General features: G+C 35.7%; 23 protein-coding genes and 1 pseudogene across 34 annotated transcripts; 7 read left to right on the top strand and 17 right to left on the bottom strand.

Moving 5' to 3' along the window:
- Positions 1 to 4,176: 4,176 nt before the first annotated feature.
- TfIIEalpha (transcription factor IIEalpha) lies at positions 4,177 to 18,405 on the bottom strand. Of its 5 annotated transcripts, none has more exons than XM_028176735.2 (9): positions 18,213 to 18,405; positions 12,077 to 12,206; positions 11,110 to 11,226; positions 10,197 to 10,375; positions 8,679 to 8,905; positions 7,652 to 7,850; positions 6,316 to 6,451; positions 5,095 to 5,202; positions 4,177 to 4,408 (listed from the first exon to the last, which is right to left on the bottom strand). In XM_028176735.2, exons 2-9 carry the CDS (start codon positions 12,198 to 12,200, stop codon positions 4,233 to 4,235), a joined length of 1,266 nt encoding a protein of 421 aa, XP_028032536.2. In that variant the 5' UTR covers positions 12,201 to 12,206; positions 18,213 to 18,405; the 3' UTR covers positions 4,177 to 4,232. The 5 variants fall into 5 exon arrangements, with proteins under 5 accessions (XP_028032536.2, XP_028032537.2, XP_089593017.1 ...); XM_028176736.2 differs by having other exon boundaries at positions 11,110 to 11,242; positions 18,213 to 18,354; XM_089736891.1 differs by lacking the exon at positions 18,213 to 18,405 and adding an exon at positions 17,196 to 17,354.
- On the bottom strand, positions 12,787 to 17,133 carry Nrk (Neurospecific receptor kinase). Its single transcript, XM_028176734.2, has one exon. The coding sequence runs from the start codon at positions 16,705 to 16,707 to the stop codon at positions 14,791 to 14,793; it is 1,917 nt and encodes a 638-aa protein (XP_028032535.2). The 5' UTR covers positions 16,708 to 17,133; the 3' UTR covers positions 12,787 to 14,790.
- LOC114244826 (rab-like protein 3) lies at positions 18,137 to 22,180 on the top strand. Its single transcript, XM_028176738.2, has 6 exons — positions 18,137 to 18,276; positions 19,492 to 19,701; positions 20,097 to 20,242; positions 21,519 to 21,655; positions 21,729 to 21,783; positions 21,881 to 22,180. Exons 1-6 carry the CDS (start codon positions 18,231 to 18,233, stop codon positions 22,022 to 22,024), a joined length of 738 nt encoding a protein of 245 aa, XP_028032539.1. The 5' UTR covers positions 18,137 to 18,230; the 3' UTR covers positions 22,025 to 22,180.
- On the bottom strand, positions 22,169 to 28,207 carry BGRP4 (beta-1,3-glucan recognition protein 4). Of its 2 annotated transcripts, none has more exons than XM_089736895.1 (9): positions 28,183 to 28,207; positions 27,059 to 27,251; positions 26,304 to 26,458; positions 25,747 to 25,910; positions 24,992 to 25,113; positions 24,107 to 24,236; positions 23,095 to 23,243; positions 22,406 to 22,507; positions 22,169 to 22,319 (listed from the first exon to the last, which is right to left on the bottom strand). In XM_089736895.1, exons 2-9 carry the CDS (start codon positions 27,245 to 27,247, stop codon positions 22,203 to 22,205), a joined length of 1,128 nt encoding a protein of 375 aa, XP_089593021.1. In that variant the 5' UTR covers positions 27,248 to 27,251; positions 28,183 to 28,207; the 3' UTR covers positions 22,169 to 22,202. The 2 variants fall into 2 exon arrangements, with proteins under 2 accessions (XP_089593021.1, XP_089593020.1); XM_089736894.1 differs by lacking the exon at positions 28,183 to 28,207 and adding an exon at positions 27,943 to 28,090.
- Positions 28,208 to 29,776: 1,569 nt separating this feature from the next.
- On the top strand, positions 29,777 to 34,839 carry LOC114244706 (m-AAA protease-interacting protein 1, mitochondrial). The gene is made up of 3 exons (XM_028176592.2): positions 29,777 to 30,515; positions 33,415 to 33,613; positions 34,634 to 34,839. The coding sequence occupies exons 1-3, from the start codon at positions 30,087 to 30,089 to the stop codon at positions 34,816 to 34,818; spliced, it is 813 nt and encodes a 270-aa protein (XP_028032393.2). The 5' UTR covers positions 29,777 to 30,086; the 3' UTR covers positions 34,819 to 34,839.
- A 592-nt stretch (positions 34,840 to 35,431) lies between these two features.
- On the bottom strand, positions 35,432 to 43,008 carry Dbct (Dihydrolipoamide branched chain transacylase E2). The gene is made up of 9 exons (XM_028176653.2): positions 42,714 to 43,008; positions 41,308 to 41,465; positions 40,313 to 40,500; positions 39,099 to 39,223; positions 38,347 to 38,586; positions 37,112 to 37,378; positions 36,904 to 37,032; positions 36,378 to 36,449; positions 35,432 to 35,669 (listed from the first exon to the last, which is right to left on the bottom strand). Exons 1-9 carry the CDS (start codon positions 42,792 to 42,794, stop codon positions 35,505 to 35,507), a joined length of 1,425 nt encoding a protein of 474 aa, XP_028032454.2. The 5' UTR covers positions 42,795 to 43,008; the 3' UTR covers positions 35,432 to 35,504.
- Positions 43,009 to 49,166: 6,158 nt separating this feature from the next.
- On the bottom strand, positions 49,167 to 70,319 carry LOC114244794 (popeye domain-containing protein 1). Of its 3 annotated transcripts, XM_089737085.1 has the most exons (9): positions 69,961 to 70,319; positions 68,822 to 68,877; positions 60,721 to 61,081; positions 59,789 to 59,991; positions 59,133 to 59,327; positions 58,767 to 58,875; positions 56,502 to 56,613; positions 52,644 to 52,835; positions 49,167 to 51,859 (listed from the first exon to the last, which is right to left on the bottom strand). In XM_089737085.1, the coding sequence occupies exons 3-9, from the start codon at positions 61,036 to 61,038 to the stop codon at positions 51,648 to 51,650; spliced, it is 1,341 nt and encodes a 446-aa protein (XP_089593211.1). In that variant the 5' UTR covers positions 61,039 to 61,081; positions 68,822 to 68,877; positions 69,961 to 70,319; the 3' UTR covers positions 49,167 to 51,647. The 3 variants fall into 3 exon arrangements, with proteins under 3 accessions (XP_089593211.1, XP_028032498.2, XP_089593210.1); XM_028176697.2 differs by lacking the exon at positions 68,822 to 68,877 and having other exon boundaries at positions 69,961 to 70,317; XM_089737084.1 differs by lacking the exon at positions 68,822 to 68,877 and having other exon boundaries at positions 70,030 to 70,316.
- An 11,757-nt stretch (positions 70,320 to 82,076) lies between these two features.
- LOC149500337 (uncharacterized) lies at positions 82,077 to 87,347 on the bottom strand. The gene is made up of 3 exons (XM_089737054.1): positions 86,813 to 87,347; positions 85,898 to 86,086; positions 82,077 to 85,660 (listed from the first exon to the last, which is right to left on the bottom strand). Exons 1-3 carry the CDS (start codon positions 87,345 to 87,347, stop codon positions 82,077 to 82,079), a joined length of 4,308 nt encoding a protein of 1,435 aa, XP_089593180.1.
- A 2,181-nt stretch (positions 87,348 to 89,528) lies between these two features.
- On the bottom strand, positions 89,529 to 100,023 carry LOC114244783 (popeye domain-containing protein 3). The gene is made up of 8 exons (XM_028176685.2): positions 99,761 to 100,023; positions 99,127 to 99,185; positions 98,964 to 99,048; positions 96,449 to 96,630; positions 95,308 to 95,439; positions 93,966 to 94,073; positions 90,209 to 90,506; positions 89,529 to 89,839 (listed from the first exon to the last, which is right to left on the bottom strand). The coding sequence occupies exons 1-8, from the start codon at positions 99,885 to 99,887 to the stop codon at positions 89,619 to 89,621; spliced, it is 1,212 nt and encodes a 403-aa protein (XP_028032486.1). The 5' UTR covers positions 99,888 to 100,023; the 3' UTR covers positions 89,529 to 89,618.
- Positions 100,024 to 100,894: 871 nt separating this feature from the next.
- On the top strand, positions 100,895 to 125,451 carry LOC114244707 (polyamine-transporting ATPase 13A3). The gene is made up of 20 exons (XM_089736997.1): positions 100,895 to 101,157; positions 103,543 to 103,770; positions 103,887 to 104,115; positions 104,187 to 104,391; positions 104,512 to 104,725; positions 105,138 to 105,268; positions 105,708 to 105,890; positions 106,453 to 106,641; positions 106,719 to 106,931; positions 108,914 to 109,048; positions 110,173 to 110,286; positions 110,707 to 110,980; positions 111,611 to 111,735; positions 112,555 to 112,678; positions 115,774 to 115,935; positions 118,108 to 118,262; positions 118,851 to 119,074; positions 119,485 to 119,633; positions 120,392 to 120,579; positions 121,256 to 125,451. Exons 1-20 carry the CDS (start codon positions 101,124 to 101,126, stop codon positions 121,382 to 121,384), a joined length of 3,405 nt encoding a protein of 1,134 aa, XP_089593123.1. The 5' UTR covers positions 100,895 to 101,123; the 3' UTR covers positions 121,385 to 125,451.
- On the bottom strand, positions 113,080 to 114,019 carry LOC149500336 (uncharacterized; annotated as a pseudogene).
- Positions 121,300 to 131,458, bottom strand: ppk23 (amiloride-sensitive sodium channel pickpocket 23). The gene is made up of 11 exons (XM_028176656.2): positions 131,135 to 131,458; positions 130,957 to 131,054; positions 130,779 to 130,881; positions 130,234 to 130,411; positions 129,972 to 130,117; positions 128,991 to 129,096; positions 128,631 to 128,907; positions 127,915 to 128,053; positions 127,469 to 127,572; positions 126,606 to 126,789; positions 121,300 to 126,238 (listed from the first exon to the last, which is right to left on the bottom strand). The coding sequence occupies exons 1-11, from the start codon at positions 131,323 to 131,325 to the stop codon at positions 126,127 to 126,129; spliced, it is 1,638 nt and encodes a 545-aa protein (XP_028032457.2). The 5' UTR covers positions 131,326 to 131,458; the 3' UTR covers positions 121,300 to 126,126.
- A 1,049-nt stretch (positions 131,459 to 132,507) lies between these two features.
- Positions 132,508 to 141,616, bottom strand: LOC114244816 (adenylate kinase 7). Its single transcript, XM_028176724.2, has 16 exons — positions 140,847 to 141,616; positions 140,241 to 140,396; positions 139,848 to 139,984; positions 139,300 to 139,427; positions 138,596 to 138,748; positions 137,926 to 138,007; positions 137,770 to 137,856; positions 137,507 to 137,665; positions 137,307 to 137,426; positions 136,702 to 136,886; positions 136,527 to 136,618; positions 136,058 to 136,168; positions 134,478 to 134,759; positions 133,312 to 133,439; positions 132,819 to 132,977; positions 132,508 to 132,730 (listed from the first exon to the last, which is right to left on the bottom strand). The coding sequence occupies exons 1-16, from the start codon at positions 141,076 to 141,078 to the stop codon at positions 132,521 to 132,523; spliced, it is 2,421 nt and encodes an 806-aa protein (XP_028032525.2). The 5' UTR covers positions 141,079 to 141,616; the 3' UTR covers positions 132,508 to 132,520.
- On the top strand, positions 133,719 to 134,237 carry LOC149500335 (uncharacterized). The gene has a single exon (XM_089736996.1). The coding sequence runs from the start codon at positions 133,719 to 133,721 to the stop codon at positions 134,073 to 134,075; it is 357 nt and encodes a 118-aa protein (XP_089593122.1). The 3' UTR covers positions 134,076 to 134,237.
- A 252-nt stretch (positions 141,617 to 141,868) lies between the features above and the next one.
- LOC114244780 (band 4.1-like protein 5) lies at positions 141,869 to 147,247 on the bottom strand. Its single transcript, XM_028176681.2, has 3 exons — positions 147,119 to 147,247; positions 145,242 to 146,632; positions 141,869 to 145,124 (listed from the first exon to the last, which is right to left on the bottom strand). Exons 2-3 carry the CDS (start codon positions 146,615 to 146,617, stop codon positions 144,758 to 144,760), a joined length of 1,743 nt encoding a protein of 580 aa, XP_028032482.1. The 5' UTR covers positions 146,618 to 146,632; positions 147,119 to 147,247; the 3' UTR covers positions 141,869 to 144,757.
- A 4,227-nt stretch (positions 147,248 to 151,474) lies between these two features.
- Positions 151,475 to 156,461, top strand: eIF3g1 (eukaryotic translation initiation factor 3 subunit g1). Its single transcript, XM_028176715.2, has 6 exons — positions 151,475 to 151,824; positions 153,273 to 153,461; positions 153,827 to 153,991; positions 154,517 to 154,640; positions 154,846 to 155,048; positions 156,268 to 156,461. The coding sequence occupies exons 2-6, from the start codon at positions 153,273 to 153,275 to the stop codon at positions 156,409 to 156,411; spliced, it is 825 nt and encodes a 274-aa protein (XP_028032516.1). The 5' UTR covers positions 151,475 to 151,824; the 3' UTR covers positions 156,412 to 156,461.
- Positions 156,462 to 157,324: 863 nt separating this feature from the next.
- Positions 157,325 to 158,495, bottom strand: LOC114244767 (uncharacterized). The gene is made up of 2 exons (XM_028176666.2): positions 157,948 to 158,495; positions 157,325 to 157,863 (listed from the first exon to the last, which is right to left on the bottom strand). Exons 1-2 carry the CDS (start codon positions 158,166 to 158,168, stop codon positions 157,500 to 157,502), a joined length of 585 nt encoding a protein of 194 aa, XP_028032467.1. The 5' UTR covers positions 158,169 to 158,495; the 3' UTR covers positions 157,325 to 157,499.
- A 3,640-nt stretch (positions 158,496 to 162,135) lies between these two features.
- LOC114244689 (tRNA N6-adenosine threonylcarbamoyltransferase, mitochondrial) lies at positions 162,136 to 163,655 on the bottom strand. Its single transcript, XM_089737086.1, has one exon. The coding sequence runs from the start codon at positions 163,588 to 163,590 to the stop codon at positions 162,361 to 162,363; it is 1,230 nt and encodes a 409-aa protein (XP_089593212.1). The 5' UTR covers positions 163,591 to 163,655; the 3' UTR covers positions 162,136 to 162,360.
- dib (Cytochrome P450 302a1, mitochondrial) lies at positions 162,847 to 177,047 on the top strand. 4 transcript variants are annotated; one of them, XM_028176574.2, is made up of 9 exons: positions 162,847 to 162,977; positions 167,666 to 167,808; positions 169,928 to 170,159; positions 172,409 to 172,593; positions 172,684 to 172,885; positions 173,402 to 173,561; positions 173,639 to 173,887; positions 176,322 to 176,528; positions 176,873 to 177,047. In XM_028176574.2, the coding sequence occupies exons 2-9, from the start codon at positions 167,733 to 167,735 to the stop codon at positions 176,984 to 176,986; spliced, it is 1,425 nt and encodes a 474-aa protein (XP_028032375.2). In that variant the 5' UTR covers positions 162,847 to 162,977; positions 167,666 to 167,732; the 3' UTR covers positions 176,987 to 177,047. The 4 variants fall into 4 exon arrangements, with proteins under 4 accessions (XP_028032375.2, XP_089593207.1, XP_028032374.2 ...); XM_089737081.1 differs by lacking the exon at positions 162,847 to 162,977 and adding an exon at positions 166,749 to 167,297; XM_089737083.1 differs by lacking the exon at positions 162,847 to 162,977 and adding an exon at positions 167,337 to 167,532.
- Positions 177,048 to 177,284: 237 nt separating this feature from the next.
- LOC114244690 (uncharacterized) lies at positions 177,285 to 218,342 on the bottom strand. 2 transcript variants are annotated; one of them, XM_028176576.2, is made up of 5 exons: positions 218,279 to 218,342; positions 210,852 to 210,903; positions 180,691 to 180,856; positions 179,904 to 180,025; positions 177,285 to 179,232 (listed from the first exon to the last, which is right to left on the bottom strand). In XM_028176576.2, exons 2-5 carry the CDS (start codon positions 210,876 to 210,878, stop codon positions 178,504 to 178,506), a joined length of 1,044 nt encoding a protein of 347 aa, XP_028032377.2. In that variant the 5' UTR covers positions 210,879 to 210,903; positions 218,279 to 218,342; the 3' UTR covers positions 177,285 to 178,503. The 2 variants fall into 2 exon arrangements, with proteins under 2 accessions (XP_028032377.2, XP_028032376.2); XM_028176575.2 differs by lacking the exon at positions 218,279 to 218,342 and adding an exon at positions 217,460 to 217,787.
- On the bottom strand, positions 207,627 to 210,705 carry LOC114244692 (uncharacterized). The gene is made up of 3 exons (XM_028176577.2): positions 210,240 to 210,705; positions 209,481 to 209,516; positions 207,627 to 209,064 (listed from the first exon to the last, which is right to left on the bottom strand). The coding sequence occupies exons 1-3, from the start codon at positions 210,294 to 210,296 to the stop codon at positions 208,318 to 208,320; spliced, it is 840 nt and encodes a 279-aa protein (XP_028032378.2). The 5' UTR covers positions 210,297 to 210,705; the 3' UTR covers positions 207,627 to 208,317.
- Positions 218,343 to 218,756: 414 nt separating the features above from the next.
- Positions 218,757 to 230,170, bottom strand: l(3)mbn (lethal (3) malignant blood neoplasm). Its single transcript, XM_028176673.2, has 4 exons — positions 230,002 to 230,170; positions 225,827 to 225,977; positions 221,059 to 221,190; positions 218,757 to 220,698 (listed from the first exon to the last, which is right to left on the bottom strand). Exons 1-4 carry the CDS (start codon positions 230,083 to 230,085, stop codon positions 219,230 to 219,232), a joined length of 1,836 nt encoding a protein of 611 aa, XP_028032474.2. The 5' UTR covers positions 230,086 to 230,170; the 3' UTR covers positions 218,757 to 219,229.
- Positions 230,171 to 248,389: 18,219 nt separating this feature from the next.
- CPR23 (cuticular protein RR-1 motif 23) lies at positions 248,390 to 251,258 on the bottom strand. Its single transcript, XM_028176691.2, has 3 exons — positions 251,135 to 251,258; positions 250,123 to 250,238; positions 248,390 to 248,797 (listed from the first exon to the last, which is right to left on the bottom strand). The coding sequence occupies exons 1-3, from the start codon at positions 251,144 to 251,146 to the stop codon at positions 248,611 to 248,613; spliced, it is 315 nt and encodes a 104-aa protein (XP_028032492.2). The 5' UTR covers positions 251,147 to 251,258; the 3' UTR covers positions 248,390 to 248,610.
- A 10,538-nt stretch (positions 251,259 to 261,796) lies between these two features.
- On the top strand, positions 261,797 to 263,658 carry CPR24 (cuticular protein RR-1 motif 24). The gene is made up of 3 exons (XM_028176751.2): positions 261,797 to 262,032; positions 262,199 to 262,332; positions 263,265 to 263,658. Exons 1-3 carry the CDS (start codon positions 262,021 to 262,023, stop codon positions 263,464 to 263,466), a joined length of 348 nt encoding a protein of 115 aa, XP_028032552.1. The 5' UTR covers positions 261,797 to 262,020; the 3' UTR covers positions 263,467 to 263,658.
- Positions 263,659 to 267,347: the final 3,689 nt, after the last annotated feature.

The following is a 267,347-nucleotide window of genomic DNA, read 5'->3' as shown; positions in this document are numbered from 1 at the left end:
ATATTTTTTCGGTTAGAAAATTTTATAGAAGTCTAGCTAGTTGTAAATACATATTTATTCTTTGCTTTTTCATTTAATTCTTATTAAATCATTGCTTTTTTTTAAAGAGTTGTTTGATGAGAGAGAGAGTGAGATAGAGTTGTTTTTTTTTTATTGCTTAGATGGATGGACGAGCTCACAGCCCACCTGATGTTAAGTGGTTACTGGAGCCCATAGACATCTACAACGTAAATGCGCCACCCACCTCGAGATATAAGTTCTAAGGTCTCAGTATAGTTACAACGGCTAGCCCACCCTTCGAACCGAAACGCATTACTGCTTCACGGCGGAAATAGGCGGGGTGGTGGTACCTACCCGTGTGGACTCCCAAGAGGTCCTACCACCAGTGAAAGAGTATTCTTTATTGTACACAAAATGAATAAATATTGTGAAACATTTTTCCTTGGTCTTATCGCTAAGAGTGATCTCTTCCAGACAACCATTAGATGGGCAAGAATAATTTCGAAATGAATTGCACACTGTGTACCTATCTATTATAGAAATATATACACACACGCACATACACACACACTTGCGCGCGCAATATACATATTTACAGGTACATACGTACAGATTTATATTTATAAATTATATAGAAATTTGAACAATGTAATAATAATTTTGCTTCTTTACACATTTATAAATAAGGATGGCATCCATCCATCGTAATAATTTTAGTATATTTGGGCCACCTAATGAAGATCATCAACACTATTACCGTAAATACAATGTAAATGATTAAACCTATGTAAAACATAATTTCTTTAATTAAAAAAAGCTGAAATAATTACCTATTCCAAGCTTAATTATGTTAAGTATGTCTAAATATGTAATTACAATTAAATAAATTCTATAATAAACTTCTAATTCTAATACTTCTATTAAAGTTACTAAAAAAATATGTTTATGCTGGGCAGTTTTCGTGTATTTTAAAGGTTACGCCATTACGGCAAAGTTTGTTTACGAAATTGCACCCTTAGAATGGAAGTGGTATAACTAAAAAAATTAAGATTAGTTTTATATTTCAAAACACTTATGTATTATTATTAAGAACCTACATTTTAAGTAGGTAATACGTGAAGCAAAAATGTTGTACTCCTTTTTACGAAAATTGCGCGGACGGAGAAGTATGAAATTTCCCACACTCATAGAGAATATAGAGAAGTAGTGTAGATTGCTAATTTTTTTTTAATTGTGCATAAGCAGTAAAAAAATAAACTAAATGAATAAAAAAACCTTACACACATTACCATGTATTTGACACACACACACACACACACACACACACACATGCATTTATACTTTTTTTGTTTATTGATTTATCAATCTGTGGTCAAATTGAGAATAGATTAATATTTTTTGTCTTTAATATTATTTTTCTATAATGTAGCCTTGGCGACATAGAGCAATGATTATTATAGAAATGATGATAATAGAAAGGTGACAATAGAACTATAATAATGTTCAAACTTAAAATTTAAATAAATTATGGTCAAATTTCGACCACTGGACTACCATTAGTAGATAATAATAAAATCATTTATTGCCTTTCACACAGATTTAGATTATTACAGGCAGCCTACAAGGAAACAACAAAAAAACAAAACACTATTATATCATTTCTGGCAAGCAGCTCAACATTTGCACTTGTATATTATTAATAGGAATTTTATTAAGAATATTGACAATTTATGAGGAATTTGACAAGTACGGATTAGTTATAGATATATGTAGTTACATATTGTAAATTAAATTAGTTTTATAAGTGCAATAAAAAATAATTTAAATGATAAAATGATAAAGCCATACCTTTTTCCAATGTGACGATTAGAGGGTATCCTGTTATTCTTTTCTATATTCTCTTAGTCTCTTTTAGTCTAGAAAAGGACAAAGTACTCTTTCTGTCTTTTTCAAATAAAATGGCATGCCTTAAAGTGTTTAAACCGAAAAACTAAAAAAATACAATTATTGTATTACAATATTGAAGTTTACCAGAAACTAAGAATTTTGGGTTGAGCCACTTTAATTCTAAAGGTACAAAATAGTATTGAACACGTGACATTACCCGAATAATTTTGAAAGTACATGGTTCCCATTAAAATGCTGTTAAAATGCGTTGTATTTCATTTAGACGGTCTAATGCCAAAACATCACGTGCTACCAATATACGAGAAATAATATTATTGCTGCTCTCGGTGAATAAACTCGGTGAAATGATTTTGATTTATTCATTTACAATTGAACAACTAGGAAAAAAAGATGAAAAGACATTTTGGAGGGACCGCGAGGAGCTAAATTGTGTGAATTGTTTTATTTTGTCTATTTAATGTTTCTTAGTTAATGCGTATTTAATATTTCTTCGTGTATAAGTGTAATTTTGAGACCGTCCTGGCCTAAAGGTTAAGGCGTCCGGTGTATTCGTATCTTGCAATGCACCGGTGTTCTAATCCCGCCGGCGGGTATAAATTTTTCTAATGAAATACGTACTTATCAAATGTTTACGATTGACTTTCGCTGTAAAGGAATAGCATCATGTAATACAAATCGAACCCGCAAAATTATTTTTTGTAATTACTGGTGGTAGGACGTCTTGTGAGTCCGCACGGGTGGGTACCACCACCCTGCCTATTTTTGCCGTGAAGCAGTAATGCGTTTCGGTTTGAAGGGCGGGACAACCGTTGTAACTATACTGAGACCTTAGAAATAATATCTCAAGGTGGGAGGCGGCATTTGCGTTGTAGATGTCTATGGGCTCCGGTAACCACTTAAGATTAGGTGGGCCGGGAGCTCGTCCACCCATCTATGCAATAACAAAGTAACGTGGGTTTATTAACTGTTTAGTATCTGTGAAAGTGCGAAAATTTAAAAAAATTAAACAAAACCGCTGGACGTAGCCTCTCGAAGTCTTCGAAAAGGTCTACTGAAAAAAATCTCAGTATATAATCAGCATTTTGCAGAGATTATATTTTATCCCATATTATCTGATCTCATTTCATTTCATTCCATGCCAATTGATTAATGCTTCAAATTAATCAAATCCATTTCACTCCATATTATCATTTTTCATAAAAAAAGATTAGGCTTTATGGCATGATACTTTTGCCTCTCTAGTTGGAAAAATAGAACTACTAAAGAAATACTCGATCGAAACGTTAAAACCCACTAATTTGTAACACGCACTCGCACAAATGTCATTCGTGGTACTCATTTCGGTAAAATTACTCGGTTACGAGATCACAACGTTAATATGAACTCGCACTCACAAAATAACACCGGGTACGTTTGCCGCTAGGGGCGCTGTTCCAATTGCATACAAATTTGACCAAACTGGCTCGCTATCGAGAGCGTTACAAAACTCGCACTAAGCACACTGGATTACCGGATCCAATAGATATCATGTTGCCTTGAAGTTGATGTTAATTGCGTAACGGTTGTCTCTTCAATCTTTTTTATTTTATTTTTTATTGCTTAGATGGATGGACGAGCTTACGGCCCACCTGGTGTTAAGTGGTTACTGGAGCCCATAGACATCTACAACGTAAATGCGCCACCCACCTTGAGATATAAAATTTCTGAGTTCTCAAGTATAGTTACAACGGCTGCCCTACCCTTCAAACCGAAACGCATTACTGCTTCACGGCTGAAATAGGCAGGGTGGTGATACCTACCCGCGCAGACTCACAAGAGGTCCTGCCACCAATAAAAAAAATGTGAGCCGTCACGGGACGCCTGGTAGATGTGAAACATCGACATTATTTTGTAAAAGTAATATGCAAAAAAGAACAGATTGTGATAGGAACTAAATATATCATAATGATAAAATAAAATATTACGAAAAAATAATTTGTTTTCAAGTAATACACAGGTTATGTGTACTGTAGTAAACAACACTGCATACACTACGGAGTATACACTATAGGTATCCGAGCTCAGTGTAACGAGAGAGATGGCTTAACGCCGGATCGACTGGGAGAGAATAGCACAGTAGATTGCGCATGGCGACGCGTCGCCACGGCATGCGTCGCCACGCCAGAAATCGGTTTTACGTGCGGCTATAGATGTTTCACATCAAAACTACAAAACTGAAACTAAACTAGTACCCTATGTAATTCGCCAGTGATATTCGAAATAATAATAATAATAAAAAAGATCTTTATTGGTTTATTACTTAGAAATAACAGCTAAGGCTTAATCTAATCGTACATGTGGCTGTAATATTCCTGATATATTTGAATGTACGTTTCCTTCTCAGTGGGCGTCATCTGTGCGATAACGTCGTCGTCGACACTTGTCAATGGCACCGTCTTACCGTTCACCATAACCGAGGGCGCGTTATCATCAGAATCCGAATCATCGCTTTCCATTTCAGCTGAAAAATAAAGCATATAAAAGTTTTTTTTTTTTTAGTTTAGTTTCATTCGTTTTGTAGAGTTAACATAACACCATTGTTAGCTCGGGCTGCCTATACCAATCTAAGATAACCATTAGAAATAGTTTGGGCACACAGCTACAAATCAGCGATACGCTGTGGTAACAACAAAATTAATATTATAGTAACACAACCTATACCTATTTATTTGTACAGTATACCTACATTTTTGTAGTAGATTAACGACGGGAAGATTTTTTTTAAGAACAAAAAGCATGAATTTAGTTTATTATTTATTGCAATTTGTTCATTCGATATTGAAAACAAATCTCTAAGTAAAAAAAAAACAAAATAGTGGATATTCATTTTTTTTACAAGTCCACGTATTATGTTATACTATGTTAATTGTTATTAAAGGGGTTGTTATTTGATGAGTTTTTTCATGATTTAATGACTTTATATATCCTGTATGGTCGACAAGCAGACGTGTGTCCCTTTTCAAATGGTTAGACAACCGCTATACCTACATTGAGACTATTGAGACTTCGATCTAATGTCTGAAGATTTAAATTTTTTTTATCAAAGTGTAGATGTAAAAATAATAAAAATATATAATTTTAAAAATTGGTTGTGAAATCCGAGTTTACTAACGATCGTACAACAAGTAGGTGATAAACAGAACTTACCGACAGCTGCAAGTTCATCTTTGAGTTTGTAAGGATCTTTCGATTCGTTGTCGCTGGAGTCTGAGCTCTCTGCTTCGAGACCCTTAACGGCGTTTGAGACAGGGTTTCCTGAAAGTTGATTTTAAAAAAATGTTACTCCTTTATGTATTTTCATACAAGTCGAATTCATTTTTAACGTAATTTTTTATTTATTTATTTTAAAAATGAAACTATTCACAACCTAGAATTTTTTCTTATCTTATGGTTGTCGGAAACGTGTTTGTGTGACAAGTACCAATATATGCAGAATTCGAAAATAATGATCTTTTACAACGCACAAATTCGTATCAGGGATCCAATAGGAACCCCACGGTTCTCTAGTTATCGTTGTTAACCTGGAGTGGATCAACGAGGTGATCTAGTTTTTTTTTTTAATGAATGACGGATTACTGGTGTCCTGGAGGCCTTTCCAGTTTCACTAGGACAGGTGGGAGAGCAAAGGCTCAGCCAAGAGGGGTGGGATTTGTTAACAGCTGCCCGAGCGCCTCCGAAGGAGACCCAACAACTCAAGAGCAGCTGCTTCGCGAATGAATCTACTACCGGATCGGAATCACGACCCGCTGAGAGGATCCGGTCGGAAACTCAGCGGGGTGATGTTTAGGTTAGGTTGCACGTCGAACTCTTTGCCGAGTTCGACGATTACGGTTACCGGGGCCCCTAAGCCTGCTCGTAGCGTTAGAGCTGAAGGCGTCTAATGCAAGAGTTATTAGATCTAATGTATCCGTAAGGACGTGTCTAGGGCGTTGGCGGTGACTGGCTCCTGCGTGATCAGGATTCGGGGAGTAGTCAGCTGCGGCAACGCTTAGGCGATTATCATGACGCATTGTTTTATCGAAGTTTTTATTTATTTATTGTTTAGATGTGTGGACGAGCTCACAGCTCAGCTGGTGTTAAGTGGTTACTGGAGCCCATAGACATTTACAATGTAAATGCGCCACCCACCCTGAGATGTAAGTTCTAAGGTCTCAAGTATAGTTACAACGGCTGCCCCACTATTCAAACCGAAATGCATTACTGCTTCACGGCAGAAATAGGCGGGGTGGTGGTACCTACCCGTGCGGACTTACAAGAGGTTCTACCACCAGTAAGCGTTCCGACGTTGACTTCACGTGTTTTAACGTTCTATTAAATACCTAAGAGACGCATATATCGTTAAGGAGCACAGTGGAAGGTCGTGTTTACCTGCGCTCGGTTGTTTCTCGTGTGCGAGCAGGACGGACATAATGTCGTCGTTCTTCTCCTTCCCTGCGGTCTTGACGCTCGCGGCAGTACTGGCCGCCTTCTCGAGGGCCGCGTCCGTCGAGTGCGCGCTGTCGCTCTGTCGAACAATACGAACCGAGTCAGCTTTGCGAACTTCAACAGACATTAACTTTACGAAGGCCGCTATAAGCCAATATTTCTGAACCGCATTAAGGAAACGCTCGATACAAATAAGTTGTTTTCTCTTTGTAGCTAATGTCATTGATAGTTTCGCTACAACTGATAGCTGCAGTTTGCTAATAACTACAGAGTGCCTCCGAAGGAATCCTAACAAGCATAAGCCAAAGCAGAGAAATTTAGTCGACTATATATATACTATATGAAGACATGAGTAGATGAAGAGAATATGATACGATTTGTTAATTTTGAGAAAACGGGCAAACGAGAAAACAAACTTTTGTTACTTGTAATTTTTCTTCGTACATAACTCTTTAATCACATGCAATTTCTAAAAATAGCCTTTAAGCCCGTAATTTTGAGGTCTAATATCGTTTGTAGACACATAACACCTTCATTCAATGTTGAAACTCGAAAATTTTAAAAATGGTATTCAGCCCATATAGTCTTCATATTATAGTCTATATATAGTCGACTGAATTTGTCTTAGCGAGTCCTCAGCTTTTTTTCTTCGAAGGCGTTCTGCAGTTATTAGCAAACTGTAGTTCTTAGTTCTAGCGAAGCTGTCAAGGACATTAGCTATATAGAGAAAACAACTTGTTTGTAAAGAAGTCAAAAGTTCCGGTTTGAGGGGCTGTAGCAACAATAGACTAATTCATTTAAAATGGCCACGCTCTCATTTTTGATATCACGAAAACAAAAACAATTTTTTTTATTTTTTTTTTTGCTTAGTTTGATGGACGTGCTCACAGCTCACCTGGTGTAAAGTGGTTACTGGAGCCCATAGACATGTACAACGTATGCGCCACCCACCTTGACATATAAGTTCTAAGGTCTCAGTATAGTTACAACGGTTGCTGGACTCACAAGAGGTCCTACCACCAGTAATTACGCAAATTATAATTTTGCGGGTTTTGATTTTTATTACATAATGTTATTCCTTCAACGTGGAAGTCAACCGTGAACATTTTGTTGAGTACGTATTTCATTAGAAAAATTGGTACCCGCCTGAGATTCGAACACCGGTGCATCGCTCAACACGAATGCACCGGACATCTTATCCTTTAGGCCACGACGACTTCAAAATTCTTTCGCGATCGACTCGGTCATGTTTGAGCCGGTCGCCGAGTCTGCATCGGACCTGTTCGTTGGAGGCAATGGTGCTCTCGACCATCCAGACGGGCCGCTCCTTGCGTAGCGCGCCGGCGTCCCGCGCGGGCTTGTCGTCTCCGATGGTGACGTCGACTCGTGTCTCTTCGACCAGCATGCCTTGGTTGCGCGTCGCCTCACCCGACCATTGCTCGCCGCCCGGACGCAGTGCGGATTGCTTTGACGTCAATCTGGACCAAAGACAAGAGAAATGTCAATCTTAACCATTAATACGTATTCACTTTGACGTCAATCTGGAGCTAAGAGCAAGAGAAATGTTAATCTTAACTATTAATACGTATTAACTTTGACGTCAATCTGGACTAAAGACAAGAGAAATGTTAATCTTAACCAATAATACGTAATGACACGTTGAACGTCATGTGGCTGTACGCTTAACGACGGAGGGAAATATTTTTCACCGAGCGGGTGATATTACTCGGTAGACAGACAGTCCGAATGTTCTAGTTCGGAAGCGAGGTAAAGGCATCTGTCAAATATCTTGTGTTGTGTGATGGCTACCGCCACACGGTCAACCGGTGGGCCTAGCTTACTAGGTATACCATTCGAGCAAAGCCAAAATTATGAAGGCAGTAAAGAAATCAACTTGAGATCTTGAAGATCAAAATTAGCGACTTTTACCGTCTAGTTTTTAAGATATTTTAAAAAGGTACGACTTCCTAAAAATATCTTGATAAAAACTACAGCTATCTATTGGATTTGAAAACAAAAGGCGTTCGGTTCGGCTAAAGGGCCACGCGGATCACTTCAACACGCGCTTTTGATAGCTGCAATTTGTGGATTGTAGGAAGCATTTACGTCGGAACCATCACGTGGATCACGGGTGACCCTTATGGCCCGAAAGGTATATTCAGGCCACAGTGCTCACCGGTGAATGAAAATACTCGATTTTTCATTTGGCACTCAACGTGTTAATAAATTTCTTAGTATAAAATATTTTCTTGGATATTATTTTTTATACTGATTTGATGATTATTCGAAATGACTTCCAAACTCACCCTCGTATTGTGTTAATATCGACCGGTTCTGGTTCCAGTATCTCTGGAGCCAGTTTGATGCCTTCGACCTCTCGCAATAATATGTAAAGCGTTTCCAGCTGCTCATTGAACTTGGCCAACAATAATCTGGAGTCTTTTTTTGGTAGCGCCGACATATCCTCGTCCACAACTGCACTGCAGAACGTGCATTGGAATTCTTGTGTGGCCATATCGTATAATTGATCTGCCTGAATTCAAGAAGAGCGATAACAATTTATTTTAGCCATTAAAATTCCTAATGAAATAAATAATACAAAAAACGTGTTTTTTTTTTAATTATTAAGCGAATATAATGATCTGTCGTTTGTAACGGTTAAGCAGATGTGAGGTAGGCGTGACGAGATGCAGAAATAATGGTTGTAATCATATAGTTTTCTCGTAATTAAAAAACGCTAATGTGATTTTATTGGTGGTAAGGGCGTTTTGTAAATTAGCACGGTAAGTTTTTTTTTTAATGGATACATATCTGGTGACCCGAAGCCCTTTCCAGCTTCATCAGGACTGATGGGCGTGCACAGTTTCAGCCATGAGGGTTGGGATTTGCTAAGAGCTGCACGAACGTCACCGATAGAGACCTAAAGCTCAAAGGCAAGATGGTGACCCGAAGCTCTTTCCAGCTTAATTTTTTTTATTGCTTTATTGATGGACGAACTCACAGCCCACCTGGTGTTAAGTGGTTACTGGAGCCCATAGACATCTACAAAGTAAATGCGCCACCCACCTTGAGATATAAGTTCTAAGGTCTCAAAGAATAGTTATAACGGCTGCCTCACCCTTCAAACCGAAACGCATTACTGCTTCACGGCAGAAATAGGCAGGGTGGTGGCACCTACCCGCGCGGACTCACAAGAAGTCCTACCACCAGTAATTACGCAAATTATAATTTCGCAGGGTTGATTTTTATTACAAGATGTTATTCCTTCACCGTGGAAGTCAATCGTGAACATTTGTTAATGATGGGTAATGGTAATGTTAATGCAACTGGTGTAGGAAGTCCAACATTCATATAAATATTAGCTTATCCATTAAGTACAGGCTCAGCCATGAGGGGTGGGATTTGATAAGAGCTGCGCGAGCGTCTCCGATAGAGACCTAAAGCTTAAAGGCAGCTGCTTCGCAAATGCATCTACCACCGAAGCGGAATCGCAACCCGCGTCAGAGATCATGCGGGAAACTCAGCGGGCTGGTGCTATGGGCTATGTTTCACGTTCGACAAGTACCTACGGCTACCATGCTTTTGTGCCTGATCGGGTGACGGGTGGATCCGTAAGGTCGTGACTAGGGCGTCCACGATAACTGTCTTTTGTATGAACCAATTACGGAGAGGGCAAGAGCAAGTGCGAAACAGCCACGTGTTCCGTTTTGATGGCAGCCCTTATACAATTGACATTTCACATCAAATCTGTACGTGGGTGGGTTAACCTGAGAAGAACCGTAAACTTGTTAACCGCTCTATTAAAAAGTTCAAATGATTCTTACTTCTAAATCTGTAAAGGTCTTCCCACAAGCCGGACACTTGAAACTGGCTCTGCTTGTAGCGTCACGCTCCTCTGTTTCTAACCGCTTCCTCATAAGATCTAATTTATACTTCACGACGTTTACGAAAGTCTTGTAGTTTATGAAATAATAATTAACTTTTTGTGCTTTTCCGTCCAGTCCTATAAAAAAAAACATGAATAATTTACAAGCCCCCTGGTTTTGTTGTGGTTGAATAAGCGTTTTGTATAATAACGTACACATGTTAAAAAGGAATAGTAGCCTTTTTAACAAGTAAACGTTTTTTTATTTATATATTTAAATTAAAAAACTTTGTCTTGATACATTATGTGAACCAGAGAAAAGATCGAAAATTGCGAATACGAATCACAAGGATAGCTTTAAAAAATAGTTCAAAAAACAAAAACATGTTTTATTAGTTAGCTGTACTAAAAAGTAGAAAATATTTATTTGTGTTTATTATGAAATATTTGTATTTATTATAGAAAATTTTTATTTGTAAAGTAAAACAAAGTGATTAAGAAAAAAAAATATCATAAAAATTAGAGGGGTGCTAGACGTCAATTATTTTATTAACAGATATTGGTAAAAGTGGTCTTTATAAAATATCTTAAAAAGCACTCCACGCTTTTTTTAGATTTTTTTTTTTTTTTCAGCGTTAATCCTGAAGATCTTGATCAGGATAATAGGAGAATTTTATTAAATTATTGTATTGTCATTGGTCCTTGATAGTGTGCAAGGTCTCGAATCAATCTGCCGTTTTGAAGGGGGATGAAAATCACGTTCAAATATTCCGTTATATAGTTACATACCAAACTAATAAAAGCGGGTAAAACAGATAAATATGAATGTTCTAGAAGTAAGCCATATTGTGGATATAGTAAACCAATATTACCTGTCTCCATTTTCAGTCTGACCTGAATGAATTTGTCATTTTTGAGAATCGAAATTCTTGCTCTTAGCATTTTTCTTTCAAATTTCAATAACTCACAAATATCGTCTTCTTTCATACCTGGAATTCAACAAACCTGTACAATTTAAAATCAATAATTAATATTGACCTCAGAATACATAACATATTCTAATCTTTATATAAGATAAAATATCCGTATTAGACTTGCTCACTGTTAGATATTTGTTCCCGAAAACGAAGATAGTTGATAGGTTTCGTAATTACTGACCCTAAATGACCAACCTTGTCGACGGTACGTAAGCAGTTGTGCTTATTTGGAACATTTGTTATGTTTTTGTACACTGTACCATACTTGTAATTCAAAATCAGCTGGCATGTTTTGTCCTACGGTTTCGTGTATCGTGGGGTTAGGGGAGGACTAAGAATCCGATGTCCGGTACGTTACTTGGTAAATAAAGTTTTTAGTGCCTACGTTGATAACAATACAAACAAACGATGCTCCAGCAATATCTTATCACTCACTATATTCGGCCAGAAGTTGTTGATTTATCGAAAATATTACTACTCAATTTGAGACATGAATTTGAAAACTCAATAGCACTGTTGTTTCAGGTTACTTTATGTTATTGAAACATAAAACGATAAGGCAGAAATAAGCAGGACCCAAACGGTACCGGCTCAAAAGTCGCAACTGATCCTATCACTTAACTATAATAATGGCTTCGGTTTTTGCGAGTTTTCGACATAAGTGAAACCACTATTAAGGCTTAATCTGGCGTCTCACACACGAAAACTGTTGTGTATTTGAAACGTCGGCAATAATATAACAACAACAAAAATGCGAGATTAAATTCTGAAAGTAGTTTTAATTCCATTTAACTAGATATAGCTCTGGTTTTAGGTAACGTAATAGGTATATTAATATGGCAGATTAGATAATATTTCTTACATGGATTCCTGACCAGCATATCAACAATGAGTGCATCCTCTATTGTGTAGAAGCCTCTGACGACTAATCTTGCTAGCTGTTTTAAACTACTAGGAACTTCAGTCACGTAACGTTCTTCCGTCATGTTTCACTGAAATGTTTTAGTCATCAGTTCAATGGGCATGATATCATCATGAATTGATTACGAATTCCAAAATTATCCAGTTCCCGCGCACCGAAATTAAAATTTCACATAAATTCTAGTGACAATACAGCGAGCTATATTTATTTTTATTTAATGCATAGATGGGTGGACGAGCTCACAGCCCACCTGGTGTTGAGTAATCACCGGAGCCCATAGACATCTATAATATAAATGCCGCCACCCATCTTGAGATACGAGTTCTAAAGTCTTAGTATAGTTACAAAGGCTGCCCCACCCTTCAAACTTACTGCTTCAAGGCAGAAATAGACAGGGTGGTAGTACCTACCCGTGCCGGTTCTTCGAAGGCGCATCAATGGGGGATCATGTCAAGATAGTGTTCAATTTAATCTACAATGGACAAATCCTGTCCGAGCGTAGCTGGACCGTTATGCTATCAGCGAACAGGTAGTGTGAGGTTTTAGTAGTGTAGTTTATGGGAATGATACCCCGCCCCGCTTAGCTGCTTACTATGCAGTTAAAGTGGGGCGGGGTATCATTCCCCTACAGTAGGAAAAAAAACCCAGTAGTAGTTTCATAATTTATTCTTAAAACATACAGAAATTGAATTAACATAAAAATGAACGTTACTTTATTGTTAATAAATAAAAATTAAACATGCATTGTGGTAGGCTAACAAACACTTCTACAAATTTATTACTTAATCTCGTTGTCTTACTTCATTTATACATGAAAATTCTTTTCAGGATTATTCAGGATTTCAGGAACAACCCGACGCTTAAAATCTGGTCAAACTTGTCGCACATTGTCTGGTAGGTTTTTTTGGTTTGATGTTTTAGTAAAATGTACCTAACATTTATTGTTTAACTATGTACTGTATGTAGGCTTAAGTGAGTAATAATTTTCATTTGAACATCCATTAACCGGTCATTGATACCAAAAATATTGTTTTCCTATTTATGTATTTACAATAAAATTACTTTATTTGGTAGCGCATGTACCATTTATTTTATTATCGTTATATTATAATATCATTCTAATAATGTCAATTATATTGTTTAAGCTGCGCTCTGGACGCGTATTATAATAAAATAGTATTATTTTTAAAATACCACAAGAATGGATAGCTACAAAACGCGATTTGTTCGTTCATTACCGTATTTATTGTATTTAAATATGTACTTATCTAATAAAAGAAACTTACATACAACTGTTCATTACAGCTTGGCATGCTTTTAGTTCTATTGATGTGGCCTATTGATCTCGAACGGATGAGCACAGCCATCGTGACTATTTCTGACATGAAGCCGTCACGCATACTGGTTTGATGGGTTGGACAGACATTATACAAGAAAATTGAGTCTTCAACCTCGTAACCTCGTGTCTCAAGAAGGACAAAAACATTCAAGTTTTTCTTTACACATTTAATGAAGCTGCGATAACCACTTAACATCTGACAGGCCATGAGCACGTCTATCCGTCTGTAGAAATAAAAAATGCCTTCGTTGAGAACATCAAAATGTTTAGAATTAAATTATAACATTCCTATTAAGATCAGTCTTCGATGTATCTATTTCTATTTCTACAACAAACAAATAAGAGGCAGTCTATTTAGACATTTTGAAATTAATAATTATTATTATGCAAAATAAATGTCTATGTTAACAACATTCAAATTGAAATTTGTACATTTATTATGTGCTTTTTCATAAGATACCATGACCATAGGGAAAAACTACATGTTTGGCAAGAGAGCATTTTATTTATAGCTGTATTATTTTATAGGCAAAGATAGAAAAACAATTAATATTGAAAAAAATTGTAAAATATCAAAAATATCTATACAACCACCTTGCAGCCATTTGACATCTTGAATTAATTACATTATTGATTGATTTGAGGATTTATTTTTTAATTAACTCAATTAAAAATCATTGTAATTTTTAAAGAATACATTATTTCATATTTTACTAGACATTCACAGATCCTCAGATTACAAAAAAAGCATAAGTGCTACTTTTAGAATTAGCAATTTTCAAGTTTTACATTTATTAGGTCTAATATTAATTATTTTTCTGTATTTAAGAGTTGAAATTATACAAAAATATACTATTTTATTAATAACATTACTGGTTTGTAATGAAATTTGCTTTTAGAGTACTTATTGTGTTAGGTTTATAAATAATTTGTAAACTTTGAACCAATTTGAGCTAATGTTATAACAAACAAGAATCAAATGAAAAGGAACTTAAAATACCTAGTCTTCTTATACATACATTTTATGTCAGTCTTCAGTTATGGACAAACAATCAAAATGTGTAATAAACATACAATATCATGCATCGAAGAAACAACTTAATGTGTTTACAAAATCATTTGTTATGTGTATAATTGCCTCATATCTAAAAATGTTTGCCATAAATAATTCTGATAATGAACCATTTTTTTCTTACCTATATAAATAATTGGCTCATTATTATTTTCATTAATAATTCATGATTTTGACTTATATCATATCACTTAGCTGAACTGTCACCCTTGCTTGTTTTGAATAGTACTTTGAACACACGCATTAATGTGTTCGACCTCTTTCTAAAATTAGCTGAATGTTATCTAGTGTTTGATAAATTACTCTAAAATTTGGACGATCACTTGGATTATGATTCCAGCATTGCTTCATTAAATCATAGACACATCTAGGGGTATTATCTGGGCAAGCTAAAACATTTTCATCCTTCAAAAATCTAACAACTTCCTCATGGGTCATACCAAAGTATGGTTGTAAAGCAAAAGAAAATATCTCCCACAAGCATACTCCGTATGCCCAAACATCAGATTCTAAGGTGTACTTATTGTAGAGTATACTTTCAAGCGGCATCCACCTTACTGGGATTGCATCATGTTCATCACCCTTATAATAGTCTTGTAAATAAATTTTGTGTGAGAGTCCAAAGTCTGCAATCTTTACAACCATGTCATCATTTATTAAACAATTTCTAGTTGCAAGATCACGATGTACAAACTTCCTGTCCGATAAGTACAGCATTCCTGATGCAATCTGTCTGGCAATGTGAAGAAGATCTAAGTGACTTAATGGTGCAGCAAGCAATCGTAGATCTTCACGGTGTTCTACTGGTGCAAAACTAGTTACAGTACTGCATGCTCTTAAGTATTCATTTAGATCACCTTTTCCCATGTACTCAAAAAGCAAACACATTGGGCGTCCTATAGCACAAACTCCAAGTAATTTAACAATATTTGGATGGTCAAAGTCTGCAAGTAGGCAAGCTTCTCTTTCAAAATCCAATTGTAAATCATGAGAAGCTTCATCTTTAAGCATTTTAACTGCGACCAAAGTAAACTCTTCATCTGGTATAAGACCTGGAGCTTTTGCCTGAAATACTCTACCAAATGCCCCTTGACCCAAATCACGAATATAAATTATGTTATTTCTTGGAAACTCTAACTTTTCTAACTTAGGATTGAGTTGTGCTCCAGTTGTATGGTAGGCAAGATTACTTGGCAGTTTATCTAAATCTATATCCATGTTTTGTAAATTCCTGCGACTTGAAACATTGCACTTAGAGTAATGATTTTTAACAATATAATGACATAGTAAAGCTATTCCTGCTATAGCTAAAACACATCCAAGGCCACCTATTGATAATAATAAAACAAATGTGGGTGTAAAGTAATTCTCCATTATTAAATTTGATCCCTTAATATTGTCTTTCTCTTGACTTGAATTAGCACACATTGGTATCTCACAATACTGCCATCTCACGTTTGGATGCATAGTGTAACACCAAGGCCTACTTTCTTCACCACCAGCATTTCTACAATAATTTGAAGAGTTCTGCACTTCTGGAAACACTAATGGAGGTCTGGTGTGTTGATGTGGAAATTGCGATTCCCAAGCCTGACAAGCTAAACCAGCTTTTGTTTCATTAATTACACCTTGGTAGTAACGGCCATTACCTTTTACACAGGTTGTAGTCACCTGATCAAGGTCCATGTCAGTAATCCCAATATTATTACAGGAAACTTGAGTGCCTTTACCACTGTAATGTGGTAAATTTTCGCATTCTGGTAATCGAAAATGACCCCTAGATTCGAAAAAAACTCCTCGTTCTTTTTGATCTTCGATCACTATCCAGTCGTTATAACAAAATTGCATTTTAACTGCCATACAGTCTTCATAACAAAGTGGTAAGGCAAAGTATCCGACACCGTCCTTATTGATGCACTTCGGAAACGCATAAGCACAAAGCAATCTTTCAGCTTGAGTCCTGCATGGTTCTTGGAGATTTGAGATCATTTCTTTCCAAAGGCCACTTGTTATCTTCTCGTTGTCGAGTCCGCCAGTGTGGTTGTACCATACGTAGCCGGTAGAATAACTTTTACATACTTGCCCATTGTATGGACCACAATATAACTTGACTGATTTTGAGAGAAGCAGCAAAATTAACAGCTCGATGAACAGGTCCATTATGAATAATGTTAGATGGTTTTAGACTTCTCCGTAACATCTTACAGTGATCTTAACCACAACATTGTCAAAAGACAAAAGTTATCAATGGCGGACAGTGTATAAAGTTATGTCTGTATCGTATCGATTTTATGATTGTATATTTTCGTAAGCTTTGACTTCCGAGTCCAACCAATGTTCGCGTTCGCTCGACTTCAAGCTAAATTTTGACGTATACTGCTTGAATTTTGAATAGATACCTATTCAGTGATAGTGGTATATATTTATAGGTTAATCTGTTTAATTTAGTTATATATTTATGTTTTTCTATTGAAATAAATTGTTGATCACAAGACATAAAATCATTATTGTTTAAAAATTTGAAGTCTTCGTGGCGTAAAGGACTAAGACGCCCGGTGCATTCGTATCGAGCGATGCGATGGGATGTGGTGGTGCTCGAATCTCGCAAGCAGGTAGGTACCTACCAATTTTTCTAATGAAATACGTACCTACTTTACAAATATTCACAAATTACTTTCACGGTGACGGAATAAAATCATCTAATAAAAATCAAATACGCAAAAAATAGAAGTTACTTATTTACTGATAGAAGGGCGCCTTGTGAACTCACACGGGTAGGACCTACTCTGCCTATGTCCGTCGTGAAGCCGTCTCATGTCGCGTAAATTAAAATACAGTATGATTTAAAATTATACCGAAAATGAACCTTTACTTCTACTTATTTTATTCGACGAGTAAATGAAAAAAAAACTAAAATGAACACGCTGATTTCAGTAAAGTAACGTTGTCTAAAAAAATTTAATTGATAATTAATTGGATATGTATGTTTTATAAACCGTTTTTCATAAAGCCAATGAGATTTAATAAAAACAGGCTTACTTAGCGGTACATAACTTCATGTTGATAATAACTCGACTATCAATTTAACTCTATTCTATTCTCTAATAAATAAACAACTTCGGAGCAGTCGACATAAATATTAGTATTAATAATAAGTATGTTCTGATAATCGAATGACAAATAGACTAGTAGTAGTAATGACTTATTTTAATTTAAAACTAATAATTTTCAACTTTTTGTCGGCTTTCATTAGTGTCAAACATTGTTATTAATTGATTTTACATTTAATTTTGGACTTTTTTACTTTCGAAAGTTTGATTTTAAACATTTTCTTGTATGCCTTAAATATTCGCGTTTCTTTTTGCGGTAAGTTGTGGATGTTGTAGCGCGCGGTGCATTGTCTATTTTCAGTATATACGCTTAATTTAAACGCAAGTTCGGAGCAGAATAAAACGTATAAAACGTAACGTTACCTTTTACCTTTTTTTGTAAGGTCGCCCCAATTGAAATATTCCTAATCGAATGTATTAAGTCGAATAATTCGATTGGAAGTTCATAATCGCGTATCGTTAGTTGGTAGTACTGAAGGTATGAAGATGGTAGATTAGACATAGACAATACTGACATTGTGAATTTGTCAAACATTTTTATTTGCAAACACTTACCGACAATTTCTTCAATGAATGGCTGCGATTGAGAAAGTGAAGGTTGTGGTCCTCGGTGATTCAGGTATGCTTATTTCTTCTAATTTCGTTGTCGTCCATTTATTATAGCACATACAAGTAGGCACATAGAATTTCACAAAATAACAATACGTTTATTATAACGCTCCGCCATGACACCTTAATGATAGCCAACATTACAAAAATAGGTGCGAACGTAGTGGTCACATTCGATAATATCGATATGCGTTTACAATAATGAGACAGTTGACTTATTGTTTTTTAGTTTATCTGAAGTTTTAAAAATTAAAATTTAGTTTATCTCGTGATTATCCATAGTCGAAAACGTATTATAACATTATTATAAATTAATTCATTAATATACTTTCATAAATAATAGTAGGCAGAAAAACTTTTATTACATTTGAATAGACATCTACGTAGTATTGACGTTAGACTTTATAAAGAGGGTGTGCTAGAGCTAGTCGGCGCTTTGTTTCCACTTCCCACCCCATTTGATATGATTGTACTATATCTAGAATAGACTTCGGGACTTAAATCGTTCACGTTAGTGAACTCGTTCACTAAATCTCGTTCCGTAGAGTGAACTTTGTGCTTAGTGCGAGTTTAACGCTCACGATAGCGTAAAAATTAACCCGATTTTGTATGCAATTGGAATAGCGCCCCTAACGTAGGCAAACGATCCCATCCCATACAAATATGAGCTAACTTTTACGCTATCGAGAACGTTAAAAAACTCGCACTAAGCACACTGGTTACTTAAAATCGTTCCGTAGTTCCTTTACGGGGAATCTATTCTGTATAGTCGTACTGTACATGGTTACAACTCCGGAATCGAAACCTTTTCAATTACAGCAGAAGCGATTTCATTAAAATTGCGATTTCTTCATACTTCAGACAGACTTAAGACTGATAATAATAATGTGATAACTAAACAACACAAACTAAAATTAATTGAAATGTCTAGTTACCTAGTAGGTATACCGACTCGCAAAATGTAAGAGAAAGTACCTATTCTGAAAATAATGAAAATGTGTGAATGAGTTCATTAAAATTTAATTCATTGGAACGAATCGCTCGCGAGCTACACAAATTTAATTTAGTATCTTTAGATTACATAATTACTATATTTTATAACGAATTTCGATTTTATTTTTGTCATAATTTCCGTAATGGGTTTTGCCATCAGAGCCATTATTTTAATTTAATTAGATCGATATATTTTGTATGGTTTCGAAATAATAAAGCATTTAAATTGTAGGTGTGGGCAAAACGTCTTTAACACATTTGATAGCACATAATAAGCCCATTTTATCGCCGGGATGGACGGTCGGTTGCTCTGTGGAAGTTAAATTACACAAATACAAAGAAGGAACACAAGCCCAAAACACGTTCTTCGTAGAACTTTGGGATGTCGGAGGCTCAAATGGACATAGAAACACAAGAGATGTGTTTTACCAACCAACACATGGTTTGTTATATTAGAAAAATATGTTTTAATTTGATTTTTTATGGATGAACGAGTTCACTGTCCATCTGGTACCACCAATAACGACTACAAATCACGTCGACATATACCTAGTCGTTTGTCAACGTTCAGACCAAAACACATGATTGCTTGGTGATAAAAAAGGTCTTCTAATCGTGTGAGTTCATACGCGACTCATCTACAGTAATAATTTAAATTTATAAAATGCATAATACACGATGCAGTTCCCATGTCAAAGTTGTATAAGAATACTTGTTAAGTGCGTATTTATCATGGGTACATATGCAATCTTCCCGATAACAGAAGACATATCACTCCTGAATAACATTCTTAGATAAATAGTAGAAGAGTTAAAGCGTTAATTAAAAATATTTAAGGAATCATATTGGTGCACGATTTGACGAACAGAAAAAGTCAAGTGAATCTTCAGAAGTGGCTCGCTGAAATATTGAATCAGGACAGTTCGAATCCAACTTTACAGCATGTAGACGTCGATCCGGAACAGTTCTTAGGTTCCACACAGGTCGGTTTTTCGGTTCCAATATCTAAGTATTATTTTATGAATATAATATATTATTTCAGAATATAGCGAGCCCAGCTGTGTAGCGCGTTGGTTGTCCAAATGATTTGCCACCCAATACTTATAATATACTAAAGTGGTGGATGAAACGCGATTGCATGCAGCTGAAATGCGAATGTTGCGATGGATGTGTGGAGTAACGAGAATGGATAGAATACGGAATGAATATGTTAGAGGAAGTCTGAAAGTGGCACCTGTGACAGAGAAGCTGAGAAGTGCGGGTTTGGGATGGTATGGACATGTGATGAGATGAAATGAAAATGAGGTTGGTAAGAAAATGTTACTATGAATGTGGAAGGATATAGAGGAAGAGGTAGGCCTAAGAAGAAATGGATGGATTGCGTGAAAGACGATATGGGTAAGAGGGGAGTGGGCGAAGAAATGGTATAGGATAGAAGAGTAGGAAGGAGAAAACATGTTGCGCCGACCCCAGGTAACTGGGAGAAGCGCAGGATAATGATGATTGACTTATAATAGACTATAAATAGGATAGAATAGATAGAATTTAAATAGACTGTCCATTTTTTGCCATTTTTTTTGTTGCCTTTGACCTTGTGGGCTAACGCGCGTACGGCCCACCTGATGGTGAATGGTTACCGTCGCCATTGGACTTCAGCAATGCCAGGGGCAGAGCCAAGCCGCTGCCTACCGATAAGTACTCTCCACAAGCCTCGTTTGAAGAAGGACAAGTCAACGCGCTCGGGAAACACCATGCCATAATGCCCTCAAAATACTGTGTGAGCTTAAACGCATTTTTTGCCTCATTGACGCGGTCCGTTTCCTCACGTAGGCATAGAAGTCAGGGCTATTCCTATCACGTGCGGACGGGTAGGTGAGCTCACGGGTACAACCTGAGAGAATTAGCTAACACTAGCCCTAGCAGGAGCAGTGCTTCGCAGAATCTACTACCGGATCGGAATTGCGACCCACTGCGAAGACCCGGCGAGAAACTCAGTGGGTTGTGTCTGGGTTAGTTCGCTCGTCGAAACTCTTCTTCGTAATCGACGAACTCGATGAGGATGGTGACTGGATTATCTTGAAGGCATCATTATATTGTATATGTAGATCCAGCAGTTCCGCTGGCCATAATTAACCCACAGGCTGCACGTGTAAAAGCTTTGGCAATAATAATTGAACAACGTCACCTTGTTTCGTAAATAATATGTAAAGTATGATTTGATTCGACAATAAATACGTAATCTGGAGAGTTCGATTGTAGATTCCGATTTTAGTGATCGGGACTAAATACGACGCTGCGGAGGAAAAACAAAGGAAAAATCAATATAGAAGACTCGCTAGTAGTATAGCTGAACAATGCGGCGCTGACGAAATATTTGTAACCTGTCATCAAGCAAGGTAACCACTGAAAGCACTCTGCTGTTTATAAACATGATTTTCAGTAACGCGAAATTGAATTATAATATTTCAGATCCCTAGCTCCAGGCTCTACGAATTCAGTGAAATTAACAAGATTTTTTGATAAGGTACTTCACTTATAAAAATTAGTAATCATTGAATTGGAATTTTATATTCATATCTAGTAGAATACATACGTATCATACATTTCAAATATATTTGCAGGTAATTGAACGTCGATACTATTCGCGAGTTAGTCCATTTTCAGATAAAAGACGTATTCCCCCGTACATCATGGCTACGTCAACTCCTCTTTCTAACAACAGACCATCTCAATATATGAGTCCAAGGTTTTATCATATGGATTAAAAATATTTGTATTGCCTATATTCAAATCATTCCTTATGTTCGAAAACTAAAAACATTTTTTTCCTTTCGTAAATTGGAGCAAGGATGAAATATTGGACGCAGAAAAAAAAATTGTTTTATTGTTTTGTTAATTAATAAAATCAGTTTAATGCAAAATTTTGAAAATTTATTGAATTATTTATAACGCCCAAACTCGAACGTAGTCTACTTGGAGGGAAGCGTCTTGACCATCATTAACGTTCAAATTCCACGTCGGAAGCCAACCGCCCTGGCCATTCCAGAAATCTGTGGCTGCCTGTAATGTGATGAAAATAGTAATAAGTAAATTACGTTTGTTAAAAGGCTTTGCAGTTGGTTTTAAAATGTTTTGCTGGTACGTACCATTGGGGAATTGTTCCACCAAGGCTTAGGAATAGGGTTCTTGACACCATCAGGGAAGAAACCATTGGTGCCTCCGACAGCTAAGTTGATTATGAGATAGAACTGAAAGTTTAACAATCAGTAAATAGTCTTCCTGTGTTTACATTAGAGTATTTTAAAGGATAAAATATTAAAAATAGGCATAGACATTTACTAATCAGATATATATATACCTATATAAGTATATCAGTCTCTAGTTCCTACGGCATTGGGACTCCTAGGGCTTTACTCTTAGGGACCGTTTTGGGCGGTATGTGGTTTGTACTCTATTATTTATTAATGTTAGATTAACACTTTTCAACTGAAGCGTATATAAATACAATCCTACCCATATCCAATCGACTAGCGAGTGCCCGTGTATTTGGGATGATGGGTTGTAAAGACGATAGTCTATATAAAAATAGATGGTACCCAAAGAAGAAAACAGCTAATAGCATTAAAATATATTGCGTCCGTCTTAACTTATATTTATTTTAAAGAGAATGTAGACTGGTAATCAACAAGACACTAAATTTAATCTTCGACGACATCTGTGAGTGAGTTCAAACCTATGCAAGTCAGTCTATATAGCGTATCTTGTGTTCGTCGTTTGTCAAAAGCAAATTCAGTAGGTATAGTTACATTTTTGTGGGTGTGTCTATTATACGTACTTTTTGGTCGAATGGCGCCATCTTACTTCCATATCTCCACGGGTTATGAATACCGGGTCTATTGTTGAAGCCGCCGTATTCCCAAAAGCCACCATTTCCAGGAGCGACGCGACCGATCTCAGAGTCGTCAATTCTAAAGCTTATGAAATCTGCGAATTTGGTTAATATATAATTACTTTCGTAATTAAATTTTTGGCGATAATTGGTATTGAGCCATGAATTCAATAATAATAAGAGATCTTTAATACATTTCCAAGATTATCAATTTCAATATTTTTTTGCTTCTATGTTGATCACGAAATCCTCAAGCTACATTGGACGAAACTTCTATATCATATTTTAAATTTTTTAGGGTTATTATATTTATGAGGCCCGGTCACTACTCGAAACCTGGTGGACTGTGCAATTGACTGATTTAATACGAAAAAACCAAACTCGTTTTGTAGTAATATTTGCAATGCACGCTCTGATTTTGACGATGAATTTCAATATTTTATGCTATTGCGATATATGTATTCTAATATATGTGTATATCTATTATAAATTGAATACAATGGAAAAGGATTCATGATAAAATAAAAACGACGCATCCGAAAAATAGTCTACCCTCTCTATTTAAAAAATAATGGTAAGTAAACCTACCTACGCAAATTGTAATTAATATAGGTAATAAGAGAGTATTTTTGTAGTAATAAAACTAGTCTATTTTTAGATACGGTACATACATATAGCTATTTAAACAAAAAGCTATGTTGCCAAAAAAGTATGTACTGAGATTATATCTAAATTACATTGCATTTCGTTTTTTATTTATTTTTATTTAATCTATTTTTGGAACGTGTATTTGAAGTATCCTCTATAACCAACGTGCAATTTGTTATTGAGGCAAATTTTTATTTATATACTATTTCATCAATTATTATTGCTCTGAAAACATGCACCTACGTGTTTACGTGAAATACAATGAAGTTTAAGTAAGTGTAGTAGGTACGGCTACATAATAATAATTAACCTGGTGTCCATTCCAGTTGGTAACGATGGAAATTAGTGTCGTATCCGGCGCTGTTCCTTCTGACCCAGTGCGCTCTTTCCCATCCGCTTAGTCCGGGGAAAGGTCCGTAGTGGAGTGTCGAACCAGCTTCCTGTGTAACACATAATATCTTCGTAAATTTTATCTAACATGGACCATTATGAATATTCTTTAGAACACGCCGAACACTTTATTTGTTGTATAAGAGCAAATTGGCAACATGAGTTCGATGTCTCATGCATATTGTGTAGCGACAGAAATATACAGGATAGTGGATTACGTTACTATTCATTTTGCAGGGTGGATTTTTATTAACGTGGAAGACGTACCTCTAAACGCTTGTTCATAATTATTTATTTTGAAAAATTGGCATGTACCTATGCGTTAGTACTTGCAACCAGGCTGAGTTGCAAGAATCATGAGAACTTGTATTATACTTTATCGCATCACTCGATACGGCGGCATAAACTTAATAAAACCGGTAGACAGCGCTTTATACCTCGATCTTCGAAACAAATGTATTTTTTTTTTCATACCTTAACTGATAGCTTTGAGAGGCTATATCAGCGTAACCTTAACTAGTAAGTGAGCTCACGGGGCTCAAACCGGAGTGATGCTAACACTGACCCTAGCAAGAGCAGTGCTTCGCAGAATCTACTACCGGATCGGAAACGCGACCCACTGAAAAGATCCGGCGAGAAACTCAGTGGGCTGTGTCTATGGGTTAATTCGCTCGTCGAGCCCTTCGTCACAATCGACGGGTTCGACGAGGGCGGTGACCGGATACAAACGTACTGAGCATCTTACCTATTAGTATATGAATTAGAATGAACATCGAATATAAACATATAAAATAACAGTAATCACCTGTGTACCAATGTGTAGACCGTTGAGGAACATGTTTTTGTTGCCTCTGGATTCGACAAGGTCGATTTCCCCAGAAGCTGGCCATGTGCCGTATTTGTTGTATGCAGGCATCAACCAAATTGCTTCAAGAGAAAAAGAAATATTAAGCACTTGCCTTTACATTCAGTTAGGCATAGATAGAATGGTCGGTAAATCGATTTTATTTTTGTCGTAAAGTAACTTTTAATATTTTCTTTTTTGTAAAATTTTTATTCAGCTGTGGTTTTAAAAAACCAAAATATTTAATTTGGTATCGCTTTCTCTTGTTTGTCAACGGTTTTTTTAACACCTTTATATTAACTTGAAGTTTGTGTATTTATTTGGACCGGAATTCATTTAACGAATTTTCTCCAAACTTTGCAAGCGTGTCAAAGACCGATGCTATTACATATTTTATTACTTTATCCTAATACCTACCCGATCAAAAAAACCGGAATAGTAAAATCTTAAAATTTAGTTCGGCTATAAATCGTGTTTTGTTAGTGTAAAATACTTATTTGTTTAGTAGCTGCTGAGGATCAGTTGTGTTATCACCGGTGGCCGGTGCTTGGGAGTCGAAAAAGCATCAAGAGTGAATCCGGGAGATCTGCATGATGGCGGCTTTGCGTTGCCCCGTCGCGATCGGATATTGGTCGATTTTAATAACGTTGAAAATGACAAGCCTTATAGAAATTTAAGTGAAATTTTATTACCCTAAGTCTAAAGATGGAACTCACCGGGCCAGAGCCAATCTCCAGCAGGCATTTTCGCTCTAACTTCTACTTTACCATACTGGAAGCTGAAGGAATTAACGGTGCGAATACGTGCACTTTTAATGGGGTTCAAAATATTAGTGGGGGTACCAACACGCTCGCAACCGTACCATTGAGGGTTAGTGCATCTGGAATTGTAAATGTGCAATTGTATAAGTAAGACAAGTCAACCGCAAAAATCCCATCCCATCGTTGTATCATTATATTGGAGTAAACGGAAGATATTTGCCATTGTTTCTTCATAACACTTGCATTCGATAACTATTTTTAAATGTAAATAACAATCTACATTCTTGTAGACGTATCTTCAAAGTTATTGTAAACAATAACTAATATTACCTACGTTATATTTAATGCATTAAATAATCGCTGTTGTCTGTGCGAGAAAATGGCAATATGTTTATCAGCTTTGAGAATATAATTTGATAAATTTCGGTTTTTTTTTGCGTAGAAATATAGGCTAGATTTTTTTAAGTAGGTATTGGTTCTTAGACCGAACACTACTGTATGTAGATACTTACCTATCGGCGGGTGCGCCTCCTTCAATGTTCAAACGACCGCTATGTAAAAATGCGGATCCGAACTGGTCGGACGTAAGGGACGGCCGAATGTACAGTAGACCGTTGTTCGTGAATGAGTTAGTTCTATTGTTGTTGTAGTACTGGAACTCCCAGTTCTGAAAAGGAGTCGACAAAAATACATCATCATTATCCTGCCCTTCTCCCAGTTACCTGGGGTCGGCGGAACATGTTTTCTCCTTCCATACTCTTCTATCATATACCATTTCTTTGCTCACTCCCCTCTTACCCATATCGTCCATCATGCTATCCATCCATTTCTTCTTAGGTCTACCTCTTCCTCTATATCCTTCCACATTCATAGTTAACATTCTCTTACCAACCTCATTTTCATTTCGTCTCATCACCTGTCCATACCATCCCAAACGCGCACTTCTCAGCTTCTCTGTCACAGGTGCCACTTTCAAACTTCCTCTAACATATTCATTCCGTATTCTATCCATTCTCGTTACTCCACACATCCATCGCAACCTTCGCATCTCTGCTGCATGTAATCGCCGAAATAAGTGTCCATTTTAAAAGCTGAAATAGGTTCCTACACGTTGAGCATCAAACTTAGATATTTCGAAATAATTAACAATAATGTGTAATGTAACATCTTCTTTGTACGAGTAGGTAATCCCTACTCGTAAGATGAGTCTTAAATACAAATGAATTTTTTCGTCGCGTTTTGATAATTCGGTCATTTAGGTACTTACACCACCTCCGGCTAAAGTGTTTTCGTGCTGCCATTTCTCAAGGTCGAAGTCCACGAAGTCATCAGCAAAAATGAGTTGTCCGGAACACACGGTCACAGGGGCGTGAGTACCGCTCACCGTCGTTACGCTGGGTGTGCAAGCTTTACTCGCTGTTATTAGGGCAACTACGCCCAGAGTTAACAGCCACATACTCCTAAAGTATAAATAGTTACCTAAATAATAACTTTATTTTGATTGCCCTTGTTGGCAGACGAGCATACGGCCCACCTGATAGTGAGTGGTTACCGTCGCCCATAGACTTCAGCAATGGCAGAGGCAGAGCCAAGTCGCTGCCTACTGCTTAATACTCTCCACAAGCCTCGTTTGAAGAAGGACATGTCATAGCGCTCGGGAAACACCGTGGAGGGGAGCTCATTCCATAGCCGGATGGTACGTGGCAAAAAAGACCTCTGGAAGCGCACTGTAGATGAACGCAGCGGTTCCAGATAATATGACGACTGCTGTGTGCTGATAGTGGGAAATTACTGGTGGTAGGACGTATTGTGAGCCCGCACGGGTAGGTACCACCACACTGCCTATTTCTGCCGTGAAGCAGTAATGCGTTTCGGTTTGAAGGGTAACTATAGTGAGACCTTAGAACTCGTATCTCAAGGTAGGTGGCGGCATTTACACTGTAGATGTCTATGGGCTCCGGTAACCACGTAACACCAGGTGGGCTGTGAGATCGTCCTTCTAAGCGAAAAAAAAATATATGTTTTCTCGATTATAATTATATCAACTATATCATTAAAGAACTAAGAGTATTATTAACATTATAATAATATTAGGGCACAATTTTAAACAACAATTTCATGGACACATAGAAAAATAAATAACTTACATACCTAATTTACTATGTGGTTGTTATGCAAAACGAATGTAAAACGAACTTGTAAAGAGCTGTGTATTTTTTATTCATTTTATACGCAGATTAAAATCAAGATTATCAATCAATATGATAATTATGTAAAGCCAATTCAAACTATAATTATAATCGGTATTAAGTCTGATTAACTAAAAACACAGTGGGAGATTTCTTAGAAAAGTCGAATGTACCTAATAATGAAAATTAAATATGTACCTACCTGTTCTTGGTTTTAGATTTAATCACAAAGTATTTCGTTTACTGAGTTAGGGGTCAACCGCGTTGATTTATCACACACACTACAACTAAATCCAATTAGCAAGATATAATCACAAAATAATTATTTATTTGCTCATTTCTGATGAACTTTCTGTTGCCGAATACTTGTTCATTTCGCAATAAATAAACTAACTGTCTGTGGGAAAATCGATGAATTTGTTTTCAGCAAATCTTTATGAGTCAATTGAGTGCTGATGCTGAGTCAAGCGGAACTGGGTATTAATATTGACTCATGGATCGGTCTAACCAAATTCGAGTTACACTCAAGATCACCTCTTGTGACGCTATTCATGCCACCGATAAAAAATCCTTAAGGTCATCATAGTCCATCGGAAAATATTCCGCTATGATTACGAACCTCTGTGAAAACTAAAGATACACTAACCAAGGAACATTACGAAGTAATTAATTTATAAATCTAATATAATATAAATTTAAGCGCTGTGTAGACTAACTCATCTTCTTCATACTATTCGGCCGTGTAACCGTGTAACCTACATGGAGCTTAAGAAGACATGTATTACAAATTACGGAATTATTGCGTTAAAAAGCAAGCCTCACGCCTTTACAAACTTTTTCTTTTTACGAATCAACGTCAACATGACATACTTATTAATATTTTTCACAAATGTACACAAGATGTGAATATTTAACCTTTAAAATTTCAGTTTTTTACATTCAATTTTGGATAATCATTTAGCAAAATGGAAAATTGTTTATTGTGTAAAATAAAATGTTGAAGATGCAGCTATAAAAAAGCAGCATTATTGTCATGGGCGCAAGGTACGAAAAAAATAGTCATCTATTATCTATCTCTATTTATAAAAATGAATTGCTGTTCGTTAGTCTCGCTAAAACTCGAGAACGGCTAGTCTAATTTGGCTAATTTTGGCCTTGAATTATTCGTGGATGTCCAGGGAAGGTTTAAAAGGTGAAAAAATATAAAAAAGCTCGGAACTATATAAAAACAAACAATTTTGTTTTTCCTTTGATGTGTCCCCTTGATGTGTCTTTTATTTATCGATTGAGGCACTACGAAGTCTGCCGGGTCAGCTAGTTAATGTATATATATTGTGATAATTATGTCTTAAAGGGATAATGCTTTTAGTAATGTCCTGTATTATATAAAATTATTAAATCAATAATCATCGCATCGAACCGATTTTATCAAAACCAATTTAATCTTAGATAAACCACCGAACTCACGGTCTACTTAATATTAAACGTGGTACACCGCTCTTCTTAAGACATTCCGGCATAACGGTTATTAGACTCTTCAGACCGGAGCCGATTTTGGTTTCGTGGCAGAAATTAGAACGGTGATCATGTCAAACCGTGTTCACTAAAAATCTTACAACTGGTGCTCACGATGAGGGAGGAGTAGAGGGACTTAGTAAAAAATTAGTTCACAATTTTACTTACTTTTATTGACTTTTTTGAAGTAAAGTTTTTAAGTACTGGGTTGTCTATCTACGAATGAACGAAGAGGAAAATAGTAGTATTAGGATAAAATAGTCGGAAATATTCAAAAGATCTGACTTTAACAATATAGGTAGGTACCCTTAATTAGAGGGAAAATGCAATTCTTTTGTATGTCATACCGAACATAGCTTGCAGCTCAGTTATATATGTATATGTAAGTACATATTGCAAGTTTTTAAAATAAATTAAGTATTAACCACTTGGGACTGAAGTCAGAATGTACCTAATACACTACGCCATATTGCGGCGATCGCTCTCATAAGCGGAAAATGAAAATTCTAATATCATGATAGAAAGACATAACACAATAGATAATAGAAAAAGATAGAAATTAGTACATTAAAATTTTGTTTTCATTGTCAGATGGCTGTTCCAATTAAACATGTAAGGCGATTGTATCCGCTAGCAAGTCGTTGGAATACAATAAAAAATTTGCATCTGGGTATTAATCGTCCAGTCTATTCAATTACTTCATACGTTACGAATTTACAAAACAGTTTGTGTTATCCACAAAATGTAAAGAGATTCGAATACCGACAAATGAAACCTGAAAGAAACAATGAACGTAAACTATTTGATTCAACGAAGGTAGCGAAATTTTTTAAAGGTTTCCCAAAAAATTTCTTTTTCGGAAACAAAGAGAAGAAACCTAAAAACATAAAACGCGTACCGAAATTGATATTGCTTCAGAACCCTATTAAATGGTTGATGATCAAAATAGATTTCAGTGTATTAAGAAACGTGTGGGATCCAACGTTTGAAGAAAAAGATTTCAAATACGGAACTAAACAGGTTCGTATTCATTCAACAAATCAGTCTTGGTAACAACTCGACTACTTTTTTATATGAGTATGCCCTGAAAATTAAAGCACGACATAATGCTTTGTTTGTCCAAAATTGTTATCATTCTGCTATAACAAGATAAACAGTAATCACGATCTACACATAAGTAGTGCATCCCCACCTAAAAATAATACTGTATATAGAATATAATAAATATAAAACAGAGCTATCTACTGATAAGATAGCCTTCTAATTAAAACCTAGAACTTAGATCTATATCGTACGATATATTCATTAGACTATATATATTCAATAAGGTTGCTATTTTATAATAACATAAAAAAACATTATTCACATTTTCTACATCTAATTAATGCATCCCCACAATAAAATGTAGGTATGTATCTACTGATAAGTTGATTAAAAAACATTTTTTTTTTAATTATATTCTTAACAAAATTTAATAATTTATTTAGGTGCCTACGTAAAATTTGACCGTAAAATATTATACCTACTTAGTCGTCTTTATATTTAATACAAAATAGTACTATATATTCAAATATTTACGATGAAGATAAAATCTACCGCAGTTCTTATTTCTGAACGTTTTGGGCCCTGCCCTGTAATTATATTCGGGTTTAATTAAAGGTCACTGTTTTTCGCATTGTCTGGATCTGTAACTGTAATGTAACGTTATGATTATATTAAGATTGGACACCGGACCTAATGAGAGAAATATTTCTTATAGGCTAACTTCTATTCAGATAGAAAACTCAATGTAAGGCCCAAATAATTATAATTTTTTTTTTCGTGCCGTGTGCCGAACCTCCTACGGGGTCCCCGCGCCTAAGGGCGCGCGGGATATGTGGGACTTGACGATCTGCAAGGTGTTGGGAGCAGACCGCGGGCCCAAGGAATTTTAGGGCCCACCCACTAAACGACTCCCCTGCACTCTTACACCTGACGTCCGATCTCCGTCCGGGGTCAAAATCCGGTCAGAGTAGGGGAGTTCCCGCGGTCAACACTACAATCAGACACACGGCGTCACCCCGAGGACGCCCGACCGATGGGTCGTCGAGGCGTCGAGTCGACGACCAACGACGTCGGTCTCCGCGGTACGGCGGCCCTACCAGGCCACCCGGGCTATGCCGCTGGTGTTCCGGGATACGGAACGCGATACACAACCGACCGGGTTGCTCTTCCACAGTATGTTCGGCGATGACAGCGACGACGAAAATGCGGACCGCAACGCAGTCCGCAGCCGCCGACGCGTCGTCTCGTCCTCCTGGTGCCAGCGCGCTAGAGTGACGGTAGCGTGCGGCACAGCCTCAACCCCCTTAGGTCGCCCCGTGACCATCACCGGGAGGAGACGGGCTCCTTATAGGGGCCGGAGCTGGACAAACGCCCTCCTCCGACCCCCGGCTCGGCGGCGGCGGCACGGCGCCGAGAGGGAAGAAGAGCTCTCCCTCTCTCGTTCCGCCGCCTCCTTCTGCGAGATGGTGGACTCGCAGAAGTCGAGCATCGCCTGCCAGGACTCGTCGCTGCCGAGCATCGTAGCCACAATGGTCGGAAGCGACAAGTCCGATCCTACTTTTGCAACGAGGACGCGGCGCTGCTCCGCGAAAGCGGGGCAGTACGCGAGCGTGTGCTCCGCCGTGTCCTCGTTGCAGCCACTGCAATCGTGGCACTTCGGCTCCGTTCGGGCGACGAGGTGCAGGTAGCGACCGAAACAGCCGTGTCCCGTGAGCACCTGCGTCGCTCAGAAGGTGAGACGTTCTCGGTCGCGATTCACCCAGTCCGAGAATACCGGGCGGATCGCCTCGACGTTCCGTCGCACGTAGGCAAATAATTATACAGGCTTAACAAGCGTTCGATAATAAGCTTAATTGGCTTGAGCCTTCTTCTAACGGGCTTATAAAGTTCCGATAACTCAATATCAATAAGACTAATTAATTTCTGCTTTCATTTAATTTGATAAGTTATCACATATCAAATTCAAGCAAAACAATTCAATCCAAGGCTTAAGTCGTCGACGTTAAGTCTTGGATCTCATATGTTAAGGTTCCTAGCGTCCACGATTGTAGGAGTCTATGAAGACAATGCATATTCTTTTTTTATGTTCTCTGCTTACTGAAACCGATGAATCTCTCGACGATCAATCATCATATTATCAACGATAATTTTGTAATTATTCAGTTGTAAGGAAATTTTTGCCGTAAACGAAAAACAGTCCTAATGCTGACCTTTGGTTTATTTGTAACCATTCTTACGTTCACGAAATAAAAAAGATGTGTGGTGTCGTGGGACACCATAGGAACGAAGTTCCTTATTATAAAAATATTAATTTTAAGTTCTATTCGCGGTATAAAGAAAAGAAAACTGGATGCTTCGCAACAACCCACGGTCATTCGGTAACGTGCGAACTTATTGTGGTACACTTCATTCACAGTTGTTTGCATAAGAGTTAGTGTATTGCGCAAACGAACGCTCTGAGATCGTAGTCAATGAATGATAAAAAAATATGTTATTTTTTGTACGTTAATAACGTACAAAAACGTAAGACTTTTAACTAGTCTAAGTCTAAGACTAAGTCTAGTCTAAGTCTAATCTAACTAAGTCTAAGACTAAGATAAGACTTAACTTTGTAATACAAGATTTGTAATACAAAGTTAAGTCGTACAGTGTGTGCATCACTAATAAAAATCTTAAGTTACGGACGTTTTTTCCCGGTTAGGGTACCCCTCCGCATCGTCCCATAAAGGACTTCGTTCCAAAAACTTACTAAAAAGATGAGTATGTATGCTGATAATCTTCACAAATTTATATTGAAAAGGCAGTATATTATTGTTTTAGTATAGATAATGAGAACGATTCCCTTACACTGTATAAGCCTATCTGTAATTCCCAGGCAATATCACGGGTTACACAAGTTATAAGCGATGGTCAGTTCACAGAATTGAACGGTTTGCTTACGAAAGCAGCTCGATTAAGTTTATTGCGTGAATTGGATCGTAACTGGAGTAACAAGCAACGTTCGTTACTGGCACTTAAACATGAAGACATTCAGATATCGTCACCGAGAAAGGTCTATTTTATTAGGATAGCTGGTTAGTATTTAATAATTGTCCATTTTAATATGTGTTAATATTCTGAATAATGTTTAATATTATTGAAGCGAATAGGAAAATACTGCATTTAAGCAAATTAATATACATAGGTGCTATCAAAATTTAAGTTAGCAAAGATTAGCAAAGATTACATTAATAATCTATGGAATCGTTAATGGACTCGATAATGATTCCAAGTTATTGATATGATCAAACAAAACAATCATAATCTCCAATCTGTATTTATTTGTCATACACACACACACATCATGATGCTTTAGAATGTACATCTATTACCTCAAACTTTCCTTTTTTTTTACCATTAAAATTTACTTGAATTTCCGTATATTGCGTTGCAAATATAAAAATATATAGTTTGGCCATTTATAAATGATGCTACAAATAAAACAATGACATTTATTTTAAATTAGGACCTGTAATTTCTGTTTTTTCTCATCTTTCTTAAATATTTTTGTGATATTAAAATGAAGTAGGTTTGATAAAGAGAACCGAATTTGTGTGTTTACTAAGATGAAACGAACTACTTACGAAACAAAACCAACGTATCCAACCATCGCAACCATCCGATTGGTATTAGTCCAACATATTTATGTGAACCGGGCTATAAAAGGATTTCATAAAATGCTTACTGTTTGTGAAAAAATAGATCTTATATAGATGTGCAAACAAACCTGTTCATCACACAATGTTTGTCCGATGTGGGGATCGAACCCGCGACCCTCGGCTCAACAGCCAGGACCGCTAACTACTGCACCACCGAGTCAGTCTTACTTACTTACTTTTGCAGTGTATTCTTTAAGATAACAAACTTTAAGCAAACAAACAGTAAGCATATCGCTCAAATAATTTTGTGCATGGATTTAAATTATTAAATTAGCCACCATCGTTATTGTCGTCTCAATTAATTAGGTATACTCTCAACAACATAATTATAATTTTGTCAAAGAATTTTTGTTTCGATGATTTCGAGATTTCATTGATTAATTTCATTTCTTTCAGATAAAAAGTACTGTGACGTAGATATGGCATTCTTGGCCCTGAAGTGGGTGCCAATCAATAGTGTTAACGTTTTGTTGTTTACCGAAATATTCGCTAGATTTCATCGTGAATACACACCAAATTGCATACCAGAGTGGACTATTGCTTATTTTAAGGTGACCCGATTTGAAGTTTTAAAGCGTTAAATATATTTTATTTGTCTTTTATTTTGTAGTTTTCTTCTTAAACGAATTTCTGACGTATTATTTCTTATAATCCTATTGTTAAGGATAGCGTGTTAAAATTATAAGCTGTTTGTAGGTAAGTAGCAGGTAACTTTAATGCCTATTTCTATCGCCAAAATATGCGTTTAGGTTTGATTAGGCCCTAATAATTAGGGCTATTGAAACTTCAATCTCCTTGGTCGAAGTGAGCAATAATATTTATGTAGTTGTTTCTTTAGGTCCTAGTATTCATTTAAGTCATCTATGTATGTACCTATTTAGGTCTGTAAGCGCTACCCGCCTATCGTCTTTGTCGAACTCGTCGCTTGCGACGAAGGGCTCGGCGAGTAAGCTAACCCACAGATGCAGCCCACTGAGTTTCTCGACGGATTTTCTCAGTGGGTGGCGTTTCCGATCCGGTGGTAAATTCTGCGAAGCACTGCTCTTGCTAGGGTCAGCGTTAGCAATTTCGCTAGGTTTGAGCCCCGTGAGCTCACCTACTCGCCCGCTAACGCCGATATAGCCTCTCAAAGCTATCAACATAGGTAGGAGAAATACAAGCGCTAAAAATAAACTTAAAAATAAAAAGTATATATATTTGAAAACTTATAAAAATATATATTTAGATATAATAATAACCAACAACATTAATACAGTCATTACGAAGGCTATAAGTCTAGTAGTAGAATGTAAGGGTCTTCAAGATAATTTTTGAGATGATTTGAGAAGCGCGCCATTGTCACGCCGTCGATGACTCTGTGGTCGGCAGACCAACTGACCGACAGAATGTGAGCCTTCACAACGTTCCCTTGAGAATCAAATCTCGGGAGAACCTGTAAAGAATAATATTTTATGGTTAATTTCATCTTTTCTTTTTATTGCTCACTGGTGTTAATTGGTTACCGGAGTCAATAGACATCACAACATGAATGTCGCTACCCACCTTGAGACATGAGGTCCAAAACTAAATTGAATTTTATAACGGCTGCTTCTGTCTTCATAACTGTTTCGCAGACAGACGCAAACAGAACAGATGATTGTATTTACCCGCGCGGGCTTGCAATACAGCCAAATAGTGTAGTCAAACTATCTGTACGTTATTATAACAACATAATACCAGATTGGCCCTGAGAGCGTATGTCTGAAGAGCAATAAAAAAATCGCACCTTTAGAATTGAATTGGCTTAATCCAAAATTCTTGGTTTTTCAAAAACCCCGAAAAATGTAATTGAAGAATTGTAATTTTTCAGTTTCAATTTTAATACTTGAAGCCTTAAAACTTTAAGGTATGCAAAGTTTAAAAAGTACCTACACTTTGTCCTTTTTTAGGCTAAAATTTAATTTTGAGTTTTAAAAATTTAATTATATAAACTGATCGAATACATGTTTATAAGTCGTTCAAAGTATAAGCCTTATTTTTTTTTAATTTTTAGTTAAGTTTTACTTCAATTCTAAAGGTGCGATATATTGAAGTTGTTGCGGTGTATCGTTTTGCAATCCCAGTAACGTACTAAATATTAATATAGTTACGCACTACTAACCTGTATTTTTCCTAATGCTCCAATTGCAACTTGTGGCGGGAATATTACCGGTTTCGTGTAAGTACCTCCTACCTAAAAAGGAAAATATTTTGTAAAAAAAAATTACGCTTCATATGCTTAGGTTTTATTATATTATTATGGAATACAATAGGTACATTTGTAATGCCGGTGAACCGCGACCGGTTCGTTGTGTTGTGCGTAGTGTTCTTATTTGGAGAAATTTATACGAATATTGATTTGTCAAAATTAGAGATTCTAATTAAATGGCTGAACTTCTGACATAGACTTAGGATCGATACCAGACTTTAAATATTGTAGAACAAATACCAGGCAATTATAAATATATAGTCCGATTCCATTTAAAATATATTGCCGAGAAGAAAAGCAAAATATTCGTGAATAGGAATAAGGAACTTTGTGCTGTCCTACTTTATAGTTATGCTTCTATTGTCGGGAATTATATCAAAGGAATTTAAGACATAAACCATAGATTTACTTTGATATTGAGATGAATAACAATACTCACAATTCCGATATTTGATATTGTAAATGTCCCTCCGGTGAGATCATTCAATCCAAGTTGCCCCTGCGATCCTTTCTCTTGCAATGTATTTAACTCTTGTGCAATTTCTAATATTGATTTAATTTGGATATTCTGAAAATAACGAAATGTATAAATAACCATTTGACCGGATCAAACATTATAGATAAGACGAGTTAAGTTATTTATATACCTTGATAACAGGTACGACTAATCCGTTGGGCGTATCCATAGCAACGCCTATGTTATGACTTGCTTTGTAAATGAGATTTTCACAGGAGCTATCGAGACTACTGTTGAGAATGGGTAGATAGTTCAAACTTAAGGACGCTGCTTTGATGATGATCGGCATGTAAGTTAGTCTAACCCCACGTTCTTCCGCTTGCTTTTTGAGTGCTGCACGCGATTCGACCAGTTTTGTGACGTTGTACTCGTCGCTGAATACAAAGTGCGGAATTTTCTGGAAAAAATGATGAATTAGAATGCGGCGGGTTCGTAACAGTAAGGTACACTTTATAGATTGCTTAATTTCAAATGTCTGACGGTCGACGGCCTCAAATTAAGATTTTCTGTACAACAAGTTAACGCAGATGCTGAGCACCGCAAAAACCTCTAAGCACTAGCGAGATGACACAAAAACCCTACGTATTATACGTAAGGCCTTAGCTTTTTGATATTGTTACGCCGGCAAGAGTAACGCCATCTATCGCTGAATAGTCGAACGAATAACTAAGGATCTAGTATCACCTAGAACGCTCAAGGAGTACAACGCCATCTATTGTCAGATAGCGGAAACAATACTAGAGATGTGTGGAATATTCTCAATAACTCTAGGGATGTGGTATCGACTATAAAAGCGTTGCAGGGATGATACGCAGTCAGTCAGTAATCGGAACTACTCGAAGCGAAACAGCGAAAAATAAATGAGATTATGGATATTAAGAGAAACATTCTAATATTTTAGTGACGGTAGTGGTTTTTGTGATCTGAGCGTTTATTACTCTGCAGCTCTTAAGAGCTGAGTGACAAATTATGTTGACCTTCACTATAGTTTGTCCAACAAACGAGCTTACCGTCCCCCTGGTGTAAATTGTTTTCAGTTACCCGTTGACATAGCAACGTGAAGCCTACCACCCGCCTTGAAACGAAATGTGGTGAGATTTGATCGAAATCTCAGTTGTATTGCAAAACAGATGTCATAAAAACAAGAAGGAAGGTACTAATCACCCGAGCAGGTATCAAATACGCTCTACCAGTAACCATCCAGTAATCATTAATGGGCGATCATAGTACTCTGGTTTAATCATCTATTCATATAGAGCGCTGCTGCCCAGTGAATTCTTCTTTCTTTTCTTATTTTTAATTGTATTTAGAGGAAGAGATGAAATGGCGCTGCTATACACTACGCTACTATAAGCTAAGACTCACCATGGCCTCCGTCATAGATTTAACCATTGCTTTCTGGAAGCCGGTAACAGGGACAACTTTATCCTCGAGAGCTAATTCTACTCTTGCCTGCGCTTTTGTAACTGGTATTTCTACAGCTCTGACACTACCAGGTAATACAACTTCGTTCGAGTCATCCGAGTTAATATTTAAATGAGACAACATGTCTTCCTTAAGAACTCTTCCGTTTCTGCCAGTTGCTTTAACGGCACTCAAGTCTACCTATAAACAATAAAGAAAACAAAAATAATGAAATTCTTAGAGAAGAAATTGAAATACCTTTTGTTTTCAATGTACAAATATTTTCTGATGTTCTAAATCAAGTGCTATTTTTATATAAACACCCACGTCATTAAACTGATATTTTAAATATTTTTTCATGCATTCTGAACGCGCTAATACCAAGCAACTTTGAATTTAATACATATGTAGCGGGTAGCTATCATAAAACACAATATATTTGACAGATCCCTGAATATCGTTAAGTGAGAGTCCATAAAATAGCATTCGGACCGTCGTCGGTCTACCGAGAAATTTCGCCCGCTTGTTGGAAGACCTCCTCTTTGTCGTTAAAATCCAAACTAGAATCAGTGCATGACACGACCGTGTAACTCGTGTCGCCTGGCCACTGATCTCCAAAGGAATACCCGTTGTTTGTGTTTATGAAGAATCTAATTTGCGTTCCTTGCTCTTCAATTTATCTATATATACAATAAATATACTTAATTACATACTTTGAATTGAGCGGCAATTCTTCTCACCGCCGGAGTAGTTAATACTTTAATTTTTTGGTTTTGTTCCGTTTTCGGAGCGTCTATTTCAGCAACAGGTTTATCAGGCGCAACGTCTGTGGGTTTCCCTGAAATAAACAAAGCTCTCTAGATCATATTGAAAATCTTAAATCATTTGAATAAAATTTATAACACATGGATCCTCGTTTACCCTAATCAATTTTCACTAAAACTGCAACTTTTATTTCTTACGTTTTCTTTATTTTTGGTTTGAAAACGTCTATAAAACATTAGAACCCTTGAACTTATTTCTCATGATTAACAGTGACAAATCATTCCTCTGGTTTTATACGTATATTATCTCTTAAAGGTTTTGTCAGCTGATTATGACGTCAAAAAATCCGGATTCATTTATTTAACTACTTTTTTGATCGACTCTAAAATTAGGTGTTATATCAGTTTTTCTAATGTACTGGGAACTTCAATATTATACATTTCTTATTAAGGTTGTTCATATAAAGTAGCCGCTTAATACACTCAAGTTATTACAGAAAATTATTATTTAGATAAATTAATAAAACGATTTTTTGTCGTGACGGCTTTAAACACCATAGCGCTGCTGCTTTTCGGTCGGTTTAACATTCGCGTTTGTCATTTATCTATATATTAATACGTGAAGCAAAAACTTTGTATCCCTTTTTAGGAAAATTGCGCTGACGGAGGAGTGTGAAATTTTCCACACTTATAGAGAATATAGAGAAGAAGTGCACAATGCTAATATTTTTTTTAAATAATGCGTAAAAGATACATTAAATCAATAAAGAAAACATTACACACACTACATACTATGTATTTGACGCTCACACGCATGCATACTATTTATTGTCAAACTTTTGTTCTTGACGTCTGTTGTCAAATTGAGAATAGATTAAAGTGTACTCTTGGCGAAATTTGTGATTATAGAAGTATAAAGTACAATCATAATAGTGTACAAACTTACAATTCCAATTAATTATAGTCGAATTTCGACTACTGCGGGACCTCTAGTACTTTTAACTTACTAACATTTTTTTTGTTTATGTCCACTTAAGCGCGTTTGTGCAGAGAGTACGTAACGGTAGGCAGCGGTTTGGCACTGCCCTGTCATTGCTAACGTCCATGACTAGCCACTCACAATGCTCGTTTGTCTGCAAGGGCAATAAAAAAACTTAGCTTACCGTCATTTTCAGAGTCTTGCACGTCAATATCGACTAGGGGCTGTCCTACAAGGGCGGTCTGATCAATATCATGGTACAGCCGTGTTATGATACCGTCGTATCGGCTAGTGATGGTGACAGCTGCCTTGTCGCTTTGTACTTCGCAAATGTTGTCGAATTGTTGAACATTATCACCGACTTTGACGAACCTTGAAAGAAACACGAATATTTAGTTCCAAATTTAACAAATAAAATCAATTGATGTGAATAATTTGACAAAAGGAAGTTCGCCTTTAGCACTGTAAATTGTCGTTAGCGAAATATTTATTTGTCTTGGACTCAAAATTGATTAATCATTTGAATTAAAAAACTTGAAACTCATTTTCATCTGTTACCGCGTACAATTAAATGTTGGGTTATATTAAAATATAAAAGGCTTCGAAAAGTAAAACGCTCTTAATAAACTAATTACCTAATACATTCGACATAAAAGTTACGAAATGATTTGCGTGCGCTATTAGCATACAAACAATTGTTTGAATTTTTGTATAATACGTCGTCGTTTGAAAATAAGTAATGAATTTGAATATATTTTTGTCTAATAAACACATAAGTAACACATATTACAAATCGAGGCATAGGGGCTTGACTGCTTGAAATGAAAATAATCTAAATATTTTGCATTAAATTTAAAATGATAGGTCTTATTAAACTGGTAAACATAAGCAACACATATTACAAATCGAGGTATAGGGGCTTGACTGCTTGAAATGAAAATAATCTAAATATTTTGCATTAAATTTAAAACGATAGGTCTTATTAAACTGGTAAACATAAGCAACACATATTACAAATCGAGGTATAGGGGCTTGACTGCTTGAAATGAAAATAATCTAAATATTTTGCATTAAATTTAAAATGATAGGTCTTATTAAACTGGTAAGTTATGTATTTGTGGTAACTGGTAACTTATTTAAGCTATGTAAAATATAATCAAGTTTTATATTATAAGGTACCATTCCTTGATGACGACTTCTCGTATCCCTTCACCGATATCAGAAAGCTTGAAAGCGACGATTTTGTTGACAGCATGACTGGTGTGGAAATGCCTTAACTCTTTGCTTAAGCTTTCATTCAAAGGCGTTTTGTAAGATAGTTGTGATACGTTTCTCGCCTGAAAAAATGTTGGGACACTTTATCATAAGCATAACCTAATCGAAAACAGATATCGTCTTCTCGCATTAAAACTGTATAATCTCAAAACTTATTAATTTTACAGGAGAGTGTTTTAAAGGTTTAACATGTGATATTTTTAAAATTAATCATCTTTGCAACATTTATTTTTTATTTTTTACCAGTTACATTATTTGTCTTTTAAAGTAAGATAAATGTATTAATTTTGTTAATAGTAGTCAAAACAGGTAAACTAAAAAAAACTAAAACTAAACTACGCTCTTTTGACAATATTTATGACAAAAATACTGGGGATACCAAATGATTCTGCATATTAACTCGATTTCGAATATTTTTGGAAATTGTACAATTTTAATGCGAAAAGACGATATGCAAAGATCGTAGCATAATGATTGCTATACGAACAGAAGTCCTCAACACATGCAACACGGATCCCATTAATAATGTGAATACATTATCAAGAAATTGGTAAGTGTCCGTACCGGTAGTCCCACTTGACGTTACATACAAATTAAGCGATTTCAAGTAAATAAAAAACCTTGCCAGTACCGAAAACTCGACTTGGCACATAGATTCATTATACATAGTTTTATTCTTAAACGCACAATAATGTCAACGTAAGTGTATGCCTACGTTTGCATTATTATAAATTGCGTATTACAACTATTGCTTAAATTTCAACTTCAACTCATATGACAAGTTTTACATTATATTAAGTTAAATACAATCACGTGTTTATGAATTTTAATATTATTATTTTTTGTTTTCACAAGCATAATTACAATTATGACCTTGAATGAAGATCAATTTTCATACAAAAAACATTAAGATTTGATGTTTTTGTGATTTATGTTATCTTAACTTTATTACCTATTCATTTAGTAGATAAAATTTCGCTCATATTAAAATTTCATAACAACAACAATTCTTGTTATCTTATCTTATTGCCACGAAGAATTAAAATTAGTTCAGATTTTATTTTAGCAATATTAGGTAATTGATATAATAGGTACTTCCGATAATGCTTGTACATCTAAGCGAATTAGGTGCTATGTAATTATTGTATTCTAACTATTATAAGTATTTAGGAATCTATTACAATATATGTATAATTTCGTGGCTGAGCCAAAAGGTAAGTAAATACTAAAACGTCTTTGCATAAGGTTATTCCTATCTTTATTTTTTGTTGTTGCTATAAGTATTTATGATATGACTTCTTGTTACTCACACTTTGCGTCGTCACCTTGATTTTCCGGCACCGGTTCACGGTTCTCATTTGGAATACAGATCTACGAACAAGAATCGACATTGCTATGAAAGAACTAAGAACACGAATTTTAAATAATTATAAAGAGCATGACGCGAGCCCTGTGTTCGGTCGCGATCACAACTGAGCGTTATCGCCTCATTATCAGTGGGCCACGGAATTGATTAACATTCGAGTAAATTATTCATTTAACTATGTTATTTCGTAAGTCGTACGACGTCAGTGAGCTGTGAGGTTAGCCGTACTAATGCATATATCTGGGTCGAGTCGGCATCGCTGCTTCAGTACGTACCATAACTTGACTCTTAGCGCGCATAATAACCAACTTGCGAGTTTTATTATTAGAGTGATAAAGCAATTATGGGAAATTAAAAATACAATGGGTTTTAATGATGACATAGTCGGTGTTGTTTAGCAACAAATTTAAATAAGTTTTCACATTCTCAGTAAGAATGATGATTTACAATAAATAAAAAAGTTAAATATATAAATACCTAGTAGTAAAAAGCCAGACTAAATAGCTTTAAATGTTGAGGGTTATCGAGTAAATTGTAGAAAAAATATTATAGTTTGGAAAAATGATTTAATCTGTTACGTTGTCCAAAACATTTCAATGCTTTAAGACGAAAGTCTGCAATCTGTATGTTTTTCATAACTTACGGTGGTATCGTAAAGCATTGATAACCTTTTAAAGGTTAGGGTAGAACCGTTGGCGACATACTGCCCAGATAAGCCCGTTCTGGAGAAAGTTGGGTGAGGTATATCCAGATGTAGATATGATAATTGTTTCAACTGAATTATTAAAAAAAAAATTGTCATTTTGTTTTTTATCCCATCTAACGTAACTGGCTACCATCACCGATGGATAACAGCAATAGAAGAGCCACAGCCACGCAAAAAACTAATCACTCCACTTCAAGTAGTTCTTTCTTAATAAATATCAAATCAAGGGTATAATAAATGATACAATTTCATTTGATTACCGATTTGATAGGCTTGGTGATTTAAGGACACGGACCATTTATATACATACTTCACAAATTTTATTTAATTTTTGGGTTTTAAAATTTAAATAATGAACATTATCTAGTTAACTTAAAATAAAATTTCTTAACTTCTTTTGCTTAGGTCATTTAGGTAAATAATTTACCACTTTAGGTATTATGGGATTCCTCAAATAATTATAAAAATAGATTATTAAGCAATTCTTTTATTAAAGACACAATAAACATGTTTATAAAGTTGATAAATACATGAATATAATTAATAATCTTTACGGTGAATGTAGGTACTCTGACTCGTAATATTGAAGATCAAATTACAAAGCTGACATTCTTTGTATAAATTCTTCTCAATTCTTCAGCGCGAGGTAAATAATTTAAAGTGAAGTTGTAAATTTCATTACAACATTGTCATTCACTAGCATAAAATTATAGAAATAAATCAAATTAGTTATATATTCTAAATTGTTACGTTTTCTCATAAATAATTCAAGCGGTCACAAGCGGCTTGGTTAAATAGATAAGAAGTGCATGAAAATTTTGAAGTTCTATTAAATTAAGAACAGAAACTTAATAGTGATAGTCCTAGTCATGGTAATACTTTTATAGTCGACTGGTAACTTGGATAGGATAAAAAAGGATTACCTTTAAAAGGTTTTTTTTGAGGTTTTTTCGACGTCCTTCGCTTTTCATCTTATATACATATAAATTACATAGATTGACATAATATATTGCTATGCGGATAATAACTCGACAAAGAGGTCGACGTGCAACCTAACCCATGCATCAGCCCGCTGAGTTTCTCGCCGGATCTTCTTAGTGGGTCGCGATTCCGATCCGGTAGTTGATTCAGCGAAGCACTGCTCTTGCTAGGGCTAGTGTTGGCAATTCTCTCAGGTTGAGCCCGTGAGCTCAGCTTCTGGTGCGCGTGAAGTTGGAATAGCCCCCTAGGCTACCAATGATTACGTAGGAAAAAAAACATGAGCTTCGTAACAGAATTTCTTGTGGCCGGTATATCGCAGTGGCTATCAGACTTTTGGGACATAGCTTACCAGAAGGGATCGAAGGTTTCTGTACTGTACTAGTTAGTACCGGGCTGGGCCGTGAGTAAAAAAATCATTCTGGGGATTTCTTCGATTGAAGCAAAATTAATCTAGTTCAATATCGAAGACAGATTTGAGCGTTCACTTCGAATAAATATTGACAACGAGAGCATTCGAATGCTTTGGATCGAGGTTTTGAACAGAGGCCAATAAGGACGTCACCTAGAAAAAAATTTAGGTTTATTCTGAATAACAAATACAACTCTAGTAGAAACCGTCATGTTTCATTCGAGTTCTATCACTAGTTCCTATGTATGTTAACAAATAACAACAACAAAAAGTAACAGTTCTCTTCAGTTTTTGTACATTTGGATTTATTAAAAGACTCGTTTCAATTTTCATTAAGTAATTTCGCAGAATTTTGTCGACTGGCTTTAAATTTCAATGATACAGCGAAAGTCTGAATCATGGACATTCATAAACAAAACATGTATTAGTTATTATATTTCAAACGGTCACAGATTTAAATTACATTCAATCAACTTAAATCTATTATCTACGAATATTATATCTTTGCGTCTATCCTTCTTAGTAACACTATCACATCCAGAAAACCAGAATGCATGACTGCTTTGTAGCAGAAATAAAACAATCGCATTGTATGTAATAGAAACAGAACAAGTAAATACGCAAATAAATATATTAGGTATATACGGGTTACATTTTTATAACACGATGCTCTTTGTTATCTAGGACGACATTCGTGAGCACATGTGAAGTAGGTATTTATTTTCTTAGAAAAGTCGCATCGCTTAATACGAGTAGAATGGGCTGTTATTGGTGTTTGGCTTTTACCCTGAAATTACATTCGTTTTCATTTGTCATCAAATTACTTTTAATTCATTTTAAATTGCTATGCTGGCTATGTCCGGTTGTCTATATCCTGATTTATCATTCGTAAACCAGCTTACTATTACTCAAGAAATGTCAATTTCTCAATCGTGCCGAATCTACATTTTTGAAAACTGATAGGAGCAATAAAAAGAATACGTCAAGCTCGATAAATCCGTAACGAAAATAATAATAAATCAGTTTATGTTTCATTCATCAGTATTCAGTTCAGTTATGACACAGTATTAGATCAGCAAACATGAAAAAATCACCAAAAACATTCATCGATTCAGTCTAAGATGTATCTTAGGCCAGCTAGTGTCAGTTGCTAGGCATGTTTAATTTTAAAGTATAGTGAATATTCATTCGTATTCAATTATTGTTAAGGTACCTAATAAGGAAGACTATGGTTGCATGATAAGAAATTAACGGAAGACTGACGTAAAACTGTATAAACAAAATAAATCAATCAATAATTTGATAAAATGAAACGTTATTTGTTTGCCTTGTAGTCCTGATTTGACCACATTGATTTCATTTGTATGTATAAAAAAACACATATTTATATATTCGATTCGATTCGATATTCGATTTAAATAATCTAATTTCAATCAAATTTGTAGTTGTTGTGAGAATGTTATTGACTATTCACCTACATGATTCTGCTTAGTTCGTCGCGAAGTAATCATGAGTCCTATTTTTAAGAGCAGAAGTACCATTATTCCAAAGCAATTGATTGATAAGTTAAAGCAGATACTAGTACTTCGGCCCCGGGCCCCGGCCCGAAAAAAAAAAAAAAAAAAGATACTACTATTTATGTTGAGCTGTGAGCTTCTGTGTTTTATATTTAATAAAAAAATTAAAAGATTACAAGCTCAAAAATGAAAAGATGTATCTAGTACGGTTAAGTTTTATATTAACTTATCGGGATATAATATAATTGCAGCCGCTTGGATTACAAACCCTATAACAAAAGCACTATAATTTTAAACTTATTATTAAATTACATTTAAATAAACTATGCTTAAACAAACAACTCTAGGAAACACACATTTAGTATTTATAGTTTGCTTTTGTTAAATTTACATGTACAAGTTTTTCGCCTTTATTATAAGTAATTATAAATATTAAGTAGGAAATAAATTTGATACAAAATTACCAAAAAGATTCAACTAGAATCAACACGTAAAACTAATAGTTTTAGAATTATTTAATTAAATATATAATAGAATAATAACGCGCAATCAATTCTATGAAGCAAACAAATAAATTAAATAACGTGATCCACAATAGTGTAACTATTTAATAATATGATAGAGAAGACTAGTATATTATGTGCAGAGTAGTTTTAAATTAATACAATTATACAGTAAATCGTTCATAATGCTTTGTTACACCTTACTTTACAATTCCAAGTCTAGTTGTTATTAGTTTTATCAAAATTTCACTAGCCTTTAACGTTATATTTATTACTAAAAGAGCAAGGCCAACACTTAAGAAAGAATACAAATTTATAATAATATTTTAGAAGAGATCAGTGCGATTGAAAGTGCTGTTATGTTTTAAATGATTCTTTATTTTATAGCTTGTAACATTAGAACCACTTGCATTATTTAAATCCTAGATATTTGTTATATTGTTTAACCAAATATAACTTACTAATTTCTCTCTCTCTTTCTTTTAGAATATGGAAGATCATGTTACAGAAGCACTGTAAATACCTTAGAAACGTAATATTTCTAGACCATTTAACTAATCTACTGCGTTATTAAATAAAGCCCACCGAGAACATTTTTACTACGTCGAAGAAGTAAATAACAAGATTATACACAACGACGAAGAGATATGTATTCTTGTGAAACTTGTTTATTGTACTTAGGACAAAATTGTGTTTATTTTGTATTGATGTTTAAAAAATAATAGGAGCTGAAAATTTTAAAATCAACTTGTTCTTTGTTAAATAGATCTTAAATTTCAGTTCCTGAGCTAACTCGCCCAGTACTTAATCTTTCTTAGCGGTAAAGTTAATGCTAGTGTTACTATATATTTATTCTTTCAAATTATTACAAATAAACCACGTTTCGAAACAAAATTATATTATATTATATTAATTATATTAATTTATTTGAAAATCAATGGTGGTCGATTCTTACAGATTTCTATAGAAGGATTCTTGATTTTATGGCGCATGAGACATAATCGACCACTGACAATAAGTTACAGTAAAGCGATAAACTGATTTCGAAAAATTAATTTGTTAATTGTTGGCCATTTAAATCTTTTCATTTGAAGCCTTTCGATATAAAATACAGTATTTGGTGAAGTTTGGTTAATTCTAAAAAAAAACAAAGCTATTGCCCCCGCTATTGTTCTTGTGTCATAGCAAACCAAACAAATAATTTTGTAATTTTTTTATTTTTAATTTAAAACTTTGATTAAAAAAATGATTCTTTATTATTATTTTTATTTATTATTATTTGTATAATAAACAAACTCAATTCTGTCCTAATCAAATATTGTTTCCATATTTAATAGATAGTTATTCGTCGCATTTGACTGAAAGTACAAGCTACGTGCTATTTCATCTAAACACATGTATTTTACACGAATAAAGCAACATCAACTAAACACGAACGACAACAAGTTAATTTTATTGTATGGGTATCTATTAATTAGATGTTAAAAATTTACAATGCCCTTTTTTATACAATGGGGAACCAAACGGATCAAGGCTAAGAAGCGTAACTTTATAAATTGCGGGGAGGTCTATTTAGAATAAACTCGAATTTTGTGACTAAATTAGGATAGGCCATTTTAGCAACGACAACATTAAGTAGCTTGCATATTAGTTCCTCAGTTAATTCGCGGAGCAGTTGTTAACCACGTACTGACACTTTGTTCTCCTATGTCGTCATATATTTTGATATAGTAACTGTATTATTTTAGTCAAAGATCCCTTTTTAAATGACTTCTGGTCATACAGTTTGCTTATTGCTATATACTAGGGTTGCTGTCATTGTGTGGCATGTGTGGTTTTATAATCGCAATAGCTTCAATCGCCGACTCGGCGTCCCGTGAGAGTGTGTTAGCCTGGAGAGATGCGGAATTTGTGTCTGATTCGTTATTGAGCGTTTGCTGATTTGAAGTTAGCACCTGGGCTGTGGTACGAGAGTCTGTCTCCTTCGAGTCGATTTTAACACTTCATACCCAACGTACAAGTGGAAGTGCGACGATTTCTTAGCGACCCACAAAAAAGGTAGTCACTACATATACTGGCAAACTAATGACCGGAAGTCACTTAAACACCGGATCTTGTCTTATATCCATATAATAATATGCTTGTCAGCTTGGTAGTGTTTAACTATCATACATTTGGCCTTAATAGTAATTGAATTAACAATTTTATGAATAAAATTGAATTGAAATAAAATTTGTTGTGTTTGTGTTACTGTGATAAGAAATTTTATTTGCGTTAAGTATTTGTGTAAGTTAAGTTAGTTTATTTGTGCGGAAAACTTTGAATATGAAAATATACTACAAATACGTGTACTATTAAAGAAAACGGTTCTCGTGTGAATTTTTGAGAGTGCATTTCATTTTCAGTAATAGTACAAAAGTGGCAATGTAATGACAAAATAATCACAATGTTAAATATTATAAAAAAAGGGCTGCTTAAAATGCGACAGAAAAGGACAAAATACGATTTAAGCTAACATTAGTTTTAATGCGTTTGTTAACTGTGGGGTAAATTAAAAAAAAAAAAACATTGCAATAAATATAATTCAATTTGTTTTAGGATTCCATGGTCAAATAGCAAAAAACGTGATGATCACAAATCCGTTATTCATCTAGTAACATTTGAGGTTTTAGAATTTTTAGAACATTAAGAACATTAAGAACATTTAATGAAAATTGTTTGGATTGAATTGGTTGTTGGTTATTGATTAGTTCGTTTTTGAATATTTGCTTAGAGTGAAAAACCAAGATTTTTTTAATTAAATTGTTGTATGGTTATTATAATACATGTGTCTTACAATTACACTTATTTTAGATTTAAAGAAAATATTAAGAATGTATTCTTAGTTGGAGGTTTCGTTATATAGGCGGTACATACTTGTAACAAATATGAGGGGCGTTGAGAAACAAACTTACAAACGGCACGTTCTTAAGAACTTAAAAATTTTTGATACTAATCTTTAAATTGTCAGTATACTGCCGTGCAGTTTTTTATTCGTCTGTTGTAATCAACCAATATTTAATAATTTTTTAATTTTTTAGTCAATATTATTATCATCATTAAAACAATAATTTTTTAGTCATCAAATTTTAAAAATAACAGTTAACCTTTTTTTTCCTATCTAAGCTGATAGCCTTGAGAGACTATTTCAGCGTAACCTTAACTAGTAGGTGAACTCACGGGACTTAAGCCTGACGACGTTGCTAACACGAACCCTAGCAAGAGCAGTGCTTCGCAGAATCTACCACGGGATCGGAAACACGACCCACTGAGAAGATCCGGCGAGAAACTCAGTGGGCTGTGTCTGAGGGTTATTTTACTCGTCGAGTCTTCGTCACAAGCGACAGGTTCGACGAGAACGATGACCGGAGTTAACCTAGCTCAGCCCAGAAGTCTTTAACACAATTATGGACGCGGATTCACGATTTGATGAGCCTTTTTGTCTGTCAAGTAGTAGACTGATAGTGAAGATATGTACAACTTCTCTAGGAACAAAAGTGTTTTGCGTAGCATCATCCAAATCTAAAAACAATGTTCTTCACTAATTTCAAACATAACATGTTCTAAAATTAACTAAAACCAATACCGGTAATAAGTAACGCGTTAATTAAATTGGCCGCGGTGACGGTGTGGCGATATTAAGAGTTCAGTTTTTTGCCATTTAACTATAGATCCTTTAGACTAATTAATAGGAAGGTTATACAACTCATATTGTAATGACAATAAAAAAAGTCTTTAACCAGCAACTAGAAATCAAACGGTCCCAGGTAAGACGTGAAAGACTATTTGAAATGTTAAGTTAACGATCTGCTTAATAATATTCAAAATAATTAGAGGATTTCATTGTTTACTGCATTGTTTCAGGAAGCATTTTTTTACGTTTCCGTTAAATCTCGTTGCTTATTTGACCTCAATATTTAGATTGTGGTTTAACGATTGATTTAAAATTAAGGCAAACATGACACTTACAAATACATAAATGCACCGCGCATTATCTAACCTTATTATTACTTTATCACGATTTAATTCTTCTTAATACTAGTAAACAATCTATAGTGTAACATTTATAGGTACTATACATTTTTAGGGCTCCACAGTCGAAACATTCAATGCTATAAATTAGTCACAATTCCATAAAGTCAGTGTTACTTTTTTTTATACATGATACGGAACATAGCTCGTTTTTATAGCATTATTTACAGAAATGCTGTTTCTTGGATTATTTATTGGGGTATTTGAGCGTTACTTTATAATAAGTACACTGTTTTGCACATAACAAACAAAGCTAGACTATTTCATCACACAATAATTATACATTCTTAAACATACACATTATGATCATTGATTCACTCTATCACTGAGTCTTTTTTACTTTTTCGTTCAGTTTTTTTAATATTCCTTACACTATTTACAATTTCCGAGCGAACGAGGAAGCATTTAATTCAAATATTAAAAATAAACATTGACCATTCAATACTTAACAGGAAGCTCTTTTGTAAATAATTTGAAATAGTATGGAAAACGTTAACAACAAACAAGTCTTTTGCATTTCGAACGTAGCACTGCTAAAGAGCAAACTTCTTTTAGTTCAAAAATCAGTCATGTGCGGCATGTACGTTCGCTCGATTTCCTGTCAGGGGGACGTCAGGGGGGGTGAAGACGAGTTGGGGGAAAACGGTGGGGACACGAGCGGCACCAGCTCTGGCTGGAGCCGCGGCCCGCGTCACACGGCCGGCTCCGGCGTTATCTCAGCGAACTTTACTTCGCGTCCGCGCCGCAACGATGCTGGCCTCCTGGGTGGACTGCGCTTGCGGGCTGGCGTTTGTAAACTTGCCGATGAAGACTGTGCGACCAATCGCGGAGGCTGATTGAGTCGTCCGAACGGTGACTGTCGGAGAAACTGTCGTGCTACCACTGGCTGCCAGTACGATGCCCCTGGTAATAAATTGGTAGTACATTAAATTATAATCAGCGTAACCGGTCAGTTCAGTATCGATTCTATTAACGGCTTATTTTTGTCCACTGTTGGAAATAGGCCTTTTTTTATTGCTTAGACGGGTGAACGAGCACACAGCCCACGTGGTGTTAAGTGGTTACCAGAGCCCATAGACATCCACAACGTAAATGCGCCACCCACCTTGAGATATAAGTTCTAAGGTCTCAAGTATAGTTACAACGGCTGCCCCACCCTTCAAACCGAAACGCATTACTGCTTCACGGCAGAAATAGGCAGGGCGGTGGTACCCACCCGCGCGGACTCACAAGAGGTCTTACCACCAGTAATATCCATCCAATATAATACCATAATCAGCGTAACCGGTCAGTTCAGTATCTATTCTATTAACAGCTTATTTTTGTCCACTGTCGGAAATAGGCCTCTTCTAAGGTACGCCACACGTCCCAATCCTGGGCCGTTCGTCTCTACCTACTACCGGATATGACCAGCCCATTGTCACTTCAACTTGTTTATGCTTTGGGTCATGTCGGTAACTTTGGTTCTTTGGCGTATCACTTCATTCCTGATACGATCCCTCAGAGAAACACAGAGCATAGCTCATTCTATGAGTCGCTAAGTGATTTTGAACTTTCGGACCAGCCCTGCCTTCATTCAGTGTAAGTCAGTAACCATTGCAGTTGCGTAATTGTGAGTTGTCATTTACGAATTCACTACAGTCCAAAATTGATTAACTTAAAACATCAGTTTATTGCAATTATTTACCTTGTATCTGACCCTTGGGTGCGGGGGTGCGAGCTCGCCAGGCAGCACTACGGAGACGTCCACGGGCACCTTCATGCACCGCGTCAACACTGGCAGACCGCGTCAGATGCAACGGTGTACCTTCTCGTTCGCCCGCCGCACCCAATCCTAAGCCTTCACTCACTGAGTATAGTTTGTGAGTAATGTCTTTACCTAGAATACGATGTGAGATCAAGGATTAAGAATTTTAATCAAAAAAAGCATAACGATGATACGATTGTCTTTTGGTTAATTGGTAAAAAGACATTTAATAATTTTTCGATACGAATATAGAAAAAAGTACAAGACAGCGGCTTGGCTCTGCCCCTGGCATTGCTGAGGTCCATGGGCGACGGTAACCACTCACCATCAGTTGGGCCGTGTGCTCGTCTGCCTACAAGGGCAATAAAAAAAAACAGTAGTAGCCATGAAAATTTAAGATGATGACTGCCTTTTATGTTATATTTAATTTTATTCTCATAATTAATTACAAGGTGAATGAACGAAACTTTTATCAATTAATCATTTTAACAAATTGTTTTATATATATTTTCATGTGATCTTAATATTTCCAAAGTTACAGTGCAGGGTTACCGGGCTTCACTAATCCAATCTGTGGGAAAATGAGTTTATTGTTTGCTTGTTTGTTACACGTCTTAATACTAAAACGACCCTCCTGATATTTTGCATACACGTTATGTGCGGTGCATAAAAGGAAATAATCGTAGGAAAAACAGGATTTCCAAGATACATATTAAATTTCTACATTAACGCAAGTAAAATTTATTTTATAATGCTACTTGTAAACACGATTACAACGAAAAATTTTAACTTTAGATCATTTACACTGGTGGTAGGACCTCTTGGGAGTCCGCACGGGTAGGTACCACCACCCCGCCTATTTCCGCCGTGAAGCAGTAATGCGTTTCGGTTCGAAGGGTGGGGTAGCCGTTGTAACTATACTGAGACCTTAGAACTTATACCTCGAGGTGGGTGGCGCATTTACGTTGTAGATGTCTATGGGCTCCAGTACCCACTTAACACCAGGTGGGCTGTGAGCTCGTCCATCCATCTAAGCAATAAAAAAATAAAATAAAAATTAGTTTTAACGATTTCAATATTTTCAATACGACTGTTTGTATGTGATGTCATTTCCATGTCAACAGAATCGATTCCATTTTACATTTACATAAAAATGTGTCGGTGTTACCAGGAGATGGATGTGTTGTTTATTGAAGGCTCCAACTCGAATGTTTGTTGAAGGACGAAAATAACTGACGTAACTACACACACGCTAAAAATATTTTCGTATACTGAAAGTGTTTTAAATTAAAAAAATATATATTTATAAGATTTAATCTATTTGTGGAATGAGCCCTGGAAACGCTGACATTTCTTTCAGAGTTTTAAAAGTACCCACAATAAAAAAATCAAAAATGTTCTGCGATTTAATCTGTACTAATATATAAATCTACAGTGGTTTTTACGGATGTTCCGTTATAACTACTAAACCATGCATCCGATTGACTTGAAACTTGGTATCCATGTAGAAAATACATGCACTTAATGGATAGGCTAATATTTATATGAGTATTGGATCCCTAATAATAATGACAATAAATAATAATGTTAATTTTAAATGCCTAGCGAAGCAGGCGAGTACGGCTGATTGGTTTATAATTATGAAGGTAATTCTTGGACATATCTAATAATATGTGTCGAACCGAAGAATTGGCAGTTAATTGGTTTTACCTTTAGACGGGTGAAATTATACGTAGCATACAAAAATATTATGCCATATATTCGTTTATCACCATCCTGAGCAATTATTCTCTCTTGTTTGAGGATTTAACGATCGATTCTCAAGCTGAGTGATAAGATTCAGTTTGATATAAGCATTATCGTGGGATAGGATGGTTCGCCCCAAACACAACTCTTTTAACAAATTATATGTATGTATGTGTTTTTATAATCAAGTTTTGTAAGCCGTAGCGTTTCGCAGTATTAATGATTAGTTTTATTTAAGTCGTGGTTTCATTGAATTAAGCAAAAACGCTGAATCATCGACCAACGTTCTCGACTTTAATCAGTGCGCGATTGTATCGGTAAATTGTTTTGTATGGGAGTTTTGTATTGCTCATTTGTAGCGGGGTCGTTTTACTGAAACCTACACTCTACGAACGTAACTATATATTTTATTTTTATCTTCATAAATTTTTATCACGAATAGGTAGGTAGGTAGTTAGATACATCATTTATTTCAAACGTTAGCTATGCTAATTTGATTTTTGATGAAATCGTCTTTTTTATTTATTTATTGCTTAGATGGGTAGACGAGCTCACGGCCCACTTGGCTAAATGGTTACCGGAGCGCATAGACATCTACAAAGTAAATGTCGCCACCTACCTGGAGATATGACTTCTAAGATCTCAGTTTTTACAGTACAACGGCTGCCCTACACTTCAAACCGAAACGCATTACTGCTTCACGGCAGAAATAGACAGACGTCCTACCACTAATAAAACGTCTGCGTAAAGCTCATCTCTGAAAACGACTTAAAAGTAACGCTCATGAATTAGGATGTTTTTAAAAAGTACCTACACAATATTGAAATTAGTTAGCGACGGTCTGACAAATATAAATGTTAATAAACATTAAAACACGCAGAAACAGTTTTATAATTAGATAATTAATAAGCCTACACTTTCGGAAGCCTTTAAAAAACAAATCCTTCGCTATTTATCTATTAAGTGAGGTTATATTGTTTGCAATTTTGTCAGTGTTATCTCGTTTGCGTCATGAATATGTTTTGATATCGCTAAAATATTGTGCGCTCATTCTAAGTAATTGCAATTAATTTTATGTTAACATAATATGGAAGGTTTTATCATAGCTTGTAATCCTCGGTGAATATGGAAGTTTTTTTCATATCAATATTATTAACTTTATTTTAATTTAAAAAAAAGTAAAAATAAATTGAATTTTTGCGTTTGTATTAGTTTTCATCATCTTTTAACTTTCAAAATGTTATCATCCGGGCGTAAAGAGTAAAGAAACAGCTCTATAAAACTATTAAATGGTACGATGGTTAGGGATGATTCTTATTGAATAAAAAGAAAAAATGGACGAGTTTAGGACTCCTCTAATAATAAGGGGCTACGGGGCTCCCTCTATAACAATGCATACTCATTCTAGGATGACATCGCTTTTATTTTAACTTCATATATTGTATTTATTAAAATGTTTAATAGATTTTATTTTATTTTTATTGCTTAGATCGGTGGACGAGCCCACAGACATCTACAACGCAAATGTCGCCATCCACTTTGAGATACGAGTTCTAAGGTCTCAGTATAGTTACAACGGCTGACCTACCCTTCAGACCGAAACGCATTACTTTAGGATTTGGAATTTGGGAATTTTCAATTGAAACGACATTGAATGCGATTTCTTGCTGCTTCTGATAATTATTCTTCTAGATAAAATTTCCCAGCTTAGAATAGTAGTAAATTAATCGAATATGCAATTTCGAAAAGGGCACATGTCGCATATTTTGTCAAACACGTTTTTTCATATACATGTAGTTTTGAGGCTTACCTACACCCATTTTATAATAATTCCAGTAATTTTCAATGGCTAATTAACACTATAAAATATATCTGAAAAGTTAATATTTTAAATTTTACACTGCTTTAGAAAATAATCAGTTTTTTTTAATTTCCTGAACATTTTACATTTTCAAAGATGTGCCCTTTTCGAAATTCCATATTCAATTATGTTGGTGAGTCAGTTGACTGATTAGATTGCTGAAGTGAATTGAAGATCGTCTTCGGGCTCACCTATGAGGCAGTCGAGCACGACCTTGAGTGCGGGGCGATGTCGCAGCACTCTCTCGAGGCGCATGCGCGGCCAACACACACACGTGGACACCTCCTCTGCGATCACCGTCACCTATGCATGTAAAAAATAAAACTTTTGTTATTGTTTTTGAGAAGGTGGGTGAATGAACTCTCAACCCTGGTGTCAATTTGTTACCAAGGTCAATGTACAGAAGAATACTAATGCCACCTACCTCCGTGAGGCTTTATGTCCTGACTAATTCGCAGCAAAAATGGGCAGAAAGGTGGTAGGTAACCTAACCGTGCGCGCTTACTTGCGGAAAGTACGCAAATTCAACATTTAAAAAAGTAACAAACGTAATGTATTATAGTTTTCTGATTGACTATGTGGTCTCATTTCACACACCTATTACGACACTAATCGGAATTAGGTTTAAACTATTCGTCATTTATACACAGTAGATAATTATCAAATAACCCTAAAATCGCTTATTCGACAACATTTTTTTTAGTAACAAAGTAATGATTGAAACCGAATACATATCACTCGTACTTGTAAATAATCATTATAATCAATATGTTAGTGCACATTAATATACACCATCGACTCTCGCAACATTCAAAAGGAAAATAATAAAATCTGAAGATAAAATATACAGGGGAATAAATATTATATTATATATATATATATATATTCAAACAAACACCTCAATAGAATTAATAATGTTTGTCCGTCTGTATTATACTACCATAAATGTCTCGGAAAGGACACACAAGAATCCACATATCGACGAATATGATGCGTAGTCGCGTGCCATTGTACGTCTCATTAGGTAATGGAAATGATAATGGAGTGTTAAACTACTAGGGGTGTGATATGTTATAATGCTTAATGTAATAATGATTACAGTGCAACGTCCCATACATATACTTCTATTGGATTCACGAATTATTCAGAAAGAATGACTAATAACTTTCGTTTTCGTTAGGTGAAAACAAGTTATTGATGTTATTTGACAGATAAATTCTCAAACCATCACGTTAACAATAATTGACAATATTCTTTCCGACGAAATAGCCTCAATTAAGTGTATACTTGATGCTCAAAGTTTAGTTGACGGGAAAACGAGACGTCCATTATAGCGTAGCCACCTGCTACCTTCCGGGCTCCACACGGAACCTTAACTTTGTACTTCCCATCGCAATAGGTAATTGAGCGTAATAAGTTTGAAAAGGTTTCCTTGTTTATGATTCTAGTTTCAAATATTAAGCGAGTTTCTTAGTCGTTTCTTTAGCATGAAATATCATTCTTACTCTATTAGTAGCTTTAATACTTAAAAAAATATCTTAGGGTTATAGAAAAGTGTCCCTAAAAAGGCAACGATCAGACTGATTAATACCATAATCATAGAAGTCCTAGTGGTGTAACACACTGTGAGCCCGCAAGGGTAAGTATCGCCATCCTTCCTATTTCTGCCGCGCTACTACAAATTCTCCCGTTTGGGCTGATAGAGCATCCGTTATGCAATTGTTTTAAATCTACAACTGCATTTTTTCAGGTTGTAATGTATAAACTAATCTGACTACTTAGTACTCGCGAGTGAGTCGCGAGGTAGTGCACCCATCTGGTTCATGGTTCATGCAATATGTCGGACGATAAAACAGCGTTGAATTTCATTTATTGCTGAAAGAAGCTGTTTATAAAATCCTTATATTCTTGTAAACGAGTAGCCTTTACAGTACTAAGTGACTGCTCAAATATTCGTTTTATCTGCACGACATGTGGATGCATTTACTGTTTTTTGAATGAAAAACAGTGTTTTATATAATAAAGAAAATTCGGAACAAACAAAGCACAAATAATTTTATTTGAATATATTAATCTATTCAACTATTTTTTTATGTAAACTATTATATTCATTAATATATTATTATAAAAATTAAAATTTATTAACATTTTCAGCTTTAAATTTCACTTTGGTAGTCAGTAGAGTTAATATAACATGTCAAGTTATTTTTGTCTTTTGTCGATTACTGAAATCTGGAGATTGATATCAACACATCTGAAGCCGAAAATAAATTATGATTTGAATATTTGATGAAAATTTGGATCCGTATAATATAATTCATGAGGTAATTTTTACGTGAATACGAGAATGCTGTATTCACGTAAAAATAATTTTGAATACACTTAATAGCTTTAAGTGTATTCAAGATTGTTTATTAACGTTATCTAATAGAAGATAAGATTGCTGACGTAAATACCTGGAATACGTCATCAGATTGCTCTCTGTTCGCTTCCCACTCCGGTGAGTCGACAAACTGATAGGGCTGTATGTAATGAAGATGCGTCTCATCGCAGCTAACTCGCAGTCTGTACGAAGGTTCAACATTTAATGGGTTTCTGACATGAATTATGCTCAAATATACGTCTTAATTTTTTATATAAAAATTTCAATGTTGTCGTTCGGTGTCTAAATATACGATAAACGTTATTAAATGAATGCAAATTCAGTTTTTAGTTACAGTTATTCATGTATTAATGCCATTGTTAACATCCTATTCTCAGCATTGTTCCTAGTACGAGCGAAAATTGCAACTAAATCTACGTAATAAGAAAATACAGCTTACTTTCCCTTTATAAGAATAGAGAGTCGTTCATCTGCTGGTGTTACATCCTCGACGGCGTATGCTTCACCCGGCTCGAGGCGGACTATGCGAGCCTCCCGCGTGAGTTCCTGGAAGTGTTTCTTGTTCACTTTCAGCGGCTTGAATAGCTTCAAATACAGGTCAGTCAGTTCCAGCGAAAGCGCCGGCGGAAGAAATCTGTTGCGAAAATCAACGACCACGGGTTACGTTTATTGTATTTAGTGTTCAAATATTTGTGAATTTGTGATACTTGCGTGGTGTAATTTTGAGGAAACTCAAAAATCAATACAGCTTCATGAGATTTTCGTTTTCTTCATCAAAATGTTAAGAAAGTGTTTACCGAATCATGCGCTGAATGACATTCAGCATTCAGCGTGCTTAGTGCCAATTTTTTAACGTTCTCGATAGCGTACAAGTTAATTGATGTAGCTGGAACGTTTTCCTACGTTTGCCGCTGGGGGCGCTGTTCCAAATGCCTACAAATTTGAGTTAACTTTTACGCTATCGAGAACGTAAAAACTCGCACTAAGCACACTGCACAAATGATAACGTGCATAAAACAAAATCAAACTTCGGTATTTCCTTTCAATAATTTTAAACGAAAATACGTAGGTACTATAATTTGTTTATTTGTTTACCTTATGATTAAGAAGACTGTGTGTAAAGAATTAACGAGCACAAGCGCTAGACTCCAAGCGAGGACGTCGGGTGCGCATACGTCCGCGCCTGCCCACATGCCCATGAGCACGGCGCCCGACGCCGCCAGGGCTCGCAGCACTAAGATGCTCTGTTTGAAGCTCTTCGGCGCGAGAAACGCCAGCGCGAAGCACAGATTTGCCGCCTGTCATTTATATGTGTATATCACTATATAGTATAAAATAAAGTCGCTTTTTCTGTCCCTATATCTGTCCCTATGTATGCTTAAATCTTTAAAACTACACAACGGATTTTGATGCGGTTTTTTTTAATATATAGAGTGATTGAAGAGGAAGGTTTATATGTATAATAACATCCATTAAACAGTGGAGAAACTAATAATAAATTACAGTTTCCGAAGCGAAGCGAGGGTGGGTCGCTAGTTTCATATAATATGTATATGTCGGAGAAGCCACAATTATTAACACCGTCGTCAGACAGACGAATAGGGTGATCGAGCTAAGAGAAATATTGAGTACACCAATCACGTGTGTTGTCTTAGAACAATTTAGATATCTTCTCTTGACGTTAGCAAACGAAAACGAATGACGGTTCTTAGGACGGAGGCACCACTCTTCAAGAAGGCTGGTTGGCAAGTGTCTAATGGCGTCTATGCGTCTCCCTCGACTAGGCTGCCGCGATCGTACTGCCATCTCTTGGGAATACGTTTTGTTTAGCTATCAAACTAATGATCGTCTCCGACATATACTTAAATAAATTACATGCGTCTTCCTGTAATGCTTATGAATTTGAAAAGTTGAATGGATATTTAAATGTTGCAATTGAGTGTACATATTTGACATCCAATCTTTTCTTTTAAGTTTCATAATAATCAATTAAGAAACACTGGCTATTTAAAGACTCATGCTATCACCTGAAAAAGATCCTGCTGAGCACTTGTCCATTTAGCGCAAAACCAGTGATTATTCTGATCGTCACCGGCAGTCGCGTTAAGTAGCTCGTAGTCTGTATCGAAGGTAGTGTTGAGTCTCGAGAGGTTGTAAGTAAGGGAGGCGTTAAGCCAGGATGAGGGCGCGGGCGGCGCCATGTTGTTGCGGCCGCGGCCCGCCGCCCGCGCGCCCTCGCCTCCGCCCTCACCACGCGGCGAGCGCTCGCTGCTTCCGCTGCGCTTCTCACCAGACGACACGAGACGATTTAGTTGAGCTCTCGCTTTAAGTATTACCAACTCCATCACCACGCTCTAAGACCAACTTTGCGTACGAGCCCCCAACTATCTGGAATAAATCGAGAGTGATGTCAATTTAAAATATGAATAATGAAGAAGACATTTATGAAATATTTGACGAATATGTATGATATTTACAATTTAATATCGATATGGTTCAAGTATATCGATACTTTTTTGAAATCGTAACGTTATTATGTATTTCGATAGCGTAGGCCTGGTGTAGCCGGCTGTAGCACTTCGTAGCTAGTTTCTATGCATTGCACGTTTTCCTGATATTACTTTTTCACTGTCTGTTGGCCATAAATTTTCCGGAACAAAATATGTTACATTAATGTTGTTTTTTTATAATAGACATATATAATAATAAGGTAAAAGTTTAAATGAATTTTTGCACTATAATGTAGTCATGAAAAAATTACTTCCGCATTTGCGGAATAAATAATAGTATAAATACTCCTTGTTTATTGCTTTAGATGAGTGGACGAGGTCACAGCCCACTTGACGTTAAGCGGTTACCGTAGTCCATAGATATCTATAGCGTAAATATCTCCACCCACCTTGAGACATAAGCAGTTTATACAATACAATGGCTGCCCCACCCTTCGAAACCATATAAACCCATCTAAGCGACAAAATAAAAAAAAATAAAAAAAAAACCGAAACGCATTACATCTTCACGGCAGAAATAGGCAGGCTACCCGCGCGAATTATAAGAGTGCCTCCAGTAATTACGCAAATTATAATGTTTTTGACACGATGTTACTCCTTCACCGTGGAAGTGAATCCCGAACATTTATTAAGTACGTATTTTATGAGAAAAATTGGTACCTGCTTGCGGGCTTCGAACACCGTTGCATCGTTTGATACGAATGGACCGGGCGTCTTATCCTTTAGGCCAGGTTTGGGCAAATGGCAAATGGCAAAAGGTAGAATTTTGTCTGGGCCGTGACGCATTGTATATATTATTATTAAAACACAAATATTAGTTTTTAAGTAATATTAAAAAAAAAACTATTTGGCCCGAGGTTAAATTTTCATTTGCAATGTGGCCCGACTCTCACAATATTTGCCCGCCCCTGCTTTAGGGCATATTGTACTTAATATATTATATAATTATTATTTTTCATATTCACATTCAATAATTAATTAAAAGAATGTTTTCGTTTATTGTTCTCAAAGGAAGGGCGGGGAAACTCTCGCGGGATTTATTATCGTCACATCAGCACATTTGCATGTAATTGCATTGCCCGAAGCTCCGCGGACGGGAAACTCCCCGTGGACACAAGATATTACGTACGGGTGTGGTCTAAACGGGCCAAACAGTTGTAAACATCAACGCGTATTTAATATTCCCATCTATAATATTTTTTGGGCTATGCTTTAACATTATTTCGACGTTGTGATATTTATAATAACACTGTTGATAAGTGGTAGTGTGAGCTTGAAATGATTATTATTAAAATGGTACTTATTGCTGGTGGTGGGACCTCTTGTGAGTCCGCGCTGGTAGGTACCACCACCCTGCTTATTTCTGCCGTGAAGCAGAAATGCGTTTCGGTTTGAAGGGTGGGGCAGCCGTTGTAACTATACTTGAGAACTTAGAACTTATATTTCAAGGTGGGTGGCGCATTTACGCTGTAGATGTCTATGGGCTCCAGTGACCACTTAACACCAGGTGGGCTGTGAGCTCGCCCTCCCATCTAAGCAATAAAAAAAAATTATTGATGCAACAGCGAGTTCCGATCTGAAGAGCATTATCTCACTGTCACAGAATCTTCGACCGACAGAGGCTCGAATAACTTTGAGAAGCGACGTTTATGTTAAATTGCCTATGTGATTCGGTAACCGCATAATATCGAATGTACCGTGAGATGGTTGTTATTAAACCTTTCGATGTTTCTTATTTATGTTTGCTTCAAGAAAGTTTTCTGAAGGAAAAAGAAAACGAAGTTTCTGTAACGAAAATCTTGTATGTTTTTATTCCCTTTTATTTGGACGAGTCAATAACAGCTCAAAGCTGTTTTAGCTTTGGCAAATTTAATATTTCGCAAAACTATAAAAATGAAAATATTCGAAACGTCTGGAACTCTTACATGTTTGCGAGACAAAATAATAAATATAACACAAAGATACGACTGTACCAAAATGTAACGATATATATTCTTGAAATGTGCATTTTCGTAAATAATAAAATTTAGTTAGAATCGAGTCGAAACGATTTTCTGTGATTACAATACAACACGCGTATTATTTTATGTGGCGCTATATTTTTTGGCCAATAATATAGTTAAAAATTAAAAAAAGTTAAATAGTTGTGACTGGCCGTCATATAACTTAATCTAATCATTTCCAAATAAATGGCATTAGCTATACCAGAATCTCACGCATGATTTCCAATTTAAGAGACAAGTTAAATTTCATTCACACATGAAAAAAAAACTAAGTTATATTATTTTCTACATAAACGCTTAATTAACTGAATTATAATGCTTTGAAAATGTGGTTCTCATACGATAGCCTCGTCTTTCACCTGATAAGCAAGATAGATTGCTGTGGATATGTATCGCGACCTAAAATCGTACCCATATTTAATTTTGGTCCGCCAAATGAATCATACACAAAATCATTGTAAAATTTAATATCAAAAAGTTAATATTGTTCTTATTTTTCTCATTCTCGTATTATATCTTTGTTTTGTATGGAGATTGTTAAGGTACAAAAAATAACGAATCCGTTTTAAAGTTTTAAATGATTTTTGAAATAGCCTCACGATTGTAGTTCAGAAATACTTTCACAGTATTAAAAACAAAGTGCATTGCTTTTAAATGAACACATGAAAGTATTCAGTAGTGAACTTCGTACGTGTTCTGAATATTCTTAGGACAGTAAGAGAGTAAGTGATTCTGGAAATTCTCGTTTTCCAAGCTCCTTCGAAAGAAAACACAAGCAAACCTTTTCTTGTAAATGTTGCAGACAGATGACCGCTCTTTCAATTCAACTGATGTAGAACGATTATTGGAATCAAAAGACCTCTAACAACGTGCATGCCCTCATTCACCTTGAGACACGATACTAAAATATCAATTGCATTTCCAGAACGGTTGATTCAGTATTGCTAGAAAAGGCAAGGTTTTGGCAGACTCATATGTGATTCTGAAACATGATCTAGTTTCAGTTCTGAAGATAAGAACCCAGGCGTAAAGCATTAAGGGAATTAGGTATGTAATAACAATTATTGCATAGTGTATGAACAAAAAAAAAACTTATATCAGTGCTTGATACATGAGCATATTTTCAAATTTATCGAAGTTTTTTCGAAGAATTCGGTTTCTTTGGCAGGAGTGTAATTTGTGATTCCTTCCAAAACTTTGGGAAAGTATTGCTAGATAATAATTGATTCAGAATATGACAAATAATGGGAAGGATTTGGTCCAGGATAGGAAGGATCATATTACAGGTGATACAATCATTACCAACTGCATTGGAGGTTATAGATAATATGCTATATGTAATAGTTTGGTTTAATATCTTTGAATCAATTGTTCTATCGAAATGGGACAACGCACAGAAATATTGATTAAATGAATCAATATGCGAATGTGAAAGATGAGAATCATGTTGTGTTTTTTTCCAATCCCCAATGATCTAAGAAATTTCCAGACTTTAGCAAATGTAGATCTTAGACTTTATTTATTACATTTAAAAAAAAGCAATTATTTGAAATCGAATAACGAAGCAAAAGCCACTTGATAGACAATTATATATTTTTTGCAATTTAAAGCCAAGCAAGATAAGCAAAGCAATAGACAAGCAAAATAAGAAGTGAATATTGCAATACAAGAAAGTAACCAGTACAAAAAAGTTGTACACAGAAAGATGTAGAATTAAATCAGACGCGCGAATTTATTGTTGGTACATATACATATCTTTATTCGAATATTCAGTATTTTTTCGAAGTCAGTATTTTTGTGCTACATGATTTATGTATTGGTTATTATTCTGTTGTATTAAAACAATCAATCACGCGAGAAAAGGAAAGAAATACTCCTCCATTTATGCTAGCACATGGCATCAATCAAAGTATTGTTTTGCCATCTCATGAGATTAATTGTAAGCTGACATATATAATTATTTATTATAGTTTATATTGTGTTTTTAAATGTCGTTATTATAAATATAAATATATATTATAGCATATAATAATAATAATAATTCTTAACATTAGAAGCACATATTCGAATATTTATAAATTCAATTATCCGTTTATACTTCTATAATATTTTTTTAAAACATTATAAATGTGAAATTTTGTAAGTTTAGATGTTTGTTACTCATTTCACGCGAAAATCGTTGTGCAGCTTTCGATGAATATTCGCATAAAGACAGTTCATAACCTACACACACATACTGCATTGACAGCGACGTCTTTAACGGCCGTCTGGTGTAGTGGTAAGTGACATGGTCACTACACAAGGGGGTCGCGGGTTCGAATCCCGCCAAGGGAGGATATTTGTATGATCTCCGTTATCTGGTACCTGTAACACAAGTTCTTTACGAACTTATCACGGGACCAGTTAACGTGGCGTGTATTAAAAAAAAAAAAAAAAAACTGCTATAATAAAAGCGACAGTATGTTCCTGATTCCTGCAAGCTGATTCCTAATTTTACGCACCAATTGATCTATAAATCGACTGGTAGTTTATGGATCAGACAGTAGCGTAAGCAAATATTTATCCCGATCAAATGCAACGTGTTTCAATCTTTATGAATAACAAATTTAACGCGAGTGAAACAACAGGACAAGTCTAGTAATAAATATGTATCACAAATATAGAAGCGCCATCTTTTGGGATATTATAAATTTTAATAAATATTAGGTCTAGAAATTATAGCCCTCATAAGCGAATCACGAAGAACAAGACGAATAGCTATCGAAATACGATAGCAAATAGCATACATATTCATATACACGCGTTTTTTTGCACAAAGTAAATTCGTTTTCATGATTTGCGTTAATTACGGAGAATCATATTAAAGTTCGTACTTTGAAGAGATGTAACGTCATTAATAGTACTTACAAACTTTAATAGACTCTTTGTTGAGATCGATTTTCAGACGTTGGAGATAAAAAAACAGTTTGTACTCGAGACTGTTAAATGTTATAACCTTGAAATATCATCAACAAGAATAGTATTTTAAAATTTATATTATGAATGCGGTCGATGAACTAAATATTTGCATTCGAGCGTCATATTTCCAAGATGTGGCTCAATAAGTTATTTGTAAGTTGGATGCTTGTGAATGTACATAAGTACAATACTATTGCAGGGGCCCGCTGGCACTCGAGGCAGCCAAGGCGACGGATTGTCGCGACTACAACGCCGGAAAATATCCTCTTACTCATCAAATACTGGCAAACTCCTTTCTTATTGTATGTGAAATTAATACAGGAACTAGTGGTCCCGTAATAGTCGAAATTCGACAATAATTAATTGAAATTATAAGTTTGAACATTATTAAGGTTCTATTGTCAAAAACTAATATTATTATACTTCTATAGCCGTACTCGCCCGCTTCGCTGGGTATTTAAAATTAACATTATTATTTATTGTCATTATTATTAGGGAGTCCAACACTCATTTAAATATTAGCCTATCCATTAAGTACATGTATTTTCTACACGGATACCAAGTTTCAAGTCAATCGGATGCATGGTTCAGTAGTTATAACGGAACATCCGTAAAAACCACTGTAGATTTATATATTAGTATAGATAATCACAGATTTCGCCAAGAATACATTATAGACAAATAATATTAAAGATAAACAACATTAATCTATTCTCAATTTGACCACAGACTTCATGCAATAGCAAAAGTTTGACAATAAACAAAGAGTATAAATATTTAAGTGTATGTATCAAATACAAGTAGTGTGTGTAATTATAAATGCACAATTTATAAAAAATATTAGCATTCTGCATTCCTTCTCTATATTCTCTATAAGTGTGGGAAATTTCATACTGCGCAATTTTCGTAAAAAGGGGTACAAAGTTTTTGCTTCACGTATTAACATATAGATACTTGCACGACACGATAACGTCTATACGAAATAGTTTTAAGTTGTTTTACCTAACGAAACGTAACACGGAAATGCAAATGATTAAGGTTCACGTTCATCATCGTAGGACGCGCCTTTGCAAGCTTGTGTTTCATGATATTTTTTTCTGTGCCGGTAAATAAATGATTAAATTATTGGAGCGTGCTTTTGTCTACAAATTTTGTAGACGTTATATTTTGTCGATGTTAATGATTTTTTTGCTGACTGTAAGTGGTATTGGGAACTCACACGTACCTATAGGTACCATATGCCACCTACTTCTGCTGTGAAGTTGAGATTTTTTTTTGCTGACCGTAACTGGTATTGGAAACTCACACATGTAGATACCATATTCCACCTATTTCTGCTGTGAAGTTGTGATTTTTTTAGGTTTGAGATTGTGATTTTTTTTAGGTTTGAAATATGGCACAGCAATTTTTGTTTCTATACATTGCACTGATGTTTGAACAAGACAACATGGTTACCGGAACCTACGACGTCACAACTTGAACATCTTCACTCAGCCTGAGTATTTAACAGTATCCCACCCTTGAAACTGGAATGCTCGACTGCTTTACAGCAGAAATAGGCTAGGTGGTTGTACTGTTAAAGCTGACACCTTAGAACTCATATCTCAAGGTAGGTGGCGTTATTTACGTCGTAGATAATCACTTTACATCAGGTGGGCGTCAGCTCGTCCATCCACCCAAGCAACAAATAAATAAAAAAGTGGTGGTACCTACACGTGTGGGCTTGCGATACGCCTGCTACCTATAAATGCCAGTTCGTCATCGCAGTATGCTTAATAATACGAAGAGAACGCCGCTGCCTATTCTCCGGTGAATACTTAATTGCCTTGTAAGATATTCACGGGAAGACATGAATTGACGGTATTCAACATCAGCCAGTATAGATTACAAATTGTAACTTTAACCTTTTAACCTCACGCTCAAGGCAGATGGTAACATTTATATTTTGATGTCTATGGGCTCCGGTAGCTGCCTAAAACGTGAGCGTGGCTGCTGATATAGAACAACAATAAAACATCTGATGAGTAACAGTAGATTGTATGCATTAACCTTGCTACGTCGTGTCCTAAATGAACCGATGTATTGACAAAACAAAACGAGCGATAACTCCCGTCGCAACCACGTTTCTGTCGATTTGATATTCAATTAATTACATGTATTGAACACATCAGCGGCTATTCAGTTATTAAATGCAGTCTATATGGGATGTCCATTTTTCATTGACTAAAATGTTAGTGTTTAGATGCTATGAACATAATTTGGAATTGAATCGGTAATCTAGCTAGTACTAGTATTCTATTACTACTACTAATACTAGTAATCAAACTATTATTAGTAATCTATTTATTTCAATAAGTAATTTAATGAGTTTTTTATTTAAAAAAAACACTCACTGGATGCCCTTCTGGCCGTCGGTAAATGTTGAACTTTACTATTTCTATAACTGTTCTGTTATCTGTTATGTACTGTTATCAGTGGAATGGGCTAGCATAATCTTTAGAAGAAAAGCAATAAGTAAATAAATAAAACTAACAACTATATTAACCTAGAAATTAGATGTGGCTACCTAGCCAAACAGAAATGCTACTTAATAAAATGAATTGAAGTGCTTTAATAAAGATGTTTTTTGATGAGTGATGGCCATTTCACATTTTCACCTGATTGAAATTGATGAGGGTAAGCCACAGACGGCTCTCAGGATGACGTCATTCATCTTGAAATAGAAAATGAGTTGGTTAGAATCGAATTCTTGTACGAAATCGAATTTATAATTTAGACTAATAAAAATCGTAGTTTTCAAAGATATAGAACTCAGTACGATAATTTCTTACTGGTAGTAGGACGAAGTAGCTACCCATTTGGGCTCACATTATGCTGTAGGTACTATGCATAAAATCTTGCCAGATCAAGGTATAATTAACGTTAGATATAATCCAAATTACACAGAAATTTATTTTCTATTGTTGATGTGCTCACTTCTTATTTTCTGTAATTTGTCTTCCTCCTACATACATAGGTATCCGGCGTATTTATAACGAACAGTAAATAAAATTGAAAGATTCTTCGTGTAGAAAATACTAATGAAACAATGAATGCGTTAACATTTATTAAAGTCTCCATGCGTAATTCAAAAATATCTACAGCACGAATGTTACTTGTTTATTTACTTATAGCTATTTATCTTATGCACTTACTAAAAGTAATATAGTCCCGTCAAAAAAAAAAACACAATAATAACTTTCATGTGAACTTCAACATATTGAATGTTGCAATATCGAATGAGTACTGTCGTATTCTGTAACGCGAGATTGATGACGGCAGCCAAAGGCTTTTCGGCTGCCTGATAAGCTCTGCCCGATATTGCGTGTCGACTCAAAAGTCACGACCATTTACTAATGTAATTTTGGATTTTATCGACGTTCACGGGCTAATATTACATACAAGAACGTCTTTTTATTTATTTCGAATATGAATCAGTAAAATTTAAACGTAGTTCCACTACTTTAAATAATTTTGAACCACTAGTTCGCAAAAATTATTTGTCAAAAGGCTTGTTTATTAGCAGACCCACAAAAAAATAAATGTGTATATTTCAAACAAACACGTGAAACGTACATTACGATTTTATGCATAAAGCTCTTTCTTTATTCAGGTAAATGATTGAATATGAAAGGTTAAGTTATAAATAGCAAAAAAAAAACAGGACACTACGAGTTTAGTAAAAATGATACATTGAAAAGGCAGTGGTATTTTCTTTTCTCAGCACTGCTATGTTTGTTGAGATGTATGTTGGTACCTTATCGACCCCGAAATCGCAGCGTCTATAACCAGCATGCAGCGGTGTGAGATGTGAACGGCCGCTCACCTGAGCAGCTTAAAACGCGTCTTGTCTCTCCACCCACTTGTAGCGATACCAAGTACAGCTCGTCGTCTCTCAAGGAACGTCCGCATATCTCGCACTCTCATGCCGTACCATCATAAAGCACCACAACACGAGCGAACGCGGCGTGCTGGACTCATATTAAGTAGCGTAGCTCACGTGGGGAGGCGCAGACGACGCTCGCGAGGATGGAGCTTAGCGCCGCGCGGCACTACTGACTGGCTGGCGGCTTGCTCTCGGCGACGGGCGCGGCGCCGTCGTACGCAAGCGCGCTCTCGCCGCTCGTTTCCCTCTCCTACCCTTATTCCCATCTCGTTACGTACTACTTAGATATTATCAATAAAATTATGGTACGACACCAACCCCACCGATACCCAAACGTTAATTGTTTTGCTCATCGATCACATCACAGGTAAACGACAAGTAAATAATTCTTATTGTTTAATATAACAACATTTAACTACAATATTTTTTAGTTAGGTACTGTATCGAAAAGCATAAATAACACTAATATATAACATTCAGTTTCTATTAAACGTCATTTGCGTTATGACTTTCGAAATACAGGCAATGCTCCAGGAAATTGTGAGCCAACGAAAGGCCTTGATAAATCACTGAAAGCACATTTGGATACAGAGCTCAAAGTGATTAATTCTTCGAAATGCAAAATACTTTCCTTATTATTTTAAAGGTCTTTTTCCTTATTATTTTAAAGGTCACTTTACGTAAACCGTATACTGTGAAAATTATGTAATTTTGTTTAGGATTTTGTCACGTTTCAAATGATAAGCATTTTATTTAGGTATTTATAAATATTTTCGAGATACTACGCCGCGGTGATCCTCAACTGTTTTTATTTATTGCTGCGATGGATAGAAAACTCACGGCCGACCGAGTGTTAAGGGATAACCGGAGCCCATAGACATCAAGCACATTAATGTCACCACCCATCTTAAGACAAGAGTTCTAAGTCTCAAGTCTCAGTTTAACAATACAACCGCTGTCACACCCTTCGAACCGAAACGTATTACTGCTTTACGGCAAAAATAGGTAGACGTCCTGTCTATTTCAAGAAGATTTACTCTATAGGTTAGGGACAGCCGTTGTACAATTCTATGCACTCCATCGACCACTTACGGCTAGAGGGGCCGTGAACATGTATTACCATAAACAGCATAGGAGGGGCGCCCGGTGGATACAGCCGCCGGGTATCGTCCTATCGTATTGCTGGACGAGGCGGGAAAATTGCTGGAGCGTATTCTGGCTGCCCGCATCGTTCAGCACCTGGTCGGGGTTGGACCTGACCTGTCGGCGGAGCAGTTCGGCTTCCGGGAGGGCCGTTCGACCGTGGATGCAATTCTTCGCGTGCGGGCCCTCTCGGACGAGGCTGTCTCACGGGGTGGGGTGGCACTGGCGGTGTCTCTTGACATCGCCAACGCATTTAACACCCTGCCCTGGTCTGTGATAGGGGGGGCACTGGAGAGGCATGGGGTGCCCCTCTATCTCCGCCGGCTGGTTGGCTCCTATTTGGAGGCCAGGTCGGTCGAATGTACCGGGTACGGTGGGACCCTTCACCGTTTTCCGGTCGTGCGTGGTGTTCCGCAGGGGTCGGTTCTCGGACCCCTCTTGTGGAACATCGGGTACGACTGGGTGCTGAGGGGTGCCCTCCTCCCGGGTCTCCGCGTTATTTGTTACGCGGACGACACGTTGGTCGTGGCCCGGGGGGATGATTATAGAGAGTCTGCCCGTCTCGCCACAGCGGGAGTGGCCCTCGTCGTCGGGAGGATCAAGAGACTGGGCCTCGACGTGGCGCTCAGTAAATCCGAGGCCTTGTGGTTTCACGGGCCGCGGAGAGCGCCACCTGTCGACGCCCACATCGTGGTTGGGGGCGTCCGGATAGGGGTCGGGGTGCAGTTAAGGTACCTCGGCCTCGTGTTGGACGGCCGGTGGGCTTTTCGTGCTCACTTTGCGGAGCTGGTCCCTCGATTAATGAGGACAGCCGGTTCTTTGAACCGACTGCTCCCGAATATCGGGGGGCCGGATCAGGTTGTACGCCGCCTCTACGCTGGGGTGGTGCGATCGATGGCCCTGTACGGTGCGCCTGTATGGGCTGAGCCGCGCAATCGGGCTACTATGGCTCGGTTCCTGCGCCGGCCGCAGCGCACCGTTGCTATCAGGGTCATCCGTGGATATCGCACCGTCTCATTCGAGGCGGCGTGTGTGTTGGCGGGGACGCCGCCATGGGAGCTGGAGGCGGAGTCGCTCGCTGCCGACTATCGGTGGCGCAGTGAACTTCGTGCTCTGGGCGTGGCGCGTCCCTCCAAAAGTGAGCTGCGGGCGCGGAAGGCCCATTCTCGGCGGTCCGTGCTCGAATCGTGGTCGAGGCGGTTGGCCAACCCCACGTGGGGTCTACGGACCGTCGAGGCGGTTTGCCCGGTCTTTTATGACTGGGTGAATCGTGGCCGAGGACGCCTCACCTTCCGTCTGGTGCAGGTGCTGACTGGGCACGGATGCTTTGGAAAGTACCTGCACCGGATAGGAGCTGAGCCGACGACGAGGTGCCACCATTGTGGACACGACCTGGACACGGCGGAGCATACGCTCGCTGTCTGCCCCGCTTGGGAGGTGCAGCGCCGTGTCCTTGTCGCAAAGATAGGACCGGACTTGTCGCTGCCTGGCGTCGTGGCGTCGATGCTTGGCGGCGACGAGTCTTGGAAGGCTATGCTCGACTTCTGCGAGTGCACCATCTCGCAGAAGGAGGCGGCGGGGCGAGTGAGGCAAAGCTCTCCTCACTACGCAGAAACCCGCCGCCGCCGAGCAGGGGGTCGGGACCGGGGTCCCGTCCGTAACCCGGCCCCCTAAGAGCTTCGGGCTCCACCCGCTTTGTGCGGGGAGGAGCTTAGGCGTGGGGCAGCGTGGTAGGTCGCGTTCCCCCGACCGCTCCGGGGGAAGGTGTAGCGCGGCGCTATCAATCGGGCTCTTGGCCCGTCGACCGAGGGAACCGGCGGTCATGTTGCTGGCGGCCGCCGGTCCGGCGTCTGGGGGACGGCGGGATGGATGTAATGTGCTCTGCGTAAACCCTGTCCCGCCGTCTCAATAACTCCGACTGGGTTCCCACCCGGTCCGGGGTAGGGCGCCGGCTGTGAGCGGCAGGAGTTTTTAGTGAGGTTCGACTCCCACATACCCCACCTGCCGTGCGGGTGGGGATCCGGCGATTTTCTCCTGTGGAAAAAAAAAAAAAAAAAAAAAAAAAAAAAAAAAAAAAAAAAAAAAAAAAAAAAAAAAAAAAAAAAAAAAAAAAACCATAAACAGCATGAATGTTTTTTTTTTATCTTAGAATCGAATTTCTGTGGTCCCCCAGGAGTCGAATTTCGACTATAATTAATTGAAATTATAAGTTTGAACATTATTATGGTTCTATTGTCAAAGGCTATACTTCTATAATCACAGATTTTGCCAAGACTACACAATAAAAAAATAATATTAGAGACCATCGATCAATTACCATTGATGTTAGAGACAAACAATATTAAGCTATTCTCAATTTGACGACAGATTTTAAACAATAGCAAAAGTTTGACAATAAACAAAGACTATTTAAATGTGTTGTGTCAAGTACATGGTAGTGTGTGTAATGTTTTTATTTATTGATTTAATGTATTTTTGAAGCATTTAAAAAAAAAATTGCGTTCCGCACTTCTTCTTTATAAGTGTGGGAAATTTCATACTCGTTCGTCTACGCAATTTTCGTAAAAAGGGGCCTACGTACGTAGGGGTTAATATATAGATGAAATCACAATACGCTCTACCGGTATTGTCAGTTAGTAAGTTTCAATCAATTTAAAAAGAAATTCAGATTTCTGTTCAGTTCGAAGCTGTACTTACGTGGATATTTATATCTCAATTTGAACTACACCAACGTCTACGTGTATGTATAAACTATGTATGGGGGGCGTTCTGTGTGGCGCTACAACGATAAACTATTAACTTAATGTACGGAAAACAACACAGTCTTGTCGTAAATAGTAAGTTTACATGTTGAAACGTAATAGATTCGTGTGGGTCGCAGTGACGGGTGATTTTATGATCCCGCCACCTGGCGAGCAATGTTCACATTCCATAAACCTGCAGAATCTAAAGCGAATAAAGCTAGCGAACGTTCCTAACGGAACCCGAGGCTGCGGACGCACACGAGGGGACACTTATTGTTTTATATTCTAAAACTTCAAAGAAAAAGGCTGTGCACTTTTCTTATACTACCTCTTTACTCTGTTTCAAAATTTCTAGAAGAAAAGTCATATAATTATGAGTTGAACTCGCCTTTTGTTCATTTCATTATAGTAATCGGTACGAGTCGTAAGCTCTGTTTGGGATAACGCGGCAAGAACGGCGGTGGCGCCGGCCTTATCGATTACGACATTGGATCATCCCGCGTGGCGGCACAAGCTGTCAGTTGTGATTGGTTCACCGTGTTGTGCATCACTGCAACAAACTACCCTTTCATCCAATTTTATCCAGTTAAGTGTTATTACCCTATGTTTATTAACCGATAGCCTGTCGACCGAGAAGGCTGGTGGTTGTGGCGCCGACGATCGCCAGTCCGGCGTCACGAGGGGGAGGGTGATGGGAGAGATGTGCTCCGCACTAAACGCTTCACTTTCCCCCCTTTGCCTTTTCATGAGCTCTGTCTCATGCGAGGTTTGGATGCTGGTTGTTGAGCGACAGGAGGTTTTAATCGGTTCGACTCCGACATGCCCCGCCCTCCATCTCCAGTGAAGGGCGGAAGTCCGGCGATTTACTCATGACAAAAACAAAAATGTTTATTAACCACACATTTTCTATCAAGCTCATTTAATTCTTCCAGGCACCAATTTCTTATGAGTAATGTACTGTGGATAAATGCACATATTTTAGTACAAGTACATAAATATATGTGTACTTAAGGTTTATATTGTCTATACTAAATGAGTACAGTCTTGGCAGATTTTACAGAAATAAGTGAAGCGGCTTGGCTGTGTCCCTGACATTATATGTACATTTTCGTGGAGAAGGATCAGCTTGCTCGAAAGCTTGGCCGCAATTGAAGGCAACAAAAAAGTAGGTAAATATGCAAACGTTTTTTTAAACGCTAATCAAATACGGAACACACAGTGCAAAGTTTGTGTTTTCAAACATACAGATCTTGGTTCGTGTACTTGGCATTAAGCCAAAGTTACGATGAAGAATGGGTAGAAAACCATTGCGTGTCGTCAACTTCTTTCTTAACCCGTATATATGTGAGGGAGTGTGATAAAAGACAAAATATTATCAAACTTTTACATTTTCCTAGGTCATTAGCGGTTTTTATAGCGTTTGTGTTCTACAATTATCATGAAATTGTGTTAATAATACCAGTATTAAAATTTTATAACCTTAAACTAAATATATTGAAAAAAATCAGGATCAGAATGGGTTTTTTTTTATTGCTTAGATGGATGGACGAGGGGCGGTGGTACCTACCCGTGCGGACTCCCAAGAGGTCCTACCTCGAAATTATAATCTTGTTCCTACCTAAAACCAAACCCGGTTTTAGGTAGGAACTTATAAAGTATTTAGCAATTTCTGCAAGTAAATCATATTAATATGTGAGAACTAATAACGTTAGTTGGACACAAAATCCAATTATGTGGTGAGCGTTTCTTGACATTTTTATTCCCGAAAGACTAAGTCTACAGTTCTTCGACAGTTAGGTACTCTTGTTTGACTAAAACATTATCTATTCTGCTTAATATATTGGTTTATTTCAGTAGAAGAAAGAGGCACTGTTGTTGTTACTTATTGATTATAAATATCACTTAGATATTGATTATATATATCATATTCATATATTACTAGAGGTCCCGCAGTAGTCGGAATTCGACTATAATTAATTGGAATTATAAGTTTGTACACTATTATGATTGTATTTTATACTTCGATAATCACAAATTTCGCCAAGACTACACGACTACACTATAAAAAATATAATCAAAGGCAAACAATATTTAATCTATTCTCAATTTGACAACAGACACCAAGAACAAAAGTTTCACAATAAATAGTATGCATGCGTGTGTGTGCCAAATACATGGTAGTGTGTGTAATGTTTTCTTTATTGATTTAATGTATCTTTTATGCATTATTTAAAAAAAATATTAGCATTGTGCACTTCTTCTCTATATTCTCTATAAGTGTCGAAAATTTCATACTCCTCCGTCCGCGCAATTTTCGTAAAAAGGGATACAAAGTTTTTGCTTCACGTATTAATATATAGATTCCCTTAGATACTTACTCGAAGAGAGCTTGTCGTTTTTCCGCACAGAATCCAATTTCATCCGTTATATCGAGTTAATTATTATACATACACCGCAATTTATTATTGTACTTAAATTTGATAATTAGCATTACGGTTATCAAGGCCTGTCTCGTATTTTTAGAGGAAATAACTTTAAGTCTTCTTTTGTAGTGTAAATCGCTAAACTGTGGTCTAATTAAGAACAAAAAAAGTTGATTGCTTATAAAGATAAAAAAATACTTTCTAAGTCGAAAATCCAAGATGTTTTATATTCGGCTGATGTAATTAGCGCAGTGGCAACCTGAATGCTCGTTTGTAATATGCCTCTCAAATGCCATTAATCTAATGAATAGAAACCAGGCAACCACGTGTTGGACAACTTCCAATTAAGAGTTCCGTACGCAATTTATTTAAAATTGCAGTGAATTCTGACGTTAGAAAGCGGCGTGATTACGACCGAGAATGACCATACACTATCAGGTGAGTGGAAACATTATGGAGATCATTTGCATATGAAGGTAGTAAAAGAATAAAAAAATGAAGAGGTTTTAGGCTGAGTATAGTAATGCCGCCTGGCGAGGTATGCTCTGCTACACCATCAATATGGTGTGATTTATTTTCGAATTCGATTGAATAATGAATTATTTTTCAAATTTTAGCGGTAGGCAGCGGCTTGTCTCTGCCCCTGGCATTGCTGACGTCCATGAGCGACGATAATCACTTACCATCAGGTGAGCCGTATGCTCGTCTGCCTGCTCGGACAATAAAATAAAATTAAATAAAAGAATTTTCATTACTCTATTATGTACCTTTTTTTTATTCCTTGCTTAGATGGGTGGACGAGCTCACAGCCCACCTGGTGTTAAGTGGTTACTGGAGCCCATAGACATCCACAACGTAAATGCGCCACCCACCTTGAGATATAAGTTCTAAGGTCTCAAGTATAGTTACAACGGCTGCCCTACCCTTCAAACCGAAACGCATTACTGCTTCGCGGCAGAAATAGGCAGGGTGGTGGTACCCGCGCGGACTCACAAGAGGTCCTACCACCAGTAAAAACCTGTTCAAAGAATACATATATATATACAAATTTCTATTTTTCCGATCATATACCTATCAAAGTAAAATATTTATAATTTTACTAGCTAAAATTGCAATACTTAGTTCTAGTTTAAATTGCCCAATTACACTTTGTGACTTTTCATGGGCCGTACATTGTAAACAGCATTCATATCTACATTACGTGTACTAAACAACACAGTTGGGAATATCGATCTGTCGCAAATCTTGTTCATATCGGTACAGGTCATCAAATGAAGCGATAAATACTAAATCACACGTTGAGTTCAAGAAATTGCATCTATGTAGTTTACAACAGGCCATTTGTGGTGAACCAGCCTTGACCACAGTGCCTTCGAAGCGATCGTATCGTGTACTATTAATTAGGCTTAACCTGAAGGCAACAAAGTTTCGATAGAGATCTTAGGATTTATTTCCACTTAACTTTTAGTTAAGAGCTATTTTAAGTGAGTTCTGTTCTCGGTGACAAAAATATTTAACAATCAAATCTACCCACGGTATTATCAATTAAAACCTGTTTATCCGTATGTTTAAGACACCAGCGATAAATGTATTTATTGTGGCCATTAACACACACCCATGTAATACATACAAAACAATAACATAATGATATGTGAGCTCGTAGCAATATAAGAAAAAAAAAATCCTTTACCAAGATTTCTAAATTTCCCTAGATTTAAATCACAACACGCTTCACTTTTATTACTCAACTACCGACCCGCCCTCGCTTCGCTTCGGAAACATTAAAACAGAAATGAAACAAAAAAAAAAAACAAAAAAAAATTAAAAAAAGTAGCCTATGTTCATCAGGGACAATGTCGGCTTCTAATGGAAAAAGAATTTTTCAAATCGGTCCAGTAGTTTCGGAGCCTATTCGAAACAAACAAACAAACAAATCTTTCCTCTTTATAATATTAAGTAAGTATAGATATAGACTACCAATACGTACGGTATTATTGTATGTAGGTAGTAGTCGAGTCCCACCTATACTGGAAAGAGACGTTCCGCTTTGAAGACTAGCCAAAACAACATGAAATTTTTTCGGTGTTTTTGTATCCAACTTCACATTTTATCCACAAATTCATTCAAATCATAAATCCAAAATCAAAGTTTGTAATAATTATAAGTAAGTTACAAACATTTACAGTGTTAACGTACTAGCGTCTTTATTAGATATTCTTTTTGACGAACCCTACTTTTCTTTAGATGGACGTATTATTTAAAACATTTCGAGTAATTTCGATACTTTTGTCATAAATGACGTCTTATTTAATTTAACTATAAATTCAAGGAATCATCCCTTTTGAGCAGTAGTGCCGTTTACTTTCTAACAACGTGCCTAATTTTGTGACCTTCGCAAACCCTGCAACTTAATAAGCCGTGAAATTCATTTCCCATCGGCATCAATAAAAAAAACTGGAAATCTGTACCTATTTTTATAAATTATGTCTGTGCCAATAAAATACTAAGCTTCGAAAAATTATACTAAGTGCTTCATTGAAATCTAATAAGAAGTATTTTACAAGCACTGAATATTTTATTTGTAGGTCACTCCAGGTAAAAATAAATTATTAACGTTACTTCACACAAGAGCTGCATACAAATCCGAAACAGGTCGACGCGACGGTAAGTTACTACGGCACTAGCGAGATGAAAGACGGCCTCGCCGTTTCAGTAACAAAGTTTTATTGCTTGGCCACATTTTATTTCAAGAGTTCAGAAGCGTTTTCTAGGAAGCTCGTACAATTTATATTGCTCCGTCAATAGGTACTTTTCTCGAAGCTAAGACTTTTACCGCTCATATTAAATCGTTGACCTTTAGCAGAAATAGGCACATTTACATATTCATGCTATCGTCTGTTTGTTTAAGTTTAATCGTTATAATAGGGAATAAAGTATGAAATTGCCGTTTTATTGTAATACGTAATTTGACATACAACCTTTTCATGGTTTTGAGATTTTTGAGTGAAACTTTTTTCAAATGGTACCTATGAAGTTCTTCTTTTAAAAAACGTGCAACATTCGATTATCGACTTTCAGTTGTTTTTTGATTCAGCTTAGACAAGAAAGATGGATACTTCGAAAATTCGAGTGGTTTTTGAACACGAGTTCCGACGCGGAATTAACGCTACAAAAACAGCTTGCAATATCAATGTTGCGTATGGACAGGGGCCTGCTAATGAACGCACCGTACGATTTTGGTTTAAACGCTTTCGTGATGGAAATTTTCATTTGAAAAACGAACCATGTGGGAGACCACCCACCCATGTGAATAACAATTATTTAAAAGAGATGGTGGAAGCTGATCCGAGCCAAACTACCCAGGAATTGGCGGCATGGTTTAACGTTACCTTACCAACAACTTCTTTTTCTCCACCTTATCCCACTAGGTGGGGTCGGCACAGCTAATTTTTCTCTTCCATTCTCTTCTATCAGCCGTCATCTCAACACTCACTCCTCTCTCTCTCATATTGTCATTCACACACTCCATCCATGTCTTCTTCGGTCGACCTCTTCCCCCTCTACCTTGCACTACCATTTCCATACATCTCCTAGTCACATGCATCTTCTCTCTACGCATCACATGTCCATACCACGCCACGTTACCTTACCAACAACATTGACTCATTTGCGTCAAATCAATAAAATAAAATATATATGAAAAATGGGTGCCTCATGATTTGACTGATCTGCAGAAAGAAACGCATTTTCAAACTTGGGTTTCCTTGTTGAATCGATACAGATATGAAGGAATATTGGATCGAATTGTGACATGTGATGAAAAGTAGATTCTTTACGATAACCGTAAGCGAAAAATGCAATGGCTGACCCTAGGTCAAATGCCGCAACAGTGTCCTAAAGCAAAGTTCACCAATAAAAAGGTAATGGTAACTGTTTGGTGGTCTCAGCATGGTGTTATTCACTATAGCTGTCTCCGATCTGGTCAAACAATAACGGCATATGTCTACTATGCCGAACTCCGAACAGTGATAGCAAAACTTGCAGTGAAACAGCCCCGACTCATGAATCGATCTTCACCACTATTGCTCCATGATAACGCGAGACCTCATGCAGCACGAACTCTACAGGAACTGCAATTACAAACCATTCGTCACCCTGCGTATTCGCCAGACCTTGCTCCAACGGACTACCATTGTTTTGTGGGATTTGGATAATTTTCTACGCGGTAAAAATTTTTCTTCCCACGAGGCAGTACAAAATGCTTTCACACAGTTTGTAGAATCTAGATCAACATCGTTCTATCGCAAAGGCATAAATGACCTTCCTATTAGATGGTAGCAGTGTATAGATAATAATGGTAGATATTTTGATTGAATAAATATCTTAAATGAAAAATAAACGAATTTCAATTTTTGAGTACAAATCGGCAATTTCATACTTTAACCCTAATTTTATGTATAAAATTTCTTAGACGAAGTGGCTGCTGTATAAGAAGATTGTACACGTATATTATTAAGAACGATTGTTAACTAACCTATTCATCCCATAATCAAAATAGATACGTCTATTATAACAGCTGACACCTCAAGATCTAAATTAATTTGAAGAAAAAGATAAAATAGAAATGAATAATGGAAAATTGGTGAACAAGCATAGAAGAAAATGATACTTAAAATTTTTGGAAACAAAATTGACTGTAGAAAATTCGGTACTAAGACGATTATTAAGACGATAGATACGAAGACGACTACGATTTTAAATACGAAACTAAGCAATTAATTTGTCTATTCATATTTCAATAGCTACTAAACAAAGAAATCTTAATTATGTTGCCTTTGCTTATTTACTCAGAATAGTAAAATTGAGACCTGTTTGTTATTAATCAAAACGGAATGACGAATCCCAGTTTACTACGAGTAATAAGTATTTTTTATGTAGATTATCAAGGTGTAGTTTGCGTTTTTAGATATTATGTAGATTCCACGTATTATTTGTATAATTAATTGTATTAAACGGAACGTTTTTTCAACGTGATTTTTGTGCTATTGAAGATACCTGTTATCGTTTTCAAGAATGTTTCCAGTAGTACACCCTTTATGTTTCACATTGTTTGGGCTTGGTTCTTTTTTATTTATAATTTTGAGCGCAATCGATTTGATACTTGGTAGTAGGTAATATTTTTAGGAACTCACCGAAAGTCTGTGTCTTTGTAGTGATAATATTTGTAGCACTATCTTCATGGAGTGGCCACTCCTGTCTTCTTTCTTTGTATCTTGATGAAAAGCTTTCAGTTTTTTAAGTACTTACTTAGCTGCACTCAATATTCACCACTTTTTCGCGATCGCACAATTTTTGATGCGCACGATTCAAAATTCAATTTAAAAGTGTCATTGATATAGGAGGGGAAAGGGGCGGGACTACATCGATGCGCTCTCAGTTACGTTCAAAAACATCAATGCTAATTATCCATTGCAGATAGCGTAAACATGCCCCCCAGTTTGAGAGAGTAAAGCTCTTTCAAAGTTAAACACTATAATAATATATGAAACCTACATTATAAATAATCTTATTATCTTAGACTTATTACTTTTATTTTTCAATTAGACTATTAAATTACTACTTAATTATATTTAATTAGATTTTGTGGACTGTATGTATGTAGAATTATATCGAACCACTACTGTGTTGGTAAAGGATAAACCTTAACAACAGGTCTACGATAAGTACCAGTTTTCGTTCTAACGTTAACCACCCTTACAACTCCATCACGACCCGGAAAAGTTTCCTGTATTATACCCAATGGCCAATTAAGAGGAGCACTATTTTCAGATTGAAGCAGTACAACTGTGCCAGTTTTAATAGGAGTGCTATCTTTTTTCCATTTATTACGAACTTGTAATGTATTAAGATATTCAAGTTTCCATCTTTTCCAAAAAGACTGGACCAAACTGTCTACAATACGTTTCCTTTGGATGAGATTAGAATGTTCCGTTATCGTTTCTGAAGGTAGTGATTTTAATGGTGTTAAGTTTATAAAATGTGCAGGAGTAAGAGCTTGAGGGTCACATGGATCTGAACTCAAAACTGATAGAGGCCGCGAATTTAATAATGCTTCAATTTGAGCAAGTGTAGTCAACATTTCTTCAAAAGTGAGAAGCTGATTACCAATTATTTTATTAAGATGAGTTTTAACGCTCCGAATATTACCCTCCCATATACCGCCAAAATGAGGGGCTGATGGTGGGTTGAATTTCCAATCTATATTGTTATCACGCAATTCATTTGCAAATTTATCTGCATACTGCTCAGAGGAAATCAATTTATACATTTCCTTGAGATATGAGTGAGTTCCCAAAAAGTTTGTTCCACAGTCGGTATATACTACTTTGATTGGACCACGCCGCGCAATGAAGCGCTTGAACGCATTCAGGAAAGCTGCTGTGCTCAAGTCCGTTGAGAGTTCTAGGTGAACTGCCTTGGTAACTAGACAAATGAACAGACAAATATACGCCTTTTGACTACGAACACCACGTCGCCTGTAGGGAATAATACGTAATGGGCCAGCGTAATCTATACCAGTGTGATAAAAGGCCTTTGTTTCTTGAACTCTACAAGCAGGTAAATCAGCCATCAATGGACATTGGTTTCGGGGATTTGCTCTATAACATATATTACACTGCTGTACTCGCTTTCTTATTATATTCCGAGCAGAGAGAATCCAGTAGTTTTGGCGTATCAGAGACATTAAGAGCTGCGGTCCGGTGTGCAAATACTTTTTGTGATAATAGTCTATCAAAAGGTTCACTACATGGTCACGAGCGGGAAGTAAAATAGGGTGCTGACTATCAAATTCCAAGTGAGCATTCTCCAATCGCCCGCCAACACGAAAGATACCTTCGTGAACAAAGGCTCTGAGCCGTTGAAATGCAGGCGGTAATATTTTGCCAGACTCCATATTCTTAAGTTCTTTATCAAAGTGAACTCGCTGTACGGCCTTGATGATATTCGTTTCGGCCACCTTTAAATGGGAAATATCAAATTTACTCGGTACCAATTTAATAAACCGGAGAACATAAAGTACAATACGGACCAGCTTGGGCCATGATGAAATACGACATGCAAGCGTGTATAATATATTGTCATTCCGTGCATCATCAGTTGTGAATAGCACTGGAGCTGGTTTCATTTCTGGAATATCAGTCATCGATGTGGCATCAAAATTCTTAACTGGCCAATCTGAAATGGGTAGATGAGCAAATCGGGGTCCACTGAACCAAAGAGGATGCTCCATCAATTGTGATGGTGTTAAGCCGCGTGAAAGACAGTCTGCTGGATTCTCTTTACCCGATACAAAATAAAAGTTTCTGGGGTGTATTTCATCCTGTATCTTTGTTACTCGGTTGGCTACAAACGTATGCCATCTAGCCGGTGATGAGTGAATCCATGCCAAAGCCACGGTGCTATCCGTAAAGGCAAATACATTACTTATTTTACAGCGATGAGAATAGCTGTCAATAATTGCTCTCATCAACTTTGCGAGAATCAAGTTACCGCATAATTCTAGTCTTGCCAATGACACGCATCGTAACGGCGCCACTCTGGATTTGGCACAAACAAGCGTAATAGTGAACTTATTTGTTTGTGGAAAATAAACATGTAAATAAACGACACCTCCATAGGCCTTTTCAGATGCATCAGCAAATCCCAATAAGCTAACTATGCACTCCATAGCAATGCCAGTATGTCGTGGTATTCTAACATTTTCCAATATTGGCAACTCAGACACGAATCGATGCCAAGCTGCTACAATTTCAGGGCGAGGAGTTTCATCCCAATCTATATTATTAGCCCATAGTGACTTAATGATGAGCTTGGCCCATAGTGTAACAGGAGCTACGAATCCCATTAAGTCCCAGATTCTTGCTATAACTGATAAAATATTTCTTTTAGTACATTCGCGGTTCCGTAAATTTACTGTGAATGTGAATACGTCTTCGGCTGGAAGCCAGTTTAGTCCCAGTATTTTTAAATAGCTATCTGGACTAAATTCTATAACTTCGAATTCTCTATGTGAAGAGGGTATCTTAGAAAGAACCTCTGGTGAGTTACTTGAAAACTTTACCAAATCAAAACCACCAGCATGAAACATTTTAATAAGTTGATTAGAAAGTTCGACCGCTGTTTCTTCATTCGCACAGGAAGTAGCCAAATCGTCAGTGAAAACGTCACTGTCAGCTACTGGAGCCGCGAGAGGAAATTGTGATCCCTCGTCCGTCACTAACTGGCGCACAGTCCTGATCGCAAGGAACGGACTACAACACAAACCGAATGGCACACGTGTGAATTCGTAAAGTTTTATCTCCTCGCTTGGATCAAAGCGATACAACATTCGCAGGAATTTCCTATCTTCGTCCTTTACTAAAATCCTCAAGTACATTTGCCTAATGTCAGCACTAATCGCTACATTAAAAAGTCTGAAATTTAAAATTATTCTAAAAAGGTCGTTTTGCAAATTCGGTCCGACTTGTAATATATCATTCAGTGCCAGTCCCGATGATGATTTCATACTGCCATCCAATACTACCCGTAATTTTGTTGTACTTTTATCTTTTCGAACGATGCCGTGATGTGGAATAACATACTGGAGTGAGGACTCATTTATATTTCTAGAACATGGGTTTAAATATCCCTTTTCTAAATAGTCCTTAATGACTTTATCGTATTCTTGTCTCATTTCGGGTTCCAATAGCAGCTTACGTTCCAATGAAAGATATCTACGCATTGATGCTTGCAATGAGTCACCCAGCTTACTAGGAGTATCTTTGAATGGTAACGAGACAATGTAACGACCTAAGCTATCACGAGTAGTCGTTTGTCTATAAAGGCTTTCACACTCCTCTTCCTGTTCCGTGTATGTCTTGACGTCTGGAATATCCTCTAATTTCAAAAAATTACCAATACAAACATTATTCTCATTATCCAAATTGTCCTCACCAAAGGTGCAATGTGTATAGTATGAATTATCTATCGAGGGAGCTAATACCGGTGCCTGGCCGACTATTATGTAACCTAATGAAGTCTCAATTGCTACAGGTTCACCGGGGGCCCTAGAAATTATATGAGGTCGTAAAATTCGAGAGAATACATCGGAACCCACAATCAAATCTATACCACTAGGCTGTGAGAATCTGTCATCAGCTAGCTTAATGTGTTTTAGATAATTAAGACTTGAAGTATCGATCTTTGAGGTAGGAAGTTCACCTGTAATTTTATTGATTACCAGAGGTTGTATTGTAATACGCACTGATTCTTCAGTACAAGAGCAAAGTGTTAGACAACAATATCCTTCAATGGAATTTTTCACATCACCCACTCCGCACACTTGCTTTGTTTCGGAAGGATAAATTGGTAAATTAAGTCTCTTACAAAATTCAAGAGTAATCAGATCTCGTTGCGATGCACTATCTACCAATATTCGGGCAGTACTCAAGAACGTACCTGAATTATCCATAATATTGCATATCGCTGTACCAAGCAATATAGTTTTAGTGGGCTGTTGATTACATACCGTCTTAAAACACTGCTGTTCCAATGCGCATGCGCACAGTGAATCTGGCATAGCGTTGTCTTGATCTCCGTTAGGGTGGGTGGCAATGTCTACTGATTTCGGTGCTTCACCCGAATCACCTTTTGTAATAAAATGTAACAGCGAATGATGACTACGTGAACATGAACTACATTTTTCATTTGACGTACAATTTCGAACTGTGTGACTGGTACTTAAACAATTGACACAAAATCGGTTGGTTTTGATGAAAGAAAACCGTTCCTTCGGTGTAATTGATTTAAACTTAGAACAATTTTTTAACTGATGGTACTCCGCGACACCACAGAATATGCATCTCTTCTGTTCGTGTACAACAAATGTTTTCACATTATTATTTCTTATATTACGAGGTTTGTTTGAATTACTTTGTTGAGAATTATATTTATTCATTCGAATGCTATTGTTATTAGATATATTATAAGCACGTTGTAAAATATGGGACTGATTACGAATATAATTTATAAATTGAGTACAAGTGGGTAGTTTATCAGATTCAGAGTAGTTCATTTCGAATGATTTAATTAATTCTAAACTAATCTTCTTACAACCTAAATGAACAAAAATAAAATCTTCAAGACATTCTAGTTTTAATTGTTTTAACGAGCTTACTAACGAAGAATATTTGTCTATGTAATTTTCTAAGCTAATCGGGTCGGCATCGTTAGCTACTGGAAGATTCAATAACGTATCAAAATATGACGCCGCCAAGACTCGCTTATCATTATATTTATTCACTAATGTTTGCCATAAAACTGAATAATTTTCAGCAGTGGGCATAAACCCTTGACAAATTAATTGAGCATTACCAGTCAGTTTACCGATTAAATACTGAATTTTTTCACTATCAGATAAACTTTGATTTTCATGGATTATGGATTTAAATGTTTCATAAAATATAGGCCAATTTTGAAGTTCACCATTAAACGGACATAATTCTAATCGCGGTAATTTCGGACACTGTCGGTAGGTCTCAATTTTATTCTCACCAACAACAGTGTTCGCCGTATTTTGCGTATTGTGACGCAACGACATTAGTTCCGAATATTTATATTTTATGCGAGAAAATAGCTCATCAAACGCCACCATTGACTCGTAATTGGGTTCTGTGGCGTCTTCATTTGATGCTAATAAATCATTAAGATCGTCCAGTGACTTTATGAATTCGGTACGCATCATATCTAAAGTACTAGCATTCGACATAAATACATCCACATTGCTCTCATTTATTTTAGTGATACTGTCATAAATGGACTGTACTCGAGAGTAATATGCATTAATTTTACTACGCATCTTACGTACATTACGATCAAAAAGTGATTGAGATTTAGAAGTAGTAGCCATTTTAACTAAGTAGTAACAAAGAAATTTAAATAAAATGTTCACCTATTAATAGTTTTTTCAAGTTGGGGGTAGCCGCTCAATCTATGTGCAACGGTTAAATTATTGTTAAATATCCGGCTCGAAGTGATCAAATATGTTTGGGCTTGGTTCTTTTTTATTTATAATTTTGAGCGCAATCGATTTGATACTTGGTAGTAGGTAATATTTTTAGGAACTCACCGAAAGTCTGTGTCTTTGTAGTGATAATATTTGTAGCACTATCTTCATGGAGTGGCCACTCCTGTCTTCTTTCTTTGTATCTTGATGAAAAGCTTTCAGTTTTTTAAGTACTTACTTAGCTGCACTCAATATTCACCACTTTTTCGCGATCGCACAATTTTTGATGCGCACGATTCAAAATTCAATTTAAAAGTGTCATTGATATAGGAGGGGAAAGGGGCGGGACTACATCGATGCGCTCTCAGTTACGTTCAAAAACATCAATGCTAATTATCCATTGCAGATAGCGTAAACACACATAATTGTAAATAGACTTGCATTAACAAAAACCGACTTCAAATAGAAAAAAAAGAGATATTCCGAGACAACTTAATATACACTAAAAACAATAATCATCGAAATCGGTTGGCGTGATATTGAGTTATTGATTTATTCATCTATTTGTCGCGCACGCACTTAATGCAAATTTAAGACAATCATCAGAACTGAACTAAATTGAAATGGGATCACACAAGAAGCGTCAGCTTTCTAATAAATTTTTTTTATCAAAATCGATTCACCCAGTCAAAAGTTATGAGGTAACAAACATAAAAAAAATACAGTCGAATTGAGAACCTCCTCCTTTTTTTAAGTTGGTTAACAAGGCAAAGCCTGCAGGGCTCACTAATAGTATATAACATTTTACTTTTTTGTTTTTGTTTGTACATAGTCCTTAACTTCTGTTGACTTTCGTCGATTCTACTTATATTTCCAAGCTTGCCCTGACAAAATAAATATATCAGGTCACGGTCAGAGTACGTATAGAGCCGATTTAGTTTTTATATTACATCGTACTTTTAGTGAACCTATTTTAGTCATAAAAGTAGAGGTTGTATTCGGCTAAAGCCTGTGTTCAGGATTAGACGACATGTAGTAGCCAATAAAATGTTAAGCCAAGAGAAAGCCTGGTTTAGTTTCAGTGAAGTCGAATCGTTTTAATTTGCTCATAAGGTAAACAAACATCTGTGTTCTGAAACTTTTGGCATGCCAGAATGCATAGGTGCAGGTTTCCTGGCACTTTTGTGACGACTGCTCGCCAAAATACTTTAATTCGACAGTGTTTGAAAAAGACATTAAAGTAAGTTGAAGTATTGTGGGCCTTCTAGTAATTGGCTGGCACAAGCGTCGTGCCGAATTAAAGTCGTATATATTATTGTGAATAGCCGTAATCATGAGCAATGTATGAAAAGTGCTCTGCTGAGAAACATACTTAAGATGTGTGTTGTTTTTATGCATTTTTGGCATTTTGATGCATGTTTTTTTTTTGCACACATGTGTGTACGAGCTCACAGCCCACCTGGTGTTAAGTGGTTACCGGAGCCCATAGACGTCTACAACGTAAACGCCGCCACCTACATTCCTTTACCGTGGAAGTCAATCGTCAACATTTGCTTAGTACTTATTTCATTAGAAAAATTGGTACCCGTCTGCGGGAGTCGAACACCGGTGCATCACTAGATACGAATGCACCGGATGTCTTATCCTTTAGGCCGCGACGACTTTTGTTTTCTGCTTTTATCTAGTTACTTACTTATTTGCCTTAATTTTTTTATAAATTAACTATTTTATCTTTCTTGACGACTTTGAGATTAGAGAGACATTAGATACAGAAAATGATTTGCAAATCATCTATATGTATAAAAATATAAAACTAAAGCAAATTTGGTATCGCAGTTTAGTTAATTTTTTTAAATTTTTCAATGTAATTTATCAATGTTCGTTGCTGACCAACATTAGGTTTGAAGTTTTCCAGAAACACACACACTTTTGTGTTGTTTTGTGGAAAATTTTATAAATTATGTATCCGCGTAATTATTTTCACTTATAACTAACGATGTCCGCTTACGTCATATAATATTTGAGTTGTTTTAAGTAAATAAGGTTAATTAATTAATTGAACTTAATTGAAATAAAAATCAACAATGTATTTATGCTATTTATTTTGCAAGCCTCGTTTGGAATAAAACAAAACCTTTATTCTTTATTTGAAAATTATAAAGCATCGCGATAAGCTTAATGTCTTAATTCATCATCTGTTTCAACAGCTTCGCAGCTATGGTACTTAGACGAGGTATCGGGGCAGCTGTCCGCTACAGACAGGTCGTCTAAAGAAGCCACCTTCGCTTCATGCGCAGCAAGCGGCATCAGCTCTTCATCACCATCGGTATACGTTATTCCTTGAACGCAGTTTCGTTTCAAGGTTTCTGGAGCCTCGACCTCCCGGGTCCAGCAACCTGGTTGACGAGAATAAATATTTTACTGCTGGTAGGACCTCTCGTGAGTCCGCGCGTGTAGGTATCACCACCCTGCCTATTTCTGCCGTGAAGCAGTAATGCGTTTCGGTTTGAAGGGTGGGGCAGTCGTTGTAACTATACTGAGACCTTAGAACTTATATCGCAAGGTGGGTGGCGCATTTACGTTGTAGATGTGCCCCTATGGGCTCCAGTAACCACTTAACACCAGGTGAGCTGTGAGCTCGTCCACCCATCTAAGCAATAAAAAAAAATGTTTTTATTTCTTGTGGTAAACATTAAATATTAGGCATTTTTTATTTTGGCAAGTACTCGTGTTTTTCTGTAACATGTATGATTATTTAAGTTTACTTGGTCTTTTCTCTGGCGGAACGGGCTGTACAGTAGTCGGTGGCGGCGGGTTGCTGACAGAACGCAGTTTCCTCGGACTTCGGGCCAAAGCGTGAGAGATGCTCGGCAGCCTAATGTCTAGGTGTGATCCTCTTTCCGTCACAATCTTATTGTTCATAGCATACAGTTTCGTGGTGATGTCCCGTGCTATGAGCGTGGTAACAACGCAGGCTAAGTACGGCTCTTTCACAAATAGATATTCAAGAGAACTCCTTTGCCAGTACACGTAGCGGCAGGATGAAGCCGCTACTATAGATACCTGGAGAACAAATGAAAGCCTTTATTTTTATTTTCTTTATTGCTTACATTGGTGGACGAGCTCACAGCCCACCTGGTGTTAAGTGGTTACTGGAGCCCATAGACATCTACAACGTAAATGCCGTCACCCACCTCGAGATATGAATTCTAAGATCTCAGTATAGTTTCAACGGCTGCCCCACCCTTCAAACCGAAACGCATTACTGCTTCACGGCAGAAATAAGCAGGGCGGTGGTACCTACCCGTGCGGACTCACAAAAGGTCCTACCACCAGTTACTATTTACATTAATATATGTTGTTGACAATTAAATAATCCAATCCGTGTGGTTTGCGCCCGGAATAGACCGACGGCGCTACGTATATAGGCGAGTGAGTTAATCATAACGCCTTACGGCTATACAGTTTATCTACTTCTAATGTTATAACCGCGGACCACAGAGGGAAGTCCGGGAAGCGGTAGCAGAACATTTGGTTCTCATACTTGTGTTTTCTAATTAATTCTCAAACAGTTAATATTTAATTATTTTTTATTGCACTAGATTGAAGAAATAATTTACGTCCCAACTGGTGTTTACTACTGTAGTCCGTAGACATCACAAAATAATAGCCGCCTGGGGCGAAGTTCCAAGTATGTTGTTACATGGCTGTCCTGCCATCAGATCTGAATTAATAATACTAAGCCCGCACTCACAATATGTTCTAATCCTCCCACTTTAAAGTAATTCAATTCTGAATTCGTTGTGAAAATTCGAAATTAGGAACAAAAGTAATACGAACAAATGTCGCGACAAATTAATATCTGATTTAAAAACGCAAATTTTTGCATTCAAGTAAATTACATTGAGTTTTTCGAAGCCGTTCATCACAAAGCTCTTTGGCATTACCAACCCCATTCCGTTGACCTAATTGTTGTCTAACATGGCTGTGTAGCAGTTAAAGTAGCTATAAATGGAAGAAACTGGGTTAAATATCGATGAAGTCTAAACCTCCTTGCGAAAACGGGCGGAACAAGACTTGAAATTATTTCTTTTCGCGGATACAATGTTATGGGCACTTCAATTTTAGTTCGGTAGTTAAATTTATTGCATCGTTCTTGCAATTATATCGATTTGAGTTTCAGTACTGTGGGATTTATATGTCAAAGTATTGAGATATTAATTTATTTAAATAGTACAAACGACAGACGTTTACAAACTTTTTTGAATAAGTTAATGTGAACCGTTTTGAAGAAATTGTTATTATAATACCGAATTGTGAATCTGAGCCATTCTGGAATTCACAGGCGCATTTTTTTATCAAAATCGGTCCAACCCTTTAGAAGGAGTTCACTAACACACGCACGGACACAAGAATTATATATATTAAGATTAACGATAGCCCACAAATATTTCCGGCGAAGTTCAAGAGCGCGCATCTTTCCCGTGTGGCTGAACCTAAGTTGATTAATGTTATTGGGTAGCCCTTGTTCCACGCAAAAGAGAGTTCCTCCTCAAAGTGTGCGGTGGAATTCAGAATATCTAGTGCGTAAGGGCGATGTTCCTTTAAGTTTTATTACATATACGGGTGAACGCGCTCACAGACCAACCGATGTTAATTGGTTCCCGGAGCCCATATATATCACAACGCGAACACCGTCTCGGCTCATATTAGTTATAAAAATTATATTTTTGCGGTTTTTATTTTCATTGCACGATGTTATACCATTATTGTGTATGCGTGAACATCATTTAAGTTCAGATGTATTTCATTAGAGATATTGGTACTTGTCGGCGGAATTGGATAACCGCTACAATAGTTAAAGTAGTCAATTTTATACGGCAAATCATTAAAACAGTTTTACGTGTGCGATAAAACTCGTGAAAATGATTTTCGTTGTTGAACAGACATAAAAAAATAACTAGCTTTTAGTTTTTAGTAATTCAAATGAAATATACTATTGAATTTACTAAATTTGAGAAATTGATAGATTCTATTCATATAAATTAAATAGCATTCGGTTATTGAGTATCAATTAATTAAGGGTTTTATTTTGGAAATCTTAGAGTAAATGTTGGGTCGAATTAATAATCGACCCCGTTACGATTCTTTGAGTGAATTTGAAAACGATGAATTTGGTAAAAACATTATGAGTATTCCGAGAATAACTTTGTTTTGCGTGCCAATTATAAGTTTTAAAAGCTCAAAAAAGGTCAGCAAAAGTTTAGCCTTTAACGAAGCGTTTAAACAAACAAACAAAAAACGAGGTAAATTAAAATATAGATAATATGTGTATTATTTACATTTAATTAAGTAACAAACTCTTCTGATATCGAGAAGAGAAACGATAGTTCCTTGATACCTTTTTATTGTTCGTAAACAAACTTGGGGGTGTTTGAAACTTTATCCACCTGACATATTGATATTAGCTCAACCTTTACACCCTCGTCTAACATTTGTTTAAATAGGCCAGGGGTTTCGCATACTGGGTCGATACCAGATAACCTACCTCCAAGAATAAAGAGACTGTTTACAAAAATACAAAACCTGTTATAATTATTATGGTATTGAACAACGTTGTAATGGAATTAACCCACCTTTGTGCTTCAACCTCAGCCATTTATACTGAAATCAGAACCATAAATTAAGTTAAAAGCTACTTTTTTTTAATCGCTTTTGTACTGATAAGTGTATCGCAGCCTTTGCATTGTAATAAGAAAGATTATTCGATCCGTATCGGTCATCTCGTACGTGTGTTTCCGGTACCCTGAGCACTAGAAGTCGTCGTGGTCTAAAGGATAAGACGTCCGGTGCATTCGTATCTCGCCATGCACTGGTGTTCGAATCCCGCAGGCGGGTACAAATTTTTCTAATAAAATACATACTTAACAAATGTTCACGGTTTACTTCCACGGTGAAGGAATAACATCGTGTAATAAAAATCAAACCCGCAAAATTATAATTTGCGTAATTACTGGTGGTATGATCTCTTGTGAGTCCGTCTGAAGGGTGGGGTAGCCGTTGTAACTATACTGAGACCTTAGAACTTATTTCTCAAGTTGAGTGGCACATATACGTTGTAGATGTATATGGGCTCCGGTAACCACATAAGACCAGGTGGGCTGTGAGATCGTTCACACATCTAAGCAATAAAAAAAAAAAACTAGAAAAATCTCAGATTGGAGTCGATGTATGTGTAAAGGTATAAATCTTAAATTTTTTTAAATGGGTCCTTTCAATAGCCCTCATTGTTTTTTGCACTTTTTCAGAATCTTATTATTTCATCGCTCGATTATATCGCACTCCTTTAAAACTCAATTAAAACCCAAAAGCAACTTTTTTTTTTAAATGTAGGTATACATTTTATTTTAATTACCAAACTAAGATTTGCTTCGTAAATACAATAAAAAAAAATGAAAATATTAATTAACTAACATATAGACCAATGAAAACTTGAACAACTCATATCTAAACGGAACTCACCTTGAATTTTTCATCGATAGTGGCTCGACTCGACTCGAATTCTGGCGAGTCTAGGAACTCGCACGGCAAAATCGGATGGAGGAATTGATGTCCACTCATTACATTTACCTAGAAAATAATTTAACAGGCCATCGATTTTTTCACGCCAATTGATTCGTAGATACAATGAATTTTATTACAAAAAAATTATATGTTCGGCTTATAACCGAAGTGCGACTAAATTTAGGTGTAGCCGCACTTCGGCGTTTAAACCTAGGCGTAACAGATTTGTTCACGGCTAATATTAGGTGTAGCCGATCTCATTTGATTAAAACTAGGTATAGTCTTTTTTATGCTGGCTACAACTAGATGTAGCCAATCGTACGTGGTTAAAAGTAGGTTCTATTCTTCGTATTGTTTCTACCTATAATAAAACAAGCTAGAATCAAGGAACGTTATTATTAATTTTTAAAAGTAAATATAATAGAAATTTTTATAATAACATAATTCTAATTTTAATAATCTATATAAAACTTCTTGGTAGACTACCTATAGAGATTTTTTATCTTGTCTAAGATTCTCGAAAATGTGAATTGTAATACTTTACTTCGTTGGGATCATCATCATGTTATTATGCGTATTTTTATTTTTATTTTTCAACTAATAATTTATCGATACAAAAATATCGATATTTTGGAACAGCTTGCATCCCCTTCATTGGATCAATGATTCTTATCTACCAACAAACGGATGCATTTACGATTTAACTCGTCAATTTATAATGAAACAATATACTTTTTTTAGGTAGGTAATTCGCTGATATTTTTGTTCTTTTTACAACACTAACCCTAGAATGTATTTAAAATATACTCTTTGAGTTTTTCTCTCGGTATCATAAACGTATTCATGATCATGAAGTCTAAGCGAAACGCTTCCATAAAATTACGAATAGGTGTCGTTCGAAGTCACGTCTACACCATTTAGGTACGTGATCGCGTATCTTCATTGAGGGCATCTGTACGTGAACACGAGGAAAAACTGTTTTAAATCCATCGCTATCTTTACTGGAAAGCACTTTCGTGTGTACCCTAAATGGGTTTTTACGTTTAGTTATGAGTGAAAATAAGAAAACTCACTACTGCATGGATCGATATGATCTTGTATCGTGACGGACGCGTTAATTTTAAACCGCTAGTCTACAGAAATGTAACAGACCTAAAGCCGAATCGAGTCAATTATTTCTTTTTAAAATACGATTCGATATATTTACTGTCCAGTTATAGCTGTTTCTCAGTTATCATTTTAAAACCTACCAGCCTCAATTCCCTTAGAAACGACCAATCTTCTCAATCGCTAATCTTACCTTCCCTGAAAGTAATAGTCCAAGTCTATCGGTTTTTGTCAAGTTTTGCATCGCGTACGCTTCGCCGGCGTGCAAGGACATAATATGAGCAAAATCCGGCGACACCATCCTCTTGAATTGTAACCTTGAAACCTTGACGAAATGAATATTATTGAAATTATCAAAACATTAATTTGCATGATAAAAATTAATAAATTAGTTTTTGGTTTACACAGGGTCTAGACGATACTTCCTTTAAATATAAAAGCTTAGGACTAATATTTTTTGGGGCAAAATCACAATGAACCACTAGAGCTCGTGGACATCAATATGAAATCCGTTGTTCACACTGAGACATATAGTGGAACTCCTTAGAGTCCGTGTACTGTTCTTGACTTTATATGACACGTTTTCTAAAATATACACCAAATTGTTGCAAACATTTTACGGTTTTCAATTGGATAATATATAATATATATTTTAAATAAGGTCGTAAAATAAATGCATTTCGAATTACTTCGTCGTTTACGGAATTGGTTAAAGGGAATTCACTTGTTTTACGATCGACACACCCCAGTTTGCAGTCGGTAATATTAAAGTACTCACATAACTACGTGCTTAATCAATTTAAATGTATTTGACTTTCCGTTTACCTACTCTACGTTAATTATTACTTTGGACATAATATAGTTACGAAAATCATATTGAAAAACAGCAACGGCTCTGGGTAGTTTCCAATCATCAAATAAGTTTTCATTTGAAGACTTTTAAAACTCTTAAGGCCTATCTATGACTCTAAAGTGACTTTTTTTTTTGCTTAGATAGGTGGACGAGCTCACAGCCCACCTGATGTTACGTGGTTACTTGAGCCCATAGACATCTACAACGTAAATGCGCCACCCACCTTGAGATATAAGTTCTAAGGTCTCAAGTATAGTTACAACGGCTGCCCCACCCTTCAAACCGAAACGCATTGCTGCTTCACGGCAGAAATACGCTGGGTGATGGTAGGTACTTACCCGTGCGGGCTCACAACGGACTTGTCGGATCAATATTTTTAATGATAATGGGAAAGCAACATCGATCTAGACTTACAAAGACTTTGAAACATTCGTAATTCAAAACACGACCTACGTAATTTTGGACTATCTCGTTCGCTTACCTTAAACGGTTCGAATAACGTGTGGAATACTTCTTCGAGTTCCGGATCAAATTTGACGGGTCTCATTTCATAAACCAGATACACGACCTGAGCTAAATTAAGGAACACGAATCCAAAGTTCCACGAGAACGCATCTGGAGAGCATATCACGTGCCATGCCCAAATCGAATACAGCATGAAAGCTAAACGGGAAAAAACCTAATCATTTAAAGAAATCATTCGACGATCGGAAACACATGGAAACCTGAATACCAAATATTTTTAAGATACAGACTGGAAACGAACTATAGGTGCAGGTAGCAGCAATTAGGCTAACAATAATCACCGGACCAAATGAAATGGTCAAATTATGTATGTATTTTAAAGCATGTAAAAAGCAGATAAAAAAGGTTTAAATAGTAAAAAGCAGTAGTGTTAAAAAAAACACGCTTAATAGTAAACTTCTTCTTTTAAAGAGGGTTGGGGTCGATTTTACACCACCAGGTATTTTCTATCTTGAGTTATCGTACTGTCGTTAGACCTTGGCCTCTTTAAGTGTTCGAGTCGTATTTGTTCAACATGTACCCGGGGGCCGCTCTATTCTACGCCTTTTTTCTAGTAGTGCCAGGTGAACGACGTAGTCACAGTCCCTCCACATCACGTGTTCGTACCACTTAAGACGACTCTCTGTGAGTTTTTGAACAATTGGAGCAAGCTTACAATACGGGGACGTATGTAATTTACTCGCAACTTAATAGCAAACAGAACTAATATGTAATTAATAATAAACATTTTTTATTCAGGTTATTCTGGTCATATTAGGGCAAAGTAATAAAATTATTGCATTTGAGAACATTTTCAGGTTAATCAGTTTTCAGGAGTCATCTTGAAGTTGGTGAAACCATATTAATATGTAAATAAAGACAAGTCTGTTCTTTTTTGGTTTATTATGATTTAGGAAACTCATTTCATTATGTTGTTTCACAATAGACCGAAATGTGTACGATGTAGGACTGGGGATCGGAATGAAATAATAAGAATTCATTTTTTTGCTATTTGAAAACAGAACACAAATCAAGGGCTTTCTATTCTATTTTAATATTTATTTTAATTTTAAATTGGTCTGTATTGTCTATGTTTTATATTTTATACATAATATAATTGGTGGTTCGAGCACCACGCCAACATAATATTTTGTTGATTTTCTGTTACGAATATTTTAAAACTGGCAATTATATCTCATTACGATTTAATATCTTTCATTCAATTTATTTAAACTCAATCTAACGTGATTAGTTTTTCTAAGTTGTCAGGATTTCGTCGGGCCACGTGACCGAAGTACTTGAGGAGGCGCTGCATACAGATCGTAGAGACGGGTCTTGACGTTTAGCTCCGAGAGAATTGACACATTAAAAAAACTAATAGTTGTAGGTCACGTGGTAGGAAAGAGAAGTCGAGGAATATTGCCAACCAGGTGGACGGACATTGTCAAGGAGGCCACAAACACCAGCGTCCCAGGCGCCATTAAGCAGGCCGAATGCAGGCAACTTTGGGAAAGCTGGTGCAAAAACTAGACCAAGGTGATCACGATCTTCAGTAATGAGGAAGCGACGAAGGAGAAGAAGAACGTGATTAATGATAGTCTCATTGATTTATTAATTCTGACAATAACCCTGTACCAGGGAATTCGGCTTTGATTCATAGCATGAGTCTTTTTAATGAATATATCTAGATGTTAGAGAGAACTAGAGTTTACTACTACTGTTTTCAGTTTTTAACAAATTACAGATGAAACTTCGTGCTGTTTTTAATTTAGCCAACTAATAAAGTGGAAGCGCAAGATAAACCTAGTCTCAAATAAAACATACCAACAGAATTTTATAATATAAAACAAATAATAACGATCAAAATGACGAACATTAGCAAAAATAAATAGGTAACATTATAAGAAAAGGGCGGGAAAAGTGTTATGATATTGGTTAACAAATTGACAGTTGAAATTTATCTGTTTTTTTCTTTTCCTACCTATTCTATTAACCTCGAGGGGTTATTCTAGATTCATCGAATTAGTAGATGAGCTCACGGGGCTCAAACCTGACGTCGTTGCTAACATGAACCTTAGCAAGAGCCATGCTTCGCAGAATCTACCACCGGATCGGAACCGCGACCCACTAAGAAGATCCGGCGAGAAACTCAGTGAGCTGTGTCTGTGGGTTAATTTACACGCCGAGCCATTCGTCGCAAGCGATGGGTCCGACGAGAACGATGACTGGTGCTTGGTGTACCTAAAAGCACCGTTAGTGGATCGGGAGGATCCGAGGTGACGCGTTTTGGCAGGATCGGCTATGTAGTTTCCGGCGGCCACGATGAGAGGGTTCTCGTGTCGTGCCGCTTTAAGGAAATGGAAACATTTATAATTATTATTCTAAAGAATGTGGTAATGTAATAAATTATCTATGGCGCATGTGATGTAAGCAGTATTTGTAGCCTATACTGTATTTCAAATTAAAATTATGCGTAAAACGTATTAACTTACCAAATATAAGAATTGTGTGCATCCATAATTGACCTTTTTTTGTACTCGGTGCACAGTAAGATGCTACAAACAGCAAATTGGAAAGCTGTACACAAAAAAGACATTTGATTTTGGAACAATTTTAAAAGATCTGAAAATCAACAAGCTTTTACTTACAACTTACCTGAAATAATGGGTGTTGTGGAATCCTCCATAACGGACACCACGGCCAGTACCATGGTCCTATAATTTTAATAGGATTCAACATGATGAGTACCGATTAATTTGAAAATACGCGTACGCGACATTGATCTTTTCGTCTACACACTACTATTTTTCCCAGTATCTGTGTTAGAACTGTCGTCTTGTAAGTAATTATATTTGCCATATAAAGGGATTCTATACCATTCTCCAGTCCAGTCTCCATTCACCTCGATATATTATATATCTCGAAGTAGAACGGGGTATTATTTATGATGTTTTACTGATATATTAGATTATATGAATAAAGGGTTCAAGCCAGATGAAACTCCATCTTAGAAGAGAAGCATCAGTTGACCATTACGTTGTTGTCTGGACGTGTATTGATACAATAGTAGGGGTGGATGGTACTAGGATGTAAATTTACTGAATAATAGCACGAAAAGGTAAAAAGTTGATCCGGGTTCTTCTGTACTCTCATTCTTCTTCACCCTTTTTCAAACATTAGGAGAACGGTGAACTCATTTACGCATCTACATACCTATGCAATAAAAGTCGTCTACCGCTTATTCAAATTCACACGTATCAAAGATAATAATTTTTTTGTTAGTATTTACCTGATGGCATAGTGTAGTTAACCGAACCAAAGTCGTGATAGCTACCATTTTCTACCGGCCAAGAAAAATTCAATTCTCCTATTTCTAGAAAGTCACTTTTTCTCCCTGTGAAACCACCGTGAGACATGTTTCTTGAAATAGGAACGCTAAGGTTAAGTTTTTCCGCTTTCTTTTATTTTTGTGCAATGTATAACAATACAGGCTAAATAACTACACTGTACAACAGCTGTTTAAATTTCATTATTTTTATCACTAGGAACCAAATCAATATCAGGCAAGCTTATTCTTAAAGTTGAATATATTGCCATCTATCGGAATTGTGTAGAATTACGCATCAGTTTGTTGACTAATATATCAGTTTTTGAAGTAAGTTATGCGAATTTGAGATGAGATGTTGTTTAAAGCAAGACCCGCTAAGTTGATTATAATCTTAGAAAAATTATGTCGTTAAATGTCAAAACCATACTTATTTTGCGTCGATAATAAAAATTGAACCTCACAAATCGACGGTCATTAAGTATCTATTTACATGCAATACTAATCAGACAAAGATGATTAATGAGTGAAATTAAATCAGCTAGTATTTTCTTCGGTTTTCGTTAGTTATAGAAACATAATTAAAAATTACTTTTACGATGCAATCTCTTTTTTTTCCAGAGTGTTCAAATACATTTACTGTTTTTGTGGATACGGACGACAAAATTATGTTTTGTGAATTTTTAACGGTAATTAGATTAGTCGTCCATGGCCGTAAAAGTAGTTTTAATTATTTAACTACATTATATTTTGATGAAGGACCACATTTTTTTTGTGTCTTATGATAGATTTTTTAAGAATATTCAAAGATGACTTTGTAATATTTATATGTTCTTGTTTATTCCAGTTTAGTTCATTCTAGATTCTAGTTTTCAATTATTACAATTGAAATTTAGAATCGAGGGAAGACTTAATAAAAATTCAACAAGTTGACCTTACTTTTAACTGTGCCGTGACTTTTATTAGCAGTTCACAGTTTTACGTTAAAAATTTTATAATACCAAAAAATACTAGTATCAAGGGGGTGTTCTCTTCGTTTGATATAATACCAGACGATGCTGCATCACTTAAAAATAGCATATTTTTTTTGACATTGACATTTGCATTTGTCATACTATCACATCGCGGTCGTGTGTGTGCGTCACTGCGAGTGTGCTGATAAATGTGAATAGGTACTGGGTGCTGAGCAGTAGTACATTTTTCTATAATTTCGTGATAATTCGTTCTGATTAAATAAATGAATATGCGGTAACAGAGTACCTTAAACATATTTTCAATAATAAATAGAACATTTTCTGGTTACAAAATTTATAACTCGTAACTGGGAATGCCTTTTTTCAAAAATGATCCTCTCGCCAATGGTACGTACTATGTAATACACTTGTATAAATAATTATGCTTGTCTTATTCTAAAAAGTTGTGGTCACAATTAGAAAACGTATTTATTACTATCTCAAAATATAGCATTTGTTCTTTATCAAAGTTAACCACTTACTCCAGCACTTCAAGGCAGCTCAGTTTCAAGTCCACATATTTGTGAATGATTAGGTACTTTAATGCATATGATTGTTCAATTGTTCTGCCATTTTTATATTTTATCAAACATAATATATTAAGATAACATTAAAAACAGTGGAATATGTATAATAATAATATTCGCTTAAATCAATTATAGAAATTTATCAGATATTTTATGATGTACATAATTTGGACTTTACTTAATATTCTTAGCTGCATTTATATTTATTAAAGATAATTTTACTCCATGTCATAAGATCATAATTTGTAAGAATTTCAACAGTTCTGAGTAAATGAGTGAGGTGAGAAATGCTATTCAAGAAAAAAAAAATCCCAATTAATTTAGAAAATTCTTTCAAAAACTTGGTGCTATATTTATTGGGCAAATCAGTATACCAGATTAATACTTGTTTTGTCAGTTATGAATTGTGATTTCATAATTATTGTTTTTAATGGTGCAAAAATGTTTTAAACACCTATGTTAAAAATATATATAAAATTTAATATTTTCTAGTTATAGTATAATATTTACTAGTCTTTTTACATATCTAGTCAAAGATATGTTAAACTTTGCAACAATATACCTATTTTAATACCTTCATCATCACCATCATCATCATTATCATCATCATCATCATCAGCCTATAGCAGTCCACTGCTGGACATAGGCCTCCCCAATTGCTTGCTGCTGAGAATGATCCTTGGCTTCTCTCAACCAGCTCCTGCCTGCCATCCTGCACAGATCATCACTCCACAGAGCCTGAGGGCATCCTGTACTTTGTTTGCCATTCTTATATGTTATTATTATTGTTTGTTTTAATACCTTAATTACTCATTATACTCAGTTAAAAATAATGCACTCATCTATGTACTGGGCCAGAGTGGGGATTTGGGTCTATGCACATCCACAATTTCCAAGTTTCAGAGAAATAGTCTGCCTAGCTTATGTACAAGTTAATATGTTGATAATAATGCATATCTGGGTATATTAAGTTACTGTCAAAATACATAAGATATAATATTAGTTTTGTCATTTTTACAATCACATTCATCAATATTAAGCAATGGTCAACGTAGCTATTCTAATCTGTCCTATTTTATATCAATAATTAGTTAAATTGAAAACATGAATTTCAATTGAACTGTTGAAATTTCAATGAAGATTGCTGCAATTGATGACTCAATTCCATTGACCCACAATGACAATAATTTTAGTTTACGATGTCTGTTAAGGTGACCATAAAATTGAACAATAAACTATAATACTTAAAAATCTTGTATCTTTTTAGCTAAATTAGTATTTATTGTGATCATAACAGTTGCATGCAGTTGCATAATAATGCAATGCGAATAGCATTGGATTATTATTATTCTTAATAATAGGGCTGACGGACTGTGAACTCAGCATTGTTGTGACGCACAAAGATCTGACTAAAAATATTACAATTTTTTCTTCAGAAAAGAAGCACAAACTGGAATATTGTTCTGCCTATGCATAGGCCTAACAGAGTCCATAGACATCTCAATGATAATACTGTTGTAGATTTTAAGATATAAGATTGAAGTTTCAATTGCTACAGCTGTTGGGATATCAACAGAAAGCTAGTGCCATATGTGTTCTCTGACAGGTTGATGTGAAAGAAGAACTATTAGGTTGGCATTTACAAAGAAAGTTGTAGTATCTTGAAATGTCAAAGGTATTTGACCAAAGCTAAGGTCCTGCTTAAAGTCATGATGATTAGGATCCCCCGAGCTATAAGATGTAAGATAAGAAGATATACTTACACACATATATATATATATATATTCTTTTTCTCCACCTTATCTCACTAGGTGGGGTTGGCATAACGAATTTTACTACTCCATTCTCTTCTATCAATCTCAACACTCTCACTTTTCTCTCTTTCTCATTCACACACTCCATCCATGTTTTCTTCGGTCAGCCTTTTCCCCTCCACCTTACACTACTACCATTTCCATACATCTCCTAGTCACATGCATCTACGCATCACATATCCATACCACACTAAACGCTATCACATATAAATAAATTGAAATTGAGTATCAATCCTAACACTTATCCTTAATCCTAGCCTCAATCAATCTTAACACTTAATTAATTCTCAGTAGCTTTCTGACACTTACCACTTATCCACCTAGTAATGTCTGTAACTTCTGTAAACATGATGTCAGATAGTTTAGTTGTTAAATTTTTATTATGATTTTAGATGAATATGAAGTCATCGGTGAAGCGTTTTGGCAGACCCTGGAAATTCCCGGAGAAGAACAAATTTTAAAAATATATGGCTACAAATATTCGAAGATACATGCCCTCGTTTTCCACTCTATATGTACAGTATTATGTGGAGTCCCATACATTGCATTGCTGTACTACCCAAAGTACAATCGATTCAAATATGTGAAATGCAGTTTAAAATCAGCAGAAAAGATTTGCGGTATGCCTTTTTTGTAATAAAACAGCTTTCACCCATTTAACCTTAATAATTATTGCTATTATATCCTATATAATGCTATATAACCTAAATAATATATGCTTAATATTCTGTTACAGTGACAGATTCAGATGGATTATTTTATTTAGCACAAATAGATGAAATGGATCTCAATCTATCGAATCATAGAGAAAATAAATTGAGATATTTTATTTACCAGCATAATCGTTACATTTGGTTGAGTGATCAAGGTGCCTTTGTTAATGTTCTTGCTCTCAACGAAAAACTAACCATATGTATGTTGATGGAAAATCTAACAGGACTCAACAAGAGACAACAAAATGAATTGTATGTATTCGAAATTGATACTAAATTTATTTCTTAGTCGTATTTTTTTATTTACATTTTTTATGTTTTAGGCTGAAACTTTATGGTGGTAATAGTGTGGAGGTAAAAGTAATGAATTACTGGACCATCTTCATCAATGAAGTCTTTAATCCATTCTATTTGTTCCAAGTTTTCTCCATTGTTCTTTGGTCATTGGATGAGTACTATCAATATGCTACTTGTGTGTTCATTTTGTCGACTGCGTCATGTGTAACAGCACTGTGTCAAACAAAACAGGTAATTCAAGTAATACAATATACCTCTGAAAAAGATGACCATAAATAAAACTGAATTTTCAAAATAAATGTATTTGTTTTATATGCTTTGCGCGCTCTGATTGTCTATTTAATTTCACAGATGAGTATCAAAATTCACAAAATGGCTGGTGGTACTAGTGCTTTTACTGTAACGGTTCTGAGACCAACGCGTTCTGGACGTGAAGAATGCGTGGTGAATGCTAGCAGGCTGGTCCCTGGAGATGTATTAGTGATACCATCTGATGGATGTGTAATGCCTTGTGATGCGGTGATTCTGACGGGTTCTTGTATTGTTAACGAGAGTATGCTAACAGGTTAATAATTTTTTTCTTAATTTTAAATTGTTATTAACCTTTAACTAATATGAAGTTCAAATAACTTTTCTATAAATTGTATTGTACTTATCTATTTTTCATCATAATTTACAACACCTATGATTGTCTTACATCAAACAGAAATAAAATTTTCATACATAAATAGGATCCTCAGCTATATTTCTTATTTACATACAAATAGGGGATCATGATAATAGTCGGTCTGTGAATAATCTAAAAAAAATTAAGTCCCTGAGGGTTTTCGATCTCAAGAGCCCACCTTGAACGACATCACGTGATGATGTCCATGGGCTCTGTAAACCAACTAGGATCAAAAGGGGCGTGAGCTTGTCTGTCCATATAAACCATTTTAAACATTGACTCTTCAGCTGTACATATTTGTTTTGTTTAGGTGAAAGTGTACCAGTTATGAAAGGCCCTCCGTGTTTGTCATCTGAAGTGTATTCTACAGAAGTTCATAAACGACATACACTCTATGCTGGCACTCATGTGATACAAACCAGATTTTATGGTAATAACCAGGTCAGTATTTTGCGCGGAATTATCAAATATATTATGATAATCTATATATTGAGAAGAATAGAGATAAAGACACTACACAGTACATTTTAGAATATTGTAACAGAATTCTAAATTTATCTGGTTTAGCTTAGTTTATTCTACCCAATAACCAAATTACATTAAATTTTATTATTCTACATTTCTATTCATTCGCTCGTCGTATAAAAGTCACTACCGATTTTCGCATAAGCATTAACCACGTCCGAAAGAAGTCTCGAAGACTGGTATATGTATTGGATGTTGCTAAGACTATCGGACTATATAGATCATATCATTAAAAGCCATATTGTTTTTAATATGAAGCGCATCGGATATAGAGTGTGCTACCGACCTGAGCAAACTTGGCAATCCATCGTTTATTAGTATTTGAAGTAACAACATAAAAAAAAATCCTTTTTAGGTTTTAGCTAAAGTCGTAAGGACCGGATTTTACACAGCTAAAGGAGAGCTTATAAAGAGCATACTGTATCCAAAAGAGGTCAATTTCCAGTTCTACGACGACGCCGTTAGATTCGTAACGTTCATGTTCTCCATTGCTGCGCTTGGCATGGCTTACTCCGTCTGGTTATACGTTCTGCGAGGGGTCAGTATGGATAACTTTGTTGGTTGATTGATTTACATTCAATAAAAAAAAAAAAATAGTTTTAACAAAGTAACAAAATTCGCTTTTATAGGAAATCCAAATAAAAAATAAATTTTAATAAAAAATAGTGTAAGAAAAAAATGATTTTATTGTAAAAAAACGTGGGGTGGTTTTCAGGATATTATCGAAATAACCCTTCTACTCATATCTGTCCATGCACCCCACGCTTTTTTTACAATAACATATTTTTTTCTTATACTATTTTTAATTCAAATTTATTAAAATTTATTTTTTACTTGGATTTTCTATAAAAGCGTATTTCGTTAGTTTTTTTAAACTATTATTTATTTTCCATTTTTAGTGGAATTTAAATTTTTTTTTATTATTATTTTTAATATTGAATTGTCATCGGCCCTTAATAAGTATACCAAATTTCGAGTTAATCCGACGTTTTGAAGGGGGTCAAAATCATTTTCAAAGATTCCGTTACAAACACACATACGTCTGAAGCTAATAAAAGCGTAAGTAAAAACGATACCCAAATAATTAATTCCGTTTCCAGAGCTCCGTCAGTACGATAATGCTCCGTACATTGGACATTATAACCATAGTGGTACCGCCTGCACTACCCGCGGCCATGACAGCCGGCGTAGTATACAGCCAACGCCGCTTAAGGAAAAACAAAATATTCTGCGTCTCACCGCCGAGGATCGTGATTTGCGGGAAATTACAAGTCATGTGCTTTGATAAGGTAACTAAAAGGAAACATCTGTAACATGTTTTTTTTTTAAATTTTTTCTGATAATTTTGATATTCCTTCTTTAACAGACTGGTACTTTAACTGAAGACGGCTTAGACTTCTATTCGGTAATTCCTTCGAATGAGGGCGAGAAATTCGGGAAACAAGTGGTGAATGTGACGGGGCTGCCGGCTACGAGTCCTCTACTGCAGGCCCTGGCTTCGTGCCATTCTTTGACCAGCATCCAAGGCGAGCTTAAAGGAGATCCGCTTGATTTGAAAATGTTTGAGTTTACACGATGGGTACGTAACAAATCTGCAATTGTCTATTAATAAAACAGTTTAAAATCAGTAAGTAATTAGATTTCTACATACTCCGACCGGTTCAGATGCGAATATATTTAACATATAATCAAACAAAATTTGTCCATAGTCGACTGCTTAGAAATATGTGGACTTCAAGATCGCCTTGCATGAGACTATCCATGTGCTTATTCACCTACATAAATAGCATTGCAAAACAATTTACTCACCATTCTGTTCATATCTCATAGTATTCTCAACTTAGTTGTATAACCATAGCATAGAATATGGTTATTATAACGTCAAAGTAGCTGAACTTTCTAAGCAATACATGAGTAATTTCCTCATATTCAACATAGATTTCAGCTTTTTCTGTCTTCATTATTTAGTCACGCCTTTCGTGAAACCTTATAGAAAAACTGTAGTGATGGGTATGTTCAATTGAAATCTTAGAAATTTACCGTCTGTAAGACTCTTTAAACAAATTGATTCCCGAAAATAATTAGTATCTACCCACATTAATTCAATGGTTTGTTCATCGTTAATCATAATACAACACGATCGATTTTCCACAAGAATATCTGCAATATTGTATTTGTGAGAACGTTTAGTCATTTTTGGGGAACTTTGACAACTTGGTCGTTGCTACGTTTATACCCAATATTCTTTTGAGGTGTTATGAAATAAGGTTTTTGTATTTTACATTGAATACTCTTAAATAAGTTGTGCAACCTAGCGTTAGACCGGTCAAGCTATTGAGTAACTATCTATTTCATGTTTAATGCTTAAAACATGCAAGGCCACGTTTACGATAACAATAATAACATAAAGTTTTAATAGACAACGGACAAAAGGTTCTGCATGAAAAAATAAACGTTAACATAAAAACGAAACAGATAAATAATAGGTATTTTTCGATGAAGTTGCCATTTTACGATACTGGCCATTTGAAACGTAATTGATGGCAATAAATTCTAAATTCAAATGAATTTTATTTTAAAATTAAGGAACTCTATTTTCAAATGTAGTCATTTAATTATTGATTAATTTGTTGCTTTCACTACATTTTTATCTTTTTTATTAATATGAACACGATAAGAATACCAGTAACTATAACTGCCCGGTAGCTATGCTGCAAAAAGGACTCACAATATTAATGACGTGTACGGAGGGAACACTACAAACGAACGCATGACTCGTTATACCGACATAGAAATTTGGATCTATAAATTGAAGCTCGAGGTCGCCCTAAAATAACGACGAATTTAAGGCGATAGTAGACACTGACGATGTTCAATCTACCGCTGAGTTAGTGGCAGCTTTCAACGTTAGCTTAAAAACATTTCTTGGTCCATTTTCGTCAAATTGGCAAGGCAAGAAACATGGTAAGCGGGTGCCGTATGAACTTAAAAAACCGCGCGACGAACACGTTAAGGTATGTGTCTTGCTTAACAGACACAGCAACGAAGGGATTTTGGAAAAAAAATGGATTATTTTTGATAATCGTAAGCGGTCATCATGTTAGTTAAATTCTGTTCCCTAAAAAGTCATGGCCACTGTTTAGTATTCTGGTGCGGTTTTATTTATCACAGCTTCTTCCCAAATGCACTAATATTTGATTTTAAAACATCGGTCGCCTGTCTGACTTTCACCTTCCTTAGTGCTTAGGACTAGCAATAGACAATAGACCTGGAAACTGTTGACCAACCAGTTGATACCAATTCTACATCTGACGAGTAATAAAGATATAGCACTTCCCTTCCATTTCTATTTTGTAGCATAAAAAGGTTAATTAACGCATATGAAACTAAAAATCTTATATTCAAAATGATTTCAAATTGATACAAGTAATAGTAAAATCGCGCATTGATAAGAATGACATGTCAACTTAATTATCAGATAAGTTAACTGAACGTATTTACATAGGCCTTTTTGTGAGTGATTCATCAGATTTGTCGTTGAATTGGTAATCATCTGAACAGGTACTGGAGGAGCCCGGCCCAGAGAACACGCGGTATGACAACCTAACACCGTCGATAGTTAAACCCGTATCGACAACGGAGAGCACACAGAATCTTGACAATTATGACCCTTACACAATGGAAATTCCGTATGAGGTGAGTATAGTATTAGCGGTAGTTCTTCAAGTTGTTTAATCGAAATTGTACGACCAAAGTATTCTAATTTATGCATAGCGATGATGGAACATTAGGGATTCGTATGTGAGTTGATAGCGCGGGGAGAGTTGCCTAGGAATTAATTGTACGCGATTTAAATGAGTTGCGGGTACTAGAGAAACTCTCGCTGCGATAAGGGTGTAATAGGAAGAAGTCGTCGTGGCCTAAAGGATAAGACGTCTGGTGTATTAGTATCTAAAAATGCACCGGAGTTCGAATCCCGCAGGCGGGTACCAATTTTTCTAATGTAATACGTACTTAACAAATGTTCACGATTGACGTCCACGATGAAGGAATAACATCGTGTAATAAAAATCATACCCGCAAAATTATAATATGCGTAATTACTGCTGATAGGATCTCTTGTGGGTACTCACGGGTAGGTAACAACACCCTGCCAATTTCTGCCGTGAAACAATAATGTGTTTCGGTTTGAAGGGTGGGGCAGCCGTTGTACCTATACTGAGACCTTAGAACTCATATCTCAAGGTGGGTGGCGGCATTTCCGTTATAGATGTCTATGGGCTCCAGTAACCACTTAACATCATGTGGTCTGTGAGGTCGTCCACCCATCAAAGCAATAAAAATTAAAAAAAGAATAGGTGATCAATGATAGTCTTTGATTCGTAACAATAACTATAGTTTGGTTAAAATAAAAATTCTTAATTATTGTCTAATATATGTGGCTCAATTAAGGACCTTAAAACTGCATTAACGAAAGTTCAAAATTGACTGTCGAGTAACATTATTGATTTTTGTCGACCTGTATGATTTATGTATCTAAAATCGCGGATACGCTTAGTGCAGAGACCACTGAGAAATTGTATATTTAGCACCTAATATAAGGTACCAGATACCTTATTGCCTGTTGGTACAGGATATTAACATCCATGAACGACGACAATCTCTCTGAATTAAGAGGACCGTATTTTGGTCTACGTAAAATGGCAAAAAAAGAGTTGAGGTTAATAACGAAAAATTTTACCGCCTCAAGTTTCTGGCAAGAATGTTGATAAGTGTGTGGCTCAGTTATAGCTTATTTTTCTGTTACGTATGGTTTTTAGATCGGTCTTCTAAGGAGGTTCCACTTTTCTTCATCCCAACAATCCATGGGAGTTATCGCCCGAGTGCTTGGACAACCACAAATGGTGTATTTTGTTAAGGGAGCGCCCGAGAAGGTAAACCGATGTAATAATATCGTAAATTTTTAATGATTTTTTATAACGCAAAAATGTAACAATTTAACACCAAAAAGGCCGTGAGCTCGTCCAACCATCTAAGCAAGAAAAAATTGTTTTTTTATGTATAGTTTCAGGATACCTTTTCACTTTATTTTCTAGTAGAACGGCCCAGTTCTGACCTCAAGGCTTGTTATGACGTGTGTATGATATATGTGTGTATGGTGTGTGTCTGTATGTGTGTGTGTGTGCGTGTGCGCGCGCGCGCGTGTGTTTGTGTGTGTGTTCGTGTGTGTATGTGTGTGCATGTGTATGCATATCAATTTTATTTACACCCATTCAAACCTTACACTGAATTATATGGGCTGTAGTTAATAATATGTACATGCCTAACAAGATGTTCGTTTAATGTTTGAACAGATCTCCGGCATGTGCGCCCCGGAAACCCTGCCGGAAAACTTCAGCACAGTACTTAACGAATACACATCGAACGGCTTCCGCGTGATCGGGCTCGCTCACAAGAAGCTTGACCGTAAAATGAAATGGGTCGACGCCCAGAGAATCAAGAGAGATACCCTCGAATGCGATATGGTCTTCCTAGGCTTCCTAGTCATGCAAAATAGCCTGAAAACCGAAACTACCCAGATCATAAGGGAGCTACACATGGCCAACATGAGGCTGGTCATGGTCACAGGTCTGTATTTACCCATAATACCTAATGTGTAATAAACAGTAAAATAAATTAGAATCGTCGAACATACTTGGTATACTTAATATCCGTAATGCAATATTTTGTTGATTTAACTTCTAAAACAGATATGCCCTGATCTAATCTAAAGGCCACACTCCCAAGTACCATGAAGCCATGTTTTTTTTTAATGTCAGAGCGAATATGTTTAAACAATTCAACACATTCATTCGAATTATACGCTGGAGTCGAGGAAGGTAACCCAAACATTTTTTTATTAAGAAGTTTTAAGGTCTCAGTATGGTTAGAATTGGAAACTCCGTTACTCTCTGATTTCTTCAAAGTACCCGCGTCCCACGCGCATTCACAGTACTATGACCTTTTTCACCTTTCTTGGACTGCCAATTATAACTTTAACAAATTCCTTCACACACTAATGAATAGCTTAGGAACGCATAGAGGACAAACATATAAACATACGAATTTTTATTAATTTAACATACCATATTTGTACAATGGAGTTTTTTCAATAAAATGATTTTTTTAAATACTATTTATACTCGTAAGTGACAATTGTTCGGGAAATGAATATAATTTACAATGATACATATTCACCTGAATTATTTTCGATTGCAGGAGATAACATAATGACGGCTATGTCAGTGGCCCGCGGATGCTTCATGGTGCAACCGCAACAGAAGATAGTGTTGATAACTGCAGTGCCACAAGCGAATGACGCTCAGCCCCCACTCACTATGGAAGTAAGTATGATCTAGTTCAAAAATAGTTTGCGACCCGTTACAGATGTTAGCAGTTCCTACTCTTGCTTCCCTCATCCGTTCTAAATTTCGTCCCTCAGCATTTATTAGTACTAGATATCCCTTCCGCCTAGTAAACCCTTCTGCCTGCGACAGTCCGATCTCTTCATCCTTACGGTACGGCTGCCGTTATTTTTAAATGTAAATGCTCATTATTAAGTACGTTAATCATGTGTGGTAAATAAAGTACTTTTTTTTAAATAAACACTTTCCTATCGTAAAAGTTCTCAATATGTATTTGCTTTGGAACAAAGGTAGATAGTATTGTACTACTTTTTCAGTTATCAGATGCTAAAGCACAATAATGGCATCATATTATTTTGGAATTTCGTGAAAGCGCACGAGCGTAGAGGAATCGAAGGATATATATGGCTTCTCGGTTTTTCTCATTGAATTGAAATTGAAATTTACCTAGATTCCCTTTATGACAACAAATTTTAATTTATTTATTGCTTAGATGGTTGGACGAGCTCACATCCCACCTGGTGTTAAATGGTTACTGGAGCCCATAGACATCTACAACGTAAATGCGCCACCCACCTTGAGATATAAGTTCTAAAGTCTCAAGTATAGTTACAACGGCTGCCCCACCCTTCAAACCGAAACGCATTACTGCTTCACGGCAGAAATAGGCAGGGTGGTGGTACCTACCCGCGCTGACTCACAAGAGGTCCTACCGCCAGTAATTACGCAACTAAGTTGGCCTAAAAGGCGAGTTACGAATGACCGTAAATAAATCGTGAATTCTTTTAAAAATTACAGGTCGTCGGAGAGAGCGGACCACCAAAGCTACCGATGGACTCATATGTCATAGCTTTGGAAGGGAAGACTTGGCAAGCAATACGAACGTACTATCCAGATTTAATGCCGACTGTATTGAAAAAAGGTACAGTAGCAGATTACGTTAGCTTCAGCCCACTGAGTTTCTCGTCGGATCTTCTCGGTAGGTCGCGATTTCGGTCCGGTGGTAGATTCTGCGAAGCACCGCTCTTGCTTATGACTAGTGTTAGTAAATTCTCTCAGCTTGAGACCGTGAGCTCACCTACACGTTTTGGCGTTACCAGCAAATAATAATAATAATATAGCCTTTTATTCAGATCCATATTACAACTATATGACTAAATATCATATATAGAAAACTTGAATTTTATTTAAACCTTAATCTAGCCTATTATTTGAATTTTTCTTATTTTCTGCAGATCTGTTTGCCAATCGACAAAGGCTTCCTCCAACCTTTTCCACTCATGTCTTTCTTTAGCCACTCTGTTCCACGTGACGCCTGCCACTTGTCTTATGTCGTCATTCAATTCTATAAGATTTTCTTCATTCTTCAGCGTGAGTACGTTAAGGGCTGCGAGGTATATTTTTGTGTCTTTGTAGTTGTTTCTTTTGTAGTTGTTTTTTTTTGTATTGTTGGAGGGTTGTGGTCTTTATCCCCCACGAGGACCAGTCGGCTTGGGGGAAGAGGTATTTCTTCTGTTTATTTGTTTTCATAGTTTGTTTGGATTTTCCGTTTACCGGTTAATTGCTATTTTTTATTGAGTGTAGGTTTGTTGGTAAATGAGTTCGATCTAGGTCGCATTGCATCAAAGGCATTTATCCTGCTAACTTTTGCAGAGCATAGTGTTTGCTATTTTCTGGGTTGCCTTTTGGAAGGTGACGGTGAGATAGTTGGTTCCCTTTTCCTTTTTTCAGTGTTGGATTCTTTTACTACTAATTTGTCGTAAATCAGAAAAGCTATATTTCCTTTTTCTCTCTCTTCCTTCAACCGTGGTAGCAGTGCTTTTCTTTTCCAAAATTTCCTTCGAGTAATCCTCCGATACATAAATGTTCTTTAAGCTCTTTCTATTCTTCATAATTTCACCTTTTCTCCAAGCGTTTATAAAAGAACATAGCACCGGCCTTGGTTTATTCTGAACTATATTTTTTCCCAAGCGGTATAATTTGTTTATTTCGGATTGCTCTATATTTATGTTTAGAGCTTCTTTGAATGTCATCTTGACATTATTAAATAGCTCCAATATTGAGTTTTCCCTTTCTTCTAGCCCGAAAATAATTATGTTGTTACTTTTCTTTTCTCTTTTCAAATATTCCATCTCTTTCTCTAGATCGCTAACTTTTTGTTTTAATTGTTCATTTTCTTCAATGATAGGAGTAAGTTTTTCATCCATTCTATCCATTAAGTTTTTAGTAAGTGATTCAGTTAGTTCAGCTGTTTATTTTTGCATTTCCATCTTCATATTATCAAATAACAGTTGAAATTGTTCCTCCATATTTTTGTGTAGTAACGTGGAATGGAACGCAGTATAGTAGGTGACACTACTTTTCATGCACCGGCAACACTAGAACCAACCAGCAAATAGATAGGGAAAAAAAAAAGTTAGCCAAAGGCGTCTCCAGTCCCTCTAGTAAGGGCGCGATCAAAATGGAATAGCTACAAATGTAACAAGTTCATTAAAAATACCCTTAATGCCGCTGCGTCCAAACCTTACACCATAGGTAAAGTCGCGTCTGATGTTTTGGCCCTTGTTTGATTGTATTTATATATTAAATTTAGTATTTTAAATTGAATCAATTAGATGCTTCACTTGGAGATAAGTTATCGATAATCATAAACGACATGTTTTTGTTGTTGTTTAATATTAATGATTATATTTTAAATAGCTAAATGAAATTAATAGTTGTAAATTTTTTATCCTTTTTGAATGTCGAACCCAACGCTGATTTCAATGTGTGATGTCATATGTGGTTAATTGTTGTATGTTAATAAATCTGTAGGTGACGAAAACTGGTAGGCCGTTGGGGCTAGAAGGTTCTTGAGTGGCGACCGCGTACTGGAAGACGTAGCGTGGGTAGGCCTCCCACAAGGTGGGCCGACGACCTATTGAGGATCCGCTGGATGAAAGCAGCGCAGGACCGGTCTTTGTGGCGAGGCTTGGAGGAGGCCCATGTCCAGCAGTGGACGTCCATGTGCTGATAGAATAGAAAGAATTTAGAAATTAGAAAAATGAGTCATTATTAACTACGAAATATGTAAGCACGCTACATCACGTTGGCCTTTTTTACATAGCCAGTTTTGAAAGATTATGGTTAAAGTTACGCCTTTTTTAGCGTATAAATATAGGTAATATCGTTATATTTAGCAGAGTTGTGTAGTTTGTGCGGCTATTTAGAAACAAAGCCCGCTTTCTTATACATTAAGCAAATTAAAAAAAAATTAAAAGGATAAATTGACTTTTTAATTTATTTAATGGATTTGTATAATGTTCTTTTTTTGTTATAACTTCGACCTCTAGATAACAATTATTGGATAAATTTAGTATTCAAAAAACTGATTAGCAAAAACGGTTCGATACGTTACAATCAACAACAAATCATAAAAAAACTATATAGGTACTACTAGCGGATTCGGCAGACGTTGTCATGTGAAAGCATACACAAAAAATCATTCAAGTCAGTCCGGCCGCTTAGTTGCAGTGTAGATAAATAAACTAGATAACGACTGCAGCGCCATCTGCCGGGTTGACTTGTGAATCTAAACCATTTAGGGCGCCACCCAAACGCTTACAAAAAAAAAAATTCAAATCGGTCCAGCCGTTTAGGAGGACTTCAGTGACATCGTACAGTAGAATCTATACCTATTCTATACTAATATATAAATCTACAGTGGTTTTTACGTATGTTCCGTTATAACTACTGAACCATGCATACGTTAACTTGAAACTTGGTATCCATGTAGAAAATACTGTGTAAAAAATGTAGAAAATACTACTTATGTACTTAATGGATAGGCTAATATTTATATGAGTGTTGGACTCCCTACACCAGTTGCGGGGGCGTTAATAATGAGAATGTTTGTGGGGGTGAGAAATAATAATGTTAATTTTAAATGCCCAGCGAAGCGGACGGGTACAGCTAGTTATGTATATATATAAAGATATACCAGCTTTATGAGGGTAATGTTAAATGTTGCGCGCGCAGGTATGGTGTTCGGTCGCTTCGGTCCGGACCAGAAGACGCAGCTGATAACGGCGCTGCAGGACGAGGAGCTGACGGTGGGCATGTGCGGGGACGGCGCCAACGACTGCGGCGCCCTCAAAGCCGCGCACGTCGGAATATCGCTCTCCGAAGCCGACGCTTCCGGTACGTACTTTTTTATTTATTGCATAGATTGGTGGACGAGCTCACAGCCCATATGGTTACCGGAGCCCATGGATATCTACAACGTAAATGCCGCCACCCACCTTGCGATATGAGTTCTAAGGTCTCAGTATAGTTGCATTACTGCTTCACGGCAGAAGTAGGCAGAGTGGTGGTACCTACCCGTGCGGACTCACAAGAGTATAAGTTCCGTTATAGAAAAAGAAAAAAAACGAATAAAGCTGACAGAAAGAAAAGAAAAAAAGGAAGATGGAAAATAGTAACGTACTGTTATAATAAAAAAATGTAATTATTCTGAACAAAGAAGGACCCCTTTGTCATGGCGCCGCAATTCCGAGGAGTATTCCTCCAACCTTCCGAGAGTATCGGGATACTTGGGGTCGACGTCTCGAGCGATGTCAAATTTCAGAGTCATTTGTAAGACAAAGCCAAGTTGGCGTCCAACACACCTGGACAAAGGCATTTGCTTTATAAAGCACAAGTCCGGCCTCGCGTGGAGTATTGCTCCCATCTCTGGGCCGGGACTCCTAAATACCAGCTTCTTCCATTTGACTCCATACAGAAAAGGGCCGTTCGGATTGTCGATAATCCCTTTCTCACGGATCCTTTGGAACCTCTGGGTCTGCGGAGGGACTTCGGTTCCCTCTGTATTTTGTACCGTATATTCCATGGGGAGTGCTCTGAGGAACTGTTCGAAATGATACCTTCATCTCGTTTTTACCATCGTACCGCCGGCCACCGGAGTAGAGTTTATCCATATTACCTGGAGCCACTGCGTTCATCCACAGTGCGTTTCCAGAGTTTTTTTTTGCCACGATCTATCCGACTTTGGAATGAGCTCCCCTCCACGGTGCTTCCCGAGCGCTATGACATGTCCCTCTTCAAACGAGGCTTATGGAGAGTGCTTAACGGTAAACAGCGGCCTGGCTTTGCCCCTGGCATTACTGAAGTCCATTGGCCACTCACCATCAGGTGGGCCGTATGCTCGTCCGCCTACAAGGGCAATAAAAAAAAGAATAAAGATTCTATAGAGTAATAATATACAGGTAACAATTTAATATAACTTAATAATTCAGTAGATGTAAACATCATATTCACATATTTAATAACTCTTGTAGGAAACGTTAAAAAATGCCGAACCACATTCGCCATTGTAATTAAAAACATGATATTTGTAATTTTAATGAATCATTATTACTGTATAATAGCCGGCAAACTTCTTGAGCATTTGTTGGCGTAGTGGGGGTAAGTTCGCGCATGGTACACTCACGTGCAAAAACATTATTTGCTCTGCGTAAAATAAAATATAGGTTAATAATTTTAATAATTTAATCTTGGGGTAAAATAGATATTCCTTCTATTAAGTAAAAACTAGAGCTGTTGCCAGGTCTTGGTTCAGTTGAAGCGAAGCTGGTATTTGTAATTTTTTTTTCGTTATCATAATCTTGACCATCATCATCATCACTGTTTTCATCACCCGACTCGCTATCATCGTGATGAGTCGACATAGGGCTCATCGGTGTAGTTTATAACTCGGTCGGTTCGGTCTTCTTTTTTGTCTACGATCTAAAATTCGGTTCTGCGCAGTCAAGGTCATTTGCTCAAGAAGTTTGCCGGTTACTATACATTACTACTATTTGCTCAGCGCTCTAAATGCGACCACATACAGTGACATATATATTAAGCGTAAGTGTACACGCATATTAAACAATAATTTATACATAATTATTTTATTTATTATTATTTTTCATGGATGTTGTTATTGATATTTTCACTTGGAAAGATAGGAAAACGCGTTGTGTGTTTCCTACATTAATATATTGATAACGCTAAAATTCGTCAATAGTTACTATACAATAAAATAAAATTTTAACAAAAAGAAAACATTTTGCAATACAATAAAATGAGAATATCATCCGTGCAATCGAAGTCAAATAAATATGCCTTATTAAGGATAACTTACAAACTACAAATCAGATAATAATAAAATTTTAATGGAACCACATGAGAAACACCAATTTTCAATTAAACAAAGAATCAAAAGATCCGTTTTTTGAAGTCGGTAAAAAATCCGTTGGGAGAACAAGAAATAAATAATGCTGTATTGTTTTATCATTATATAATTCTTTAAAGACATTATCTACTTTGTTACAGTGGCGGCACCGTTCACGTCTCAAGAGCAAAACATCACGTGTGTCAAACTGCTAGTTCTAGAGGGACGTTGTGCACTCAGCACTTCATTTGCAATATTTAAGTACATGGCTCTGTACTCGCTGATACAGTTCTTCTCAATTCTTATTCTATACAAGGTATGCATTATTTCATTCGTTCACCTTAACACCAAATAATGAGATTAACTGTTATACGGGTATAATAAAGCTTAGATTAACTGGTAGATCATATACGGCCACCTCGTTAGTCAAGTGGTCAATGACCCTAGTTACAATACTATACTATTTATTACTGGAGTGGCCAAGGTATTTGCTTCAGGAAGCCCAGTAACACAAAAAAGTATTAGTATGGTGTGATAGGATGACCAAACTATTTTTTGTCAAGTAAAAAATTCTCAATGAATTTTGTAACGTGAACCATGTCTATCTAACCAAATTTACTGGTGGTAGGACCTCTTGTGAGTCCGTACGGGTAGGTACCACCACCCTGCCTATTTCTGCCGTGAAGCAGTAATGCGTTTCGGTTTGAAGAGTGGGGCAGCCGTTTCAACTATATTTGAGACCTTAGAACTTATATCTCAAGGTCGGAGGTGCATTTACCTTGTAGACGTCTAACACCAGGTGGGCTGTGAGCTCGTCCTACCGTCTAAGCAATAAAAAAAATTTAGACTTAAAAGGCAACCCTAAAAGGGGAAAACGTTCACCGTCTTCTATTGATCGTGGTAGCACCATTCGACCCTGGGCAACAATCAGTTCCTGTACATCGACCTGGTGCTGACGACGCTGCTGGCGCTGTCCCTGGGCCGCGCATGTCCGGGCCCGCGCCTCACGGCCGCGCTGCCGCCCGTGTCGCTGGTGTCGCCCGTCAGCCTGGCGCAGCTGCTGCTGCAGGTGCTCCTCGTGCTCATGGTCCAGATCTCGGCCATCTACGTTCTCCACGGCCAACCTTGGTAACTTCAATTGACCCATTTCTATTTATTCTGATCTATACTCTATACTAATATATATAGCTGAAGAGTTTGTTTGTTTGATCGCGCTAATCTCAGGAACTACTTGTCCGAAAATTACAATGCTATTGATATAGATATAAAGGAAAAAGGGTGAATATCTCGAAAGACTACTGATCACTGGCCAAGTGTAAGGAAAGAGGCCTAGGAGGCGTAGTCCCATGCGCTGGTCCGATCAAATTAAGACGACATTGGACTCCAGCATCAATGTCGCTATCCACTGTACATAATCCAAACAAAAATACTCCCTAAAGGTCACGACCTTCAGCACTGAGAAACGCGACGCAAGGAGGAGGAGGATTGATATAGATAAATAGAAGAGACATAAATTCCCGGTGACGTTTTGTTCACAGGTTCAAATCCATCGAAGGTGGACCGAACATAGAAAATATAATGTGCTGGGACAACACAGTAATATTCATCACGACCTCGTTTCAGTACTTGATCATGGCCTGTGTTTACGCCAACGGCTGGCCGTTCCGAGAACGCTTTTACGCTAACTGTGAGTCAACATAATCCTTATCACTATAATATATACTAGTTTTTAGTATAGTATATACTATACTATAAATACATAGTTGCATATAACACTCTAATGGTACCATGCCGGAAGCCCTAACAAATGAAATGCCAATAATAATTTTAGTTTCATTTCTATCACATAAACGAACGTATATAATAGGAACAAACAATAAAAAGTCAATTTTACATTATTAAATGAGGTACAAATTATGAAAAATTTTAAAACGAATATTTAATTGCGCTTAGCTGTACCCGTTCAAAATGTTTTATGTTTGTTTGTATGTACAATCGTCCTGTTGGTCACACTAACTATGAACATTTTTACTGATCGAAATCAACCTCTAAGCAAACTTGCGTTGTACAGAGGTACAGTTCAGAAAGTTACTCCAAAACGCATACAAATTCAATTTAAATCCACTAAAATGTTATAATATCACATGTTGAATGTCAAAACATGATATTTATGTATATATCACTAAGCTGAACGCAGTAGTAATGTCAAACCCAGTACCTGCTTCAAAACATTGTGTAAAAGTCTCGATCATAATTTTTATTTATTGCCCTTGTAGGCAGACGAGCATACGGCCCACCTGATGGTGAGTGGTTACCGTTGCCCATAGACTTCAGCACTGCCAGAGGCAGAGCCAAGCCACTGCCTACCGAAATAGTGCTCTGTGTTCATGTCCACGGCATGCCTGTTCCTAAGATCCCGTGATGCAAATACACTTAATATTTCAGATTCGATGGTGCTATCGCTGGTGACGCAAACCTCATTCGTGATACTGCTGTTGATGTGCCCCTGGTCGTGGCTCGCGCATTTTATGGACATTAAAATGTTGGACCCCACAGATCCGGACCAAAAAACTTTCCGTACTTATCTAATGTTGATACCCTTCATACATCTGATCTTGGCTTTTACTATAGAAGTGAGTATACACTTTATTAGTCTATTGATAATTCGATTTTAAATTTCCGTAAACGTGTTTGAAAAGCATTCTTTGTAACATAATATTATTTTAAATCCCGCGAAACAAATGCTGCTAAAATTTTCTAACCTAAATTACCTTAATGATGTTAACCATCTTGAATTGGAAAAGCACCTTTCGCCACATATTATTTATAATCCTACGAAACAAATGCTGCTAAAATTTTCTAACCTAAATTACCTTAATGATGTTAACCATCTTGAATTGGAAAAGCATCTTTCGCCACATATTATTTATAATCCTACGAAATAAATTCTGATAAAATTTTCTAACCTAAATTACCATAATGATGTTAACCATCTTGAAATGGAAGAGCACCTTTCCTCACATATCACTACATAGTATAAAACAAAGTCGCTTTCTCTGTCCCTATATCCCTATGATTGCTTAAATCTTTAAAACTACGCAACGGATTTTGATACGGTTTTTTTTAATAGATAGAGTGATTGAAGAGGAAGGTTTATATGTATAATAACATCCATAAATTGTGGAGAAATCAATAATCAATTACAGTTTCCGAAGCGAAGCGAGGGCGGGTCGCTAGTTATTTATAATCCTATGAAACATGCTGATAAAAAAAAATCTAACCTAATTAATTACCTTAATCGTGTTACAGATGACGTTGTCGAATTCAGAAAAATTCTCGAAGCTGTCGAAGTTGATCCGGAGACGGTGCCGGGACAAGGAGGACGCGTCAGTGGAGGGCGCGTGTCCGCTGTGGGCGCCGCCCGCGCACGTGTGCTGACTGGCGCCGCCCGCGCCGACCGCCTGCCCCGGACTCGTCCGCAGCTAGCACCCGGCGCGCCCGCCCTCGCGCGGTCCACAACGCGTTAAAGGCAGATCTACACAGAGTCAGCTACTGACTCTAATTAAATATTTCCACTATAAATATTAGAAGAGCGTCAGCGTTAATTAGTCCAGTCATTTTAGGCCAAATTAAGTGAATATCTCGTCAAATCGACGTACCACGTAATAGTACATTGTGCACCAAGGGAGAAAAATAGGACATTTCCTCCCGCGTGTAAAATTGGCTAACTTGCGGGATGGGATGTCCTACTTTTTTCCCGCGGTGCACATACATTTTTTTTTCCTACCAGGCCGAAAGTTCGTGGAGTACCGAGCATACTCTTTAAAAAAATTATTTCTGTTTTTTATTTTTTAAATAAACTACTACTAATTGAATAAGAACTGTCTGATGAACTCATCTTGGCTTAATACTTCACTATTAAATTTTATTGCCTTTTGTTTATTACACTTTTACACTAAACACAATATTGCAAATTACCCAAGCACAACAATGGCGGAGAATTTTAGGTGCGTGAGAGCGAACGTAGACACTAACGCGCATGCGCACTTGTCAGTACCCAGGGAGGAAAAGTTACACGTCTTCCCTGTACAGCGGGAGGAAAACCGAACTTTCGGCTTAGGTAGGAGAGAAAATATATTACCACGTAAAAACTTGTATTTTGGCATTCTCAAAATTCACAAATGATAATAGTAGCAAGTTTTAAAATCAGGGGCAAAGGTCACAAACGTTGAGTTCAAGGTAAAAAAATTATTAAAGAGAAAAGTTGTGGAGAATTTAATTCTCTGCAATATTGATAATAAATTGCATAAAACCCATAGAAACCGAGATATTTGCAAAAATTGTAAAAAATAATCGATTTTGTGACCTTCGACCCCTGACTTTAAAACTTGCGACCATCCAATTATATATGAATTTTGAGAATGAGGTGCAGGATGCCAAAATACAAGTTTTAATTTGTGGTAATATACTGGGTATGTCGATTTTCCGAGATCAACCCCCTATAATGACTGGACTAACTGGCAACACGAGACGCCGAATGTGAATATTGTCGGATCTCGAACCCAGCGCTGACGCCTGTAACTGACTCCGTGTAAATCTGCCATAACTAGTAATGTATCATGGAATTCAGTTCTCAATAATTTGTAGTCAATGATGGCGTCGATCCGGCGTCCGTATTAATCTAATTCATAGGATAACGTGTATTTAATAAGATGAAATGTTAAATTCATTCCTAGAAGTGTTATTTCGGGGTCGTAAGCGGACCTATCACAAAACTAGAGTTACCTATGGGTGTCGTGTGTACATGTGAAGTACTTAGACGGTATTGTGTATACTTTATCGAGTACTTGAGTCGTCTATTATCAAAGGTGGCAATCTGTGCATTTGGACAAAAAAATGTTATTGATATGTCAATACAGATTGATTTGAATATAATCGTCTCCTTCAAAGAATACGGTTCAAAACCTGCATTAAATAAAGGTTAATACTCATAAGATATCGTTCAGATGAGTTTTGTGACTGCCTATGGAATACAAAGTCAATAATTCGTTTTTCTGATTTACCAATAATTGTCCAAAAGTCACATTGCCGGCTTTGATAATAGCCGACTCACTTACACGTTTCGTTATACTATTTATTTTTTAATCTGTATCTCGGTTGTTTCTATTTTTATTTCTTCGTGTATTTTTTTTTACGTTTTGGTGCTTAATAATTTATTTATTTCGTGCTGTGATAAAAATAATGCCAATTTATTGAAAATCGATATTTCGATACCTCACTTACCCTTTAGTTATTGCTTAATTAATAAAGCAGTAGTTACTTTTTTTATTTTTCTCTACTTATTCGCTGGCTCACGGGGTCAACTTTAGAGAATTTGCTAACACTGCCCCTAGCAAGAGTAGTACTACGCAGAATCTATCACCGGATCAGAATCACGACCCACTGAGACGATCCGGCGAGCGATTCAATGGATTAATAGTTACTTAAGATAGCTACATTGAAGGTCGAATTTCAAAAAAACGGCCCAAGCAATGTATTTGCATTTCTTAATAAATTGTACTTACACTTATATGAATCGTATTCCGTACTTATTAAATACTAAATTGAATTGTTAAAAACATGAAACGAAAGAAAAAAAAACTACATAGGGTTCGTACTTAATGCAATTAAATTTTACAAGTTTTTATAAACCGTAATGGTTCCCAACAATTTAACTTTAGCTACATCGGCCAATATTTTTATTTTTCCTAAACATATTCCACATTCGATTCTCGGTTAGTGTCTTTATTATCGATAATTGTTTAGGTTCTGAGTTGTACGTGTCTTTTTCCTTATGTATTTATGCTTGCGTTACCCGTAACGCAGGTAAATCTTGAATGATCTAATTTTTATTGATCAATTATATAATCTGAGAATCATTTACTTTGTAAAATCATTACATCATACTAACCGTGTCTTCTAAATATTTGCAAACTTTTCACTGACGTTTTCTTCCGTTTTATTTCGAATATGGCGAATTAAAAAAGAAACCTCAATTTATTTTAATAAATTTTTATTATTAAAATTTACATAAAACGTTCACTACTACTAATTTACATTAAAATTTATTCTTGCCTGTCAACACTTAATTAATATAATGTAAGGCCTTGTCCTACGTAAGCGACAAACCGAAGCGATACAGTTTGACCGATGTTTGAAAAATAATCTATTGAATATTTTTCAATAGATTTATAATAAAATTATTTTTTATTAAATATACAGTATAGTGAATTTTTACTAATTGAATCAGATTTAGCAGGGATATTAGGATAGTAACAACTCTTTGTTCATTTGTGAAAATAGGTCGAAACATGTGACACAAAAATCACGTGTTTTATCGAAATTAGTCGCACTGCGTAGCATAGCTATTGTTCGCTTTCCACCGCCCACCTAGGACAACAGGTAAACCATCTTGTGCGTGATTTACGTTATTTTCGTAATTAATAATATCTTAGTGCCAAACATAAGGTAAAGTGCATGTAATAATTTCGAATAAACAGTGCTATTTAGAGAGATTCGTTCAATAGATGAAATTCTATAAGCACTTAAGCGACTGTTAGCGGATCGATCGTAATAATACAATGGTCCCTTTTAATCATTTCAAATCAATAAGTCGCCGATATTATTCGATTGTAAACGATTGCATTAAAATCGATTTTCCGTCATAATCGCTCGTCACTAAACCATGTGCGGAATTCGTACTTTAAACAATTTCGAAATACTATTTAAACGAATCCTTATTTATTAACACCTGAAAAGTACGTACCGTCAATAATTCAATTATAAACGTAATATTAATGTGTATACAACAGTTTTAATATTTTAATGAACTGGGTAGATTTTTCACGTAAAACAATTCGAATTATGAGTCGAAGTTAACGAACGTATTATTTAGCCAAAGTTGAAATTAGAACGAATGAATGATGTAGGTAGAATATTGTAGAAGATTGATAGTTTAATTAAGTTAAATTAATTGCTACCGTTCGGTCGGTTGTCAATAAAACTGAAGGTAAAGTTTAGAACGAACACCCCGACAAGGTGATAAAATATGTATGTATTAAAAAAAAAAATTACATCATGTAAGCATTAAGTCCTAGTTAGTTTAATTTATTGGTTTCTGATGATCTAGTTGAGCAATTTACGAGTCAAACTTCGTAATGAAATAATAACTCGATTGTTAGTCGATACCAATTTACATATTACGTGTAATTGTTTGAAAGAGGTCCAAACTTTTTTTGACAGATTATGATTTGAAAAAAAATTTATATGTAATCATAGTAAATTGTTGCATTTTCGTGTTTATTTCCTTTTTTTGGTTTTTTTTTGTAACATTTTTATTTTCGTATGTTTGTTGACTATTTTTACGTCGTTTATTACGATAATGCAGTTCAATGTAATCTTGTCGCGAGACTTAGATGAATGTGTTGTGTGACCAAGAGAAATCGAATAAAATAATATTAATATAATTGAATTTTTATTACTAATTCATGTAATTCCATGTCAATAAGAGTCATATTATTTATCGCCAATTTAAAAGCAGGAGGAACTGCGACAAACACCCACATATTACAATATTTTGACCTGGTTGGTTGATATGGCGGAAGCTAGTTTATAATCAGTACATAGGGTGCAATGCGTCGGAATCGCGACCTGCTGAGAAGATCCAGAGAATTAAATATTTCAATTTAAATAATCAAAGAAGAAAATGTCATCTATAATAGTACTTTCATTGTTAATTAAAAATAAATATTAATTAATCTCGCGTATTGTATTAAGGGCCATGCTCCGAATACTTCACAGTTTTAAAAATCTTAGCAAATTATATTACCACGACAATAATTTTACAAATGATTTTCAAACTAACCGAAAGGTTCATATCTGTCATTGTGTAGGTACGTCTTTTATCAGTCGGTGGTCGTCCAGATGTGGCATCCTGATAAATGTCAATAGATCGAATGTGACGAACCAAAAATAAAAACAAATAATAAATAAAGTAAAATTTTTAAAATTTTGTCTGTGTACATATATTATATAGACAAAATTGTCTATATATGTAGATATAGACAAAATTGTCTATATATGTAGATATAGACAAAATTGTCTATATATGTAGATATAGACAAGATTGTGTGATAAACCTGTTACGGCAAATACGTTGTGTAACCCGGTGGAGGAGAATACTGCGGCGGCATGGAATCCTTCGCACGAACAAGAATCGGGCGTACGCTTCCGGGTATAGGCGGTTCTTTCCACCTATAAATGTTAATATTAATTGGTAGTTTTGGGAAGGTCGATGTGACTCAATTCGATTTGGGTAATCTATATATAACTAGGCAAAGACAAAACAGTTACGCTTATATGACTCGGCGGTGCAGTATTTAACACCCCGGACCGGCCGAGGGTCGTAGGCTCGATTTTTTTCATGGGGCAAACATTCGTGTATATAACAAATTCGTTTGCTCTTTGTGAATATATTTATAATCCATGAATACGAATTTTGAATTCGTGAACCCGCAATATGGCGGACACTCCCTCCCCCCGTCACGTGAGACTATTGACCCCGTCCATCTATTGAAATTCAGCCATATGACGGTGTTTTTCGAAAATTAAAATATCTTACCAAGGTATCAAACTAAGATTGTGTGGCGGTTTCGGCTGCGCTAGTCTTTCGGCTCGTTCTCTCCGCAGCTGGTCGGCGTCACGTACCGCTGCGCAACACGCCCTTAGCGTGAAGTAGTACAGCAACTCGACCCCGGACAACAGCGAGAAACCGAGGAACAAACCAGCGATCCCTCCGAAAGATACTAAAATTTTCGCATTATTAGTTTACATAGGTTTTTTTTTCGTACAAAGACTTATTAAAGGTCGAATGCCAGTTATACAATAAATATTTGTCATGCAAGTGTACTCGTAGTGTTCGCTCACGCGGCCCGTACACACGTTCACTCTCTCCATGTCAACCAATCCAGTTTCTGCAGCATAGCCGTCATGGCACAGTGGTATGTGAGGAATGTAGATTTTCAAGGCCATTTAAATCTAGTACCTACAGATACGTAAGTATCTATGGAAGCTTCAGAACGCTACTTCGACAAATCGGCGCGACAGGAAAACCGCACTTGTGGCCGCCGCTAATTATTTATCCGACCGCGACAGGGTAACGCAAATCCGCCGTCGCCCGAAATATGTCTTGTCAGATCCCCGGATTCACTCTCGGTGCTTTTAAGTCCCTCAAGCACTGGTTAGCGTCCTCGTCCAACGTCGAAAGAGTTCAACGAGCGCACTAACCCATAGATAAAGCCCACTGATTTTCTCGGTAGATCTTTTCAGTGAGTCGCAAATCCGATCCGGTGGTAGATTCTGCGAAGCACTGCTCTTTCTAGGGCTAGTGTCGGGAAATTCTCTCAGCTCCCTTACCCGTCCGGACGTAGCTGGAATAGCCTCTTAGACTACCAGCGAATAGCTACACACTTAAAAAAGACATACCTAAAAGGTCCACCCATCCAAAGAGCACTTCGCGCTTATAGCGCACCATCGGCCACGATACAAATTCCGTCTCCAAAGAATTGCTTTCGCCCCCTCTCGTAGCACTATTGCACACATAATAAAGAATAATTAATAATAACTAACTATTTCATAGTTCCCATGCATACCAAAGACCGTTGAGGACTTATTCCAGAAATTGAAAAGGTATTTTCCTTCAACGAAAACAATAGAGATAAGTATCTAACATTTTCTCGTCGGTTGCTAATAGATTTTCTCTTATTTGTTTCTTAGTATCGATTGATGATGTACGTTTTCAATACAAAAATATTAATAATAACACATAAGAGTAAATGTAAGCTCTAATATCATTTTGAATTCTGAACCGTTAATAATTGTGACCGAATCATTGGGCAAATGCTCTTAACTAATTTATCGATGTCACTTACTCAGTTTCAGATAATTTTTCAACTTCGTAAACGGTGTGGGAACAGCCCAGCTCACATGAGCATTTAGTCACATCTGTAATAGCGCTTGCGTGTTTCGCTATGCATTCCAGCTCCCGCAATGTACATTGCTTGTATCCCTCTGAAAGAACAGGTTTCTGTTTTCTATGCGCAACAAAACGAATTAAACCCGAGTCTTACTCGTGGTTGTGTCTGCACGGGTAGGCACCATCGTCCTACCCATTTTTGACGCGAAGCAGCGTGACTGCTGCATTCCGGTTTCTTTAGATGAAGCAGTCATAAACTAAAGAGGACTTCAATCTCTTGACCCTAGATAGATTCACGTTACGATACGATCTCTGGTAACTACCTACATAATACGAGTTGATTCGTGACCTCGTCGAATTGCCTAGAAAGTTTAAAAGCTAAGAATCGAGTTAATTCACTTTTTTATTATATTTCATTGCTCAGATGGGTGTGTTAAGTGGTCGTCGGAACCCATTTGCATGAACAATGCCAATGCCGCCACCCACCTTGAAACACGGGTTCTAAATCCCAGTTTTATAGTGCAACGGTTGCCCAACCCTTCAAACTGAAACGCATTACTCCTTTAACACAGATACAGGCAGGGTGTACCTACACGTGCGGCCTCACAAGACTCTCTACTAACAGTGTTTTTTTTTACACTAAGAACGATTATAACTTATTACCAAACTCACTTATAGTTGGATAAAAATGAGGCACGCATTTACAAAACGAACGACTTCTTCGCATACGACATTGTCTCATGCAAGCTGAATAGGTGTAGATATTCGATGTGTCCAGGTGCAATTCATCGGCGAATACGCAACGCCTTTGACGGATTGACAATTGGCGAGCATCATCAGTTGTATAGGTATGCTTGACGGAAAATGAAACCTTTTCGACGCGATAATCCCATGAGTGCTGAGCGCTTTGTTCTAAACCAGCCATTTCTTCAGTCGAATGTATATAAATCTGTTAGATAAATTACTAAGTAAAATAAATAAAATCAATAGACGAAAATAAACAACATGAAAGCAATTTTGCGTTGTACGTACGTCGAACGTCGTATTTTTGCGGTCCGAATTAAACATAAATGACCATTTTGCGTCAGTTTCGTGAATAAATGCCTCTATAAACTGTTCTTGTTGTGCTTGCGACTGCCTGTGAACATTTTTTAATTATGATATTCATTCTACATAGATTAATTGCTTAGATGGGTGATCAAGCTCATGGCCCACTCAGTTTTAAGTGACCACCAGAGCCCATAGACATAACAACCTAATTTTTTATTTATTGCTTAGATGTGTGGACGAGCTCACAGCCCACCTGGTGTTAAGTGGTTACTGGAGCCCATAGACATCTACAGCGTAAATGCGCCACACACCTTGAGATATAGTTCTAAGGTCTCAGTATTGTTACAACGGCTGCCCCACCCTTCAAACCGAAACGCATTACTGCTTCACGGCAGAAATAGGCGGGGCGGTGGTACCCACCCGTGCGGGCTCACAAGAGGTCCTACCACCAGTAATTACGCAAATTATAATTTTGCGGGTTTGATTTATATTACACGATGTTATTCCTTCACCGTGGAAGTCAATCGTGAGCGTTTGTTAAGTACGTATTTCATTAGAAAAATTGGTACCCGCCTGCGGGATTCTAACACCGGTGCATCGCTCGATACGAATGCACCGGACGTCTTATCCTTTAGGCCACGACGACTTCGAATGCCGCTATTCTTCTTGAGAATGTTTTAATTGTATAGTAATAAAGAAAATTATATGTTTTATACGTCTGATTTTTATTAGGCAATGCTATTCCTTTATCGCGGAAATCATTCGTGAACATGTGTTAAGAATATTTGTATTTCATTTCATTTAGATACCGGACCGCGAATTTGAACACGGGCATAGTTGAATCGCTCAGTACCTATAAGTACAGCAGGCGTAATATCCTTCAGGCTACGACGACTTAAAATTGGTAAAATATACCTACTCTTCGATTAGTTCGTAAATAAAATCACTTCATTTAATCATTACCAGGGCCAAATTTTCTCCGCGTGTCTTGAATTAAAAGCATAACAAAAGCCCATTTCCGTGAATACAGGTATAAGCAAATCGCAACACTCTTCGGAATCTCCTTTCCACTCGCAGTCGTAGAACAATGTTTCGCAATGTCGCACAACCTGAAGACATCCATTAAATATGTAGGTAGGAACTATAAGTGTGGTCAAGGTCAAAAGGTGACGTCTCTATGGTTCAAGTACCTAGACTAAGTCGCATTTGTTTCTTCTTCACTTACTTTAAATACGGCTTCTTTCGAATCTCTAGCGGGTTCCGGCACATTGTTTTCATTTTCGCCTACAAGTCCCGGCTCCGCTAAGTATTCAGCGGCATGTTCTGCTATAGAACTATAGCTCAATGTGGCCAGCCATTGCATCATTTCGGCAGCTCGTTCTGGAGGATCGGAACCCCAAACACTGGAAATTCGCAGTAAAAAGGCCTGAGTTGAAATACGCGGCTTTTGCGATACGTACTTACCTTACATAAAATCTTACTGGTGTTAGGACCTCTTGTGAGTCCGTGCGGGTAGATACCCCCACCCGCATATTTCTGCCGTAAAGCAGTAATGGGTTTTGGTTTGAAGGGTGGGGCAGCCGTTGTAACTATACTTGAGACCTTAGAACTTTTATCTCAAGGTGGGTGGCGCGTTTACGTTGTAGATGTCTATGGGCTCCAGTAACCACTTAACACCAGGTGAGCTGTGAGCTCGTCCACCCATCTAAGCAATAAAAAAAATCAAAACTCATTTCCTATCGGTTATTTCTAATAGTGTACGCATTTTACCTTTCGATATACTCTTGCAGTAATTCATCATCGACAGGACTAGCATCACATATTGTCACAGCCGGAAAAGGAACATCCCAATTGTGAAAATCCGTATCGAGACCTGAAAATACCATTTCCTAATTCACTTTTAATGTCTATTAAATACTATTGAGCTACGACAAAAACAAAGTTTTACCTGTAATCGTTGGATTGGTTTGAAACTTTTCCCATAAGCTTACGATAATAATACAAGTCGTTACTGCTCCTATGGCAGTAAAACTGAACCACATAAACCTACAAAAAAATAAATCAGAATCAACTTCTAAAATGTAGTTATAGAAAAAACGGTAAATTCATTTAATACGTCCACGTACTTTTCACAAAACGGTCTGTCTTTTTCTGCGATATATCTAACCCCGTGTAGTGTTGAATTATTGAAGAATTCAGTTGTTTGATGTCGTAGACTAGCAGCAAACAGTGATATGCCGTTGACCTCCTCGTTTCTCTCAATTTTTCTATTACTTTTACGTCCATGTTTTACTTTATTCTCTGGATAAACTTTCATATCGTTTCACATTTTCAAAATAAATCATCGACTAATGTAGTAAAGTTACGGAGCGTTGGCGTGGTCGCTTCAGCATTACTACACATCACGCTACTGAGATTGTATCACAACGATCGATTACTCATAGCGTGATTGTTGAATGTCCTATATCATAATTGACACAAATAACGCAATTATATTTTTATTATTTGTACGTTTTAAGGGTTCCGTTTTATAAAACGTTTCCATAAATTTACATTATTGAACATTATACATTTTTAATATTAATGTGTAGAACACATCGATATGTTCATGTAATACTTGGTTTTTTGTTTTGGATCTTATCTAAGTTTATCTATAAGGATAGTGTATCTTGGGCTTTAGCAGGCCCTTTGAAGTTTGAACTGCTTGCGATTTGATTCGAGCGAACGTTTGTTCTACAGGTTCGCCTCAATAATGGTTTCTAGAAAAATAAAGGGAAATTACTGGTAGGACCTCTTATTAGTCCGCATGGGTAGGTACCACCACCTCACCTATTCCGGCCGTGAAGCAGTAATGTGTTTCGGTTTGAAGGGTGGGGCAGCGGTTGCTACTATACTGAGACCTTGGAACTTATATCTCAAGGTGGGTAGCGCATTTACGTTATAAATGTCTATGGGCTCCAGTAACCACTTAACACCAGGTGGGCTGTGAGCTCATCCACCCATCTAATCAATAATAATAAAAATGTACGCAATGTTACTGGAATGAACGAATGAATTGAAAATGGTTCGATCTAATGCCCAGATATTGTCAATTTTTTTTAAATAATAAGTAGGTACGATAGCAGAATATAAAAATACTCGGAAATAATAGGAAGTAGTAATTGCTCCACAAGGCCGAAGTCGTATCTGATGTTTACCTACTTACGGTCGATAAATATTGAATCTCGTTTTCTCATAGGCAGGTTTTAATTAATTTATGTACAGAACCAACGCAATACATACCAACGCATTCTAGGTTGATTTATGTGAAACAAATCGCATTAATAAAGTTGCCTTAGTTTCATCGTGATAACTTTTTAGTAAATTCATTCACCATTAATATTTTTTAATCATTAATGATTGGTGTAGATGTACCTATGCTTGGTATACTGATATAATAATAATAGTAAGAACTTAGAACTTCAGCAACACTTTTTATTGAAACACCATTTAAAAGAATTTATTAATAATAATTAAAATGCAGTCATGCTATACATTTTCTTTTTTGAAGTCGATTCCTCGTCCGCTTTCGCATCATCTGGCAGTAAGGGCTCCAATTGGATGTTCAGATCCCTTATTGCATCATCTAGGATTTTTATTTTACCCAATAATTTTTCCGCTTGCAAGTTATAACCGGGCTCCAACATTTTCCCAGTGGGGTTCTGTTTAAAAAGATATTCGGCCTGCAATATTTTAATGGCCAATTAATATATTATTTATCAGTACAAATACTAGGTACCTATATGTTCGGTTAATTGGATAAATACATACGAGAAAATCTATTGGGTCGTTCGGGCGTAGTTTGGCAACTTCTAATAGGCCCTTTGTAAGCGTAGGAAATATGTATTGTACTAAATAGTTCCTCATCGGTTCACTGGCAGCAGCTAGAGCGGCTTCTTCCTCTTCACGCAGCAAAGCGTACAGTTCGGACTAAAATTTTTTTTGTGCAATTAATTAGAAAAGTAAAAATATACCTACATTTTTTTATTACTTAGATGGGTGGACGAGCTTGCAGAGCACCTGGTGTTAAGTGGTTACCGAAGTCCATAAACATCTACGACGTAAATACGCCACCTACCTTGATATATCAGTTCTAAGGTTTCAGTATAGTTACAACGGCTGTCCCACCCTTCAAACCGAAACGCATTACTGCTTCACGGCAGAAATAGGCAGGGTGGTGGTACCTACCCGCGCGGACTCACAAGAGGTCTTACCACCAGTAAATACATATCATATTACGGTTTTACTGATTGCTTTTTTATACCCAATATTCCATTTTTTCCTCCCGATCAGTCCTCATTTTATTTTCCATTTCTTTCATCAGTTTTGCTTCCTTAGACCTTAATGTCTCTAATTCCTCTTTCTCTCTTTTTTTCGTAGCTTCTGCTATGGCTAAGTATTGAAAATTAAATAATCATGAAATGTAATATTATTTAAGTAATTAAAACAATTGAACTAAAAAGTTCACGTTTTTGCTTCTTTTTAATCTATCAATTATACTTAAATAAAATAAAAAATGTTTTTATCTATGTCACATTCATATTATCTTCGAAGGCATTCCTACCGACAAACTTATCATAAGTAGGTACATAATTAAAACTTATTTTCTTATATGGGGCGGAGACATGGACTCTGAAGAAGGTTGATCGTAGTCGGATCGACGCGTTTGAGATGTGGTGCTGGAGGAAAATGCTGCGGATTCCCTGGACGGCGCATCGGACGAACGCATCAATCCTGGAAGAACTAGGCGTCTCCTTAAGACTCTCCACCATTTGCCTACGTAGGATTTTAGAGTTTTTCGGTCACGTTTCGAGGAAAAAGGGTGACAATCTCGAAAGACTACTCATCACCGGCAAAGTGGAAGGAAAGAGGCCTGGGGGGCGTAGTCCCATGCGCTGGTCCGATCAGATTAAGACGACTTTGGAATCCAGCATCAATGTCGCTATCCACTGCGCGCAGGACAAAAGTGAATGGAGGAACAAAGTCCTAACAAAAGTGCTCAGTAAAGGTCACGACCCTCAGAACTGAGGAATACGACGCACGGAGGAGGAATTAAAACTACTCTTACGGTTTAATCTCGTTTTTGTTTTTATTATTTCCGATATTTCGAATACTTTACAGTTTTCGTGGTTACTAAATCATTTTAAAACTCATTTAAAGAAACAATTTTGCTTCTTGATTTCTGTTTCTCTATTGTCATGGCTTGTCACGACCTTTGCAATTGGACTTTTAACGAATACAAGGATGGTTAGAAGCATAATCATACTTTAAAAAATACAAAGAGGTCTGCTTATTTCTCTAGACTGTAAGAAGACGAATGTTTTCGAATGGTTAATTAACAATCAGATTTAAATCGAAGTCGAGGAACTAGCATCCCACAGATGGCGACCATACATAAATAATAGGCGTCAAATTATAAATACGACGTACCAATAAGTTTCCCATAAAGACATGGCCTTCCCATTCGGAGGGCCACAGTGGTATATATGCTTTTCATAGCATAATCACAATGTTCTTTCACGGGCACCACGAGAGGATGTATGTCAAGCTCATCAAAAAAATTCAGCGGAGTTATATCTCTCATGTCCCCTGCTCGAAATTCATTTAACCTTTTAAGAACTATTTCTTCATCTAGACGGTCATCGCCTTCGGGTTGCCGCATGGCTTTTTCGCAGATAAAATCGTCGGATGCTTCCAGAGATACCACAATATCTACAAAAGGTTTTTTGAGGGTAAATTGTGTTGACGACTCATCGGGCGTCAAGCATTTATCAGAGTTCACTAATACCTCGAATACCGCTGCCTACCTTCAGACAAGAAATCAAAGTCTCAAATGAATTATTGATAAGTATCATTAGCGCTAATACTCTTCACACAACACTGTTTTGCGGTACTATAAATAATAAATTTGGCAGAAGCGATACTTCACGCTTGTTCAAAGAATACTCTATAAAATACCGACATAGAGAAAATATTTTTACAAGTGCTGAAGGTGTTTTTAATGTTTTTATGGTAAATCGTCGTTGTCATAATCGTTCAAAACTTGATATACAGTCAGAATTTTAAAATACTTTATCATTCCTTAGAGTGGATTAACCCTAATCTAGCCTAATACACGTTATAATGGAGAAAATTTATCCTTTTGTCGGATTAACCTAAAGCTACATGCGAGTATACCATAAAACAAATAAATAGATTACTATCTCTCGAAATTAAGTATCTGTACACTGGTAGAATAAGCCACTAAAATTTGTATTCGTCTTTACATTATCATTCGGTATATGGCATAAGTCCCTTATCCGACCGTGACGGGGCAACAAAAGCTGTCGTCGGGCGAAACATGTCTTGTCGAATCCCCTGAAACCACTCTCGGTGCTTTTAGGACCCTCAAGCACCGGTCACCATCCTCGTTGAACACGTCGATTACGTCGAAGAGTTCTAGAGGGCTAGTGTCGGCAAATTGTCACCGGTTGAGCTTACCTATCCACCCGGGCGTAGCTGGAATAGCTCCGTAGGCTACCAGCGAATAGGCATAGAAAAAGTAGAAATCGCGATATTAATATTCCTTGAATGGCGCTACGTTTTTTTTCCTACCTAAGCTGATGGTCTAGAGAGACCATATCAGCGTCACCGGGCTAATAGGTGAGCTTACGGGGCTCGAACCTGACGACGTTGCTAACACAAACCCTAGCAAGAGCCGTGCTTCGCAGAATCTACCACCGGATCGGGAACGCAACCCACTGAGAAGATCCGGCGAGAAACTCAGTGGGCTGTATCTGTGGGTTAATTTACTCGCCGAGCCCTTCATCGCAAGCGACGGGTTCGACGAGAACGGTGACCGGTGCTTGGAGTACCTAAAAGCACCGTTAGTGGATCGGGAGGATCCGAGATGACGTGCTTGACGCCCTATGGCTTGGTGTTATTCGTCTTAATGGAATATAAATAACACATTATATGAATTGTTGGTCTAGTGTGTATTTTTTTTATGTTTCTATCTACCTGGTCTTTACCTGGTAATAACTTTTTCAAAACATTACTGTACAAATCAATGTCTTCATCAAAATCATCTTCGTTGCGCTCTTCCCCGGTCTCTGAATCTTGTTCGTCGCCTTTTTCAAATACTGACAAAAATTACAGTAAAAGTTATTTATTCACGGAGTATACTTTCCGTGAATATGCCGCGAATACAGAAAAGGTGAATATGGAAAAGCGCATTTAAAAAGGATATTCGGTTGGATGCCTACATATTAGAAATCTTTTTATTAATGTGTATGTATGGATGTACCAATTTGATTGGCGAATAAATAAATCTTTAGCCGCGTACATAGGAAACGGGTCGTATTTTTTTTTAAATCTGCGAATAGTGAAAACGAGAATGGAGGAGGCGCGAATAAGGAGCTTTTACTGTATTATTATTAATTATGTGAAAGTTTTGTAAGTTTATCCATTAATTATGTGTATCAATTTTGGAAATATTACATGAAGAACATTGTCCTAGAGAGGTCGGGAAACCATCAAGTACCCATCCTCTATTTGTTGCCGCACGGCACAGTAATCGTTGCCTTATATATCTGTAAATGAATAGTCCTGTTTTTACGACTGTTCAAACGGGGAAATAAAAATTAAAAGTATTTTTATAATGAAAAAGGTGCACCCTAGAATTTCTTCATCGTCGAGGGGGCGCCCAGTCTGGAGCATGGCCAAAGTGTGCTTCGCCGATTCTTGAAAGCCCTCTTCCTCACCAAAATCATCGTCGACTTCACTTGGTTCGGCCTCCTCACCCATTATAGGGCCTAAAGCTGCGGTTTCCCCTTTCTCCCAATGATTTACTCGCCATGTCTTCATTCGATCGTGAATGTTATTCAAATTAAAAATATAATGAATATACATGAACATGAAAAATTACAGTTAGTAAAACTCATTATGGAAAAAATAAATTCCAAGACGATGTTGTTAGAAATTGCTCACCATTTACGATTTTCAAATAAATCTACTCCTACTAATACTATTTATAAAAGTATAAATTAATATTTTTATCAAAATAATGTTGTGGTGTGATCGTTTGAACTCAAATAACATCCTTTATCTATTACTTTTCAAATATATTTTTTATGGCTGCGTTCTATGGCATTATTAAACGATTATGAAACACATGGCTTTTTATCGAATGACAAACAGAGACAGTTAAGTATGTAGGTACCTTATGTTTACACGTGTAGTGTTTACATACAGATATATAGGAACATTGAATGTACTGACCAAATCATCTATAGTATCCTGAACTATTGTCTCTGGAGAAATATACAATAATCCGTAAGATTCGCATATGAGGTTTGACAGAGTCGTCTTTCCAACCAGCGGAGGTCCGTAAACAATGACCTATCAATTTCGTAAAGACATCAACGCTTATATTCAATTGGAATTATTAGATATCCAACGCAAACATCAAATTCAAATACCTTGAAAGATTTCAAACCTCTCTCTTTTTTATATTGATTCATTAACATCGGAACATTTTCTGCGAATGTTTGCTCCGAAACCCACTGAAGACCCATTGTCTCAACGATAAAAGTAGGCTCCATTGTCAAATTTAGTGTTATGGAATCGTAAATTCTTTGCTATAAAATTTAAAATACTTTTTGTTAACATTAGAGTAAGGGTTTAGTTAATATTTTTTCGTTTTCAAACCATATAACCAAAATATAAAAAAAAGCAGACTTACGTCTATCTCAGGAATTAAAAAAGCATCTTCAGGTGGTATACATGTGAACATACCCGAACCAACGATTCTTCCTAAAGCTTTAACAATCTACAAAAGTTTTGCTCTCAATTACACATTTAATAAAACAAAAAAAATTAAAACGCTACCTTCAATTACCTCTCTTTGTTTGGAAATGTTTTGTTCCACACCAACTATGTAGAGTTTCTTGGGGAAATCCGTCACCAAGCTATACACAATTCTGTAAAACGAATGACGTTAATGGCGATAATGATGTCATTATAGCAAGTGGTTTTGCTCGAGAATCACCGTGGGTAATGCAAGACCCGTGTGCTTAGTGCGAGTTTCTTAACGTTCTCGATAGCGTAAAAGTAAGCTAATTTTGTATGCAGTTGGAACAGCGCCCCTAACGGCAAACGTACGCAAACGATCCCATTCCATACAAGTATGAGCTAACTTTTACGCTATCGAGAACGTTAAAAAACTCGTACTAAGCGCTCTGTGTCCTTAATGCGAGTTTTTTAACTTCTCGATCGCGTAAAGTTAACTCAAATTTGTATGGAGTTGAAACAGCGCCCCTAGCGGCACACGAAGTTAGTGAGTTAACTTTACGCGATCCAGAAGTTAAAAAACTTGCACTAAGCACGCAGTTTCCGCAACACTGTCTTTTTAAAAAGATTACAAAGATATAAAGCTCCTTGGTTTGTGACATATGGCCCGTGAACGGTGAGTCTTAATATTATTAGGGCACACCGTAATTATCTGCATTTCCTGCTGCAAGGTCATTTTGTAATACAATTTTTGGCAGATTAAAGCTATGCATACTTACTGTGCTAAATCGATAATATTAATCAGAGGAATTATATTGCCACCACGTCCGACTATTGGTAAAAGACGTTCACATTCCCATGCTTTTTGAAACCAATAAAATAGCACATCTTCACGACCACCATAAGTTATACCAGACGCAATCACTGTAGCCCTACAAAGTATTAATAAGAAAAAATATATTTAAAACACATACCACGTGATTTGAGTTTTTAACCTGGATGAACACAGGATTATCTACTTTTATTATGATAAAAAACGACCCGAGCAAAGCTGGGTATAAATAACTTCTATAGTAAATTTATTTATACCCAGCAGCAACGAATTTAAGGTACTATTTTATATACCTTTACTGCCTGTTACCTGCCTAAGTAACCACAATCTGAATTCTATAATCGCGGGTAGTTCTTACCTGTGTTGGAGACATACACAGAGAAACTTTCAGCTTTTATAAAATAACGAAGGTCTGGCTGTCGCGGGCTCTTGCTCTATTAGATTTGTTGAAACAAAATTTTAATCGAGAATATGATTGAGAAACGGGTGGGTGTCATGTCGGACTATACGGCAACCAACTTTCGTACCAACCTTTCCATTCTAACCACTGAGCAAGTTTTTGTATTTCTATACGGCACTAGGTATATTAAAGACTATGGTTTTTAATTATATTAAAGAGTAAAAAATTACTTACGAAAAAGATTTAACTACCTGATTTGGGATTTATATTTTCTAGCAATAGCAATCACATCATTTTCAATGTCATAGTGAATTTTATAATTAGGATGTGGCTTCCTTTTGCGGAAATCACTTTCTAAAAAAGGTAAATCTGGGGTATCCTAAAAAGTTATTATTAAAATATAATCTTAGATATATTTAAACTCGTTTGTCGTTATTTTTCGCTTTAACAGCTTGTCCAGAAGGAGTGAATTCGCCGCGATTCTCTCGTGCGTATCACGCGCGACCGTTTCGCCCAGAAAGAGCGTACCTACGGGCGAGCATTTGGGGACGAATTTAGTCAGTACGAACTACGAAGCTTACCGTCGCTAGAAGAGTCAAAAACGCAGGGAATATATAATCACGCGCGAGTCGAGATTCTGGCGTAGTGCACGCGATTTACGCGCGTATTTTAAATTCGCGCGATGCTTGTGGACGCGACTTGTGCCTAGTATCTCACTAACGCGCGAATGATTTCGCGCGAAATATTTCGCGGCAAATTCGCCCTTTCTGGACCAGGTCTAAGTTAAAACAAAACATACTGGGTCTAATGGTTTTGTGCAACCCCATGTTAGAACAGTCGAAATCAGAAGGAGACATCGTTTTTTCGAATCTTCAGCAGTTTCGTCGTCAGTTGCTACATCAGGTTTCGTTTGCGTTTCCAAATAGTCTTTCAGGACTAAAAAACATTGCATACATTACCAATTTTAAATTATGACAATGATGATTTATACTGGTGAATAAATTAAGCATTTGGTTGTTTAGGGCGTTTTGTGAATGTTCTAAGTACTATTATGTAGGTACTGTCGTCACAAATCAGGTTAACAGTAACTTCTTATTGTTTTAACAATAGCGCAATCCGGATTGCAATCATTTAGATCGTTAATTTTCGTCGTCCCCACATAGTTTAAAGCGATATAATAATATGTACTTACGTGCAAGATAATCCTTGGCAATTTTATGTTCATCTTTGTCACAACTGATATCAATTATAACTGTTCCGCAAGTAAGCATTTTAGGCAAAGCTTCTGTTTTGTCTACAACTCTTGCTACATTATCAAGTGTCTTAATCTTGGAATCCGTTACTGTGCCTAATCACAATAAGTTTAATAAGAAATATAATAATTTTCAAGACTACTTAGTGGTATTTAGTTGAATCTTATTTAGTATCATAAAAGTGCATACTGGTATTTTCTTTTTAAGCGGTCCGATGGTAAGAAAAATTGTTATGATAATTGTTTTAAATGTTTTAGGCGTAGTAGCAATGGCGACACGTGACAGAACGGTCTGGTTTAGCGGTATATAGACCTTCGCCAGCTACCTTCCACTTGGATTTGCACGGCTGTTCCTTTAGTGTATCGTTTGGCTAAGTTAATAAAAAAATAGTTTGCTTTTTTTAGTTTCGGAAAGGTCCCAAGTTTTTGAATATCAAACGTACGAATTTCAAACTCTACTTGCAACATTTACTTGAACTAAAAGGTCAACATTGCATGAACTTGTCAGTTATATGACATAATATTACTGAAAATAGAATAATTTACCTATAATTTCATAAATTTCTGCCGGTGGTACTTGCGATCCTGTGTCAATGTCTTCTCCCAGAACCGTTTCCGATTGTTCCTTCGTTAGTACATTACGCTCCAAAATTTTCGAAACGGCTTTTAAAATTTGCTCTCCTTGATATGAATCTAAATTGTTAATGAAATAGCGTCGATGTGAAAATAAATTGCTTGTATCAGTAACCGAAGGAATTTTCTCTACAGACCTCTTCATTTTTTTTTAAATGTTATGGAGCATATATAGTTATTATACGCACAGATACTTAAAATTAAAGACAAGCAATGTTAATATAATTATTTTTAATTAATAATTGTAAATAAAGGTTCAATTGAAGCTGTGGATAGTGACTATTGACGTTTTCCGATGTTAGCAAAGACAAATTATGTTTGACAGTGCTATTTTAATTTACAACAAAGGTTTAGTTAGTTCTATTGAGTTTTCATTATTGGAACGATGTTCGGATAATACTACTTACTATTAAGTTTATTCTATATTAGTTTAACTCATTTGTTTGGGATAATGGCACTATCACATCACAGACGTGCAGTTGAATAAAGGCCCATCCAATCACCAGCAGCAGTGTTCGAGTTCCAATCTCAGTTTGAAACCTCTGGGTCTACGAAGAGATTGGTTCTGTGTTTGTAGCATGTGTCCGATGAAGTGTTCCAAAGTATGTTCAAGATATTTGTGCCATGTACATTTTCATAAAGACAGTCAGTCTCCTTTGAAAATTAGTTCAGATTATTGTTTATAAAAAAATATACCTAAAGTATATTGAGTTTCAATAAAAATATTGGATCAAAATTAGTAAAATTAATTCTAACATTAAAAATGGCGCTATAAACAGGGCCTAGCCGTACTCGTCGAACTCGGTAAAAAGTTAGACTTGCAACCTAACTTAAGCATCAATCAGCCTGTTGAATTTTTGTCAGCGGGTCGCGATTCCGATTCCGTAGTAGATTCATTCAAGTAAAAACCTTAATATATTATTAATAGAAACACATTTGAAGATAAAACCATTTATTACTTTCTTAAAATGTAAAATACTGTAGATATATTCAGATATAGAGGCGACTTAATTCCATTACAATTAATTACATCGAGTAAGTACATACGTTTACATTTGTAGTCCTAAGTACCTATATTAGGAATATAAAAATACATATATAATTAAAATGTATATTTTAATAACCATTTTAGACATAAATATATTCGTTGCTTTTTTTTCTTCAAAACTATTTTTCGGAAACTTAGGTGCTATCTTATGTATCTACGTCATCTAGGCTCATAAATGTCGGTCGAATGAGTCGGTGAGATCACTTCCTAGTAAGCTTTTCGTCGCTTAACGAGGCCGAAAAAAATCGCTATTCAAACTATGAATTAAACTTTAACTTATAATTCATTTCTGACACACTTTTAAGTTGATAAAATGAAAAGTCGGAAACTTACAAAACGCGTATTTTTTCAAAACAAGGAAAAGATGCGCGTGCAAAATTTGTTTTACCCTATTTATTGAAGGTCTAAAATGATGACACACGTATGCTGATAAACTCAGTGACAAATTATTAATAACTTAGCTAAGAATTATATTATTATATAAAACATATTGTAGCGATAATGGGGGAATTACAGATATTATTCATTAATATCTTCAACAATATTGATAAATACGGTAATTTTTATTTAAAACCGTTAAACTCGGAAATAAATAGATTGTTTCAAGCAGCAACTTAATTTTGAATTTTTTTGTATGTCTTTAAGGCGTCAATTTTTTTGTACGGTCTCTTGAACAAAACTAAAGTTAACCGATTTGAATATACATAGATTGCATTATTTTTGTTCGAATCAATGTTGCATATAAGGATGTCCTATTATATGAAATCTAGATGGCAAAAAAGCTCCTACCAACTTTTTTGGCCGTTGAAGGTAGACTAACCTACGGGCTAATTGATCAGTCGTTACCGTCGTGCGGGCCTCGGCATGTACTACGAAGGTAGTCTATTCTTACGTATAGATTCAAATACAAGTTACTCATGAGGTTAACATTTTGCACCACTTAACTCTGTTCATTTGTATCATATCTTATCCGAAGCCTATTTGTATGATGACGTCATAGAAAAAATCAACATACATGCTATGTGCCGCCACTCACATCAATTTTATCAGACTTTTCTTTTAATACGCGAAAAGATTTCAAGAATCTGTCATTTAAATTAATGTTGGGCAAAAGAAGAAAGTCTACCTACTTAATAATAATAATTGAACTAATTGTAAATTAAATAAATAAATGCAACATAAAACCGTAAAAGTATCCCAGGTTATGTCTGAAACTTCTATTTCTTTGCATTTGAACATGTATAACCACTATCAAGATGTTAAACTAATTTTAATCAGATAGTCATATAAACTAAAAAACCGATTTACGGCGACGACAGTAACTTACAATTGAACCGCTTGACGAAAAAAATTAACCATTTTTTTAATAGAATGAAGTATGAACTGGACTCTACACCGGGGAAACATTTAATAAAAGATTTAAATCTCTATTCATCCATTGACGTGTGGTGATTATTATATACTATACTACATTACTTTACATGGAAAGTAGATTAGAAAGAGATACATCTCATCTGGTTTAGGAAGTCTAAAAGTGCCTAATAAATAGCATTAAGCACATTTTAGTAAGTAGAATGGTATTTCTGCATGACTGAATTGAACCTATTTCCTGATAATTTTATTTTCTTCATTTAAATATATCTGATTTATGTATACATTGTAAATTTTTGTTGAGTACTTTTAATAAAGCTTCGAAAAATTTCAATTTCAAAAAAATTCAAATATCAAGCATTTGGGCACTAATATGATCACCAGGATCATATTGTAAAACTTAACTTTTAACTGCATTTTCTTTGTGACTGTTGGAATTTTGTTTAAAATGGTATTCCAGTAAGCACAGAAAGTCACCTTAATACTTGTTAGGAAAACTTTTTATTAACCAGGTAGTCCTGATACCTATGACTCCCTGGACCAACACCACTTAAGTGTTCAGACAATATATTTACTGTCTAGGTAGGTTCTGTTATCAATTGAATTAAGCACAGTTAATATTTTAAACAATAATCTCAAAACCATTTCACGAATAATAATAAATGAATTTTGTTTTATCTATCATATAATTATTGTTTAAGTACAAAATAGCAGCCTTATGTTCATAGTTGTAGATCCTTAACTTTTTTTAATCCATCAGGTGAAATAAAAAATCCAATGAGTATTGATTACAATGAAGGAAATTGACATGTTTATGGCACCTTAACTGATGGGTATAATACTGAAAGATATCTTTTAAATTGTACTTATTTAATTGTAGTTTATTTCCATAATTCTATAGTTTTATTATAGGACGGTTTCATTGCAAGACATCATGATCTTGAGCAGAATATGGAATGTTATATTGGGTCCCTTTAAATGCATTCAATAAAATGCTAAATACTTATGCTTATAACACACACTTAAGGAAATATTTTTCTAAATCTAAATTAAGTTGTGATATAAATGTATAAAACGAATGATAAATAATAATAAAAATTAAGTACATTTAAATGATTCTCATACCATATAATTATCGTCATTAAATTCATAAGCTAAATACTATCAGACGATTTTCCTATATATAATTGCGAGCACCTTAACACTTACACTTATAAGGCATTAAATCTAAGGCACTAAAACTTATATTTCGATAAAAATCACATAAAATAAGAAATAAATAACATCAATATTGTCATTTTATAAAGGAAATAAATTATTCCAAATTAACCCGAATAAATCTCTTTCAAAAACAAAATAAAAATTACTAGTTTATGGGACAGTATTACTACTTTCTTGCTGTAAATTAAAGCTGTGTTGTAATAACTGATTTACGATGGATGATAGTAATCTCCTTCTCACCAATACCTGAAGGAGAACTCGGCTCAGAACTTACCAACCATGGAGAAAGTGCCGACATTGTATGCAACTTTGGAGTTATTTCCTCTTTCTTTTCCGTTTGCTTTGTAGGTAAAATTTTATTAGCTACTTGTTGATTCGGTTCCACAACCACAATTGACACATATGCAGAGCCGGTCTGATTGGTGACAGCTGGTTCAGCCAATACTTTTGGTGAGTTAGGTCCGGATATATTTCCATTTGTTGTTTCAGAACTTATCTTAGTATCAAGATCTGAGAGTTTTAAGCCATTGTTTCCTTTTAAAATCCTTGAACTGAAAAAAAAGAATTTATTTATTCATAAATTTGTTTAATGTAATTTGTACTTTAAAATAATAACTTGTGTGTAAAATTATTTGTTGTGTGTTTAATGTTTATAATTTCGTACATACATCTTACTCTGCTCATTTATCGATGTAAAACTATCTTTTGGTTCTGCCACATGATCAGAAACTGAAGATAGTTTTGTATCATTTTGGGTGTCTAATAGATCAGGTTCCACATTCGATTTTTGTGACTTGGCACTACTCTTCCTTGACAGTGCATCAACATCTGAAGCTGGAGAAATGGTAGCAGTTTCTGCAGAGTTATTGTGTGTTTCATCATTAGTTTCTGACGGATTTACTTCAGATTTCGTACTGTTTTGTTTCTCACGTTCTCTTAAAACATGGCTTTGTCTACGTGCAAACCTCTGGCTTGGCCTTCTCTCAAACTGTACAGTACGGCGGGCACGGTTCTGTTGTGTGGTCTGATATTCAGTCTTACCAGAATACTGAAATCTCGAACCCATTCTGAAGAAATTTTGACGAGCTGATGGTCCTTTAACTGGTGCTCTTAGGCGGAAAAATGTGTGATATTCAACAGCACATTTCCAAAGATGTTTACAAGCTTTTTCATTATGTAATCGAAAAACAAAGGTATGTTCTTGTTCGTGTCCCTGATCATCATCTTCTACAACTATCAGAGTTAATTTCTTCTTCTTGAAGTCTAGCTTTGTTATCTTGGGCCAAAAGAAGAGCCCAATTGTCTGTTGTGCTTCAAATACAAGAATGCCAGTAGGAGTTAAGCCAAGACGATACTCACACCCATCCTTTCCAAGAACAATGTGCATATCAACACCATACATTTCAAGCCATTTTGCTTTGTTCAAATAATTGACTTCAGCTTGAGCTGGAGTGAGACCTTTGTACTTTTTGAATTCCTCTAATATTTCAATTTCCATTTCTTCACTTTGATTGGGTACAAATCTAAATTCTGACACTGTTGCTGGTGTGTGTACAGTGTCATCATAATCCCCCAGTTCAGATTGCAAAGATAAAGCAGCTAATTCCACAGCAGTAGTATTAGGACATTGTAACCTACTCTCTAGTAAATCTTTTTTGAGTTGTAAAAAGAATTGATATCGAGTCAACTCTTCCCGAAGATTATTAGGCTCAGAAGAATAAAATTTAACTCTAAGTCTGAGTGTATAAGGAGGGCCAATCTTTATCTGTTTCTTTATGGTTTTAGTAGGATCAAGCCAATGTTTCACATTATTTGTATCAGTGAATTGTAATCCAAAATAATCTTTCTCTATTAAATCTAAAGAATAAAAAACTTGTTCATAGAGTTCAGCGGCACTAGCTTTTTTGGACAAATTTATAGTTAAATCAGTATCATCCAATAACAGGACTTTACATTGTATTAGATTCTTATTGTTAGTATTTTTTTGCCCCTGTTTGTTTCTACTTTTGCTTGAAGAACGCCCTCTTGTTAAAAACTTTAGCATTTTGCTAATTATATCCTAAAATAAAAAAAATATATAGTTTATTAATAATTTTTACTTTAAATAATAATTGCATTAAGAACCATAATAGCCTAATTTTATTTATTAGAAAAAGACTATTAAATTAGAAAAAGAATAAAAATAGACATAAAAGAGCTTAGTGTCGTCAAACAAATTCAAATTCGGTTCGATTTTCAAAAAATATTATAACTTAAACAAATGATGTTATCACTACTGCATTGATCCACCCATTTATTTTATACTACATAAAAGTGGTGATGTATAAATTTAATTAATAGATTCGTTTTAATCAAGGGCATTCAATCGAAAAGCATAAGTTATTATTGTAACTATGTTGTATCCATAAAACATTCCGAACTTCAACGTCTACGAAAGTAAATGCCATGCCCACGATCATTTTGACATCATTCGGATCTGTGATTTAATAATAATGAGCGACTATTTTAAAAATATTTCGCAAAGAACTATTTAGCAAGTGCTTACCTGAAAATTACTAAAACAATATTTTTAGTTCTCTGGGACGGACTAATATTACCTACTGAATAAACATCGCAATAGCATTCAATCTGCAAAACTGGCGTTTACAAAATTATATGTACATAGTTAATTAAGTGTATAATCTATGGTACATAGATTATCACTCACTATGCTGTGCTAGGGGGAAGCTGGCTCACTGAATTTAGCCTCCCTTTTTTTGATTTTCGGATTATTTTTTTTTTAATTATTTGTTCGTAGTTTGTTCGTTAATGATCGAATGTAAAAATTGTTTGTTCGTCTTTTTTTTAATAATAATAATAATAATATTAATAATGGCGCACGATGTGACCGACATGTGGAGGGTGGTATCTACAGAAATAATCCCGGTAGTTGTGTCGGTGAATGGTTTGGTCCCTAAAAGCCTCTCAAAACATCTCGAGAGGCTTGGTCTCAACAAAAAGTCGGTGGTGGCCCAAATGCAAAAAGCAGTCTTGCTCGACAATGCCCGTATAGTTCGCCGGTTTCTCTTCCAATAGTCCCTAACGCTCCGGCCGATTGTTGCCCACCTCGCCGGATTGTGTCCTGCCGTCTTCCCAGGCGTGGCAGTGTTTAATACACTTAATAATAATAATAATAATATCTGAAATATAAATTATTAGAAAGCACACTGAAACCATATTACCAATACGCCCCAAAACCTGTGCTGGAGGGCGCCACGCACAAGATATACTTCGACAGAGCCATACTAACTGACAAAACTATACACAATAATAGGCCAGATATAACTCTAATTGATAAAATAAATAAAGTAGTGCATTTAATAGACATAGCAGTTCCTAACACCAATAATATACAGAAATCAATAGCTGAAAAAGTAAATAAATATACAGAATTAAAGGAAGAAATTTTAAGAATCTGGAAAATGAACAAAGTCTACATTGTACCACTGGTGCTATCCAGTACAGGCGTTATACCTAAACACCTACTCCAATCTTTAAAAATATTAGACATAGCAGAGAACACGTACATGACCATGCAAAAAGCCGCAATATTAAACACAATATGCCGTATAGTCCGTCAATTCTTGCAGGAAGACCTAAATATTCTGCAAGTAGAAAATGAAGCTCACTTGGCTTAGGCCCGTGATCTTCATTATACCGAAATATCTTAAGTATTTCGAGAAACACAATACAAAATAATAATAATAATAATAATAATAATAATAAAGCCTTTATTCAGTCAAATACATTTTTTTTACATATACAATTATTATTTCATTTTATTAGTTTTTTTTTACTATGTTTTAAGTAAGTATGTAGTGGTATTAATATTAATTAAATTTTTATGGTTTTTTTTTCTTTTTGACCTAAATTATTATTAGTTTTTGTCTGTTTGTCTATTATAGACATAGGCCTCCTCCAGCTGCGTCCATAAGCTTCTATTTTCAGCTGTTCTGGTCCATGTGCTTCCCGCAACTGCCTTAATGTCGTCCACCCATCTCCTAAATGGTTTACCTCGGTTTCTTTTTCTGTCTCTCGGATACCTGTTCTCTTATAGTATGCCCCGTCCACTTCCATTTAAGTTTCCTTATTGTAACTGAGACATCCTCTGTTTGAGTTTGTTTTTTAATTGTTGATGTTCTTATTTTGTCTGATAATCTTTTCCCCGTCATGCTTCTCTCTATAGCATTTTGACAAACTTCTAATCTTCGAGCATGTGCCTTTGTTAGGGCCCATGTTTGACATCCGTATGTAAGGACAGGGAGGATGCAGGTGTTAAAGAGTTTCCCTTTAATGGTCATGCTTGTTTCATTGTTTTTCATCACTTCTTTTAGATTCCATATTCGTCTATCTATTTCTTTTGAAGTGAGGTCTGACGGCGATATTATTTGGCCTAGGTAAACGTATTCATCAACATATTCAATAGTGTTGCTGTTCATAGTTATGGGGTATTTTATATCGTTAGTTATAGCTTTAGTCTTCTGAGTGTTCATAATCAGCCCTACCTTCCGACTTTTCTCATTTAGTTCTCCAAGCATTGCTTGAAGTTCATTTTTTGTTGGTGAAAAGATTATCAAGTTATCTGCAAATCATGGGTTAAGTTGTCTCCATCTATTGATAGCCCTCTTGTTTCCTAGTTTAGTTGACGAAAAACGTTCTCCAGAACCGCTGCAACTTCGGTGACAAAGGATCTCCTTGGCGGACTCCTCTTTGAATTTTTGTTTCTTCACCTTCTCTTTCTGTTTTTATTTTAGCTGTGCTACTGTTGTATACATTGCAAAATAAAATCCTGTTTAGAGAGTATATATATACTAAGTTCATTCTTCCATATTAAATGAATTTCTACTACATGTCCTTGCAATGTATTTCTTGCACTTATAAATAATTATCATTTCAGCAAAAACAGATTTTGTGTGCATACATTTCCATTTTTTGAACTACGCAATGAATTTATGAATTATTAATTTTATTTCAAAATACAAGTATCATTACTATCTCCTATTGCATGGTAATGAATAGTATCATTTTAACACGAAAGTTGTACTCCTAAAATATTCTTAGACTAATTAGAAATCACTGAAATTTCTATAAGCTTGTTAACATTTAATATCATTAAAAATAACTGAATTTATTAAAACCACGGTAATCGTACTTTAACGACTAATTGGCCGTCTTCACTGACATTTTTTTGTTGAAGCTTTCAATATTTTTTTCTATCCTTTATCTACATAAAAAATAACTAGACAGTATAAATGTTAAGATTTTATATGGAAGAATAAGCAGACTCTTTTTATTATCATCAATTATATTTTATTCACACGAAACAATCTTCTTAAGTAGAGAATGTAACTATGGTAACGAGTCAACATTAATAGTGTGGCGACACGCAGCTAGTGCTATATCTCAACAATAAACGCACTTGATAACAAAACGCTAGTAAATACGGCCATTGCCAGCAATGCCAGCTGACTGACAAAACCGATGCATGTGCAAGGAAGGCGTGAGGTGATGGTTTGCTTAATAAATATAAAATAATTAATAATTGGGAATTTAATTGTTTTTATGATCGAACTATCACCAATAGTTGTCGAAAAAGCGATAATTGATCAAAGTTAATTAATTTGAGCGATAAAAATAAACATATCTAGTAAAGGGGTCCAACTTAAGGGTGATCATTTGTTTAATTAATTATAAATAAAGAAAAGACGCACAAACAAAGTATTTTCACAATTCTTTTTTCGCGCACAATAAATAAATGACTACATGAGCTAACTAAAATTATTGCCGCAGTCGCGATCCCCTCGATGTCCATCATCGATACGTAGACGTCTTAACATACCAGTAGAGTCAGTAAATGAACGTTCACGATTGTGTGGAGTTGCCCGATCATGACGGCGATGATGGACGATCATTTGTTGGCCCATCATGGCCGATGGTGAAGAGGAGCTATTATTACTAGACTTGCGCAAAACATCACTTCTCAATGTAATGTGATATGACATCACTTTTACAGACAGGTGATATTACTCGAAAACATTACACATCACTCTTAACATTACTCGGTGCGTTCAATAGATACTGTGACGACGAATACATTGTATCTATACACCCGAATCATTACTTAAGTGATGTGTTCATACACATCACTTAGGTAATGTTTCGGATGTGTCATTACAGTAGTGTATTACAATACAAAGTATGAACTTTGTATTGTAATACACTGTTAAATTACTTGACAGAGATTGACTTACTTAATAATATAATAATTTTATTTTTTACTTAATATAATTTATTGCGGGATGAACGGATTTCATATGGCGACTTAGACTGCAAATTGAGCTCGACAATAATGTTAATATACGAGAGCAGTAGATGCATTGTTTCGGTGCGGTCTCCTCAAAGTGCATCCAAAGAGGACTGTACTTTCATTTAGACGCCGTTCTTTCTTTCACTTATTAAACACGCATTAAAACAAATAATAAAACTATTTTCAAACAAGTGCTTAAGTAATTCAAACACAAAAATTAATATGAAATATTACTAAACAATTACGAGCGACTAGCGATTTTACAAAAGCTGCGAATTAAAAATTAAGTAACTACTTGCGGGGAACTACTGGCTGGCCGCATGAAAAATATAAACACAAATACCTATATTAAAATTCAGACGTACCATAGGTATAAAAATATACCTAGCGGCCAGGGCATACGGTTCAAAATCACTAGGAATAATTCCGTGTCGCTTGCTCATTTATTTTGGTCGATCGGTCTGTCTCGCTCGCTCGGTTCCGTTCGTGTAATATGCAACATTACACGACAAAGAAAGAAACATGTTGGGTGATAGTGTGATGTTTGTTTCCTTCGCGTAATGTGTGATGTTGCATTACATCGTAGAGTAATATTACCGGAGTAATATCACTCGCATTACTTACACATGTCTAATTATTACACTATCGTGAGTTTCTCTAATCGCCCATCTTTCTCAAATATATTAAGTGTATAATCTATGCCCATCTTGGCCGATTGAGAAGAGGAGCCATCAAGTGTATAATCTATGGATTAGTGATCTGTGGTGTGACGTGACTACGTTACGATTTCTTTCTATTTGTATCCAGCAAAACAAGTGGAGCATTCGATTAAACCTACCTATCAATTATCACTTCATACGATAAATTGCAAAATAGCAATTGTTGTATAAAATATATGTTTCGACGTAAGTAGAAACAAATTAAACTTTCATATTCTTGATTTTTTATAACCACCAACAACAAACCTCATTTCACGTTTCTCTGATTAACATTTAATTTTAATATTAACCTCAATGTTTGCATTCAAAAATATTTAAAATAATGGCAGCATTGAAAACAGTATTTTCTACGTATTTCAAGATTAGGTTCCAATGTAGAGTAAAGTACAGGTTTTTTTTCTGTGAAGGTATATACCACTTCGTTGGTAGAAGATGTAGCTTTATACTTAGTTCGCTAACTGCTCTGAATTTATATTCCAATTCCATTAAATCATAATTCAATAATTCAATAAAAACTTTTATTTAACTTCGGAATCCATTAAAATTCATTTGTGTATAACTTCTTTTTATATTGCCTTGTCAGCTTTGTAATTCCAATTTAAATTAAAGTAATATTTTTTTATTGGCTCTGAAGGCATATAAGTATACGGTACACATGATAATGAGTGGTTACGGTCACTTATGGATATCAGCAATGTCACAGTAGTAGCCATGCCTCTACCTAGAACTGAATATGCCCTATAAATCCCATTTCAAGGAGTTATTATATCCCTCAGAAAAAACTATAGAGGGAACATTATTTCAAGCCAAATGGTGCATATAGCAAAGAATATATCTAGAAATGCACTGATTTTGGGTAGTAAGGTCGAACTCTGCACCAATAGCAGGAGGTGTGATAGTAAAAGAAATCTGCAATTCCAAGGAGTATTGTTACAACCTTTTGAGAGGATTGGGAATCTTAAGGTTGATATTTCTGGAACTGTTCAGTAGTAGAGCGATATGAAAGGGCTAAGGCTTTTAAAATATTAAGAGTCTCTAACAGTAAAGTTGTTCATCCCTAGACAAACACTTATGCTTTACGAAGCCCATCAGTCCTTATGTTGAGTGCTATAATGGGCCTAGCCTCTAATACTAGCTACTTCCATTTGTCTCCAAATGGATATGGGCTGTTTGGATTGCCGACCATCGCATTCTCACAGATCATTTGGAAACTAAGGTTCTACAGCAGGATTCCAGTTCTCGTTGATTTCTTTACTGTATGTTCCATAGGAAATGCTCTAAGGTATTTTTTGAGATAACCCAGCCATAGGAGCGTAATTTATCTTCACTTTCTGGAACCACTAAAATAATTTACAGTACTTTTTTGGCCATCATTTTAGCAACATACCATTTAAATTTACAATGAATTCTAATGTCTATAGTTTTACCAAGCACAATGACATGTATGTCTTTGAAGAAGGTTTGAAAAGACTTTTCAGAAGTAGAAAACAGCTTGATTGTGCTTCTGAAATTGCTAATGTGTTTGAGTGATGGTGTTTACTTATCATCAAGTGGGCTGTATGCTTGGTTTCCTATAGTCAATAAAAAAAAGGTTTGTCGTGTCTGTCGTAAGAACAACTTTAAAATTTTCACAGATGCCTGTTGCTGAAGAATTTCAGGCTTCCTGGGCTGATGAGGTCGAGATTGACCAAGGTGTACTTCCACCACCTTCTGAAGTGGTTGAAAATGGACTAAAAATTGTTACGGAATATAAATACGACAATGATAACAAGAAAGTGAAAATTGTCAGGACATACAAAATTGAAAAACGTGTTGTTTCAAAGGTATACATTTATTAGTGTATGTCAAGCTACTCAGCTATTACTGCTAGTGTTCCACAACTTTTCTAAATTAATGGTAGTTGTTATAAAATAAATCAGCTTTAATGATATTAGGCCCTAGATATACTTCACATACAAAAATATTTAAAATGTTACACTTGTACTGTCAATTGTTTTCACAAATATGTGACTGGATCATTTTGGTGAAATATTTTTAATCCCTTATCTATTTAATTATTGTTTATGTAACACTACAAAAAATTTGTGACCACTTCTTAAATTGTGATGTCTCTGCGCCAATAAACATTTAAGCTTGAGTGGGCCTGGCCAGGTAGTCTACATGTCACAAAAAAAACTTACTATTATAGAGTATTGCCAAACGTAAAACTTGGAGCAAATTTGGAGATTCAGCCAGCGACAAGCCTGGACCTAACCCTGCTACTACCAATGTAGCTGAAGATGTCTTCATGCAGTTCATCACCAGTAAGGAAGAGAGTCAACGCCCAGATGATGGGGAGCTTGATGGTCTTAAGGTAATTTTCTAGTATTTTAAGTTTCAAAGTCCAATAACAGGTATTGAAGATTATTTATTTAAGTTACACTATTGCATGAGTTTCAGACATTTTTCACTTAATAAGACATTAAACTTTCTTTTTCATAATTATGCTATGTGCAGATTATTATTATCTACATACAAACATATCTGTAAATATTTCATTCATTCCCAATTGGGAAATCAAAACAGTGTCTGTTAAAATTAAGTGCAGGTTAAAATGAATTCTTTAAGAAACTTATAAATTGTCACTTTATTTATAAGCTCTGATTATTACTACATATGAAACACACCTAATTGGTAAAATTCACAGTATCTTTGATTGGTGTAATTGAGCACGGACTGTTCCTGAAGGAACAAAGATTTCACATATTAATGAAATGCTAATCACTAACGCCATTAATGATGCATCTAATATAGAAAAATCTGCCCATATTTAAATATGTAAAATTGCAGAAAAAATGCATAAATATAAAATGTTCAAAATTCAAATCTTTGTTTTCAGCCACCATCCAGCAATGTTATCTTTAAGTGTCGTACATGTCAAGGAGACCATTTGACATTGTATTGTCCATTCAAGCACACTCAAATTGCACAAGCTAAAGCTGCTGAAGCTGCCAAAGCTGCTGGTAAGTCTAGTAATAGTAATTATATTTGTAGTACATTCATCAAATGAATATAATATTTGATAGAACAGGATCTGTCTTTTCTTCAAGAATATAAGTAGAAAAAGACCTATACTAAAATTTAAATTTCCGATGATTCTAATGAGTATTTCTGTGGATTTTTTTAAAAGATTGATTGTTTAACTGAGTTAAAATAATAATGTTTCAGAGGCAAAAGTTGCTGCTAGCAACAAGTACATTCCGCCCTCATCTGCGGGACGCATACCTGGTCGTGATCAGCCCCCTGTGCGTCGTGAAGACGTAACTGCCATCCGTATATCAAACCTTAGCAATTTTGCAGTTGAAGCTGATATTGATGACCTTGTCAAAGGTTTTGGCCCTGTGCATAAACTATACCTTGCGAAGGAAAAAGTAAGATAATATGAAAACCTATTTTACTTTAACTAGTCGCTGCAACCAACCACAGTTCATATGATGATATGAGCCGTGGTTGACCTCTTTCATATCATGTACCAACTCAAATCATGTAAAAAATCAGCCAATAACCTAGGACCGGTAATAAATAACCTTAGCATACTGCAAATTTATCACCCCTCACAATCAATGGGGCCTGTTTTTAAGGCAAAGAAATATAAAAGTATTTTCAAAGTTTACACATTTTTCTTCTTATTTCTCACATTTTGCATTCTTATATTATATGGGATGTTTTGGATATTATAGTTGTCATGGTTACGAAGTATTCGACACGTCAGTAACATTTAAATAAAAAAAATATAGCTACCCAAAATCGAATTGTAGCAATAGTTTGAACCTCTTCAGGGAATTAAAAATACAAACACATTAATTTAAAATTATTCTTTATAGTGATTTGGTTACTTGATATTGAAAACGATTCTCCTTGAATTGTAAAAAACGTAAAAAATAGTGAATATACATTAAAAAAATGAGTGGCCATTCCACTAAATAAAATAAAACAAATGTACGCATATGTGCCATAATCCGTAGAGGTTAAGTTTTAGTTTAAGGTGTAAGGGTTATGTATGATTCCAACATACCCTGTACACAAATAAGCACTTAAACAATAAAAAGGATTCAGTAAATAATTTAATATTATATAATATTAATATATATTTTGACTGGAAACATCTAGTGAGTCTGTACGGGTAGGTACCACCATCCTGCCTATTTCTGCCGTGAAGCAGTAATGCATTTCGTTTCAAAGAGCCCCACCCGATGTTCTAAAAAAACTGAGTTTTAGAACTCATATCTCAAGGTAAGTAGCGGCATTTACGTTGTAGATGTCTATGGGCTCCAGTAACCACTTAACACCAAATGAGCCATGAGCTCGTCCACCCACCTAATCAAATAAATAAATAAATATGGTTGAGGATTTAAGTTTACAAGTCGATTTGGGTTATTAGAAACATCCAGTAAAAATGGTAGGCTTCCTGTCCAGGTAAATTGATGCCTGACAGCATCACCACCCGACAACGACATTGTATGTCGACATAATACTTTATTTAATGACAGCTTCACCAACAACTTAATTTACATTAGTAATTATTATGCTAGTGGAACTTGTCATAAATTTATAAAATAAAATACTTAACCACTATAAAATTCATTTCAGAGTACTGGACATTGCAAAGGATTTGCTTATGTGCACTTCAAGTTCAGGGCAGATGCTGCGAAAGCAATTCAATCACTCAATGGTCATGGTTATGATCATCTGATTTTGAACGTGGAATGGTCTAAGCCTCCACAAAACAATTAAAAAGTTCCATTTGTACACAAACTTGAATAAATACATTTATATTAAAAATATTATGTAGTTTCTTTTGACTTCAATGATAGTTTATTTAGGGTCCCTATAACAATATATAAAAAGAAAGCCTTAGAAATCATAACATGATTAAATGTAATTATTTTAACTATTTTAAAATTGTTGTCTTTCTCATTTTATCTCTGATATAACTTGATTCAAGTATACCAGATGGTGTTCTCATTTATTTCATTATTAGGCCACTGACACATTTATTCTGATAAATTTGTACTTCATTCAATATTGGCTCAATTTGTGCTATCACTCAGTAAGTGTAATGGGGATTAAGTATTAGAACTTCATGTCATGTCCAGATAATAGATTTATGGCATTGATTGAGTTTTCTCAGAAAACAAAATGCATTTTTTTACCAAAACCTTTTGCTAGCTTTCAAAGAAAAATTATATAGCTCACTAAAATAAATAGTGTTTATTGGGCACCATGGGCGGTTACATATAATGCAGTCCATGGTGGCGTTATGATCTCGAAGAGTGCCTATGCTGAAAAACCATTTAGTTTTCATATGATTTCATCTATACTAATATTATAAAGAGGAAAGATTTGTTTGTTTGTTTGTTTCGAATAGGCTCCGAAACTACTGGACCGATGTGAAAAATTCTTTTTCCATTAGAAGCCGATTGTCCCTGATGAACATAGGCTACTTTTTTTTTTTTTTTTTGGTTTCATGTGTGTTTTAATGTTTCCGAAGCAAAGCGAGGGCGGGTCGCTAGTACATTATAAAGTGACATTCAACTGAAATATTTTCTTATAATATAATTTTAAGTATATAGGCAATAAAAAAGAAGCTATTTCCTTATTTAAATATTACATACTGATAATTTTATTATGCAATAAATTAACACAATTTTCAATTAAAATAATTTATTTAAAGCGATCAGTGCTGGAATAAACTTATCTAAATTTTATACATATTTAGCAAGACTTACAGGGTCAAAACAATTTTAGGAGTTTTACTGCAAATGTGCTAAAATTACAAATATTAAAATGACTCAAAACATTTCATGGTCTGCCATGAACATTTAAATATCAATATCGTATCTTTCATCATCACTATTCGGGGTATAGGTTTCTTCAGGTAAATGTAATTCTCCACAAAACATAAGTTCAATGTAATGGAAATAATCTAAAGCTATATTTGTAAGCATAGCTCCAGTCGTTACACCAATTATTGTGCCAATGACTGGCCTTTGTCCTACTGAACTCCTTAGGATGGCCCATAAAAATATAGAACCTAAAGGCCAGAGACAACCACCTAAAAACGCCCAAGAAAATCGACGTGCAGGAACAGCTGCAGCCATGTGTGGTCTCGCCCAAAGCCATAAACCTGCCCCAGTTCCAGCACTAAGAAACAAGACATCCGTGATGTCTCTTTGCGGGAAGAGCCTGAAATAGAACAAGGACTAAGTTTGGATTGTGTGAAAATGACTAATCAACCAATGATTAGTTAATGTTTCATATGCTACATACCTGACCATTAAATGAGGGTTCATCACACTAACTGATAGGGTTGTGTAACTAGCAAGCCCTTGCATTGGTATGTAATAATAAAGTACATTGTCCCTTGTGAAAGGTGGTAGTTTTATATTATTAACAGATTTATTTAAAAAATCTATACTTTTTGGTACTGCTGCTGGTAGATTTAATAGATGTTGTCGACAATTTCGGTAGACCTTTTCCAAAATATCCATATTGTAATTTATTGGCTATTTATAGAAAAAGTAACTGTACTTTTGGCCTAGCACTGAACGAATGTTGTTAAGGTTAGGTCATAACGAATAATTTGGCAAGAGCTTTTCTTGTTATATTTATACTTTAATTTAATTCACTCACTACACTTACAATAAAGTCAAAACAGAACATAGGTAGGTAATAGGTAACATGACAAGAAAAGTCTTGGAACTCTAAACCAAAAATCCTAAACTAACATGACAATTGACATGTTGACTTGACAAATGAAAAGTTGATCATGGAAATCATATGATTGTGCCTAGATAGCTTGAGAATTCAGTTGTAGTAAAATTAAAATGATGCAGGTAACCTAGTGTATTTTAATATTTCTCATAACTAATAGAAAAACCGTAGTCCGTAGGTATGCACGTTACGTATTGCATATATAACATACATTACATTATTTCACCGAGAAATCATCATTCAACGGAATAGTTTGCATGTTAATAAATAAGAGAGATATTTAAAGCGTTTTGCTATTAAAGGTACCTAAATGTGTAACCACTAAGTTGTACACCATTTACATGCCAGTCAACCAGTTAAATAAAAATATTGTGTGATAATATGTCTGTATACGAGGGCGGCACTGAAAATTTCGGGAATTAACGAAGTGACACAACATTACTATATAAAAATGTATTTATTGATTTTCGAAGTATTCTCCGCGAAATTTGACACATTTTTCCATACGATGGAACCAATCATTGAAGCAACCATTCCATTCGGAAGTTGGGGTCTCCAAAATGGCCGTGTTGTAGGCGTCCACAGCTTCTTCAGGTGATGAAAATCTCTGTCCACGCAATTTATTCTTTATTTTAGGGAAAGTATAGAAATCATTAGGGCTTAGGTCGGGGCTGTACGACGGATGGTCTAATAATTCTAATTTTTCTTGCTCTAAAAACTCTTTTGTTCTGTGCGCGGTGTGAGAACTCGCATTGTCGTGATGGAGGATGATGCGGCGGTTGCAGTTCTCTTTACGGAGTTCAGAAACGACCTGTGGCAAACAAATGCTAGCATACCATTCTGCATTAACCGTTCTTTGTCCCTCAAGAGGAATAGTCGTAACATGGCCGGTTTTGGAGACAAACGTGGCCACCATTTTTTTTGCAACACTCCGTGAACGAACAATTTTTGTTGGCTTTAACTCATTTTCGAACACCCAAACTCGTGACTGGTTTTTTGTTTCGGGTTCGTACGCGTATATCCAGGATTCGTCACCTGATACAATGTTGTATACAGCATTTGAGGATCCTGCGTGGAATCTTTCGAGAGTTCTGACGCACCAAGTAACGCGAGCCGCTTTTTGCTCTTCACAGAGCGAATGCGGTATCCATCGGGACAACAACTTTTTTACACCTAATTGTTCATGCAAGATTATTTGTATTTGACTCATGCCAATGTCTAAAGTTGCCTGAATTTCGCGGTATGTCACATGTCGATCTTCCTCAATCAGCTTACGCACAGCATCAACGTTTTCTTGGATGACTGCAGTTTTTGGACGACCTTGACGGGGATCATCACTGAGCTTGACACGTCCACGTTGAAACTCAGCAAACCCGCTGGTTTGCTGGCGTGTATATAAATTAAAATAAATTGTGGTTTTGGATGGGGCTTCATCACCAAATGCAGAAATCATCCGGTCAACACACTATTTTTGTGTTAAACCACTTCGAAATTCATAATAAATCATCGCTCTTGAATTTTTTCGAGTCAATTCCATTTTTTCAACGACTAAACAAGTTTGAAAAAACCTCGCGACAAGACCGAGAATCTTTTTTTAAATAAATAAATGGTATTCGATTTTTAAAACCAAGGAGTTTTGAATTAAAAATATTTTAATATGACAGGAACAGTGGAAATATTCCATTCCCGATACCGGTAAAATGGGGCGATTAGGGATTGAGAGGCGAATCGGGAAAAAACCGGGAAAATCTTTCGACGCTCAATATATGTTTTATATTCGTTGCAAGATCTTCCATTTTTTGTAGTTTAATAGTAGAATGTTGAAAGTTCACAAAACAACTCTGAATATGCATGATAATAGCTGCTAACTTATAAAAAATCGCGTTTCAAATTAACTTCCTGTGGTGGTAATTATTTTAGTGCTAGAAACTTTGCTCTCTATTTGCTATTTGATATTAATAGAAGACGACTATGATTTATAAACGTTATTTAGTGTTTGAACTAGCATATATATTAAAGGTAAGTCTCAGTTGTTATTGGTTTTAATGTATTTGATTAAATAAAAATACATGTAAAAATCTGTTGTTTTTGAGGATATTGGGGACGTCTTAGGTATAAATAACAACGAAAAAGGGGTCAATTGGGATGAGAATACGTGATATGGAAACGACCTAAGTATAAATAGGTACAGGTTTGTAGGGTTGTCTATGTAGTTATAACAATATTTTTTAAATTTGTTGGTAAAAATTTGGTTTATTCGAAGCGAAATTGGGAATAAGTCTTTAGTTGAAATAGATAATCAATTTAATATAAGTAAGTCGATTTTGCAGAGACATGTAACAAGATCAATGAAATCTCAAGGTGGACAAAAATGTCTAAGTAATACTTAATAAAATATTTTATATTTGTTCAGAGTGGGGGTATTCATCTGATTAATCCATGGAATAACCGACACACCAAATCTATTAACCCAGATAGAAAAATCAGCCCCTAAGTACTTACCAAGAACGGAGAAATATAAACCGTTTCTAAGAAAGCCCACTATATATGTATAAATAAGTATATATATATATATATTGTTGTTAATGCACTGTCGATTGCACCTATAATTGAGGTGATGTCTGCCATGTACTTTTGTCAGTTTTTCAAAATTTTTTATTGATGATCACTTTGTTGGTGCAACTAAATAAATAAATAAATTAAAACTATATATAAAAATAAAAGTAGTGCCAACCCTAGCAAATTTCTCATTTCGTCCCAATTAACCGCAATTTTCGGGTAAATAGGGATTACACCTATTTTTGCATTTTTTGCTTAAACTGGAATGTTAGTTGCATAATTTTAAATTAGACAACAAAGATGCCGCCAAGACTCAATCATTTTGATCCTGATATAGCATTATATACATCAACAACTACCTTAAAATTGGTCATAAAGTTAGAATTTGTCCCTAATCGCCCCATTTTACGGTACTTTTGGTGCAGCCTAGTACACATAATATTATGCACAATTTGCCTAATTTATCAATGTTTATCAATCTCGCAGGCAGGACAGTTATCTCGACGGAGATATTTTTATACGATTTTTTCGGGAACCTATCTTCAGTGTAAATGTTGAAATCTATTTGACTTACTAAGATTCAAACAAACGTTTTCATTGACTTTTGGTAGGAACGTGAAGACTGAAGGAGTGTTGTTTAATTTCCTGTTTCTTCCTGATTAGTAGATGTGGAAATGCAACAAGTTTAATGGACATTGCTTCTCAAGTTTTATAAACACCTCTATTAATTCCATTGTTAATTAGTACCATTTGACTGAGAGGTTTTTTGATTTCATTTAAAAATATGTTTTTGATATAAAAAATTTGGCTGTATGCCACTTACTACTACTACAAAAAAAGGTAAAAACTGTCGTACAGTTACAAAATGGTAACTTAATATATTTTCAAGAGCATAATGCAATAAACTATGATCAATATCAAAGAGTAACCGTTACTATTGGAGCTTTTATGAACGATCTTTTATAGGTCCTGTGTTGGATAGACAAATGGGTTCTGATTAATCTTAATTGTAATACTTTTTAATTTGCACTTATTATATATGGAATATTGTTACCAACAATTTTAGCAATAGTATTTACTGAATTTTACTGTTCAACAGTGCTCAACATAAAAGTTGATATTGTTGGGCCAACTACCTATATGATAAATAAATATACTAACTTACATAAAGAAATGAGATCAATATACATTATGTAACAAAATCTATTTCTTTTAAATGATGGTTTTGTACATTGTATCTTATCATACTGGTATGAGTAGTAGCAGTATTTTATCACTGTAGTGACATTTGCCCATGATTTACTTTTGCAAATATGTATTTAGTTTAAAACCAATCTAAATTTGTATTTGGTCATGATTTTGCTGGTGACCAATTTAATTAGGCTATCAAGCCTCGAGTGTACTGTGTTATTATTGAACAGCTTTCTGAAATTTAAAAATTTTCGTTTTTATTTTTGCACTTGCAACTTGGTCAATTAAGCTTTCACCTAATTGACTTGTTGCTTCCAAGTCTAATGTGTTGAAATTTGTCATAATATCCAAATTTTTTCTCCATTTTTCTAAGCCATTCCATGCTATCATAATACCATTATCGGTGCACAGTTTCATTGATGGTCTATATACATTATAGCCATAATCAACACTTGCAGCTTTTAAGGCATTGAAAATGTAATTATTACATGCTACACCTCCAGATACAACTAACCGTTTATTATTTTCTGGAATTAAATTATTGATAGAACAGAATTGCATTGCACGTTGTGTCCTGTGAACAAGATGTTTTGTAGTTGCTATCAATGCAGCACAACATAAATTACTTATTTCAGGTATTAATGCATCAGCAACTACTTTGTGTTCCTTTTCTTTCTTACGCAGGTGGTACAAAACTGAAGTTTTTAATCCATTAAAACTAAAATTGCAATCTTTAACTTGTACCAGTGGTATTGGAAGGTTAAACATCTCTGGATTGGTGGCTCTTAATGCCGCTGTTTCCACAGCTTGTCCTCCGCACATAGTGGAGAGTTCAGGTACATTCCTAAGTTTCATTCTCCTAGCAATTTTATCAAATAGTTCACCTGGTGCCAAGTCTATACTTTTACCTAGAAGGAGGAACTTGTTTATATTTTGGACCACAGCCAATAAGCAATGACCACCAGAAATGAGTAACACTAAATAGGGGAAATTAACATTGTGTTCCATTCTGACTGTCAATGCATGTGCTTCCATATGGTGAATAGGAATTATAGGTTTAGCATTAATTCGTGCTAAATGTTTGGCATACTTCATGCCGACAGCCAGACTTAATGGTAAACCAGGTTTTACTGTAACAGCTATTGCGCTTATGTCTTTCATCAACAGATTAGCTTTTAGTAATGTTTCTGTGACTGTCGGTTCAATATATTTCCGATGAAGATCTTGAGCAACATCGGGTATAATTCCGCCATTTCTTAAATGTACTAAATTTTGGGATTTCAAGGACTCCGCAATGATATTCCCTTCTTCGTTGATTATAGCACATCCAGTATCATCACACGATGTTTCTATTCCAAATATTAAAGTAGAATTACATTTAGAATTCGTTAAAGGTCTTAATTTTTTAAATGTATTCATAGCACTTCTGCAAAGTATTCCTGGCATCATCAATGTTTTGGTCTTATAAAATCACTTGAAGAAACATAGATATCACTTAATTGTCAATTGTCAATGTCATGTCAATTCAAATTTCAAAACTTTTTTTTTTCTTTATTTTTGGTTTCGGTACGGTTTGTGTATTAGCCAGTGTTAAGTAATAAAATTTTTACAATTCGCCATTTTAATTATTTGCAGTATAAAATGATAATAAAAGGAAGAAAACTGTCTATGTTGACTATTATTAATATCAGTTTAAGTATGAATTAAATTAGCAGTGTGGGACGGTATAGATAAATTAAGTTGAGAAAGTAATTTGATTAATGTAGTAATTAACTCTGCAAATGATAATATGAAGTGAAATGAAACGAAGTTGATTAATATTATGAAACATGGAATGAGATGATATCGGATGAAATATAATTTCCGTAAAATGGTAATCATTTACTAAGGCTTTCTCAGTGGACTTTATGAAGGATCTCGAGAAGCTAAACAGAGTACTAAACAGTTAATAAACTACCGTTATTATGCATTTAAACCTGAAGAAACACTAAATAGACAAAATAAAACAAATCACACAACTTTACTCCTGACGTTTCCGCCAAAAAGTCCCAATTCAAGTGATAATTAATATGTGTATTACATAATCGACCCTGCGGACCAAATGGTAAAGAGCGGACGTCGCCCAAAACACGTAAATTCGGATCCTCCCGATCCCCTAACGGTGTTTTTATACCACAAGCACTGGTCATCGTTCTCAGTAATGTCAGTTTCACCAAAAGTAAAATTGATTCTTTAGAACATTTTCCATAGAATGAAATGTAATTCAATTAGATGAGGTATATATTTTGGTAGTTGAATTACCGTCCCAGTAAAATATTAATACTTATGTATCGCAAATGGCGCTATAATGTATGGAGTCAAATTGAAGTAGCTGATATTTGGAAGTATCGGCCCATGGATGATAGTAGTAGGCTTCATGCGAAGCTGGATCTTTACTTTGTAGAACACAACTCTTTATCCAGGCGTGCAGATTGCTTTGCCATATTGAGCGTACTGTTTATGAAGTAATATGAAGGAAGAATTACTGGAAAAACCCTTCAGCCAGGAGGGGTAGGATTTGCTAACAGCTGCCCGAGCGTCGCCGAAGGAAACCTAACAGCTCAAGGGCAGCTGCTTCGCCAATGCATCTAGAGTGTACTGTTATAGCCTTCTACTGAACTCTAATTAGATGACATGGCCCTCAGTCATACATCTCGACAATTCTGCCTTGTCAGCACTTATATAGCATTATCAGTGAAGGCACAACTAGCCCATCTTATAGACAGTCTAATCACAGCTCTCGCGTCAATCGATTGCCTAAGGGTCCTCTTCTTCTCGTACAATATATGTAAACCAATAAACATTATTTTAATTAATTTCAATTTCTCTTTTAAAACGACTTCGAAGAGGAACCCTACAGTATGCTTACGCTCACTCTTCGTTGTTTTACAAACTAATTTAGCTTTCTCTTAAGATAGCTCGGTAACTTAATATTGCTCAATTTACATCGAATTTAAGATTCCCAATTTTTTCCGAACAATTGTACATTGTATATTATTTATTTATTTATTAATACTTTATGCACAAAACAAAAGTTGTACACAGGCGGACTTAATGCCATGGGCATTCTCTTCCAGTCGACCATAGGGTGGCGCAGAGATAATGCATGGTAGGTGCATTAACAAAAGAATAACAAACAACAACAAAAAACAACAAAAAGAACAAAATCAAAACAAAAATCTTCCTTAAAGTAACATCTCAGTATTATAGAATACACATAATATTAAATATAGGTACTTATATAGATTACATATGATTTTGTATGCATAAATAAACATACTACAATTTAATATACCTATGTATAAAATAATAAAATACATACATACACATAATTACACACAATATAATATACATGTAAAGTAATAATATATAAATACAAATGAAAATACACAATTTAGTATTATAGTTAAGAATGGCTAAAAGTAAAAAATAAAAATAATAATACTTGAAAAATAAAATAAATTAGTTTGGAGATGATTCTTCCAGTTTTTTGTGGATGTATTCGCGAACTTTGAGTTTAGAAGTAAAGCGATTGCTGGTCATCCTGATTTCTTTGGGAAGCGAATTCCATAATATTATGGACTGTACAAAGAAAGGAGAATGTAAGAAATCTGAGCAATAAATAGGACATTGTAAGAGACGATTATGTGAAGAACATAGACTTTTCTCATGGCTTGCGTTCAAGTATCTAAAATGCGATTTTAAGTAAGAGGGTGAGGAGGCAGAGTCCAAAAGAGAAAACAAGGTAGTCAGCGCTCTCTCCTCTCTACGCTGACGGATCGGTAAACATTTCAGACGAGTTCGATGCGCGGACACATGGTCATATTTTCTAAGATTGAAAACGAATCGAATGCAATTATTGAGAAGGCGGTCTAGTTTGTTGAGGAGATCTGCATCCAGGTCATAGTAGCACACATCACCGCAGTCGACCATAGGGAAAATTAAAGTCTGCACAAGCATGGCCTTTACATTCTGTGGTAGCATATTTTTTAGCTGATAGAGAGATCGCAAGGTCCTGATGACTTTTTGACTAATGGATTTTATTTGCGCTCTCCAACCAAGTGTAGTGTCAATGTGTAATCCAAGATTTTTGACGTTTCGGCTAAAGGGGATGATTATGTCATTGAAAACAATAGGCGGCAACTTAAAATTACTGATCTTACTCAGATTTCGATGGCTACCAACAATTATCGCCTGGCATTTGGTATAATACGCCTCCTGAAATTTCAGCGCAATAGCAAAAGGGTTCTTCTTTGAACCTGCAAAGAATATTTGTCCTCAATGGGTTGAATTGGATAAATTTCAATTCATCTCGTTCGAAGACCTGCCAAAGGGAGCTTCTCCATTTCAACCCTAAGTTTCGACAGACCTAGAGACAAAATTATACATTTGTATTTCCTTAAAAAACTTTCCAACATTACAACACTTTTTTTTAAACATTTTTACCACTATTTCTTACATGAACACAGCTTATCTATAAATTTATTTCAGTAGTGTATAAATTTAAGATACCTACGCGTTGATCGTATTTCACGGCATACATAATGATTTGATCCACTTCAATTGCAGGACCGTTCACATTGTAAGATTCAGGTCTAAATAGTTTTAAAAAATAATGCAAGATATACTTTTTAGTCTACCCTCGATATTGGTAAAGAGGCACAGTACAGAAATGCTAGAATGCTTGGTTTGTTAAATAATGTTACGGTTCCTTTCGCACAATTTCCTGGTTTAGCCGCACGCACCTCAGGCGGTTTCGCGAGAATACAAATTCATACATGGCAACTGATTAATAAAAAAACATACATACCAGAAAATTACTGTGAAAGGAAATTTCCCTTCGTTTGAATATTAAAATATGCAAAAAAGAGCTACCACGTATAGGTTAAGGAAAGGAGTATTTTAATTTTATTGGACTCCATGGACGGTGAATGAGTTACAGTTTCCACTGGAAGTGTGCATAAAAATCTTCAGAAGAAGCAAAGTGGTCACCCAGCCGATTAATACAGAGAAAGACTGTTTTGTTTAATTATAATTTGTTTTCGTAAGGAAACAGTTGTCGATAAAGTGTTCAAAGTTCGAATTGCTTTGCAATAACTGATAGTAATTTTAGAATTGTAAGAAACAATATGTTTGGTATTTCATAAATATTATACTCTTAGTATGAAATAAGTAAAAATCTTGGTCTTATTAAATATACTGCACTTTAGAACGTAGGTGGAGCTTATTTATATTGTTTAAATCGTTGACGCACTTCGAGAAATCAAATATTCAAATATGTATAAAGTTACGGTGCGGTCCGGAATAATCTTTTGTTCCAATACATAATTCCCAATGGACGGTGTATTTTTTGTAAGTCTATTCTTTGGCTCAGTGATTCGATGCAGTCCGCACATACCGCTTAATGCTTCAGTTTAGGAAACATGTTTGTTACATTATCAGTTAAAAATAATATTCCCTACCGGGCGAGGAAATGTGTTTACAGATGGGCGTCTGAAAATTTTGTGGGTAGTGAACATGCCAGTAAGGTCAATGAACAGGGAGATAATCTCATGAATTTCGAAGATATACCAGGGCCTCGAAGTTATCCCATTATTGGTACGCTTCATAAATACCTACCTTTAATTGGTAAGTAAATTAATTTATTAAAGCTTAAACGAAATTTTGAATATAGGCAAGTATTTGAGTTTGAATTATGTACTGTACGTTGCTTTGATTTATTTCGTAAATCGTGCGTGCGAACGAGCTCATGGCCCATCTGGAGTTAGGTGTTTACCTAAAATTGTAGATATTACAGCTGATCCCACACTTCAAAACGGGGCGCATGATTACTTCGTAGCAGGTTTGTGGATTTTATGCAACAGCAGGGTTGTGTTATCTATCCGTGCGAACCTACAACTCGTCTAGTAACTAAGCGGATTTAAAAAAAATGCGGTATTCTTTTAAACTGGTGGTAGGACCTGTTGTGAGTCCGCGCGGGTGGGTACCACCACTCTGCCTATTTCTACCGTGAATGAGTAATGCGTTTCGGTTTGAAGGGTGGGGCAGCCGTTGTAACTATACTTGAGCCCTTAGAACTTATATCTCAAGGTGGGTGGCGCATTTACGTTGTGGATGTCTATGGGCTACAGTAACCACTTAACACCAGGTGGGCTGTGAGCTCGTCCACCCACCTAAGCAATAAAAAAAAAACTAGGTACACGCTACTATTCCATTACCGTAGAATTCGTTCGCGAACACGTGTTGAATGCGTTTAACATTAAAAAAAGGTACGGCCTGCGGAATCGAATATGTACCGGCGTAGTGGCATCGCAAAATAAATATCGTCGCATAATAAATCAAAAAAATCCAAATGTTTTGGATCTTTCTAATAATTATTATCACATAAACTAAAATGAAGGGTTTCACACACAATAATGGGTACATTATAAAAATGAAAACAATGCATTTCTTAATCCTCTTTTTTTACTGCTTGGTGATTTGTGATAACTGTTGTTGTATCTGATCTCTTTGACTTTGACCAATATATGATGTAGGCACATATTCGTAAGTGTGTCGCAGTTACTCAATTTACGTATATCATCAATTTTGATTCAGCTACTTTTGTGGCAATTACTGTATTTGGCTATTATGTAGATACCTAAAAATTACGCTGTGTTCTGTTTCGCTTAGGTTTTTTGTATTTGGATGATCCAAGTATGCGGTCATCACATATCCAAATCACACATGTAATTACTAACTAATTAATAAAAAGCAGCCGTTGTAACTATACCTACTTGAGACCTTAGAACTTGTATCTCAAGGTGGGTGGCGCATTTACGTTGTGGATGTCTATGGGCTCCAGTAACCACTTAACACCAGGTGGGCTGTGAGCTCGTCCACCCATCTAAGCAATAAAAAAAAAATGTTTATTTTCTGGTCCTAGTAAAAAAATATAGTTCTAAATTAATTACACTGCATTATTAGAAGGAGTACATCTTTTATGAAGATCTCCATTTCTGAGATTATTGTGGTCCCGAAATATTTTTGATGTGATCTTCCAAACGTGTCAATGGTATACCTTTGTGGGGCTTGTCTAATCGTCTTTTCCAGGTAGTAACATAGTTTTGCTTGCATCTGAGGTAGTCTATAATCTCAGTTTCCGGAATATTGCTATTTTAATTTGTGAGCGTACTTAGATATTATTTTTAATTTTCTTATTGCCCTTATAGGCAGAGGAGCATACGGCCCATCTGATGGTGAGTGGTTACCGTCGCTAATGGGCGTCAGCAATGCCAGGGGCAGCCGCTGCCTACCTTTTTTTGGCATAAATATTTTAGACATGGAATACTTCTATCCAGCTCAAAAATTCACTTAAGTGAACACTTTTGTCTACTTCTTACTATATAGTTTTTCCTACGGTTGATTATACGACTTTCTTTTAATAGGCTAGTTGGTTAATGGCGTATTCCAATATTACATTGATTGTAACTATACTGAGATCTTAGAACTCATATCTCAATGTGGATGGCGGCATTAACGTTGTAGATGCCTATCGGCTCCGGTAACCACTTAACGCCAGGTGGGCTGTGAGCTCGTCCACTCATCTATGCAATAAAAAAAATGGTTTAAGAACGGCGGTCCCCTTCTCCTCTTCTCTTCTTCTTTTTTAATTGTAATTAAATAACGTCACCTTATAATATCTTCACTTATTTTCCTGAAAATTTTATGACTTTATTTATTTGATGAATAGTACTTTTTTTTTCAGGTGACTATGACGCCGAAGCTTTAGATAAGAATGCAATATTGAATTGGCGACGTTATGGTAGTTTAGTTAGGGAGAAACCGATTGTCAATTTAGTCCATGTTTACGATCCGGATGACATTGAGGCGGTGTTCCGACAAGACCACCGCTATCCAGCGAGGCGCAGTCATACCGCTATGAACTACTACAGAACCAACAAACCGAAAGTGTACAACACTGGAGGACTTCTTGCGACGTAATGAGAATTTTATAAAGAACTAGCTGACCCGGCAAACATTGTTTTGCCATATATAAGATTTCTAGGGAATTTCTAGTGTAGAAAAAAAAACTAACTTATTGTAAGTGTGTAAGGATGTGGTAAATGAGTGAAAGATGTATGTAGTGCTGTGAACGATGAGGGAATATATAATAAAAATAACAAAACCTCATTCAACCACATAATACCTCATTATAACAAAAAAAATGTCCAAATAAAAAAATATATGTTAGGGGTGGACAACCCTAATCACTTAGGGGTATGAAAAATAGATAGTAGCCGATTCTCAGGCTTACTGAATATGCATAAAAAATTTCATGAGAATCGGTCAAGCGGTTTCGGAGGAGTATGGGAACGAACATTGTGACACGAGAATTTTATATATTAGATTATATTGCTTGCTTCGTTGGGCAAATGATAGTGACCATAAAGTTGTCACACCCCATTGGTTTTTTCTGACATTTTATCTATACTTCTATACTTAATATTATAAAAAGGAAGTTTTGTTTGTTTGTTTTTCTTGAATAGGCTCCGAAACTACTGAACCGATTTGAAAAATTCTTTCACTGTTTGGAAGCTACACTATTCTCGAGTGACATAGGCTATAATCTATTTGAAAAAGAATTGGGATCCTTACTAAAACTCCAATATTGTAACCCAAGGTGTAAAAAAATTACCTAAAATATTCTTTACATCGCGTGCCCTGCGAAAAGTATTGATGATAGAATAAAATAATGTACTATGATTTTTTTTATTTTTTTATTTGGGAAACAAACAGTACAATACAAACATATAATATTTTTAAAAAATAGCTAAAACAATAACCAAAAATGTTTCTACAATCAAAATCACATATATGTAGAAAGTGAACAAAGAGGAGAAATTTAAGAATTATTATTTACAAAATACGTCAAATATCGTTGACATTTTTGCTAAAGACCCGAGCGGAGCCGGAACGGGCTGCTAGTGTTTTTATATTCAGGCTATTGTGTCGTGTCAGTTTTTAGCAGCCATAACTTGAAAACCAAGAGAAAAACTTGACTTAGAGCCGTTGCATGCAACATTTACTAAATTTTTTTATCTCGTATAGATAATAGTTACAATATTGCAAAATAGAGTGGTAAAATTAATCATCGACCCGTTTTTATAGTAATAGTAGTAATAGTAGTTGATAACATTCAATATATCCGAAACGTTACAGTATAATAAATATTGAGAAATGGTATTGAGGATGCAGCGAAGCAGAAAGAACATTCTCGAGAAGATTCTGCGTAGGTTAACGTAAAATAAATACGTGTTTAATACGAAGCAGAATCATCTTTTATATGGAGACAAAAACAGGAAGGTTCTCTGTAAGCCGATTGTCTTAATGTTGTTATTCGGAACATCGTCAGGCTTATCTTGAAGAAGTCTTTAGCGCGATTCTAGTCTTTGTCATAAAACTACCACTACCTGAAATATCTATTAATTTGTGCAATTACTGCTGGTAGCTCATATTCAGAATTCAGAACCATAAAAGGTCTTGCACTCTGAATTTAAGGCCAAAAAACAGCGGTTTCTATGGCAGAAATAAGACTGACCTCAATTCACTTTAATCTATAGTAAACGATTAGGCACGATAGTGTTTGTTTGCACAACAATTTAAAGAAAGATAAGACCATGTTTTGACAAACGCGTATCATTTAGATTGTTAATAAAACTGTGAGTTTTGAGATCTGCATCGGCATATATGCATTTTGAGAAGATCCGGTATTGTTTATTATGTTATATTGCTGATCGCAATGTTTCATAAGATCAAAATCGGACGTGAACGCCTTAAGTTATTTACCTTTTGTCTCATTCAAAAATCTTAGAATATGATAATTCATTCTCAATTCCAAATACCGGGCTGGCACATTTGTTTTTATAACGAACGGATCCTCTTGTGTAAAGTGGGTGCCCCCAGACTTCTTAAAAGATCTATTAATTTGCAGATCAAAAGTACAGAACTTAAAATTTTTTTTATTTATTTAATATATTTTTTACACACAGCTGTTAGAAGAAACACAAAAATAAGGATACAGAGTACAAGGGCACTACTTATTTCATGTTGAAATCTCTTCCAGTAGGCCCGCAAAAGAAAAGAAGAATTAGGAACACAAACCTATTAAAAATTAAATTAATTAATTAAATTAATCTTAAAAATTGAGACAATTTCAAATATTACTTTAACCGTCACGATATTTTAGCAACGGACCCGATTGGTGGAGACTCAGAAGCATATTTCAAAAGAATTTCACGAGTCCACAAAGTGTTAAAACTCACGTCTCGGACACCGATAATATCGCAAAAGAATTCGTTGAGTGGATAAAAAGAGACAAGGTGTCATCTAAAAATGATTTTTTAACGTTTCTAAATCGCCTCAACTTAGAAAGTGAGTTCGAATGAATGTCTATATATTATAAATTGTTTGATAAATAAATATATATATATTCAAATATATTCAAATGTTTTTTTTTTTCAGTCATAGGTGTAGTAGCTTTTAACGAACGCTTCAATAGTTTCGCTTTGAGCGAGCAAGATCCCGAGAGTCGCAGCAGCAAAACGATAGCGGCAGCATTCGGATCAAATTCTGGGGTCATGAAGCTTGATAAAGGATTTCTTTGGAAAATTTTTAGTACTCCACTATACAAGAAACTCGTGAATTCTCAAATCTATTTAGAAAAGTACGTGTCTTAAATAATTAACATAACTAGTGCTCGCCGAATAATTGATATAATCGCTAGATTAGAAGATTCAAATTCATTTCATTGTAATATCTACATATATTATATATTTTCTCTTTTGTTTTAGAAATTTAAAAAAGGCAGTTTGTTTTTATTGTATCTATTTTTACGAGGACTCTTTATTAATATAATAGGTACCGTTTAGCACCAATGAGACGCAAGTGACACCTTTTAAGTTGAAATTTGGCTGTAGAGCGTAAAAATAGTTATAAATAGATATGTATTGCACCCAAAAAACTTCATCCATTTTCGGCCGTTGGGTGAAATATTAAATATATGTATAAGTAGAGAAAAAATTGTATCGAAATTTTTGTCACTTTTGAAAAAAGAAATAAGCCAATTACAAAAAAAAATCATGACCAAATTAAGGCTTGTTCGTTGCAACTAAATAAAAAACCCCTTAAGAAACATTACAAAATCTTTAAATACAGAATAATCAATTTATTTACATTACAGAATTTCCACAGATATATTGATTAGAAAGATTAATCTCTTCGAATCCGATGATAGTAAAAACGATAAATCTTTGTTAAAAACATTTCTTCAACAATCCCAGCTGGATCATAAGGATATCATGGGAATGATGGTTGATATTCTAATGGCCGCAATCGACACAGTGAGTGTATGAAATTTTAGCATTTAATGCATAGAGGGAGTGAAACCTTTTGTTACTTAAGTCATGTCATGTTACAGACAGCCTACACGACAAGCTTCGCATTGTACCATATAGCCCGTAATAAGAGATGCCAGGACGAAATGTTTGAAGAGCTACATGCATTATTACCAAAGAAAGATGATGAGATAACCGCTGACGTTATTTCTAAAGCATCATACGTGAGAAGCAGTATTAAAGAGAGTTTGAGACTTAATCCGGTATCGATTGGAATAGGCAGATGGTTACAGAAGGATATAGTTTTAAAAGGATATTCCATTCCTAAGGGAGTATGTATTAACTTTTTCTATGTATATTTATCTCATTTCATTCTCCTTCATTGACCGACCAAAATCCTTTGATAATTCTTCGGTTTAGGCTAGACGACCGGTATAATTGATATTACTATTTTTCGGTTCTAGATTTGTTTTTATAGTAATTCCTTGTGGTATCATTTTGAGGGCTCAAACTGATTTAAAGAAAACTGATCTCCACTGTTGCCAATGGTATACGTTCATGCAGGATAGTATTTTTTTTCCTACCTATTCTAGTAACCTCGACGGGCTATTCTAGATTCATCGAGCTAGTAGGTGAGCTCACGGGGCTCAAACTGGGAGTGTTGCTAACACTGGCCCTAGCAAGAGCAGTGCTTCGCAGAATCTTCCATCGGATCGGAAACGCGACTCACCAAGTAGATCCGGCGAGAAATTCAGTGGGCTAACGGGATAGTGAGAACTTACTCACTCATTATATATTAGCAATGTCAATAGCACAGCCGAGTTGTTCCGAACTAATATGAAGGTAGGCAGCGGCTTGGCTCTGCCCCTGGCATTGCTGACGTCCATGAGCGACGATTCGACGAATTTCAGCCCCCAGAGCAGGCTGGGTTTCGGAGCGGCTATGGAACCATAGACTACATACACACAGTGCGGCAGATTATAGAAAAGACCACAGAATATAATCGGCCCCTGTGTTTAGCATTCGTGGATTATGAGAAGGCTTTCGACTCCATCGAGACTTGGTCTGTTCTGGACTCTCTGCGGCGATGCCAGGTAGACCATCGCTATGTCCAGGTGTTGAAATGCCTCTACGACTGTGCCACGATGAATGTTCGAATACAGAATCAGCAGTCTGACTCTATCCAATTGCGTAGGGGAGTGAGACAGGGGGATGTCATTTCCCCGAAACTGTTTACCAACGCATTGGAAGATATGTTTAAGACGCTGGATTGGAAAAAGATGGGCATAAACATTAATGGCCAGTACATCTCACACTTGCGGTTCGCAGATGACATCGTTCTCATGGCGGAATCGTTGCAAGATCTGCAGCAGATGCTGAACGGCTTAGCAGATTCTTCGCGACGAATTGGACTCCGGATGAACATGGATAAAACCAAAGTGATGTTCAATTGTTACATTAGCCCGGGTCCGATCGTCGTGAAGGGCTGCCCGCTTGAAGCTGTTGATGAATATTTATACCTTGGGCAGACGCTGCAGATGGGTAAACACAGCTTGGAGAGGGAAATCAAGAGAAGGATCCAACTGGGCTGGGTGGCGTTCGGCAAACTGCGTGGAATCCTTTCATCGCACATCCCACAGTGCCTGAAAACGAAAGTTTTTAACCAGTGCGTCCTACCGGTAATGCCTTACGGAGCCGAAACGTGGACACTCACAGTACGGTTGGTCCGTCAGCTCAAAGTCGCTCAGCGAGCCATGGAAAGAGCCATGCTCGGAGTTTCTCTGAAGGATAAAATCCGGAATGAGATTATTCGACAGAGAACTAAAGTCATCGACATAGCTCAAAGAGTCAGCAAGCTGAAGTGGCAGTGGCCTGGCCATATATGCCGTAGGATTGACGATCGCTGGAGCAGACGGGTTCTCGAGTGGAGACCGCGCAGCGGAAGACGTAACGTGGGACGCCCCTTGGCTAGGTGGTGCGATAACCTCCGCACGGTGGCCGGCAAGAAGTGGATGAGGAGAGCCGCAGACCGGGCTCAGTGGTGTGGATTGGGAGAGGCCTATGTCCAGCAGTGGACGACTGTGGGCTGTTGATGATGAGCGACGATGACCACTTACCATCAGGTGGGCCGTATGCTCGTCTGCCTACAATGGCAATAAAAAATAAATAAAAAATAAAGTGTAATTTGGAGACGACCTTATTATGACGCTGAGTGTATACGGAGAAGAGGCGTCCATTTTAGAGCCGTATGATAGGGGCACAGATATTATCTTCTGGGATGTACCATGGATGTACGGGGCGAGCGATTCTATGTAGTACTAGTGATAGTAGGTGACTTTTAAACCTGACGACAGAACCAGGCGTAGATATGACAGAAGCGACTCTCTTTCCATAGGTATATAAACTGCGTTTTATCAAAACTGTCTCGTCATGGTTAATATGATTAGTGTCATCATTGGTTTAAATTACTGTTATTACTAATTATTTATAATATTACTGGTGGTAGGGCGCCTTATGAGCACGCGTCGTCGGGTACCAACGCCCTGCCTATTTCTGCCGTGAAGCAGTAATACTTTCGGCTCGAAGGGTGGGGCAGTTGTTGTACTGTAAAAACCAAAACTTAAAACTAATATCTCAAGATGGGCGGCAGTTTTGATGGTGTTGATATATGTATATAGGATCCGGTAATCACTTAATACCAGGTCAATACCAGGTGTGAGCTCTTCCACCTATCTTAGTAAAAAGTGTCACTTAAATTGTCCACAGACTGTTATAGTAACGCAAAACATGACGTCATCACGGTTGCCGCAGTTCATACGGGACCCCTTAACCTTCAAGCCTGAACGTTGGATGCGTGGTTCACCGCAATACGAGACCATTCATCCGTTTCTGAGTTTGCCTTTTGGTCACGGACCCCGTTCGTGTATCGCAAGAAGACTGGCCGAGCAAAATATTTGCATTATCTTAATGAGGGTAAGGGTACTTATTAATCTATTTTAAGACAAATTTTTTGGTTAAAACTGTTTTTTTTTAGTCAACCTCTAACCTTTACATTCGTTTTATTGACGCGTAAGCTATTCTTGAATTATTAGGTGTACTACACTTCAAGTTATCACAAGTCAAGAGTCAGAATTTTTGTATTGAGTTATTAAAAGATATGGATAAGAATATTTTGGAACATCAGTCTTCGTTTTTTCGTGGTTTTTTCATATAGGTATTGTTAATTCGAAGTAGTAGTATTTTGGAAGTTTTTGTATGAAACAACTCGGTGAAAACAAATATGATATTATGTCTTAAATACTCTTGTAATTCTCCAGTTAATTCGTGAGTTTGAAATCCAATGGGCCGGCGAGGAGCTTGGAGTGAAGACACTGCTTATAAATAAACCAAACAAACCTGTATCACTTAACTTTATTCCAAGAAGTAGTTAACATTAATTATTAGAAAGTTTTATTATTATATTACGTTCAACAATGTATAATAAATATCGAAGAGAGAAAATTGTTGTTAACTTTTTTTTATATTGTTTATTTTATTTTAAAGCACTAACTGATTGTCGAAGTTTGTAAGATTGCATATTTATTTAAACAAATACACAAAGCGTTTGCCAGTCTTAAAAGACATCGTTTCGCTGTTTTTATTGTTTTTGGCCAAAGCATCAATTACTCTGATTTGAAGTCGAAGTCACAATTTCATTGCAATAGTGTCTGTACATTAAAAATAAAACAATTTTTGTATTTTTTTATTATTTATTAAACACGTTTTGTTAAATAAAAATAAAATTTACAATAATAATATTAGCAAGTATTATTACAAGTCCTGTAAAGGTTTAAAGGTGAACTAATATAAGTACAAAAATCTTCAGAACTTAATAGAGAATAAAATTTGCAAATGATTTTAAAATAAATTAATTCCCCAGTAGTCAAAGCAACAAGTTGCCATTTTATTGAAAAATAAAAATGATGATGATGATGCTTAGATGCCTGATATTTTATAATGACAAATTATTCGCCTTGACTCAAAACATCCACCTTCTATTATTAAAATGCATTACTGCATAAGTTAATGACGTACTTTAATTTATTATTAGTTATATGCTACTTATGTATGACTGATCAAAACACATTTTTATATTTGTTAGAAAATGAACGGTACCAAAAGATAGGCCCAAATACGATTGACCATTTTAAGCACCCACACAAATTGTAGGTTACCATTTTCATATATTTTAATGAGTTCACTGACTCTGATACTACAAACTCTAATTTTCTTCATAAAATATCGTGAACATTTCGTATTTTTAGAGCTTTAACGGTAAACGAGTATTTCTAACCGCGTAAGAAAATGTTAAAGAACAGTATGTAATAATAATTTATTATTGTTTAATAATTTTTCTTCTAGGTGTTTTCCCATACGATGGCACTTAAATTAAATATATTTATATTTTGGTTTTCTAACGGTGATAAATTCGATTGCTTATTTATTTGGATACGAAATATTATAGATCTTCTTCATTGTACCCTCACTGCCGAGGATCGCGACCACATGTGGTACTTTCCACCAGTCTTCGGTCATGGGTGGCTTGGACCGTATTGTATAGACTATCACCAATCGCTTTCTTAATCAGATCTGACCATCTGGCTGGTGTTCTGTCCACGGCGCGGCCTTGCCTTCTAGAGATTCTCTGATTCATGTCTGGCAGACCGCATGATTTATCCGAAGAAGCTCATAACATATCATTTTATAGATAACGTTCTGTAATCTATGGTAATTATACACATTCAAATTAAGTAGTAATTGGCTAAGAAATTTTCGTTTCGTTCGATAAATCTAATAGTTTTGCCTTCACTAATTTCGTTTTTTTTTTGAACCTAACAATACTGATCAATAAATAAATTAGGTAACTTTATTCACACTGACGCATGCAGACGTTTTTTTTTTTTTTTTTCTATTTTTTAGCAATCGGTCGTGGATCGTAAGGAGTTGCGTCGTGTCCGACGTATCTATTGTTTTTTCTTATCTGAAAACCTCCCCCGGGAGCGGTATTGTAATAAATAACTCGTCGAATACCAAAAGGATCTACATAACCGAAGCTGCCTATTCTATCGTTAACATCTCCCGTGTTTTCCTCGTGGTACTGCTTTGGTAGATAATATCTGAAACCGTTTCTTCTAAACGGCGCACCATCGTATGTTGAAAATTGTGGAGTATAGCCGTCTCCTAGTTCGGCGGTTGGTCGCTGCCGCCGCAACCAATCATCGGCATGTCTATACGAATTAGGATTAAATACGTCATATCTTTGACTGTCGCTCGCATAATACCCGTCGTCAAGTGAATTGGTATTCGGGGGCTCGTAGGCATAAGGATTTGGTGTTGTAGCGTCTCTGTCGGTCACTGATGTTACAGTAGGTCTGTAATCATAAGCTGTAGAAGAATCAATAGAGTTTGGTGATACAAATACTCGTGGAGTTGAGCTCGGGTGGGAAAATGTAGGTTGTGCTGGTGTAATTGTGACATCGGAAGAGGAGAAGTGCGGTGGTTCTATGGTGGAAGAAGGTAGGGGTGAATGTGTCGTAGATGTGAATCGGGGCGGCCCTCGATTACGTTGCACGGCGGGCGCTCGTGTCACTCCATATCCCGAGTCTGTGGGTGCGGTTTTTGCTATATTCAAGGACTCCTGAAAATATTAAATTTGAGGCGTTAAAATCATCAAAACAGTACCGAGAATCGTATCCATATTAAGGTATATGTATTATATTTGACTATTTCAACAACTTATTAGGTTCCATCCGTTTCACTATTGAAATTTATAGAGATTATTAGATAGATTATAATTAATAAACAGATTATTAATATAGTTTGAGTACATCAAATCATTTGCTTCGTTCTGAGTCGATTGAGCTTACCATAAAATAGATCATTACATCATCCACCTTATTATTATTATTATTATTTTTATTGCCCTTGTAAGTAGATGGGCATACGGCCCACCTGATGGTTAGTGGTTACCGTCGCCCATGGACTTCAGCAATGCCAGGGGCAGACCCAAGCCGCTGCCTACCGTTAAGTACTCTCCGCAAGCCTCGTTTGAAGAAGGATATGTCATAGCGCCCGGGAAACACCGTGGAGGGGAGCTCATTCCAAAGCCAGATGGTACATGATAAAAAAGATATCTGGAAACGCACTGTGGATGAACGCAGTGGCTCCAGGTATGGATGAACTCTACTCCGGAGGCGGGCGGTGCGATGGTAAAAACCAGATGATGGTGTCATCTCAAACAATTCCTCAGAGCACTAATATCCAAAACATAAAATGATAGCTTTATTCTGCGGATTGATTAATACATACACTTATCGGTCGGTTTTGTCCAACATATACAGTTTTGGATTTGTATATTCTATAACCCTGGTCGTCAGCTATGTAATCTTGTAAGCGTAGAAATCCATCTGCGCCAACCCAGCCTGTTGTGCCTGTAACCATTCTCTAAGTAAATTTGTACTATTCGTAAATTATATTTCTCGAAAAATCATAAAAAAATATTATATTACAAAAAAAAAAAACAATATTACTTAGATGTTACTTTTAAAAATGATATCAAAATTGTCGAATTTGTTCCTCATGCATAGAATATAAATGATCATTTTAAAAATGATACCAATATTATTGAATTTCTTCATCTCATGCATATAAACTGAGGGACTTCATTCATACTTGGTTTAATTATAAAGTACTTTTATTATTAGTCTTAAATTTACATTAAGTAAGTGCGCGACAAATAGATGAATAACTCAATATCACGCCAACCTATTTCGATGATTATTGTTTTTAGTGTATATTATTATTAATTTGTTTTGGAATATCTTTTTTTTTTCTATTTGAAGTCGGTTTTTGTTAAAGCATGTCTATTTACAATTATATTATTATTGATAAGCTAGTTTCGACGTTTTGAATAATTTACAGTTTTCTGGACAAGTCACATACGAGTAAGATGTTATTAATCGACTTTTGAATTTTGTGCTAAATTTTAGTCACAACAATTATGTCTACAATTGTTTATGAGAAACTGAAGAGAGAGTTAACTATTTTTCAAAAACACTTACGATATTGTATCTTAAATGCTAACGTTAATACTCACCAACTACTGATCCATCTTTTAACCTCCTTTCTTTACGATACTGTCCATTGTGAGTTTGGTAGAGGAAGTAGCGCTCGTCTTCGTCATCAGTTTGTATGTGGAACTGATCGGGGTCTTGTTGAGGACTGTAGCCGTCTAAAGCCGCGAGTGAACTGCAGGCAAATACCTGGAAAGTGGTAATATAAATATTTATAATATATACATTGCCTTTGTTTAAACCACCTATATCAATTTATTATCAGAAAAACTTATTACGTTTAACAATCTCTTTTTTTTATTTATTGTTTAGATAGGTGGACGAGCTCACAGCCCACCTGGTGTTAAGTGCTTACTGGAGCCCATAGACACCTACAACGTAAATGCGCCACCCACCTTGAGATATGAGTTCTAAGATCTCAGTATATTTACAACGTCTGCCCTACCCTTCAGACCGAAACGCATTACTGCTTCACGGCAGAAATAGGCAAGGCGGTGGTACCTACCCGCGCGGACTCACAAGAGGTTCTACCACCAGTAATCACAAGAGGTCCTACCACCAGTAAATTAGAGGTTTACATTTACATCTCTAATAGAGGTTTACAGATTAGGTATCGGTAAATAATTATTAAAGACTAGCTGACTCGGCAGATTTCGTAGTGCCTCAATCGATAAACAAAAGACCTAAACTTTTGTGTAAAATAAACTTAAACAAAAGGAGTCCGTCCGACGGACACATCAAAGGAAAAACAAAATTGTTATTTTTATTTAATTCCGAGCAATTTCATATTTATCTACCTTTTAAACCTTCTCTGGACTTCCACAAATAATTCAAGACCAAAATTAGCCAAATCGGTCCAGCCGTTCCCGAGTTTTAGCGAGACTAACGAACAGAAATTCATTTTTATATATAGAGATTTAAATTAACAATCTTAGAATAAGCTTTCAGTTCTGCTATTAGAAAAACTCAAATTAAATATCATATAAACATACTTCTCTTTACTAATCTAAGCCTAGAATGGTTTTATTTAGAGTTTATTTCATATTATCCGAGTAAAAGTTTGTTTTATCCATTTCATATCAAGTACTATGGCTGTGGGTTGAAACCAAGGCCTGTAGTAGTCAATTAGTGATTAGTGAAGTGTCTTGTTCATAATCGCAACTTAACCGAGCGTGGGAGTAGTCAGTAGGGATTGTTCGAAACAACAGTTTATTAGTTGTGGTGTCAAGGATTTTACAAGTAAACTACAGGTTGAACGGACAGTCTCATTGTTTCCAATGATATACAAGAGGTTGAGATGGCCCTTTTATCGCTGTTGGTTGCTGATGGACAAGTATGGAAAGAAAAGATGGTGCGGTGGTATCGACACTTGTAGACTTCACTGGGAGCAGGCTTCCTGCCCCTCCTCGCGTCGTTTTCCTCATTACTGAGGGTCGTGACTCCCCCGCTGCATCAGTTTTTCCCGTGCGATTTCCCTCCATCTTCTACGATCCTTAGCTTTGTGAAGGGCATTATGGAAGTTGATGTCCAGAGAAGATCGTATTTGGTCCGACCATCTCGTAGGACTGCGTCCTCTGGGACGTTTGCCATCTACCTTTCCTGTCACCATCAGCTGTTCAAGATTGTGACCCTCTTTACGAGCAATATGTCCGAAAAATTCCAGCACCCTACGAAGGCATATAGTGGAAAGTCTGGTTTTGACATGAAGCTCTCTCAGAATAGACACGTTGGGGCGAAAGGCTGTCCATGGAATCTGTAGCATTTTCCTCCAGCACCACATTTCAAAAGCGTCTATTCGGTCTCTGTTGGCCTTCTTCATTGTCCAGGTCTCCGCGCCATAACTGAATATGGACAAAACCAGCGAACTCACCAATTTGGTTTTAGTTTTTCGCGTGATGTTACGGTCTCTCCATATCTTATGCAGTTGGGACATTGCATTTTTGGCCATCCCTATACGTCTCCTTATCTCTTTTTCGCATGATCCTGTGTTATTAATGTTAGACCCTAGGTAGACGAAGTCGCTCACGATGTCAAGGTTCAGCGTTCCCGTTAGTTCAAGGCTGTTGGTTCGATCCACAATCATCACTTTGGTTTCGCTGTGATTGACTTTTAGACCCAACAGCAAACTGATGTTCTCAATTCGAGCAAGGAGGGAGCAGGCTTAGGGACCCCGATAATCGTACTCGTAGAACTCCACAAAGAGTTCGACGTGCGACCTAATACATGTGATGCGTGGTTAGGTTGTGGGCCCGCTGAGTTTCTGGCCAGATCTTCTCAGCGAGTCGCGATTCCGATCTGGTAGTAGATTCATTCGCGAAGCAGATGCTCTTGAGCTGTTAGGTCCCCTTCAGAGGCGCCCGAGCAGCTATTAGCAAATCCCACCCCTCCTGAGCCTTGCTCGCCCCCACCTGTCCTGGTGAAACTGGAAAGGCCTCCGGGCCTGGTGTATTCTGGCGTATTCTGGTGTTTACTGGTGTATTCCTTAAATCATAAAAAAATAAACTTGTAGACTTATACTATACGCCCGCAATACACATCAGAGTGTATCTTTACACGATACACCGGGTGTCTCACTAATTAGAACCACAGACGGGTAATAAGCAAACTGATAAATTGTACTCTAATTAAAGTTCGCGAAGTGTTTGTATATTTTTTTATATTATAAATTAATATTATTATTATTATTATTAACTTCATTGATGGGTACTTAAGGTTTAAGTTGGTAAACATGCATTGTTATTATGTGTAGTGCCCATAAAATCGGCTAGGTATATAAGACAATGGTTTCGTAGTAAATTAGAGACGGATTCAACAATTTCTATAACAATAGATGTTAACTGGACTTTGAAGGTCTTTTAAGACGTAGCGATACATATGTTTGTGTACACGAGTATTTCATGAAGTAAACTATCGTAGTACGTTTTCATTTGAGTGTTCAAAAATGATTTTATATTTTTAAAGTCGAGTTCGCATTAACATTTTCGACATTTCAAGTACGTAAAATGGAATTCCTAATTAATATTTTAAAACTACGAGTTGTTATTTCCTTTTTTGCTGTTTATTTTTCTAAACGAAAAAAAAAACATCCAGGGGTAATAAAATATTTTATTTAAAAAAAACAATGACTAATATTTTCTATCATGTTGGTTCTGTAGAAAATGGTGAATTTTAATATTTTATCCAAACATCAGTTCGCTTATGCTCCTAGAGTTTCATAGATTGGCTTTTTATTTGACATTTGTTTAAGGAAACGTTTTATTAAAATCAATGTTGCCAGCTGTAATAGCATCTACCTACTCATACGATGCTACATAGAATATCAATGTTTTCCACTGATTAAGACCTATGTTGTGAGGGCCGCCACAACCTCGGGCTATACGTGGGTTGATAACTAAAGAACTACGCGGAAATGTCCACATGCTACATTAGACACGTCGCAAAAAACTATAACCAAAATCTCATTCGTTCCTATTGATTCACTTACTTCAAGTATTGTTTTTATGTGGAAATGCGATTAGACAGACCGCTTACAAAATAGACAAAGCATTTGCCACACTCAATTCGAATGATTTACATATGAATCGAATTTACCGCTTTTATTTTAAGCAATATTAACATCTTTGAAAAACAACATAGTAGAATTATTCCTTAGTGTTTTCTCAGATTTCTACGAATCGAAAATACGAAATCAAATATTATTATAATATGTTTTTATTTATGACCGTGTTTTTATTTAGTGCGTCGAAAATTTTAGTTTGTGGGTTCATGGTCATAAAGGAATGAAGCTAAAATTAATTTATTAATCATGGGTCCGTGACCACGAAAACTGTAAAGCGGCAAAGACAAAACAGTTAAGTATGAACTTCTCCTCTGATTGTCCACCTTACTTTGCTTTATTTATTATTATTATTTTATTATTATTGGTAATACTAAAGCTTGCCAATAGTTTTAGTGCTATCAATAGTTAGTGAATGGAGAAGTCAATAATTTTTGCTATATCTTCTTTTTATGTTTTCCCGTAAAATGCAATTCAAGATATAGCCGCTGAAACCTCTTTGTGTGATTAAGGGGAGGCTATCCCTGAAATAAAACCTCGAAGGTTTGTTTTTTTCACAAAAATTCAAGATCAATCTAATGGTGTAGCCAACTCTTTACAACAAGAATATATGAAAACATACCTTCCTTCTAGGGACACTCCGAGGCTTTTAATCAACTTGATTCAACATTTCCATGGAAATAACACTGACAGAGGAAAGCGTTGCTTAGTGATTTCATAAATATAAATTAAGATATTCTGTCTCCCATTCCACCTATCATCGGTAAAATTTCTAGATCTAGAAAAAATATTTATAATATTATAATAAAATTATAATATTTTATAATATATTATAATAAAATTATAATATTTTCATAAAAAATAAAACTTGCATTTAAAGTAATTAGTCCGAGCTGAGCTGAGAATTTACAGCGTTGTCTGAAATGAAATCATTGCTATGTTCTTGAAAGACGGATACAAAAATTATAGCAAATAAGAAATAGTGAAGTCATTAACGTGCAAAAACGGGACAAAAACGTTTTCCAAATTTGGCTGAATTTTTTATAATACATAATTGCAAAGAATTTAACTTAACAAAATTACACAATGGTTCCAAAACAATAGTAACGTGGACTTCATCATCCGCACTAATGAGATCATAGATCATAATAATATTATGCACATATTCATAAAAGTTACGTGCGCAAAATACTGAATCTGAATATAAGCATAATGTATTTAAAATTGTAACTGTTAAGTAGACTGAAGGAATACAGAAAACTTTATACTAAGTATTTAACACTTTGAAAATCTTCGTTTCTTTTGGTAATTTTATTTAAGAAAGACAAAATAGCTTTACTTACAACCGATTAAAGCGGCTTTTACACTATGAATAATCTTACGGTAAAGTACAACACATGATTATTCCGACGCAGAAATAGAATAGTACACGCTGATGCGGTCTTGAAACATACTACTAACTAGCGACCCGCCCTCGCTTCGCTTCGGAAACATTAAAACACACATGAAACCAAAAAAAAAAATAAAAAAAAATTTAAAAAAAAGTAGCCTATGTTCATCAGGGACAATGTCGGCTTCTAATGGAAAAATAATTTTTCAAATCGGTCCAGTAGTTTCGGAGCCTATTCGAAACATACAAACAAACAAATCTTTCCTTTTTATAATATTAGTATAGATATAGATATAGATAATTACTATAAGAACTGGGGGCTTAGATGTCAGGAATTAAGTAGAAATTACGGTGAAGATACTGCTACTACGGGCAGGTAACAATGAAGTATGTAGTTAAGTTGTAAGAATCATTCGTCACTGTAATCGAAATTGTGATTTTTTTTATTAAGAGTTGTACAGACCTTTTTTTTTATTGCTTAGATGGGTGGACGAGCTCACAGCCCACCTGGTGTTAAGTGGTTACAGGAGCCCATAGACATCCACAACGTAAATGCGCCACCCACCTTGAGATATAAGTTCTAAGCTCTCAAGTATAGTTACAACGGCTGCCCCACCATTCAAACCGAAATGTATTACTGCTTCACGGTAGAAATAGTCAGGGTGGTGGTACCTACCCGCGCGGACTCACAAGAGGTCCTACCGCCAGTAATTACGCAAATTATAATTTTGCGGGTTTGATTTTTATTACACGATGTTATTCCTTCACCGTGGAAGTCAATCGTGAACATTTGTTGTGTACGTATTTCATTATTTTTATTCAGTTTAACTTAAAGACCGATCTAGGTACAATAGTAACAATTTCTAACATTTTGTTTTACAATTTTCAAGCTACTACTAGCTAAATAAATATAAATAAACCGAATAAAGCGAATAACACATGTATCCAGTTTTGTCATTTGCATTGACAGTCTGCTTCCTCTTAAGTAATAAGGTTTGCTCCCAAGAAGATTAATGCATACAGTTGTTTACTTAATAAAATTAATATATTCAAATTATATTGTTATCGTAAGAATGCAGTGATACATGCTTTAAATTACTTGCTGTAAATAATATTATGCAAGTAGAATTCCATGGAATTCATTAGCTTAGTAATTTGTTGGAATTCTTCCATTTATCTAATTGAGGGTCGTGTGAGATATCGTGTATGTATATCGTAATTTGTCACTGTTATTTTTTAAATTAATTATTTAATATTATTATTATATCTAAAATGAGTGTTAGAAAAACTTTGCCACGTTACAAAGCAATTATGTGACAAAATACAAATTATGTGACTCTTAATTTTAAAATGAGATAAAACAAGATTGGTATCAGGCATTAGTAAAATAGATGATATTATTCATATTAAATATAATTATGAAATATCTTACAGGGATATGTGGTAATTCATTTTGGAACACTTAAATCGTATATTTTTTTCCATAATAATATGATTTTTTACTCCTTATGAACAAACTAATATCTGTTGTAATACCAAAAATAAAAGAGTTCAATGATGTACCGGAAACATCAGCATTGTTTCCCGTATATATTTTACGAGGTGACCATAAAATTGTATTTTAGTCATGATCTGTGATTCACTGTTTACAACGAAGCCATTGGATAGCCATAAATGGTATTGAATAATCGTAAGACTAAAACTGCGGTTTGAGTATCTCACTATATTTGTCCTCGGTCTTTTACAGGATTAAAAAAGAAACAATTTATGGTCATACATTACAGAGATAACATTTTCAGAGTCAGATTAACGTTTTGGTTTTTGTTGCAAGGTTATTTAGTTTTATATCCTAAATTTTTTACTCGCATACTTTTAATTACGGAGTCATTTTAATTTGATCACACGACAAAACAAAAAATAGCAACAGATGAGAAACAATTAAGTCTTCCGCGTTCTGTTTTTGTTGGATATTTTTTCAAATAATATTAATCCACATGGATGTATAATTTAAATTTAAATTTTCATTCTATGTAGTAGTTGCGGTTGTGACAGAGCTGTCGAGATATGAGATCACTAACTCAGGTAGTTAGTTACGCGTGGGCGCCAAGCCATGAGCAATTGCGAATACCAAGTCTGTACGTAGGTACTGACTATTCTCAATTTCCTTGTCCAAGAATTCCTTAGCAAGAAGACGTGGGTGTGAGGGTGCTGCCCACAAGACTATAGGCTTTTATGGTACCTAATTCATTAGATTTTAGATAAGTCTATATAAAATACTAATATTACGACAATTTACTTTCCATATAAGTTTCTCAATTTAAATGACAAAAAAATATTAGATGTATTTGTTTAATGGACATTAACTGCTTTATCCAACCTGTTTTGAGAGACATTAACATATTATGTTGTTTTGTACATATCCTGCTACCCGACCATTTAACAATTGAAAATCTACTAAACAATGGAATAATTAAAGTATATTAATTTATCGTGGGCAACTGTTAAAATAGAATATCTCAGTCTGTACTCACTAACGTGGATATAGCGGTACACATATTTGAAGAAAACACTTAGCGAACTTTTAATTTGGTCATTAGTAGACAATGCAAGGTACAAGGAAATAAGTATTCATACTTGAAAGAAAGTTAAAAGCTCATTAGAGACAAACATTAGACTCGTGTGATGCACAATGTCGCGACGTACAGTCGCCGACTGACATTCGCATTCCTAACGCCGTAACCATAATAAGGGCCATAGGCAGTATGAGCTCTAGGGTGTTTTTTATTTTTTTTTATTGCCTTTGTAAGCAGATGAATATACGGTCCACCTGTTGGTAAGTGGTTATCTTTGCTCATGTACAGGGGCAGAGCCAAGTCGCTGCGGCTCTATCTCTAAATCTCCAAAATTAGTCTCTAATAAATTTCAAAATCCAAACAGAATGCAGACAAAAAATCTACGATCGAAATCGACTATACAACCTCGTATTCATCGTTGTAGCCAAAACGGCCAAAACCGTATTCAAATTTTGTATTTCTGTTAATTCATCCTTAAAAGAGATTACTTTTAAATTTTTATAGCCCATAATTACGCGGTCGATGGTCTTTTAAAGGCCATTATGATATAGCTTTTAGAATAGAGACGTGTAATATAAATTGAACATATTTTATCATGTTTATCCATCACATTGATTTTAATGTATGATTGTTTCAGTTCGTGAGACAAACTAGATTTCAACGCAATATTTCAAATTGTTCACAGCAATTGTTGAGCTGTTGTCTTATTTGTTTAAATATTTTATTTAACTCGAGTCATTTTATTTCATTTTGTGCTAACGAACAACGCTATAAAGAAAGGATAAAGGTGAAAGATTAAATTAATATAAATTCTAACTACGGCCCTGGTTTTGCTATAACTGTACTTGTTGCAACGCTATTGTGCAGCTTTTGACGATTAGTTAAAAGCAGCTTGTATCCATTGTACATGTTTGTGATTATATCTCTCGTCACCGTCGTAGTAATGAAGTATTCAGATTAGTAAAGCAAAATACTTTATTCAAATTTAATGTATGTAGCAAGATTAAAGAAGTATTTTAAAATAAGCAACTTAAAGTTGACGTCATTCAGTTCTTGTCGAAACGTTTTCAGTATGTTTTAGAATTGCATATTTTGAATGCAAATATATTTTTCTTGTAAAATTTTTGCCAAATTGAAAAATACTAAGGGATATAATATTGTTCGTCTTCCGTTTTTTTCTTCCTACCTACTCGTCGGTAGCCTAAGGAGATATCCCGACTACACGCGGTATGTGAGCTCACGGGCTCAACCTGAGAGAATTTGCTAACACTAGCCCTACAATAGCAGTGCTTCACCAGAATCTACTACCGGATCTGAATTGGGACCCAGAATAGTTGGCGAGAAATTCAGTGGGTTGTGTCTGTGGGGTCTTTGGACTTATTTATTATTCGTATTTTAATTTTACAACAAAAAAATATCAAGTTCACACAAGACAAACAAATGAGTCGACTATTATCAAAGCCGGCAATGTGACTTTTGGACAATTATTGGTAAATCAGAAAAACGAATTATTGACTTTGTATTCCATTGGCAGTCACAAAACTCTTCTGAACGACATCTTAGATAAATAACAGGTTAAGTATTAACCTTTATTTAATGCAGGTTTTGAACCGTATTTTTTGAAGGAGATGATTATATTCAAATCAATCTGTATCGCCATATCAATAACATTTTTTTGTCCAAATACACAGATTGCCACCTTTGATAATAGACGACTCAAATATTCGACTAAAACGGGGTCTATATTAGTTCAATCTTGATCATGACCAGAATTGGTTCTAAATAAAACGTATGCAACATTATTAGTTTGAGGTTAACGTTCGTATCCACTCGTCTTATCGGTTGTTCCGCGAAGTTCCGCATAAACAATGAAAGTGATGCTTAAACGCCACAATGCACGAAGTTTCTCACGAGACGAAAGCGCTGACGTAATCAGCGTGTGACAGCACGGCGGACATAAACCTTCACTGTACAATTGGACCTGTCATTTCGAAGAGCCTAATTAAATAATGCGTATGTAGAATCGGATGGCTTGGTTTTTATTTTGAAGCACCTTAAATAATTATCGAAGGCCTAAACCATAAATTAATTGGATTTCACAAGCGTAACGTAATCTTTTTTTTATTGCCCTTGTAGGCAGACGATCATACGGCCCACCTGATGGTGAGTGGTTACCGTAGCCCATGGACTTCAGCAATCCCAGGGGTAGAGCCAAGCCGCTGCCTAAACTAAACTAGATTTCATTAAAAATATTGGAATAATGCTTATAGTCCTTGAAGTATTATACGTTAATGCTGTTTTCGTTTTAATTTTGTATCATTTATATTGCATCTACAATTTACGAAGGAGTTTTATCTCCAAGGCACGAAGACATATCTACCGTTTTTTATTCTCTGAATATGATTAAGTTTCAACCCTATCAATTTTTCAGAATGGTCATTTAGTGACTTTTGAGAAATTTTGTAAATTACGCATACCTTTTCTTTTAATCTTTTTGGTGACGTCACTGTTTCATAAAACTGGACCCAATTATTTGAAAATCTTGACAAGATATTGTTCTACTATGCCGATATTTTTATAATTCTAAGCAAGATATTGTATAGATCTAGATTGGGAAATTAATTACTAATTGTTAAATTATGTTTCGTGATTCGTTTCCTTAAATAGAGCTTATTAATGTTTATGAAGTTTAAGCGTAGATATAGATTAATTGTTACTTCCGACTTGGGGTCTAAGTTTCAATTCGAGGCATTTTCTTCGCGGCTGAAATAGGCGGGATTTTACTTGCCTATATGAGCTATAAAATCTTTACCGCAGTACCAGGTAATTACTTAACTATCATTATAAGTGAGTTTTGCTTTTTAGCACATCATTTTATGCCTCACCGAAGAAATTAATAGTGATCATGAGTGCTCTAGGATTCGAATTTGTGCATATCGAGCGTTTTATCTATTAGGCTACGAATATTTAAAAAAGTCCCTTTGTATTCTTTAAATTGTCTATTAATTTATTGTGGCAGTTGATAACATCACATCGTTTCTGGATTTCTTACGAACTTAAGCGACGCAGGCAATAAAATAGAAAGTACACTTTGTTTGGTAAAATTCACTAAATTTCATGGTATGGTGGGAAAGACGAAGAGACAAATCCCATGTAGGTATCTCATGGTTTGAATAAGCTTTGTGTTTAATAACAATAACATATAACATGCTAATAGTTAAATAACATTATACGTAATATAGTATTATGAAATCTCTCGTCAATTAAAATTAAGTAAATAAATATTAGGTACTTCATATTCTTAAATCAGAAAAAATAGTTGACTGTAACAAGACGATGAAAAAAAAGTTTCTAGTTCATAAATTAGTCAGTTGGGCAGTAAAGGGCCTTTTGTATGTCGCATTGACGGATAGATTTGGGTTAAACGTCCGTATGACATTCACTCAATCAAGTGAAGTGGTTTTTGTGCTTGCACTCTACTCCGTCCCAATTTGCTAATTTATGGCTACTTGAAGCAAGGTTCATTAATCAAAAAATCTACTAGTTTTTATGTTATCTCACAAATAAATATGTTGGTTCGAATCTAGGCAATTGCGGAATTAAGTTTCACTAATTTTTTTTCTTATTAGTGTAAATTCGTTTGTTAAATATTTTAAGGCCGAGAATAATGCAATCATATTATAACTGAAGTTTTTATTTGAATTTCGGAGACATAAAGTCTGAATGTGTTCGATATGGAACTGGTAATATTTAATCACATTATAGAATGTAAGAACGTTTTTGTTTTGACGGTCAGTACACATGTCGCTAAATGAATTGACATGTTCGTTCGGAAGCTATACATTAGCATGTATTGCAACTGTCGTTATACAACCAGCCTGTTGCGCAACTAACTGAGACACTTTGGCATGTGTCCAAAGAGCACGCTTTCTAATTCAGAGATGTCCAGCTGGGCAAAACTCGGAAAATTTTTCGAAAAAATTATAATCGGAAAGCAGAGAGCTCATACATCAATCTACTTTATAGTTTGTTCTGGTGTTGCATCACGATAGATTGTATACGAGATTATACCATGAAATTTCCGTTTGAATCATTGGATCAAGATAAGGCCCTAGATTTTGGATTAACGTGAGCTTCTGTGACCTATGAATAATTATACTCAATAGAGACAACGGGACGTTGACGGAATGCTTACTATGCAATGATTTCTTCGGAAAGTCATGAGATATTTGCGACAGAAGCTTGTGCAGGTTTCCAAATCGGGACACGAGAGGACCACTTGGCAGGACGGTGGCCGCTTTCACCCACGCTATCGGAAGTTGAAATCTTTGATGTTATTGCATTAGTTGGATCGTAATTATGTGACGTCATTCCAAGCGCATGCTTCTTACTACCTACTTCTATCTTAAATCTAGTATGTAGCAGGAAACAGAGTAACTTAAGTCTAAGATTGAACACTTGGTATTTTGCCCACAGAATGTTACGAAAGGTTGTGTGGTTGCTATAAACGATTTCATTAATGAATAATATATAGCAGAACCTTTAAAATTGCTGCGTAAAATTGCGGATACACGTAATGTAAATTGTTTTGCAATATAATTTAAAATTTCCTGGTTTTTAGAACGACTGTTACATTACTTTAGTTTTATTGACACCGTATATTCCGATACTATTAGGCAATACTTGATCAACTATTAAATGGATTTTGTTTACTTATAAGTTAACGGCACAAACATGGAGCAAACAGGTGACAGTATGGTACCCCAGCGATGGAGCGAGGAGCCGAGGTCGCAAACCAAGAAGATGGGAGGACGAACTAAAAGTTACCTGTGGACCCCTTTGGGTTAGAGTAGCAGCAGACAGAAGGCGGTGGAAAGAGTTGGAGGAGGCCTTTGCCGAAATACACACCGAGATCAGAGACATTCTGTAGTAGAAGTGTAGATTTTATTTTTTATATTTTATTTTAATTTGTTTTATTGTTTTCAGTTATTTTTTAGTCTACTTAAAATTGTTAGCTTAAAATGTAAAATTTTCGGGAAATAAAGGCATTATATTATTATTATAAGGGCACAAAATGTAAAGGCAAAAACTTGTGTTGTAGCATCAAGGAAGCGGGCAATGCCAGGGACTTCGCCAAACTATAGCCTAATAGATTGGCTAGACTATTAGGGTTTTTGAAGTGAAACTTCTTTAGGCGCATGAGGGTAAAATTTTTACAGAACGTCACGCAGGTATGCAATTGAGAAATTGGGGGAGGTGAAGGACCTCGGCCCTTCTCTTCTCCCCTTCTTCCTCTCAGGAGGCGCCGGAGTCCGACATAACCCGGTCCGTTACTCCCCTCGACCGGGTATCCGAAAATGGATTCGCCAGCGTTAAAAAAAAAAAGGTATGCAACGGAAGTGACGTCAAACTACGATGGAAATTAAGTACTTGTCAAATGTCACTAGTAGTAGTTGTTGTATTTTTCCAACTGGAAAGGCCAATGTATCATACCATACAGCCTAATATTTTATATTTTTTTTGTGAAAAATGTTAATAGGAATTGAAATGAAATGAAATGAAAAGAATTTGGAACATTAATCAAATAGCATGAAATTAAATTAGTCAATTGAATTGGCCAAATATTAGTCATTTACAATATAGAAATCTAAACATAATGTGACTGTCAACACTGAGGTTTGAGATTGACATTTGACAGACTTTTGGCGGGAACATATCTTTCTTTTTCCCTTCCTCTAAGTCTCGGAAATCTAAAGTTTTAGATTTGTATAAATATAAACAAGACTCATAAATTAGTTCGCCAAAAAACTTTCACTTCTGACATAATGTGTACTTTGTACGCACGCACTTTTTTTTCATAGGTTCTATTCTATTCAAATTATCGCCAATATATTAAATGCTGCTATCTGAGCATTATGATAACCATAATATTATTCCAAGCTATTTATACTGTAAATCTTTTGGTTTGTTAACGCCCTAGTCAATGAAACAAATTTAAAAAGTTGACCCTGATCTGTTAAAGCAATAACTTTATATCCTCAATTTTCCACAGTAGTATTCTTGTAATGACTTGTATACATACCTATATAATTTTAAGTGTTCACTTAAAATCTTTTTTTTTTTATTAACAAGAAGTCAAATCAAAATAATTTAACATAAATAAAACAAACATAATAAAAAAAAACAAAAACATAAATCAGTTTAAGTGTTCACTTAAAATAATTATTAATAGTTTTCTGAATGGTCAACTATTACCTATTATTAGTACCGAGCAGTAGCCTTCAAAACTAAAAATATATTCAAAACTAATAATATATAACTACCGTACCAATAGCCTTTATAATTATTATTAGCGTTGCTATTTACATTTTCTTACGTTTTTCGGTAGCAAATCGCTGCTACCTTGACTTTATTGCATGTAATACATCTTACACTTAAATTTCACCTTTGCTGATATACGCATTAATTATCAGTTCGAAATGACATTGAATTATTACGGAGTCACGACGGAAGCCTTGCGTTTAGGAATATGAAGTTTCACGTAATATTTTTCACATACGTTGATTGCATTGTTTAAAATGATTCTGATTTATCGCATCACGGTCTGTTTCAACCAGATGGCTGAAATAGATGCAATTGTTTTTTATTGTCCCAAACGTGACTGATTTGTTACAGTGATAGTCTTTTTTTTTTAAATAAACATGCCTGTTATATGAGTCGCGATTGCAACATTACTCGCCTGTATCAAGTATTTTTTTGTGGGCGGACGATGTTGATAATTTTATTTTGTTGTTACACCGGGCGCGTTTTGTAAGTTTTTTTTTGTGTAGAATTTCTTCAACTAAAGGTAATATGCTCATGATGCCCATATAAACAAACGAACAAACGTCACTTGATTTTCAATGCCAAATATTTAAAACAATAACGATAATCTCTCAATTGTAAGCACGTTAAAGGAATAAGAACTTTCTAAACACGTGTGGCTTAGAAATTATTTTGAGCTCCATCTAACGTATTACCATATGATTCATATCAAAGTTATCAGTTAAGTGATAAATGTAAAATGATTTGCTCACGACAATGTAATTCGAGATATTAAGTGCAACAAAAACAGAAATAACGTTTTATTCATAAACAAAATTGAACACGCGTATTTGCTGCTTACCCAGTATTTGACAAATGTGGGTGATAATAAATTGCATCTGTCGCCTTACCCGCTATCAAACGTGGGTACTTCGGCGGAGACCTTGCTTAAATAATCTATTGTGTGCGATCCTTGGCTAGGCGTTTGCACTCTACTATATAATAATGCAATAGACCAAGGCGAAAACTATTTTCGTGTTCTCATTCAATTATCTGGAAGTTATTCACATGGAAACGTATGTCTTGATGTTGGTAGTTATAAAAGATTTTTGTTTCGCAAAAACTGATTTGGTACTGACAAATAGGGTAAGGCGGCTTTTGATGCTTTTAACACGGCTGCCCAAAAAGGATCGTAATATTTTTTGGGCTCACACATACATATGTGACATTATTTCTTCTATCATAACTTTTAAATGCCAGAACTAGTTCGTATATATGAGATTTCGTTAGGATCCTCCAAGTGACATTGATTTTTTGTGTATAAAATTTTATCAATCGTATTTTTTTAATTTAATATATAGTATTTCACAAATATGTTGATGTGTAATCGAACGATATAAAGACATGTGGTTTTCACACTTCGTTTGTTGGTGCTTTTATTTGGCTGTAAAACAGATTCAACAATCGCCTCGTCGGTCGAGTGGCTAGTGACCTTGATTGCAATACCATGGGGTCCTAGAATCGGAGGTCAGTAATCTTTCTGAAAGAGATTTGGTATTCGCGGCTCGGTGTGTTTGTGTTTAAGGTCGTTGAATGTGTAGCGATTAAAAAGTGGATTTTATCGGATTTCAATTAGTCGTTGAGGCTTAATTTCAATTAGTCTGGCTTGTCTTTTGTAAGAATCAGCTTCTACTTTGGTATTGCTGACGTCCTTGAGAAACTTTAAGCGCATACAAGCATTTTTTAAATCCTCAAAGAGAAATAACTCTTTGCTAATTTGTTTTCTTAGTATTTAAATCGATTCAATAGTACAAGCGATGACTTAATTGAGTCGATCCGCTTATGTTCACATAACACATAGCCAGAGGCAACGTAATTAACATTCATTCTTATTCAAATAGCGTGATGATACCCAATTACAAATTTGTTGTCTCGTCAAGATGTCGCATGCTACACGAAAGCGGTAACTCAGCAATAATTCACATTGAAGTAATTGCTTGGATTCATGAGTAATGAGCATTTCATGTCCTAATAATTACAGTCATTGATTTTAAATTGTTAAAAAACTATTGTGTTTATTTAATTCAATATTTAAATGTAGTCAGTGTCATTTCGTTTTTGTCAGATACGTTTAAGCTTGATTGATTATTGGAATGGCCGCGTTTCCACTTAATTCTGCTCTTCATTTAAAAGTTTGTTTGACAGTAAATTAGGCTAATTTGTTTATCATCAAAAATTCGTCCTCACATCTTAATCATCCGATTTGATGCTCAAATATCCAAAATACAACGCATATTTGTAAATAAAATCTTTAATTATCTTCTAACATATATAGGTATATGTAATCTAAATGGTAACTTATTTCTGTTTAGTATGTTTTAATGTCCCAAGCCAAGACCATATTTCATATGACATTATATTTTAGTATTTAAATTAAAGATATGCTGAGATTGTGTTTGCAATGAATGAATCGTACTACAAGTAGTGCGGTCGACCTTGTCAGCATTCTTTCTGAGCACCTAGTTTTTTCATTATTACCACTTGGATGCTGTTACATAGTTACGCAATGAAATAGCCCACACAAATTAGCATTACAAACCTGAGTTTACCATGTTAATTTATTAAGACAAAAAAAATTATTTTTCCCACTGTAAGTAAGTGCGTAGTTGATCAGTGTATTGGTAATGATAAAATATATGATAATAATAAAATATATGATCAGATGTATTTGTATTATAATCGTGTCCATTACAGTACTGAACAAGTCTCTTTTCAATACCGCAACGTTTCTCTAACTTCTTGGTGCATGTTTGTCATATCGGCTTTCTTATTCTAAAACCTATTTAATATACTAAATATTTATTTTTTGCGCTAGATGAGCAACTCATAAAATTTAGTACTTTTATTCAGGATTTGAATACCATAATCGTCGCATCTCTCAATCAATACACCGGGTGTCTTACAAATTAGATCACGGACAGTTCTACAATCTATATGCCGACTAGCATTTTAAATAAGCTAAAGATTCTCAGGCGTCGAAGTAAGAAAACATAACCGTTACTTCGTGCAAAGTTATGCCGCTAACGATTGTGACTTGTAAATTTGTATCTTCACGACCTAGACCGACATGCGACAGCAGCTGTAGTCATCGCTTTCAATTCATATAAGAACGTCAACTCTATTTCAAGTGCAAATTTAATATGAAACAAGTAACAATACTAGTGGTCCCCCGGTAATCGAAATTCGATTATAATTAATTGAAATTACAAGTTTGTACACTATTATGATTCTATTGTCAAAGACTAACTATTATACTTCTATAATAACAGGTTTTACCAAGACTACCCTTTAGACAAATATTAATAAAGACAAACAATATTTATAGCATTCTTAATTTGACCACAGACTATGAGCAATAAGAAAAGTTTGACAAATAAGCAAATAGTATGCATGCGTGTATGTGTCAAATACATGATGTGTGTAATTCTTTTTTATTTATTTATTTAATGTATCTTTTATGCATAATTTAACAAAATATTAGCATTCTGCACTCCTTCTCTATTTTCTCTATAAGCGAGGAAAAATTTCATACTCCTCCGTCCGCGCAATTTTCGTAAAAAGAGAGTTTTTGCAAAGCTTTTGCTTCACGTATTTAATATATAGATAAGTTATTAATGTTATTATACACATTTACTAATAACATGTAGTCATACGTAAGCGTTACTTCATCTGTATTATGTATTTCCGTGGTACGCTCATTTGATGTTTCGTATTCATTTTAACATAATGTTTTGTAATTTAGTTTCTAATTAAAACTGCTGGATAAAGTGATTTTTAATGCTATTTTTCTTGACTATGCGAAATTTAGTTTTAGTGTGTTTTCGTTTCAGTGGATGTGAGTTAATTAACGTCAAACAAAGGCGAATGAGTACTATAAAAGGCAACTTCCACAATTAAATTGAGTTAACATTTTGGAATATTCATTTGATGACGTTAGCGTTCATTATGTTATTCTCGGACCGGCCCGAAATGATGTGGCTAAGTCGTAACGACCTATTATTAAAGTTTCTTCAAAAAAAGTAGTGGCCATGAGAAAACTCAACTTTTTATTGTAACTGACGTTTCACTTAATTCAGTTGTTTTTGTACTAAGATTTCATTACCATGAATAATATGATTTCTGAAGGCGGCGTTGCGTTGGTAAGAAACGACAGTGGTTATTATGTTAGGTTAATAGCCGACGAATATAAACAATAAATGTATGCACGTCTTATGTAGTGCAAGCGGTCTATAATTAATTGCAGGAAGGAAAAATCATTTATTTTAAGTAAGTTTGGTCATTTATAAATTATGTGAATATTAATGTTAATATTAGTTCCCATTTCAATAAGACCCACATCCTGAGAAGAATCTGTTCTTAGACTTGGAATATATTTTTATTCCGATTTTAGTTTTTTTTTATTACTGTCATACAATACGTTAGCATTAAAAAACTGCTATCTACTGCCGATACAGAACATATTATCTCCGATATAAATGAGTAACTCTCGTTCATACTAGCCTGTGTTTAAGCCAGATATCGGTTAACGTTGATTATACATATAAATTATGTATACCTACTATCGTAACTAAATTGATAATTCATTTTGCTACAAACTCGCGTGTTCACAATTTTCAGTTCACGATTTATGACAGCTTTACACAAATACAACAATTTTGTCACTTAGTAAACATTTTTTATGGTGTACTTACAATCCGTACCTTCTACACATCTTGTAAACTAATTCGATTTTGTTTATTGTTTGCGATGAGACATCGTAATCTGTTCTGATAAGGCGTTATTTTTAATTGACTATCAAGGTTACGTTTTGTAGGCAGACGACCACCCGGCCCACGTGATGGTGAGTGGTTCAGCATGTCCAGAGCAATAGCCCACCGCTGAGGACACTTCGATTTAATAAAAAAAACACATCACAGCACGAAATAGCTTGGAGTAAAGTTTATACCAAAGCGGGATAAGTCTAAATAAGGATAGCTAGTCTAAATAAGGATAGGATAGGAAGGATCAGCATAAATATTGTTTGAAAATGAACTGTCAGTGAATAAATTGTTTCCGGCTAATAGGGGTAAAGTGTGCCCCGGTAGCGGGTGGTGTGATAGTGAAAAGCCAAAGACGGAATCTTCTCAAAAATATCCTCGGAAAACCCTCCCATAGAATATACGATATGAAACACACAGAAAACACCATAGACTCCCAAAAATCTCCTATTATCCATGAAATGCAAACTATAGACAATCCAACTGACCCTCTTCTTTGGGTAGTCAAATGGAACTAGCTGGTACTAAGCCGTCACGGCCCAGAGATGTGAGTAAGATTCCACGGGAAGTGCTCGCTTTGTAAAGCATAGCACAAAATGTATGTTTGTAGGTATTTATTTCGTATATCACTGGTAATCCCAGTCTTGTCCGCATTAAGAAACACACCACATAGTAAAAGTTTCTGGGTTTAATTGAGCAATGATTGCATCGTTGTCTTGTGAGTGGTATCTGTGAAAGGTACTATAGAATAAACAGAAAAGGAAGCTAGCAATTTTATGAGTCTTTATTTGACAGCTTATTATAAGGTAAAAGGGCTTTGTATTAATTGCTTTTGCCGATGTGAAAGGAATTACATATACATTTTTCAAATAACTTTCGATTTGTAATATTTGACATTAACATTTACATTTCCTGTGTAAGTACTCTGAAGTATTTTTTTAATACTAGGTATTATATTTACTTCCTTTAATATTCGTAAATATACCTTGTTTATGTTACCGGTACTTTACGAAACACCAATGATCATAATAATGCAGCCAAAATCAAGTATATTTTGAAACGATATTAATTTATGAAGTTTTGCAATGTGGCCATAAAATATATTATTATGTATGTACCATGAATGTGTAGGTTTATGGTGAGTCACGATCGAATTACAAAAAGAAAACTACAAACCATGGAAATATTTGTAACAGCGACCTCATGTCTCAATCGTTACTCAATCGTGGTATTAACGAGGTCATTAATTCGTCTGGGGAACACCTGTTATTGTCAATGAAGTTTCTGCTGGAAAGTGAATGATATGATCCGGTGTTTTAGTTTAATGTGGAAGTATGTAGGTCAACGGATACCAAAGATACGATTTATGTAAACTTTGTGGGTGTGTTCTAATAGACAACACGAGAGTTCCCAGAACAGGTACGGTCGCGGTGCGCACTTGTAAAAAATATTCGGTTTAGGGCTGTCAAAAACCAAAGTAGTAGTAGGTAAGTTTATTTGATCTCATTTTTGCTACTCATTATTTGTTGAGTAAACCTACTTGCGGACAACAAGATACTCTTTAGTCTAACGTAAATACTGCTTACTATTTTATGAAATACTGATAAATACTACTACCGGATTGAGTTCAGGTCAGAGTCTCAGTTATGATTGTAATATCACAATAACATAGTTTGTTTAAGATTGGAGATTTAGGGATTAAGGCAGGAAATTTAAGTGTTGATACTAATCCGGAAAATGTTTTGCAGATTGTATTAGTTCGATGAGTTTTGGAACTGCATATCTATAAACTAACGGCTGACCATCATTATGTGATATTCACAGCGCTAAAATAGGTGATCCTAGCAAAATATCTAGCATAAGGTTGATCATTGCAAATAATTGAATCATTAGGGAGGAGCATTAGCTATTGGAGCGCCATTTGTATCATTTTCAACTGTTTTAAAGTTTACTACTAGTTTTTGGCCTGTGGTATTTCAATAAAGAATTACCTATCTATATCTATCGTTATTATTTGCAATACAATATAAACTGATACATATGATATATGAAAAGCTTATAGTACTTGTAATAGAAGACCGAAAGTAGATCATTTAGCGATATACTACCTCACAAAAACTTCTATAGCAATATAATAAAATATCAAATAAAACTGTTTCTGTTTGACTTGTTTCTGATTCTTTATACATATAAATTTTATTTAAATACAAAGAACAGATTTTTTAATTAAATGTAATAGCTATAATATATTAAATGTTACATGACAGCCCTACTTTACCTTTAGTGCATTACGTAATGGACAGTCCGTTCGATAACTTGCTCCACATTCGTTCTTTGTCTCATTGCGGACCACTTGCGCTAAGTGTTGCTCTGCTCACTGCTCAGACAAGCTCGTTTATTGGACACGACTATTTCGTATCAATTCCTTAGGAGTTTTTACGCTTATGCAACTGACGATTACTTTCAATTTAATGTGTTCAATGATCTTAAATGGCGTTCGATTTGTTTTTGTTTGGCGATTTTTGTTTGCTTGTCAGTAATGTGTGGATTACTTACGGCATTCCATTAATGTTTTTTTGTTTTTTCTGGAAAACCTCCTTGGTATAATCGACCATGGATTTAGAGTCTATTAAAGTATATTATGTAATCTATTCAATAGAATACAATCTTGTAAACAAACCTGTTAATTTCCCTTGTAATAGATAAAAAAACAAAAAACAAAATACGTGTAATACACAGTAAATAATCGCTGGTCATAAAACGATCTTTTAACGCGTGACGCTATTAAGTAGCATGGCTCAAAATACCTGATTCTGGTATGGCATAATAACAACATTATTATAAAATAATCTAACGTTGCCGCACCTTAACTACCGCCGGCATATTAGGAGAAATTATAAAAAAACATTAATTATTTTTCATTAATGCTGTCTCCGCTCAAGTTAATAATTGCGTCATGATGTATTTTTACAACATGACATTATTGATAAATTCTGTGTAGCGAAATGAACCGGGTCATGTAGGTTTGATGACGTATGCTTCGTCCGGATGTTCATTTTTGGGTAGAATTATAAGGAAAAGTAGGCAGGAAGACTCTAGTTTGAAGACGTCGTGGTAATACGCAAAAAATATCTTTTTTTTCTAATTTGATTTCTATAATTATAAAAGCCTTAGAAACTATACAGATATTCTGTAGATAAAAAAAAAAAAACTATCACATAAGATAAGAATACCACATTATAAATAAACCTATTATAGCGTCATTTTGTTTTCAATTCCTTGAAAATGCTCATGGCGATGTTATAGACGTGTAAATAATAGGTACCTTTTTATTTATGGCTTAGATGGGTAAACGAGTTCACAGCCCACCTGATGTTAAGTGGTTACTGAAGCCCATAGACATCTACAGCGTAAATGCGTGGTGCATAACGAGTCATGGGTTCGTTTGTAGTGCTCACTCCGTATACTTCATTAATCTTGAGAGCTGTTTGTGCGGCATCGCTACCGCGACTTAATTCATATCCCATTGTTACTCCATAGGACGAGTATGTTTAGTGTCCGTATTGATGATACAAATATAATGAAAACAAAACAAACAACTGATTTTTTTAATGGATTTCCATTTCATTTGAATTTAGAATTTATTGTCAGTCATACATAAATTACGTTTCAAATGTCCAATATTTTAGAATGGCAACTTCATAGGTTAACATCAACAACTTCATCGTGGCCTTAAGGATAAGACGTACGGTGCATTCGTGTGAAGTAGTCGAGGCCCTAAAGGATAAGACGTCTGGTGCATTTGTATCCTAGCGATGCACAGGTGTTCGAATCCTACAGGCGAATACCAATTTTTCTAACGATATCGTTAGGTGCTTAGCGAATGTTCACGACTGACTTCCACGGTGAAGGAATAACATCGTGTAATAAAAATCAAACCCGCAAAATTATAATTTGCATAATTACTGGTGGTAGGACCTCTTGTGAGTCCGCGCGGGTGGGTACCACCACCCTGTCTATTTCTGCCGTGAAGCAGTAATGCGTTTCGGTTTGAAGGGTGGGGGCAGCCGTTGTGACTATACTTGAGACTTTAGAACTTGTATCTCAAGGTGGGTGGCGCATTTACGTTGTGGATGTCTATGGGCTCCAGTAACCACTTAACACCAGGTGGGCTGTGAGCTCGTCCACCCATCTAAGCAATAAAAAATAAATAAAAAAAAAACCTTTTTATTTTCATTTATTGCTTAGACGGGTGATAAGCTTACGCCTCATAGACATCAACAAAGTAAATGCCGCTACCGACTTGGGGCTTGCGTTCTAAGTCTAATTTCTATAATGCTACGGAATTAGAACGAACTATTGTTTCGCGGCAAACAAGACATCCTACCACCACATAAATATTCTAACACACTAAATAACGTATCGTTCATTTAACATTTCATTACATTTACATTAATACATTCATTTCAATAATTTAGTTGTTAGTTGTTATTAGTTATAATATTTTAAGCTCACATATTGTCACTTTTAAGCAATCCATGAATTTCAGTTAAGTTTTGGTCTAGATAGTAATATTCCATAGTTCAAACACAGATGCAAATTATGATTGTGTTTCTATTCTATGTTAACAATAATAAATAAATAAAAACAAATTTAATCAGTCAAAACATTTAAATCCGTTTATGTACACAACGCAAATCAGCATAATATGTACGTTTCACAATTATTATGAAATCTGATTTATTACTTCCCGTAATCAATCTGAGTTCAATTATCTTTCAATCAACTCAACTTGTTTTAAGTATATTTATACTATCAGTATTTTTATTTGTAACAACCAAATATTCTAGAGTAGTTTGTTAAACGTGCTCAATCTCTAATTGGAGTTAAGTGGCTATCGGGTACTCCAGCTTAATGACGTCATCAATCATGAGAAAAATTGACAGTTTTATGTTTTTTGGAGTAGAGAGTTTTACGGAAAACATTCTACCCATGCGATACCCATTTAATAAACTTGAATCGTCCTTGACCACGAAAACTGTGTAGTATTCGAAAAGTCTGAAAGAATTTAATGTCGATCGGAAAATGCGAGATTATACTGTGGAAATCTTTTTAATTGTGTCTACAATAGATAAAAACCGATGCAATTTCTACATTTTATAAATTGTTAATGTTTTCAAGCGTTTTTTAGTGTCACTAATCTCATTAGTTATTCCATTGTTTGCAGCTACCGTTTCAATCATCGACTTCCGAGTTTGGTGAGCAATCTCTGGGAAATGCAGTTGTTATGCTATTGTCATTGTGATATTAAGAAAATTAATTCTATTGAAATTACCAATAAATTTTATTTACTAATATTACTTAGCAGTCATTGTATTTGGTTAAGAGTAGTATGATGTTTAAACTTTAAATTTTGTATGTATGTATTTTATCAACTTTTATTCAAAATTTTCCTTCTCAAGACTTTGAGATAAACAAAAACGTGCAATCCTCTGTTCATATCATGTAGTAAGAAAATTTTAAAATATTCTGCAACTAAAAACGCGTTAGTTCTTTATTGGTATGTTGCATTTTGCATATAAACCATATTGGGAACGAATTACGGTGTTTTATTAATTTTTTTCAAGTGCTTAATAATCTAAAGTTATAGTTTTTTTTCTCTAACTTTTCTATCTCGCAATATTTTACTCTTAGCTTTAGCTAGTGGTTTTCAAATAGTGATTGCTCCATTAACTTTGATAGAATTGGAATAGGTCTCCGGTACATTTTACCCAATGTCAAGGAACATTAAAACCGGAATCTCTTTCCTCATTTCTCACCACTAACCAAAGGGCTCTATCATTGAATTAATTTCTTCAAACTTACGAAAACGCTCCGAAATTTTTGTTTTGTCGGTACTTATATTACCCTCCAGAAACGTTATGCATAGTATTGGGCTGATAAAATCTACTAATAGCTAGGTAACAGCAAGTCAAGCTTCCGCTCCGCAAGTTCGGCAATTACTCATGAATTTTTAAGTATCACTTATTTTGTAAATCATTATAGATGGGTAAATTCGACATCTCTTGATTGAATATAATTATACATATCGTCCAGCTTTTGTGTACTATGTAATTGGTTTTAGATGACCGACTGATTAATCACGTGGCCTTTGGTCTTAATATTATTTGAAGTTGACAGAACTGGTTCCGTATAGGTCACTTTGGTTCATAGTTTAGAAATAGCTATGACTGCCTAATACTAGTTTTAGTGCTTGTCGTCTATGTAATATTATGGTAATGTCTAAATTAAATTCTAATAATGAAAAAGGTCTACCTACTATCCTACACGAACCTTTTAAACAAATAAATGACAAACTTTTTTTTTTTAAATTATTCTATTAAAAAAGAATAAAGAGGTTAAAAAATTGGACGTATTTTTTTTTAGAATGTATTTCTGATTCCGATTTCTGTGCCGTTACATAACCGACTGACTAAAAAGTCTGAATAAATACAATTCTATTTTCGATGATGGGTAAGATTACACCCCATCAAACCATAATTGAAGTTGAATACTGCATATATTGTATACTGCTGAATTTATGAGAACCTTTTTCAATTAAAACTTCTCAACAATTCAGGAGCATTAAAGATTAATTCGGTCTTTATGCTTACATAATGTTAAAATGTTGATCAATAATTTAAAAACTTGCACGTACAGCCTAGTTTGCTTATTGTCTTACTGAATATATAAAGAGGAGATAAATAATATATGTGAATTGTGAAAAAATAATGTGAAGAAAAAATTATACTCGGATGATTTTCTTCAATGACCAAACAATGGCAGATTTGGATGATTTTTCGTAAAGTTACTTTATAAGCTGAGCGGTATTATCTCCTAAAATAAATATGATAGTGTGTTCGCTAACAAGGAATCTACAAATCGGATCATAGTACGTGAACCAGATATGACACAAGCCACTCTTTATCCTGGAAAAGGTAGCGTGTGTTATTATTCCTTAATTAGAAATTTAGTGCATTTAAAACCATCGGGTACGTGTTGTAAGTCCATACGAAAAAAATTGTTAAGACTTTGTATTGTTTGTATGTGGGGCACACGTGCAATACAAGAATGACATTAGTTATGGAGGATTACTTTGTGTACGAAGAGCACAAGCACGCGGAACCCCCCGAGCGCGAATCTTACTCGCACTTGTCCGATATTTTTCTTGTAAAATTATTTATGGTCAGACTTTTTTTTTAATGCTTAGATGGGTGGACGAGCTCACAGCCCACCTGGTGCTAAGTGGTTACTGGAGCCCATAGACATACACAACGTATATGCGCCACCCACCTTGAGATATAAGTTCTAAGGTCTCAAGTTTAGTTACAACGGCTGCTCCATTCTTCAAACCGAAACGCATTACTGGTTCACGGCAGAAATGGGCAGGGTGGTGGTACCCACCCGCGCTTACTCACAAGAGGTCCTACCACCAGTGAAAATGAACTTCTTAATCAAGTTTCATTACAGGTCAAGTCCTGTTTTATTTTATAATAGTCAGCGTTTCGTCGCGCATTAAACTGCTTTCACTCTTTAGGAAATGTAGACGTGTACCTTGTATTGTGAAACACGAAAATATCCATAGCGCTCGGAACTAAAGATTCAGTTATGTCACGTGCGCCTTGCGAATACAGTGTCGTGAATTTGAGACTGGACAATAATGAAATAACTTATCGTGAGGCTTGCTCGAATTCTGATATTGTTTGGTAGTTTTTACAATAATATTTTTCAATATGGATTGGCTTGGAGAAGTTAACTAATCGAAAAAGAATATACATATAATTATAGCTATCTATATACTGAAGTTTGTTATGCAATCTAGGCTATACAGTGTATCGTAGTAGCTCTAGCAACGGTCTAAAAAAGATTTGCTATATCGATAGTACACTATTTACCTAATAAAGACAGGTCTTAAATAATATCTTATGAGACATTGTTATGAAATTTATGAAATGTTTAACAAGTTTATGTTTTGTAGCTCAAATACTATGATGAAGACACTGAGTGCTCGCATCCCGGTGTCAAACGAGACTATATAGTTTAATGTATAGTTAGAAAATAATAATATAATGAACTGGTTACTAATATAATAATAAATAATATAATAATAAAATAATTAACTTTATAGTTGTAGCTATACTTGAGACCTTACAACTTATATCTCAAGGTGGGTGGTGCATTTACATCGTAGATGTCTATGGGCTCTAGTCACCACTGAACACCAGGTGGGCTGTGAGCTCGTCCACCCATCTAAGCAATAAAAAAAAAAAATCATATTTATTCGTTATAATGTGAGACAATACTACTGTTTCCCATGTTCGTATTTAAATGACCAACAGCACCATTCAAAACGTAATATCGTTCACGTATGTTTAACCTCGTTATTTGGTCAATGATCGTTTCTCAATGGCAGCGACCTACATAGTCGTCAATCGTCCTTTCATTAAAAACGTCTTGGAAGTGAAATCTTTGGTCTTATTATATTCATACGTCGATAAAAGAATACGCTGGAAGTCCTTGACACGTGCGCCAGCTGATAAATTGTTAGATTACCATTTAAATCGTATTTTACAATAGTTTCTTACAACCTGCTGCATGAGATATTAAGAAAGCGCTATGACAGGTCTCGTTATGCCTATCATCGGTTACGTCATCAGAAATAATAACTCAAGTATTACAATATGTACATTCTTTTATATACACTCCCAAATACGTACTGGACGTCACAACGCGGTTGTTTCATTCTATTGTAATGAGGTGTACGAAAACAATAAAATTGTTAATGTATTGCATATTCATTGTTATATTGTAGCTATGTTGCCAGTTGAAGTATAGGGACAATCGTTTCATAAATATTGTTGATTCGAATGGTTTGTATTTTTGATAAGTGAACAATCAAAGACTTGGAATTTCATAGATATTATTCGACTAAACTAGCTACTAACCGCTAAATATTAAACATATAAGAATTATCAATTCAAAAGTCCGTTTTCGTCTAATTCTTTGCAAATTTGTTGATTTTTTGCATAATAACAACGGTATGTTTTTCCGCCTGGGGGCTCGTATCTTTTAGAAGCTCTACGTGTGAATGACACCCGACCGCTGTATCCGCACCACGCTCCCATACATTTCGGTTTCAGTAACACAACGTAAGGACCTGTTTTCATAATTATTTCATCGACAGACTTGAATTTCTTCAAACGAATACCGCCAGGATACGGAACGTTCAGATTAAGGTCACAGTTAATAATTCTATTACGATCTTTCTCGCAGATAAACTCGTCCTCCGAATAAACATTGGGCGCATCTCGCCTTGCTATAGTCCCAAAATCGACTAACTCTGAATATGAATCAACACCGTCCTTCATAAGGCACACGCGCCTACCATCTGAGTAATGTAAACAATCGACATTGTAAAACATTTTGTTGCGTATGATACTCGATAAGAACAATATTTTGTCCACGTTTTTCAAATAACCGTAACGTATCGTTTCGCAAACGTATTCTTCGTTATGAGTAAAACAAGCCTTCAAGTCTTGGTTAGGAGTCAACTGAGTTAAAGATCGAATTATAATCGGTTTACATTCTAATGAAGAGCACTTGTAAACGATCGCTGTTGATCTTGGTATGTACGGATCGTATGATGGTATATTATTGTTTATGCCATTTCCATGTCTTCTGTTTGGCCTCTCGACGGTTTTACAAAGCGGTTCTTGACCCTGAAATTTTATGGTTGGCTTTGTAGGGTATTTGTTACTATGTGATCTGGTTTGTCCACTGATGGTAGGACGTATTTTAAGCCCGTATGCCCCACTTTCCGGTTTGACAGACAGGCACACTATTATAGCAATGAACGAGGGCTTCACCTCCAACGTCTACCTATATTGGGGTGTCTATAATTTCTTAAAGACCGATGTTATGTACTAATATATTGAATTGTAACTATTTACAATTCAATATATTAGTACATAACATTTATGCAATTTTGTGTACTAAGATGGCATATCAATGTTAATTAGTATTAAAATTTCCGGGGTTGAATCTATTACATTGAGATTTGATTTACATTCTGTTTGAAGAATAATTGAGGCGAGATGAAGAATAATTTGAGAAAAATAAATAAAAAAGAAAATACCTGATCTTTAATGCAAACAACGTCTTTATTGTAGTGCTGAAAGATTAAGCATTGTTTAAATATAAGTCAAAAAACAATTATTTACCTCAAACAAAAGCTCCTCAAGTTCATTAAGCACATGTATCTTTACAGCGATTCATTTAAATAAGCACGTAAAGAAGTCTAGTTTTCGCCGACATGAGGATCTAGATAGCTCTGTTTTCTCTCAAAATAAGAATCTAAACTTTTTATTTTCTTTTATTGCTTAGAATTTTATTGCTTTTTTTTATTGCTTAGATGGGTGGACGAGCTCATCCACTCATCTAAGCAATAAAAAAAAATATCACAGCCTACCTGGTGTTAAGTGGTTACTAGAGCCCATAGAGATCTACAACGTAAAGGCGCCATCCACCTTGAGATATAAGTTCTAAGGTCTCAGTATAGTTACAACGGCTGCCCCACCCTTCAACGCATTACTGCTTCACGGCCGAAATAGGCAGGGTGATGGTATCTACCCGCGCGGACTCACAAGACGTCCTACCACCAGTAAATCCTAACTATTAATTGTAAATAATCCTAAACTATTTCATTTTTATAATAAGTTCATTTTCAGTTTTAAAAATAATCAAACAATTCGTATTTTATTATATTATAACACCGGTGCGCGTATTAGTCCAACGCGTTCATAAGCCGCCCGTTCGTTTGTCTTTGAAAAACTGATTAGCAATATTTTCGTAGATCTCTTTTGTCCTGTCTTTGTTATTGCTTAATGCAACTCACCGAGTGGGTGCCGCAAAAGTACAAAACGATGACTAAACATAAAAAAGTGAAATTCATGTTAGTATTACGTCACGTACATGAAAGAAACGAACAAGCAACGAGGAGGAAGTCAATGCGATGTATAATGTTTTAACTATCCGGTTCATTGAGCATTAATGGGCGGATAAATTGAAAAGGTTTCAGTACCGATAACAAATTGCTTTTACTTCTCAAACACACCTAGTTTGATAGTTAAATTTTTGTGTTATTTTTGCTGTGCGTAATAAAACTTTTTTTTTGTCAATAACTCATTGCATATATTGTCGTAGTGTTTCTAAATTTTAAATTTAATTCTTAAGAGAAATTTTGTATTCGAATGTTCAACAATTTTGAATTGTTAATCAGGAAATGTTATAAATAGTATTTGGTTTTTATTTTGTTGGTGACTTATAAATAAATATAATAGGAAAATTCAATGGTTCTAAGCCAAGATTTTCCCCTATATTGTAGGTACCGAAAATATTTAATGCATGAGACAAAGACATACTATCAGGGATACTATCAATAAAACAAATTTTGAAAGCTGTACAAATCCAATTCCGTTTCTCAGCTCTATCCGAATTAGGTACTCACCAACACTAGAAGTTCTTGTCTAAGCATTTTTCATCACAAACTTAGGGATTATCTGCGAAAGAAAATTGTAATATAAAAAATTTGGATTAATTTCAAATAACGCTGTGAACTGAGTCTGTATTAATGATATAACTTAGTAAATTACGAGTAGGTATGTACTCAACGAATCACAACGTTAGCAACTAAAATAGAGTTGCTGATAGATACAAAAAAATAATGAATTTGTTGAATCCGATTTACAATCAAATCAGTTCGATGTTACAATCATAGTGATATGTTCTAAGGAAAATAATTTTAATTTGGTGCGTGATCAATTGCTGTTGATTCGACAAGGTTATTTATGATCAATTATGTGTGGGCGCTCGTCAATGTTCTTGGTGAGTGGTTACCACCATACAGGAAACCAGTGGTATGACATGTAATATTACGTGCCAAACATAACCATTAAACGCGATTTCTCTTGAAAAAAATTGATTAATCAACGTGCTACCACAGAGTTGATTGAGAGTACTTCGTTTGGTATCAAATTTTATTTAAGTATTCCGTAATTTTGGCATTTAGCACTAGGTATTAGACCACTTCTTATTTAATTTAATTATGGCAATTAGCTTCCTGCGGTCATTGTTGCCAGTGTCGAGTTTATAAAAATTAAATACAAATACATATTCTGTTATATGAAGCGAAGTAAGACGAGGATAATTAATTTGAAACTATAATGAATTGGAATGAAATGAAATATAACCAGATGAGAAATAAAGTTTCAGTAAAATGGTGGCTGTTTACTGAAATTATTACAGTTGACTTTTTGGAAGAAGACTTTTGGTGAAGGTTCAGTTCATTTTCCCACATTTGTGTACTTTCACAGATGACAAACAGTTAACCACAGTTATTACTAATTTAAGCCTGAAGAAACACTAAATTAACGAAATAAAACAATTCACATAATTTCATTCGTCGTGTTCCCGTCAAACAGTCCATAAAACCAGTTTTTTTTTATTGCCCTTGTTAGGGTTAGTTAGGGGGTATTAATTAATTAAGCACAATTTAGGTTATGTTAAAGCTGTATATTAGAAAGAACAAAATCTACTTCATATTTGCTTTAACTTTAAGTTTTGCTCTGAAATATTCATTACTCTTTAATAAAAAACGCAGCTCCCAATTTTTTTTTAATTTAAATTTTCCTCGGTTTCCTTTAGTAGTTCTAATTCAGAGCCTACTTCTGGTAATTTTGTTTTTCATTCTTAAAATAACAATAGACCTATGTTATATTAATTTTTCATTCTAAATGACAATTAGCTAATTGAAGCATTGAGGTATTTACATACATACATACTGCTTTGTTTATTATTATTAATCTATCGTTTTACATTTTACATTGCAAGGATATAGATTTAAAAATGCAATTACTAATTGGCCGCATGAATTTTATACCTTGGAAAATAGGACTACTGATGTGCCTAAGTGCTTATTTCGAGTAGGAATTTTCTTAGCTTAATTTTAAATACGATAATGTTATGTTGTATCGAGCGATATTATGCATCGTATGATAACCATGTGTAATGCATGTTACCTTCATAATTTTGTGACATTGAAACGTCAATTGTTGACAGTCTAATGCTTGAGCAAATTATAAATTGGCTAGGTAGGCGTTCCGACTATGTTTCATGAAAACGTGTTCTACATTAATTCACGTTTAATATAAAAGTTAATTTATAGTTTGTTATAATTTATGAATAGTGTTTTATTCCGAATTTGAAATGCGTTTCAAAATTGTTATAATTGTAATACTGTGATTAACATTTATTGGTTCAAGACAGAGGAGTTCGCGATCAGCCCGCTGTAAAGTGATTATTGAATAAATCAATGAATGAATGATTTGAGTGAATGAATAAATGATTTATTTTATTTCAGACAACAACAAGTCATTGGAGCTCATGCACTTCGAATATTGAAATTTCAATTGTATTTGATTAATAGTTACACTGAATCGGAGCGCACGACTTTGTCCAGTCGGAATAAAGCACAACGTAGCACCCACAACTAAAAGTTATGCAAATTTATAAATTTTTATTTTATTGCACGTTCTTTAATTCCGTCACTGTGGAAGTCATTCGTGCCGGATTGCAAACCCACAACCTAAACCGGTGGAGCTATAAACTTAAAAAGTGGAAAGAATATTGCTTGAGTTCCTGCCTACACCGATGGAAGAAATGTTCTTTTCGAGAAAAAGTTTTTGGCTTTACCTGTATATTTAAAAAAAAAATATTGAAAATTTTCGTGAAAGTAGACGACTAAAACAAAAGCCATCGCAATAGATTAACACAATTTTATAACACTGACATCACATTCACACACAACGGAATGAATATTTATTTTGATATTCCGCATGTCCAGACTGGACTTACTATAGAAAGTGTTAGTACAATGGGACATTGAACGATAGTGAAAATGGTCGCGTTCCACGCATAACAAATAGGTATTTTATAATGATTCAGGAAAGGAACGTGATCGACAGCGGTCCGTAATAATGCTACCATATCTATCCAGCACCAAAGGGAAATGTTTATGTAAATTACATGGTGTTACATAATTAGCGGGATCGTTAAGGAATTGGCACACGGGCTAATCAATAACTTAGGTTGGTACCCGTGTATTATATTGTTAAAATGTTAGTATTAAGCAGAATTTTATTGTTTTATAATTCAATTTCGAAAACGTTAATACTATCTATATATTAATACGTGAAGCAAAAACTTTGTATCCCTTTTTACGAAAATTGCGTGGACGGAGGAATATGAAATTTTCCACAATTATACAGAATATAGAGAAGAAGTGCAGCAGTGAGGAAACGACGCGAGGAGGAGGAGGAGAGAAGAAGTGCACAAAGCTAAAGTTTTTTTTAAATAATGCTTATAGGATACATTAAATCAATAAAGAAAACATTACACACACTACATACCATGTATTTGACGCACACACGCAGGCATACTATTTATTGTCAAACTTTTGTTCTTGACGTCTGTTGTCTAATTGAGAACAGATTAAATATTGTTAGTCTTTATTAATATTTTTCTATAGTGTAGTATTGGCATTGAAAATACAATCATAATAGTGTACAAACTTACAATTGCAATTAATTATAGTCGAATTTCGACTACTGCGGGACCTCTAGTTATAATTCAAATCGTAATACGGTGTTTAAGTAACCTACAATACCGGAAATATAAATGAGCTATTCGATATTTTGCGTAAGATACTATAGTTGTGGTTTGCCATTTGCTATTGATTTCAGTTATGCTGTATTATCTTGATCATAGATTAATTGTATCACTCAGTCTCTGCGTACTGAAGACGAACAAATGAGATGGTTATTTAAATATTTTTAGATGGAAGTTGATGCAAAATATTGTTGGTCATCGAAATAAAAGTAAGTACTTCCATCCAAATATTAGTTATAAAAAATGAAAAACCAAAAAAAATTAAAGCAATAATATCTGTTTTATGTCGTAGCATTGATTTTCAACTAACATAAACAGTATTTGAGTATTTATAAGCTTCTATATTTAATAAAATAAAATAAAAACAGTATAATATTATAGCACGTGTGAAATGATGATGTTATTCATTAAGAATTTATCCTTTTAGAAAGAAACTCGAATCTCGATAAACAGTAGAATTTTTTTTGCTACAAAAACATGTTGACTAGTGCGACAACTAAATGCAATGATGTCATTCAGAGCGAGAGGTCACAGATATTTTATTATAAATACATTAATTGCATTCGTCTCAATTTATTATTAGTGTAAGTTTAATAGGTCTTTGATTTATACGAATAATATAATAAATAAATAAATAAATATTTACTAACAATCACGCCGCGTTAACTTGTCCCGTACTAAGTTCGTAAAGAACTTGTGTTACAGGTACCAGATAACGGAAATAAATGTAAGATTTTTATTATACACATACATATATTTAATATACGTCCATAACCCTGGAAAATACATTTATATTTATCATACAAATATCTTGCCTTGGCGGGATTCGAACCCGCGACCCCCTTGTGTAGTGACCATGTCACTTACCACTACACCAGACGAAGGCTTGAACCTTTGCAAATTTTAATATAATTCCAATTTATTCATAGTTCGTAATGCTATTCTAAAGTAATGAACACACTTTTAGATTAACGGAAGTATTCCTTTGAATTAAAAGTGGTTACTTAATTTCTTAGTCTGTTTAATGTGGAAGCAACGGACCGAACAATCAGTGAAAACGTAACAAGTGAAAATTTTAAACATAATAATAATAATATGTAGATCGCTTAGGTTTTTTTTTTTTTTTGTTGCTAGATGGGTGGACGAGCTCACAGCCCACCTGGTGTTAAGTGGTTACTGGAGCCCATAGACATCTACGACGTAAATGCGCCACCCACCTTGAGATATAAGTCCTAAGGTCTCAAGTATAGTTACAACGGCTGCCCCACCCTTCAAACCGAAACGCATTACTGCTTCACGGTAGAAATAGTCAGGGCGGTGGTACCTACCCGCACGGATTCACAAGAGGTCCTACCACCAGTTTCTTATAAGTATTATAAGATTAATAGGTTGATTTAAAGTTTTGCATATCCGATAACGAGGGAATCACCTATAAGGCAATAGTCGAATGGTCAAAATACCAGATGTTGGTTCGGTTTGAAGGGGAGGGCAGCCGTTGTAATTATACTGAGACCTTAGAACTTATATCTCAAGGTGGGTGGCACATTTACGTTGTAGATGTCTATGGGCTCCAGTAACCACTTAAAACAAGGTGGGCTGTGAGCTCGTCCAAGCATCTAAGCAATAAAAAATAAAAAAAAAGTTGTATTCTATATCCAACTAAAGACTTTTATAAAACTTATTCTCGAAGGAATTACGGGAAAATATTAAATTTGCTTAATTACTGGTGATTTGCTCAATATACAACCTATTGTAATTGAAGACGTTTTAATTCCGCCATCTCTTTCGTTATTGCCATCAAGTAGTTTTATGTTCCAATTTGAATGATGCAACCGTGATTCAACATAATTGATACTTCGAACCCATGCTTTCGGGTTAAAGATATTCTTTATTCTCAAAAGAATTACATAAATTCACTTAAATGAGAACATTAAAATAGTTATAATTAATTCAGATCGTGCAGTACATATGACAATAATTTATAGTAACAACATGCGGTGCTATGACAATTATTTAACAAAAACTATAAAGATTATTTTCTTAAAATGTATAAACAGGGTAGATTACCACAGAAGCGAGGTAAGTACAACGATGCTTTAAGGTAGTTAATTGAATTTATGTTTTGAGTTAATGAGCTTTGCTAAACACTGAATACCAGACAACGGCAAGGTCACCTGCCTATTTAAAGAACTAGAAAAGAGATTACACTCGATCTTTCTGTCACGTATCTATATTTTCTGAATTTACTCACCGAAAATTTAAAATGGTTACATTGAAAGAGTAAAGTTCTCCAATCGTAGGTTTATAGAGTAAAGAGATAAGATAGGGTTGTGGGGGATTGTAAAAAAGGTAAAAGAAACTTAGTGCGCACATAACGCACTATTTCTTTAGTTGAAATTGCATGCCTAATAGGCATTGCAATAATTCATCAAAATCGAGCATTTGGCTCCTTATGTCTGAAACTGTACTAACAAAACAAACAGTACAAACAACACTGAAAATATTTGTAGAGTCTCGCTCACTCATAGTTTACAAGAAAATATTTTCATGATTGAAGTTTTTTGTCAAACTTCTCTTAAGATCCTTTGATTGTTATTTTCGGAGAAACGTGGTAAAAATCATTTAACAATTTAGTTGGAGTTAGTCTAGGTACGTCTAATTACACATTACTTAAATAAAAACTTACAAAAAATTCTAATCTCATTCAATGAAAACAACATTCGTTTTGGCATTTGAATTACATTATTCTGTGATTAATGATGGTGTTCTCAATACAAAGGACTAAATTAGGCGCTATGTCATTTAATTACAGATTATACAATGAATGTCAGTTAATTTCAAATCAATAGGATTAGTGTTGGGACTAGCAGAAGAAGGAAAAATTAGGGAGAATTATGTGTTCTCTTGTCGGAGGTTTAGATGTAATTTGGGTTAGTAGTCGAGACGCGCAAGTCGGTTATACGGTAGGCAGCGGCTTGGCTCTGCCCCTGGCATTCCCCATGACCCATTGGTAATCACTCACCATCAGGTGGGCCATATACTCGTCTGCCTACAAGGGCTATAAAAAAAAGTCAGTAAAGCTTAGCGTCATGGCTATTCGTGATGTAAATATTCTTACATAGTCTCCACAATTAGTTATTCATTTTTTAAATCATTTCTAGTGTACCAGCGCATGTTAGATTTTATGTTAGTGTTCTTTTATTTCAAAAGTATTAAGCAACTTGATATCGCTCAAATGTAAAAGTGCATTTTGGCCACTCCCGTTTGATCGGATCTGCTATTTAATTTATCATGTATTTTAATTTGCATAGGTCAAGTTAATGCTATATGTAGATTATTTTTAAGTTTAGAAGTGTTAGATATTTATTTAAATGTACGTGATGAACTTACTTCTAGAGCCTGACTTTGTTCAAGTCTAAAAATAAAGACCTATTATTTTTTAATTTTATTCACCGACTTTTGTTTTTGAAGTTATAGAAAGTAGAACTAACACTCCTTTTGTAAACAAACAAAGTACATTCACACCATGTTAAAGAGAATCGTTACAATGGAAACGAGTTGCGTCCTCAATACTTCCATTTAAATAAATTGGTAAAAGTTTTAAATACTAGGAGACAAAACTTCGAGTTCGCGATCGCATTGAATGTAAAATATGTAGTGAGTAGCGCGTGTTGCGCACGCGCTGACTTTGCTACGACTGGTTGCGTTACGGTTTCCCGCCAAAAGCACCCACTGATAGTTCTCCGCAATTTGCAAGGATTCATTCATAAATACAAAGGTTGGAATTTTTTTTGTGAACCAAACGTAACTGTTGTCCATTCGTCCGTTAAATGCTTACTGAAAACTATTGATACGAATAACTGAGGATAGAATTAGAGTTACATTGAATACGCAATGCATAAAAATTTAGAACACCATAATATAACAACATTTTATGACATTGGTTTGGTCAAACGATTTTTGAATCTCTTGAATTGGGAAAGCATTTTTAACTGCACACGGATTACTGCTAACTGGTTTGTGTGTTCTTCGAAAAGTGTTAATGAAACAAATATTTATGTTTTCGTCCTGTCTGTCTAACCGTGTTTGATCACCTGATGATGTGACATCATAGGAATTGACACGAGATTATATTGGTAGTTTCTTGCAGACCGTACTTAAATCAGAATCTCCGGCTCCTTAATATCAATATTCATCACAGAGACTCACATGGATAGTATAACAATCGCTGCTTCATGTTTTTTTTTGTTTTCTATTTGAATTGAATTGAAGACTTCAAGTAGATGGCCTACGTCACGGCTTACTAACACGGTTTTAATAAAATTCCTCTAAGTACAAGTCTATTAAGTTATAATTTTGTCAGTGATAGCGCCATCTACTATAATTAATATAAACCATTTGTGTAACTGCAAAGTTAGGGCTTAAATAGGAAATTAATAAAATAAAACTGCAACAGATGGCGCTTTAAAAGGATTTTCATTGCAATTAAGTTAAAATTTTTACTAAAATATTTTATGTGTTAATAAACGCCAATAACACAGTAACATCTAAGTATAAATCGATTTCTATGAATATATATTATTTCAGAATTAGTAATGATATGTTGATTACAGATAGAATAAGATTTTTGCTGGATTATATTTAAATTTATTTATAGGTTTAATATATATGAATAATGGGATATGTATTTTAACTTCAGCACCTTTATTAATTACTTAGCAGAATGTCTATTTATTCATTCTTACTAAGCATAAACTAGAATACTGTAACACAAACTGTATAATTACAGTTTACAAAAAAAAATTAACACAATCACTGCAAAAAGTTTTTTCGATAGTTAAAGACGTTAAGTAGAAAAGGTACCATCCTATCTTATCTTCTCTAAATCAATATAAATTCACATATTACGAAAATGAAAACGGTATTGTGTAACACAAACATAAGTTTTGCTGATTTATTTTGACTATCTTTAATTAGTAAAAAAATCTGAAGGATTGCTATTAAATAGAATCTTTACAAATCAAATTACAAGAACATCCAATTTTAAAATACTAGAGATTCTTAGAGCAAACTAATATATATACTGTAATACTTTCGTGATGTATTTTTAACTTATTGTTAGATTTATTTACAAACTAGTATGATATAATTTTTTTAGTTCTACCGCGCTTTAGACTCGAGAGGATAATATAACCATTTAAATTCATAGCCCTTCAGACCGTATTTTTCGTCTTTTTCTGTTTCAGGTTTCGGCACATCTTCAGACAGTAAATCAAGCACCTCTTGGGATATTTTAGGTCTAAAGCCTTTATCGTCTGCAATGTAATCGATCCTTGTTCTGATCCCATTTCGTCCTGTAACGTAATAGTATCCTTGTTTGACACCGTTCGAGTAACCTTCTTCAAAATGTGCTTGAAAACCTAAAGTGTAATTGAACGTATAAAGAAGATGAACCATGTCGTTTTCGGTAAGACCGTTAGGTAATCCGTCTTTTTCTCCAGGGCGTTTGGAGTGAATGTCAGTATTCTTGTCAACAATTTGGATTTGAGCGTATGTCAATGTCGGTTTCTCGTTGTTAGATTGATCATTTTCTGGTCTAATTTTATTGCCACTGGCTTGTCCGAATCGAGACTGTTCTCTTGGGCTCAGGCCATTGGAAGATTGATCTGGTTTTACATTGTACAGTTTAGGTGAACGAGATCCTGCAACGACTCCAGTAGTAGTTTGACTTGCGTTAATACTATTAATCTCTTCATTAGCAGTACCGCCAGCGTTGTTACCCGTTTGTTCATTACGTGTTCCTCTTTGTTCATCCGAGCCCTGATTAAATGAATTAGGTGTTTTTGAATTTTGGTTGTAGAAAATATTACTATCAGATGATCCTTTGGAAGTTCCTAAGCCTTCAGCTGCAACATGTGGAGCACCGAATCCATTTTGATTTCCCTGTGAGGCCCCAAAACTGGTTTTTTGTCCCTGTGTGGCACCGAATCCATTTTGATTTCCTTGTGGTGCACCAAAGCTGATTTGTTGTTCCTGTGGAGCACCGAATTCATTTTGTTGTCCTTGTGGGGAATCAAAGCTTTTCCGTAGTCCGGTTGGGTATTCTGGATTGTCTCCACCTTGGTTCGCTATTGTAGACAGGGCTTGGACAGGAGTTTGCTTAAAACCATTTTGTGAGCCTCCACTACCACTCAGTGGTACGAAACTTCCAGAAGCTCCTTGTGTTTGTTTATTATTTTGATATGTGTGGCTATTTTGTGCGTCAGGAGTTTGTTGGGTTCCTACATTTTGGGGATTGAATTGTTGACCTGGGAAGTTTTTGAAATCTCCTTGTTGAGGGTATTGTGAATCAGCATTGTTTTGTTTTACATTGTAAGTTGGCACTTGATTATTTTGTACGGCCGATTTTGTGCCGCCAATTCCACCACTATTAAATGCTGGTATAGCAGATGCCGGAGCAACTGTAGAAGTTGTGGGCAGACTGCAATGCGAACAGGATTTAGCTGGTGGTTCTATAGATATAGATTTGAGGGTGTTTTCTGGTTTTTGGGTGGGCGATTGAGTTGACGCTATAGCGTTTTGTGTGTTCGGTAATTGCAATGAGTGACCCTGTCTTTGCGATGTTGATTCTGCAATGAAAAATATTATTGAATGTATTGATACTGCATTACGAGATCTTTGAATTAGACATTAAATACTCTTTTGTATTTTTATATATTTAAAACTAGATGTGATATTGGTGTTTTAAAATTGTAGGGAAAATATAGGTCTTCTTCGAGTTGGTATCACTAATCTGCGTATTGTTTTCGCGAAGCAATCTTTTTTTATTTATTGCCTTTGTAGGCAGACGAGCATACGGCCCACCTGATGGTAAGTGGTTACCGCCACTCATGACCGTCAGCAATGCCAGGAGCAGACCGAAGCCGCTGCCTAATCAAATTTACTAATTATCTCTCTAAAGTTTTTCTATTGACTTAAGGGCAACTTACGGGATTTCAAATGTATGTTCTTCATAGAAATTATTTTGAATCTTCCATTTTCATCAGTAGCGTACACTGTCACATGATATACATCATCGGCAGTGATGAATCCGAACTCTCCCATGATAATGCCGTTCTTATCTGTAAGCGTAATGTTTAGATTACAATAATGATAATATAATATTAATAATAATAATAATTGGGAACAAATAACGTACAGTCATCCGGCCCCAATTATGGATTCCCTGTGTTATGGGTACCAGAGACTGACCAACATACTTATATACGTTTAAATATATGTATACATATATAGGAAATAAGCATCCAGACAAAGAGCAAAACAAACTTGTTCAACATAGTATATCATTTTCTATGAATGATTATGCAAATCGAACTGACGACCCTCGGCGCAACAGTATTTTTTTTCCTACCTATTCTAGTAACCTCGAGGGGTTCAACCCACAGACACAGCCCACTGAGTTTCTCGCCGGATCTTCTCAGTGGGTCGCGTTTCCGATCCGGTGGTAGATTCTGCGAAGCACTGCTCTTGCTAGGGTCAGTGTTAGCAACTCTCCGGTTGAGCCCCGCGAGCTCACCTACAAACGTTAAGGTGAAGCTGAAATAGCCTCTCAAGGCTATCAGCATAGGTAGGAAAAAAAAAAAAAAAAAAAAATCGAGGGGTTATTCTAAATTCACCGATCTAGTAGGTGTTCTCACGGGGCTCAAACCCGGGGGTGTTGCTAGCACTCGCTCTCGCAAGAGCAGTGCTTCGCAGAATCTACCACCGAATCGGAAACGCAACCCACTGTGAAGATCCGGCGAGAAATTCAGTGGGCTGTGTCTATGGGTTAACTTATTCGTCGAGCCCTTCGTCGCAAGCGACGGGTTCGACGAGGACAGTGACCGGTGCTTGAGGTACCTGAAAGCACTGTTAATGGATGGGGAGGATCCGTAAAGACGTGCTTAGGGCGACGTCGACTGTTTATCATTCGGTCCACAGGATCGGGTATGATTGGCGCAACATTCAGGGTCGCTAATTACTACTCATACACCACCTCTAACTACACTACAAACACTTATGTAAAGTTTTCGTTAAGTGATCATTTTCATCGTAAAAAACCCCTCTATGAGTATTCTAAAGAATACGCAATTTATACAATTTTATAAAATTCGTATATTCGTATATAAGGAAGTAAAATTTTAAATCGCGAGTCGAATACTATTGACCGTAAAAAGGTTAAGCATCGACAGATTGACCGATGATTACTTTAATGTACATATTTATTGATCGAAGTTTGATAAGATTAATGAATTTAGTATTTAAGAGTATTATTTTATTTTATAATATTTTATATTAAAAATTTTCTCAATCAATATTTGTCTGATCGATCTTCGTTTATCGATGGAGCTTAGGAAGTTTTTTTAATAGGAATTTCCAGTTTCTGTCAGGCTCTGCCAAGAATCCAGGAAGTGTTTGATTAAACAAAACTTATAGTTGCTAAGAAAATTTCTCAGGTTCCATCACAATAAATTTGTTCTGTATCAAAAAAATCGGTTAATAAATTCATATGTTGATTGTAAAGATTAAAGTTTTTGAGAACTGGCATGTAGTTAGATCGGATACTCAAAGAAGTTAAGGGTTAGAATTATGAACTACTGACTTTGAATGACAATAGCATCTCGCCACTTTGAGAAGGCGGCACGATACGAAAACCATCTTGTTGTGGCCGCCGGAAATTCCGATCCTGCAGACCGAATGGTAAACAGTTGACGTCGCCCTAAACACGTCATTTCAGATCTTCCTAATCAACTAACAGTGCTTTTAGGTACCTCAAGCACCGGTCACGGTTCTCGTCGAACCCGTGGCTTGCGACGAAGGGTTCGGCGAGTAAATTAACCCACAGACACAGCCCACTGAGTTTCTCGCCGGATCTTCTCAGTGGGTGGCGTTTCCGATCCGGTGGTAGATTCTGCGAAGCACTGCGCCTGCTAGGGCTAGTGTTGGCAACACCTCCAGGTTTGAGCCCTGAGAGCTCACCTACACGCTAAGGTTACGCTGACGTAGCCTCTCCAGACTATCAGCTTAGGTACGAAAAAAAAATTGCATCTCAAAACAAAACACATTGTACCAACTACGAGTATATAATTTAATTATGTACCTGTTATTTTATTAAAATTCTAATAATAGTATATTTATGAATCAGATATACATACATATTTTTAAATTTTATGTCCCACTCCCAATTTACCCATATTCCTAGATACAAGACACAACGATACACACAATATGGTTATATGACTCTCTAACAGCAAAAATGACAAAACTGTTCTGGAACTATGAGACTTTTCCAGTAAATAAGGGAATTGAGAGTCTACGTAGTTTAATAGATGATATAACACGGAAACAGAACAGAATGATGTCTTCTAATGATCTAGAGAATCTGAAGCGTTCGAACAGTGAAAACGGCAATAGTATAACTCAGACAAAAGCAGTAAAACATGAAATGAGTCTAAAAAAGATATTAGGGTTGGTTAGGAACATGTCCTTGGCATTGTTTATAGCCTTGGTGATCAATGAGCATCTTACGAGTTGTGAGATCTGTCATTACAATATTAAAAAAAAACAGAATTTAAGATTAAAAAGATTTTGATAATAAACGAGGATTGTCTTTGTGTTCAGATACAAAACGTAAACAGTGATTAACTGAATGTTGGAACGGACGCATGATTCTATAAGCTTATGGTTTTTCATAAACATTTTGGATGCATTTGCTAAGTCAATTTGTAACGGAACAGAATCTGTTGATTTGTTGTATTCACAGATTCATGAATTAATCTTACTTCGATTAGTCTCGGATTTTTGTCGTTTTTAGTCCCACCCACGATTATTGAATCTGCTACGATAAAGTAGAACGACGTACATTGTATCTTACCTACGGAACTGAGCATACAGAGAAGATAGAAAAGATCACCGTGTAAATACTATTGAATAAATTCTACCGAATAATATTAGATACATTATTAAAAAATAAACTACAAAGAATTATTGTAATGTATTCAAAAACTCTATAAACAGAAATGAAGATAATTAACTCTAATAAAAAATATATATTTATAGTTAGACAAGAAAAAAAAAACCAAATAAGCTTCGTATATTATTTTATATGAATTCATTATGGAAATTTCGTGTAGTCTTCATTGGTTTTTATAGCTAATTTGAAGTTATCATTAGCCATTATTTTTTAGTGATAATATAAAGACAAAATATTGTGATCGTCACATTTTAATTAATAACGGAGGATGAATTTTCAATAGGCAACTTTACGTAATTTAATTTAACCAGAGGTCCCGCAGTAGTCGAAATTCGACTATAATTAATTGGAATTGTAAGTTTGTACACTATTATGATTGTATTTTATACTTCTATAATCACAAATTTCACCAAGGCTACTCTATAAAAAAATAATAATAAAGACAAACAATATTTAATCTATTCTCAATTTGACCACAGACGTCAAGAACAAAAGTTTGACAATAAATAGTATGCATGCGTGTGTGCGTCAAATACATGGTATGTAGTGTGTGTAATGTTTTCTTTATTGATTTAATGTATCTTTCATGCATTATTTTAAAAAAATATTAGCATTGTGCACTTCTTCTCTATATTCTCTATAAGTGTGGAAAATTTCATACTCCTCCGTCCGCGCAATTTTCGTAAAAAGGGATACAAAGTTTTTGCTTCACGTATTAATATATAGATATCGCATAGATAATTAAATTTAAATAGGCAGAATTAAACATTAACTCATAACACACTTGGTCTTAATTGGAGACCAGTGCAAAAGGTACACAAATCGGGCTATTAAGTAAAATACCCAGTTGCATTGAAATAATGGACAAGCTTCCCTTCGAAAACATGCCCTATCATCAGTAGTTGAAATATTAGAAGCTTAGTTATTAGGAACTTAGGTAGAAAAATAGGTAATGATACGGCTGCTATAATTAGTCGCCAGGGAAGTATCGAATACCCTCAAAAGAGAGAAAGAGCCGTAGTCATTCCTTTTGATTGATAGCTGAATCTTAGACGGGTAGATACGGTTTAACATTTTGCCTTTTCTGCCGCGTAGCAATCACGCGTAACGGCTTAAAAGATATTATGAGTTTAATCACATATCAAGCTTAATCACATTTAAGGTAGGTGCCGGCATTTACGTTGTGATGTGTGTGGAGCCTACATAACATCCCAAAAATTGATGTTTATTTTATTTGTTATCGTAACTTTAAATTACCCTAATATAAAACTAAGTTTTAATAATTACAAGCAACATTGAGTAAATGTATTCCACACACGATATTCTATTCTATCAGCCCATTCTTTTGGACAAAGGCCTCCCCCACGCCTCGCCACAAAGATCGGTCTTACGATGCTTGAATCCAGCGGATCCCCGCGAACCTCAATATCGTTGTCGTTGGTCCATTTTTTTTATTCCTCAGATGGGTTGACGAGCTCACAGCCCACCTGGTGTTAAGTGGTTACTGAAGCCCATAGACATCTACAACGCGAATGCGCCACCCTCCTTGAGATATAAGTTCTAAGGTCTCAAGTATAGTTACAACGGCTGCCCTACCCTTCAAACCGAAACGCATTACTGTTTCACGCTAGAAATAGGCAGGGTGATACCTATCCGCGTGGACTCACAAGAGGTCCTACCAGCAGTAAAATCTTGTGGAAAGCCTACCCACGCTACGTCACATACGATGTACTTAAGTGGATTACCTTTCTTTTCGTGTCTATGCTGCTGCCCGTCAATCGTGAAACCGAATTCGTACGGTCTTTTCTCATCAGTATATTTGTCGGCTCCTTCTGCTTGGAGTAATATGCATGTAGCAATCACCACAATAATATTAATATTTCTGAGTAGATCCATCTGTAAATATTGTTTTATTAGATTAGGAATGGTAACTTTAACCCACAGATCCAAAAACGTCAGACGTACTGACGTTTAAAGAATACAGTAGACGATGACCGAGCTTTGCTCGTTTTTTTTTTGATAACGCCCTCTTGTTGTGTCTTTAAAGCGGTTAGTTGCCCTCAATTAAGAAAAATAGTATTATTATTCGCCAATAGATGTCGGGAAGAGTTGATTATAGAAAACACGAATAAAACAACGTTTTCTGAAAATAAATCGATTTATCGCCCCCGAAATCCCCTGTATACTAAATTTTATGAAAATCGTTGGAGCCGTTTCCGAGATTCAGATTATATATATACATACAAGAATTGCTCGTTTAAAGGTATAAGATATTACACTCGTTTGGTGTACGTCCCTGGTTTAGAGTTCTATCAAAAGAAATTATTACGTGCATAGATTCGTGATCAATAAATTCTTAAGCGTAACTTAACGTACTTGTTTGAGCAGTACGAGAAAAAGTTAAATTAACGCCTATCGTATGTAATACAGTTTGATGTACATATTTCCGTGATGCATGACATAATGCTAATTACATCCGTGACGTAACTGCAGATCAATAAATTTGAAGCACTCGACAAATATATTTTCAAATAAAACTTAACCGAAATGCGGATGTGCGATCGATAGATGCCGCCTGGTCGCTTCTGTTTATTTTAATTCGAATTCGCACCGACCAAAGCGGGATAAATCAATCGCGTTTTATTATCACGTCTCACAATATTTCTTCTTCTTCTTCTTTTAGATAATATGGCTCCAACGCCTTTGGCATTGATTTTGCCAATGTCAAAGTATTTACAAAAATGACAGGTGCTTAGAGAGGGAAAAAATTACTAAATCTAAATACAAATAAATTTGGTCGGTTTTTCCATACGCGAATCTGTGGCTTTAAGAACAGCACAAACAAATATATGTTAGACTAACTACTTTAGAGATAAATATTATTAGCAGATAAAAAATTACACAGAATATTTACATGTTTAGAATAGACTAAAGTTAATAAACAATTAATATTAATAGGCCGGGGAATGTCATTGGGAAGGAACAATATTTCTTAGTTGCAACGGGAGTAACAGAATTATTTAACAGTACACGTCACTTATGTTTGCATTCGGTAACGTGACATTGTTGACTCGACCGTGAATACAGTAATATGTAATTATTATTGTGAAACCAAATTATTCAAATTTGTTACTTCAAGTGAACACACTTCACGTTATTGTATTTTGTATAGTTAAATAAACTGCTACTTTAGTCAAAGCTAGAGTGCAACGTACATAATGTTAATATTATGAAGCATCTGTAAATGTATTTCTAGATCGCATTAACTACCTTAGCGCATTAGTCATTGAAAGAACATAACGCTCAAGCTTTGAATTGAATGCAACTAAAAATCTATTTTCAGTATCTCATATAGGAAACGATATTTTTATATCACTAAAATACAATTGTAAATCTATGTTCCTAAAAGTTCCCTGAAACTTATAAGAATTATTAATAACCAGTAAATCATTATTAACCGATTTTTTATTAGCGTTAAACAATTGATTTGTTAAACAATTCGGATTCACCTTTCTCCCACAATTCACACATACACACAATTCACCTACAGTGCATTGATGTTATGCCAGAAAACTTTACTGAAATGCCATTAAAAAAGTTACTCAGCACGGACTTAGATTGTGAATTAAGTAATTTCACTGTCGTTAAATTGTGTTGTCTTATCAAATGATTTAAACGTCAAGCTGGAAGCTAAAACAATAAGTTGTATTGTTTCTATCTAATTTAATACAAATTTTTTACGAAGCATGTTGCTGATAATTTTATTTCTGTAATCTGACGAAGCATGTTGTGGATAATAACATGTGCTTTTAGGTTAGGAATATTGTGTTCTTTTTTTTAATAATAAATAAATTAATATTAGACAAAAAAAAATATAAAAAAAAATTTAATACAATCTGTTTGTCTGTTTACATCGTGTAGCGTTCATTAATGAAGATCGCTTTTTTTATAAGAAATAATATTTCGTTTCGGTTCATTTACGACATTTATTGCTTCTAAATGAATCGGATACATCAAATGAACGTTAAATTTTTTGTGAACAACCTTTTTAAACATATAACAGTTGATATTCGTTACGTCGAGTTGATTAAATCTAAAATCTCTAATTGACCGTTTTCATTTAACAATCTTATTTACCCAAAAGCAAGGAAATAATCAAACTTGTATCGAACAGAAAATACGAGTGCGAACGTATTCACGACCGGCTTGTTCTTCAGAAGTTATTGGGGTCAATCAATAGTACAACGTGAATGTATCTCTACCCCTCTTGAGACATGAGGTTAGAGTCTCATGTTTAAACCGAAACCGAAACCCTTTTAACCGAAGCCTACCTATACCCGATTCGCGTCAGAATCTATAGACCCTTGTCATTGAGTGCAGGCAAACACAAAATATCCTGCCACAACAAAACCAGAGTTTTTCTATTAAAAAAGTTATTTATGTAAAGGATAAACAAAACGAGCAAATAAAATATTCACAGATGTTTTACAAAAAGACCTTTGCAAACAGAATAAATATTTTATCGCTAATTTCAAACGCGATTGATGGATATTTTAATCAAAATGAATTTGTCAATTGTATGTGATTGATTTATGTGAAGAATTACTTCTTTTATAACCCGACACGACGAATATGACCCTCAGATTACCGGTAATCTGACACCACTGTCAAAGACAGACCAAAAAACGTGAAAGTGTTTAATGTTTTTTACTATACGAATCAATGGGTAATTTGTTTCGGGTTTTTTTTTGTATCAATATTTCAATTTTTTTAATTTCAACGGTTATTACATAAAAAGTGTGGATAAATGTCGCGTTGATATTTTGATTTGATATTTTTTGCTACGCAAAACTTACTGTGTTGGACAGTGTGTATAATTGGCTACATTTTTATTTGATTTATGATCAATTTAATAAAATGAAAGGGAGTGGGTTCTTCAATGTTACTAAAAATTTTAGATTTAACACCAAAAAAAATGAACTTTAGGTTGAGGCTTAAATAGCGCATATCACTATTCAGTATAGACGACCTGCCTGTTCTCAAATAGTTACCGTAGGCCACTGTTTTTTTTTATTTTTATTGCTTATGTGGATGGACGAGCTCACAGCCCACCGGATTTTAAGTGGTTACTGGAGCTCATAGACATCAACAATGTACTTTAAGTTTACATGTAATTAAACTAGAATTTTTTTTTTGGTTTAGTTGACCTTTTGGTAGAAATCAAATTGTTATTAAAATATTTGTAAAAACTTCTAAAATACATTTGTTTGAGTTACATTATATTTTGATCATTTGTTGAAACTATTTATTTATTTATTGGATTATGAAGAAGAATTGTTTTTAATAAATGAAAATACGATAAAAATGTATTCTGCAATCATCGTTTCAAATCTTTGTGACAATTAATGCAATTGATTCTTTTATATTCTTCGCTAAATTTATTTACGAACAAAGCTTTCCTATTTTATTTTGAAAATAAATTCTATTACCGCTTACTGGTACTATTTTATAAATGACGAAATATTTTATTTTTCATAGAAAGCCATTAATATTGTTTAAGTTTGCACAAATATGCCCGGAATTCAATGTTTTCGTATTGCTATATGTTACTCTATTCTACTATTGTTATAAATTACGAGAACTTATTAATAACGTAATAAATACGATTATATACGGGTTCGAATCCCGCCAAGGGAAGATATTTGTATGATAAATATAAATGTCTTTTCCAGGGTTATGGATGTATATTAAATATATGTATGTGTATTATAAAAATCATACATTTATATCCGTTATCTGGTACCTGTAACACAAGTTCTTTACGAACTTATCACGGGACCAGTTAACGTGGCGTGATTGTTAGTAAATATTTATTTATTTATTTATATTAAAATTATGTTATTTTCAATGAATTACTTACTGTGACGTTTATTGGAACGCTATCCTGCCGGCCTGTTCCGCGGCCCGTTGCGCAAGAGTTAGAACGAGACTGTGCCGTTTGCATGGATCACGTAATTTATTAATACGTTTGCATAGAACATACAAGCGGATCAGAAGCACACAGATGTGCTATACCTATCGAACGAGTACGTGCCTTGAAGGCTTAATACGACGGTAATGATGTGTTTCATTTTACGTAAAAAAAAAAAAAATTCTACGTCTCGATGTACTGTTTTCTTTATGTTCTAGGAAAACACGCGTGACGTAATTTAAATTTTTGAAAAGTTCTTTACTGCGGCCATATTAATGTGATTTTTTTTGTATAATAAAAGCTCCGAACACTTTTGCTGATTACAATAAGATTTATGATTCATAAAGCATGTGTTTATATTGATGAAACAAATTCTTTAGTTTCATTAACGTTTGAATGTAACACCCAGCAAAGGCTTCCGTTTAGTTTAAAAGTAATTAAGCATTTAGTCGAAGTCACCAGTAAATATTAATCACTTTAATATGTAACATAAATGAGTAGACAAGTTTTCTCACCACACGTACACAGTTAAGCAGTTTTCGGAGCCTATAGACAGCTTGACATCTTGTCTATCTTGGGACATACAATTGATGTTTTAATTGCATAGGTGATCTATCTTTTTTTTTATTGTTTGGAGTCTGGAGTTCTGGTGTCAAAAATGGTTAACGGAACCCTTATAAGTTGTAATGTGTGTGCTGTTCCCCATCCTGGGGCATAAGCTTTAGGTCTATTTTATATAGTATAGAGTTAATTTTATATAGAGGCTGCCAAAACTCTTCGAACGAAGGAGTGCTTCAGGGCAGAAATAGGCAAGAAGGTGGTCTTATCTATGTGTGCTTACAACACGGCTTAGCATCGTTGAAAAGAAGACATATGAATCGTTCCACTAATTGTTTGCTTTCATCAAAGCCGTGCCACGCTTGTTTAATTATTCACTCGCACATGACGTGAACGAGAGCTGCACGAACCTTTGTTTCGTTTGGATTAATCCTTACGAGTTTCATATTCAATTAAGTATTACTATAAGCGTAGGTACTGTACTTTTGATGTATCTTAAGGACTAAACGCTCTTTTTCTCATTTAAGTCGAGTTGTTAGGTAACTATTCTTCTCGAACTTAATTAAGTTGGTTATTTAATTGTAATTATAAAACCAATATATAATACATTGAGTCCTGTTAATATACCGAGATGTTATTAAATTTTATTTATTGTTTATTTATTTATTATTTGCTGCGGTGTGAGGGAGTTAGAGTTCAACGAGCTTTGTTGAGTCCTCACAATAACATTGCACTTATTACAATTTGTGCGCATTAATATTCGTTCAATAGAGCATTTATAGTTTAAATACATATAGATGATGATTGTAATTGCATTGTTTATTTATATTCGAGTTTCTAGTAGAGAAGGTAGTAGGACCTCTTGTGAGCCCGCGCGGGTGGGTACCACCACTTCGTCTATTTCTGCCGTGAAGCAGTAATGCGTTTCGGTTTGAAGGGTGGGGCAGCCGTTGTAACTATACTTGAGATCTTAGAACTTATCTCAAGGTGGGTGGCGCATTTACATCGTAGATGTCTATGAGCTCCAGTAACCACTTAACACCAGGTGGGCTGTGAGCTCGTCCACCCATCTAAGCAATAAAAAAATGGCGGCGAGTTTATAAGCAGGTTTTTAAGCGATTCCAGGAATCAATAGTCACTAAAAGTATATCGTCACCGAAATTTTGATATTATTAGATACGGCCCGTGCTTAGAGTATTTTTTAACTCTTTTTATACGTTTCTTCTTTAATCAGGGAAGTTAAGAGTTAAGGAATTAAGCACCCACAATGTTTAATTTGGAAATTTAACGGTCTGTTTACACGCATCATGTGTTCTTCAAAACAATTATGAGGAAATCTTATTCACTATTCGGGCAACCTATAATGGATTTTTTTTTATTTATTGCCCGAGCAGGAAGACGATCGTACGGCCCTTCTGATGGTAAGTGGTTACCGTCGCTCATGGCCGTCAGCAATGTCAGCGGCAGAGCCAAGCCGCTATCTACCGCTCAATATTCTCCACAAGCCTCGTTTGAAGAAGGACATGTTCCCGCCTATACCGCCTATTTCCGTGGTGAAACCGCCTTTCTGTTTGAAGGGTTCAAAGAGCTGTTTTACAATCCGGGCGGCTTGACGCGCCGTCATGCCGCGGGGATTAACGACGTTGGTCATCGACAATCGTCTCAAGACTCGCCACTCTTTCAAGAGTAAAGCGATTAGGAAGGGAGAATAGTAAAAAAAAAAAAAAAATAAGAAAATTGCACTAGGCCCGTTTTCATTGAAAGCGACGGCGCGAAATACTCGTAAGAAATGTCACGCAAAATAAGTTTAAATCTAAAATATGTTGACTAGTCGTGCGTTCGGGTTTGAAAGGAGGATAATTATTGAACAAAACAAATTGTGACTTCGATTTCATGTGTGGTTGGGGCATCGTCTATAAGCTTTGGCATACACTGAACAGCACGTGAATTGTGTGTTATGTTCATAGACAATAAAAATAATATGATAAACATTTTTATAGATTTATGGGAGACAGCGAAGCCTTGTAAATACTATTGTATTGTATGTAACACAATTAATAGATTAAATGGTCAGATAAGCAGTCCGTCCATATCATGTCAACTGGTCACTGGAAGGGATAAATACTAAAATAGTAATGTTTACTGCCAATAGCAGAAAAATAAAAGTACTATATTACTTTTATTTTTCTGCTCAAACGACTTGAACTCCAATAATGTTTGCACATTAGTTTTTTAAGTTATCTTGCTTAAAATATTAGTTTTGTTGTGGTTTTAATTAAGTATCTTTTATTTTGTTCATAAAAATTGTATATTTTATTACCTATACTTGCGGTAGAGTCGTAAATTAGTTACAAACAAAGATTATATCGCAATTAATTGTTTTATAAATGCCATTATTAAAAACAGAATATTTTAAATGTTGCTTTCCGAGGTATGAGAAGTTGCTTGAGATAATTTTGTTAACTCCCTAATTATTATTATACATTTTGCGTAGTTACTGGTGGTAGGGCGTGGTAGCTTTGTACTGTAATAACTGCAACTTAAAACTCATGTCTCAAGACGGCTGGCATCATTTACGTTGTTGATGTCCATGGGGTTCACTAACCACTTAAAATCAGGTGGATCGTGAGCTCGTCCACCCATATAAGGAATTAAAAAATACATTGCATCAGCAAGGTTATTCAATCCCGATTCTGCAGGATAGCCGTCGGAGCGCCTTGGTTCCTTAGGAACGTGGATCTCCACGATGACCTGGAGCTCGATTCAGTTAGTAAGTATCTGCAGTCGGCATTGCTGCGCCATTTTGAGAAGGCGGCACGACATGAGAACCCTCTCATCGTAGCCGCTGGAAATTACATACCCGACCCAGTAGACCGAATGGTAAACCGTCGACGTCGCCCAAAGCACGTCATTACGGATCCTCCTGATCCATTAACGGTGCTTTTAGGCACCACAAGCACCGGTCACCGTCCTCGTCGAACCCGTCGCTTGCGACGAAGGGCTCGACGAGCGAACTAATCCATAGACACAGCCCACTGAGTTTCTCGCCGGATCTTCTCAGTGGGTCGCGTTTCCGATCCGGTGGTAGATTCTGCGAAGCACTGCTCTTGCTAGGGTCAGTGTTAGCAACTCTCCGGTTGAGCCCCGCGAGCTCACCTACTAACGTTAGGGTGAAGTTGAAATAGCCTCTCAAGGCTATCAGCATAGGTAGGAAAAAAAAAAAAAAAATGCATCAGTCCTAACCATATCCACAATCGAACTTCTTATTCACTAGGTTCCAAGCGCGCATTGTGCGGTACCGTAGGTTTCGTGGAGTCGGAGTGGTGGAGCTCGATGGGGTTTAGTCGGTAGTCGGTTTTGCGGGGCGGGTCCTGCGTGGTAGACGCTGCGCAGCGCCTCGCGTGCCTTTCTCAAAGCGTAGTCTCCCGGTAGGAATTGGAAGAAGAGGAGGACTTTGGTCTTCCTCTTCTCCCTCTTCTTCTCTGGAGGCGCCGGAGTCCGACATAACCCGGTCTATTACCCCTCTCGACCGGGTATCCGTAAACGGATTCCCCAGAGTTAAAAAAAAAAAAGGTTCCAATTAACGCTGGCATGAACTTCTTTCTTCATTCTTGAAAATTACATGATATGGCCATTTCAAGCGATGTTTTAAATTAATACTTAACGGTAGACAATATAGCTGCATTCTCTATTAACATTTACGCCCCATACGCACACTATTTTTTTTTCTTTATTAGGCAACCAATGCCCATTACCAGCTAAAAAGAATAAATAACAACAAGTAAAAAATGCGCACTAAACAAGACAAATGTGCTGCGTTGGTACACAAAATTCCTTACAAACAACACAATAACGAAAACTAATCTAACTGTTATAAATAATGCAAGGAAATAATTTTACTCACCATATATTTTAAACAATTAGACTACTTAATTTACTATTAATCCGGATGATGCCTTGCCTTGTGTCATTTTAGTATTTTAGGCTACGTAAAAAACCTAGTTTTTACTCATAAAAACCAAATACACGTACTCTAATTGACAAAGGTCAAAACTTAAGTGTTAAATGTTTATTTTACAATTACCGCTATAATCAAGGTTCTGTTCCGACCGATCAATGAACATCATTCACAGGTGCAGTAAACCAATCATTTATCTACGTTGCGACAGAGGATTAGAAATGAAAGTAGCTCTTAATCCGAAGAGATTGGGTTGAAATTAGTATCGTTCCTTTCGTTCAATTTTAAGAGTTCATTAACGCGACCTCCCATGCATATTTGCCTTAATGTTTTTATTGTGTTTTGTTATCAGGCCTGTCGTAAATGATAATTTATAAAATAACTTCTGTAGATTCTGTGTAATCCATGTGTAATGGTTACGTAATTTTTTAGAAGAAGAAGATTTCTTTATTGCCCTTTTAGGTAGGCCAGCTTACAGCCCACTTGATGGTAAGTAGTCACCGTTGTTTATGGATATTAGCAGTTGCCAGTGAACGACGAAGCCGCTGGTTATTGATAAGGATTCTTTTCAAACGTCAATAGAAGAATGGCATGTCATAAGGCTCGGGAAACAAGATAAAGAAGAGTTTATTCTAAAACCAAATGGTATGCAACAACAAAATATTTCTCGAAATATACGGTGGACATTTTTAATAAACAGGGAGAATAAATTTGCAATGAGTAAAAATCGGAACAGTTACATGCAGTGATTCGTTTTGAAATCGATGTTTATATTTAATTAATATTAATTATTATTTTTTAAATATAAAACTTATTTCAGTCGTCCGTGACTACGAAAACCGTAAAATCGGAAATGATTTAATGGAAACACAAAATGCGAGATCAAACTATAAGATAAGTTTTATGTCTGCAGCTTGCGAAAGTCGAAAACAATACATACTATAATATTTAATTTAGAATAGATTATGCTTCAATAATTATTATTAATTTAGTAGATTTAAATGGTACTCTAATCGATTACACATTGGTTGTGGCCTGGGGAGATAAAATGCAAGTCTGTTATGGGCAGAGACATGAGTTTCGATGATCTTCATAACACCAGATTGACCGTGAGCTTTTTATAATTATGTATATAATAACTAGCTGTAAGTAACCGTCCGCTTCGCTGGGTATTTAAAATTAACATTATTATTTCTCACCCCCACAAAGATTCTCATCATTAACGCCCCCGCAACTGGTGTAGGGAGTCCAACACTCATATAAATATTAGTTTATCCATTAAGTACATGTATTTTCTACATGGATATCAAGTTTCAAGTCAATCGGATGCACGGTTCAGTAGTTATAACGGAATATCCGTAAAAACCATTGTAGATCTATATATTGGTATAGATTTGAGTTACCAGAAGTGTATTACAACGAATAAGGCTTCTTTAGTTTATGAAAATCGGTAAACCACATATTTTATTTTATTTCTACGAGCATTATGCGGATGTACGAATGAGCTCACGGTCCAAATAGTTACATTTGGCTTATTTGTACTAAGTAGTGAAAATTAATATTGCAAAGTATGCCTTATTGTACTTATTAGTGACAACGAAAACTGCACAGTATAGGAAACTTTGGATGTAATAAATAAATAAAGAATAAACGCGAGATTGAAGTGTAATTAATCAAGAAAATTTTCTTAGATATAATCAGTTTTTTTTTTATCGCTTTGATGGGTGGACGAGCTCACAGCCCACCTGGTGTTAAGTGGTTACTGGAGCCCATAGACATCTACAACGTATATGCGCCACCCACCTTGAGATAAAAGTTCTAAGATCTCAGTATAGTTACAACGGCTGCCCCACCCTTCAAACCGAAACGCATTATTGATTCACGGCAGAAATAGGCAGGGTGGTGGTACCTACCCTCACGGACTCACAAAAGGTCCTACCACCAGTATTGGTGGCACCTACCCTTCCGACCTTACCGGATACTTAGTAACTTACACCATGACAGCTTCCATTCCTCCTTTCCTTTATCACGTGTGTATTTTTGCAATCATATTTTTCAATACAAATGTAAAGCAAAAAATAACATTATGAAATTGTTTACGTTCCTAAGTTCGTCGTATTCAATTGTAAATATATAGCTGGATCGTCTACCTACATAACAAAAAGCATGTTAATGGACAAGAGAAGCAATTTCAAATTTGTTTCGTGATGTAATTCGGATGTTTGCGATGGCACTTAATATAGTAAGACTGTGTCGCTGATTCGTCGGTAAGGTTGTACAATGATGCAGTTTTAGTTTATTTAAAAACTTTACGGAATTATGTAAATCTGTAATGTTTACATCAAATTTCCTATGCCTGTAAAATTTATTTATTTATTTATACTTTATGCACAAAACAAAACTTGTACACAGGCGGACTTAATGCCATGGGCATTCTCTTCCAGTCGACCATAGAGTGGTGCAGAGATAATGCATGGTAGGTGCATTGTTAAAAGAATAACAAACAACAACAAAAAAAAAAGAACAAACTCAAAACAAAAATCTTCCTTAAAATAACATCTCAGTATTATAAAATACACATACTACAATTTAATATACCTATATATAACATAGTAAAATACAAATTTACATTGTAAACTAATATTAAATTAGACGCAAACAATAAAAATCGAGTTTCTTAATTTTATTTTAAATCTTTATATTATATATGCAAAGAAAAACCTTTTTCATGTATTTTTTATGTAAAAGCTATAAAACTTTTTAGTTTAAAAAATAGGTTTTTCTATTGGATCTCTAATATGGATTGACTGAGCTCTTTGCTATTGAGATAAAAGAGGAGTTCAGTTTTATTTAATTCAATTAAACTGTGTCAAATAATTATTTTAAACGGAAAATGAAGGCTTTAAATGTTGTTTTCTTAATATTGTACAGAAAACGCAATTAAGTTTAGTTATTTAGAATAATCCATATCATTATATATATTACTAGCTGACCCGGCAAACATTGTTTTGCCATATATAAGATTTCTAGAGAATTTCTAGTGTAGAAAAAAAAACTAACTTATTGTAAGTGTGTAAGGATGTGGTAAATGAGTGAAAGAGGTATGTAGTGCTGTGAACGATGAGGGAATATATAATTAAAATAACAAAACCTCATTCAACCACATAATACCTCATTATAACAAAAAAAAAAGTCCAAATAAAAAAAATATGTTAGGGGTGGACAACCCTAATCACTTAGGGGTATGAAAAATAGATAGTAGCCGATTCTCAGACTTACTGAATATGCATAAAAAATTTCATGAGAATCGGTCAAGCGGTTTCGGAGGAGTATGGGAACGAACATTGTGACACGAGAATTTTATATATTAGATAACAAAACGGTCAAATTTTTTTTTTTAGTGCGTAGCTCAGTGGACTATCTCACAGCCCAAAGAGGTTACTGGAGCCCATAGACATCTAGAACGTACATGTGCCACCCACCTTAAGATATAAGTTCTAAGGTTTCAAGTATAGTTACAACGGTTGCCCCACCCTTCAAACCGAAACGCATTACTGCTTCACGGCAGAAATAGGTAGGGTGGTGGTACCTACCCGCGCGGACTCACAAGAGGTCCTACCACCAGTAAAGGAGTAAGTACAGGAAAACACAGCTTTTATAGCAATACAACTACGCTAACACTTAATAAGCGAGTATTATTTCGTATACTTCTTCAGAGAAGCGTTTTTGTACAAATATGCGAAGCTACATTTAGTTTACAGCATGACCGATGATCATGATGATCTCTTTCGACCGGTCAGTAATTTGATATTTCGGATATTTCAAAATTTCAATGCACGGGGTATTTTTTTAATTAATTTACATAGATATCCCGTGCTAAGTTTAATATGATTTATTAATGAATGTAAACATCATTTATCGTAATTAATTAATCTATTCAAATAGTAATTTATTCTTGGCAAGAAACAGTTCTACCTGTTTCAATTTCTGCAATAATTTTTTAAGGTTCAATCATATCTTAATGTTTTAAAAAGGTATGCATGTACGTTAAGAATAAGTTGTAATTTCAATTTTTTATCAACATTACAAATTAGAAACGGGTGGAGCCGTAGAAATCAGATTTAATTTTGGTGTCTGTAATTAAATAGTAATTATGACTTCGACCTTGTGATTCGTGTTAACTTCTATGATTTTATTGGGGGTAGAACCTCTTGTGAGTCCGCACGGGTAGATACCACCGCCCTGCCTATTTCTGCCGTGAAGCAGTAATGCGTTTCGGTTTGAAGGGTGGGGCGGCCGTTGCAGGTATACTGAGACCTTAGAACTCATATCTCAAGACCCACTGAAACTGAAAAATACTATTGTTTAATACAGTAAAATTGGTATTACGACGACATATCTCAAAATAGGTAGTGACTTGTTTATATGACTACAGGACCCTGTGACCATTTTAAGCCAGGTGAACCATGAGTAAGTCCGTTTTTTTAATCTGAATACACCTTATGAAATTAATGAAATCGTTTAAGAAGAAACAAATGTCGCCTTAATGGATCATGCTCGACCTTTACACTGTACTGTCAACACGTTAGTTAGGGATCCGATACGATTCAGGAACTCAAGTTAGTCACGATTGATGACACCGTTCGCGTCCACACATAATTTACTGGACAGATTTATATCTCCCTATTATAAAACGCATAATTATTATAAATTATTTATTTATATATGAACGCTTTTATCACGTTCGCATCTTATTCTTTGCTGAAATGATTACGTTTTGCATTATATCAATTTTTCAACTTGCAGACGTGAAAACAGTTTTACTTCTGGGTCATTGTGCTCTTTATATTGGCACGCAGTGGGCCTCGGAATATCCGCCACTGTCTAGTCATAATCTCCTTGCTTTATTAGACAGGGGCTTTTTAAAATTTCCAAATAATCTTTCACCCCTCGACATGTAGCTATTACGTCATATAGTATCATGAATTATCAATCACGTCCTTACGGATCCATTAGATCCAATAACTCTTGCATTAGACGCTTTTAGCTTTAACGGTAGGAGCAGGCTCACGGACCCCGGTAACCGTACTCGTCGAACTCGGCAAAGAGTTCGATGTGCAACGTAACCTAAGCATCAGCCCACTGCGTTTCTCGCCGGATCTTCTCAGCGGGTCGCGATTCCGATCCGGTAGTAGAGTCATTCGCGAAGCAGCTGCTCTTGAGTTGTTAGGTTTCCTTTGGAGGCGCTCGGGCAGCTGTTAGTTTTTCGCCCAGCTGTCCTGGTAAAACTGGAAAGGCCTCCGGACCAACAGTAATCCTTCAATCATAAAAAAGATTTATCAACACCACCATCTGCCTGGTATATATTGTAGCACAGAAAGCTAATTAATAAGAACGAACGTAGATGGAACATTTTGCTATTTGTTTTTATTTATTTATGTCCTTATCTTCTAGAGGTGATTTCAACAAAACGTGTACTTTTATTGTTGTTGAGTTGTCTTACAGTTTTACAGTAGACCATCTGTCTGATGTCAACTGTTCTTTCCAAATCCGGTAGGAACCAGTAGAACACTTAAATTGGAAAATGAAATTAATGACTACTGCAGATGGAAAATATAGCAGTACGAGTAGGAGTAGCAAGTCCAGTTGGCCACGATCATAAATTATTTTTATAATGAATAACGCTACAGACTAGCTATTGACAATGGTTCACTGACTTCTTTCAATTTATTTTCAGGTTCCCATCCGACCTATTTTAATTTTTCTCTATTATGTTTCTATTTTATTATGATCTTATTATGTTTCTTTTTTGAAACAAGTATTTACTGATTAACAATATGATAATATTTGACAAATTTAATGGGATTGTAATTATTAAAAAATCAAACACATAAAATAAGATGGTTATAAATGACTAGCCGTACTCGCCCGCTTCGCTGGGCATTTAAAATTAAAATTATTATTTATTGTCATTGTTATTAGGGAGTCCAACACTCATATAAATATTATCCATTAAGTACATGTATTTTCTATATGAATACCAAGTTTCAAGTCAATCGCATGCATGGTTCAATATTTATAACGGAACACCCGTAAAAACCACTGTAGATTTATACATTAGTATAGAAGTGTAAAATAAAACACTCCTTTTATGATTTAATAGCAATAGATGTTCTATCGACATTGCGCCATGGTTTTCCGTCATTTAATTATAAAAGTTCTTATTGTACAAGACACAAGACAAACTATTTAATAAAATAAGCCAGTGACTCCAATTGAGTCTTTAAAATAGAACTTTGTTATTGAGGGTAATCAAATAAATTGCTATACTTAAAAAAAATCATACACACATGATTGAAGTTTGTAATCTATAAGACAGTTTGCTATTTAGAAATTACAGAGCGTGTTGTTTTAATTGCTAAATTGTAATTTCTTTAATGTATCACATTTTCCCTTTTGCTTTTGAAATTGTGAGCAAAAAAAATCTACAATTATAAAAGATTCACATGCGTTAAAAAACTGTTGGAGTGGCACTTAATTGTTTTGTCTTCTGCTATTTCTGTGTGTATTGATATCAATCTGTTAACTCATCAGTCCCTACGGCCTACAGAAATCTGCTATGATTACCTTATTATAAAATTTTTGTTCACACCTTAATACACCCTGAGCTTGATTACTTTCTTTGGTATTCTAGACTTTTCTGAGTTTATGTTTACGTAAGTTTGCTATTAAATTACTTAAGGAAATTACTTGATTAATATAAATTGTATTGCAAATTGGTTTAACGGGTAGCATCAAGAATGTTAAATAGCTTAATTCTCTGATAATAATTTTACTGAAATTTTAATGCATGAGTACTTTTTGTGCTGCTCATTGAAACCAACGGCGTAACAGCTTTTATAGCAACTTACTGCTACATCATAATACTAAAACTAATAATAAGTTTCAAGAACTTATTAATAGTAAGTACATGGGTTTGCGTAGAACTAGAAAATCAGAATTTTTTTTTGGACAAAATAACACAGTATGAAAAAAACAATACGAATCGGTGCATGTTTTACATACATAAATACATTACCTACATATTTTATCGTAATATATACCGTATTTGTATAGTATATTATGTATATAATTAGATATACATACGTACGTATGTTATAGAATAACGTTTTTCATTATTTTCATAATAATGTAATTTCGTCTTTATTATAAAAATACTGAAAAAAACGAAAAATATGTTCTACTGGTGGTAAGACGTCTTGTGAGTCGCAAGGCTAAGTTTTTTTTATTTTATTGCTTAGATTGGTGGACGATCTCGCAGCCCACCTGATGTTAAGTGGTTACTGGAGCCCATATACATCTATAATGTAAATGCGCCACCCACCTTGAGATATAAGTTCTAAGGTCTCAGTATAGTTAAAACGGCTACCCCACCCTTCAAACCGAAACGCATTACTGCTTCACGGCAGAAATAGGCGGGGTGGTGGTACCTACCCGTGCGGACTCACAAGCGGTCCTACCACCAGTGATTACGCAAATTATAATTTTGCGGGTTTGATTTTTATTACACGATGTTATTCCTTCACCGTGGAAGTCAACCGTGAACATTTGTTAAGTACGTATTTCATCAGAAAAATTGGTACCCACCTGCGGGATTCGAACACCGGTGCATCGCTACATACGAATGCACCGGACGTCTTATCCTTTAGGCCACGACGACTTAAGTACCACCGTCATACCTATTTCTGCCGTGAAGCAATAATGCGCTTTGGTTTGAAGGGCGTGGCAGCCGTTGTACTGTTAAAAGTGAGTCCTTAGAACCCATGACTCAAGGTGGGTGGTGGCACTTACGTTGTAGATGTCTATGGTGGGTCTATGGGTTCTGGTTACCACTTAACACCAGGTTGGACCGTGAACTCCTCCACCCATCTAAGCTATAAAAAAAGGAAAAAATAATATATGATATATTTGATGTTTGAAAATCAAATATTACCGAAGTGTAAATGTTATAAATTGTTGCAAATGTCAAAAAAAAAAATTAAATTCATGGAACCAAAAACGAATGTAAAAAAGTAACACCAAAAGAAGAAAAATAAAACGGGTATCGCCGGACCTGTGCCTACCATATTAGCGTCATGCCCTTTCCGAATTCGAATTTCAATTGGGAACTATTTTTGCTTTAGAGCTTCTTTACTGAGACTTAGTTCTTATATCTCGAGGTGGGTGGAGAAATAGAAATTTTTGATGTCTACTTAACGTTAAGTGGTTACCGGAAACCATTAATAAATTACTTAATAAATTAATTAACTTCATGTTAAGTAGACCGTAAGCCGGTGCACAAGATAATGGCAAAGAAACAACATTTGATAACGTGTGTTTGAGATTTAATGATTATCAATTGAGTTATTAGGGTGTGAAAACATACAGATAAAAAAAAAAGGTTTTACATAAATATTATACCTTTCGTTTTTATTCTTTTTCATGCCATTATTCCCACGTTATGTGGGTTTGGTGCAGCATATCTTCTTACCTTATCTGCGTACAGATTTGGTACGAGTTTTACGACCGGTCACCCAACCCAAGGAGGGTTGACATTAGGCAGGTGACCGTAAATCCAGAAGTAAATCCATCGCAAGGTGCCATAGGGAGGGTCTTTTTTATAAATAATAAAATTAAAAAGTAATTAAAAAGTTATCGTCCCTAAGTGTATTTCCAAATTTAATCTCTTGCGTATTCTTATCCTAAGTTTAATGTGCATTACTTTATAAAAAAAATAGCTATACGGTACAGATAATTATTCCTTTTGGTTGTAAAAATAACGTCATATCCTGTGCCTTAGAATTAAGAAAAAGAGATTTGCGTAAAAAAAAATATTCAAATTTGTGGATACTTCAAGACTTAACATATGTGATTGCGCGGACAGTGCCGTATCATGTTGCTTTTCATTAAATTTTTTGAAATACAGCGACACGAAAACATAAAGTTGAACCTCCCATAAGCGGAATTCAATCAGTATCGACTGTCAATGCTGAACGATGTTTATGCCAAAACGTATAATGATAAATTGGTTGGCGGCAATCACGCTATCGTCCCGCCATATTAGGGTACTTAGCTACTCACTTACCACTTACGACATAATTAGCACTACTTTTACTGTTTAATTTCGCGTTTTTATTGTCATTAAATTATTTTTAACGTTTCGACCACTCTTCTTTACAGTTTACTGTTAACTTTACATTTTTCGTGGTCACGGACGACTAAGGTGTTGTAAAGTTTACTTATTTTGATATTTTGCTAACTACTGTCTTATTTTCTATAAAATTTTATTGTCTTTATACGTGTCATTTCGTAATGAAGTTTTAATTATGTCTAATATTCGCGATAACCGAACAAAATACTGTATTTTAACATTTAAGAGAAAGTGGACGTCTACTAAATCAAGTAAAGTCCCTAAAAAGAAAAGGGGGTAATGCATTATAGCTTTTCGTTAATAGGTAGGATTACATATTATGTAGTTTACCTTCATAAGTTTCTCTTTGACAAAAACTGCGTGTAATAGTTGAATTACAGCTGTATGTAGTATTTGTGGTCATTGTATATTGTGACTCGTGTTGTAACTTCTTAATGAACAGAATTGATTAACGTAATCAATCGTACTGATTTATTTCACAACGGGAGAAAAACAAATTTAAAGAATAATGTAACTTTTTTGCAGAAAATAATGACTTTTGTATATGTTTCGATTTAATTAGTACTTTAATTTTTTAAGTAAACATTTGAATTTATTATATTATTAAATAACGATGTCATAATAAATATTCTTTAAATTTTATAAAGCACCTACCGGTCTAACGTCAAACGTTGGTCTAATTTAATATTGTTTGCTTAAAAACTTACTCAGTTTTTTAAGCCCGTACTTTTTGTATAACGGATATTGTCCGTGAAATCATAATCCGCATATAATCACAGCTTTAGGCAGCTGACTACAAACGAATCATGACCTCTTCGATGTGAAATGTCAAAGGTCCCGTTTTCATCACATGTAATTTTGTAACTCTATAAATAAATCTTGTACAACGGCTGCTTTTTCAATCACTTGTTTAAACTTAAAAATGTCACAACTCAACTATGTTTATATATTATTGTAATTCATTTCGTAATGTACTTAATATATGTTATTTTTGATTTGGAGAGACCCTACTCAAATGCAAGGAAAGTAAAGAGACTTGTAATAATACTAAAAGTCTCGTTGTTATTATTCAGAGGAAATGTCTTCGTAGTCGTGTTTCAATTGTTTTGGAGCTTCGCCCGTTAACCAAAATGATGACCAAAATGGTGATTCCCAAGAATAAAACCATAAATCAATATTTAATAAACAAACATAGTTCCAAACGTAGGTGGGTAGTTTTCTGAAAGGCACTTAATATATTTGACACAATGAAAAATAGTTTTACTTCGCGCTTACCAGCATTAAGCACGGCGCCCATTTTCACTTTTTTTATTGCTTAGTTGGGTGAACAAGCTCATAGCCCACCTGGTTTAAGTGGTTACTGGAGCCCATAGACATCTACAACGTAAATGCGCCACCCACCTTGAGATATAAGCTCTAAGGTCTCAAGTATAGTTACAACTGCTGCCCCACCCTTCAAACCGAGATTCGAACACCGGTGCATCGCTCAACACGAATGCACCGGACGTGTTATCCTTAAAGCCACAACGACGAAGCTTTTTTTAGGAACGAAGAATTACTGGCAGCCTGACCTTTACAGTTTCACCAGGACAGGGGAGCGAGCAAAAGCTCAGCCAGGGTATCCAGCAACTTGACGCATCGATCAGACATTAATGACGAATGATAATCGTTTTTGGTTCCTCGTTAATTCCGATAAATACTTACGTTACATAACGTGTTGTAAATATTTCGTACGTGACTAATAAATTTTAAGGAGTGCTTAAAGTTGACAGTGTTAATTACACGGGCGGCGGTTGCGGTTAAGAAAGTCCGTATTTTGTTTGTTCCTTTGCAACCGATGCACAAGATTATTGAATCTTGTATGACTGCTTTGTCTGTACAAAAAGAAGGATACTTAATTCTGTAGGTACTTAATAACTGGAACCCAAAAATAAAATTAGTAAAAATGATAAAAAAAATAAGGGAAAACCAATAAATCTAAAAATTATTAAAATAGTTTAAAACTATTTGTGTCATATATTAATTACTAAATAAAAGCAATTCATTTACATTTTTAGCATTAATAACCAAGTATGACGTCATCATATGTGGCTAATTGTTAAATTTTAATGTATAATCTGTGTTAATCATCATTGATTAATTATAGTCTCCAATGACGCTCGGAAATCATGTTTTTTTTTCGGATGTAAGGATAGCGTTTCGTCCCAAGAATTCAAGGTCGGAAGAGAAAGTTTGTTGACAGCTGCTTGAGCATCCTCTGACGAGGCCTAACATCTCAAGGCTATTTCCTTCACGAGTCTATCTATCACAGGATCCAAATTGCGACCAGTTGAGAAACAAAAAACTTAGCGGGCAACTGCTATGGCTATAAAGTTCACGTAGGGCTTTTCGTTGATTGACTTCAAGCACCGGTGCCCATCCTCGCAGAACCTGTCGCTTGCGACGAAAAGTTCGACGAGTAAATTAACCCATAGACAGCCCACTGAGTTTCTCGCCGGATCTTCTCAGTGGGTCATGCATTTGATCCGGTGGTAGATTCTGCGAAGCACTGCTCTTGCTAGGGCCAGTGTTAGCAGCACTCTCGGCTTCAGCCCCGTGAGCTCATCTACACGTCAAGAAGAAGCTGAAATAGGCTCTCAAGGCTATCCAAGCTGTTGCCTGCCGTCATTTTAAAATTTTGTTTAGAAAAGGGCATGTGTAAAGCTCGGGGAAGACAATGAGGAGGGGAGCTCATTGTAGTGAAGGATGGTCCATCGCAACGCTGATCTGGTGAAACATGTTATGGCGGAATATACCTAATATTCTAGGTACTAATAATCAACTTTGCCTTGATCACAGATGGTACAATGGTTCGTAGCATTTCTAACGAAACAGAAACTTAGACCTAACGTATATTCGCTATTATTTCATATTTCAACAAATTTGGTAGTACTAAAATTTACTCAGATTAGAAGTGACCAACCTCAAACTAATTAGATACATCATTATAATAGCGTACCATATCTTTAATGTTCACAATAATACAATGACGGCAAATGCGTGAAGGTTACAAAATTATAAACTTCGTAGTGCCTACACAGATACCGGGAACCTTCGAGATGTGTGTGCTTTGGCATTTAGCTTGCTTTACGAAACATGCATTCAACATTTGCAGTGTGAAATTTCTATTTTAATATTATTACACCTTTGTGTAAACAGTTTTCCTTCGCTTTGTTGCAGGCGTGAAGAAGATGCATGATGATGTTATTTGGTAATATGTAATTTAATATAAATTTTCGGTAATGTGTTACTGCATAAGTATTATATATGTTACGATTTATTTTCTTCGTATGAAATTACTTTTTACACGATCGTAAGTTTATGCATATTGCATACAAGTACTATGTACATGCTGGCTTATTGCAGCAAAAGATCAAGTTATTAATCTTTATTACTTAATTGTTCGAATTTTGTAATAAAAATTGAATTTGTGTTATCTTCACAAATTGATATTCTGGTTTAATAACAAGCGTATGGAGTGTGCGTTTTAAGTAAAAAAAAAGTAAATCCAAATTTTTTATCATATAAATTCTATTTATATTGTTAGTTAATCTTATAATTTTGTTTTCTGGATGTATTGAAATTCAAATAAGTTTTATGAAAAATAGCAGTTGTCTATTTTTATCTGTTGATTACTTAATTGTTTAGAGATCAAGGCAATTGTTTTTTTTTTTTGAACAGGAAATCCTTGCAAATGTTTTTCTCGATGACTAAACCCCATCAAAAACTTAAATAAAAATTATTATGTTATTTGTTATGGTCTAAAGTTGGTTTTATTCTACGTTTTTTATAACAAAGAATGAGGCTTAATTATACTATTGTGGAAATATGATTTAAAACTTATTCATAGTACATTTTGACCTTGTATAGAACTCAACTGCTTATTTATAGATTGTTAAATGTAGGTGCTCCTTTGCTATTTCTTAGGAAGGTATGGGTAGAGTTGGTATTCAAAAAATCTATAAACGAATTTTATTTTAAACTTCAAGGATATCAAGGATATAATTATCACAACTATACTAACAGACTATAAGCTTTAAAAACGACTAAACTATTAACAATAAGGAAGATATAATGTTATTTAATTAAGCCTTGTTTGTTTATGTCTAGCTCTATCTTATCAAATTTCTTTTTTTAAATTTTAATACACATAAATACCGCCCCATTCTCATTATTCAGTAAGTTTAAATTTATTTTTTAAGATAGCAGGCGGAGAAATATAATAAATTCATTTTAAAGAACAATACGGGTGTATGTGATCACAACCTAATCAATCGTAATAATATTATGCTCTACCAAAGTACCATAAGCTTCAACATATTTTAGTGCCTGTTGGATCTCCTTCTGATGGGCCTCTTATATTAGCGGTGGTCGGTCGTTTTGTAAGGCTTACCTTACTTAATTAGCTTTCTTTTAAACATTATTATTCAGTATTCTTCTGTGGGCTATGGTAACTACATAATATTGAGTGTGAATTATATTTCCAATTAAAGCTAACTACAAAATTTGGATTCTTATACAAATACTGAAATTATTTACCTAAGGAAATTTTTTAAGATAGTTCAGTGGCACTTAAATAAAAATAAACGAAATTGTATTATCAATTGTTTATTCATAATTGACATTTTGATTTATTAAAAAAAAGTACAAATAAGATATAGTGTCCATATGGCACGAGAATTTAGAAATTGCTTTTGTCACTGGACATGACAAGGATAGATGATAACATCGAGATCTCTTAGCTGCCTACAAAATCATTGTCTAACTTATGTTGAGACGGAGTACTATTTATGTACACAGGTTTTTGGGGTTTTTACTTCTGGCCCAATGAGGTTTTGGGTTGGAAGCCGTTGGGTCCCGCTGTGAAAGTGACAGTGTAGTGCTTGCCGTCAGGAGCTACGTAAGCATACTGTCCAGTAACTGTCAGAGCTGCATTCTCGGACTGTGGGTTGTCGAGTTTACCTTCCTCTTGTCTGGATGTACCGTCACTAGTTTCGTACCTGCATTTAAAGACTTATGTAAAACGTGTTGTCAGTATCGATGATATTAGTGAATTGCCTTAAACCGGTGTATATGCTTATGGCACAATTGGGACAGTGGTCCGAGCCCATAGACATCACAGCTCTTGAGTAATGAGGTCGAAACCTCAATTGGATTGCGTAACGGCATGGAGTTCCAAAACTAAGCACCAAGTATACTAGTATGGTATTTTATATTATTTGTTTGCTGAACGATTAATCAGCTGTGTTAAAGTGATTGCCTAGAATGTTATAATCTTTGCAATTGGCATTGCACTATAATTTAATGTTATGTTGTTAGTTAATGAGATTTGCATTTTGCATTAATATGGATAAAAATATGATCCTATTTTATATATTCCTATTTTTTGTAAAATATGATTATTTCATTTTATATTTTAATTCATAAGACAGCTCATTTATTAGACTGATTAGATTGATTTTCAAATCTAAATGAAAATTTTAATATTTGTTCATTGTTACATTATACGTTAAAATACAATTCCTTGTCGTAACTCCTTGACGTATAACATTATAAATAGACATTAACTGTACTTAATTTGATGTGTTTCCAAATTTTATGTAGATTTTGTATAAACGAAAATGACGAAGTTAAGACCTTGACGTGATTTTGGTAAACCTAATGTATTTTTAATGATATAGCACCGAGGCTGATGGATACCTTAATGCTACGTTAAATTTTGTATAGGTCTAAAATTTATATATTTACCGCACCTTCATAATTGTTCGAATGGAAGCTTAAAATTTGATATTAGTGTAATTATTTTTAAACGCGCGAACAGGAAGTTTTACAGACGATGTACCCAATAAAAAGGTTTTATTGGTGTTAAGTATAAGGTATAAGTAATATACAATTTGAAAATTTCGAAGTCTAAATTGTACTAGAAAAACGGCTTTCCCGCGATTTAGACTGGAAGAGTCGATTGTTCCACAGTAAAATAGGCAAAATCGCGACACAAACATGTGCGAACTCACAATAATTTCTATCTATGGTATAGTGCTCAAACTAAGACTTGGTGCAGAAAAAAGGTTAGGATATTTTCACCGTTCTAGTGTGAGTGAGTATTACCACTATCCGATGGGAGAGTACTTTTATATTTAATTCACTGTACATGACAACTACAATTTGGGCCGTGATGTGGACGTACTATTTTCATTTCAATTATTAACATTCAATTTAAGGTCCGTTCTAGTTCGCATTATCGGATTCGCGTTCGAGTGCCATATGTTGGAGATTGTCTTACAAACGTAAACAAAAGACTTTAATTGACTAAAGTATATCTTACGCAAAGCTGTAGCCATCGGGTTCCACGTTGCTGTCAAAACGTAGGATCTGAACATCTTGGGGATTTTGTTGTGGAGCACCTGAGGAGAGGGCTACCATCACGCAAACGACTGTCACCTGATTAAAAAAGGTTAAAATATTATCCTAAATAGGATTATCCTAAGTAAAGGTCCTAAGTAAAATTACGGTAAGTTCGTCTAAGTTAGACTAATAAGTGTAATAATTTATTACAGCATAATTACAGATAAATAAACGTATAGTTGCTAATTATTTAGAGAAATTATACAACAGTAAATTTTATTAGTTTACTGTACGTAATTCTATTCCCCTATGTTTTTGCATGAGCGATTAAAATTAACATTGATTTGTATTTTATGTATTCTCTGTTACAGCATCAATTTTTTGGGTGTTTTCTTATAAGATCTGAATTTGAATCCTGTCATGCAGTTTTTGTCATAGGATACAGTTATACCCTATTGGACTAGTTGTTGATTGAATTAATTTTTACAAAACAAAGTTCTCGGTTAAAGGAAGTGCGGTGAAGATGTTAGCTTCCATTACGTCTTGAAGATGAAATAAGATTTTGCGACCCTCATCCGAATTTTCGACATGGGCAATAACAAAGTCGATGTCGTCGGACATGACGAGTTACATTACGGTAACTAATTTATTTATGTGACCAGCAATATGAATCTAAGCAATGACCCACCTCCCTTAACTTAATTTTTGCATCGTTTCTCGAGAGTAACAATAAACGAGATAGTTTTCCAATACATTCATAGACAGAAACGTACAAAAAACAATGTGTAGTCAACCATAGTGTACAATTAAAAAAAAAAACTCATTGTTCTCACATTTGATCATTACTGTACTTAAGAAATATATCGACGACACTTAACGGACGCGACCTACTTTCAAAATATTCACCCTAACAACATTATTAAAATTAAATCTCAAAGAGAACTTTCTATGATTACATGCTTTAAAAATAAATAAATAATTTAAAGACTCACGTATTTAAGCATCTTGGTTAGTATTCGTGTTGAGTTCAAAGTAGCGAATGAGTAACTATTGTAAGATCGTCCATTTTATATGTATATCCAGAGATGCAACTCCAAAAGCTGACATCATAATATGCGGATGGTTGACTCGTCTCGCTCGCATCGTCTGTCCTATAGACCTTAGTATTTTTTTGTTAGTTTTCAACCGTGACTACAATTAAAACTCTATTATTATACGTGAATTAGGCAATGTTTATAAAAAGCGAAATAATAATACGACTGATAAATAGGTAATAAATAATATATTATAATTATATGTTTGGATGTTTTGATACTTAAATTATGAATGTTTAGTCTGTCGTGTATCTTATGATTTTGATCAAGTGTAAAGTTTGTAAGAATTTGTTAGTTTGATCTTGTAACGTGTCTCTGAGCAGATTATTTAACTGTTTTGTAGGAAATTTTAATAGAATAGCTTTAAACAAATGGCTGATCTTGCTACTGATATTGCATTTCCATGTTTGCATTGTTTAGCAAAGGTTTTGCTAACTCATTTCAAATATAGTCAGACTTTCTTCTTGAAATTCTTATGCGCGTTCATTTCAAGTTTTGAATAGACGTTTAGATTCGTCTTTTGTTTCATGATATCGTTTTATGTAATTATGGGCTAATAGTAATTTTTTGCAAGTTTTAATGTTCTACTATTCCACAACTATCCTATGTGATTTTGAGAGTGAGAATTGAAGTTAGATGTAGTTTATTACCTAATTAATGTATTAAGAAGTTGGAAAAGTAGTAGATAGTACATTTTTTTACTAATTATTCATCATGTAGCGAATGGGCTCACGGTAAGTTCCTCAAAATCGTGTGTGAAGTAGTTTATTTATTAATTTACATTTCAATCTTACTAACTAAGAATTGAACCAAAACATTTGTAAGATAAGTTAGTGACCTAAGTCCATAGAGATCACAACGGAAATGCTGTCATTTGGGTCTAAATTCCAATTGTATTGTATAGCTACTGTTCCACCCGCAAACTAGAATGCAAGACTGCTTCGCGACAGAAATTGGCAGGATGGTCGTACAAGCTCGCGATGGTTCACAGTACAGCCTAACTGCTAAATGCCAATCGTTTCTTACAACACTCGAAGAGATGGGGTGGTGCTATTCTAGGTTAGGCCAGCTTCACACAATCAAAGCCTAATTAGCTAATTATAAAGTAGCTTTTTCGGTTACGTAAAATTAATGTCATACAAAGTTTACCGATAGCTTAAGGATAGTTTTGTCTATACTAATATTATAAAGAGGAAAGATTTGTTTGTTTGTTTGTTTCGAATAGGCTCCGAAACTACTGGACCGATTTGAAAAATTCTTTTTCCATTAGAAGCCGACATTGTCCCTGATGAACATAGGCTACTTTTTTATTTATTTTTTTATTTTTTTTTTGGTTTCATGTATGTTTTAATGTTTCCGAAGCGAAGCGAGGGCGGGTCGCTAGTATTAATATATTTTATTAATGTGATACGCCTTATAATTTCATTAATACATTAAAACTTGCGTTAAACTATAAATACGGTATTGTGGAATTTTCATTGAGCGATTGCAAAAAAAAAAACGTACGAAGAATCAGCTTGTTAATGTGTAAATATTTATCTTAATAAGCTTAAGAAAGAATAAACAAAAAATCACGACAGACGCATTGTGAAATAGTCCGTGAGTGAAAACACAACGTGTCCGTTCGAAAGCCTTATATCATTGTTGCGATGACGACGCACGGTAAAGTTCTGTCTAGGATTAAATTAGTCATTTATAATATAAAATTATCACAGTTCTGCAAATCACGCGGGTGTATGATAAATTAAAGCTTAGTCAAAAAACATTAGGGGTATTATAAAAGCTCTTAAGTTAATTCGCAATATTGCAGAAATCGTGTTATATAGACCTATGTCTTAGGTAACCTATTGCAGATGAGCTGTAGAATGAGACGGTATTCGACGCAGAGACGCAGTGCAGATTTATTGTGTGACACAAACCTATATGGGACGTGTCTAATTTGTGATTGATGCGATGTCAGAACTTTCGTTTTGTTTTTTTTTTCATTATTAAAATTGAAACTACAATATTTAAGTTTAAATTATGTATATTTAAGTTTCTTTCTTTTATCTCACTATATTTTCATGTACTGCATTAATAATAATAATTTCATTAAAAAACTTCGATCACCTTTGACTTGTGAACATATTATGTGGTAGCCTAAAAAATGAGTACTTTGTGTTGAATTGCGTATGTAACTACCACTACATTTAGCTTTGTGTCGCTTCGAGTTTTCTTTATGCACTTGTCCTTGACATCGATGAAGGCCTTAGCAGCGTTGTGCTTAATCGCAAGCACAAATAGTATGCCGTAGTCCGGAGACTAGCGTCGTTGGTCATTAACGATCGCCTCACCGGTCTGTCGGGGTGGGCGTCCTCGTGGCGGCTCCGCGGGTCCGGTTTTAGTGTTGACAGTAGTTCTGACTCTGCTCGAGTTCTGAGCCGTGGAGATCGGACATCGGGTGAGAGAGTACAAGAGGAGTTGTTTGGTGGGTAGGGCCCTAAAAATATCCTTGGGCCCGCGGTCTGCTCCCAACATCGTAGATTGTCAACTCCGCGTGCCTCCTAGGCACGGAAACCACGTACGAGATTCGGGCCCTTGCCTGAAAAAAAAAGTTACACACAGCGATGGGAATGTTCATCTTATAACTATAGACAGGCATGCCTCTCCTCTTACAACGGACTCAAGGGTTAACTAACGGATGCACTATCATTTCGCAAGTACAACGCTAATGAAAAGCGCAAAGCAACTGTCTTATTTCGAATAATGTGTTAAAGAGCGTTTTTATAAATTTTACACATTTCGATTTAAAATACTTCACTTCCTTTTTTAGAGTACTCGGCGGTAGGTAGCGTTTAGACCTTACCCCTGGCATTGGTTTTGTTTATGAGTGCTGGTAACCACGCATCAATAGGCAGGCAGGCCGTATCCTCGTCTACATACAAAGGTCATAAAGGACATAAATAAACACAGAATATTTAAGTCTTTCTTAATTTTCACGAGTTTTTCCTACAAAATGACGGCTTGATGAATATTTAAATAGGTGTAGGTGCGTCCAAGACTGACCATACGATTTTATTGTTAATTAGTACAATTTGCATGCACAGCTCAGGTCTAAGTGACACCGGGAGTCTAAAAGATTGGTTATTGAATTTATTTAGTATCCTAGTAGTACAGTGATAGTCGTAAACTTATGGTATCGAAAGAGCTTCTTTAACTGTTTCCCCGAATACAGGGTCGTGAACGTGTCATTATGTCGTCATCATCATTGTATTTTAATGAGCCATCTTGGTTAAAATTATATTGCACCATCTGCATTTTTCGGTGATCTGTTCTTTTTCTAATATTGTAAGGTTTGTTTATTTTCAATCTACGAATCTCTTCACTTGCAACTTTGATTAGTAAAATACGTTTGAAAATATTCAGCGGATTATTAGTCGATCTTAAGGATGTAATTAAAGACGTTGAAGATTGTGGTACCTAAATTTCAAATTGTTTCGAACATCACCAAGCGAAATGTTGTAAACTTATGTATATTTTGACTGAGCTAATGAGTCGCGCTTGAAGATTCTTTATGGTATTACAGTTCCATAAGTATATCGTCGTGTTGCCTAAAGGATAAGACGTCTGGTGCATTCCTATCTAGCGGTGCACCGGTGTTCGAATCACGCAGGCACCAATTTTTCTAATGAAATAATTCAACACACATAATAAATACTCACGATTAGCTTCCACGGTGAAGAAATGAACATCGTGTAACTATACTGAGACCTTAGAACTTATATCTCAAGGTGGGTGGCGCATTTACGTTGTAGATGCCTATGGGCTCCAGTAACCACTTAACACCAGGTGTGCTGTAAGCTCGTCAACACAACTAAGCAATTAAAAAAAACACCAGGTGGGCTGTAAGCTCGTCCACACAGATAAGCAATAACAAAAAATCGCTGTTTCTTTTTTTAATTAATTGTCCAAAAAAAACTATTTAATTATAACGCCGTGAAAGGTTTAGAAATGTTTATGGAAATTGAAAACCAATTAACTTTCTTTTTTCTGCAACGAATAATAAATGAAATACCAAGTTAGTCCATTGTTGTATTTATGTTGTTTTGTTTGTTTATTTTTAGTAATACTAAGTAATTTATTTTGTTACTTTTTTATATAATATACTGAACCAATCGCCGGAAGCCAATATTTTTGTGAATTCCATTGAGTTACCTTTACGAGATGTCTTAGTGGTTCTTTATTATTTACCTTAAAGGTTAAGCGTCACTTGCGATGCGATGTTAAATATCAAAGTATTGTATCAACATTACATAATGAATACAGTCCTTCACCAAAGATGCGTCGATAATGTAAAGCTAGATAATGCCAAGGTAATAATTTGATGTTTTTATAATTAGCATAGTGGACCCTGCCAGGTACTGATAATTTCAATTTCATTATTGATTCGTCGTCCAAGTACGTATATTATATCGCATCGCAATAGCTTAGTACCCTTAAACGCGAACACCAAAAAGTGTTGGAGAGAGATATGATAATTACACATCAACAAGTACACCATTGACTTTTTTATACAACTAACAGTTGTTGGACTGGTGGTAGGACCTCTTGTGAGTCCGCGCGGGTAAGTACTACAACCTTGCCAATTTCTGCCGTGAAGCAGTAATGCGTTTCGGTTTAATGGTTAAAAACTCATATCTCAAGGTGGGTGGCGGCATTTACGTTTTAAATGTCTATGGGCTCCGGTAAACACCAGATGGGCTGTGAGCTCGTCCACACATCTATGCAATAAAAAAAAAGGATAAGCTTATAACATGAGACCGTAGTGAGTAGCTATCACAATTTCAACATAGCAATGTATCTGGCATCGGAACAAAAGACATTCGAACTTTAAATAAATAATTAAAAAGAAATTGTAAAATTAATAAGTAAAAATAAAGTATTACGTTTGGCCTAATTCTGACAAGGAGGAATAAAATTTTTTTTGAAGGATACTGATCACTTTGAGAAGAGCTCGTTTGGTTTTGCCCCTGCAATGTTGTTGCGTCGAACGATGGGAGCCATTTAATCACAACTGGCGGAACTTACGTCTGACTTCTAAAACAACTTAAAAACGGACAGCAACATTTTCTGTTAGCCAAAATATTTAATTATGATTACAGTAGAAGTAAAAAGAGAAACATAACTGATCAATACAAAATTACAATATTTAGTAAACTAACATTGAAAACATGTCAATAATAATAGCTCGGCAATAAAACAACTGTTTATAATTTATTTCGAACTTTATAATTTGTATATAAAAAGATGGTTAATACAAGATTACATCTTTCAAAAATAGTACATCCTTGACCTTTGATCTAAGATAATCATGACCAACATAATTGTTTGCATTTGAACATTGTTTCAATAGAGCTGACGACTATTCTGTTTAAAGCTTTTGTTTGAGATTTGATTAAGCAATAATTTATAGAAGATTTTTTCTGTTGTTTAACGATATTAAGTTTCAGAATAAATTTGTTGGTTTTTTATTAGATTTTATGTTCTGGTAACGAATTCGATAGAACACAAGTGAATTTTATAATTAAAATTCCTTTTACGGCTTAGGGAAACTCGCGTTTATGAAATAAAAATATCATTTGGTTATTTTTGAATATTTTATAGATTTCGTGGTTGCGGACGACCAAGATCTTATTCGTCTACATTTGTATATTTTGCTACCTACCGTCCATTCTTCTACATAATTATTAATTGCCATTTATGTTTCTTTTTTTTGTTTTAATTTTTTATTTATTTATGTTTCTTTGAAACAGACAATTCATTGTAGAAAATTAAAAGTAATTGAAATTCGAAAATTATAATTTAAGAAAAAAAACCGCATGATTTAATCGTAAAAGGAATGTTAATTATATCTACGATTTGTGAAAACCGAATAATATACTAAGAAGTCTTGTGCTTTCGCTATAGTTACATACATTTTTGATGAAATTAAATTTTTAAGCCTCTGCTGAAACTTAAAAATATTTTTTTTCAAAAATAAGTCTTATAATTGCAGATTTTAAAACTAACAGCCACATTAATTAGTTATAACGGCATCTTATATGTTCTAAGAAACAATTTTAAGCTCTGAAACAAATCAAACGTCAATTACGAAAGAGTGTTGAGAATCTTCGAAATCAAAAGTAATAGTTCAGAACTAATTTTCTTAAAATTTGTTTTTAATTGCATTTCTGATTTTTTTCTTATTGTAGAGGTGTCAGATAATATACTGTTTTAAGTTAAATGCTTTAAGAAACCTTGTCCTAAAATTGCCACATAAGAATATGTAAATAATATTTATCACGTGACGGCCAATTACGAATTGAATTTGAAAGAAGAAATTATGGATATCTGACCTTGGCTTCCAATCTCCAAATCTTCACAAATTTATTTCGTATATCAAAACTTACAAATCCATCAGTGGTAGTAGATAGTGGTAGTAGTAGTAGAAGCAGTAGCGGAATCGCGACCCGTTGCGAAGATCTGGCGAGAAATTCAGCTTAGTTCAGTTCGACAAGTACGGTCACCAGAGATTCTAAGCCTGCTCCTCGAGCTAGATCTGCAGGCGTCTAATAACAGTATTAGTGGATCCTATGGATCCGTAAAGACGTGTAATATTATATTTCGCTTAAGAGTATGTATACGGCTTGTTCAAAATCTACATTTATAGGGGTTGGGCAAGCTACCACTTGACTCTTCGACTCTTGGGATCTTTGGTGTCATTTCCTCTCTTCTCTATCCTCTTTGTAACCAAAAACTAGCCGCATAAATCCTGTGAGGGTGTTAAGAGAAAACACCTTGTCGACATCTCGTTTTGGAGGTACTATCCCGACTGTGACTCATCATGGGGCATTGCATAATAATGTAATAACTAAGGACTATTTCACGATTAATAGACATTGCATAAGCTTTATGCGTTAGAGAATTAAAAGCGAAAATGATAAATTCAAATGGGATATATGAAGTCATACCTTATTAATAACTTGATCGTCTGCTTACTAGGCGTAAGCATTGGGAATAAATGAAGAATTAATGATAAATTTGACTTCCTTAACGTTTTACTATGACCATTCATGATCTTATTAAAATTTGAACTCATTTATAAAATACTAGCCGTAGTCGCCCGCTTCGCTGGGCATTTAAAATTAACATTATTATTTATTGTCATTATTTTTGAAGTCCTCCAGTAACCACTTAACACCAGGTGGGCTGTGAGCTCGTCCACCTATCTAAGCAATAAAAAAAAAAAAAAATTTGGGAGTCCAACACTCATATAAATATTATCCTACCCATTAAGTACATGTATTTTCTACATGGATACCAAGTTTCAAGTCAATCGGATGCATGGTTCAGTAGTTATAACGGAACATCCGTAAAAACCACTAGAGATTTATATATTAGTATAGATTATTCAGGATTATTTATTAAGACAGGATACAATAAAAATCTCAACGTGTTAGTATTTTAATTTAGTATATTCATTTTATTACTTCATTATTAAGATGTCTTCTAAAAAATTAGAGTGGGGCTTTTCAATACGGGTCATCTGTCATGCAAATTTAAAAGAAAAAGAATATGTAACATGCATTTTGCAGATAAAAACTTTTCGAAGCGTACGAATTTGTCAATCGGCTGTAAAATACTACCATAAACAAATTGCTTGTTAATTGGTAAGTATTGAATATGGTTACAAATGTAACAATGAGCAGTAGCGAGGTCGAACCGCACTCTTACATAACTGTGTACCGATGTTCGTTTATTTGACCTTAAGACCTTAAAACCGGTATCATGGATATCTTAGACCTTTTATAAGCGGATCGTATCGAGTCTAACGTTGTAATTATATGTCGTGGGTGCTTAAATGCTTTTCGAATAGCTAAAGAACTGATTATCCTTGTTAATTAGCAAGTATATTTAATTACATTCTATGTAATTAACATCGCGATCTATGAATACACATTACAAGAGAAATCTAAATTTAAAACAGCTTTAGAGGCATGTTTTTGATTTCCTTAAGAGTAAAATGCGCCTTAAATTCGTAGCTACCCTAAAATATGTATTAACTGAATTTTTGGAACAAAGTTCCTTATGGGACGATGCGGAGGGGTACCCTAACTGGGAAAAAAAAACGTCCGTAACGTAAGATTTTTATTATTTATGTATAGTCTTAGTATGATGGCTATACATCGGTGCTTGATATTGAGCACGGCAGGGAAATTGGAGTGGCATTTACGTCTAAGGATGTTAAAAAGACAATTAGGTCAATGTCACGTGGTAAGTCTCCGGGACATGACGGGCTCAGCATTGAGCACCTGCGTTATGCGGGCGTGCACATCTCTAGGGTTCTCTCAATGCTGTATAACATTTGTGTGGGTCATAGTTATTTGCCAAGGGAAATGATACGAACAATAGTTGTACCAATAGCTAAAAATAAGACTGGAGACTTTGCAGATAGCAGTAACTATAGGCCTATCTCACTAGCTACTGTTATATCCAAAGTGTTGGACAGCATGCTTAACTTTAAACTAAATAAATATGTAAATCTTCATGATAACCAATTCGGATTCCGTTCAGGTTTGTCGACAGAGAGTGCAATCTTAAGTCTTAAGCATGCTGTCAAATACTACACGCGGCGAGGAACACCTTATGCCTGCTTTCTTGATCTGTCCAAGGCGTTTGATTTGGTTTCCTATGACCTCTTGTGGAAAAAGTTGGAAAATATTAAACTACCCACGGAAATAAATAACATTCTAAAGTTTTGGTATGGGAACCAGATCAACAATGTGCGATGGGCTGGGGCTTTGTCTCTTCCGTATAGGTTGGAGTGCGGGGTGAGACAAGGCGGGTTGAGTTCGCCTACGCTCTTCAACCTGTATATGAACGAGCTCAGTAGGACCAGGATTGGTTATTTCATAGACGGGGTGTGCGTAAACAACATCAGCTACGCAGACGATATGGTGCTGCTGAGCGCATCTATCTGTGGCCTAAGGCAACTTGTTTCTTTGTGTGAGGGATACGCCAAATCACACGGTTTGGTGTACAACTGTAAAAAGTCGGAGATCATGGTCTTTGAGACCAGGGGTGGGACGCATGATAAAATACCTCCCGTAGTACTCAACGGAACGCCATTGACAAGAGTTTATAAATTTAAATATCTCGGCCATGTGTTGACCCCTGATCTCAAAGATGATGAAGATATTGAACGAGAGCGGAGAGCGTTGTCGGTTAGAGCAAACATGATAGCTCGCAGGTTTGCACGGTGTTCACTTAAAGTCAAGGTCACCCTCTTTAGGGCCTACTGTACTAACTTTTACACGTGCAGCTTGTGGGCTGGATATACTCAAAGATCGTACAATGCTCTCCGTGTTCAATACAATTACGCGTTTAGGGTGCTGCCCCGCTTTTGTAGCGCATCAGGGATGTTTGCAGACGCGCACATAGATTGTTTTTACGCTACCATGCGTAAGAGGTGTGCATCTCTGGTAAACAGAGTGAGGGCCAGCTCCAACAGTATCCTGAGCATGATCGCAAGCAGGCTGGACTGTATATACATGGGTCGCTGTGGTGCCATCTCCCATGGGATGTTACCACAGTAATTCATTGTGATCTAAATATAACTACTAACATAGGTCAAGTTTTATTAACAATTTATATGAGTCATGGATACTTGAAATAAAAACATTATTATTATTATTATTTATATTTATTTAAAATCTTATTAATTACATAATATTTTTTTAAAAAGATATTAAAAATACAATTTTTTAAAAACACTATATAAAAATAGATTGCCGCTGATGGCGGTGTCTCCGACACAAGCCACCAGTGGTTAGGACTCCAGAGTGAGAAACCTCCTCACAATGCGTGCAGTATCGAGGATAACCCAGCCCTTAACCCAGCTGGATAACGAAAGTTTCTTAAGATGTTGATCGAAACTTTTCGCTATCAAGCCGTGTACCGATACAACTATTGGAACAATGATGGTTGAATCAACATGCCACATGGCGGTAGTCTCGTGGGCCAGGTCTAAATATTTTATTAATTTGTCCTTTTCTGCCTTCACGAGGTTCTCGTCATGAGGAATGGTGACATCAACCAACATTATTATTATTATTATTATTATTATTATACAGTGTCTAATGTATAGTCTACGTGTGACGGTTATAATTATTATTGATATAAGTAGCTGTTTCTTTGTATATTAATATTATATATTTTTCATAAATCATTGTGAATAAAATAAAGTAGATAACTTTGTAAAGTAGTTTTTTATTTATTTTTATCAATAAAAAAATCATAGTACAAAATGTATACCCGAATAATTATTTTCTTTATACCTCGAATTGAACTTAAAATTAATAATTTTATATTAAGAAAGTTCGTTCCTATCCGGTGTCCCCACGACACCACACATCTCTTCTTGTATGTCAATATTCCTGTTCAAAATTTGTTTGTCAAGGTTTTCTGTAACAATACAACCGAGGATGTAGGTTAAGTATTGAGCGTGTGTCGGTGTCAGACAAACAATTTACACAATTGACAAACCCGAGTAACAATTTCGTGGATCACCTTAAATAAATTGTTTGCATTATTATGATTAACACCTCGGCGTCCCAATGAAACTTCGAAACATCGTATTGTCAATACAACGGAATTATATTTATAGCTGTACGGAGGCACTTCAGAGTACACACGTTCAGGATTCGTCCAAGTAACATTACGGTTCTTTAAAAAAAAAAATTAAAAAAAAAACATAATATTACGAAATGATGAAAACCGTAAGTGTCTCTCACGTGTCTCTCAAGTGTCTCTCAAGTGTCAGTAAAGTGCAATGGATTCAGCGTTATATACATTTCGATTACTAAAAATATTATATTTGAATTCTTTATAACATATTTGAATATTTAAAAAAAAAAAATCTTACTTTTTACTTGTCATTTGCAGACTCTTTTCGTCCTTGCCGCCCTGGCCATTGTCTGCGCACAGGAAGCGCAAAATGCCCCACCTCAGGGACAGAAAGCACCCGTAGAAATAGTCAAACAAGACTCTGAAGTTGACGTCGACGGATACAAATTTGAGTAAGTAATATTCGAATTATTCTCCGGCCTGCCTATTTTTGTCGTGAAGCGTTAATGCGTTGCGGCTTGAAGGGCGGAGCAGCTGTTGTACTGTAAATACTGAGACCTTAGAACTCACGTCTCAAGATGTGTGATGGCATTTAAATTGTTGATATCGATGGTGACCACTTAACACCGGTTGGGCTGTGAGCTCGTCCAATCATATTTGCAATAAACTCCTTTTCTTTATAAAATATTTTCTAACTACTTAAATATATCAAAACCACTTTCAATAGTTGTTCATAGTATTTATACATTTGTACTTCCATAATTAATAATATAAAGGTACATTGAAAATAAGCTATAAGGGTTGCTATATTAAATTGTATTAAGCATTTTGGTTTGAGTCATCATCACTTTCAGCATCAACTGGTATTTTTATTCTATTTCTCTGTTGTTAGACAAAGTGTCCGTGGTTCAATGGTTAAGACGCTCCGTATATGCGTATCGAATGACGCGATGATTACAGCGACCACTTATTGTTCTGTAAAATACGGATAGAAATTTTTATGTTTTTACAAAAGGCTTTTTCAATAAAAATATGTCGTAATAAAAATAAAATTTACACTAATTATAATTAGCCTATTAGTTATTATATAGATATTATAGGATCATATATGGTAGGATCTCATGTGAGTTCGCGCGGGTAGGTACCGTAATGCGTTTCGGTTTGAAGGGTGGGACAGCCGTTGTGACTATACTTGAGACCTTAGTTATATCTCAAGGTGGGTGGCGCATTTACGTTGTTGATGTCTATGGGCTCCAGTAACCACTTAAAACCAGGTGGGCTGTGAGCTCGTCTACCCATCTAAGCAATAAAAATAATAATTAGATATACTATAGATATAACCTATAGATATTAGTTAAAATTTAATTTACAATCACTTTTACAGATACGAGACAAGCGACGGTACGTCCAGGCAAGAACAGGGCGAGTACAAGAACGATACCGACCAGCAAGGTCTCCTGGTGAGGGGTAGCTATAAATACGTCGCCCCAGACGGCCAGCAGATCTCAGTTTCTTTCGTCGCCGACAAAAACGGCTACCAGCCCACAGAACAAAACGGAACCCAACAACAACCCGCTCAGGCTTAAAAACATCGGCAACAACAATAATCACTGCTGGAAACCAAAATTATTTCATAAGCTAACTAGAGAATGTATTGTCTAGTCTCAAAGCAAACCTTAATGTGACACTGCCCAATAAAGTGCTCTATGAGGAGATCCGAAATTTTATTCATGATTCGTAGTAAAATTTATTCTTTTTAGACAATCCAAGATTGATACTATCAAACTATTATATAATCGACTTCTATTCGATCATATTTTGTATCTTAGACCGTTAATAGTGTTCAAATAAATGGAATCCTAAAGTACATCTGTACTATTTATTATAAATAAAATGTGTAAATTTTCGTCGTAAGGTCGTCTGTTTTGTCGGTTATTGATTTAGGGTAGGCAGCGGCTTTGCCCCGCCCCTGTCATTGCTGAAGTCCATGGGCGACGGTAACCACACATAATCAGGTGGGCCGTACGCTCATCCGCCTACAAGGGCAATAAAAAAAATATAAAAAAATTGTAATGGAGAACTTCAATAATTTATTGGCCATTGATGACAAAAATAACGCTAAGCTACCGTCGTACGTACCATGCTCTTTTGTCAATATAAATACTATTGTATCGATTAAGAATCTTTGTCAAATTTTTCTTTTTTCTAATTTTAAGATCTACTATATAAATGTCGACTGGAACGTGTGGTTTCTTCGCGGTAGAAACAGGGAATATAAAGATCCGCCATGGTAATTCTGTCCGGTCATTAAATGAATCTTCCGTCCGTGGCAGCGAAATCCTTACCTTAATTTCTTACTTAATTTCATCATTAGTTTCTTATTTGATTTACCAATCAGAACTTTGAAATCGTCGTGGCCCAAAGGATAAGAAGCCCGATGCATTTGTATCAAGCGATGTGACTGCTCCGGTTTTCGAACCCCGCTGGCAGGTATAATATAATTTTTCGTAATTGAAATTAAAATAAATGCGTAGTTACCATATATTATGTATAACATCCCAAAAAAAAAAAAATCCAAATCCCCAAAAATATAATTTGCGTAATTATTACCGTCCGGGTGGGTATCCTTAAACTTTTCTTTGTCTTGTGTGTGTTCATAGTATACACCACAGGGGCGTTCTAGTTTGGAATTGAAAAAGAGCGCTCTTCTCTATCCGTATCAAAAATACATCGCCGTCAGCATAGGGATCTCGACAAAATATTGTTTCCTTTAAGGGTCCCGAATTTATGCTGGGTCTCATTTGTGGGTGTAACCTGGGGTACGAGTTGGTGGTGTCGCCTAGTCGAGATTTGGATAGTCCACCGACCGAAAGGGTCGGCGTTCGTGGCTCTTACGATTCCGAATTCAGAGTCCAGTATAGGCAGGGCAGCAGAGAGTCACGCGTTCTAGAGGTGGTGCCAGGAGTATGGTTGTAGTGTTGACCACGGGGAATCCCTCTACTCTGATTAGGTTCTGACCCCGGGCGGAGATCGGACGTCGGGTGTGAGAGTACAAGAAGGTCGTTTCGTAGGTAAGACCCTAAAAACATCCTTAAGCCCGTGGTCTGCTCCCAATATCGGCAGATTGTCAAGTTTCACATAGCCTGCGCGCCACTTAAGCTCGGACGGATGAGGTTCGGTCATCTGTCCTAAAAAAGGGTCAGGGGATACACTCCCTTGCACCTAGTCTCCCCTGAAAGCTCTGACGCTGGCCATTAAGCGACGGAGGGCTTTAATTGGTTCAGTTGGGATAGGCCTCCCTCAAAGCGTAAATGCGTTATCTATATATGAAAATGAATTGCTGTTCGTTAGTGTCGCTAAAAGTCGAGAAGGAGATAGGTGGGCGAGCAAAGGCTCAGCCAGGAGGGGTGGGATTTGCTAACAGCTACCCGAGCGCCTCCGAAGGAGACCTAACAACTCAAGAGTAGCTGCTTCGCGAATGAATCTACTACCGGATCGGAATCGCGACCCGCTGAGAAGATCCGGCGAGAAACTCAGCGAGCTGATTCATGGGTTAGGTTGCACGGCGAACTCTTTATCGAGTTCGACGAGTACGGTTACCGAGGTCCCTAAGCCTGCTCCTAGAGCTGAAGGCGTCTAGTGCAAAGGTTATTGGATCTGATGGATCCGTAAGGACGTGTTTAGGGCGTCGACGGTGACTGGCTCCTGCATGATCAGGATTCGGGGTGTAGTCAGCGGCGGCTACGATAAGGCGATTATCATGACGCATAGTCTTATCGAAGTACCGTTCCGACGCTGACTTCATGTATTTCTGTATAGATTGGAGGCCCAGGTCGTCGTGTAAGTCAACGTTCCTCACGAACCACGGAGCTCCGACGGCTAACCTGCAAAAGCGGGATTGTAGAGATTGAAGGGTGTCTATGTGTGTGCGGGCCGCGTGAGCGAACACCACACTCGCGTAAGTCATGACGGGCCTTATGCAAGTTTTGTAAAGTGTCACCTTGTTCCGAAGGGACATTTTACTCCGCTTACAGATCATGGGGTAGAGTCTACCGAGAATAAGCGCGGCACGGTCACGGACTGATTTTATATGCGGGCGGAATGTCATCGATGCATCCAGGGTAACGCCCAGGTACTTGACCTTCCTGGCCCAGGGTATGGATTGACTAAAGAGAGTAATCGGGGGTGTGAGATTCCTCCTCCTAATACGGGAGGAAATCCGTGTGGAGCTTCCCCTCTGAAATAGCACCGCAGTACTTTTCGCAGGGTTGATGTCTATGCGCCATTTTCGGAACCACTGTCCTAGGGCTAGGGCTGCGCTCTGAAGCTTCTTCGCGATTAGGGACTTGTTTCTACTGGAATAGTAAACAGTCGTGTCGTCGGCGAATAAAGCTAAATGGGTCGGCGGCGACCGGGGAATATCGTTAACGAATAAGCTAAATAGGAGGGGTGAGAGGACCAGAGCCTTGCGGGACTCCAGCTGTGAGAGGTCGTGGGGAGGAGCGGGTTCCCTCGACTCGATATCGAAAAGAGCGGTTCGACAAGAAGTCCCGTATGATGAGCACGAGACTATCCGGCACACCCATGTTGAATAGTTTGAAAATCAAACCGTTGTGCCAGACTTTGTCGAACGCTTTTGCGACGTCGAAGAAGAGAGCTCCCGTGTATAACGGTTTTGGTCGATTAAGCCCCACAAGAATGTGCTCCGTGAGGCGGTGCACCTGTTGAACGCATGAGTGATTTGTACGGAATCCGAATTGTTCATCGATGAGAATGCCCTTGGATGAGACGAAGTCTCTGAGACGTTTGTAGAGCAGACGCTCATACAGTTTGCCTAGAGACATGAGGAGGCTAATCGGGCGGTAGCTCGTCGGATGATTTTTTGGTTTACCGGGTTTATGTATGCCGATAACGTCCGCTTCTTTCCACACCGCGGGAAAGATACAGTTCGCCATAGCGGCATTGAAAATAGATGCCAACATCACGATGAGTTGGACGGGTAGAAGTTTAATAACGCGGTTGGATATACCGTCGGAACCGGGAGCCTTGCGAGGACGTAGGTCTTTGATCAAGTCTTTAACTTCCATCGGGGTGACGGGTGGTAACGCATCCGAGGGTGGCAAGGAGGCTCTGCGTTCTACCTCACTGTCTACTAATTCTACATGAACAGGGTCCACGGATTGAGTGCTGGGCCTACACTGGGTTTGCAATGTATCGGCCAGCAGCTCTGCTTTTTCGTCATCATCGAACGCCGTGAGTCGGCCTGAGGGGCCTACGAGGGGGGGCATAGTTACTACCGTATCCGATTTGAGAGTACGAGCTAAGCGGTAGTAAGACCTTTGGGAGGGCGCGAGTCCTTCTAAGAAATCAGACCATCTGGCATCTCGGACTTCGGCGATGCGAGACTTTACGTCGCGTTGTAGGGCACGCATTCGAATACGATTTTCCGCGGTAGGATACCTGTCGT

The sequence above is a fragment of the Bombyx mandarina genome, chromosome 22 (genome assembly GCF_030267445.1).
Source record: "Bombyx mandarina strain Sakado chromosome 22, ASM3026744v2".
NCBI classification, from domain to species: Eukaryota; Metazoa; Arthropoda; class Insecta; order Lepidoptera; family Bombycidae; genus Bombyx; species Bombyx mandarina.
The sequence above is the reverse complement of the archived record's forward strand: the minus strand, read 5'-3'. Positions and strand labels throughout refer to the sequence as shown.

Excerpts from the sequence above, each read along its gene's own strand:
- LOC114244689 (XM_089737086.1), bottom strand. The coding sequence starts at position 163,590 with ATGATGCCAGGAATACTTTGCAGAAGTGCTATGAATACATTTAAAAAA.
- LOC114244692 (XM_028176577.2), bottom strand. The coding sequence starts at position 210,296 with ATGAATTTCACTTTTTTATGTTTAGTCATCGTTTTGTACTTTTGCGGC. Across the intron at positions 209,517-210,239 it reads ACTTTTGCGGCACCCACTCG|CACTACAATAAAGACGTTGT; the intron begins GTGAGTTGCATT and ends TTAATCTTTCAG. Across the intron at positions 209,065-209,480 it reads TTGTTTGCATTAAAGATCAG|GGTCAAGAACCGCTTTGTAA; the intron begins GTATTTTCTTTT and ends ATAAAATTTCAG.
- LOC114244783 (XM_028176685.2), bottom strand. The coding sequence starts at position 99,887 with ATGTCTCACGGTGGTTTCACAGGGAGAAAAAGTGACTTTCTAGAAATA. Across the intron at positions 96,631-98,963 it reads GCACACAATTCTTATATTTG|CTTTCATGCTGTATTCGATT; the intron begins GTAAGTTAATAC and ends TTTCCCGTTTAG. Across the intron at positions 95,440-96,448 it reads CGTTATTCGAACCGTTTAAG|GTTTCAAGGTTACAATTCAA; the intron begins GTAAGCGAACGA and ends CATTTCGTCAAG.
- LOC149500337 (XM_089737054.1), bottom strand. The coding sequence starts at position 87,347 with ATGGCTACTACTTCTAAATCTCAATCACTTTTTGATCGTAATGTACGT. Across the intron at positions 86,087-86,812 it reads TTTAATCGGTAAACTGACTG|GTGATTCGGGTGAAGCACCG; the intron begins GTAATGCTCAAT and ends TTATTACAAAAG. Across the intron at positions 85,661-85,897 it reads CAATATTATGGATAATTCAG|GTGAACTTCCTACCTCAAAG; the intron begins GTACGTTCTTGA and ends ATAAAATTACAG.
- LOC114244794 (XM_089737085.1), bottom strand. The coding sequence starts at position 61,038 with ATGGAGTTGGTAATACTTAAAGCGAGAGCTCAACTAAATCGTCTCGTG. Across the intron at positions 58,876-59,132 it reads TCTATTCTTATAAAGGGAAA|ACTGCGAGTTAGCTGCGATG; the intron begins GTAAGCTGTATT and ends ACCTTCGTACAG. Across the intron at positions 51,860-52,643 it reads ACCCAAGGGTCAGATACAAG|GGGCATCGTACTGGCAGCCA; the intron begins GTAAATAATTGC and ends ATTTATTACCAG.
- eIF3g1 (XM_028176715.2), top strand. The coding sequence starts at position 153,273 with ATGCCTGTTGCTGAAGAATTTCAGGCTTCCTGGGCTGATGAGGTCGAG. Across the intron at positions 153,992-154,516 it reads GGGAGCTTGATGGTCTTAAG|CCACCATCCAGCAATGTTAT; the intron begins GTAATTTTCTAG and ends CTTTGTTTTCAG. Across the intron at positions 154,641-154,845 it reads TGAAGCTGCCAAAGCTGCTG|AGGCAAAAGTTGCTGCTAGC; the intron begins GTAAGTCTAGTA and ends ATAATGTTTCAG.
- dib (XM_028176573.2), top strand. The coding sequence starts at position 167,604 with ATGTTTGTTACATTATCAGTTAAAAATAATATTCCCTACCGGGCGAGG. Across the intron at positions 167,809-169,927 it reads TAAATACCTACCTTTAATTG|GTGACTATGACGCCGAAGCT; the intron begins GTAAGTAAATTA and ends TTTTTTTTTCAG. Across the intron at positions 173,562-173,638 it reads TAATGGCCGCAATCGACACA|ACAGCCTACACGACAAGCTT; the intron begins GTGAGTGTATGA and ends GTCATGTTACAG.
- LOC114244780 (XM_028176681.2), bottom strand. The coding sequence starts at position 146,617 with ATGCTAAAGTTTTTAACAAGAGGGCGTTCTTCAAGCAAAAGTAGAAAC. Across the intron at positions 145,125-145,241 it reads ATAAATGAGCAGAGTAAGAT|TTCAAGGATTTTAAAAGGAA; the intron begins GTATGTACGAAA and ends CTTTTTTTTCAG.
- ppk23 (XM_028176656.2), bottom strand. The coding sequence starts at position 131,325 with ATGAAAGTTTATCCAGAGAATAAAGTAAAACATGGACGTAAAAGTAAT. Across the intron at positions 129,097-129,971 it reads GCGGAGAAAATTTGGCCCTG|GCAGTCGCAAGCACAACAAG; the intron begins GTAATGATTAAA and ends AAATGTTCACAG. Across the intron at positions 127,573-127,914 it reads GAAAAATTATCTGAAACTGA|TGCTACGAGAGGGGGCGAAA; the intron begins GTAAGTGACATC and ends TGTGTGCAATAG.
- CPR23 (XM_028176691.2), bottom strand. Across the intron at positions 248,798-250,122 it reads CCCGATGGCTACAGCTTTGC|GTACGAAACTAGTGACGGTA; the intron begins GTAAGATATACT and ends CTTTAAATGCAG.
- LOC114244706 (XM_028176592.2), top strand. The coding sequence starts at position 30,087 with ATGGCTGTTCCAATTAAACATGTAAGGCGATTGTATCCGCTAGCAAGT. Across the intron at positions 30,516-33,414 it reads TCAAATACGGAACTAAACAG|GCAATATCACGGGTTACACA; the intron begins GTTCGTATTCAT and ends TGTAATTCCCAG. Across the intron at positions 33,614-34,633 it reads CTATTTTATTAGGATAGCTG|ATAAAAAGTACTGTGACGTA; the intron begins GTTAGTATTTAA and ends CATTTCTTTCAG.
- LOC114244816 (XM_028176724.2), bottom strand. The coding sequence starts at position 141,078 with ATGAAGAGGTCTGTAGAGAAAATTCCTTCGGTTACTGATACAAGCAAT. Across the intron at positions 137,427-137,506 it reads GAGGTTTGAAATCTTTCAAG|GTCATTGTTTACGGACCTCC; the intron begins GTATTTGAATTT and ends CGAAATTGATAG. Across the intron at positions 133,440-134,477 it reads TCTTTATGGGAAACTTATTG|CCATAGCAGAAGCTACGAAA; the intron begins GTACGTCGTATT and ends TTCAATACTTAG.
- LOC114244826 (XM_028176738.2), top strand. The coding sequence starts at position 18,231 with ATGGCTGCGATTGAGAAAGTGAAGGTTGTGGTCCTCGGTGATTCAG. Across the intron at positions 21,656-21,728 it reads GTAACCTGTCATCAAGCAAG|ATCCCTAGCTCCAGGCTCTA; the intron begins GTAACCACTGAA and ends ATAATATTTCAG. Across the intron at positions 21,784-21,880 it reads TAACAAGATTTTTTGATAAG|GTAATTGAACGTCGATACTA; the intron begins GTACTTCACTTA and ends ATATATTTGCAG.
- Dbct (XM_028176653.2), bottom strand. The coding sequence starts at position 42,794 with ATGTCGATTCTTGTTCGTAGATCTGTATTCCAAATGAGAACCGTGAAC. Across the intron at positions 37,379-38,346 it reads AATCTATGACGGAGGCCATG|AAAATTCCGCACTTTGTATT; the intron begins GTGAGTCTTAGC and ends CATTTTTTCCAG. Across the intron at positions 37,033-37,111 it reads TAGTCGTACCTGTTATCAAG|AATATCCAAATTAAATCAAT; the intron begins GTATATAAATAA and ends CGTTATTTTCAG.
- LOC149500335 (XM_089736996.1), top strand. The coding sequence starts at position 133,719 with ATGTGGTGCTGGAGGAAAATGCTGCGGATTCCCTGGACGGCGCATCGG.
- LOC114244707 (XM_089736997.1), top strand. The coding sequence starts at position 101,124 with ATGCCTTTTTTCAAAAATGATCCTCTCGCCAATG. Across the intron at positions 104,116-104,186 it reads AAGAGACAACAAAATGAATT|GCTGAAACTTTATGGTGGTA; the intron begins GTATGTATTCGA and ends TTTATGTTTTAG. Across the intron at positions 104,392-104,511 it reads CACTGTGTCAAACAAAACAG|ATGAGTATCAAAATTCACAA; the intron begins GTAATTCAAGTA and ends TTAATTTCACAG.
- CPR24 (XM_028176751.2), top strand. Across the intron at positions 262,333-263,264 it reads GTCGACGGATACAAATTTGA|ATACGAGACAAGCGACGGTA; the intron begins GTAAGTAATATT and ends TCACTTTTACAG.
- TfIIEalpha (XM_028176735.2), bottom strand. The coding sequence starts at position 12,200 with ATGACGGAAGAACGTTACGTGACTGAAGTTCCTAGTAGTTTAAAACAG. Across the intron at positions 7,851-8,678 it reads GATATTAACACAATACGAGG|ATTGACGTCAAAGCAATCCG; the intron begins GTGAGTTTGGAA and ends TCTTTGGTCCAG. Across the intron at positions 6,452-7,651 it reads CCATTGCCTCCAACGAACAG|AGCGACAGCGCGCACTCGAC; the intron begins GTCCGATGCAGA and ends ATTGTTCGACAG.
- Nrk (XM_028176734.2), bottom strand. The coding sequence starts at position 16,707 with ATGGACCTGTTCATCGAGCTGTTAATTTTGCTGCTTCTCTCAAAATCA.
- LOC114244690 (XM_028176576.2), bottom strand. The coding sequence starts at position 210,878 with ATGCTTAGACAAGAACTTCTAGTGTTG. Across the intron at positions 180,857-210,851 it reads GACAAGAACTTCTAGTGTTG|GTATTTGCCTGCAGTTCACT; the intron begins GTGAGTACCTAA and ends ACCACTTTCCAG. Across the intron at positions 179,233-179,903 it reads GACAAAACCGACCGATAAGT|GAGTCCTTGAATATAGCAAA; the intron begins GTATGTATTAAT and ends TAATATTTTCAG.
- LOC114244767 (XM_028176666.2), bottom strand. The coding sequence starts at position 158,168 with ATGGATATTTTGGAAAAGGTCTACCGAAATTGTCGACAACATCTATTA. Across the intron at positions 157,864-157,947 it reads AACCCTCATTTAATGGTCAG|GCTCTTCCCGCAAAGAGACA; the intron begins GTATGTAGCATA and ends GTTCTATTTCAG.
- BGRP4 (XM_089736895.1), bottom strand. The coding sequence starts at position 27,247 with ATGTGGCTGTTAACTCTGGGCGTAGTTGCCCTAATAACAGCGAGTAAA. Across the intron at positions 25,911-26,303 it reads GGAGGCGCACCCGCCGATAG|ATGCACTAACCCTCAATGGT; the intron begins GTAAGTATCTAC and ends TTACAATTCCAG. Across the intron at positions 22,320-22,405 it reads GGTGGAACAATTCCCCAATG|GCAGCCACAGATTTCTGGAA; the intron begins GTACGTACCAGC and ends ATCACATTACAG.